This window comes from Dendrobates tinctorius, unplaced genomic scaffold (assembly GCF_039654945.1).
Source record: "Dendrobates tinctorius isolate UK_male_01 unplaced genomic scaffold, ASM3965494v1 ptg000028l, whole genome shotgun sequence".
NCBI classification, from domain to species: domain Eukaryota; kingdom Metazoa; phylum Chordata; class Amphibia; order Anura; family Dendrobatidae; genus Dendrobates; species Dendrobates tinctorius.
The window spans coordinates 57,406,392-57,694,749 of record NW_027361696.1 but is presented as its reverse complement, the minus strand read 5'-3'; the positions used below and the strand labels follow the sequence as shown (position 1 = coordinate 57,694,749).

Here is a 288,358-nt window from a genome sequence, read left to right as displayed (position 1 = left end):
CTAACGGTGGTGGTGCACACCCGCCGTCAGACACACCGCTGTACTATGAGGGGCCCAGTGCCAGTACCGACGCCCACGAGTGGGCCCCCCTTGCTTGGGCAGGGCCCCAGCATTTGCAATCTTTACCTCTCCCTGCTCCTCCGCTGTGTAATCTGGGCCGTCAAATCCATACTGTGCCTGACACCGTCTGAGCCTGCCTCCTGAGACATATATTTTGAATGTATAAAAAACAATAAAAAAAAAAAATAAAAAACAAATCTGAACTGAGACAAGTAAGTTAATGTGTATGCACAATGTAAGTGCATTTTAACACATGACCATTAACCAGAGAAAACAGAAAGCAAAAAACACAAATATCCTGAACTAAAAGTAAAAAATATACTGCAAATAATGCATAAAGGTAATAATAATAATAAGGGTATTTAGTAAACATAATTTTGATCAAAATAATGTACAAGCCATCCCGCCACGTCACGGCAACCCTTGTGGGACAGTCCCTACTCTAGTATTTAAAACCTTATCACTTGCCAAGTGGCGTGAATGTGAATAAGGGTCGAGCGGCTGAACCACTTGTAACAGCTTAGGCCAGACTGGATGGCTTTCCCAGCTCAGAAAAAGGGGCGGTCACACCCCTATATGCACTGAATGCACAATGAAATGAATAAAAAACAAATCTGAACTGAGACAAGTAAGTTAATGTGTATGCACAATGTAAGTGCATTTTAACACATGACCATTAACCAGAGAAAACAGAAAGCAAAAAACACAAATATCCTGAACTAAAAGTAAAAAATATACTGCAAATAATGCATAAAGGTAATAATAATAATAAGGGTATTTAGTAAACATAATTTTGATCAAAATAATGTACAAGCCATCCCGCCACGTCACGGCAACCCTTGTGGGACAGTCCCTACTCTAGTATTTAAAACCTTATCACTTGCCAAGTGGCGTGAATGTGAATAAGGGTCGAGCGGCTGAACCACTTGTAACAGCTTAGGCCAGACTGGATGGCTTTCCCAGCTCAGAAAAAGGGGCGGTCACACCCCTATATGCACTGAATGCACAATGAAATGAATAAAAAACAAATCTGAACTGAGACAAGTAAGTTAATGTGTATGCACAATGTAAGTGCATTTTAACACATGACCATTAACCAGAGAAAACAGAAAGCAAAAAACACAAATATCCTGAACTAAAAGTAAAAAATATACTGCAAATAATGCATAAAGGTAATAATAATAATAAGGGTATTTAGTAAACATAATTTTGATCAAAATAATGTACAAGCCATCCCGCCACGTCACGGCAACCCTTGTGGGACAGTCCCTACTCTAGTATTTAAAACCTTATCACTTGCCAAGTGGCGTGAATGTGAATAAGGGTCGAGCGGCTGAACCACTTGTAACAGCTTAGGCCAGACTGGATGGCTTTCCCAGCTCAGAAAAAGGGGCGGTCACACCCCTATATGCACTGAATGCACAATGAAATGAATAAAAAACAAATCTGAACTGAGACAAGTAAGTTAATGTGTATGCACAATGTAAGTGCATTTTAACACATGACCATTGACCAGAGAAAACAGAAAGCAAAAAACACATTATTTGCAGTATATTTTTTACTTTTAGTTCAGGATATTTGTGTTTTTTGCTTTCTGTTTTCTCTTATATATTTTGAATGTGTACGCTATCCATACATGTTATCCAGGGATACGGTACCCTTTCTAACCTTTGTGCAATCACGTGCAATCCATACTGGGCCTAACACCGTCTGAGCCTGCCTCCTGAGACATATATTTTGAATGTGTACGCTATCCATACATGTTATCCGGGGACACGGTACCCTTTCTAACCTTTGTGCAATCACGTGCAATCCATACTGGGCCTAACACCGTCTGAGCCTGCCTCCTGAGACATATATTTTGAATGTGTACGCTATCCATACATGTTATCCAGGGATACGGTACCCTTTCTAACCTTTGTGCAATCACGTGCAATCCATACTGGGCCTAACACCGTCTGAGCCTGCCTCATGCTGTATAGACATATATTTTGAATGTGTACGCTATCCATACATGTTATCCGGGGATACGGTACCCTTTCTAACCTTTGTGCAATCACGTGCAATCCATACTGGGCCTAACACCGTCTGAGCCTGCCTCATGCTGTATAGACATATATTTTGAATGTGTACACTATCCATACATGTTATCCGGGGATACGGTACCCTTTCTAACCTTTGTGCAATCACGTGCAATCCATACTGGGCCTAACACCGTCTGAGCCTGCCTCCTGAGACATATATTTTGAATGTGTACGCTATCCATACATGTTATCCAGGGATACGGTACCCTTTCTAACCTTTGTGCAATCACGTGCAATCCATACTGGGCCTAACACCGTCTGAGCCTGCCTCATGCTGTATAGACATATATTTTGAATGTGTACGCTATCCATACATGTTATCCGGGGATACGGTACCCTTTCTAACCTTTGTGCAATCACGTGCAATCCATACTGGGCCTAACACCGTCTGAGCCTGCCTCCTGAGACATATATTTTGAATGTGTACGCTATCCATACATGTTATCCAGGGATACGGTACCCTTTCTAACCTTTGTGCAATCACGTGCAATCCATACTGGGCCTAACACCGTCTGAGCCTGCCTCATGCTGTATAGACATATATTTTGAATGTGTACGCTATCCATACATGTTATCCAGGGATACGGTACCCTTTCTAACCTTTGTGCAATCACGTGCAATCCATACTGGGCCTAACACCGTCTGAGCCTGCCTCATGCTGTATAGACATATATTTTGAATGTGTACGCTATCCATACATGTTATCCGGGGATACGGTACCCTTTCTAACCTTTGTGCAATCACGTGCAATCCATACTGGGCCTAACACCGTCTGAGCCTGCCTCCTGAGACATATATTTTGAATGTGTATGCTCTCCATACATGTTATCCAGGGATACGGTACCCTTTCTAACCTTTGTGCAATCACGTGCAATCCATACTGGGCCTAACACCGTCTGAGCCTGCCTCATGCTGTATAGACATATATTTTGAATGTGTACGCTATCCATACATGTTATCCAGGGATACGGTACCCTTTCTAACCTTTGTGCAATCACGTGCAATCCATACTGGGCCTAACACCGTCTGAGCCTGCCTCCTGAGACATATATTTTGAATGTGTACGCTATCCATACATGTTATCCAGGGATACGGTACCCTTTCTAACCTTTGTGCAATCACGTGCAATCCATACTGGGCCTAACACCGTCTGAGCCTGCCTCATGCTGTATAGACATATATTTTGAATGTGTATGCTATCCATACATGTTATCCGGGGATACGGTACCCTTTCTAACCTTTGTGCAATCACGTGCAATCCATACTGGGCCTAACACCGTCTGAGCCTGCCTCCTGAGACATATATTTTGAATGTGTACGCTATCCATACATGTTATCTGGGGATACGGTACCCTTTCTCACCTTTGTGCAATCACGTGTAATCCATACTGGGCGTGAGAACGGCTGGCGAGCTGTTAAGCAAGCTACAGCACCTGTCCAGACAAGTACAGGGATTCCCTAGCGAGGAGACTTATTTGATTGTTTTCAATGTTGGGACAGCAATATTTGGGGAGCACTATACTCTGGAGAATGATAGATGGGGCCCACCATACACTGGAACATTCCAAAGGTGGACATCAGACACTGGAGCAGCATTTACAGGGCCCATTATACACTAGAGCATTAGAAATGGGGCCCATTATGTTTGGAGCATTATTTGGGCCCATAAGACAGTGGAGCTTCATCCATGGGGACCAACATATACTGTAGCATTATGTGGAGCTCATCATATACTGTTTCAAACATTATATGGGACCAATGATTCTGTATGGAGAAATAGATGGGCCTCGTCATGAGATGTAAAAAGTGAGGTATTTTTCATTGTACTATACCGCTATTTCTCTGCCGTATCGGAGCATGATGAGTTGTGGTATGTGTTAAAGGGGTGCTCTTTCGCCCAGGGCACATGAAAACCTGGAGCCAGCCCTCCCCCCCCCCACAGTTTGTAGCCAAATAACCCCCATTTTTCAGTGCGTAACTTGTATTATGAAGTTAATTAAGGTTGACAAGCTTAAGAAAGAAGAATTGATGCTTTTGGCATTCAAATGGGCACTGTAGGTGTGTTTCCTGTCCTCCTCTCACTGCCGACTTTTATTCCCCATTGACTTACATTGGGTTTCGTGTTTCGGGACGACCCCGACTTTTCCCTATAATCGGACGATCTTGCTCGACCCGACTTTTGGAAAAGTCGGGTTTCACGAAACGAAACGCGACCCTAAAAAACCAAAAGTCGCTCAACTCTAGTGGGGAGAACCACTGTTTCGGCACATGGCAGAGCTCAGAAGGGAAGGAGCGCCGTTTGACTTTTTCAATGCAAAATTGGCTGGAATTCATATCGGACGCTGTTGTGAGTTCATTTTCCCCTTCATCACTGAGGCCCGAGGAACTCCCTCTTCTGGTAAGGAGAGGTAGTGAGTCTGATTATCAGACACCTGAGATTAATGATGATGAATGGCTGAGTGGAGTCACAGACTGGATATAAGGCGGCCTACGCCCATTCTCCCTGTGGGTGATTTCTCTGTGGTATCCTTGGAGTCCAGTCTGAATTCCTGCTCTGCTAAAGCTAAGTTTTCTTCCTTGCTTTTTGCATTTGTGCCTTGCTTTGTTTTTTCTGGATTTCAGCCATTCCCTGCTGGGGTGAGCTGAACTCCTTAGCTCTGTCTCCTGAAAATACCAGAGTGCTGATTTAGTTTTGAAGCTTAGTTGCTTCAGGGTCTTTTTCCATTTCAGCTTGCTGGCCTATGTTTTTGAAAGGGTTTTTGCCGATTGCAGACAGCAGCTTTCCTTTCCTGTCCTGTTTAGATTAGCTTTGGCCCCAACGTTTGCTCAGCCTATCTTTCTATCTGTGTTGGTGTTTTTTCATCTTGCTTCACCGTCATTATATGTTGGGGGCTGCCTTTTACTTTTGGGTCTGCTCTGGGGCAGTTTAGATTTCCCTTTCTATCTTTAGGCTATATAGTCCTCTGGCTGTGATCGAGGGGTCTAGGGCACTGTAGGAACCCCCCACGGCTACTGCTAGTTGTGTTGATAGGTTCAGGGGTCTGCAATCGGATAGTTGCCAACTCCTCTGGTTTTCTGGACGTAGCTTCTATTTTTGTGTCTGCCTCCTACGGTCACTTTATCATAACAGAATCACCCGCCTGACCGCAGATCTTAGGGTACTCAATAGCAGGAAAGAATTGCAAAAAAAAAGTGTGTTTTTTCCTCTATATCTCTGAGGCCGTAGGGGGAATTTTTTTTTTTTTTTCTCTCAATGGAGATAAAGCAATTGTCTGATCGTGTGGAGCAGCTCGCTGCGGAAGTGCGGGGAATTTCCGCCTACCTTGCTCATTCACATGCTGCTGAACCTAAGATTCCTACACCTGATGTATTTTGTGGTGATCGGTCTAAATTTTTGAATTTCAAAAATAATTGTAAACTATTTTTTGCCTTGAAGCCTAACTCGTCAGGGAGCTCCGCGCAGCAGGTTAAAATTGTCATCTCTTTGCTGCGTGGCGATCCCCAGGATTGGGCGTTTTCTTTGAAGCCAGATGATCCTATTCTGACTAATGTGAACGCATTTTTTCAAGCCTTGGGCTTGTTGTATGACGAACCTAATGCCATTGATCAGGCTGAAAAGACCCTGCTGGCATTGAATCAGGGTCGAGATTCTGCAGAAGTGTACTGTCAAAAATTCCGAAAGTGGGCGGTACTTACTACTTGGAATGATAATGCCTTGGCTGCTCTCTTTCGGAAGGGTTTGTCAGAAGCCGTAAAAGATACTATGGTGGGATTTCCTGTTCCCTCTGGTCTTGACGATTCTGTCATTAGCCATTCAGGTTGATCGGTGTTTGCGCGAACGCAAAACTGCACGAGAGGTGTTGCCACCTGTTGAACAAATGACTGAACCTATGTAATGTGATAGAGTTTTCTCCAGAGAGCAGCGTCAGGAGTTCAGAAGGCGTAATAAGTTGTGTTTTTTCTGTGGAGATGCCTCACATATTATTTCTGTCTGTCCTAAACGAGAGAAACGCTTTGCACACACGTTTTCTGTTGGTGGTGTTCAACCTAAGTTTCTTCTGGCTATTACTCTGATCTGCTCCCTGTCCACATTTTCCGCCAAGGCTTTTGTGGATTCGGGAGCAGCCCTAAACCTAATGGACTTGGATTTTGCTAAACGTTGTGGATTTCCTATGACACCTCTGCGGACGCCTATCCCTTTGAGGGGGATTGATGCTACTCCTTTGGCTAAAGATAAACCTCAGTTTTGGACCCAGGTAGTAATGCGGGTCGCCCCAGACCAACAGGAAAATTGCAGATTTTTGGTGTTGCATAATGTGCATGATACCATTGTTCTGGGGTTTCCCTGGTTACAAATTCATAATCCAGTTTTGGATTGGAAATCTGTGTCTGTGGTGAGTTGGGGTTGTCGGTGTGCCTTTAGTGAGGCTCCGGTGTTTTCCACCTCTCCTCAGTCACATGATGTTCCTGATTATTTGGCGGACTTTTATGATGTATTTAGTGAGAATGAGTCTGCGTCTCTGCCTCCTCATAGGAGTTATGACTGTGCAATTGAACTGATCCCGGGGTGTAAATTCCCCAAGGGTCGGCTCTTCAATTTATCTATACCCTAGCACGAGGCTATGCGATCCTATATTAAGGAGGCGTTGGAGAAGGGTCATATTAGACCATCCTCGTCACCCTTAGGTGCCGTTTTTTTTTTTGTAGCCAAAAAGGATGGATCATTAAGACCTTGTATTGATTATCGTGCCCTCAGCAAGATTACTGTTAAATATCATTATCCGTTACCCCTGATTTCGGATCTATTCTCTAGAGTTAAAGGTGCTTGCTGGTTTACCAAGCTTGACCTCAGGGGGGCGTATAATCTTATTCGCATTAAGCATGGGGATGAATGGAAGACGGCGTTTAATACTCCGGAGGGACATTTTGAGTACCTGGTGATGCCTTTTGGGCTCACTAATGCCCCTTCTGTCTTCCAGTGCTTCATGAACGATATTTTCTGAGATTTTGTGGATACATTTTTGATTATCTATCTGGATGATATTTTGATCTTCTCCAAGGATTGGGATTCTCATGTGGAACATGTTCGGACTGTGTTCCGGGTCTTGAGGGAGAATTCCCTGTATGTCAAGGGATCTAAATGCCTTTTTGGGGTACAGAGGATTTCATTTTTGGGATTTATTTTGTCTCCGTCAACTATTGAAATGGATCCAGCCAAGGTACAGGCCATTTATGATTGGGTTCAGCCCACTTCTTTGAAGGCCCTCCAGAAGTTTTTGGGTTTTGCTAATTTTTATCGGAAATTTATAGCAAAATTTTCTAGTATTGCCAAGCCATTGACTGATTTGACTAAGAAGGATGCTGATGTGTTAAATTGGTCTCCGGAGGCTGTTTCTTCCTTTCAGGAGTTGAAGCGAAGATTCACCTCCGCCCCGGTTTTGCGGCAACCTGATGTCTCACTTCCGTTCCAGGTAGAGGTTGATGCTTCTGAGATTGGTGCAGGAGCTGTTTTGTCCCAAAAGGATCCTGTAACATCTAAAATGAATCCCTGCGCTTTCTTTTCCCGAAAGTTCTCTTCATCTGAACGTAACTATGATGTGGGGAATCGGGAACTGTTGGCCATGAAATGGGCATTTGAGGAGTGGAGACATTGGTTGGAGGGAGCTAAGCATCAACTCATGGTCCTCACCAACCACAAGAATTTGATTTATCTAGAGTCGGCTAAGCGCTTGAACCCTAGACAGGCTAGGTGGGCCTTGTTTTTTACACGTTTTGATTTTGTGGTTTCTTTTCTTCCTGGAACTAAGAATGTCAAGGCAGACGCACTCTCTAGGAGTTTCTTTGCTGATTCTCCTGTGGTGACCAAACCTGCTACCATCTTAGGCGAAGGGGTAGTTCTTTCTGCCATCTCGCCCGATTTGAGACGTGCTCTGGAAGAGTTCCAGAGAGACAAGCCTGAGCGTTGTCCCAGTGGAAAGTTGTATGTTCCTGACCAGTGGAAGAAGAGAGTGATGTCTGAAGTTCATTGTTCTGCGTTGGCTGGTCATCCAGGTATTTTTGGTACTAGAGATCTTGTGAGTCGGTCTTTTTGGTGGCCCTCCTTGTCTCGTGATGTCAGGAATTTTGTGCAGTCCTGTGGGACGTGCTCCCGGTCTAAATCATGCTCCCGCTCTAGTGGGTTGTTGATGCCTTTGCCTGACCCCAAGAGGCCATGGACCCATATTTCAATGGATTTCATCTCTGATATGCCTGTCTCTCAAAGGATGACTGTTATTTGGGTGATTTGTGATAGGTTCTCTAAGATGGTTCATCTTGTACCACTCCCTAAGTTGCCGTCTTCCTCTGAGTTGGTGCCCCTGTTTTTGCAACAGGTGGTTCGCTTGCACGGGATTCCTGAGAACATTGTGTCTGACAGAGGAGTTCAGTTTGTGTCTAGATTTTGGAGAACTTTCTGTTCCAAGCTGGGAATTCAGTTGTCCTTCTCCTCTGCCTTTCACCCTCAGACCAATGGGCAGACAGAGAGAACAAACCAGACCTTGGAGTCATATTTGAGATGTTTTATTTCCGCTGATCAGGATGATTGGGTTTCATTTTTACCCTTGGCCAAATTTGCTTTAAATAATAGAGCTAGTTCTGCCACTTTGATGTCACCTTTTTTTTGTAACTTTGGGTTTCACCCTCGATTTTCTTCAGGGCAGGTGGAGCCATCTGCCTGCCCAGGTGTTGACACTGTGGAGGAGAGAATGCACCAGATCTGGGACCAAGTGGTGGATGAGTTATCTCTCTCCCAGGAAAAGGCCCAGCGGTTTTCCAACCGACATAGGACCATTGGTCCCCAGTTTAAGGTTGGTGATATGGTGTGGTTATCATCAAAAAATATTGCTATGAAGGTGGCTTCTCCTAAGTTTAAGCCTAGATTTATTGGACCTTACAAGATTTTGGAGATTATTAATCTGGTCTCTTTTCGTTTGGCTCTTCCTGTCACACTTAAAATCCATAATGTGTTTCATAAGTCTTTGTTGAAGAGGTTTGTTGAACCCATTGTTCCGGGAGTGGCACCTCCAGACCCTGTATTGGTTGAAGGTAACATTGAATATGAGGTAGAGAAAGTACTGGATTCTCGTCTGGCTAGACGGAGACTCCAGTATTTGGTTAAGTGGAAGGGTTATGGTCAGGAGGATAATTCTTGGGTCTCTGCCTCTGATGTTCATGCCAAAAGATTGGTGCGTGCCTTTCATCAGGCACACCCTGATCGCCCTGGTGGCGTGGTTGAGGGTTCGGTGACCCCTCCTCAAGGGGGAGGTACTGTTGTGAGTTCATTTTCCCCTTCATCACTGAGGCCCGAGGAACTCCCTCTTCTGGTAAGGAGAGGTAGTGAGTCTGATTATCAGACACCTGAGATTAATGATGATGACTGGCTGAGTGGAGTCACAGACTGGATATAAGGCGGCCTACGCCCATTCTCCCTGCGGGTGATTTCTCTGTGGTATCCTTGGAGTCCAGTCTGAATTCCTGCTCTGCTAAAGCTAAGTTTTCTTCCTTGCTTTTTGCATTTGTGCCTTGCTTTGTTTTTTCTGGATTTCAGCCATTCCCTGCTGGGGTGAGCTGAACTCCTTAGCTCTGTCTCCTGAAAATACCAGAGTGCTGATTTAGTTTTGAAGCTTAGTTGCTTCAGGGTCTTTTTCCATTTCAGCTTGCTGGCCTATGTTTTTGAAAGGGCTTTTGCCGATTGCAGACAGCAGCTTTCCTTTCCTGTCCTGTTTAGATTAGCTTTGGCCCCAACATTTGCTCAGCCTATCTTTCTATCTGTGTTGGTGTTTTTTCATCTTGCTTCACCGTCATTATATGTTGGGGGCTGCCTTTTACTTTGGGGTCTGCTCTGGGGCAGTTTAGATTTCCCTTTCTATCTTTAGGCTATATAGTCCTCCGGCTGTGATCGAGGGGTCTAGGGCACCGTAGGAACCCCCACGGCTACTGCTAGTTGTGTTGATAGGTTCAGGGGTCTGCAATCGGATAGTTGCCAACTCCTCTGGTTTTCTGGACGTAGCTTCTATTTTTGTGTCTGCCTCCTACTGTCACTTTATCATAACAGACCAATATTTAGGAAAAAGATTAATTCATTTATTTCCCAACGCGTTTCGAAATGTATACCATTTCTTCATCAGGGGATGATGAAGAAATGGTATACATTTCGAAACGCGTTGGGAAATAAATGAATTAATCTTTTTCCTAAATATTGGATTGGTGAATTTATCTGGCAGCGCACAAAAGTCCGAGAATTTATTCCAAAAACTGATGTTTAAGCGGTCACAGAGCTGACCTTTGGACGTGCAGCAAGCAGATTACTGATCCTACAGGCTTGAACCTCTCTTAAAAAGGGTGAGTACAATCTAAATTACTTTTCCAGCATTTAACCCGGATAAGACCCTATTGCGCTTTTTGTGTTCCTTTAGTTTTGACACTTTATCATAACAGAATCACCCGCCTGACCACAGATCCTAGGGTACTCAATAGCAGGAAAGAATTGCAAAAAAAAAAAAAAAAAAGTGTGTTTTTTCCTCTATATCTCTGAGGCCGTAGGGGGAATTTTTTTTTTTTTTCTCTCAATGGAGATAAAGCAATTGTCTGATCGTGTGGAGCAGCTCGCTGCAGAAGTGCGGGGAATTTCCGCCTACCTTGCTCATTCACATGCTGCTGAACCAAAGATTCCTACACCTGATGTATTTTGAGGTGATCGGTCTAAATTTTTGAATTTCAAAAATAATTGTAAATTATTTTTTGCCTTGAAGCCTAACTCGTCAGGGAGCTCCGCGCAGCAGGTTAAAATTGTCATCTCTTTGCTGCGTGGCGATCCCCATAACAGGACGCCATGTCACGTTTGGAGAGCCCCTGATGTACCTAAACAGTGGAAACCCCCCACAAGTGACCCCATTTTGGAAACTAGACCCCCCAAGGAACCACTATTTGGGCGCATGGCAGAGCTCAGAAGGGAAGCAGCGCCATTTGACGTTTTTGGCTGGAATTGAGATCGAACACCATGTCGCGATTGGAAAACCCCTGATGTACCTAAACAGTGGAAACCCCCCACAAATGACACCATTTTGGAAACTAGACCCCCCAAGGAACTTATCTAGATGTGTGGTGAGCACTTTGACCCCCTACAGTGCTTCACAGAAGTTTATAACGCCCGGGCGTGAAAATAAAAAATTTGGATGTTTTCCACAAGCATGATCTTTTAGTCACCAATTTTTTTTATTTTCTCCAGGGTACCAAGAGAAATTGGACCCCAAAAGTTGTTGTCCAATTTGTCCTGAGTACGCTGACACCCCATATGTGGGAGAAAACTACTGCATGGGCACACGTCAGGGCTCGGAAGGGAAGTAGTGACGTTTTGGAATGCAGACTTTGATGGAATGGTTTGCGGGTGTCATGTTGCTTTTGGAGAGCCCCTGATGTACCTAAACAGTGGAAATCCCCCACAAATGACCCCATTTTGGAAACTAGACCCCCTAAGGAACTTATCTAGATGTGTGGTGAGCACTTTGAACCCCCAAGGGCTTCACAGAAGTTTATAATGCCCAGGCATGAAAATAAAAAAATTATATTTTTTCCACAAACATGATCAATTAGTCCCCAATTTTTTTATTTTCCCAAGGGTAACAGGAGAAATTGGACCCCAAAAGTTGTTGTCCAATTTGTCCTGAGTACACTGATACCCCATATGTGGGATAAAACTATTGTTTGGGCACACGTCGGGGCTCGGAAGGGAAGTAGTGACGTTTTGGAATGCAGACTTTGATGGAATGGTCTGCCAGTGTCATGTGCGTTTGGAGAGCCCCTGATGTACCTAAACTATTGAAACTCCCCACAAGTGAACCCATTTTGGAAACTAGACCCCCCATGGAACTTATCTAGATGTGTGGTGAGCACTTTGAACCCTCAAGTGCTTCACAGAAGTTTATAACGCCTGGGCGTGAAAATAAAAAAATCATTTTTTCTTACACAAAAATGATATTTTTGCCCCCAATTTTTTTATTTTCCTAAGGGTAACAGGAGAAATTGGACCCCAAAAGTTGTTTTGCAATTTGTCCTGAGTATGCTGATACCCTATATGTGGGGGTAAAACACTGTTTGGGAGCATGGCAGAGCTTGGAAGGGAAGGAGCACCATTTGACTTTTTCAACGCAGAATTGGCTGGAATTGAGATCAGACGCCATGTTGCATTTGGAGATCCCCTGATGTGCCCAAACAGTGGAAACCCCCAATTCTAACTCCAACCCTAACCCCAACACAGCCCTAACTCTAATCTCAGCCCTAACCCTAGTCCTAGCCCTAACCCTAGCCCTAACCCTCACCCTAATGGGAAAATGGAAATAAACACTTTTTTTATTTTATTATTTTTCCTAACTAAGGGGGTGATAATGGGGGGTTTGATTTACTATTTATTGAGGGTTTTTATGTTTGGCAGCTGTCATACGCTAAAAGACGCTTTTCATTGTAAAAATAGTTTTTGCATCACCACATATTGAGAGCTATAATTTTTCCGTATTTTGACCCACCGAGTCATGTGAGGTCTTATTTTTTGTGGGATGAGTTGACGTTTTTATTGGTACCATTTTAGGCATGTGACATTTTTTGATCGCTTTTTATTCCGATTTTTGGGACACAGAATGAACAAAAACCAGCGTTTCATGAATTTCTTTTGGGGGGATGCGTTTACACCGTTCCGCGTGCGGTAAAATTGATAAAACGGTTTTATTCTTTGGGTCAGTACGGTTACAGCGATACCTTATTTATGTCTTTTTTTATGTTTTGTCGGTTTTATGCAATGAAAACTATTTTATATAAAAAATAATTATTTTTGCATTGCTTTATTCTGTGAGCTATAACTTTTTTATTTTTTCGCTTATGATGCTGTATGGTGGCTCGGTTTTTGCGGGACAAGATGATATTTTCAGCGAAGCCATGAATATTTATATGCGTCTTTTTGATCGCGCGTTATTGCACTTTTTGTTTGGCGGTATGATAATAAATCATTATTTTTTGCTTCGTTTTTTATTTTTATTTTTTAAGGGGTTCGCTAAAGGGGTTAACTAATGGGACAGTTTTATAAGGCAGGTCGTTATGGACGCGGCGATACCAAATATGTGTACTTTTATTGTTTTTTTATGATTTCCAAAAAATGGATTTAATGGGGGAATATTTTTTTTTTTTTCAAATTTATTTGGCGATTTTTTAAAAAATTATTTTAACACTTTTTTTTTAACTTTATTACATAGTCCCAGGTGGGACATCACTGTCCTGTGACTGATCGCTGATCTGTCACATCACAGATCACTGTGACAGATCAGCGATCTGTCACAGGCACTGCTGCAGACTTCCTCATGCCTGCGCTTTGCAGGCACTGAGGAAGCCATCTCCCTGCAGGCCCCGAAGGCCCCTGTCGCCATATTGGATTCGGGGGCCTGCAGGGAAGGAGCCCCCCCACAGCAGCGCTGCACATTGCGCTGCCGTGGGGGGCTCAGGGAAGCACGGAGGGAGCCCCCTCCCTGCCGATGCTTCCCTTTAACCCCCGGTACACCGCGATCATGTTTGATCACAGTGTGCAAGGGGTTAACGTGTCGGGGGTGGTCCGTGACCACCCCTGACACATTGTGCCGGGTGTCAGCTGTGATAATTAGCTGACACCCGGCCGTGATCAGCGGCGCTCACCACGTGGGCGCCGCTGATCGCACTAGACGTACTATCCCGTCCATGGGCATAGGGGCCCGGGTCCCATGGACGGGATAGTACGTCTGAAGTCAGAAAGGGGTTAACACATGACACAATTCATGATCCTTTCATACGGCAGAGAAATAGCAATACAATACAATGAAAAATACTTTAATTCTTACATCACATGACTGATATCCATTTTAAATTCTCCAATAGCTCCAAAAACAGACAGTATATTCCTCCATACAGTATTATGGCCACCGCATACTGCACCATGCAAAGTAATGAGGCCCATATATTTCTCCATACAGAATCATTGGTCCCATATAATGTTCCATACAGTATATGATGAGCTCCACATAGTGCTACAGTATATGTTGTTCACCATGGATGAAGCTCCAGTGTCTTATGGGCCCAAATAATGCTCCATATATAATGGGCCCCATTTCTAATGCTCCAGTGTATAATGGGCCCTGTAAATGCTGCTCCGGTGACTGATGTCCACCTTTGGAATGCTCCAGTGTCTGGTGGGCCCCAGATACCATTCTCCAGAGTATCTTGCTCCCCAAAAATTGCTCCCAACCTTTAAAACAATTAAATAAGTCTCCTCGCTAGGGAATCCCTGTACTCTGGATTCCTCGTCATCCTGATCTTCCTTCTCTCTGCACTTGGACTGATTAGGCAGAGGGCGTACAGACGTGATGTCATCGCGCTCTTTGACCAGAATGTCACTGTCAGGAAAAGTGTTTGGTTTCCGGGGGCAGTATGGCTGCAAAGCTGAACCTTAAAGGAATGTCCAGAAGGGCACCACCAGGAGTGGAGCCTGCGGCTTAATTGGACTCAACACGGGCAACCTCAAACATGCCATCCACAAAAAAGCTGCACAGATTGCAAGCTTAATTCCATTAACGAACGAGACTCAGGCCTGCCCCCGCGGTCCTTGTCCAGCTTACTAGAGGGACACACGAGGCTCTGGCACGTGAGATCGGCCAATAACAGGTCTGTCATGCCCTTACATGTCCAGGGCTGCATGCGTGCTACAATGAAAGGACTAGCGTGTATCGCTTACAGGTGCGGATAACACGCTGAACCCCGTTAGTGATGTGGATCTGGGATTACAACTCTACCCGTGAACAAGCATTTCCCAGTAACTGCAGGTCAACTGTCATTCCGGAATTAGGCCTAAACGGCATTTCAGAAAGAATGTGAAAAAATTAAGTGTCCAAACTACAGGTGCTGTAGCTTGCTTAACAGCTGGGCTCCTCTGCTGAGTAGCACACAGTTCTTACATAAACAGGCGGCATAGCTTGGTTCACGGGTGGCCAACTCTGCTGAGTAGCATACACAGTTACTAGGCCCAAAGTATTAAGTGGTGTAAATGCAGTCAAAAACTGGTTCTTTCATAAACAGGCGGCATATCTCGGTTCACGGGTGGGCTCCTCTTCTGAGTAGCAGACACAGTTACTAGACCCAAAAGGATTTTCAGGACAATATGCGGTAAAACATTATTAGAAACACACACGGTGTAGCTCCTTCACAGGTGTACCACACCGCTGGCTACCAGACACCGCTGCTATGCCCTAAAACTGTCTATTATCATTGAAAACCATTATAAATGTGAAAAAAAAATACGCATTTGTTTAACGAAACGTTCTCGAACGGAAACTCGAACAGCCGAATTTTAATCAAAGTGTTGTAGTTCGACGAACGGATCTAACACCGCCCAAATCAGCTAGAATTTGAACTTGGCCAACAGTTCCACTCATCTGTAATCAGGAGGCAGACTCAGATGGTCTCAGGCACAGTATGAATTCGACAAGATTGCAGAAAGTTGAGAAAGGGTACAGTATCACCGGATAGCAGGTATATATAGTATAGTTTAAACATTTAAAATCTCCGTGTTTATTTCCGGAGTCCGACAAAGACACTCACAGCCTCAGTATGGATTAGACAACAATCTAAAAAGTAGAAAAAAGGAAATGTTTTTGAAGCGTACCCCAGTATACACTGTTGGGGTATTTTTAAATCTTCATATATATTTCTGTCTTAGTTAGACAGTCCAGACTCTCCGCAAGAGGAAACGAGATGGATAAAAGTACAGACTTAAAGTCGAGTGATTGCAGAAATTTAGGAATTACTAATCACGGGAAAAACTCCCGGGAGAATTCTTAGAGGCGTTGCTGACCCTCAATTACTTTGTGTGTGGAGACAGTGAAAACAGTTCTTTGTGAAGAAAGGGTTGCTGTATAGCAGTACCTTTGATCCCATAACCGTTACTCATCTCTATCAAATTTTGATCACAGGGAGAGATGTAGACATGGTCCTCACTGCCTATCATGATCTGTCAGGTAACTTTGGAGTGCAAAAGACAAAAGCCACAGGCTGTAGGCGATTCTATTGGATTGGCATTAGAGGGCACATTTAAAAATCTGGGCAGGAATGTCACACGTCTGTGAGTAGGAAAACTGTGAAAGCTGATGATAAACCACCACTGCATCTCATTGTCAGTCGACGTCAATAAGAAATGGAAGCCATTGATCATCTGAAGCTAGAGCCCGGCCAGCAGGACAGGGCATAGCTACGTCTTAACCATCATCTATCAGTTCACCAAATTTGTATTGGCAGTCCCAGGGAAGGATTTAACAGCCCAGACTACACAGCGATTGAGCAGGGAGAGGTAAATATTGCAAACGCTGGGGCCCTGCCCAAGCAAGGGGGGCCCACTCATGGGCGTTGGTACTGGCACTGGGCCCCTCATAGTACGCCGGTGTGTCTGACGGTGGGTGTGCACCCCCACCGTCTGAGACACTTGATTGCACTATGAGGGACTCTGTGCCAGTGCCGGTGCCCAAGAGTCGGCCCACCCACCTGTCCAGTGCAATGGCACTCGCAGGTGGTGACCCCGGCCATGGGGGGGAGGCAGCCCAGTTAGGGAGGTTTAAAAATGGCATATGTTGATGTTGGACATTCAGCAGCTGCAAATGGAGAAATTGGAGAAGTCCGAGGAAGAGGAGGACAAATGCGAGCCATTTTTCTGGCAACCTATGTGTCATCAGGGGAAGGTGGGACAAATTCCTTTGAAACCATGCATGGTTCAATTTAATGAAGGTTAGATCATCAACATTTTGGTTCGACAGATGGGTCCTTTTTTCTGACAGGATTGAGCCAGCAGCACTGAAGACTCTTTCCGATAGCACACTAGCAGCAGGGCAAGCAAGCTCCTGTAAGGCATATTGTATCAATTCAGGCCAGGCATCCAGTTTAGAGGCCCAATAGTCAAAGGGGAATGACCTGTGAGGGAGAACATGGATATGGGATGAGAAGTAGTTTGTAACCATAGTTGTACGGGCGACCGGCGGATGTGCGAGCACAGTCTTCGGACCTTCTGGAGCAGGCCTGTTAACTCTGGATAATTATTGAGGAAGCACTGCACCACCAGGTTCAAGGTGTGAGCCAGGCAAGGTATGTGTCGGAGTTTTCAATAGGGCTATGGCTGCCACAATATTTCGGCCGTTATCACTAACTACCTTGCCTGCCTCAAGATGTAGACTGCCCAGCCATGACTCAGTTTGTCGCTGCAAGTAGTCGGCCAGTACCTCCGCGGTGTGTCTGTCGCCCAAACACATCATCTTCAACACAGCCTGCTGACGTTTACCACTAGCTGTTCGATAGTGGAACACCGAGTGTGCAACACTGGCAGCTGCAGATGGAGTGCTCGTGCGACTGCGCTCTGTGGACGAGCTTTTGCTTCTGGAGGAGGAGGAGGTTCAAACGCCTACAGCCAACTGTTTCCTATACCGTGGGCTAGGCAGCACTGTCCCACCGCCGCTGTCCCCTGTGGACCCTGCATCCACCACATTAACCTAGTGCGCAGTGATGGACACGTAACGGCCCTGGCCATGCCTACTGGACCATGCATCAGTTGTGAGGTGCACCTTTCCACTCACTGATTGCTTGAGTGCATGGACAATGCAGTCTTTCACATGAAGGTGGAGGGCTGGGATGGCTTTGCGAGAAAAGAAGTGCCGACTGGGTAGGTCATAGCGTGGTACTGCGTAGGCCATGAGTTTGTGAAAAGCTTTGCTTTCAACCAACCGGTAGGGCATCATCTCTAACGAGATTAGTTTGGCAATGTGGGCGTTCAAACCCAGTGTACGCGGATGAGAGGATGAGTACTTTCTTGTCCTACTCATAATCTCTGGTAGGGTGAGCTGGACTTAAGAGCTACATATGGTGGAACTAGCGGTGGACATAGCGGACTGAGAGAGGGTTGATGATGGTGATGGAGTTGGTGTTCTTTCTGATCGCCTAGATTCAGTCTTTCGTAGCAATAACATTGTGATTCCCTGACTGCTTTGGCCTTGCGATGACACCTCAACATTTGCTGCTGGTGGTGTACTAACCAGTGGGCTTACAGTGGGGGAAACAATGTAGCGTTGCTGACTACCTTTATTGGGAGCAGTTGCACATGTGGTACGTGAGGTTTGGTAGTCCGTCCACGCTTGCAAGTGCATGGTGGTTAAATGTCTAAGCATGCAACTGGTATTCAAATTTCTCAGATTTTTTTCCTCGACTAAAGGTCTTTGCGCACTTCTTACAGATAACCATTGCCTGATCATTAGGATTTTGTTCAAAAAAGTGCCACACTGCACTCTTCCTACTATGGAAGACATTTTGAGGCCTTGCACGCTGTGCTAATTTGACCGTCTAGCCTAGCTGTCCTGCAACTTTTTTGGTTTTTGTAACCCGTTTTTGGACTGCTCCGGGCCTGCCAGACAACAGCTGTTGCGATGTCGATGCCTGCTGCGGATGCTCCTCCTCCTCTTTTGAGCTATTGGCAGCGGCACCCTCTTCCCCCAATGGATGCCAATCTGGGTCAACAACTGGGTCATCCATCACCTCCTCTTCAATGTCATGTGAACCTTCCTCTGTGTCACCATGTAAGGTGGTATAGTATGCGGGAAGGGGCACCTGAGTTTCATCAGAGTCAGATTCTGGCTCAATAATCTGCAAGGACAATGTAGTGCTCTGAGTGAATGTACCAGCAGATAAATCTAGCAGTGGCTGTGCATCAGTGCACTCCATGTCAAATTCTTCTTGGACTGGGTAATTCACGATTTGACTTGATAACCAAGGCATGGTATGTGAAAAGAGCTCCATGGAGTAATCTGTTGTGTGGCCTGCCGCATCCTTTACTTTTGGTAGGGGTGAAGGACACAAGGAAAGGTGTGACTCCTGACCATGAGCCTCCAATGACGACTCAGTGCTTTTATTTTTTGAATGTTCAGAAGAGGAGGCGATAGAGCTGGAGGCTGTGTCAGCAATGTAAGTCAAAACTTGTTCCTGAAGCTCCGGCTTTAAAAGCGGTTCACCTACTCCCTGAAAAGGGAGCCTTCGAGGCCTTGAGGAGCCAGACGATGACACAGGCTCAACACCTCCTGCATTAGGTGCTATTGTGCTTTTGCCACTACCAGCAGATCCACCACCACCACCAACACCATCATTACCAGCTGACAACCCACGCCCACTTCCACGGCATCTTCCAACACACTTCCACATTTTTGGGAAAATGTACCCAAAATTCCACCAGCAATATGGTACTGTAAAGCAAGGTACAAGGTGTATATAGTATTGGGGAGAATTTGAATTTCCCTACAGACTTGAGGACACTGAACTATTATCTCAGGCCCAGTGTAGATTACGCGTCAATATAACAGGCTGAAATTGGATGGTGTATATAATGTCTATATAGGACTGGGGAGAATTTGAATCTCCCTACAGACTTGAGGACATCGAACTATTATCTCAGGCCCAGGGTAGATTACACCTCAATATAACAGGCTGAAATTGGATGGTGTATAAAAAGTCTATATAGGACTGGGGAGAATTTGAATCTCCCTAGAGATTTTAGCAAGCTGACAATGATGCTCTCAGTCCCAAGTATGGCAGCAGGCAGCCTAGTAAGCAGGACTGCTGCACACAAAAGTGTTGAAAAATGAACGCTTGGTAACTGGGCAAAAAAGAGGATGAAAAGTATTTTTGCTTTTAAAAAAGCAGTTTGCACAGCAGTGTGGAAACAGCAATGCAGCTATCAGGGAGCCTTATAAGGCAGCCTAATAACCAACACAGCTGATGCACCAAAATATAGCCTCCCCTTGCACTGCTAACTGGTGTGTTGTACAGGCAAAATCCCTAGCAGCAGAAACAGTTTTTTATATCTTCTTCCCTGCCTAACGCTCTCCCTACAGAATCAGCAGCAGCAGCTCTCCCTATTCTGAGATCAGCAGAAGTAAGATGGCGGTCGGCGTGCACGCCCTTTTATAGCCCCTGTGACACCACACAAAGCAAGCCAATCACTTGCATGCCCTTCTCAAAGATGGTGGTGACTGCTGCCTATGTTATCGCGTTGCCCACAGTGTGCGTCCTCCATCATTGGCTGAAAAAGGGCGCTGAAGCATCATTTGAAACGCGACTTTGGCGCCATGGTCGCCGACCTCATGGCCGACCTCACGCTATGGTCAGGTTTCGTTTCATGAAACCCGACTTTTGTGAAAGTCGGCGACTTTTGAAATTGACCTACCCTTTTCGCTCAACTCTAGCCAGGATGTGGCAGAGCAAAGTATTTGGTGAAGAGGTGGTCTATGAAAGTTACGGCACATGTAAGTGTGGTACTCGCAGGTACGCAGGACGCAGTGACGAGGCGCCTGACGGTTTAGTGCTTTTAGTATTAACGTTTATAGGCCTAGAGGTAACTGTCCTCAGTTGTAGCCTAACCAACCAAAGGGGTAACAAGAATTGCCCTCGCAGGGGCTCTATACAAGCAAGCACAAACGGGGTAGAACACGACTATGTCCGGCAAGAGCCGGTCACTATAGGGCCGCGGCATGGCCGACTATGGGTCCTTAATTATATAGTCAACTTAGCAGTCCAGATATTCCTCGCCATTCGGGATGGTGGTCTTTCGGCGTAGCAGTCGGCTGGGCCCAGTTGCTGAAGCGTTGCCGAAGACACTGGAGCACCACAGGCCCCGGAGGAGTCCTTGGACGGATGGGCCGCAGCCCCCGGACTGGGGCAAGCGGCAGCGATGTGGGGTGGCGAAGGGCAGGCCACCTGCGCAGCTACCAGCTGCGACAGTGAATCTGCGGTGAGCAACAGCCCCGCCCTTGCCACAGGACGGAGGGGGGACAGTGGTGGCCGCCGGTGGCACTGGGCTTGCCACGGCCACGGGTAGGAGCAGGGCAGCCGCGGTTGGTGGGGGACAAGCTGCAGCCGCGGGCCGGAGCGAGGTGGCAACGGCCGCGAGCAACCGCAGGCAGGCCGAAGCAGCGGGCAGGGGCGAGGCGGCAGCTGCCGCGAGCTGAGGTGAGGTGGCAGCGGCCGTGGACAGAAGCGGGGCAGCGGCCCTCGGACGGTCGTCTCAGCGCCGTCCCTCTGATGTCCCCGAGGAACCTCTCTCCTGGCTATGATAAGTCGCTCTGGTTCTCAGTCGCTCCTACGGTCTCCTGCCGCTTCTGTCCCAGTCTGCTGACTCACGGTGTCTAGCGTTCCCTGCCCCTTTTATACTGGCTCCTCCCCCAACCCATCTGTCCATCTCAATGATCCATCCCTGAACTCTGTCCCCCGGGAACAGTTTCCCCCGGAACCTAGGTGACGGTCCCCTTGGTTCCGGCCCGGACACGCGACGGGGGCCCTTCTTCCCACACAAGGGACATGGAAAGTAGTGGACAACCCCTTTTATTCCTCCTACACACCTGTTTCTGTTCCATTTAATGACTGGGTTTCAACCCACATGTGAAAATAATAATCATTATCGCCTCTTAGCTACAATTGGTTGCTCATACACCTGACTATAATCCTAGAAAGTCCCTGACTTTGTACAAGGGGTCCTAGAAAAAAAAAGTCTACTGTTTTGAAGGCCAAGGTCGGTCACACACCCAAAATTAATCTGATGTAGATTTCTCTTTTCTTTATTCACTTTGCATTTTGTTAATTAATAAATATAAACTAACACTTCTGTATGTGAAAGCTTCCTTACTGTGCACATATTTTCCACACCTAAACATTTTGCGCAGCACTGTATGTATACTATAGGGGTCCTACTGTATGTGTGGCCGTCCACATCTGGGCGATCAAGGATCAGTGCTAGCGGCCACGTGACAAGATATTCTGTTATATTAAAGCAGTGTGACCAAAGGGATCCACTCAGCGACAAGCACGGAATTTCATCTAGGAGAACGATGATGCACCGTAGGTAAATGATCAGTCCAACAATCAGACCGGTTACAGCATGTGGTTCTTGGGTTGGGAAGAGAGACTGTTCCTGTCAGCAGGACTACCTGGGTGCAACCAGTTAATTTTCATAGCCAGCAACAAAGCTTTAAAGGTCTTTTTCTACAATCTGTTGGGGCATTTAGGATTCTAGTAACAGGTTGGTGATGCCTATCTCATGACTTATAACCTACCGGGGGCAGTTCAGGAGGCATACACCATATGACATGTTCCCTTTAAATATCATTGCTCTTCTACTGTTCCTTAGTCAGACTACATCACTGCTGACATCATCACAGTTGGCAGTTCTGAAGCTTTGTGACATCACTGTGACATCACAATGCTGCTGACATCATCACAGCTGGCAGTTCTCATTCTCTGTAACATCACAGTGACATCACAATGCTGCTAACATCACCACAGCTGGCAGTTCTGAAGCTCTGTGACATCACAATGCTGCGTTCAGTGTTCTATGTGCTGGAGGGCACTGGAGTCTTTTGAGGGTTTGATGTTGGAGAGGATGGATGTGCAAAGAGTTGTTGTAGTGCTGTTCACTATTTTTTCCTATTGTATAGAAGGGAGACCTACTGAACCACCAGACGGTAAGAGACTGATAAATTAAGATTAAATATTGTATTTTTCTTTATATGTTAAAGGGAATCTGTCACCTATTTTTTGGTATATAAGCTGCCGGCACCGCCATCAGGGGCTTATCTACAGTGTTCTGAAAATTGCAAAATTTTACAAATTTTCAAATAAACTCAAGTCATATCGCAGATATTTTACCGCTCTCATGAAGTTCAATATGTCATATCAGAATTAGCAGGATCCGTTGAAGCGTTTCAGAGTTATAACCACATAAAATGACAGTGGTCAGATTTCAAAATTAAGACCTTGTCCTTAACCTACAAAATGGTTAAGGGCAAAATGGCTTGGTCCTTAAGGGGTTAATGGGTTTTGGTTATAGAGCAGTTGTTAATGATATTGCATTTTATCACAATTCAGTTGAAAGTCATTGAAGTGAAATACCAGACACGGCCCATGGGCAGAAGTGGTGCTGTGCTGCAAAGAAATTAGCCATTATTCTATAATCTGATCATTCCCTTTATAGAAAAAAATGTGTATGTCTGAAGCCACCACTAGGGGGAGCTCACTGAATACTGATTACTATTGAGATGAGTGCATCCATGTTTGTAGTAGTTCCCATATTCTCTAGTGGTGGCAGACAGAATTGTGTCATTTACCTCTATGGCTATGCAGGAGATTGTTAGCTCCGTATCAGAAAACTCAGCTCTGGCCGCTATAAAGGAATATGAGGATATTAATCAGTGAGGCCCCTTGAACATATTTAGCTCCTGAATGTTATCTATGGGTGAACATTTACTCTCAGCTGATGATATAATGTATTTAATATCTATAAATCCAACAAAACAGAAGGAAGCCTATGCCAAATAGAATTAAAATGAATCAACTTTATTTACCACAGTTAATAATACACTCATAAAATCATTTTTCAGTGGAGGTATACGTCATATCATTTTGAAATCAGCTTTTTTTCACCGTCCATGTTTTGCGGGCATATTATATTGGACACCTCAGTAAATACTATTGAGTCATCAGTCACCTAGCCATTATGTTAAGCTAGTGCACATTGCAATTTCTATATTATGTATGACCTTTGCTGGCGTACTATAGCGGGCATTTTAGCAAGTACTATTAGTTCATTGGCTATTTAGCCCTCCTTTTTCAGCGATTGCACTTTGCAATGTATATATTTCTGCACTAGTAAATAATACCTCTGAGTTTAGCTGTGAGGTTGTCCGTTTTGCATTACATTCCTGCTGGCAAATTTTTTGGCACTTTAGTAAACATTATCAGCTTGTTGGCCACCTAGCCATTATTCTCAGCCAAAATGCACTTTGTAATTTATATTCTGCACTAGTAAAAAGCACCTTTAGAATTATAATGGGAGGCAGTCCGTTTATTTATCTATGTATGAGCCTTCACTTTGTATGGCAGTTCATTTATTTAACCCTATGTAGGCTTGGCCACGTGGATACTTTTCTTGACTAATTGAAAAGATGTCTGTCAGGTATTTAATTAATGTGCATGACCCATTTGGGTACTAGTTGATGAGTGCATAAATGTAGCTTTTTTTGTATAAATACTCTAATTGTGATTTATGCAGATTAACATCATCTTTTGGATTGGTTGCTTATAAAACTATTTATTACTATGGCATTTCAAAACATGTTTTTCTTTGTTAACCAGTTCATTTTTGTGACGTATACCTCCACTGAAAAATGATTTCACACCACCATCTGTCAGGTCATCTCTGATGACATCAGCAGCCCCCAGACTACAGAATTCTGATGCTGTGTGACATCACAACCCTGGGACCAGTGTTCTATGTGTTATGGCGCCGAATCTTTTGAGGGGTAATTTTGGACCATATAGAAATGCAGAGAATTGTTCTCTATTTTTTGGCGATTTGCTCATGTTCAGGTGAGAACGTTCCAATGATATGAGCAGGTAATGGACGTTATCACCGGGGACTGTGTAAGGTTCTAGGGTTCAGTTATAAGGCTGTGTGCACACGCTGCGGAAAAGGTGCGGATTCATCCGCGCGGATTTTGTACAATCCGCAGGTGAAACCGCAGGTCAAAAGACCTGCGGTTTTACCTGCGGATTGCTCTGCAGTTTTGCCCTGCGGTTTTTCATCTCCTCAATGGAGGAGATGGCAAACCGCAGGAGAATCCGCAGAAAGAATTGACATGTCAATTCTTTCTGCGGATTGAAAACCGCAGATAATCCGCACGGAAAATTCCGCACCGTCTGCACTGCGGTTTTTGATTCCCATAGGGAATCATGGTACTGTACACCGCAGCAAAAACTGCTGCGGGTCCGCAGCGGCCAAAACCGCTGCAGAACCGCAGCAAAATCCGCAGCGTGTGCACACAGCCTAAGGAGTCTTCTATCCCCCTCATGATACAGTATTGGGGTCACTTGCTGCTATCATGGGCTTCATGTCTTCATTTTCCTTCTTTCTCTTCTGCACAGTGGTTTCCCAGAGATCATGGACTGGGACGATTCCCAGATTGAAATTGGAAATCAGCGACGATAATAACAGTGAGTAGTCATTTCCTTCATCTCCTATCTCAACTCCCATCATCTTATATCAAGTCCTGCCTGCAGTTATATACAGTGGGGAAAAAAAGTATTTAGTCAGTCAGCAATAGTGCAAGTTCCACCACTTAAAAAGATGAGAGGCGTCTGTAATTTACATCATAGGTAGACCTCAACTATGGGAGACAAACTGAGAAAAAAAAATCCAGAAAATCACATTGTCTGTTTTTTTTTCATTTTATTTGCATATTATGGTGGAAAATAAGTATTTGGTCAGAAACAAGCAATCAAGATTTCTGGCTCTCACAGACCTGTAACTTCTTCTTTAAGAGTCTCGTCTTTCCTCCACTCATTACCTGTAGTAATGGCACCTGTTTAAACTTGTTATCAGTATAAAAAGACACCTGTGCACACCCTCAAACAGTCTGACTCCAAACTCCACTATGGTGAAGACCAAAGAGCTGTCAAAGGACACCAGAAACAAAATTGTAGCCCTGCACCAGGCTGGGAAGACTGAATCTGCAATAGCCAACCAGCTTGGAGTGAAGAAATCAACTGTGGGAGCAATAATTAGAAAATGGAAGACATACAAGACCACTGATAATCTCCCTCGATCTGGTGCTCCACGCAAAATCCCACCCCATGGGGTCAGAATGATCACAAGAACGGTGAGCAAAAATCCCAGAACCACGCGGGGGGACCTAGTGAATGAACTGCAGAGAGCTGGGACCAATGTAACAAGGCCTACCATAAGTAACACACTACGCCACCATGGACTCAGATCCTGCAGTGCCAGACGTGTCCCACTGCTTAAGCCTGTACATGTCCGGGCCCGTCTGAAGTTTGCTAGAGAGCATTTGGATGATCCAGAGGAGTTTTGGGAGAATGTCCTATGGTCTGATGAAACCAAACTGGAACTGTTTGGTAGAAACACAACTTGTCGTGTTTGGAGGAAAAAGAATACTGAGTTGCATCCATCAAACACCATACCTACTGTAAAGCATGGTGGTGGAAACATCATGCTTTGGGGCTGTTTCTCTGCAAAGGGGCCAGGACGACTGATCCAGGTACATGAAAGAATGAATGGGGCCATGTATCGTGAGAGTTTGAGTGCAAACTTCCTTCCATCAGCAAGGGCATTGAAGATGAAACGTGGCTGGGTCTTTCAACATGACAATGATCCAAAGCACACTGCCAGGGCAACGAAGGAGTGGCTTCGTAAGAAGTATTTCAAGGTCCTGGAGTGGCCTAGCCAGTCTCCAGATCTCAACCCTATAGAAAACCTTTGGAGGGAGTTGAACGTCCGTGTTGCCAAGCGAAAAGCCAAAAACATCACTGCTTTAGAGGAGATCTGCATGGAGGAATGGGCCAACATACCAACAACAGTGTGTGGCAACCTTGTGAAGACTTACAGAAAACGTTTGACCTCTGTCATTGCCAACAAAGGATATATCACAAAGTATTGAGATGAAATTTTGTTTCTGACCAAATACTTATTTTCCACCATAATATGCAAATAAAATGAAAAAAAAACAGACAATGTGATTTTCTGGATTTTTTTTTTCTCAGTTTGTCTCCCATAGTTGAGGGAGGTCTACCTATGATGTAAATTACAGACGCCTCTCATCTTTTTAAGTGGTGGAACTTGCACTATTGCTGACTGACTAAATACTTTTTTTCCCCACTGTATAATGTGTCGCCCCTTATCCTGACAATGTCTTCTAGAATATTCTGTCTCTGATAGGAATTAATAACCGCCATCTTGTTTCTTTATCTCTAGTCATGCGTCGCTATGTCCTGCCCATAGGGCTGATGATAACGGTTGGCATCTTTGTTGGAACGTTGATCTTCTGGTGAGTTTCCATCTCTTCTGCACATCACATATCACATTATTCTCTTTTCATATAAACGGGCAGCACGGTGGCTCAGTGGTTAGCATTGTGTCCCTGCAGCATTGGGGTCCTGGGTTCAAATCCCAGAAAGGACAACAAAGAGTTTGTATGTTTTCCCTGTGGGATTTCAAGGGGATATCCAAGTTGTTTTTTTTTTTAATGTTCCTAAGAGCTAACCCATTGCTGCCTACCTGCCTGCTGTGCCCAGCACCATTCTCCACCGGAACATAGCGGTCACAGGCCTCTGCTGATGTCACGTGATGCCTAGTTGACAGGGCGAGACTACTGGTTATCAACTTCTTGCCTCTTTTTATTAAGTCCCAGATATCCACTTTCATATAATGGGACATGGCTTCATCACACACCAGCTGATGATTAAATAGGATGATGGAGCTCTGCAGTCTCCATTAACAGTTCAGGTCATATATTAATAATAGTAATCTTTATTTTTATATAGCGCTAACATATTCCGCAGCACTTTACAATTTGCACACATTATCATCGCTGTCCCCAATGGGGCTCACAATCTAAATTCCCTATCAGTATGTCTCTGGAAGTATGTCATAAAAGTCACAATGGCAGCACGGTGCCACCTCTCAGGGTAAAGACAATACAATGAAGTCTGCCAACATTTGTGGACGTCGGCTCAGACGTTTTAAGCTATTAATGACTATTACAAGTAGACACAATTGTATCTGACACAGGCATGAAAGTATGCTGATGGTAATAGATCATCACCTATTGGATTAAAATATTATTTTAATTACATTTTAAATTAAGTATTCAAAATGCACGATAGCAATATATACGGTATATTACTATTCTGTACATCAGCACGGTGGCTCAGTGGTTAGCACTGCAGCCTTGTACCACTGGGGTTCCGGGTTTGAATCCTGCTAAGGACAACATCTGCAGGAGTTTGCATGAGTTTCCTCCTGGTAAGCCACTTTCTTCCCACACTCCCAATACATAACGATAGGGCATTTAGATTATGAGCTTCAGTGGGGTCAGCAATGATGATGTCTATAAAGTCATGTGAAATTACTGGTGCTATATAAGTGAGTGTTTGACCTACAGGGGGCACAGTAACTACAGCAGATGGGCAATACTACAGGGCTGTGATATAATCTGTAGATCCCTGTCCTGGTGCTATATTATGGTGTAATATATTGGGACTGGTACCCTCTGTGGTGGGGCATATTCTGGTGGGTATCTGAATTTTATCTTCTGTACCAGTTTACATAAAAACATTTCTCTGTGTCACAGTTTCTTGCATGGGGTCCGAAGATGTCGAGACAAGCAGAAGGAGGCAGATCTGACTGACGTTGTGGTCATGAAGCCAGGTAACTACTAATATAAAATACAACAAGGCATGGTCTATGTCATCCATCATTACTGGTGGTGTCACACATGGGTGGTCTTACTCTAGAAACCAGCTTATGTCTGCTATGGGCTGCAGTGCTATATTGGGGCCACATTGCATTACTCAGTATTTTATCGGAAAAGGTTTTGTGGAATCTGCTGTCTACTGGTTTGTAGAGATGACTGAATCACTTGAAATTAGAATTCTCCTGCTTTGCCGAATTAATCCCTAAAATTGTATTCACTGCAATTAAATTAGCTGATTTCCTGGGCAAATTACTCTGATTGCCTGGGCAGCATGGTGGCTCTGGGCAGGTCCTGGGTTCAAATCCCACCAAGGACAACATCTGCAAGGAGTTTGTATGTTCTCGCCGTGTTTGCGTGGGTTTCCTCCGGGCACTCCCGTTTCCTCCCGTATTCCAAAGACATACTGATAGGGAATTTAGATTGTGAGCCCCATTTGGGACAGCAATGCTAATGTGTGCAAAACTGTAAAGTGCTGCGGAATATGTTAGCGCTATATAAAGATGATTATTATTATTATAGCTGTGATTCGCAATTCTACAAAGCCTCTTATTGCATAGAAAATACAGCCTAGCGATTTCAATGATATCACAACCTTATTAATGTCCAAGTAACCTCAATCTATCTGGCTATGAAAAAATGGGTGGCGACCATCTTAAAATTCAAAATTCAACACTGTGTGACACGAGTTTAAGGATTTTTGTTTAGTAGGAAAATTAGAACAGAGGGGTATTCAACTGCCCTCCTTGTTTCAGTGTGTGACAAACAAAAATAATTGCTGCTATGATGCTGCTGTTACCATAGTACATCACAGATAAATCAATTCACATTCACACTGACTGTCACATGACTGTAGTTTGATATCCCGGGGCTCGGGTCTCCTTCTCTGTCTCTAAAGCTAGGGGCTACCTAGCTATCGCTGCTCCCCGGATTACTTCTATTGGAGAAGATCCTGGGGCCATGTACCTTGCTGAGCTCTTGAATAAGCCCTTATCTGTCCACTCACCCACCCAAGGAGGTGGGGAGTAGTTGCATATAAGAATACACAAACCAGACTAACAAGGGAAGACATAAAGGTATAAATGAAAGTACCAATCTTACAAATATGCACTCACAAACAACAGAGTGGAACACCATGAAGTAAAAGGAAGGAACAACAAAATAAGGAGAGGATCAGGATATGCATACAGACAAATCACCAATCTACAGTTTTTAGAAAAAACCTCCAAACACCGCATCACACAGCAAACACCTCTAACTTCAGAACCCGGCAGCATGAAATTAACACTGGCAATCCCTGATTGCCTGAAGAGAGTATATATAGCAAAGGCGAGTGGCCAACACTGACCAGCTGTGGTCATCAAAGCAGGAAAGCCCTGCATTGCTAGCAGAAACCTGCACTGTTTAATATGATGTGAAGTGCTTCTAATCAGTGTTGGAGTGTGTGGAATCAGACGCTGCAGTCTTTTGGCCTCTCTCTGTTGTGATAAACCCATGACACTGACTCTACAGGTCTAGCACCTCCCCAGCACTTGAATCATTGGATTATTATTCATAGACTGAGAATTGCACTCCCGTTTTCAATGTAGTAGTATACCTCAATTAGTTTAGGTGTTTTTCTAGCAACAGTGACTGCAGCCTCTGCCCACTGATCATGCTTCATTTCAGTATCCCAGCATGTACTGGTGATAGTCAAACGAACTGTCACAAGACTGGAAACAGGAAAAAAAATACACTAGTTGTTAGATAGAAAATAGCTTAGATTATGGGAATAAATTGATAGTAGCAAAATGTATTTGCCTGCAGACCACCCCTTTAAGAACAATGAAATGGTGGATAAAAAAAGCAGTTTAATATTGAATATGATACTCCTGATGCCTCCTGTGGACCATGAATGTGAGTAGGGCTTTTAGTGCCCACTCTTGCATAGATATCAACTAGAATAAATGGGTTTTATAATCAATTAATAAAAAAAAGTAGACAAACATGGGGAGAGTTACAGATTTTACTAGAAAAAGATAGTTGAAAATGTAGGGATAATGATCATAATGGGGATACTAGTATGGTATCACTTAACACTATATGGTTAATTAGGAATGTACAAAAAAAATTAGAGTGGTTTAAGCTGCTGCCATTTTTTCCACCGATACCGATATTTCTGGCAGCCAAATTACTTGTGATACAAAATGTGAAGAATTTTTATTTGGAAAGATTTTTCCTCAATAAGGATAATTATTATAAGGCATAATGATCCATTTATGAATTATTGGAATCAGAAGTGTTGTTTCATGTGGGTATAGTAGATAGATAATATTCTTGGAAATGTACTTTAAGATTTTAAATGTTAACACAGGAATTGAATGCACCCCTTTATGGGATAATATAAATTTACATATTTATATACCGGTAACCATAGCTTACATGGGTAATTTCACTTTTAAGAGTAAGTTTAGTTGAGAAAACTTTACAGTAAATATTACAACTGCACCATTGCACAATAAACATAAATACATAAGTGAGATCCCTAATTAAAATCATAAATTGATCCAATTGATCCATTGGGCCCCTATCCTGTAATAATGTCCCCCGTTCTGCAATAATGTACCCAATCATGTAATGATGGTCCCATTCCTGAACCCTTTTTTGTAATATTGTCCTCTTCATTAGCACTCATCTTGTCATAATTTCCCCTGACTTGGTTCCTTGGCTACCCTTTTTCAATAATGTCCTCTGTCCTGCCCCCTTTCTGTAATATTGTCCTATGTGCTGGCACCCATTCTGTAATTAAACCCCCCATCCTGTAATAATATTCTCTGCCCGGGCCCCAAATACTGTACTAATGTCCCTAATCCTGGCCCTTTCTAGTAATAATGTCCCCTATTTTGGTGGTATTCTCCAACACCGTTAAAAAATAAACAAACAAATAATTATTCCTACCTCATCTCTCTCCCTCAGCCAGCATTGTCTCTTTCTGCTCTATAGCTAGCACTTGCTCATGACATATGATCTCATGTGTCATACGCAATGGGAATGCCTCTGATTTGCCTGCAGCCTGTACCAGAGTGGGGAACCCTTTATTTTTGATAACCAGCCAATACAAAGCTGACAGCTGAGGGCTGAAGCCAGCAGCTGTAAACTTTACGTTCACTGGTTACCAAAAAGACAGGGGAAGCCAAGACATTTAAAAAAAAATTACTTATTTACTGCACAGGCACCGGATGGTGAATACTTTCATTAACCTTGCAGTACAATAAATTTGTTTGAGTTTTGCTGTAAATCCCATAGACACCAATAGAGACTTGTACAAGTGCTCCATTAAAAACTATGGAAGCTACTATGACACAGCAAATAAGGTAATGAGATGTGTCTTTCCATGTTCGATGGAGAAACCACTGGACAGAGCTTTCCTTTTGATCGGCCATAAATAATTAATATGACAGTAGTATGTGTGCAGAACATATTAAGTGACTTAACTTTTCGCATCTAGTAGGAAATCCTATGTCAGCTTCCATTTATTTTCTGACAACCATTTCTTTCCTGAAAATCATTTTTAGAATGGTTGAGATTGTTGAGGGTCCACACTCCGGCCACGTAGGACATGTTCACTTCTAATGCACTGAACACATGCATCATATCATTAATAAGGACAGTGTTACTGAGCAGCAGATGGGGTAGACGTCTGCTAAAACCCCTGGGTCCTGTTGTGTTTGGGCCTCATTATAATGTCAGATTCCAATGTAGGATCCTGTGGATCTCTGGTAGTCTGGTCAGTGATGTAGTCTTCTCTAGTTTGAACCTATATTTGCAGTTTTATTGGCTCTCCAGACTCCATGTTTCTAGACCTCTTTCTAGTGTGGACCTGCATAATGACATGCATTATCAGCAAAATCATGAGTATTGAGCCTCAAAAATAAAATCTTTTCATTTTTCCATATTTCTGTGCAGATAATGAACCATCTAATATTGAGGAGAGCCCAGACGAACAGGAGAGGTGAGTTGTGTTGTACATAAATATCTCTATATAAAACCATGAACTAGGTAAGAAATGTTTCTGGTGAATTTATAGATGATTCCTATTTTTCCCAGATTGCCAATCTGCAAAATCCCTGGTTGTTTCCTGGAAGACATTATATCACCCAGGTCCATCTACGTGACAAACTTCCAGGAGAATAAAGAGGAGCTGGTGAAACGTCTGTATCAGCTGTATAATAAAACCATCTTCAAGAATCAGGTATCCTATCATCATTATCTGGGTTATACATCACAAATCCATCCTCTCCCTCCTCCCTCAATTATTTTGAAGAAAAGCAGCTTTAGCTTTCTGGAGAGCACCCGAACACATTTGTCACTGTTGGTAATTTGGTTATTGAAAATCCCAGGAAAGTCGTCATCTTATCTATTGAAAGAGTGGAAACCTTATCCGAGCGCCATAGACACAGAGATTCTCAAACTTTTGCTTGACATTCAAAGGATTTTTACATTTGTTAATGAAACCATCTAGTTGACATTTGGACATTTTATAATCAGTTTATTTCTGTTGTTGCTCTCACAACTTGGATTTCTCAAAATACCCCATGGCCCATAGAAGGAGACCAGTAATGTACATTACAGATCAGCGTTGGGTACTTTGTTAGATTGGGTTCTAAGAGTTTACAGATTAATGGAATTTGTTTCCTCTTTTTAGCTTCCTGATAAAATGGAAATCGTGTGGGAAAAGACGGAGCCCCCATTAGCCGCTGCAACCTTTATGCCAAAGGAAAAAAAATGCATGATAATACTTTCAGAAAATGTCGTAACTTCTGTCGGTAGGTTTCACATCACTTCCAGCAGCTTTATACGATAACGTGTATTCATGGGAACAAGCTGCTACCTTGGTTGTAATACATCTTATATACTCGTACATTCAATCATGAGAAGAAGTACACCCTCTTTGAATTCTATGGTTTTACATATCAGGACAAAATAAAAAAAAGCATTCGACAGTGCACAGTTCAGTGGGGCTCTCAGTCAGTTTCGGGGCATTTTTACAGCCAATGCTTTCAGTGTGCTAAATGGTGACTTTAATTGCTCCCATCACGCCTGTATTTCCCTTACTTGAACACCTTCTAATGACCACATAATTTTTTATTATGTCCTGATATGTAAAGCAAAAATATTCAGATTATACCTAGGTCATCTCATGCCTGTATAAATTATTTTATTTTCAGAGCTATTACGAATCGCAGTTGCACATGAGATGTGCCATGCTGCCTGCTGGATAATCAATGCAAGGAAAGACGACCACGGTCCGTTATGGCAGCTTTATGCAGAAAGCGTCACTTCTATCCATACTGAGCTGCCAGAGATTAAGATACGTCACGGTTATAGGCCATGATATAACTTCTTCTATCGATGTACTTCATGTGATAACAAGTAAGTAAATCTCATGAGTCAATGCATCATGAAACGCAATCAGTGTGGAATGACACCAGTGGGGTTCTGTTGGTATCATGCTTTTATATTTTAGTACTATCAGAGTAGACCGACATCTGGAAGCTGTAGGGTTAAGGATGCTACATATTATATTTTGTCCTCTACAGACAGTGCTTCATATATTGGTTACAATTTGTTCTTTTTCATACCATGCATGGTACTAACCAACATTCATGCCAGTCTGTTAACCAATATTCCTTATATCTTTATAGATTGGGGCATTTTAGAAAAGTAGCCAAGAACAAATGGTATTGCCGCTGGTGTGGAGGCCGATTACATCAACTGGCACCACGAAAGGATGTTACACCAACAAGAGCAACTCAGGGTGAAGAGACAAGGCGGACAGCTCTCCACGCTACACAGTAGAAGGCTGAAGAAGCGATGGATGAATCTGTTGTAATAGAAACAACTTGTCAGATTTTAGTTAGGGGCAGCACGGCGGCTCAGTGGTTAGCACTGCAGCCTTGCAGCACTGGGGTCCTGGGATCCAATCCCAAGGACAACATTTGCAAGGAGTTTGTATGTCCTCCCCGTGTTTGCGTGGGTTTCCTCCGGGTTCTCCGGTTTCCTCCCACACTATAAAAACATATGGATATTGAGTTTAGATTTTGAGCCACAACAATATCAATAATTAGATTGTGAGCCATAACAATGACTCAAAAATATAATAAAATTTAACTTCTGAGCTGAATAAAGTTTTAAATTATCTGATTTATTGCGTTCCCACTAGAGATGAGCGACTTTGCCCTTTTTCTGGTCGAGTCGGGTTTCACGAAACTCGACTTTCGCAAAAGTCGGGTCGAACGAAATTGGACGATTATTGTGAAAAGTCGAAGTGTGACTGAAACACAAAACCTAATGTAAGTCAATGGGGAAGAAAAGTCGACAGTTTGTGGAGGACAGGAAACACACCTACAGTGCCCATTTTAATGCCAAAAACATCAATTCTTATTCCTTAAGCTTGTCAACCTTAATTTACTTTATAATAATAGTTAGGCATTGAAAACTGGGGGCTATTTGGCTAAAGTTGTGTGGGGGGGTAGGGCTCGCGCCAGATTTTCGTGGGCCCATTGCAAAAGTGTGTCACTGGACTCCTTTAACACATGACACAATTCATGATCCTCTGATACGGCAGAGAAATAGCGGTACAGTACAATGAAAAATACTTCAATTCTTGCATCACATGACTGATATCCATTTTAAATTCTCCAATAGCTCCAAAAACAGACAGTATATTCCTCCATACAGTATTATGGCCACCGCATAGAGCGCCATACAGAGTAATGAGGCCCATATATTTTTCCATACAGAATCATTGGCCCCATATAATGTTCGATACAGTATATGATGAGCTCCACATAATGCTACAGTATATGATGGTCCCCATGGATGAACCTCCAGTGTCTTATGGGCCCAAATAATGCTCCATATATAATGGGCCCCATTTCTAATGCTCCAGTGTATAATGGGCCCTGTAAATGCTGCTCCAGTGACTGATGTCCACCTTTGGAATGCTCCAGTGTATGGTGGGCCCCAGATATCATTCTCCAGAGTATCGTGCTCCCCAAAAATTGCTCCCAACCTTTAAAACAATTAAATAAGTGTCCTCGCTAAGGAATCCCTGTACTCTGGACTCCTCGTCATCCCCATCTTCCATCTCTCTGCACTTGGACTGTTTAGGCAGGGGGCGTACAGACGTGATGTAATCGCGCTCTTTGACCAGAATGTCACTGTCATTAAAAGTGTTTGGTTTCCGGGGGCAGTATGGTTGCAAAGCTTAACCTTAAAGGAATGTCCAGAAGGGCACGACCAGGAGTGGAGCCTGCGGCTTAATTGGACTCAACACGGGCAACCTCAACCATGCCATCCACAAAAAAGCTGCACAGATTGCAAGCTTAATTCCGTTAACGAACGAGACTCACGCATGCCCCCGCGGTCCGCGTCCAGCTTACTAGAGGGACATGCGAGGCTCTGGCACGCGAGATCGGCCAATAACAGGTCTGTCATGCCCTTACATGTTCGGGGCTGCATGCATGCTACAATGAAAAGACTAGCGTGTATCGCTTACAGGTGCTGATAACACGATGAACCCCGTTAGTGATGGGGATCTGGGATTACAATTCTTCCCCGCGAACAAGCATTTCCCAGTAAGTGCAGATCAACCGTAATTCCGGAATTAGGCCAAAATGGCATTCCAGAAAGAATGTGAAAAAACTAAGTGTCCAAACCACAGTTGCTGTAGCTTGCTTAACATCTGGGCTCCTCTGCTGAGTAGCACACAGTTCTTACATAAACAGGCGGCATAGCTTGGTTCACGGGTGGCCAACTCTGCTGAGTAGCATACACAGTTACTAGGCCCAAAGTATTAATTGGTGTAAATGCAGTCAAAAACTGGTTCTTTCATAAACAGGCGGCATAGCTTGGTTCACGGGTGGGCTCCTCTTCTGAGTAGCAGACACAGTTACTAGGCCCAAAAGGATTTTCAGGACAATATGCGGTAAAAAAAATTTTGAAACACACATGGTGTAGCTCCTTCACAGGTGTACTACACCGCTGGCTATCAGACAACACTACTATGCCCTAAAACTGTCTATTATCATTGAAAACCATTATTAATGTGAAAAAAGATACGCTTTTGTTTAATGAAACGCTCTCGAACGGAAACTCAAACAGCCGAATTTTAATCAAAGTGTTGTAGTTCGACGAATGCATCTAACACCACCTAAAACAGCTAGAATTTGAACTTGGCCAACAGTTCCACTCAAACACCACTCATCTGTAATCAGGAGGCAGACTCAGATGGTCTCAGGCACAGTATGGATTCGACAAGATTGCAGAAAGTTGAGAAAGGGTACAGTATCACCGGATAACAGGTATATATAGCATAGTTTAAACATTTAAAATCTCCGTGCTTATTTACGGAGTCTGACAAAGACACTCAATCAAAAAGTAGAAAAAAGGAAATGTTTTTGAAGCGTACACCAGTATACACTGTTGGGGTATTTTTAAATCTTCATATATATTTCTGTCTCAGTAAGACAGTCCAGACTCTCCACAAGAGGAAATGAGATGGATAAAAGTACAGACATAAAGTCGAGTGCTTGCAGAAATTTAGGAATAATAATAATAATCTTTATATAGCGCTAACATCTTCCGCAGCGCTTTACAGTACATTTTCATCACTGTCCCTGATGGGGCTCACAATCTAAATTCCCTATCAGTATGTCTTTGGAGTGTGGGAGGAAACCGGAGTGCCCGAAGGAAACCCACGCAAACACGGGGAGAACATACAAACTCCTTGCAGATGTTGTCCTTGGTGGGAATCAAACTGGTGGCTAACCACTGAGCCACCGTGCTGCCCAGGATTACTAATCACGGGAAAAACTCTGGGGAGAATTCTCAGAGGCGATGCTGACCCTCAATTACTTTGTGTGTGGAGACAGCGAAAAGAGTTCTTTGTGAAGAAAGGGTTGCTGTATCGCAGTACCGTTGATCCCATCACCGTTACTCATCTCCATCAAATTTTGATCACAGGGAGAGATGTAGACATGGTCCTCACTGCCTATCATGATCTGTCAGGTAACTTTGGAGTGCAAAAGACAGAAGCAACAGGCTGTAGGCGATTCTATTGGATTGGCATGAGAGGGCACATTTAAAAATGTGGGCAGGAATGTCACTCGTCTGTGAGCAGGAAAACTGTGAAAGCTGATGATTAACCACCACTGCACCTCATTGTGAGTCTACGTCCATAAGAAATGGAAACCATTGATCATCTGAAGCTAGAGCCCGGCCAGCAGGACAGGGCATAGCTATGTCTTAACCATCATCTATCAGTTCACCAAATTTGTAGTGGCAGTCCCAGGGAAGGATTTGACAGCCCAGACTACACAGCGGAGGAGCAGGGAGAGGTAAATATTGCAAATGCTGGGGCCCTGCACAAGCCAGGGGGACCACTCGTGGGCATCGGTATTGGCACTGGGCCCCTCATAGTACGCCGGTGTGTCTGACAGCGGGTGTGCACCCCCACCATCAGAGACACTTGATTGCACTATGAGGGACCCTGTGCCAGTGCCGGCGCCCAAAAGCCGGCCCACCCACCTGTCCAGGGCAATTGCACTCGCACGGTTGTGTGCGCTAGGTGGTGACCCCAGCCTTGGAGGGGAGGCAGCCCAGTTAGGGAGGTTTAAAAAATGGCATATGTTGATGTTGGACATTCAGCAGCTGCAAATGGAGGAATTGGAAAAGTCCGAGGAAGAGGAGGACAAAAGCGAGCCATTTTTCTGGCAACCTATGTGTCATCAGGGGAAGGTGGGACAAAATCCTTTGAAACCCATGCATGGTTCATTTTAATGAAGGTTAGATCATCAACATTTTGGGTCGACAGACGGGTCCTTTTTTCTTTCAGGATTGAGCCAGCAGCAGTGAGGACTCTTTCCGATAGCACACTTTCAGCAGGGCAAGCGAGCTCCTGTAAGGCATATTGTGTCAATTCAGGCCAGGCGTCCAGTTTAGAGGCCCAATAGGGCTGCCACATTGTAGAAGGATCAACTTTATTCTCATTTGCACAAGGAAAGACTAGAAGCAATGGGATGAAACTGAATGGGAGGAGACACAGATTAGATATTAGAAAAAACTTTTTGACAGTCAGAGTGATCAATGAGTGGAACAAGCTGCCACGAAAAGTGGTGAGTTCTCCTTCAATGGAGGTCTTCAAACGGAGGCTGGACAGACATCTGGCTGGGATGGTTTAGCGAATCCTGCTTTGAGCAGGGGGTTGGACCAGATGGCCCAGGAGGTCACTTGCAACTCTACGATTCTATGATTCTATGATTGTAAGGTTCTCCTGTGGCATGATGTTTTGGAATTTGCCTTTATAGCGTGGATCCAGGATGCTGGCCAACCAGTAGTCGTCATCGTTCATCATTTTGGCATTGCGGGGGTCCCTTTTTAGGATCTGCAAGGCATAATCTGATATGTGGGCCAATGTTCTAGGTGTCAACGATGCATTGCGAGTGCTGGGTGGAGGAGCACTTTCTGGCAAATCCACATCCCTCCAGTCACGCACAAACCCTGTACCTGACCTTGCCATGCCAACATTTTCTCTTGCCCCACGAGAAGCATCCTCCTCCCCTAAATAATCATCCCCATCATCATCCTCCTCCTCCTCTTCCACTTCTTCCTCCACCTCGTCCAGGAGAGGTCCCGGAGCAGACAATGGCTGACTGTCATCAAGGCTTCCCTCCTCCTCTTCCTCATCCTCCTTGGCTGCAGACGCCTGCTCCTTAATGTGCATTAAAGTTTGCATGAGCAGACGCATAAGTGGGATTCTCATGCTTATGATGGCGTCATCTGCACTTACCAGTTGTGTGCATTCCTCGAAACACAGAAGGACTTTACAGAGGTCTTTCAGCTTCGACCACTGCGCACCCGACTACTCCATGTCTGCCCTCAAAGTGCCTGGCCGTGTATCCTCCCACAAATGCATTACAGCCTGCCTCTGTTCGCACAGCCTCTCAACCATGTGTAGGGTGGAGTTCCACCTTGTTGCAATGTCGATAATTAGGCGGTGCTTGGGAAGTTGGAGCAATCGCTACAGCTTCTGCATATGACTGGAGTGTACGGGCGACCGGCGGATGTGCGAGCACAGTCTTCGGACCTTCTGGAGCAGGCCTGTTAACTCCGGATAATTATTGAGGAAGCACTGCACCACCAGGTTCAAGGTTTGAGCCAGGCAAGGTATGTGTCGGAGTTTTGAAAGGGCTATGGCTGCCACAAAATTCCGGCCGTTATCACTAACTACCTTGCCTGCCTCAAGATGTAGACTGCCCAGCCATGACTCAGTTTGTCGCTGCAAGTAGTCGGCCAGTACCTCCGCGGTGTGACTGTTGTCGCCCAAACACATCATCTTCAACACAGCCTGCTCACGCTTACCACTAGCTGTTCGATAGTGGGACACCTAGTGTGCAACACTGGCAGCTGCGGATAGAGTGCTCGTGCAACTGCGCTCTGTGGATGAGCTTTCGCTTCTGGAGGAGGAGGAGTGTCGAACGCCTACAGCCAACTGTTTCCTATACCGTGGGCTAGGCAGCACTGTCCCACCGCCGCTGTCCCCTGAGGACCCTGCATCTACCACATTAACCCAGTGCGCAGTGATGGACACGTAAAGGCCCTTGCCATGCCAACTGGACCATGCATCTGTTGTGAGGTGCACCTTTCCACTTACTGATTGCTTGAGTGCATGGACAATGCGGTCTTTCACATGAAGGTGGAGGGCTGGGATGGCTTTGCGAGAAAAGAAGTGCCGACTGGGTAGGTCATAGTGTGGTACTGCGTAGGCCATAAGTTCGCGGAAAGCTGCGCTTTCAATTAACCAGTAGGGCATCATCTCTAACGTGATTAGTTTGGCAATGTGGGCATTCAAACCCAGTGTACGCGGATGAGAGACTGAGTACTTTCTTGACCTACTCCTAGTCTCTGGTAGGGTGAGCTGGACTTGAGAGCTGCATATGGTGGAAGTAGCGGTGGACAGGGTGGACTGAGAGAGGGTTGATGATGGTGATGGAGTTGCTGTTCTTTCTGATGGCCTAGAATCAGTCTTTCGTTGATATAACAGTGGGATTCCCTGACTGCTGTGGCATTGCAACGACACCTCAACATTTGCTGCTGTGCTAACCGGTGGGCTTACAGTGGGGGAAACAATGTAGCGTTGCTGACTACCTTCGTTGTGATCAGTTGCACATGTGGCACTTGAGGTTTGGTGTTGTGTCCACGCTTGCAAGTGCATGCTGGTTAAATGTCTAAGGCCGGTTTCACATTAGCGCATTTTCAGCGCGCGCACGGCCGGGGGTAGCTCCGCCCCCGATCCGGCTCTCTGCCCGGCGTGCCCGCCCCTTGCTTGTAGCGCCGCCTACTAGCGGACAGCGGCGCCTGCGATCGGCGCACCCTATCTTTAGCATAGGGTGCGCAGATCGTGCACAGGCCGTGCGCTAGTTGCGCTTTGACCTGCGCTGCGCACTTTTGACGGTGCGCCGTGCGCGCCAAAATCCGAAAAGTTTGATTTTGGCGCGCACGGCGCACAGTCAAAAGTGCGCAGCACAGGTCAAAGCGCAACTAGCGCACGGCCTTCGCACGATCTGCGCACCCTATGCTAAAGATAGGGTGCGCCGATCGCAGGCGCCGCTGTCCGCTAGTAGGCGGCGCTGCAAGCAAGGGGCGGGCACGCCGGGCAGAGAGCCGGATCGGGGCGGAGCTACCCCCGGCCGTGCGCGCGCTGAAAATGCGCTAATGTGAAACCGGCCTCAGCATGCAACTGGTAGTCAATTTTTCAGATTTTTCCCTCGGCTAAAGGTCTTTGCGCACTTCTTACAGATAACCTTGGCCTGATCATGAGGATTTTGTTCAAAAAAGTGCCACACTGCACTCTTCCTACTTTGGCAGACATTTTGCGGCCTAGCATGCTGTGATCTTTTGACCCTCTGGACAAGCTGTCCTGTAACTCTTTTGATGTTTGGAACCTGTCTTTGGAGTGCTCCGGGCCTGCCAGATAACAGCTGTTGCGATGTCGATGTCTGCTGTGGATGCTCCTCATCTGAGCTATTGGAAGCAGCACCCTCTTCCCCCAATGGATGCCAATCTGGGTCAACAACTGGGTCATCCATCACCTCCTCTTCTATGTCATGTGCACCTGCCTCTGTGTCACCGTGTATGGTGGTATAGTGTGCGGGAAGGGGCACCTGAGTCTCATCAGTGTCAGAATCTGGCTCTGTACACTGCGAGGACAATGTAGTGCTCTGAGTGAATGTACCAGCAGAATCATCCATCAGCGGCTGTGCATCAGTGCACTCCATGTCAGATTCATCTTGGCCTGGGTAATTCACCATTTCACTTGATAATCCAGGCATGGTATGTGAAAACAGCTCCATGGAGTAATCAGTAGTATGGCCTGCGTCATCCTTCAATCTTGGTTGGGGTGAAGGACACAAGGAAAGGTGTGGTTCATGAACATGAGCCTCCAATGACGACTCAGTGCTTTTACTTTTTACAACTGAAGAAGAGGAGGCGATAGAGCTGGAGGCTGAGTCAGCAATGTAAGACAAAACTTTTTCCTGATGCTCTGGCTTTAAAAGCGGTTTGCCAACTCCTAGAAAACTAAGCGTTCGAGGCCTTATGTAGCCAGACGATGACGCAGGCTCAACACCTCCTGCATTCGGTCCTATTTTGCTCTTGCCACTACCATCAGATCCACCACCAACACCATCATTACCAGCTGCCAACCCCCGCCCAATTCCACGGCCTCTTCCACCAGCTTTCCTCATTTTTGGTAGAAATGTAGACAAAATCCAACAAACTATATAGTAATGTAAAACAAGGTACAAGGTGTCTATAAGACAGGGGACATTTTGAATTTCTGCAGACACTTGTGGACACTGGACACTTTTGGATTGTGTGAGGCCCACTGAGTATCTGAGCGCTCTGTCACAGGCTCGATGGCAGAGCTGTGACCAAAGTGACTAGAGGATAAGGGAGATTTTGAATTTCTGCAGACACTTGTGGACACTGGACACTTATGGATTGTGTGAGGCCCACTGAGTATCTGAGCGCTCTGTCACAGGCTCGATGGCAGAGCTGTGACCAAAGTGACTAGAGGATAAGGGAGATTTTGAATTTCTGCACACACTTGTGGACACTGGACACTTATGGATTGTGTGAGGCCCACTGAGTATCTGAGCGCTCTGTCACAGGCTCGATGGCAGAGCTGTGACCAAAGTGACTAGAGGATAAGGGAGATTTTGAATTTCTGCAGACACTTGTGGACACTGGACACTTATGGATTGTGTGAGGCCCACTGAGTATCTGAGCGCTCTGTCACAGGCTCGATGGCAGAGCTGTGACCAAAGTGACTAGAGGATAAGGGAGATTTTGAATTTCTGCAGACACTTGTGGACACTGGACACTTATGGATTGTGTGAGGCCCACTGAGTATCTGAGCGCTCTGTCACAGGCTCGATGGCAGAGCTGTGACCAAAGTGACTAGAGGATAAGGGAGATTTTGAATTTCTGCAGACACTTGTGGACACTGGACACTTATGGATTGTGTGAGGCCCACTGAGTATCTGAGCGCTCTGTCACAGGCTCGATGGCAGAGCTGTGACCAAAGTGACTAGAGGATAAGGGAGATTTTGAATTTCTGCAGACACTTGTGGACACTGGACACTTATGGATTGTGTGAGGCCCACTGAGTATCTGAGCGCTCTGTCACAGGCTCGATGGCAGAGCTGTGACCAAAGTGACTAGAGGATAAGGGAGATTTTGAATTTCTGCAGACACTTGTGGACACTGGACACTTATGGATTGTGTGAGGCCCACTGAGTATCTGAGCGCTCTGTCACAGGCTCGATGGCAGAGCTGTGACCAAAGTGACTAGAGGATAAGGGAGATTTTGAATTTCTGCAGACACTTGTGGACACTGGACACTTATGGATTGTGTGAGGCCCACTGAGTATCTGAGCGCTCTGTCACAGACTCGATGGCAGAGCTGTGACCAAAGTGACTAGAGGATAAGGGAGATTTTGAATTTCTGCACACACTTGGGGACACTGGACACTTATGGATTGTGTGAGGCCCACTGAGTATCTGAGGGCTCTGTCACAGGCTCGATGGCAGAGCTGTGACCAAAGTGACTAGAGGATAAGGGAGATTTTGAATTTCTGCACACACTTGTGGACACTGGACACTTATGGATTGTGTGAGGCACACTGAGTATCTGAGCGCTCTGTCACAGGCTCGATGGCAGAGCTGTGACCAAAGTGACTAGAGGATAAGGGAGATTTTTAATTTCTGCACACACTTGTGGACACTGGATACTTATGGATTGTGTGAGGCCCACTGAGTATCTGAGCGCTATGTCACAGGCAGAAATTGGCTAGTGTATCACAAACTACAAGGTGTATGTAGAATTGGGCAGAATTGGAATCTCCCTAGAGTGCAGGTCTGTAAGAACGGAACATGTCCTCGACTTATTCTCACAGAGTGACTCACTGATAGCTTCACTGTGGCTGTGATAACAGCCGTTACACGGTACTGTGTGAGGAGCGTACACCGCTGTATGGTGTGAAAAAATGCACGCTCAGTACCTCAGCAGGACAAAAAAAAAAAATTGTGATTGCTTTTAAAAAAGCAGTTTGCGGAGCAGTGGGTAAACAGCAATGCAGGAATGTCAGGAAGCCTTAGAAGGCAGCCCAACAACCAACACCACTGATACACCACTATATAGCCTCCCCTTGCACTACACAGTGACTGGTGTGTTGTACAGGCAAAATCGCTAGCAGCAGAAGCAGTTTTTGGTGTCTTCTTCCCTGCCTAACGCTCTCCCTACAAAATCAGCAGCAGCAGCAGCTCTCCCTATTCTGAGATCAGCATGAGTAACATGGCGGTCGGCGTGCACGCCCTTTTATACCCCCTGTGACGCCCCCCAAAGCAAGCCAATCACTTGCATGCCCTTCTGAAAGATGGTGGTGACCCGTGCCTATGTCATCACGTTGCCCACAGTGTCCGTGGATCCTGATTGGCTGAAAAAGAACGCAAAACAAACTTTTGAAACCTCGACTTTGGCGCGTAAGTCGCCGACCTCGTGGCCGACCTCATCCTAGGGTCGGGTTTCGTTTCATGAAACCCGACTTTGCCAAAAGTCGGTGACTTTTGAATTTTTTCGACCCGTTTCGCTCAACTCTAGTTCAAATTTCTCAGATTTTTCCCTCTGCTCAAGGTCTTTGTGCCCTTCTTACAGATAACCTTTGCCTGATCATTAGGATTTTGTTCAAAAAAGTGCCACACTGCACTCTTCCTACTATGGAAGACATTTTGAGGCCTTGCATGCTGTGCTAATTTGACCATCTGGCCTAGAGGTCCTGCAACTCTTTTGGTTTTTGTAACCCATTTTTGGACTGCTCCGGGCCTGCCAGATAACAGCTGTTGCGATGTCGATGCCTGCTGCGGATGCTCCTCCTCCTCTTCTGAGCTATTGGCAGCGGCATCCTCTTCCCCCAATGGATGCCAATCTGGGTCAACAACTGGGTCATCCATCACCTCCTCTTCAATGTCATGTGCACCTTCCTCTGTGTCACCATGTAAGGTGGTATAATATGCGGGAAGGGGCACCTGAGTTTCATCAGGGTCAGATTCTGGCTCAGTACACTGCGAGGACAATGTAGTGCTCTGAGTGAATGTACCAGCAGATAAATCTAGCAGTGGCTGTGCATCAGTGCACTCCATGTCAGATTCTTCTTGGACTGGGGAATTCATGATTTCACTTGATAACCCAGGCATGGTATGTGAAAAGAGCTCCATGGAGTAATCTGTAGTGTGGCCTGCCGCATCCTTTACTTTTGGTTGGGCTGAAGGACACAAGGAAAGGTGTGGTTCCTGACCATGAACCTCCAATGACGACTCAGTGCTTTGATTTTTTTGAAAGTTCAGAAGAGGAGGCGATAGAGCTGGAGGCTGTGTCTGCAATGTAAGCCAAAACTTGTTCCTGAAGCTCCGGCTTTAAAAGCGGTTTACTACTCCCAGAAAAAGGAGCCTTCGAGGCCTTGTGGAGCCAGACGATGACGCAGGCTCAACACCTCCTGCATTAGGTGCTATTGTGCTTTTGCCACTACCAGCAGATCCACCACCAACACCATCATTACCAGCTGTCAACCCCCGCCCACTTCCACGGCCTCTTCCAACACACTTCCTCAATTTTGGGAAAATGTACCCAAAATACCACCAGCAATATGGTACTGTAAAACAAGGTACAAGGTGTATATAGTATTTGGGAGAATTTGAATCTCAATACAGATTTGAGGACACTGAACTATTATCTCAGGCCCAGTGTAGATTACACCTCAATATAACAGGCTGAAATTGGATGGTGTATAAAATGTCTATATAGGACTGGGGAGAATTTGAATCTCCCTACAGACTTGAGGACACTGAACTATTATCTCAGGCCCAGTGTAGATTACACCTCAATATAACAGGCTGAAATTAGATGGTGTATAAAATGTCTGTATAGGACTGGGGAGAATTTGAATCTTCCTACAGACTTGAGGACACTGAACTATTATCTCAGGCCCAGTGTAGATTACACCTCAATATAACAGGCTGAAATTGGATGGTGTATAAAATGTCTATATAGGACAGGGGAGAATTTGAATCTCCCTACAGATTTGAGGACTCTGAACTATTATTTCAGGCCCAGTGTAGATTACACCTCAATATAACAGGCTGAAATTGAATGGTGTATAAAATGTCTATATAGGACTCGGGAGAATTTGAATCTCCCTAGAGATTTTAGCAAGCTGACAATGATGCTGTCAGTACCAAGTATGGCAGCAAGCAAACTAATAAGCAGGACTGCTGCACACAAAAGTGTGGAAAAATGAACGCTTGGTAACTGGGCAAAAAAGAGGATGAAAAGTATTTTTGCTTTTAAAAAAGCAGTTTGCACAACAGTGTGAAAACAGCAATGCAGCTATCAGGGAGCCTTATAAGGCAGCCTAATAACCAACAGAGCTGATGCACCAAAATATAGCCTCCCCTTGCACTGCACACTAACTGGTGTGTTGTACAGGCAAAATCGCTAGCAGCAGAAGCAGTTTTTTGTATCTTCTTCCCTGCCTAACGCTCTTCCTACAGAATCAGCAGCAGCTCTCCCTATTCTGAGATCATCAGAAGTAAGATGGAGGTCGGCATGCACGCCCTTTCATAGCCCCTGTGACGCCACACAAAGCAAGCCAATCACTTGCATGTCCTTCTCAAAGATGGTGGTGACCGCTGCCTATGTCATCGCGTTGCCCACAGTGTGCGTCCTCCATCATTGGCTGAAAAAGGGCGCTGGAAGCATCTTTTGAAACGCGACTTTGGCGCCATGGTCTCTGACCTCGTGGCCGACCTCACGCTATGGTCGGGTTTTGTTTCATGAAACCCGACTTTTGCGAAAGTCGGCGACTTTTGAAATTGACCGACCCGTTTCACTCAACTCTAGTTCCCACCCATCTCATGATGATTAGAGCTCACCAGCTCCAGATAATAGGTGACAAACAACAAAACTTATCATTTACAAGAGTAATTTCTTATTTGAACTCCTCAGTTTCAGAACCTTGTGCTCTACACATTACCAGTCATCAGAGGTCTTACCCTAAGCATTTCAGGACCAATACTTCTGTCTGCTTCAGCCTCGTTTATAACTCCATTAGGAGCACAGCTCCAATATATTAGGATGTCTACTAGACAAGATGTGACCTTTACTGATAAATGTCCAGTTGTCTTATCACTACTGCTTGGAGTGCAGCTGTGGTGGACAATGGTCAAAGAGCACTCAGTTGTTTCCCAACCCTAAAGGGGCTTTACACATAGCGATATTGTTAGCAATATCACTAAAGCGTCACCGATTTTGTGACACAGCAGCGATATTGCTAGCGATATCGCTACATGTGATACTTACCTCCGACCGGCTCCCCCGCTGGCTATCGCTGATCGCACGAGATTGTCCATGTCCATTTCTCGTCGGCGCCAGTAGGAAGCCCAGCAGGAAGCCGCCGACGAGAAATGGACATGGACAATCTCGTGCGATCAGCGATACGTGGATGCAAGCGGAGGACGTCATCATCGCCGCATCTGACAGGTAAATATCGACCGCTGCTGCATCACTGCTGAGATCTGCCTGTTTGGCAGCTCACTAGCGACCATTTAGCGATGCACTAGCGATCCTGACAGGGTCGTATCATGGTCGGGATTGTTGGTGCATCGCTAAGTGTAACGGCTGCTTAAGAATAGCCAAGACTGAGACTCTCCCAACCCTCATTACAATTCAACCTCCATCTATTGGCAATTTGATAACACAACCATTATATACAAGACAGCAAGCAACAAAGCTTTTATTATAACCCAAGATATATAATATAGTAGCATTCTCTCCCCAACTGCAGAAGATATTTGCATAGCTGGACAACCATATCAGGGAGGCACAGGTCAGAGAATAATATCACCTCCTAAAGAACAGCACAAATAATTGGTAATATGTAGGTTAATAGAGTTATGAAGGTGCCAAGCCATAGTACTGAAAGTGCAGCAACCAGGACAAAGTGAACTTTACTCGTCACCACCCGGCGCATCCAGGCAAGTGCCGGGGCCCTGAGCAAGCAGGGGGGCCCACTCACCGTCGGGACACCGGCACGCTATGGGTCCTGTGAGTCGGGGGGGCAGAGCATTATATGGGGCAAATTCTGCTTGTAGCATTATATGAGGCCCATTATTCTGTAGCAATATACACTCACTGGCCACTTTATTAGGTACACCTGTCCAACTGTGTGTTAAGACTTAATTTCTAATCAGCCAATCACATGGCGGCAACTCAGTGCATTTAGGCATGTAGACATGGTCAAGACAATCTCCTGCAGTTCAAACCGAGCATCAGTATGGGGAAGAAAGGTGATTTGAGTGCCTTTGAACGTGGCATGATTGTTGGTGCCAGAAGGGCTGGTCTGAGTATTTCAGAAACTGCTGATCTACTGGGATTTTCACGCACAACCATCTCTATGGTTTACAGAGAATGGTCCGAAAAAGAAAAAAAATCCAGTGAGCGGCAGTTCTGTGGCCGGAAATGCCTTGTTGATGCCAGAGGTCAGAGGAGAATGGGCATACTGGTTCGAGCTGATAGAAAGGCAACAGTGACTCAAATTGCCACCCGTTACAACCAAGGTAGGCAGAAGAGCATCTCTGAACGCACAGTGCGTCGAACTTTGAGGCAGATGGGCTACAGCAGCAGAAGACCACACTGGGTACCACTCCTCTCAGCTAAGAACAGGCATCTGATGGCTACTTTCAGCAGGATAATGCGCCATGTCATAAAGCTCGAATCATCTCAGATTGGTTTCTTGAACATGACAATGAGTTCACTGTACTCAAATGGCCTCCTCAGTCACCAGATCTCAATCCAATAGAGCATCTTTGGGATGTGGTGGAACGGGAGATTCGCATCAGGGATGTGCAGCCGACAAATCTGCGCCAACTGTGTGATGCCATCATGTCAATATGGTCCAAAATCTCTGAGGAATGCTTCCAGCACCTTGTTGAATCTCTGCCACGAAGAATTGAGGCAGTTCTGAAGGCAAAAGGGGGTCCAACCCGTTACTAGCATGGTGTACCTAATAAAGTGGCCAGTGAGTGTATAGGGTCCAATGTTCTGTATAGAGCATTATAAGGTGTTCAGAATTCTGCATGAAGTGTTATATGGTGCCCATTATTCCATATGGAGCACTATATGGGGCCCATTATACTGAATGGAGCAATATATGGGGCCCATTATATTGAATGGAGCATTATATGGGTTCCAATATACTGTATGCAGGACTGTATATGCAGAGCTCCCAAGCTTCCCGAATATGGCGGGCCAGTCCCGTTTTTGACTGTCTGTCCTGCTGTCCCAAGCGGGTCTCTTTTTTTCCCACACTGCAGTGAGCCGCCACGCTCCCCATGCATCGACCCCATTCTCACCCTCCCAGAGACCCCCCACAGCATCCCCCACAGCCTGTGATGACTTGCTAGGCTGTTGATTCTGTCTGCACAGGACCTGTGATGAGGTCACAGGAGGGGAGGAGTCAGGAGTCACATGATCAGGGGCTCAGTGTTGTGAATTCTCTCTCTGGCTTCCCTCTGGTGATTACTGAGGGTAGTGGAGCTGGTCAGATTGACAGAGGGGTTGCGAGGTCTTTTCCTGGGCTCCCTCTGGAGGTTACTGGAGGTAGTGGAGCTGATCTGATTGACAGAAGCTTGCCTCCTGACAATGAGGAAGACGATTGGAGATCTGGGATTTCTGATAGGGATTTAAGACAGCTGACTCCCTCTATCCCTGCTGGTGATTTTCTTTCTGTGCCTTCAGAGGTCTGATGTCTCCTGCTCTTTCCCTGCATGGTTCAGCTAAGTAATTCTTTTGCTATTCTGTTTGCATTTAATCTGTTTTTGTCTATCTCTGCTTTGTGCGGGTCAGCCAGCTCCGGCTGGGGCTGTGCTGAATCACTGCCCATATGTTTACTGCTTGTTCCAGTCTGTTTTGTCCCCTGGTATATTGGTCTCTTTTTGCTTTCAGAATATATAAGAGTGCTGATATAGTGGGGGCGAAGTCGTGCGACTTCAGTGTTTTTGTGCATCAGACGTGTTGGACTTTTTGCAGGGTTTTTTGCGTGATTGCAGACAGTGTCTTTCCTTTCCTGTTCTGTCTAGGCAGTGTGGGCCCCATCGTTTGCTCAGTCTATTTTTCTGCCTGCGTTTGTGTTTTCATCTTGTCTCACCGACAATATATGTTTGGGGGCTATCTATTCCTTTGGGGTCTGCTCCGGGGCAGTTTAGTTTTCCCCTTTCTTGCTTTAGGCTTAGTTAGTTCTCCGGCTGTGCCGAGGCATCTAGGATCATCGTAGGTACGCTCCACGGCTACTGCTAGTTGTGTGGACAGGATCAGGGGTCTGCATCCGCTTAGTTACCAACTCTCTGGTTTTCTGTGGCTTAGCCTGGGCCTGCAATTCTCCTCGGTGGCCCATTCATAACAGCTCGGTGTGTGCAGGACTCTGCTGTGCTGGTTGTCGTGATGCTGGTGAGGGGAAGTTTATGTGTGGGGTCCGGAGGGGTTTACAGGGTGGATGTAGCAGATCCATGTGTGTATGGGGTATGCAGAGTGGAGCCATGTGTGTACGAGGTGCACGGAGCAGAGCCACGTGTGTATAAAGCGCAGCCATGTGTGTGTACGAGGTATACGGAGCTGAGCCGTGCGTGTATGAGATGTATGGAGCTGAGCTGTGCATGTACAAGGTGTTTGGAGCTGAGCCGTGCGTGTACGAGGTGTATGGAGCTGAGACATGCGTGTACGAGGTGTATGGAGCTGAGCCGTGCGTGTACGAGGTGTACGAAGCTGAGCTGTGCGTGTACAAGGTGTAAGGAGCAGAGCCTTGCATGTACGAGGTGCACGGAGCTGAGCCGTGCGTGTACGAGGTGCTTGGAGCTGAGCCGTGTGTGTACGAGGTGTACGTAGCTGAGCCGTGTGTGTACGAGGTGTACAGAGCTGAGCCGTGCGTGTACGGAGCGGAGCTGCAGGTGTACGAGGTGTACGAAGCAGAGCCACGTGTGTACGAGGTCTACGGAGCGGAGCCATGTGTGTACAAGGTTTGCGGAGTGGAGCCACATTTGTATGAGGTGTATGGAGCGGAGCCGCGTGTACGAGGTGTACGGAGTAGAGCCACATGTGCATGAGGTGCATGAAGTGGAGCCGTGTGTGTGTATGCGGTGTATGGAGTGGAGCCGCGTGTGTCAAAGAGGTGTATGGAGCGGAGCCGCGTGTGTATGAGGTGTATAGAGCAGAGAAGTGTGTGCACAAGGTGTACAGAGTGGAGATATGTGTACGAGGTGTATGGAGTGGAGCCACGTGTGTACGAGGTGTATGGCACTGAGCCACGTGTGTATGAGGTGTATAGAGCTGAGCCGTGCATGTACGAGGTGTATAGGGCTGAGCTGTGCATGTACGAGGGGTATGGAGCTGAGCCGTGCATATACGAGGTGTATGGAGCTGAGCCGTGCGTGTACGAGGTGTATGGAGCTGAGACATGCGTGTACGAGGTGTATGGAGCTGAGACATGCGTGTACGAGGTGTACGAAGCTGAGCTGTGCGTGTACAAGGTGTAAGGAGCAGAGCCTTGCATGTACGAGGTGTATGGAGCTGAGCTGTGCGTGTACGAGGTGCACGGAGCTGAGCCGTGTGTGTACGAGGTGTACGGAGCTGAGCCGTGCGTGTACGGAGCGGAGCTGCATGTGTACGAGGTGTACGAAGCAGAGCCACGTGTGTACGATGTGTACGGAACACAGCCATGTGTGTACGAGGTTTACGGAGTGGAACCACGTGTGTATGAGGTGTATGTAGCGGAGCCGTGTGTGTACAAGGGGTATGGAGCGGAGCCACGTGTGTATGAGGTGTATGGAGTGGAGCCGTGTGTGTCTATGAGGTGTATGGAGTGGAGCCGTGTGTGTGTATGAGGTGTATGGAGAGGAGCCACGTGTGTATGAGGTGTATGGAGCATAGCCGCGTATGTACGAGGTATATAGAGCGGAGCCGTGTGTGTACAAGGTGTACGGCGTGGAGATGTGTGTGTACGAGGTGTACGGAGCGGAGCCACGTGTGTATGAGGTGTACAGAGCATAGGTGTGTAAAGCGCGGAGCCGTGTGTGTGAGGTGTGCGGAGTGGAGCCGTTTGTGTAAAGGTGTATGGAATGGAGCCCTGTGTGTTCAAAGTGTATGGAGCTGAGCCGTGTGTTCACAGAGCGGAGCAGAGCTGTCAGGATCTGAATTTGATCTGACAGTTTTAAATTGCACAGGGTGAACTTTTTTTTACTTTGGCAAGTGCCAAGTGACTTGACTGTCCCCGGTGGTGGTTAGTGGTATTGCACTTTAGGTTTAATGTGCACATAATCATGAATCAGGTGTGGGGCTCTATAAATGAGTCTCAGGGTGTGTAATCACTGCTGGTGATATTCTTTCATTCATTGATCCTGAGTTGGTGAGAGCCTGGTGGAAGGATGGAGCTGAGGAGGAGTCCTGCGCAGCTTAGCCAGGGGGGACGTGTGTCAGCTATGGTGTCTGGACGAAGGGCTGGCATGGCGTGGTGGGGTCGCAGTGATGGTGTCGGCAGGAAGTGTCTGCATGGACTGGTGGAGTGGCGACTATGGAGAGTGGCACTCACCATGTGGGACTTGGCTGCTGAGCTGGACTCAAGCATGCTTGCCTTCGTGGCAGAAGCTGAACTCATCTCTGGGACTCTGTTACTAAGCAGCAGCAACTGGTGGTGGACTCTGCTCCAAGGCTGCACTATGGTGAAGGATCCTGTTATGGTGATGGATCCGGGTGGAGGAGAAGACGCATGCAGGTGGAGGGCTCTGTTGCAGGAGCATAAGCACAGAGCATAAAGCTAAGTGGTGTCCCCCTGTATTGTCTCTTTCCCTCATGTGTGTTATTAGTGCAGTGGTGGGATTAGCCTCCGCACCGACCAATTCCCTAGTGAGGGTTTAGGGTCAGGGCGAGCAAGAGTTTAAGGTTCGCATGCGGCGACAGGTGCGGAGCCTGTATAGGGAACGTAAGGAGTGCAGGGACGCTGGCTCAGGGGAGCTTAGGAGGTCTCCTCGTCCTCATTCCCTATCGCAGGTCCCACCATTGTTAATGTTACCCAGGTCCCCCTTATTATTTAATTTGCCTTACTGGAGGTGAGGTTTCCAGAATGTATGTATAACGTGTAATTCCTAAATTCGCCAGGTGGAGGCGGTGTATCCATCTGCACGTTTTATTATTTAAATTCGCCCCACTGGAGGCGCTGTATCCTGGGTCACGTGTGTTATGGGTTCGCTTTGCGGTAACATCTGCATCCAGACACACGTTGACCATGACAAGAGCCATGTTTGTATGGGTTGTACGGAGTGGAGCCATGTGTGTACAAGGTGTATGGAGCAAAGCCGCATGTGTATGAGGTTTACGAAGTGGAGCCATGTGTCTACTGAGTGGAGCCATGTGTGTGCGAGGTGTACGGAGCAGAGCCATGTGTGTACGAGGCATACAATGCAGAACCCTGTGTGTATGAGGTGTGTGAAGCCTTGCGTGTACATGGTGTATGGTGGGGAGCATTCATAACTCCCAACCGTCCGGATCCAGCAGGACAGTCCCGATTTTGTGAGAGAGTCTGTCCCGGCCGGGAGCTTACTTTTCCTGCGGACACAGGAGTACATGGCGGAGCCCCGAGGAGCACTTTAAAATTTGCACATGACGTTCCACCGGAAGTGACGTGCTAGAAGCTGACCGGAAATGAGGTAATTTCGGGAGGAGATTGTGATGGAACCATTGAGGCACTTCAGGGAATGCTTCAGATCCATCACCGTGTCCTCCTCCAACAGCGTGGACAGCGGAATCGCCTTGGAATTGAGGATGCCGGCCATGTGAGCGGATCATGATATGTCTTGCACTGGGAGGCTCAGGTGGGCATTACAATGGGAGCCAGGCTGCTATAGTATCTTTCTAAAATCTTTCTTTCTCTCTTTACTTCTATGTCTCTGTTCTTTCTTTCTCTCGCTCTCTAATCTTTCTTTTTTTCTCTCTCTCTGTTCTTTCTTTCCTCTCTTTCTTTCTCTCTCTTCTTTCTTTCTTTCCACTCTTCCTTTCTCTCTGTTCTTTCTTTTGCTCTGTTCTTTCTTTCTTTCCCCTCTATCTTTCTCTCTCTAATCTTTTTTTTCTCTCTGTTCTTTCTTTCTCTGTTCTTTCTTACTCTTTCTTTCTCTCTCTCTCTTCTTGCTTTTCCATATTTCTTTCTCTCTCTGTTCTTTCTTTCCCCTCTTTCTTTCACTCTGTTCTTTCTTCCCCTCTTTCTTTCTTTCTGTTCTTTATTTCTATCCCCTCTTTCTTTCTCTCTCCCTCTCTGTTCTTTCTTCCCCCTCTTTGTTTTTTTTCTCTCTCTCTGTTCTTATTTTCTGTCCACTCTTTCTTCCTCTCTCTGTTCTTTCTTTCCCCTCTTTCTTTCTTTCTTTCTTTCTTCTTTCTCTCTGTTCTATCTTTCTCTTTCTCTCTCTGTTCTTTCTTTCTTTCTCTCTCTCTGTTCTTTCTTTCTTTCTTTCTCTTTCTTTCTCTCTCTAATATTTCTTTCTTTCTCTCTCTCTGTTCTTTCTTTCCCCTATTTCTTTCTTTCTTTCTCTCTGTTCTCTTTCTTTCCCCTTTTTCTTTGTCTCTCTCTGTTCATTCTCTCTCTGTTTTCTTTCCCATCTTTCTTTCTATCTCTGTTCTTTTTCTTTCTTTCCCCTCTTTCTTTCTTTCTGTTCTTTTTCTTTCCCCTCTTTCTTTCTCTCTGTTTGTTATTTATTTCCCTTCTTTCTTTCTTTCTCTCTGCTCTTTATTTATTTCCCCTCTTTCTTTCTCTTTCTCTCTGTTCTTTCTTTCTCTCTATCTCTCTGTTCTTTCTTTATTTCTCTCTATCTCTCTGTTCTTTCTTTTTCTTTCTTTCTTTCTTTCTGTTTTTTCTTTCCCCTCTTCCTTTCTATTTCTTTCTCTCTTTTCTTTCTTTCCACTCTTTCTTTCTCTCTCCCTCTCTGTTATTTCTTTCTTTCTTTCTTTCCCCTCTTTCGTCTTTCTCTCTCTGTTCTTTCTTTATTTCTCTCTGTTCTCTCTTTCTTTCCCTGCTTTCTTTCTCTCTCTCTGTTCTTTCTTTCTTTCTTTCTTTCTCTCTCTCTGCTTTCTTTCTCTCTTTCTCTCTGTTCTTTCTTTCTTTCCCCTCTTTCTTTCTCTGGGTGTGGTTGGGGCATGGACATGGGTGTGACTTGTTGTGAAATGGGTGTGGTCGGGGCGTGGCCTAAAATGTGCCACTGTGTGATGAGCTCAGAGATTTAGATGGAAATCCCAAAGTATGTGGTCAGCGTAGAGTTGCGGATAACTTTGATCCCAAACATCATGTAACATGTTCCCAATAAAAGCTTCCACTCAATTCACAAGAAAAGCAAGTCCCCACTCATATCTCATCTGTTAACAGAAGTATAGGGGGCTTCCACGTTACTGGTAGCACAAAGGCTCTGGAATAGCAAAATGGCTCCACACCCTTCAAAAGAAATTCAGCAAATTATCTGCTCCCAAATCCAAATGCCTTTCTCCCTTCTGAGCCCCACAGCGGTGTTAGGAAACACAAATAAAGTTGATGACCGCTTGGAAAGCTACTGCGCAAGCACCACTTCACTCACACACAGCAAGGAGAGCATAATGTTGCTCCTGTGGTGTTAGCTGTCATAGTAACCGGTAAACATTGTTACAACGCATGCTCCAGTTGCACCTGCATGCAAACTAGGAAGAGCGTAATGCTGCACATGTGACTTGGTTACAATGGTGACCAGTAAATATTGTTACAGCGCTTGCTCCCACTAGAATATTAAATTATTAAAGGAGTAGCAGCAATACCGCTTGCTGAAAATTTTGGAACAACTGTACCCTTAAGATGCAATGTAAAAAAACATAAATGATAGTGATGACATCTTGAAGGGCTACTGCGCAGGTGCCACTGCACACTCACACAACAGGGAGAGCATTGTATTGTTCATGTGAATTTAGCTGTCATAGCAACCGGTAAACATTATTACAACGCATGCTCCTGCTTGAATATCAAAGGTACAGTAGATGAATCGCTCACCAAAAAAAACATATGAGATACCAACACATCTGATATGTGGTAACAGAGACTCAGAGACCCAGAAGGTAATAAAGATGACTTGAGGGATAATCGTGCAGGCGCCAGGGTAGATTCGTAACTATGGTATTATAGCAACATGAATGGGACTATTATGTTTTGTCTTTTAACTGCATTAATATCTAATATATAAAGCTCAAAGTGTGTATGTGTGTGTGTGTGTGCGTGTGTGCGTGTGTGTGTGTGTGTGTGTGTGTGTCCGGGATAGGCATCTGCACCGTCGCAGCTACAGCCACAAAATTTGGCACAGTCACACGTCTGGACCCCGATAGCGTCCTAAGCTATGTTGTGAGGCGAAATTTTAGCCCCGCGCGGTCCAATTCACCAAACAATTTTGCCCCTGTCTACATACACGGAAAAAGTGTGTGCGCGTCAAGCCCCGCCCCTCATTATGATGTCATAATCCCCCTATCTACATACTGGGGAAACAGTGTGTGCGTATCAAGCCCGCCCCTCATTATGATGTCACAATGGTTGCCATGGCGACGCTGATGTCATCATAGGTTGCAAGACCCGCCGCTCATTATGATGTCATAATGGTTGACTAGGGGATGGAAGATGTGTGATGGGTATATGGGCACTGGACTATGGGATGGAGGATATGTATGATGGGTATATGGGCACGGGACTATGGGATGGAGGATGTGTGATGGGTATATGGGCACTCAACTATGGGATGGCAAATATGTATGATGGGTATATGGGCATGGGACAATGGGAAGGAGGATGTGTGATGGGTATATGGGCATGGGACTATGGGTTGGAGGATGTGTGATGGGTATATGGGCACTCGACTATGGGATGGAAGATATGTATGATGGGTATATGGGCACGGGCCTATGGGATGCAGGATGTGTGATGGGTATATGGGCGCTGGACTATGGGATGGAGGATATGTATGATGGGTATATGGGCACGGGCATATGGGATGGTGGATATGTATGATGGGTATATGGGCACGGCACTATGGGATGGAGGATGTGTGATGGGTATATGGGCATGGGACTATGAGATGAAGGATGTGTGATGGGTATATGGGCACTCGACTATGGGATGGAGGATGTGTGATGGGTATATGGGCACGGGCCTATGGGATGGAGGATATGTATGATGGATATATGGGCACAGGCCTATGGGATGGAGGATATGTATGATGGGTATATGGGCATGGGACTATGGGATGGAGGATGTGTGATGGGTCTATGGGCACTCAACTATGGGATGGCAAATATGTATGATGGGTATATGGGCATGGGACTATGGGAAGGAGGATGTGTGATGGGTATATGGACATGGGACTATGGGTTGGAGGATGTGTGATGGGTATATGGGCACTCGACTATGGGATGGAGGATATGTATGATGGGTATATGGGCACGGGCCTATGGGATGCAGGATGCGTGATGGGTATATGGGCACTGGACTATGGGATGGAGGATATGTATGATGGGTATATGGGCACGGGCCTATGGGATGGTGGATATGTATGATGGGTATATGGGCACGGCACTATGGGATGGAGGATGTGTGATGGGAATATGGGCATGGGACTATGAGATGAAGGATGTGTGATGGGTATATGGGCACTCGACTATGGGATGGAGGATGTGTGATGGGTATATGGGCACGGGCCTATGGGATGGAGGATATGTATGATGGATATACGGGCACAGGCCTATGGGATGGAGGATATGTATGATGGGTATATGGGCACGGGACTATGGGATGGAGGATAATTATAATTTGTGATAACTAACCACTGTTAGTTACTATGCCCGGGCAGCGCCAGGCTCTTCAGCTAGTATGAGTATATACCTCTATTACCATCTCTTTTGCTTTTGTAATGACAATTGCCATCTATACATTGTGATACAGGAAAGATATATATCTTTAAATAGATTATAGATTCAGTAAATCAAGACATTTACCTGTGCATGTCTGATGTGGCACACTTATCTAAATTGTCAACTTTACATTTTACTTTTCCACTTATTCACATTGAAAATCACTTCTTAATTTAGCAAAGAAAAAAACTATTGATATTCTTCAAACATGGATATTTTGGGTATCTTCCATGTGAAAACTTGATATTGTCTTTCATCTTATTTCATTGGCACTGATTGCAGGCATCTGTCCCCCAAAAAGGGATAATTTTAGGACCATTTTTACCATTTAAGTAGCCTAAGAGGTCCGATAATATCTTTTCTCCGTAATCTGCAAATGAGATGAATGTGAGATAAAGTGCAGTGTTGAGGAGTAGTACATTGTTCCTGTTCCATACATTTTTTACACTGAGATGCCAGAGAAGATAACTGCTGATTCAATGGGCTATTAGAATCAAATTCCAGACAACCCTTTTAAATGAGTAAAATAAATTCGAGACTACGCTGTATACATTGAACTAAAATTAAGCTCACAAAGTCAACTAATAAGCATACATCTTGACTTCCTAATTCCCTGGCTCATAAGTGTAACTTGGGAAACAGGACGGAGATTCAGGTAAACTCCAGTCAGTGTTCAGTTTTGGTTGAGGGCATCATTGACGTCGAATGAAGCTCTGTGTAAATGTTCTCAGTACTGCACTGCAAACCCTGCAAGATAAAAAACATTTACATAGCCTCATTAAAAAAGTAATCTGATACACAATGTGAAATATATGACTAGTCAAACGTTACATTAAATTTAGGACTTTGGCATACTGACCACCAACTGGGACCCAACCAAATTAGAATATCATCAAAAAGTGAATTTATTTCAGTTCTTCAATACAAAGTGTGAAACTCATATGTTATATAGAGTCATTACAAACAGAGTGATCTATTTCAAGTGTTTATTTCTGTTAATGTTGATGATTATGGCTTACAGTCAATGAAAACCCAAAAGTCATTATCTCAGTAAATTAGAATACTTTATAACACCAGCTTGAAAATATGATTTAAAAATCCAAAATGTTGGCCTACTGAAATGTATATTCAGTAAATGCACTCAATACTTGGTCGGGGCTCCTTTGGCATCAATTACTGCATCAATGCGGCGTGGCATGGAGGCGATCAGCCTGTGGCATTGCTGAGGTGTTATGGAAGCCCAGGATGCTTTGATAGCAGCCTTCAGCTCATCTGCATTGTTGGGTCTGGTGTCTCTCATCTTCCTCTTGACAATACCCCATAGATTCTCTGTGGGATTATGGTCAGGAAGGTTTGCTCGCCAATCAAGCACAGTGATAGTGTTGTTTTTAAACCAGGTATTGGTAATTTTGGCAGTGTCGACAGGTGCCAAGTAGTGATGAGCGAGTATACTCGTTGCTCGGGTTTTCCCGAGCATGCTCGGGTGTCCTCCAAGTATTTTGGCGTGCTCAGAGATTTAGTTTTCATCGTCTCATCTGCATGATTTGCAACTTGTAGATACGCTGAATACATGTGGGAATACCCTAACAAACAGGCATTCCACACATGTATTCAAGCTGTCTAGCAGTCGCAAATCATGCAGCTGAGATGGCGAAATCTAAATCTCCAAGCACGCCAAAATACTCAGAGAACACCCGAGCATGCTCTGGAAAACCCGAGCAACGAGTATACTCACTCATCACTAGTGCCAAGTCCTGCTGTATAATGAAATTTCCATCTCCACTAAGCTTGTCAGCAGGGGGAAGCATGAAGTGCTCTAAAATTTCCTGGTAGATGGCTGTGCTGACTTTGGTCTTGATAAAACACAGTGGAAATACACCAGCAGATGACATGGCTCCCAAACCATCACTGATTGTGGAAACTTAACACTAGACTTCAAGCAGCTTGGATTCTGTGCCTCTCCACTCTTCCTCAGACTGCAAAATTAACTTTCATCTGGAAACAACACCTTGGGCCACTGAGCAACAGTCCAGTTCTTTTTCTCTTTTGCCCAGGTAAAACATTTCTGGCGTCTATTGGTCAGGAGTGGCGTGACACAAGGAATGCGACACTTGTAGCCCATGACAAGGATACATCTGTGTGTGGTGGCTTTTGAAGCAATGACTCCAGCAGCAGTCCACACCTTGTGAATTTCCACCAAATTTTTGAATGATCTTTTCGTAACAATCCTTTCAATGCTGCAGTTATCACGGGTTGCTTGTGGGACTTTTTCTACTACACTCTTTCCTTCCAATCCACTTTCCATTGATATGCTTGGATACAGCACTCTGTGAACAGCCAGCTTCTTTAGCAATGACCTTTTGTAGCTTACCCTCCTTGCGAAGTGAGTCAATGATTGCCTTCTGTCAAGTCAGCAGTCTTCCCCATGATTGTGGAACCTACTGAAACAGACTAAGGGATCTTTCTAAATGCTTAGGAAGCCTTTGCAGGTGTTTTTCGTAAATTATTCTAGTTTACTGAGATAATGACTTTTCATTAGCTGTAAGCCATAATCATCAACATTAACAGAAATAAACACTTGATATAGATCACTCTGGTTGCAATGACTCTATATAATATATGAGTTTCACTTTTTGTATTGAAGAACTGAAATAATTTAACTTTTTGATGATATTTTATGAGATGCACCTGTGTGTATGTATGTATGTGTATATATATATATATATATACATATATATATACAGTATATATATATATAATATGTATGTATATATTCACAACTTATCTAGACAAACCAAAACTGGAGAAAAAAGTTTTTCTGCTCACCATGTATAAGGATTCTGAGGCTAGTCGTGTTTCCTGAAAAAGTAGAAATTACATAAAGGTATAAGATTATTTTGATGAGATTCTGTGGAACACATCAAAAGTCCATAACTAGATCCGTTAAGTTACATGGTCTCTACTTTGTTTTTTTGTGGTGCCAAGGAAAATAAATGTGGTGCCAAAGAAAACAACCATAAAAATACCCCAACAATATTGGACATTAATTTAGCTTTATTAGCTAAAATATTCTAAATTGATAAGGTACTGATAAAATGTTTAAATGTAGGGATGAGCAAGTATACTCGTTAGGATTCGGTACTCGGCGAGTAATGCGGTACTCGAATCCTGGCGAGTAAATTTCACTACTCGCCTCGCAATATTCGGCACAGCCCGCACAGTCCCCGCACAGCCCAGCACAGTCTCGCACAGTCTCCGCACAGTCCCCGTACAGCCCAGCCAGGGGCGCACCTATAATGAGGCCATTTGAGCCTGTCGCCCCAGGCGGCAAACAGCTGCTGTACACAAGGGGCGGCATTATGCGCTTTGCTACCCGCAGCACCTACAATTTAGCCTCTGCACGCTGATGCTGCTGGTAGCGTGCAAAGGCTTGTAATTGATGAGGTCACAGGAGGGAAGGAGTCAGGGTCCCCTGATCATGTGACCACTGACTCCTCCCCTCCTGTGACCTCATCACAGGTCCTGTGCGCATCAGCCCTCGGACTATCAATCATATCCGTCCCTGCTCTGCCGCTATGTTCTATTCTCTGGCACAGGACCTGTGATGAGGTCACAGGAGGGGAGGAGTTGAGGTCACATGATCAGGGGTCTCAATGTATGCAAGACTCTGCTGCGCTGGTTGTCATCGTGCTGAATGAGGGAAGTTTATGTGTGGGGTCAGGAGGGGTTTACAGGGTGGATGTAGCAGAGCTGCACGTGTGCGAGGTGTACGGAGCAGAGCCATGTGTGTGCAAGGTGTACGGAGCGGAGCCGTGTGTGTGCGAGGTGTACGGAGCAGAGCCATGTGTGTGCGAGGTGTACGGAGAGGAGCCGTGTGTACGCGAGGTATACGGAGCAGAGCCATGTGTATGTCAGGTGTACGGAGCAGAGCCATGTGTGTGCGAGGTGTACGGAGGGGAGCCATGTGTATGCAAGGTGTATGGAGCAGAGACATAAGTGTGCAAGGTGTATGGAGTGGAGCCATGTGTGTGCGAGGTGTACGGAGCCGAGCCTTGGGTGTGTGAGGTGTACGGAGCAGAGCCGCACATGTCCAAGGTGTACGGAGCCGAGCAAGGTGTGTGCGAGGTGTACAGAGTGGAGCCGTGTGTGTGCGAGGTGTGCAGAGCAGAGACTTGTATGTGCGAGGTGTATGGAGCGGAGCCGTGTGTGTGTGCGAGGTGTACGGAGCAGAGCCATGTGTGTGAAGTGTACGGAGCGGAGCCGTGTGTGTGTGCGAGGTGTACGGAGCAGAGCCATGTGTGTGTGAGGTGTACGGAGCGTAGCCGCACGTGTGGGAGGTGTACTGAGCAGAGCCATGTGTGTGAAAGGTGCACGGAGCGGAGCCATGTGTGTGCAAGGTGTACGGAGCGGAGCCATGTGTGTGCGAGGTGTACAGTGCGGAGCTGCACCTGTGCGAGGTGTACGGAGCGGAGCCGCACGTGTATGGGTTGTATGGAGTTGAGATGTGTGTGTATGAGGCATACAAAATGGAGCCCTGTGTGTACGAAGTGTACGGAGCTGAGCCGTGTGTGTATGGAGCGGAGCAGAGCCATGTGTGTGCAGAGTGGAGTCGCGTGTGTATGGAACAGAGCCGCATGTGTGCGAGGTGTACAGAGCAAAGCCGCATGTGTACAAGGTTTAATGGCACTATAAACGGCACTGGCATATGGAAACATATTGTTACATATTGTTATATAGATCGTTTCTTCTTCCCCAATTTTAATGGGGATTCCCCTGATAAACCTGACTGCAGATTTTTTTGTTCACTGGATGGAGATGCACTGTTGGTTACCAGTATCAGCGGTCAGGAATACTAGGGGCGGTTTCTCTATTTAGAGCCCTCAATTACCCAGTTACTTAATTAATAAATAATTGCACACGATGTGTTTTATTTGTACATTATGTGCCTAATTTATACCTGATATGTCCCCCATGAATTTTCTCTACCTCAGGAGTACACTCATTCTGATTGATTGTTGTATTATGTTTTGTGTAATTTTTCAATAAAATAATTGTTTTTAGAAAAAAAGTGAGCTCTCTCTAGAATTGTCTCGGGGCATTTTTTGACTCTGGTGTTCTCTGTAGGTTATCATTATTATGAGGAGTTGCCCATTATTTTTGATTATGTACTGATCAGTAACTATTGACAGGTATGATATCCCTTATGTGTACAAGGTTTACTGAGTGGAGCCATGTGTGTACAAGGTGTACAGAGCGTGGCCACGTGTGTAAAAGGTGTAGAGCCGCATGTGTACAAGGTTTACGGAGTACAGCCATGTGTGTACTGAGTGGAGCCGTGTGTGTGCCAGGTGTACAGAGCAGAACCGCATGTGTACGGAGCAGAGCAGCGTGTGTATGGGGTGTACAGAGCCGTGTGTGTACGGAGTGGAGTCGTGTGTGTACGGAGTGGAGCCGCACGTGTGCGAGGTGTATGGAAAGGAGCCGCATGTGTGCAAGGTGTACGGAGCAGAGCCATGTGTGTGCGAGGTGTACGGAGTGGAGCCGTGTGTGTGCGAGCTGTACGGAGCAGACCCATGTGTACAAGTTGTTCGGAAAGGAGCCGCACGTGTACGAGTTGTACGGAGTGGAGCTGTGTGTGTATGGGGCATACAAAACGGAGCCCTGTGTGTACTAAGTGTACGAAGCTGAGCCATGTGTGTATGGAGCAGAGCCGTGTGTGTACGGAGTGGAGTCGCGTGTGTATGGAGCGGAGCTGCGTGTGTGCGAGGTGTACGGAGCAAAGCCACATGTGTACAAGGTTTACTGAGTGAAGCCATGTGTGTACAAGGTGTACAGAGCATGGCCACATGTGTTAATGGTGTATGGAGCAGAGCCGCATGTGTACAAGGTTTACGGAGTGGAGCCATGTGGGTACTGAGTGGAGCTGTGTGTGTGCGAGGTGTACAGAGTGGAGCTGCAAGTGTACGGAGGGTAGCCATGTGTGTACGGAGTGGAGCCGCGTGTGTATGGAGCGGAGCCACGTGTGTGCAAGATGTACAGAGCGTGGCCACGTGTGTACAAGGTGTACAGAACAGACCTGCATGTGTGTGAAGTTTTCGGAGTGAAGCCATGTGTATGGAGCAAAGCCGCATGTTCATAAGGTTTAAGGATCGGAGCCGTGTGTGTACAAGGAGTACAGAGCGTGGCCACGTATGCACAAGGTGTACAGAACAGACCCGCATGTGTATGAGGTTTTCGGAGTGGAGCCATGTGTGTACTGAGTGGAGCCGTGTGTGTTTGAGGTGTACAGAGTGGAGCCGTGTGTGGGTGTGAGGTGTACAGAGTGGAGCCGCATGTGTATGAGGTGTACGGAGTGGAGCAGCGTGTGTACAGGGTGTACGGAGCGGATCCGCGTGTGTACGGGGTGTACGGAGCGGAGCGGCGTGTGTACGGGGTGTACGGAGCGGAGCCGCGTGTGTACAGGGTGTACGGAGCGGAGCCGCGTGTGTAGGGCATGTATGGAGTGGAGCCGCGTGTGTATGGAGTGGAGCCGCATGTGTATGGAGTGGAGCCGTGTGTGCAACAAGGAGTACAGAGCGTGGCCACATGTGTACAAGGTGTACAGAACAGACCCGCATGTGTGTACTGAGTGGAGCCGTGTGTGTTTGAGGTGTACAGAGTGGAGCCATGTGTGTGTGTGAGGTGTACAGAGTGGAGCCGCATGTGTACGAGGTGTACGGAGCGGAGCAGCATGTGTACAGGGTGTACGGAGCGGAGCCGCGTGTGTACGGGGTGAACGGAGCGGAGCCGCATGTGTACGGGGTGTACGGAGCGGAGCCGCGTGTGTACGGGGTGTACGGATCGGAGCCGCATGTGTAAGAGTTGTACGGAGTGGAGCTGTGTGTGTATGGGCCGTAGAAAACGGAGCCCTGTGTGTATGAAGTATACGGAGCTGAGCCGTGTGCGGAGCAGAGTCGTGTGTGTATGGAGCGGAGCCACGTGTGTATGGAATGGAACCGCATATGTACGATGTGTATGGAGCAAAGCCGCATGTGTACAAGGTTTATGGAGTGGAGCCATGTGTGTACAAGGTGTACAGAGCGTGGCCACGTGTGTAAAAGGTGTACGGAGCGGCTTGCATGAGTATGAGGTTTACAGAATGGAGCCATGTGTGTACTGAGTGGAGCCGTGTGTGTGCGAGGTGTACAGAGCGGAGCAGTGTGTGTACGAGGCATAAAAAGCGGAACCATGTGTGTATGAGGTGTGCGGAGCCATACGTGCACAAGGTGTATGGTGGGGAGCATCCATACCTCCCAGTGGGACAGTCCCGATTTTGAGATAGAGTCTGCCCCTCTGCCCCGGCCGGGAGCTTACTTTTCCCATGGACACAGCAGTACACGGTGGAGCCCCGAGGAGCACTTTAAAATTCGCACATGACGTGCCACCGGAAGTGAGGTGCTAGAAGCTGACCGGAAATGAGGTAATTTCTAGAGGAGATTGTGACGGAACCATGGAGGCACTTCAGGGAATGCTTCATATCCATCACTATGTCCTCCAACAGCGCCGACAGCGGGATCACCTTCGACTCGGGGATGGCGACCATGTGAGCGGATCATGATATGTCCTGCATCGGGAGGCTCAGGTGGGCACTACAATGGGAGCCGGGCTGCTATAGTATCTTTATAGAATCTTTCTTTGTTTTTCTCTCTGTTCTTTCTTTCTCTCTCTAATCTTTCTTTTTTTCTTTCTCTCTCTCTGTTCTTTCTTTCCTCTCTTTCTCTCTTCTTTCTTTCTCTCTTCTTTCTTTCTCTCTGTTCTTTCTTTCTTTCTCCTATTTCTTTCTCTCTCTAATCTTTCATTTTCTCTCTGCTTTTTCTCTCTCTCTCTGTTCTTTCTTTCTCTCTCTCTGTTCTTCCTTTCTCTCTCTCTGTTCTTCCTTTCTCTCTCTCTGTTCTTCCTTTCTCTCTCTGTTCTCTTTCTTTCCCCTCATTCTTTCTTTCTCTCTCTGTTCTTTCTTTCCTCTTTTTCTCTCTGTTCTTTCTCTCTCTCTCTGTTCTTTCTTTCCCATCTTTCTTTCTCTTTCTCTGTTCTTTGTTTCCCCTATTTCTTTCTCTCTCTGTTCTTTCTTTCCCCTCTTTCTTTTTTCCTCTCTCTGTTTTTTATTTATTTTCCCTCTCTTTCTCTCTCCTTTTCTGTTCTTTCTTTCTCCTTTCTTTTCTCTCTCTCTGCCCTTTTTTTCTGTCCACTCTCTTTCTCTCTATGTTCTTTTTCTTTCTTTTTTTCTTTCTCTCTGTTATTTCTTTCTTTCCCCTCTTTCTTTCTCTCTCTGTTCTTTCTTTCCCCTCTTTCTCTGTTCTTTCTTTCGCTCTGTTTTCTTTCTTTCTCTTTCTTTCCCCTCTTTCTCTCTGTAATCTTTCTTTCTTTCTCTCTCCAATTTTTCTTTCTCTCTATGTTCTTTCTCCCTCTCTGTTCTTCCTTTCTTTCCCCTCTTTATTTTTTTCTCTCTCTCTGTTCTTTTATTCTTTCACCTATTTCTTTATCTCTCTATTCTTTCTTTCTCTCTGTTTCTTTCTTTCTTCTTTCTTTAATTCACTCTCTGTTCTTTCTTTCTTTCTTTCCCCTCTTTCTTTCTCTCTTTCTCTCCGTTTTCTTTTTTCTCTCTCTCTGTTCTTTCTTTCTTTTCCTCAGTACCAGTCAGTGTGCCCACAGTACCAGTAGAATAAGAGGGGTAGGAAACTAGGTGGCACTGGTCACATTGAGCCTTTCATACTTTTTACTGGTGTATAATCATATGACCTGAGCACGCCCATAAAGAGGGCCAGCCCCAGACAACAGGGTACAAACAAATCACTATTACTATCAGTCCAAGTGGACAATTATAAACGTAAAGTTAATGGTGTCCGTGTCCAAGCAGTGCGGAGGATCAGAATACACTGAGACCAGAGCAGCGGGGTATGGTGAGAATTATATGGGGCCCATTATACTGTATGAAGTAATATATGGGGCCCATTATACTGCATGAAGTAATATATGTGGCCCATTATGCTATATGAAGTAATATGTGGGGCCCAATATACTGTATGGAGCATTATATGGGGCCCATAATACTGTATGCAGTAATATATGGGGCCCATAATACTGTCTGGAGCATTATGTGGGGATACGGGATGACTTTCTGTTTGTTGTGGATCTGACCGCTGGGACCACCATGATCCTGGGAAACGTAGCTTTGAAGAGCACCATGTAAATGGAGCTGTGGTCAGTCATACGCACTGTGGTGCCATTCACATGTGGCTCTTCAAATAACTCCTTTAACCGCTTACTGCCATGTGACGTACTATCCCATCCATGTGCCCTGGGACTTAATTCCCAGGGATGGGATAGTACGTCACAGCGATCAGCGGCGCCAACGTGGTGAGCGCTGCTGCTCGCACCCACATGGTGAGCGCCGCTGCTCGCGCCCGGGTGTCAGCTGATTATCACAGCTGACACCCGGCACAATGTCTCAGGGGTGGTCACGAACCACCCCCGACACGTTAACCCCTTGCACACCGCGATCAAACACGATCGCGGTGTACCGGGGTTAAAGGGAAGCATCGGCAGGGAGGGGGCTCCCTCCGTGCTTCCCTGAGCCCCCCACAGCAGGGCAATGTGCAGCGCTGCTGCGGGGGTCTCCTTCCCTGCAGGACCCCGAATCCAAGAAGGTGACGGGGACCTTTGGGGGCCTGCAGGGAGCTGGCTTCCTCAGTGCCTGCCAGGCGCAAGCAAGAGGAAGTCTTCCTCAATGCCTGTGACAGATCGCTGATCTGTCACAGTGATCTGTGATGTCCCCCCTGGGACAACCTAATAAAGTTAAAAATAAAAAAAAGTGTAAAAATAATTTTTTAAAAATCGCTAAATAAATTAATAAAAAAAAATTCCCTAATAAATTCATTTTTTGGAAAAAAAACAAAAACAATAAAACACATATTTGGTATCGCCGCATCCGTAACTACCTGCCCTATAAAACTTTTCCATTAGTTAACTCCTTTAGCGAACAACTTAAAAAATAAAAATAAAAAAATAAGCAAAAATATTGTTTTATTGTCATACCGCCGAACAAAAAGTGCAATAATGCGCGATAAAAAATACTCATATAAATTTCCATGGTACCGCTGAAAACATCATCTTGTCCTGCAAAAAACGAGCCACCACGCAGCATCATCAGAGAAAAAATAAAAAAGTTATAGCTCGCAGAATAAAGCGATGCAAAAATAAATATTTTTTTATATAAAATTGTTTTTATTGCATAAAAGTGCCAAAACATAAAAAAACATAAACGAGGTATTGCTGTTACCGTACTGACCCGAAGAATAAAACTGCTTTATCAATTTTACAGCACGCGGAACGGTGTAAACGCACCCCCCAAAAGAAATTCATGAAACGCTGGTTTTTGTTCATTCTGCGTCCCAAAAATCGGAATAAAAAGCGATCAAAATATGTTACGTGCCCGAACATGATACCAATAAAAGCGTCAACTCGTCCCGCAAAAAATAAGATCTCACATGACTCAGTGGGTCAAAATATGGAAAAATTACAGCTTTCAATATGTGGTGATGCAAAAACTATTTTTACAATAAAAAGCGTCTTTTAGTGTGTGACAGCTGCCATAAATAGTAAATCAAACCCCCCATTATCACCCCCTTAGTCAGCGAAAAATAATAAAATTAAAAAAAGTATTTATTTCCATTTTCCCATTAGGGCTACGGTTAGGGCTAGGGCTAGTGGGTCGCCCTCCCAGGGCGAGCGGGGTACTCGGTACCGGGCCCGTATCAGGGGACTTGCTGCGGTGGCGGTGACTCGGTCCATGGCCCTGGGTGCCCAATAAAATGGTGGTTTATGTTATAGTTTTTATGGGTATAGTTCGTGACGCCACCCGTGGTGTTTGGCAAGTAAGTTGTTAAGCCAACGCTGCATGCAGATGCCGCTGGGACTGATGGTGTGTGCAGCATAGATGGTGATGCTCCCCACAGGTGGAGCTGTAGTCCCGGGGCAGTGTAGGCGCTGGTGCCCAGATGTAGCAGGGCTGAGTGTGTCGGCGCTGAATGAATGGAGGACACCAGAGGTTGTAGTTCCAAGGCTTTACTCTCAGTCTGTAGTGCACCCCTGTGCCTTCCTCCGCACTGTGTCCTCCGGGTGAGAGACTCGGTCAACCTCCAGGCAAGATGGAACTCTCCTTTCCCACACTCCGCCAACATGTACCTTTCCTGAACATCTCCTCTATAGCGCCTTTAAGTGCGAAGCACTCCAGTACTTAGTTACCCTGGAATGCCTCTCTTCAGATGTTCCTAGAACTCTACTTGTATGACAGACAGCTGTAGCTGTAGCCTGCTCGGGGACCTCCTGGATCCCGGCTCTCTATTCAGTTGCTGTCCCAAGTCTTTGATGGGAGTAGTGCATCTACAGCCAACTACTCCACCGGTGTCTGCTGCAGAACCATAAGCGTTCGTACAACCTCGGAGACAGGGGCCCGGCCTTGCGCTGAGAACCTATAGGCAGGGTTCCTCTCTCAACCCATGACTCCTCTCCGTTCTCTCTCCTTCGTTCTGTGCTTATCCTTCTCTCTTATGGAAGCTGCAGTTTCAGGTCTACGTCTCTTCTCCTTCCTTTCCTTTCCGTGCCAGCTGGCTCAGGTCACTGAGGCAGCTGCAGCACTCCTTCCTCCTTCCCTTCTCCCAGGGATCCTCACTCTTCACTGAGTGACTGTCCTCTCCTACTCCGCCTGCCCTCTTCTGCAGACTGACCTCAAATCCTACACTTTCCCCTTCTTTTATATCTAACTCCACACACCTCCCAGCACATCTCGTGTTACGAAGCAGGGTTCCACGAAGGGTGCTCTGCTACCCTGAGCCTGAAGATGCAATGTGGCCCTGCTGAACTATCCTGTGTGTGGGATGCGGGTGTTGGAGTGTAGTCAGGAGTTCCCACCTTGCCTGGATGGTGGGGCACCACACCTTAGGAGAAGGTGCAGTACCTCTGTGGCTACCGAGCCTGAGGGGCGCCACACTAAGGCTAGGATTAGGGCTAGGGTTAGGGCTAGGGTTAAGGCTAGGGCTAGGGATAGGGGTGTCTTGGGGTTAGGGTTGGAGTTAGAATTGGGGGGTTTCCACTGTTTGGGCACATCAGGTGTTCTCCAAACGCAACATGGCGTCTGATCTCAATTCCAGCCAATTCTGCGTTGAATAAGTCAAATGGTGCTCCTTCCCTTCCAAGCTCTGTCATGCGCCCAAACAGTGTTTTACCCCCACATATGGGGTATCAGCCTACTCAGGACAAATTGCAAAACAACTTTTGGGGTCCTATTTCTCCTGTTGCCCTTAGGAAAATAAAAAATTGGGGACAAAAATATCATTTTTGTGGAAAAAAAATATGATTTTTATTTTCACGCCTGGGCGTTATAAACTTCTGTGAAGCACTTGGGGGTTCAAAGTGCTCACCACACATCTAGATAAGTTCCATGGGGGGTCTAGTTTCCAAAATGGGGTCACTTGTGGGGAGTTTCAATAGTTTAGGCACATCAGAGGCTCTCCAAACGCACATGACACCCGCAGACCATTCCATCAAAGTCTGCATTCCAAAACATCACTACTTCCCTTCCGAGCCCCGACGTGTGCCTATACAGTAGTTTTCTCCCACATATGGGGTATCAGTGTACTCAGGACAAATTGGTCAACAACTTTTGGGGTCCATTTTCTCCTAGTCCCCTAGGGAAAATAAAAAAATTGGGGATTAAATGATCATGTTTGTGGAAAACTATGATTTTTTTATTTTCACGCCCGGGCATTATAAACTTGTGTGAAGCCCTTGGGGGTTTAAAGTACTCACCACACATCTAGATAAGTTCCTTAGGGGGTCTAGTTTCCAAAATGGTGTCATTAATGGGGGTTTTCCACTGTTTAAGTACATCAGAGGCTCTCCAAAGGCAACATGACACCCGCAGACAATTCCATCAAAGTCTGCATTCCAAAACGTCACTACTTCCCTTCCGAGCCCCGACGTGTGCCCATACAGTAGTTTTCTCCCACATATGGGGTATCGTTGTACTCAGGACAAATTGGACAACAACTTTGGTGGTCTATTTTCTCCTGCTACCCTTGGTAAAATAAAAAAATTGGGGACTAAATGATCATGTTTGTGGAAACAATACGATTTTTTTATTTTCACGCCTGGGTTTTATAAACGTCTGTGAAGCACTGGGGGGTTCAAAGTGCTCACCACACATCTAGATAAGTTCCTTAGGGGGTCTAGTTTCCAAAATGGGGTCACTTGTGGGGGGATTCCACTGTTTAGGTACATCAGGGGCTTTCCAAACGCGACATGGTGTCCGATCTCAATTCCAGCCAAAAAAGTCAAATGCGCTGCTTCCCTTCCGAGCTCTGCCATGCGCCCAAATAATCATTTACACCCACATATGGGGTATCAGCATACTCAAGACAAATTGCACAATAACTTTTAGGGTCCTGTTACCCTTGGGAAAATAAAAATTGGGGGTGAAAAGATCATTTTTGTGGAAAAAATATGATTTTTTAATTGTACCGCTGTACGTTATAAACTTCTGTGAAGCCCTTGTGGGTTCAAAGTTCTCACCACATATCTAGATAAGTTCCGTGGGGGGTCTAGTTTCCAAAATGGGGTCACTTGTGGGGGGTTTCCACTGATTAGGTACATCAGGGGCTCTCCAAACGTGACATGGCATCCAATCTGAATTCCAGCCAATTTTGCATTGAAAAAGTCAAACGGCGCTCCTTCCCTTCTGAGCTCTGTCATGAGCTGAAACAGTGGTTCCCCCCCACATATCAGGTATCAGTGTACTCAAGACAAATTGCACAATAATTTTTCCAGTCCAATTTCTCATTATATACTTGGTACAATAAAAAAATTGAACCTGAAGTATTTTTTTTGTTAAAAAAAGTTAAATGTTCATTTTTTTTAAATATTCAAAAAATTCCTGTGAAGCACCTGAAGAGTTAATAAACTTCTTGAATGTGGTTTTGAGCACCTTAAGGGGTGCAGTTTTTAGAATGGTGTCACTTTTGGGTATTTTCTATCATATAGACCCCTCAAAGTGGCTTCAAATGTGATGTGGTCCGTAAAAATAAAATGGTGTTGCAAAAATGAGAAATCACTGGTCAACTTTTAACCCTTATAACTTCCAAAAAAAAAATTTTGGTTCCAAAATTGTACTGATGTAAAGTAAACATGTGGGAAATGTTACTTATTAAGTTTTTTTGTGTGCCGTATCTCTGTGATTTAAGGGCATAAAAATTCAAAGTTGGAAAATTGCGAAATTTTCAAAATTTTCGCCAAATTTCCATTTTTTTCCCAAATAAACGCAAGTTATATGAATGAAATTTTACCACTATCATGAAGTACAATATGTCACGAGAAAACATTGTCAGAATCACCGGGATCCATGGAAGCGTTTCAGAGTTATTACCTCATAAAGGGACAGTGGTCAGAATTGTAAAAATTGGCCCGGTCATGAACGTGCAAACCACCCTTGGGGGTTAAGGGGTTAAGAGAGTGATGAGGGGATGACATAGTATAGCAAAAATTCACTGATTGGGCTGATGAGTGTTATAGTTTGTGGGCTGGTGGGATTTGTGGGCAGGGCTGGCATTTTTGTCCCAGTCCGACCCTGTGCCAGGCCTATTATTGCCATTAATGATCCTTTTTCTGGATACTTCTGTGTTGTTCTTATATGTGCGTGTGATGGCGCTGACATCCTTGTGTTTGGACACCTTTTTTTTCTATTTACCTAAATCAAAATGTCCACTATTGTACTGTTTTACAATATAGATATAAAAATTTACTTTATGTGTGGGGAGGCGTCATTTTGCTGTTCTCCTCAGGCAGCAGAGAGGCTAGGTTCACCCCTGAGCCCAGCACAGTCCCGAACAGCCCGGCACAGTCCCCGCACAGCCCAGCACAGTCCCGCACAGCCCAGCACAGTCCTGCACAGCCCTGCACAGTCCCGCACAGCCCAGCACAGTCCCGCACAGTCCCGCACAGCCCGGAAAATATGTTAACCAAGTACCCTATATTATTTCCTTGCACTGTTGCTACTTATTTATTGCAGGTTCAACAAAGTCACTAGTAAAGTGCTGGAGGGGAGATATGTTTCACTGCGCTTAATGGCATCAGTGATATAACACCCAGAGATTTTCCTCCAGCACACTAACTGCAGTGATCGGTTAACAGCTAATTGGTATAATGGGCTGAGTTTTATGTTGACATCCATAGAGTGGGTGGGAGGATGTCCACCTTTTCTCCAGCCCAGGGTTTGGTCTTAGGCTTAAGTACCTGCCCTCCAGAGGCAGCCAGTGTTCAATGTCTGGGAAGGAACACTCCAAAGTTGTGCTGGAACCAACCTGGACCATGTGTGTTCTGCTAGCCGTGAGTTGGAGGAACCCTGCTTTCAGAAGGACTGTGCTTTGTGCTACAGTTTTGTTTCATTCTCCTGTTTTGCCCAGGGGGCTGCATTTATTTTACTTCTCCTTGGTTTGCTGCCTATAATAAACCAAGGAAGTTCTTAAAGAGACAGTGTTCTCGTGTCTAGCTCTCTACCGCTGAGTGAGCCAATCTAACACATAGGGTATTTGCACATTTTGTTTTTCTCTTGGGTTTTTTTATGTTAATCCATTACAGTTGGAACATACAGATATATTTCAGCTCACTATTGCTATGCACAACAATATATCCTAATTTGGGATGTTGAAATACAGGAGGAATGTGAGTTTGCAATAAATATTTGAATGCAATCTGCTTATATGAAAACATGATTACAACAATTTGTCTTAGGCCATGTGCACACGCTGCGGTTTTGCTGCGGTTTTGGCCCTGCAGAACTGCAGCATTTCCGCAGACATGGTACTTTACCATGTTAGCCTATGGGTTTTAAAAACCGCAGTGCTCACGCTGCAGTTTTTTACCTGCGGAAAAGCTGCGTTTTTTTTCCCGCAGCATGTCAATTGTTTCTGCGGATTCTGCTGCGGTTTGCCACCTATTCCATTGTCCAGGAGTCAAACCGCAGGGCAAAACCGCAGGCCAAACCGCAGGTCACTTTACCTGCGGTTTTACCTGCGGTTCCGCAGGACAAACCCGCAGTTGAATCTGCAGTGTGTGCACATACCCTTATTCATCCACTTATTATGCTTTGCTTATATAGCACTCTCTTATCCCACAGCACTTTACAGACATGATCATCACTGTCCACAAATTCCCTATCAGTATGGCTTTGGAGTGTGGGAGGAAACCAAAAGAACCAACAGGAAACCTGTGAAAACACAGGGAGAACATATATGCAGATGTTGTCATAGGTGGGATTTGAACCCAGGACCCCAGTGCTGCAAGGCAACAGGATTAACCACTGAACCAATATGCTGCCCCATCAATGAAGGTAACATAGAAAATCATCACGTACCTCCACATCATAGCTATCAATTATGTTCTGTCTGTTCTCCAGTAACTCTGTGGATGGATTATGAGAGATATTAAAAAAACAGTTTTAAGCATCGATTTAATTTAATTTATAAATGATAAAAGTTGAATGAATCAATTCAAGGCAAATCAAATTTGTGCTGATGTTTTAGGGATTTCCAAACACTGACTTGCAACTATCACATAATTTGGTATAGCAAAGCCAATTAGGAGATACTGTTATAGCCTGTATAAAAGTAGAGGCAGGGAATGCAGCAGCAATTTTGTGGCTAACAACTTAGTCAAAGAGAACTCTAAAAATCCCTATGACTCTGAAAAAACTGTACCTATGAGGTTGTGTGAGTATGATAGCACAGCAGTGACGAATAGTTAATATCTAATTATCCACAGCCACAATATACACTATTCAACTTTTGAAATTGTAACAACAAGGAAAAGTCATGGAATTACACAAATCACAGGAAGAATCCATCTTGTGATTTACATAATTCCATGACTTTTCATGTTGCTGATTTTCAAACAATGAAATAATGGTACAAAATTTTCAAAACCTATTTATTTAGTTTGAAGTATTAGCACCTTGTTTTCCAAATGTTTTATTTGAGTTTCAGTAAATGGGGAGGATGGGGGAGGAAAGATGGGGAAAAAAAAGGGGGAGGGAAAAATGTAAAGGGAAAGAAGGAAAAAGGAAGGACAATAAAGTCCAAGTATAAAAAAGACATAAAATGAAACAAGTTAATGCAGAAGCATATTATGCGGTGAATTATTACAAAAGTAGGTATTTAAGCATATAATATATTAATATATATGTTCCAAAGATCCAAACACAAGGGGCCTTAGGCAGGTGCACTCTGAGTGAAGACTTAAGAGAACAACTCCAGCCATCTAGACCATTTCCTAGAATATTTAACAAATTGATCATGCACATTCGCAAATTTTATTTCATTGTCTATAATTTCATTAATTTGTGGGGGTTTTGAGTTTTTCCAAAGGAAGGCAATACTATGTTTGGAGACTAGTAAAATGTGCATAATCAATAGCCTGTTAGAAGTATCAACTTTGTCTGCGTCCAGAGAAAGAAGGGCCAGACGAGGAGACAAAATAAGTCATGTTCCTAGGATTAAATCGATAAGGTTAGAAACCTTTCTCCAAAAGGGAACAATTTTGGGACATTGCCAAAATATATGCAAGATATTTCCTGGCCTTCCACAACCCCTCCAACAGAGCGGAGAATTGTCAGGGTTGATTATATGAAGTCTAACGGGGGTATAATACCATCTCGTTAAAAGCTTGAAGTGGGTCTCTTGTAGTGATAAGGAAATGGAAGAGGCATACGAGAGGGTACATGCCTGTTCAAGGTCAGAAGGGTCAATTGTCGTGTGCAATTCGGTTTCCCATTTGACAATATTTTGAGTCTTTACCGCTTCAAAGCTATTGTTACACCATTTGTACGTGTATTCAAAACTCCAAAAAATGTTATGATCTATATTACAAATAAGGTTAGCTGCTGGTTCAGAGATTCTCGGGTAGATAGTAAGGAACTCATGGATTATGTCTTTGAGGATAACATATTGTAAGAAAGCAGGGGTAGTAGATTGAAATCTTTCCTTGAGTTTATTGTAAGGTGTACAAGTAATGACATCGTATAAATCTTTAATTTTTTTAAGTCCAAGTCCAGACCAAATGGGGTCAATGGTCTGATTAGATGCTTGAAAGATAACTGATAGAGCCAGATTTTTTATTCTATTAGAACAAAACCGTTGGCACAACCCTGGTAAACGGAGGTGGTGCACAAATAGGATCCCAATCCGTGAACTTCAATTTAAATAGACTTGGCACACACCAAAAAGATTCTGATGCAGAAAGGTGGTTTTAATGAATTGCAGTACATACATACAGACGTTTCGGTCTAGGACCTTCATCAATGTACTGTGAAATATAAATAAAGATAACAAAAATAAAAATTGACAAAGAAAGTATATACAACAAATTACATGGGTTTTCAAAATGAAAAATGGATAACATGCTAAGACACCGTTCACATTATAGCACAGAATAAATGATGGCACAGGGAATAACAAGCAATCGTGAAGAACAAGATCAAGAGAAGGAGGCACATACCAATAAGTTGTACTGTGAGCTCTTAGTGACAGGGCTTTAAGGGAGACACCTATGGGAAAATGAAGCTGCTATAATGGCTGCTATGGTGGCCAGAAGTAAAGAGTAAAGGGATACACAAGCTGCACCACATCCATTACATACCAACACTGCAAGGAGGCACCTGCGGCCGTCCCACTGTGGGAGGAGAGGAAATGCTAAATAACTTCATGACAAGAGGCATAAAGACTGTCAGGTTGTGCATAGAGAGATCATGGGATCTTACCGTGGTTCTATATAACAAATGGACGCAGTATCCACCGCGAATCCAAGGGTGCTGTGATATGGGAGAGTGACAGGATTTTATAGTCATGGGAGAAATGCGTAGTGAATTTCTTGAGAGGGGATATCCAACCCATGTAATTTGTTGTATATGCTTTCTTTGTCAATTTTTATTTTTGTTATCTTTATTTATATTTCACAGTACATTGATGAAGGTCCTAGACCGAAACGTCTGTATGTATGTACTGCAATTCATTAAAACCACCTTTCTGCATCAGAATCTTTTTGGTGTGTGCCAAGTCTATTTAAATTGAGATTTTTTATTGTGACTTCTTTGTTAGAGCCTCTTTTTGGAGTAGAAAAATTTTTCCAAGCTTCAGAAATAGCTTGAAAAATCGGATGAGAATTTGTAATTAATTTTTTATGAAGGAGGTGGTTCAGAATTAGTAGGTGAAGAGGTTTATAATTATTAAATAACATTTCTAGTTCATGCCAAGCTGGTGTCGTATCATGAGGCCACCAGTATGAGCTTTGTTTGACTAAATTTGCAATGTAATAGGCCGTAATATTTGGGGAACCAGCTCCACCATAAGATTTATGGTTGTATAGAATATTTTTTTGCTATTCTGGGTCTTTTGTTATTCCATATAAAGGAGTTTAATGAGGCTTGAAGGTTTGTGAGAGAGGAAGTGGGTATTTTTAAAGACAGTGAGCAAAGTAGGTATAGGATTTTTGGGAAAATATATGACTTGACGATCATGATTCTTCCCCACCAAGAAAGCCCATCATCTCTAGATGTACGGAATTCATTAAAAAGCTTTTTAGTAAGCAGCTCTAAGTTTATTTTTATTATAGAGTTTACGATGAATTTTAGGCCTAGATATGTCAGCCCATCAATGGCCCACCCCCAAGGTGAGAGGCCCTCAATTTCCTCTTGGTCTGATCCTAGGTTAAAGCCAAGTATTTTAGGTTTTGAGTCGTTTATTTTAAAATAAGAGATTTTAGCAAAAGTCTGGATTAAGGTTTGTAAGGCAGAGATAGAGTTGCTTGAATCTGTGAGGGTAAGAATAATATCGTCTGCATACAACGCTATTTTAAAATCTCTGTGCAAAGTTTTGATTCCCGAGATCTTTGTGCTGTTCCTGATTAGTTGGGCTAGAGGTTCAATAGCTAATGCAAAAAGCAATGGTGACAATGGGCAACCATGTCTGGTCCCATTAGCTATATTAAACGTAGAGGAAAGATGATTGTTGGAATAAACCATCGCACCAGGGCCGGAGTACAAAGCCATAATACCTCTCGTGATCTGAGAAGCCATTCCAAATTTTTTGAGAGTTGCTTCGAGATATGACTAGTTAAGGCGTTCGAACGCTTTCTCAGCATCAAGAGAGATAACAATGGCCCTGAGTTTGTTCAACGAAATAAGCTTAATTATGTTAATGAGTCTTCTCTTACCATCTATGGATTGTCTTCCTTTGATGAATCCTATTTGATCATTGGAAATTAAACTCGGGAGGAATTGATTTAGTCTATTGGCCAGGATCTTTGCATAAATTTTTACATCCGTATTGATGAGGGATATAGGTCTATAATTAAAAATTTGGCTAGTGTCAAAATTGGTTTTGGGATTACGATAATTTTCGCTTCCAGCATCTCTTTAGGAAATTGACCTGTTTGGAAAGCTGAGTTAAATACTTTGACAAGGTGGGGGGTTAATATATTACTAAAAGACTTGAAATAATCATTACTAAACCCGTCTGGGCCGGGTGATTTGAATGTTTTAAGTTTGTTTATGGTATCTAAGACTTCTTGTACATTGAAGGGAGAAGACAAAAATGATAAGTCTTCGGGGTTAAGCTTTGGAAGGTTCATGCTGGAAAGAAATGATCCAATCTCTGAGGTAGATGGCTGCATATTGTGATTGTCTTGGTTGATATTGTACAGATTTTTGTAATAATCGGCAAAAGCTCCTACAATATCATTAGGGTGTACCAGGGATGTACCATTAGAGGAAGTTATACTGTCAATTCTATTCCGTTTCCGTATATTCTTAATTCTGTTTGACATGTATTTTGAAGGGCGATTTATAGATAAGTAATGTTTGCATTTTGCTGATCTAATAGCTGAGTCGTAAAAATTGAATATGATTTTCCTTAACTGCAACCTGAGATCAGTAAGTTCTGATAATACAGCTTGCTTGTTACAGGAAACAGAGGATCGACATAGTTCCTCTTCTTTAGATTTAATAGACTGTTGTAGGGTAAGGATTTTATCCCTATTAATTTTTTTTTGTCTGTAGGAAATTTGAATCAAGACTCCCCTCAACACCGCCTTGTGAGCATTCCAATAGGTAAATGGATTGAAGAGGTTTGATTCGTTTTCACTAAAATAATTTTGTAAGGCTGAGCTGATTTCAGATTTGATGGTGGGGTTATAAAGCAGAGAGGAGTTGAATTTCCACATGAATTGGGGATGAATTGGGGACCCTATTATCAGTTCTGCAGTTACCGGGGAATGACCTGAAATAGATTTATTAAGTATGGAGCTGGAGGAGAACCTTGGCAAGGAGAAGACATCTGTGAGTATCAGATCTATTCTAGATGCCAACTGATGGCCATCAGAAAAATGAGTAAATTCTCTAGATGTGGGGTTGAAACAGTGGAATAAGTCGAATAGCTCGTGATTATAAATCCAGCTGTTCAAGGATTGCGTTTTTTGTCTGCTGGGAGAGATGGAGTCTAGTACACCATCTGGCACCATATTAAAGTCCCCTAACAAAAGTAGGGTTCCTGATCGTAAGGTGTCTAATTTTTTCTTTAGCTTATTCAGGAAGCTAATTTGTCTGATGGTGGGAACATAAGTATTAACTATTGTGAAGGTTTGGCTGTTCAATTTGCACAGGAGAATATGATAATGTCCTTTTTCGTCTTTAACTTCAGAAAGCAATTCAAAGAAAATTGAGTTACTAATAAGGGTTAAAACCCCAGCTTTCTTTCGTGGGCTGCAAGATTCAAATACAAATGGGAGATTTTTGAGATTTATAGAAGGGTGGTTGTCTTTTTTGAACTTGGTTTCTTGAAGGCATACAACCTCAGGATGCATCCCGTTAATCTCCCTACCAATGGAAAATCTCTTCCAAGGGCTATTTAGCCCCTTGACATTGCATGATACAAATTTTATTTTCATGTTACAAGAATGGCTGGGTTCGTATGAAGTGGGGTAGAGGAAATGCAGAAACCAGAGTGCGCCTACCTTTGTAGAATTTAGTTGTCCAAAATCCTCAAACTAAATACCTATTTGAAACCAAAAACAAAAGAGACACAAAAACAAGAACAAAATTGTCCTTCAGGAAGGCTCTAATTCCTTAGTGGGGAAAGTTTGTGTATGGATCCCATTGGAGGCATCCCTTGGCATAACAACACTATTCCCAGAAGGAAAATAATCTCATGTGATATATGAGTCCATAAAGTAGTATGATATATGAGTCCATAAAGTAGTAGAATAGTGAGAAAACCTGTGGAAAGAAGAATAATAAGCAGTACAGTACAATACATTGACCAAATAATCAAGAAGTGTAGAGAGGCCTTATAACAAGGTGAGTAAATATATTGGCCAGGTCTCTCCATTGGATCATCCCTTCTCTGACGAGTGCTCAGGGTCTTGAGAGTTGGAAATTCTATGGCGATCAGGTATCCTATAGTAGGACAGGAAATCTCTTCCTTCTTTAGGTGAGAATAGGACGTCGTCTTTCCTTTGTAGATTATCAAAAGTTTAAGTGGGAAGCCCCATTTATAGGGGATATTATTTTCCCTCAAGGTGGAAGTGACTGGCTTAAAAGACTTTCTTCCTTCAATCGTTTCCTTTGAAAGATCCGTAAATAGCTGAAGGTGAGCATAGGGTTCTGGTAAACCTCCTAGATCTTTAACCGATTGTTGAATTTTTTCCTTAATCTTGAAGAAGTGTACCCTTAAGATGGTATCTCTAGGTAGATCTTTATCGATATTCCGTGGTTTGGGAAGTCTGTGGATCCTATCTATGATGAGATCTTGGTCTGTAAGTGTCGGTAGTAATTTTTTGAAAATTGTCTTGACGAAGTCTTCTAGTTTATCCGGTGAGATAGATTCTTGTATTCCTCTTATTTTCAAGTTGTCTCGTCTGTTCCTGTCTTCTATATACGCAACTTTAATTTTAAGTCTGTGAAATTCAGATTTGAGGTCATGGGTGTCTTTTGATAAATCATCAGTGTGTTCTTCCACTACAGTTAGCCGTTTTTCTTGGTGTCTAACCTGCTACTAAATTTATCCAAGGTGGACTGTAACATTTTATTTTGGTTTTCAAATGATTGAGACATACTGGACGTGATTTTCTGGGCGAGAGTATCCATGTAAGAGTGTATGGATATAACATCCAGATTTTGGGAAGGAGAAGGATTGGTGTTATCCATCTTAAATTTTGACCTTTCCAGCAAAAAGTTTGGTGAATTATCTCCTGACTCAGGACTTGAAGTGTCGGCTGGCGATGTGAATTTTTCAGCAGTTTTACCAGGATTTTTTCTTTTTGATGAGAGAGATGTATCCATGACCTCTTTATGAGGAGATCTGGCCTTAAATGGGTTAACGATATCCACTTGATCTTTAAAGTGACGATTGTAAGAATCCTGAAATTTTTGTGCTTTTTGAGGAGTCGTATTAGACACTTTCGTTGATTTGGACACTGGAGTAGCCTTGTGACTCATCTTGTGCCCTTTTTTTGAATCCGGCCTTGCAGTGATTATATTAGAGAGAATTGATATTATTGGTGATGTTTATACTGAATAAACATTAAAAATATAGAAAATTCTGGTGTCTTCCTATGTCTTTTTATAAAAGGGACCGTGAGGAATGAGATACACCACAGAATCAGATGGCACTTTTAATATTGTATGATGCATACAGTAAAATCCTTTATTAACTGCGCGCCGATATAGACGCGCAACCTGTGACTTTAAATGCAGCCGTGACAGGCGGCTAGTCTTCACACAGGGCTCAGTGACATCAGTCCCCGCTCATAAAATATGCAACAGGAGAGCCGGCAGCTGATACACGGCACCGCTGAAGAAAGGCAGATCACCCCAGTGAAGCCGCACAGGAGTGGTGGGGAGCAGAGGTAACATAGAAATCGGCACAAATCACGGACTATTTTGTGTCCTTCCACCTCACAGATCTGTTATGACAGGAATATGGCATACTTGAGATAGGGCGTTGAGATGAAAGAGATCCCTCCGCAGCCGTTATAGCTCCCGCAGCCTCGCACAAAGCAGGGGAATATAGCTAAATTAGGACACCCAGGGACTTCCAAAGGGTCTAAAACAGACAAGAGGAGATTAAAAAAAAAAAGTAAATGTCTTTCAATTATGCAACGAGAGAAATCCTGTGAGATTAGGCACAGGGTGGGGACTATTTTGTATGATTCCGCCAATCAGCTGGTATATGACAGGATTTTTGTAAAAAAATATCTCCAAAAGACAATAAAAATCTTTAAAATGTGGTAGACAAGCGTGGAGATACTTTTTCTGAGGACAAGGACAGCCGGTGGGTAATGGGGGGAGCAGGGAAAGGATTTTTTCACTCACGGTTCAAAATGGTGTCACCTTGCAGTAAAATGGCGGGAAAAGGCCTCAGATTTCAAAAATGTCTTTTTTAACATCAAAAGCTCAGACAAGGGGTATCAGAATGTACCTCTGTGTAACGAGAAAACAATCCTTCCGTGGGTTATCGAAGAGAGCGATTTTCTTTTGCTTTATTTGTCGCTTTAGGAGATGTCTCCTCAGAGATCCTGAGCCGTGCGTGTTACACCATCGCCAGCTCAGGCCACGCCCCAAGTATTAGCACCTTGTGAAGAAATCCGCACCCTTACAGCCTTGGTTGCTATCAATGAGGTTATTAATGGCTATTTGAAGAAAGTTCTGCCACACTGAATGCACTTGGGCAAATAATCAAGATCCTTTGTTGGCAGCTGCTGTATAATCACTGACCAATGGGAGAAAAGTCTGGAGATGCTGCAGCCATTGGAGCACATTTAGGTCATGCAGCCTGTTCACAATAGCACATGAAACATGCGGCCTAGCATTCTTCTGTTGAAAAATGCTGCATGGTTCCATAGATGTGGACTATGCTAATTTTAGGGTCTTTATTAAAGGGGTTTTGCATTTCATTTTTTTGATCATTCCTTTATTTAATATGTCATAATTTGTTTTCTTACCATTTCTCCTCTTTCTTACAATTTTCCAGTATAAGTAGACAATCCCGAAAATAATTACTAGACCTCCCAAGATTATTCCAAAGGCATGTCCAACTGTAAATCTATAGTTTATGAATTCTAGAAATAAAAACAAACAAAACAAATAACAATTCTACTGCTATTACTAACAGTAATATTCAGAATAATTACAGAGGAGAGAATTTGTTTAATGCAAACAAATTTTTGACCAATTTTCCAACATTTCACCTTGCAAATTTGAATATCTTACAATTTAACTCACGTAATTTATCTAAAATGGCAGCCGACATTTTACACAAAGCAAAAGACTGCATGAGAGACAACTTATATAACTTCAGGCACAGCTAAACAGATTTCCCCCATAATGTCTTGCAGCTATCGCATGACATGGTATAGTAAAGCTAATCCTGAAGCACTATCACAGTCTGTATAAAAGCAAAGGCAGGAATTGCAGAAGCAGTTTTGTGCTGAATTTGCATAATGAAAAGAAGTCACATCTCACAGCTTAGTATTTGAAATAGCGAGATAAAGCCAATAAACACATGAATTATTTAATCTCTGCGCAGCCTCCCTGAGATGAACTAATAAGCGTGGGAAAGTTTCTGCATTTTTTCCCACGCTCATCAGTTCACCTCAGGTCAGCCAGTTACGTCAGTGAGGCTGTGCGGAGTCCCCTGGCTGGCCAGAGGTGAACTAATGAGCATGGGAAAAAATGCAGACTTTCCTACGCTCACTAGTTCATCTTAGGGCAGCCAGGGAGGCTGCACAAAGATGAAATAATTATTTCTGGCAGTGGTTTACATGCTGCTGGACGCATTAGCATCGGTCCCTGTGTAAACCACTTAACCCTTTCTGTTGGATTGCAGCCGGGGACGTGACTGAGCAGCAGAGAGGTAAGGATATGGTTGCTTTTTTGTTTTAGTTTTGTTACAGGTCCATGGTTTATTTTTGGATTACCAGAGCAATAAATCTTGTCAAAAACTAGGTGTTTTTATTTCATTAAAATAATTTTTAATTAATGTCTGTGTGTGTTTTTTAACCGTTTAATAGTCTAGGGTTAACAATGGATATGTGTCTAATTGACACCTCTCCATTATTAATCGGCTTAATGTCACCATCTAATTGTAAGGTGACATTAATCCATTAATATTAACCCATTATCCACCACTACAGGGCAATGGGAATAGAGAAGTTAAGTGCCAGAAAAGGCACATCTTATAGATGCACCTTTTCTGGGGTGTCTGGGGGCAGATTTCTGTAGCCGGGAGGGGGAGTTAAAACAATGGTCCCTCTCAGGGCTATTAAAATCTGCCATCACTCATCTGCTTTACCTCTCTGGTTGCGATTTTGCCGCGGGAGCCCACGCATTTTTTTTCAACAAATTAACCCCTTAATTGAACACCTAGAGGTCCCAAATTTGACACAAAAAACCTAATCTAATTATTAGTCAAGGATAAAAAAAACATTAAATTAAATGGTTTACTGTATGTAATCCATGCGTCATTTCATGTCCGGTTTTGGAATAATTTTTACAGAAGCTGGCAATTGAATTAGCGGCTATTCGGCTATGAAGAACTGTATGAAATATAAATATATATATCTCAATTACATGTGTGTATATATATATATATATATATATATATATATATATATTCTATGTGTATATATCTATTCTTTCGTTTCTTTAGTAAACCTGTCAGTGTGATTTTACTGTATCGCGCACTGAATTGCCGGCTTGCAAGTCACACATCTGGTCCATGTGTAATCCATATTTTTTGTGCACCCATAGACTTGCTTTGGCGTATTATGGGCGTAATGCGCTGACAATCGCAGCATGCTGTGATTGGCACGGACCGTAAAATACGCACACGAAATATACGGCTGATGGGAGCTGCCCCATAGGAATCATTGATCCGTGTGCAATGCGTGGTTTTTACGCCTCTCACTCATCTGTATTTCTCTCTAGTGTGACCCCGGCCTAATAGTGCAACCAGGATCCAAGTCCATTGACCATAGGATACATTTAGAAAAAAGGAGAGAAAAAAATGAGGGGCCGTTCTAATCTTGATGTGCCAGGACTAGTGTTGAGCATTCCGATACTGCAAATATCGGGTATTGGCCGATATTCGCTGCATCGGAATTCTGATACCGAGTACCGATATTTTTTCAATATCGGATACCGGAATCGGAAGTCCCCATAATGCAATGAGCCACTGTTGTGGCTGTGATTGGCTGCTGAAATGATGTCATCATGATGTGCAGTCTGTGCGCATCATGATGCGTGGTCTGTGCCGACTGCGGGGGGTCTGTGCCGACTGTCGGGGGTCTGTGCCGGCTGCTGGTGGTCTGTACGGGCCTCTCGGGGGTCTGTACAGGCCTGTCAGGGGCCAGTGCCGGCTGCCGGTGGTCTGTACGGGCCTCTCGGGGGCCTGTGCCGGCTGTCGGTGGTCTGTACGGGCCTCTCGGGGGTCTGTACAGGCCTGTTGGGGGCCTGTGCTGGCTGCCGGTGGTCTGTACGGGCCTCTCGGGGGCCTGTGCCTGCTGCTGGTGGTCTGTACGGGCCTCTCGGGGGTCTGTACAGGCCTGTTGGGGGCCTGTGCCGGCTGCTGGTGGTCGGTACGGGCCTCTAGGGGGCCTGTGCCGGCTGTCGGTGGTCTGTGCCGGCTGCCGGGGGCCTGTGCCGGCTGCCGGTGGTCTGTACGGGCCTCTCGGGGGCCTGTGCCAGCTGTCGGTGGTCTGTGCGGGCCTGCCGGGGGTCTTGTGTGTGTGCAGGCATTGTCCGATGGGACTATAAGTCCCATTGGGCGATGCCTGCTACAATGACATTGATTGACACAGTAGCCAATGATGGGACAGTAGTAGTCCCATCATCCGGCTAATGTGTTGAATGTAAAAAAAAAAAAAAACATGCTACATATATACTACATATATACTACATTCATAAAACATACATACATACTACATGCATAATTCATATATACTACATTCATACAACATACATACATACTACATACATGTTACATACAGTTGTGGCCAAAAGTATTGACACCCTTGCAATTTTGTCAGATAATACTCAGTTTCTTCCTGAAAATGATTGCAAACACAAATTCTTTGGTATTATTATCTTCATTTAATTTGTCTTAAATTAAAAAACACAAAAAGAATTGTCCTAAATCCAAATTGGATATAATTCCACACCAAACATAAAAAAGAGGGTGGACAAAAGTATTGGCACTGTCCGAAAAATCATGTGATGCTTCTCTAATTTGTGTAATTAACAGCACCTGTAACTTACCTGTGGCACCTAACAGGTGTTGGCAATAACTAAATCACACTTGCAGCCAGTTGACATGGATTAAAGTTGACTCAACCTCTGTCCTGTGTCCTTGTGTGTACCACATTGAGCATGGAGAAAAGAAAGAAGACCAAAGAACTGTCTGAGGACTTGAGAAACCAAATTGTGAGGAAGCATGAGCAATCTCAAGGCTACAAGTCCATCTCCAAAGACCTGAATGTTCTTGTGTCTACCGTGCGCAGTGTCATCAAGAAGTTTAAAGCCCATGGCACTGTGGCTAACCTCCCTAGATGTGGACGGAAAAGAAAAATTGACAAGAGATTTCAACGCAAGATTGTGCGGATGTTGGATAAAAAACCTCGACTAACATCCAAACAAGTTCAAGCTGCCCTGCAGTCCGAGGGTACAACAGTGTCAACCCGTACTATCCGTCGGCATCTGAATGAAAAGGGACTGTATGATAGGAGACCCAGGAAGATCCCACTTCTTACCCCGAGACATAAAAAAAAGCCAGGCTGGAGTTTGCCTAAACTTACCTGAAAAAGCCTAAAACGTTTTGGAAGAATGTTCTCTGGTCAGATGAGACAAAAGTAGAGCTTTTTGGGCAAAGGCATCAACATAGAGTTTACAGGAGAAAAAAAGAGGCATTCAAAGAAAAGAACATGGTCCCTACAGTCACACATGGCGGAGGTTCCCTGATGTTTTGGGGTTGCTTTGCTGCCTCTGGCACTGGACTGCTTGACCGTGTGCATGGCATTATGAAGTCAGAAGACTACCAACAAATTTTGCAGCATAATGTAGGGCCCAGTGTGAGAAAGCTGGGTCTCCCTCAGAGGTCATGGGTATTCCAGCAGGACAATGACCCAAAACACTTCAAAAAGCACTAGAAAATGGTTTGAGAGAAAGCACTGGAGACTTCTAAGGTGGCCAGCAATGAGTCCAGACCTGAATCCCATAGAATACCTGTGGAGAGATCTAAAAATGGCAGTTTGGAGAAGGCACCCTTCAAATATCAGGGACCTGGAGTAGTTTGCCAAAGAAGAATGGTCTAAAATTCCAGCAGAGCATTGTAAGAAACTCATTGATGGTTACCGGAAGCGGTTGGTCGCAGTTATTTTGGCTAAAGGTTGTGCAACCAAGTATTAGGCTGAGGGTGCCAATACTTTTGTCTGGCCCATTTTTTTGAATTTCGTGTGAAATGATCAATGTTTTACTTTTTGCTTCATTCTCTTTTGTGTTTTTTCATTTAAGACAAATTAAATGAAGATAATAATACCAAAGAATTTGTGTTTGCAATCATTTTCAGGAAGAAACTGTGTATTATCTGACAGAATTGCAGGGGTGTCAATACTTTTGGCCACAACTGTATATACTACATTCATACAACATACATACATACTACATACATACTTCATATATACTACATTCATACAACATACATATATACTACATGCTACATATATACTACATTCATACAACATACATACATACTACATACATGCTACATATATACTACCTTCATACAACATACATATATACTACATGCTACATACATGCTACATATATACTACATTCATATAACATACATACATACTACATACTACATACATACTACATTCATACAACATACATACTACATACTACATGTATACTACATTCATACAACATATATACATGCTACATATATACTACATTCATACAACATACATACATACTACATACTACATACATACTACATTCATACAACATACATACTACATACTACATGTATACTACATTCATACAACATATATACATACTACATACATGCTACATATATACTACATTCATACAACATACATACTACATACTACATACATGCTACATATATACTACATTCATACAACATACATACATACTACATACTTGCTACATATATACTACATTCATACAACATACATACATACTACATACATACTACATATATACTACATTCATACAACATACATACTACATACATACTTCATATATACTACATTCATACAACATACATATATACTACATGCTACATATATACATACTACATACATGCTACATATATACTACATTCATACAACATACATATATACTACATACTACATACAGTCATGGCCAAAAGTATTGACACCCCTGCAATTCTGTCAGATAATATTCAGTTTCTTCCTGAAAATGATTGCAAACACAAATTCTTTGGTATTATTATCTTCATTTAATTTGTCTTAAATGAAAAAACACAAAAGAGAATGAAGCAAAAAGCAAAACATTGATCATTTCACACAAAACTCCAAAAATGGGCCGGACAAACGTATTGGCACCCTCAGCCTAATACTTGGTTGCACAACCTTTAGCCAAAATAACTGCGACCAACCGCTTCCGGTAACCATCAATGAGTTTCTTACAATGCTCTGCTGGAATTTTAGACCATTCTTCTTTGGCAAACTACTCCAGGTCCCTGATATTTGAAGGGTGCCTTCTCCAAACTGCCATTTTTAGATCTCTCCACAGGTGTTCTATGGGATTCAGGTCTGGACTCATTGCTGGCCACCTTAGAATTCTCCAGTGCTTTCTCTCAAACCATTTTCTAGTGCTTTTTGAAGTGTGTTTTGGGTTATTGTCCTGCTGGAAGACCCATGACCTCTGAGGTAGACCCAGCTTTCTCACACTGGGCCCTAAATTATGCTGCGAAATTTGTTGGTAGTCTTCTGACTTCATAATGCCATGCACACGGTCAAGCAGTCCAGTGCCAGAGGCAGCAAAGCAACCCCAAAACATCAGTGAACCTCCGCCATGTTTGACTGTAGGGACCGTGTACTTTTCTTTGAATGCCTCTTTTTCTCCTGTAAACTCTATGTTGATGCTTTTGCCCTAAAAGCTCTACTTTTGTCCCATCTGACCAGAGAACATTCTTCCAAAATGTTTTAGGCTTTTTCAGGTAAGTTTTGGCAAACTCCAGCCTGGCTTTTTTATGCCTCGGGGTAAGAAGTGGAGTCTTCCTGGGTCTCCTACCATACAGTCCCTTTTCATTCAGATGCCGACGGATAGTACGGATTGACACCGTTGTACCCTCGGACTGCAGGGCAGCTTGAACTTGTTTGGATGTTAGTCGAGGTTCTTTATCCAACATCCGCACAATCTTGCGTTGAAATCTCTTGTCAATTTTTCTTTTCCGGCCACATCTAGGGAGGTTAGCCACAGTGCCATGGGCTTTAAACTTCTTGATGACACTGCGCACGGTAGACACAGGAACATTCAGATCTTTGGAGATGGACTTGTAGCCTTGAGATTGCTCATGCTTCCTCACAATTTGGTTTCTCAAGTCCTCAGACAACTCTTTGGTCTTCTTTCTTTTCTCCGTGCTCAATGTGGTACACACAAGGACACTGGACAGAGGTTGAGTCAACTTTAATCCATGTCAACTGGCTGCAAGTGTGATTTAGTTATTGCCAACACCTGTTAGGTGCCACAGGTAAGTTACAGGAGCTGTTAATTACACAAATTAGAGAAGCATCACATGATTTTTCGAACAGTGCCAATACTTTTGTCCACCCTCTTTGTTATGTTTGGTGTGGAATTATATCCAATTTGGCTTTAGGACAATTCTTTTTGTGTTTTTTCATTTAAGACAAATTAAATGAAGATAATAATACCAAAGAATTTGTGTTTGCAATCATTTTCAGGAAGAAACAGAGTATTATCTGACAGAATTGCAGGGGTGTCAATACTTTTGGCCATGACTGTACATGCTACATATATACTACATTCATATAACATACATACATACTACATACATGCTACATTCATACAACATACATACATACTACATACTACATACATACTACATTCATACAACATACATACATACTACATACTACATGTATACTACATTCATACAACATATATACATACTACATACTACATACATGCTACATATATACTACATTCATACAACATACATACTACATACTACATACTTGCTACATATATACTACATTCATACAACATACATGCATACTACATACATACTGCATATATGCTACATTCATACAACATACATACATACTACATATATACTACATTCATACAACATACATACATACTACATACATGCTACATACTGTATATACTACATTCATACAACATACATACATACTACATACATACTATATGTATACTACATTCATACAACATACATACTACATACTACATACATGATACATATAACATAGATCACTGGCTTAGTGATCGGACCCAAAGAGTGGTCGTAAATGGCTGCACATCGGACCCAAAGAGTGGTCGTAAATGGCTGCACATCCAGTTGGAAGAATGTCTCAAGTGGGGTACCACAGGGCTCTGTCCTGGGCCCTGTATTGTTCAACATCTTTATCAACGATTTAGATGAAGGAATTGAGGGTAAACTTATTAAATTTGCTGATGACACAAAGCTAGGAGGGATAGCTAATACTAGAGAAGAGAGAGAGAGGATTCAAAAAGATTTAAATAAACTGGAGAAGTGGGTAGCAACTAACACAATGGTTTTTAACAGGGAGAAATGCAAAGTACTACATCTGGGCAATAAAAATGAAAAAAGCATATATAGAATGGGAGGAATAGGGCTAAGTGACAGCACATGTGAAAAAGACTTGGGTATACTAATAGATCACAGACTGAATATGAGTCAACAGTGTGATGCAGCAGCAAAAAAGGCAAATGCAATTCTAGGATGTATTAACAAAAGCATACAGTCTAGATCACGTGAAGTCATTATTTCCCTCTACTCCTCTTTGGTCAGACCTCACCTGGAATATTGTGTCCAGTTTTGGGCACCACATTTTAAAAAAGACATCAACAAACTGGAGCAAGTTCAGAAAAGAGCGACCAGAATGGTGACCGGTCTGCAAACCCTGTCTTATGAGGAAAGGTTGCAGGATTTGGGAATGTTTAGTTTGCAAAAGAGAAGACTGAGAGGAGACTTAATAGCTGTCTACAAATATCTAAAGGGCTGTCACATTGTAGAAGGATCAACTTTATTCTCATTTGCACAAGGAAAGACTAGAAGCAATGGGATGAAACTGAATGGGAGGAGACACAGATTAGATATTAGAAAAAACTTTTTGACAGTTAGAGTGATCAATGAGTGGAACAGGCTGCCACAAGAAGTGGTGAGTTCTCCTTGAATGAAAGTCTTCAAACAGAGGCTGGACAGACATCTGACTGGGATGATTTAGCGAATCCTGCTTTGAGCAGGGGGTTGGACCAGATGGCCCAGGAGGTCCCTTCCAACTCTACGATTCTATGATTCTATGATTCTATATACTACATTCATACATCATACATACATACTACATACATACTACATGTATGCTACATTCATACAACATACATACATACTACATACTACATACATGCTACATATATACTACATTCATACAACATACATACATACTACATAATACATACATGCTTCATATATACTATATTCATACAACATACATCCATAGTACATACTATATACATACTACATACATACAACATGCTACAGACATACAACATACATACATACTACATACTGCATACGTACTACATACATACTGCATACAATACATTCATACAATACATACACTGACATACAGTACATATAACATAGAGAACATACTCACCATCCTTGTCACTTTGATCCCCGAAGCCAGTGTCATCTATGAAAAAATCTGAAAATAACAAACAAGCCATATACTCCCTGATCCACAGAAATCCACGAGGGTCCCACGCCGATCTCCTGTGGAGAACAGCAGCATCAGCTGATGCAACCGCTCTCTAGGGGCTTCAATAATCCAATGATAGGAGGTAGGTATCCTTCCGCACTGTATTCCTCCGCCACTGTAAAAAAAAATAGTCCCTAGTCTCACTTTTGGCATTGCTGTGAGAGAAAGTTCCCATGCAGCTTTTGCCATAAAGTGAGACCAGGTACTATTTTTTTAAAGGGGCGGAGGAATACAGTGCGGAAGGATACCTACCTCCCGTCACTGGATTCCTGGAGCCCCGTAGAGAGTGGTCGCATCAGCTGATGCTGCCGATCTCCCCAGGCGTGGGACACGCGTTGATTTCTGCGGATCAGGGAGTATATGGCTTGTTTGTTATTTTCATATTTTTCCACAGATGACACTGGCTTTGGGGATCAAAGTGACAAGTGATGGTGAGCATGTACTCTATGTTATATGTACTGTATGTCTATATGTATGTATTGTATGAATGTATTGTATGCAGTATGTATGTAGTATGTATGCAGTACGTAGTATGTATGTATGTTGTATGTCTGTAGCATGTTGTATGTATGTATGGAGTATGTATGTATGTTGTATGAATGCAGTATATATGAAGCATGTATGTAGTATGTAGTATGTATGTTGTATGAATGTAGTACATATGTAGCATGTAAGTAGTATGTAGTATGTATGTATGTTGTATGAATGTAGTATATATGTAGCATGCATGTAGCATGTATGTATGTTGTATGAATGTAGTATACATGTAGCATGTATGTAGTATGTATGTATGTTGTATGAATATAGTATATATGTAGCATGTATGTAGTATGTATGTTGTATGAATGTAGTATGTGTGTAGTGTGTATGTATGTTGTATGAATGTAGTATATATGTAGCATGTATGTAGTATGTAGTATGAATGTATGTTGTATGAATGTAGTATATATGTAGTATGTATGTAGCATGTTTTTTTTTTTTACATTCATCACATTAGCCGGATGATGGGACTACTACTGTCCCATCATTGGCTAATGTGTCAATCACTGTCATTGTAGAAGGCATCGCCCGATGGGACTTGTAGTCCCATCGGACGATGCCTGCACACACACACATAAGACCCCCGGCAGGCCCGCACAGACCACCGGTAGCCGGCACAGGCCCCCGGCAGCCAGCACAGACCACCAACAGCCGGCACAGGCCCCCGAGAGGCCCGTACAGACCACCGGCAGCCGGCACAGGCCCCTGACAGGCCTGTACAGACCCCCGAGAGGCCCATACAGACCACCGGCAGCCGGCACAGGCCCCTGACAGTCGGCACAGACCCCCAAGAGGCCCGTACAGACCACCGGCAGCCGGCACAGGCCCCCGACAGTCGGCACAGACCCCAAAGAGGCCCGTACAGACCACCGGCAGCCGGCACAGGCCCCCGACAGTCGACACAGACCCCCGAGAGGCCCGCACAGACCCCGCCCGCACACACAGACACGCACATTGTCCACCCACGCACCGCCCACACTCTTCCCCCCTCCCAAACAGGATCTACAAGGCAAGAAAGGGTTTTTTTTAATTCCGATATTTCTGTCCCATTGACTTGAATGGGACTTCCGGTATCGGAATCAGCGATACCCGATACTTTTTGTGTATCGGGCCGATCCAATCTGATCCGATATTTCTGAATATTGGATGGTATCGCTCAACACTAGCCAGGACAATTCATCTTAATGCCAGTGTTTCCCTGCAGTGAAGTTTTTTCTAACTGCATTAATTAGATGCCACAAACTTTTTTTGCATTGCTTTTTTCCATTATATGTCTATTATGGCCTAACGTTTTTATATTAGCTTTTGGATTAAATTTTATATCTATTTAGAAAGTCTATATACTACTGTCATACTGTTTCAATGATATGTGCTTTGTATTCTTTGTTTTTTCTAAAAAGCTTTATAAAATGTTATTTATACTGTGATGTCAGAAGACGTTAAAACTCCTATATAGTACTTCCGTTGTTACAACACTGCCCTATTCTACGACTAAGGGCTACGGTCAAAAACGGGTTTGAATGTTGGATTTTATTTATAACTAGCTGAAGAGCCAGGCGCTGCCCGGCATAGTAACTTACTGTGGTTAGTTACAGCAAATTATAATTATCCTCCATCCCATAGTCCCATGCCCATATACCCATCATACATATCCACGATCCCATAGGCCCGTGCCCATATACCCATCATACATATCCACCATCCCATAGGCCTGTGCCCATATACCCATCATACATATCCTCCATCCCATAGTTGAGTGCCCATATACCCATCACACATCCTCCATCCCATAGTCCCATGCCCATATACCCATCACACATGCTCCATCCCATAGTCCCATGCCCATATAACCATCATACATATTCGCCATCCCATAGTCGAGTGCCCATATACCCATCACACATCCTTCATTTCATAGTCCCATGCCCATATACCCATCATACATATCCGCCATCCCATAGTCCAGTGCTCATATATCCATCACACATCCTCCATCCCATAGTCCCGTGCCCATATACCCGTCATACATATCCTCCATCTCATAGTCCAGTGCCCATATACCCATCACACATCCTCCATCCCATAGTCCAGTGCCCATATACCCATCACACATCCTCCATCCCCTAGTCAACCATTATGACATCATAATGAGCGGCGGGGCTTTCAACCTATGATGACATCAGCGTCGCCATGGCAACCATTATGACATCATAATGAGGGGTGGGGCTTGATACACACACTTTTTCCCCATTATGTAGATAGGGGCAAAATTGTTTGGTGAATTGGAACGCGCAGGGTTAAAATTTTGCCTCACAACATAGCCTATGACGCTCTCGGGGTCCAGACGTGTGACTGTGCCAAATGTTATGGCTGTAGCTGTGACAGTGCGGATGCCAATCCTGGACGTACACACATATATACATACACACACTTGAGCTTTATATATTAGATATGTCTGGACAACACTTTTTTCCTTTTTATTGGAATAAAATAAAAAGCAAATTTTTTTATATCCAGCTTATGGATCCTTTTTTTCTTTCCTTTTCTCAACAGTTACCTTCATCTACCCATAGTGGCAGGGGCGGGACTACCGCGGTCGCAGCAGTCACAGCTGCGACGGGGCCCCGGAGTCCTCAGGGGCCCGATCGCTGAGCTGTAGCTGCTCATTGGCTGTGCAGCTCCGTTCTTTGATTGGCTGCAACTGGCTGCTCTGTGCGCTCTGTCTGAGGCCCCTGATCATGTGACCACCTGACTCCTCCCCTCCTGTGACCTCATCACAGGTCCAGTGCGCACAGCCCTCAGTGTATGCAGGACTCTGCTATGCTGGTTGTCATGGTGCACTGCTGGATGAGGGTATGTTTATGTGTGGGGTGAGGAGTTAACAGGGTGGATGTAGCAGAGCCAAGTGTGTATGAGGTGTGGGGAGCCATATGTGTATGAAGTGTACGGAGAGGAGCCGTGTGTATGAAGTGTATGGAGCACAGCATGTGTATAAGGTGTACGGAGCAGAGCCATGTGTGTATGAGCTGTACGGAGCGGAGCCGTGTGGTGTGTGTATGAGGTGTACAGAGCAGAGCCGTGTGTATACGGAGCACAGCCATGTGTTTACAAGGTGTACAAAGCAGAGCCGTGTGTGTATGAGGTGAGTGGAGCCGTGTGTGTACAGAGCGCAGCCGTTTGTGTACGAGGTGTAGGTAGTGGAGCCGTGTGTGTACGAGGTGAGCGCAGCCGTGTGTGTACGAGGTGTACGGAACGGAGCCATGTGTGCGAAGTGTATGGAGCGCAGCCGTGTGTGAACGAGGTGTACGGAGTGGAGCCGTGTGTGTATGGAGTGCAGCCGTGTGTAGGAGGTGTACGGAGCTGAGCCGTGTGTGTGAAGTGTATGGATCGCAGCCATGTGTGTATGAGGTGTAGGGAGTGGAGCAGTGTGTGTACAAGGTGAGCGGAGCAGTGTGTGTACGAGGTGTATGGAGCAGTTTGTGCACGAGGTGTACAGAGCAGAGCCGTGTGTGTACGGAGCACAGCCGTGTGTGTACGAAGTGTACGGAGAGCAGCCGTGTGTGTGTACGAGGTGTACGGAGTGCAGCCCTGTGTGTACGAGGTGTACGGAGCGCAGCCATGTGTGTACGAGGTGTACGGAGCGGAGCCGTGTGTGTACGAGGTGAGCGGAGCGTGTACGAGGTGTATGGAGCGGAGCCGCACGTGTACGAGGTGTACGGAGCGGAGATGTGCGTGTATTTTGGCATTGGGGGGGCCCATTTGAAAGTTCGCACCGGGGCCTATAACTTTGTAGTTACGCCACTGCCTAGTGGTATATGATTAGATCACTTTGACATTGCTAAGTGTGGTGCAGCAAAGAGTGTAGTGCTGGATGGAAGATATATTTCTTCCAGCAGGATAACATTTGGCCGGGATATTCCCTATATTCCCGGGATATTACAACACTGCCATACTCTACGACTAAGGGCTATGGTCAAAAAAGGGTTAGAATGTTTGATTATATTTATAATACTAGCTGTTTCCAGCCAGCTAGCGCTCGGCACGCTCATTGCTATCTAATTAACGCTGCTGGTGATTAAACTAAAGTAAATAATGACAACATTCAATAGCGCTTACGCAGGTTGTAAATTAAAATGAAGTTAATAATAATAATCATGAATAATCTGAATAATACTAACCCCTTAAGCCCCAAGGGTGGTTTGCACGTTCATGACCGGGCCAATTTTTACAATTCTGACCACTGTCCATTTATGAGGTAATAACTATGAAATTCTTCAATAGATCCCGGTGATTCTGACATTGTTTTCTCGTGACATATTGTACTTCATGATAGTGGTAAAACTTAATTCAAATAACTTGCGTTTATTTGAAAAAAACGGAAATTTGGCAAAAATTTTAAAAATTTCGCAATTTTCCAACTTTGAATTTTTATGCCCTTAAATCACAGAGATACGGCACACAAAAAACTTAATAAGTAACATTTCCCACATGTTTACTTTACATCAGCACAATTTTGAAACCAAAATTTTTTTTGTTAGGAAGTTATAAGGGTTAAAAGTTGACTAATGATTTCTCATTTTTGCAACACCATTTTATTTTTACGGACCACATCACATTTGAAGCCACTTTGAGGGGTCTATATGATAGAAAATACCCAAAAGTGACACCATTCTAAAAACTGCAACCCTCAAGGTGCTCAAAACCACATTCAAGAAGTTTATTAACCCTTCAGGTGCGTCACAGGAATTTTTTGAATATTTAAAAAAAAAGAACATTTAACTTTTCACAAAAAAAAATTCTTCAGGTCCACTATTTTTTCATTTTACCAAGGTTAACACTAGAAAATGGACCCCAAAAGTTGTTGTCCAATTTGTCCTGAGTACACCGATACCCCATATGTGGGAGAAAACTACTGTATGGGCACACGTCAGGTCTTGGAAGGGAAGAAGTGACGTTTTGGAATGCAGACTTTGATGGAATGCTCTGCGGGTGTCATGTTGCCTTTGGAGACCCCCTGATGTACCTAAACAGTGGAAACTCCACACAATTGACACCATTTTGGAAACTACACCCTTTAAGGAACTTATCTATATGTGTGGTGAGCACTTTGAACCGCCAAGGGCTTCACAGAAGTTTATAATGCCCGGCCATGAAAATAAAAAAAATCTTATTTTTTCAACAAGCATGATCATTTAGTCCCCAATTTTTTTATTTTCCCAAGGGTACCAGGAGAAAATGGACCCCAAAAGTTGTTTTCCAATTTGTCCTGAGTATGCCGATACCCCATATGTGGGAGAAAACTACTGTATGGGCACACGTCGGGGTTTGGAATTGAAGTAGTGATGTTTTGGAATGCAGACTTTGATGGAATGGTCTGCGGGTGTCATTTTGCCTTTGGAGAGCCGCTGAAGTACCTAAACAGTGGAAACCTCCCACAAATGACACTATTTTGGAAACTACATCCCCCAAGGAACTTATCTAGATGTGTGGTGAGCACTTTGAGCGCCCAAGGGCTTCACAGAAGTTTTTAATGCCCGGGCATGAAAATAAAAAAATCGTATTTTTTCCACAAACATGATCATTTAGTCCCCAATTTTTTTATTTTCCCAAGGGTAACAGGAGAAATTGGACCCCAAAAGTTGTTGTCCAATTTGTCCTGAGTACACGGATACCCTATAAGTGGGAGAAAACTACTGTATGGGCACACGTCGGGGCTCGGAAGGGAAGTAGTGACGTTTTGGAATGCAGACATTGATGGAATGGTCTGCGGGTATCCGGGTATCATGTGCATTTGGAGAGCCCCTGATGTACCTAAACTTTTGAAACTCCCCAAAAGTGAATCCATTTTGGAAACTAGACCCCCCATGGAACTTATCTAGATGTGTGGTGAGCACTTTGAACCCCCAAGTGCTTCACAGAAGTTTATAACGCCCGGGCGTGAAAATAAAAAAATCATTTTTTTCCACAAAAATGATATTTTTGCCCCCAATTTTTTATTTTACTAAGGGCAACAAGAGAAATTGGACCCCAAAAATTGTTTTGCAATTTGTCCTGAGTAGGCTGATACCCTATATGTGGGGGTAAAACACTGGGTGCATGACAGAGCTTGGAAGGGAAGGAGCACCATTTGACTTTTGCAACGCAGAATTAGCTGGAATTGAGATCAGACGCCATGTTGAATTTGGAGACCCCCTGATGTGCCCAAACAGTGGAAACCCCCCAATTATAACTCCAACCCTAACCCCAACACACCCCTAACCCTAATCTCAGCCCTAGCCCTAACCTTAGCCCTAACCCTAGCCCTAACCATAGCCCTAATGGGAAAATGGAAATAAATACATTTTCTTTTAATTTTATTATTTTTCCCTAACTAAGGGGGTGATAATGGGGGGGTTTAATTAACTATTTATGGCGGTTTTTAGTTTTGGCAGCTGTCATACGCAAAAAGACGCTTTTTATTGTAAAAATAGTATTTGCATCACCACATATTGAGAGCTGTAATTTTTCCATATTTTGACCCACCGAGTCATGTGAGGTCTTATTTTTTGCGGGACGAGCTGACGTTTTTATTGGTATCATTTTCGGGCATGTGACATTTTTTGATCGCTTTTTATTCCGATTTTTGGGACGCAGAATGAGCAAAAACCAACGTTTCATGAATTTCTTTTGGGGGGTGCGTTTACACCGTTCCGCCTGCGGTAAAATTGATAAAGCAATTTTATTCTTTTGGTCAGTATGGTTACAGAGATACCTCATTTAGGTCTTTTTTTATGTTTTGGTGGTTTTATGCAATGAAAACAATTTTATATAAAAAATTATTTTTGCATCGATTTATTCTGCAAGCTATAAGTTTTTTATTTGTTTGCTGATGATGCTGTGTGGCAGCTTGTTTTTTGCGGGACAAGATGACATTTTCAGTGGTACCATGGATATTTATATTTATATGCGTCATTTTGATCACGTGTTACTGCACTTTTTGTTTGGCGGTATGATAATAAATCATTATTTTTTGCTTCGTTTTTTATTTTTATTTTTTAAGGGGTTCACTAAAGGGGTTAACTAATGGGACAGTTTTATAGGGCGGGTCGTTACAGACGTGGCGATACCAAATATATGTACTTTTATTGTTTTGTTTTTTTATTTCCAAAAAATTAATTTATTAGGGAATATTTTTTATTTATTTATTTAGCGATTTTTTTTAACATTATTTTTACACTTTTTTTATTTTTTTAACTTTTTTACATTGTCCCAGGTGGGACATCACTGTCCTGTGACAGATCGCTGATCTGTCACATCACAGATTGCTGTGACAGTTCAGCAATCTGTCACATGCACTACACAGGCTTCCTCCTTGCCTGCACTTTGCAGGCATGAGGAAGCCAGCTCCCTGCAGGCCCCCGAAGGTCCCCGTCGCCATCTTGGATTCGGGGACCTGCAGGGATGGAGCCCCCTGCAGCAGCGCTGCACATTGCGCTGCTGTGGGGGGCTCAGGGAAGCATGGAGGGAGCCCCCTCCCTGCTGATGCTTCCCTTTAACCCCCGGTACACTGCAATCGTGTTTGATCATGGTGTGCAAGGGGTCAACGTGTCGGGGGCGGTCCGTGACCGCCCCTGACACAATGTGCCGTGTGTCAGCTGTGATTATCAGGGGCGCCGTGGGCGCCGTTGATCGCTGTGACGTACTATCCCGTCCCTGGGAATTAAGTCCCAGGGCACATGGACGGGATAGTACGTCACTTGGCAGTAAGGGATTAATGATACATTTTATTCACAGTGTAAAATCAAAAACCAACTGGATTAGTGCATTTTTTATTCATTCAAGCATCTAAACAAATTTCATAACGAAACATAAATTAAGTTAAAATTTCTCTGTAAACACAATTAAATGTATAGTCATTTTCAGCATTTTCAAAGATCTTTCCTTGACTTCTACCAGGTACAATTTGAACTGAAAAACCTTTATAACTTGTTACTCTAGAGAATGCAGTGTATAATTAACCATGTGTGAATACAGGATCAGGTAGGAGAACACCAATCTTATCGAATGTTTGTCCTTGCGATTTTGTAATTGTCATGGAATAAGCCAGACGAAGTGGGAATTGTTTTCTTGTTAACTTAAATGGGATATCGCAATTTTCGCTAGTGTCCAATGGTATTCTTGGAATGAGAACCTTTTGACCACGACACTCCCCAGAAAAAATACTGCAGTCGATGAGATTTGTGCCAAGAGTTTCTACAATTAATCGGGTACCATTGCACAGTCCTTTCTTTGGATTTAGATTGCGGAGTAGCATGACACAGCAGCCTTTCTTAAGGTTCAGCATATGAGGAGGGAGGCCCATAGGAGTTAGGGAATGTACAAATTCGATGGGGTACTGAGCTCTTTCTTCTGTCTCACAGGATGAAATATTGTTGACACTGAAGAATGATTTAGTTTAACCTCTAAGCATGTTCAACACTTGTTTATTGACTGTCAGCGTGTCACAGTTTTTAGGGCATAGTATTGCTCTGGAAGCCAGATCAGCAGGAGTGAGAGAGTTCAGGTCATTCCCAAATATGCTCGTCACGACGTCATGAGTCAGAATGTCTTTGCTCAGCTTCACAAAATCCACCAGATTTCCATCTTCAACACCAGATCCAACAGTTAGCAGCCACTCACAAAATTCAACCTCATCAGGATTGACTCGCATGTTCCTGATTAATTTCAGTTCCTTGAAGGATTTCCAGACTGGACTGCTCTTGACACACGCCTCTACAATACTAACGCGAATTCCATGAAGTACAACTAAAGCTTGCTGACAAAAATCTCCTCCAACAACAATCGGAATCCCACCAAAAGGTTCTTCATTGTGAAGGAGAATACGTAAGCTTCTATCAACGGCATTGAAAAGATGAACGTGAGACATTGAAATTTCATCCCATATAATAAGTTTAGTATCCCGAAGCTCTCGGCAGACTGAGGTTCCTTCTTTAATACTTGATACAGTTCTCTCATTCAAATGAATTGAAATTCCAAATCCGGAGTGGACTGTTTTACCGCCTGTGTAAAACAAAGAAAAAATCTTCAATACAGACATCTTAACTTTACGTTTTTCAGTATTCTGTAATCGTAATTAAAATTACCTTTTAGTAATGTAGCTGCCAAACCGGTAGGAGCAACTGTTTTAACAATGCCACCATTCCCAAGTATAGTAGATGTCAAAGCCTTGTACACGAAAGTCTTTCCACAACCTCCTGCACCAGATAAAAAAAGGCATTTTTGTGATGTGGTTGGATTATTAACTGCATTCATGATTGTTTCAAAGGCGCCTCGTTGTTCTAGGTTCATCAGAAACTGCAGTCGTTCAGATTCTTGTTTCTCCCTTTCCACATCAACAATGTCGCACATTTTATACGCATCTGATGGGGAAGGTAGTCCACAACTTTTGCAATCTTTAGCAAACTGTCGTAAGTGGTCTTGGATATCGGCAAGTGTTTGCTGCTCGGCCATGTATTCGTTATGAGTCAGGAGGAAGTCTTCCATCATGTTATTTTTATATTTGTTGTATAAATCAAGTCCACTTGTGATGTTGGCGTGGTTCAGGATTGCAGCAAATAGCTGTCGAAGCTCACCGGGGATTCTAAATAAAGATGCTTCTTCCATTGTTTTGTCCCACTCTGAATCGTCATGCAATAATCCCATGGCTTTTGCTGCCAGAATATAAGTTTCATATATGTGTCCTTCCACTGTTCTCAGATCTTCGAATGATGTAGCACCTGTAAACAACATAAAGAAAATAATTAAAAATTATAAAAAAGTCAGGATGATCTAATAACGTACAATTAGATGAATATGACTTACCCTTGATATGCATCAGGAGTAGGCGCAGGGAAAATCTTTCCATATCTTGTGGAGAGACAGAGTACATTCTTAGAAGGATCTTGTCAACACCTCTTTTTCTTGTCTTCCAAAACTTATTTGTCCAGACATAATGGTAGGGTATTTCACAATATAAATACTGACGTGCTGATGGATCAGTTTGGCTTAGAACAAACCATTTCGTAAGTTTTGTGCCATCACGCTGAGCTTTTTCCACAGAAAGCTGCTCCACTCCATCCTCAAAGTACACTGATTGTTGGAAAGGTAGGTGTACCGGAAGTCTTTCTACAGCATGGGAACGTGCAGACATCTCAAATTTTCGCAGCTGCCACATTGCTTCAGGCGATGCCAAATATCGTGTGTCGATGTAAGTCTTACTCTCGTCCCAGTGGTAGGTGCCGGTGTTGCTGACTTCGTTCACTTGAACAATGGCTGCATCATGTCCTTTGTACATGTACTTGAAAATATATTTGACGGTCTGGATGGAAGAGCAGATTTCCACATTTATGTGTGCGTTGTATTTCTGAGAGAGGTAGGGGTTGTATGGTACAACCCAGTGGCTGACAACTTCCACATCCCTAATCTTGAGCTTAATGCCATCTTTTCGTCTGCGGTATACTGGATAACCATCCACATTAATATTTGCTTCTTCGCTGAAGTCTTTGGGAAACATTTTGGATCATGTTCGGATTCCTTTTACATCTTTCATACACAGTGAATTTCTATTGTGTTCTCCACAGGGCCCATGAATCATGCAGCTGGTGACAACATCGTAAAGCTCCTTGTTAATATCCGGGTTAGGAATTTCTGCACAAACAGCATTGTCACAATCGATAGCTTCTTGAAACTTGTCTTCGTCGTCCAGAATTAAGAGCATATGGCAACAAGGAAGACCTGAAACAATAAAAGGATGCATTAAATGTGCATTATTAATCATTCCATTCTTAACATTACTGTTACGAACATTCAGATGAATGTACGTTAAACCTCTTTTTTGAAATTCAATGACGTAGGTATATGCCTTTACTTGTCCCATTACTCCACCTTTTTTTGCAGTCAAGTCGTTTAGTAACTCTTGTAGCTTTAAGTGGAATATGGTAGATACCAAATCTGGGCGGTCTATTGCTGTTTCATGTTGTAAAAGGCCGGACTGAATTTCTTCCCACTTTGGGTTGCAAGTGAACGTAATAAATAAATCCGGCTTTCCAAATTTTGCTACCAAAGTCATCCCATCTTGGTAATTCTGTGTCATGGCACGTTTTCCACCAGTAAAAGAAGAGGGAAGTATGACAATGCGACCCGGTCTTAGATCTTGTTGTTCAGCCCTACTGTTGATATAATCCATAAGCCCGACATATAATTCTACTCTGAGTTTCTTTTGTTTTTTTTCTGTTCCAGTCCAGTCGCTGCGCTTCAACCTTTAGGTAGGCATCAATTATGTAATGTGTCAGCTTGCCAGAATGTAACAGCGGGTTGAAGGATTGTCGATCCTGAAGGCGGTAGGCATAGAATTCCCTCATCGACACATTTCTTTTTTTTTTTTTTCTTGTTCCCCTGCATCATGACTGATATCTTCCTGTTCTTCATCGTCACCTTCCTCCATTTCATGACTTTTCCTTTTTGCAGTTCTCCCTTGCTTCCGTATTCCAGGTTGCCATCCGTGTTCACCATGCGGAAAGAGGAGTGGATACACCATTGGATCACAGTTTGGGCTATGGTACACAATATTCTGTAGTCCTCGCTGCCCAATGGGATGAACGGCAATGTCTCTTTTGATCGGCGGCTCTCCATCATTGGAGACAAACACAGCTGCAACTTCATTGGCTGTTGGCAAGTTGTATCGGCGAGGGTCGTGTTGTCTATTCTTGGTTATCCACATTTCGATTTTATGCTGGTCGTAGCCACGCTGATCAATCAAATCCTTCATCATCTTGAAAGCCTGAGCAAATGGGTTGATATCTCTGAGTAAACAGTCAATAGTATTCATTATGTCCCTCTTGCATCTTTCATTTTGTGGTGATGTGGTGGGGGGCGGGATTATGTGTGGTAATGTGGTGGGGGTGGAATTATGTGTGGTGATGTGGGGGGGCGTGATTATGTGTGGTGATGTGGTGGGGGGCAGGATTATGTGTGGTGACGTGGTGGGGGGGTGGGATTATGTGTGGTGATGTGGTGGGGGGGTAGGATTGTGTGTGGTGATGTGGTGTGGGGGCCAGATTGTGTGTGGTAATGTGTGGGGGGGCGGGATTGTGTGTGGTAATGGGGTGGGAGGTGGGATTATGTGTGGTGATGTGGTGGGGGCGGAACTACTGTGCAGGGGGCGGGATTAGTGAGTAATCACGATGCCTCTTATATATATAGATGTCTGGACAACACTTTTTTCCTTTTTATTGGAATAAAATAAAAAACAATTTTGTATCCAGCCTATGGATCCTTTTTTCTCTCCTTTTCTCAGCAGTTACCTTCATCTACCCATAGTGGCAGGGGCGGCTCTACCACGGTCGCAGGGCCCAGAGTCCTCAGGGGCCCGATCGCGGAGCAGCAGCTGCTCATTGGCTGTGCAGCTCCATTCTTTGATTGGCTGCATCTAGCTGCTCTGTGCGCACAGCACCTGTGATGACGTCACAGGAGGGGAGGAGTCAGGGGTCACATGATAAGGGGCCTCTGTCTGAGGCCCCTGATCATGTGACCATCTGACTCCTCCCATCCTGTGACCTCATCACTGGTTCTGTGCGCACAGCCCTCAGTGTATGCAGGACTCTGCTATGCTGGTTGTCATGGTGCTGGATGAGGGTATGTTTATGTGTGGGGTGAGGGGTTTACAGGGTGGATGTAGCAGAGCCATGTGTGTGAGGTGTGGGGAGCCGTATGTGTATGAAGTGTATGGAGCGCAGCCATGTGTGTACAAGGTGTACGGAGCAGAGCCATGTGTGTGCAAGGTGTATGGAGCAGTGCCATGTGTGTACGAGGTGTATGGAGCAGAGCCGTGTGTGTACGTGGTGTACGGAGCAGAGCCATGTGTGTACGGAGCACAGCCGTGTGTGTACGAGGTGCACAAAGCGGAGTCGTGTGTGTACGAGGTGAGTGGAGCCATGTGTGTACAGAGCGCAGCCGTATGTGTATGAGGTGTACGTAGTGGAGCTGTGTGTGTGTACGAGGTGAGCGCAGCCATGTGTGTACGAGTTGTATGGAGCAGAGCCGTGTGTATGAAGTGTATGGAGCGCAGCCATGTGTGTACAAGGTGTATGGAGTGGAGCCGTGTGTGTGTGAAGTGTATGGAGCGCTGCCGTGTATGTACAAGGTGTATGGAGTGGAGCCGTGTGTGTGAAGTGTATGGAGCGCAGTCGTGTGTGTACGAGGTGTACTGAGTGGAGCCGTGTGTGTACAGAGTGCAGCCGTGTGTGTAAGAGGTGTATGGATCAGAGCTGTGTGTTTTATGAGGTGTACAGAGCAGAGTTGTGTGTACGAGGTGTACGGAGCGGAGCCTTGTGTGTATGAGGTGAGCGGAGCAGTGTGTGTACAAGGTGTACGGAGCGGAGCCGTGTGTGCACGGAGCGCAGCCGTTTGTGTACGAAGTGTACAGAGTGGAGCCGCATGTGTACGGAGCGCAGCCATGTGTGTACGAGGTGAGCAGAACCGTGTGTGTACAAGGTGTACGGAGTAGAGCCGTGTGTGTACGGAGTGCAGCCATGTGCGTACAAGGTGTATGGACCGCAGCTGTGTGTGTACGAGGTGTACGGAGCGCAGCCGTGTGTGTACGAGGTGTACGGAGCGCAGCCGTGTGTATACGAGGTGTACGGAGCAGAGCCGTGTGTGTACGAGGTGAGCGGAGCGTGTACGAGGTGTACGGAGCGGAGACGTGCGCGTACAAGGTGTATGGAGCCGCGCGTGTGCGAGGTACGGAGCGGAGATGTGCATGTATTTTGGCATTGGGGGGGCCATTTGAAAGTTCGCACCGGGGCCTATAACTTTGTAGATACGCCACTTCATAGTCATATATGATTAGATCACTTTGACATTGCTAAGTGTAGTGCAGCAAAGAGTGTAGTGCTGGATGGAAGATGTATTTCTTCCAGCAGGATAAAATTTGGCCGGGATATTCCCTAAGGTTGAGGACCTGCAGCGATGTCACGATCCCGTGATCAGCCCATGTGATGTGTACTTCACCCGTGGGTAAGGTTATGGGCTATGTAAAGGAGATTGTTTTTGGCACATGGTCTGTGTGCAAGGTGTGAGGAGCTAGGCTGGAGTTAGCCTGAACCTGTTGTGTTGGACTACACATGCTTCAAAGGTTTTGCGACAAGACTCATAGCAATCCTGGGAATGGCACCTGGTGGACGCCGCTGACCAGGCAGCCGCTTAGTTAAACCCGTTCCATGCAAGCGTGAGTCTGTGACCAGTGGTTCTCCAAGTTGGAGTACATTTGTGTTTTTTTCCCTTACTTTCTGCTACCTACTGTTTAAAGTGTCATTAAACCACTGAAGTTTGGACTCTAAGCCAGTGTGTTGTCTCATTACTGTGGCCCTGCCACTGCCTAACAGAGCAAATACCTACATTTTGGTGGAGAATGCAGGGCTGTTTTTTGCTTATTTTTGCGCTGGACTTATGCCCTGGGTGAAAGGAGTGGCGAAGACCCAGTCGGGGAACTCTGCAGAAATGGAGGCCACGATAAAAGTGCTTATGGAGGCCATGCGACAGCAGCAGCAGGCTATGCAGCAGCAGCGGATATTTAATCAGCAGAAGCAGTAAACCAACCAGCTGTTGATACACCACATCACGGCGTCGGAGACAACAGAAACTTCACTGGGAATCCATGAGGTCCGGAAAGTGGTTCGAGCAGCGATCCCCAAAATGGAGAAATCTGATGACGTCGAGACATACCTGGAGATGTTCGAGAAAGTGGCTGAGAGGAAGAGACTACCCCGGGACCACTTGGCAGAAGTAATCTCTCCGTTTCTGGCCCCAGGACCTATGAAAGCCTATCAAGACCTACCCTCTGAGCAGAGGGAGGACTACATGATCGTCAAGGGTGAGACATTGGCACGTCTTGGGGTAAATGAGTTAGTCTTAGTCCGGGCCCAGCGGATACACTAGTGGGAGTTTAACCCCTACAAGCTGGCTCGGTCCCAGTATTATGACCTGTTGCACTTATTAGTGGTTGCAGCCTGAGTTACAGTCTCCCACAGCCATAGTGACTGATAAATTTTGGAGGGCTTTGCCCCACTTCCTCCAATCATGGGTTGGGCAGGCATCCCCTACTAATGCACTCCAGATGATGGACCTGATAGAATGATATGGGGCTACCAAAGAGCTTCAGGGAGGGACTTCCCAGAAGGTGACAGGAAGGTCCTCTAAGTCTCCACCCCTGGCTCGGCGAGCAGAGCCCAGGAAGGTCACTCAAGACTTGTCTGGGGAAGAAAGGGGCCCCACAGTCTGCTGGCGGTGCCAGAAGCCAGGCCATATGAGAGCTGATTGCCCCCACCTGGCTGAGCCCATGGACACAAACTTTGGATACCGCCAATCCCATTATGCCGAACTGATTTGTGCAATGGGCACCCTGGAGGGTTCCAATATGGGACATTTGTGTAAGGTTGATGTGGAGGGCACCCCGGCTGTGGCCCTACTGGACTCAGGGAGTCTCGTGACCCTTGTACGAGCCAGCCTGGTACAAACCAGCAAATACACTGGTCGGAAATTTGGGATGTTGTGTATACATGGGGACTTAAAAGACTATCCTACCGCACTAGTAGTGATAAAAATGTCAGCGGGGAGGCGGTGCCACGAGGTAGGGGTTGTGATTAATTTACATTATGTATTGATTCTTGGAAGAGACTTTCCTTTATTTTCTGTACTTTGGCCAACAGTTGTCCCACCCAGTGAACAACTGCCAGCACCAATGGCAACCAGGTTACAGTCCCCAGAAGTGGGGCATGAACCTGGTGAACAAGAGGAAGAAGTGCTGGGGGTACGGGTAACCTTCCCTTTTATGGAGGAGAGGGAAAATTCTCCCAAATAAATATTGGCCCGAGATGTGAAAGACTTGCCACCGGAACCTGAATTGTCAGACTTAAATGTATCGTGCAACAATTTTGGTACAGCGCAACTCCAAGACAATACTTTGGCTTGAGCCAGGGGAAATGTACTGTTTATAAATGGGGAACCCCAACTACCTGGGGCAGCTACAGAGTTGCCATGCTTTGAGCTGAACCAAGACCTGTTGTATCGAGTCGAGAAAATACATGGGGAAATGGTAGAACAATACTGGTACCTCAGGCATATCATAGGCTGGTAATCAACCTAGCGCATGCGCATGTACTCGGTGGGCATTTGGGCCAAAAGAAAACCCTAGACCAAATTTTGCAGTGGTTTTACTGGTTAAGTATCCATGAAGAATTTATACGGTATTGTCATTCCTGTCCAGTTTGCCAGGTAGCCATTCCCCAGCCATACTTTCTGAGTCCGTTGGTACCTTTACCAATTATAGAAGCACCTTTCGAAAGAGTGGCAATGGATCTGATCGGTCTTTTCAATAAGTCAGCAGGGGACACCAAAACATCCTGGTAGTTCTAGATTATGCCACCAGGTATCCTGAGGCCATTTCACTGCAACACACGTCAGCTAAGCTCATTGCAAAAGAATTCATGGGTATGTTTTCTTGGGTGGGGATTCCTCAAGGGATTTTAACAGACCAAAGAACCCCCTTTATGTAAAAAATTATGAAAGAACTCTGCCGCTTGTTAAATGTTAAACAATTGCACACCTCACTGTATCATCCCCAAACAGATGGTCTGGTAGAAAGATTCAATAAGATGCTAAAAAGCATGTTAAAAACAGGCTCCAAAGATGGGAAGGATTGGGATCTCTTACTACCATATTTATTGTTTGCAGTGCAGGAGGTGCCCCAGGCATCTACGGGGTTCTCGCCCTTTGGACTATCCTATGGCAGACATCCCCGGGGCTTACTCGATGTAGCCAAAAAGGCTTGGGAGAACCAACCAACCCCCCCACAAGAGTGTGATAGAACATGTTGCAAAAATGCAGGAAAGAATAGAGACAGTCCTACCATTAGTACGGGAACATATGGAGGCAGGCCAACGGTCTGAGAGTTGGGTCTATAACCGTGAGGTTAAGGTAAGAATCTTTAGTCCTGGGGATCGCGTGTTGGTACTTGTGCCTACGGTAGATAGCAAATTTCTTGCAAGGTGGCAGGGGCCCTATGAGATTATTGAGAAGGTGGGGCTGGTAGACTACAAGGTACACCAACCAGGACGGACGAAGCCAGAGCAGGTTTACCATATTGATTTGCTTAAACCATGGAAAGATAGAGACCACCTTGGTGGGGATAGTCCGCTGCCAGTTTTCCCTGTGCAGAAGGCTTCATTACCTCTAGGGGTATCAGAAGAAACCTTCTCCGTAGTTAAAATAGCAGATTCTTTGTCTCCTAAACAGGTTCAGGAGGTTCGGGAGTTTGTTAGCCAAAATACAGATGTTTTCTCTGAGCTCCCTGGACGTACCTCCCTAATCCAACATGACATCGTCACGGAGCCACAGGCCAAAGTCCAACTAAAGCCGTATCGGGTTCCTGAGGTCCAGCGGCAAGCCAACTCGGAGGAGGTGAAAACTATGCTGCAGTTAGGGGTCATTGAAGAGTCCCAAAATGAGTGGGCTAGCCCCATAGTCATAATACCTAAGCCTGATGGGATGCTAATGTTCTGTAATGATTTCAGAAAACTTAATGAAGTTTCAAAATTTGACACATACCCCATTCCCCGGGTCGATGAATTGATAGAGCGGTTTGGGCAGGCACGATATTTTTCAACTTTTGACCTTACAAAAGGATACTGGCAGGTGCCCCTAATAGAGGCGGCTAAGGACAAAACTGCCTTTGTAACGTCCGAATGGTTGTTCCAGTATAAAGTGTCACCCTTTGGTTTGCATGGTGCGCCAGCGACATTCCAGTGGTTAATGGATATTGTTCTCGGGCTGGAGGAAGCTCAGTACTTGGGTTATGTCATTGGGAGAGGAATCCTAAAACCCCAAGTAAACAAAGTGGAGGCAATTCAGAAACCGTCCCCTCACAGCAAAGCAGGTAAAAACCTTTTTAGGTTTAGTGGGATATTACAGGCGATTTATTCCCAAGTTTGCATCCCTGTCCGCACCTTTAACAGACTGCTTGAAAGGGAGGAAGTCTTTGATGGTCCACTGGAATGATCAGATAGAGGAGGCCTTTGTAAAGTTAAAATCGGTACTGTGTGGTACACCAGTTCTGATTACACCCGATTTCAAAAGAGACTTCATCGTGCAGACCTATGCCTCTGAGATACAGTTGTGGCCAAAAGTATTGACACCCCTGCAATTCTGTCAGATAATACTCAGTTTCTTCCTGAAAATGATTGCAAACACAAATTCTTTGGTATTATTATCTTCATTTAATTTGTCTTAAATGAAAAAACACAAAAGAGAATGATTCAAAATGCAAAACATTGATCATTTCACACAAAACTCCAAAAATGGGCCAGACAAAAGTATTGGCACCCACAGCCTAATACTTGGTTGCACAACCTTTAGCCAAAATAACTGCGACCAACTGCTTCTGGTAACCATCAATGAGTTTCTTACAATGCTCTGCTGGAATTTTAGACCATTCTTCTTTGGCAAACTGCTCCAGGTCCCTGATATTTGAAGGGTGCCTTCTCCAAACTGCCATTTTTAGATCTCTCCACAGGTGTTCTATGGGATTCAGGTCCAGCTGGACTCATTGCTGGCCACCTTAGAAGTCTCCAGTGCTTTCTCTCAAACCATTTTCTAGTGCTTTTTGAAGTGTGTTTTGGGTCATTGTCCTGCTGGAAGACCCATGACCTCTGAGGGAGACCCAGCTTTCTCACACTGGGCCCTACATTATGCTGCAAAATTTGTTGGTAGTCTTCAGACTTCATAATGCCATGCACACGGTCAAGCAGTCCAGTGCCAGAGGCAGCAAAGCAACCCCAAAACAACAGGGAACCTCCGCCATGTTTGACTGTAGGGACCGTGTTCTTTTCTTTGAATGCCTCTTTTTTCTCCTGTAAACTCTATGTTGATGCCTTTGCCCAAAAAGCTCTACTTTTGTCTCATCTGACCAGAGAACATTCTTCCAAAACGTTTTAGGCTTTTTCAGGTAAGCTTTGGCAAACTCCAGCCTGGTTTTTTATGTCTCGGGGTAAGAAGTGGGGTCTTCCTGGGTCTCCTACCATACAGTCCCTTTTCATTCAGACGCCGACGGATAGTACGGGTTGACACTGTTATACCCTCGGACTGCAGGGCAGCTTGAACTTGTATGGATGTTAGTCGAGGTTCTTTATCCAACATCCACGCAATCTTGCGTTGAAATCTCTTGTCAATTTTTCTTTTCCATCCACATCTAGGGAGGTTAGCCACAGTGCCATGAGCTTTAAACTTCTTGATGACACTGCACACGGTAGACACAGGAACATTCTGGTCTTTGGAGATGGACTTGTAGCCTTGAGATTGCTCATGCTTCCTCACAATTTGGTTTCTCAAGTCCTCAGACAGTTCTTTGGTCTTCTTTCTTTTCTCCATGCTCAATGTGGTACACACAAGGACACAGGACAGAGGTTGAGTCAACTTTAATCCATGTCAACTGGCTGCAAGTGTGATTTAATTATTGCCAACACCTGTTAGGTGCCACAGGTAAGTTACAGGTGATGTTAATTACACAAATTAGAGAAGCATCACATGATTTTTCGAACAGTGCCAATACTTTTGTCCACCCTCTTTTTTATGTTTGGTGTGGAATTATATCCAAGTTGGCTTTAGGACAATTCTTTTTGTGTATTTTCATTTAAGACAGAGTAAATGAAGATAATAATACCAAAGAATTTGTGTTTGCAATCATTTTCAGAAAGAAACTGAGTAGTATCTGACAGAATTGCAGGGGTGTCAATACTTTTGACCACAACTGTAGGTCTTGGTGCTGTGCTGTCTCAAGAGGTTAACGGGAAAGAGCATCCCATTAGTTTCCCAAGCCGGAAGCTTACCTTAGCCAAAACCAGGTACAGTAGTGTGGAGAGAGAGTGCCTGGCCTTTAATTGGGCACTTGACTCTCTGTGCTATTATTTGCTTTGGAGAACATTTTGTTTGGTGACAGATCATTCCAATCTTACGTGAATGAGTCAAGCTAAGGAGAGGAATGACGAGTCACCAGGTGGTTTCGGGGGGGGGGCAATATCCATGGTCCCTTACCAGCCTAAGAATACCAGCCCCCAGCTGTCTGCTTTAGCAAGGATGGTTATCAAAAGTGGGGGGGGACCCCATGCAGTTATGAAGAGTAGAGTGGTCCCCATGCTGTTTTTTTTAATTATTTAAATAAATAATTTTAAAAAACTGCATGGGGTCCCCCCCATTTTTGATAATCAACCTTGCTAAAGCAGACAGCTGGGGGCTGGTATTCTCAGGCTGGTAAGGGGCCATGGATATTGCCCCCCCAGCCTAAAAATAGCAGCCCAAAGCTGCCCAGAAAAGGCACATCTATTAGATTTGCTAATTCTGGCGTTTTGCTCAGCTCTTCCCACTTGCCCTGTAGTGGTGGCAAGTGGGGTTATTATTTGTGGAGTTGATGTCACCTTTGTATTATCAGGTAACATCAAACCCATGGATTATTAATGGAGAGGTATCTATAAGACACCTCTCCATAACTAATCCTATAGTTATATGGTAAATTAAGACACAGCCAGGATAAAGTCCATTATTAGAAATAAGACAAAACAGTTTTCATTTTTATTTAAAAAAAACAAACACAGTAATACTCACCTAATGCCTATTCCACCAAAGCAACAAGGTCCCTCACTTATCTGCCGTTCTGTCCCACTCTGTATTCTATGTCTGAGGGATTAATAGTTTTCAACCTGGATGGTGACTTAACTGCTGCAAGTGCAGCATCAGTGACCGGCGGTGATGTGATCGAGATTACCTCTGGTCACTGAGGCCGCGTTCCCTGTCAGGTTGAACTGCCGTGACCTCGGTGAGATCTCCGCTAGCACCGTGAGAGTTTTTCTCACCCGAATGGGGTCCGGGTCCAGGTACCATTCTGGTACTTGAACCAGAAATATTTGTAACTGTTCGTCCGAACCTGCTGGATCAGATCATCCAGGTGTCGGCCCATTATTACTCACCACAAATCAAATTTTTGAAACAAATTTGGTGCAGATGGCAAACTCGAAATTCACAGTCACAGTTCCTAACAGTGTGGTGGTGTCCATAGAAGCCAATCAGAGCACAGCTTTAATTTTGCTGCGGAATATGTCGGCGCTATAGAAATAAAATTTATTATCATTATTATTATTATTAATTTTACCTCAGCAGCATAAGAACTGAAAACTGCACTGTGATTGGTTGCTATGATGACAAATGCAGATTTTCTTTCAGATGGAGTCCATAAGAGCGTGGTGGTGCGTTTATATCGATTCTTTTCAGTATTTAGTAGTTGTGGTGGATTAAGCTTCTGTTTCTAGCAACGTGATTGAAATAGCTACAAGGGGATGTTGTAATCAACCTGAAACCTTTTGCTACATTTGTGGTTGTTTTGTAGTGACAAAACAACAATCAGGAAAAGTAGTGTTCTCCACATGTAGTGTGTTTTGTTTGTGTAGAAGAACTATGACTGGCCTAAAGGGAAGAAAGAGAGCTTTCGTTTTGGCATGCCTATGATCTGGAGGGAACCTTCATAGAGATGACTGCTACTTTTGTACGTGCAATGTGGAGGGATTCAACCTTAACCCCTTTCTGACATCGGACGTAATAGTACGCCAATGTTGTACTCCCTCCCTTTGATGTGGGCTCCAGCGGTGAGCTCACATCTTTTCCGGCTGACAGCGGCATTTAACATGCGCTTCCTGCAATCGTGCCGGAAATCTGCCCACCGGTGACCCCTGTCATGTGATTGTGGGTCACCAGTGAGTTGGCATGACAAACGGAAGTTTCATGGAGACCTCTATGGTTGTCACTGCCGGCTTGCTGTTAGCGCTGCCCAATAGTCGGCGCTCATGGCAAGTGAGTAATTCAGCTACTTATAAGCGATCTGATCATCATCTGCATGTAGCAGAGCCGATTGGGTTATAATGGCTTCTAGTCTCCCATGCAGACTATTGAAGCATGCCAAAAGGAAAAAAAAAAAAAAGTTGGTGAAAATATATAAAACAATATAAACGTTTAAATCATCCCCCTTTCACCCCATTCAAAATAAAACAATAAAAGAAGAAATCACGAAAAATGGAGATGCTACGAGTATCGAAAATGTCGCAATTTTTTTTTTTAACAAACTTTGGAACTTTTTTTCACCACTTAAATAAAAAAAAAACCTAGACATATTTGGTGTCTATGAACTTGTAATGACCTGGAGAATCATAATGGCAGGTCAGCTTTAGCATTTAATAAACCTAGTAAAAAAATCCAAAGAAAAAACAACTGTGGGATTGCACTTTTTCTGCAATTTCACCGCACTTGGAATTTTTTTCCTGTTTCCTAGTACACGGCATGGTAAAACCAATGGGGTCGTTCAAAAGTACAACTCGTCCGGCAAAAAAATAAGCCCTCACATAGTCATATTGGTAGAAAAATAGAAAAGTTATGGCTCTGGGAAGAAAGGGATTGAAAAACTAAAAAGCAAAAGCGAAAATACCTTCGGGGTTTAAGGAGTTAAAAATAAGAAGGAAATTATATACTCGCACCTCCCACCAGGAATTCACACTGTGTCTCATTGTCCAGGAATACCTATCCCTTCACCTATGGAGAAACTTGAAGATACACCTTATTCAGAAGATTCAGAACATGAAGAACAAAATTCTGACAAAGACTTTTACACTACAGTAGACCCAATGAGCCACAACTTTTTTCACAGCTCCAATTAAATGATTTAGTCAGGGACTTGGACCTTCCTAAACATTCTACAGAATTTTTAAGCTCTACACTAAAAGAAAAGAATCTGCTAGCTCGTGCTAGCCATTTTTCATGGTACAGAAGCAGAAAAAAGGTATTCCTTCCGTAATTTTCTCATGATAGTGCTCCAGTGTACAATATTGTAGTGATGTTCCTGGGCTGAAAGAAAACTTTAACATTCAGTACAATGTGAGCGAATGGAGACTTTTTATTGATTCATCCATAAAAGTCTGAAAGCTGTGCTGCTGGACAATGGCAGCAAGTATGATTCAGTGCCTCTAGGGCATTCTGTGCTCTTGAAAGAAACCTATAAGAATTTAGACTTTATTCTCAAGAAACTCAACTGCTAGGATTAAGGATGGTCAATATGTGGTGATCTGAAAGTTCTCTCTTTGCTCTTTGGGTAGAAAAGAGGATACACAAAGTACCCATGCTTTTTGTGGGAATGGGACAGCCAGCATAGACTCATGAGTGGAGCTGAAAAAGTTAGCCAATGAGAATATCTTTGCAACCTAGACTTCAGAACATAGTTGCGTAAAATTTAGTTGATCCCACCAAAGTTCTCCTGCCGCCCCTTGACATTAAGCTTGGACTGATGAAGCAGTTTGTGAAAGCTTTACTGAAAGAAGGGACTTGAACCTGTATACCAAGTTTCAGGGACTGTCTGAACCAAAACTGAAGGAAGGAATTTTTGTGGGTCCTGATATTTGGAAACTCATGAAGGATAGCGTGTTTGAAGCAAAATTAAATCTGTTGAGAAAACATCTTGGGATTTTTTTAAAGACGTCATGAAGAAACTTCTAAGTAAGGCTGGTTTCACATTAGCGCTTTTGTGCGCAGCGCATCGGGCGCACCAGTGCGCATGCGCACTGCGCACCTATATTTTACATGATGTGCGCATGGTTTTGCGCATATTTGCGCTTTCGTGCGCATGCGTTTTTTTGTCTTTCGCGCCAGGCGCGTCAGACGCAACATGTTGCATTTTTGGTTCCGCCCTGTCTCGTTAAAACAACGCATGCGCACGGAATGCGCACGGAATGCGCAAAAACACCACATTGGAGCCTATGGGAGCGCAATACTTGCGCATGGTCTTGCGCACGCTTGCGTTTTTATGCGCATGCGTTTTTTAAATAAACATGACTGAAATTTGGTCTAGACAGTAAAAAAAAAAAAAAAAACCAAGGTGATAAAATGGTGTGGGCACTGGGATTCCACAATACTTTAAGGATTGCTCACTAGTGGACACACAGCACAAGCTGCACCAATGTAAGTATGAAAAACCTAATGTCTGGCTGAAATTTCAATACATTTCTATGTACTTATGTCTCTTTTTTTTTTTTTATTGCAGCATGTCTTCATCTGGTGAAGAATATGTCCCCGGGACAGGGCAAGAGGCAGAAGAAGTGAGTACTATGCTTCCGTATGGATTTGAAAAAATAAACACATGTGATTAATTTTTTCTGTTTAATTTTCAGACCTCATCCTCCATCACGCCACCACCACCGGAGGAACGGCAGGAGCAGCAAGGCCAAGTGCGGGCGGGTAGACGTGATGTAAGTACAGACGGACTGTTTTTTTTTTTTTTTTTACTTATTTTCTAGTCTGGTTTATTTATTTATTTTTTTTTTTGGTATTTTTTTTTTTTTTTTTTTTAAATTTTCATGGTTGTTTTTTTCGATGTTTGTTGCTTTTTTTGCATTTATTTTCATGTTTGTTTGTTTGGGTATATGGGCACGGGACTATGGGATGGAGGATATATATGATGGGTATATGGGCATGGGATAGAGGATATGTATGATGGTATATGGGCACGGGACTATGGGATGGCGAATATGTATGATGGGTATATGGGAAAAGGCATATGAGATGGCGAATATGTATGATGGGTATATGGGCACAGGACTATGGGATGGAGGATATGTATGATGGAATATGGGCACGGGACTATGGGATGGAGGATAATTTTAAATTTCTATAACTAACCACAGTAGTTACTATGCCCGGGCAGCGCCGGGCTCTTCAGCTAGTTTTAGATATTTTTTATTTTAAAATCTTTCAAAGATTAATGTTTGTCTTTCTTTTCTAGGCTCCACAGCGGGAGGAGGACCTCGCCCTGGACAACGACGAGCTCATCCGTCTAGTCCAGGAGCGAGTCCCGTTGTGGGACACCCGTCACCAACTGCACTCGGACAACGTGGTGATCCGGCGGCTCTGGAACGAGGTGGCCGCATCGCTGATGGATGGCTGGGACAACGCCTCTCCCCGGGTCCGCAAGGATTTTCGTAAGTATTTAAATGCAGTGTGATGCAGCAGTGATCTTGGCCGGGATCACCCAACTGTGTGTGATGCTATTAACTCCATGGAGTTTCTATCATCACACACAGTTGGATGATCACAGCCTCCAGTGCATAGTCTTACTTTTTTTTTTTTTTTTTTTTTCCATCACAGTGAACAAAGTCAGAACCCGTTGGCGCTCGATGAAGAACCGCTTCAACAGGGATATCCGTCAGGAGAATAAGGTTCGCAGTGGTGCTGCGGCAAGGACCGGCACGAAGTACCGATACCATCGTGCCTTGGCATTTTTAAGACCGGTCCTTGCCTCCCGAACGTAAGTATTTTCTAGTTGTATTGTGTTTTATTCTGTGCTTTTCTATTCCACAGGAGTTAGCGATTGTTAATTTATGGTAGTAATTTCTTTCTTTTCTTTTCACAGCACCTGGAGCAGCACCCTGCAACCTGGTCCCGAAGCGGTCCTTCATCAAGCTGCCCCGGACCCCTCCCAGCCATCCATCAGCGAGGAAGCACCTTGCAGGTCTGCACCACAGTCATCTGGAGACCAGGAAGCTGGTCGCTCAGGTGTTCCCCTGTCCCAGGTCTCTGCCACTGGTTTTGCGGGCACTTCCCGCCAGCAGCGGCAGAGGACCTTGGACAGGCCTCTCATGCCCGAGTTCGTTGAATTGAGCTCGGTCTTTCAGAGTAGCCTCAAGGCACTCTCCGATAGACTTGAGAGTGGTTTCCTCCTTTTGGACCAACGCTACAAGTCTATCGAGGGTCGCCTTGAGCGCCTGGAAGTCGACCTCGCCAGACCAGCGCATCATTTTTACACCCAAATAGCTCGGGACACGGCGGAACACCTTACCCCTGACCTCCAGTTGACTGTCATGCAGGCCTGCAACAATGCTTTTATGCAGGCTATGCAGCAGAGTAGGATTATGCAGCAGTCAGTGGTGGCATTTCCACCGGTGCCACCACTGACTCGTTTTACAGCATTACCTACTTCTGCTGCATATCACTGCACAGCCACCACACTTCCAAGCCTCGCCGGACACCAATATACCGCCACAAGTCCGAGTGCAGCTGGACACTTACCCGCCAACACCATGCCAAGCGCTGCTCCTGCCTGGCCCACCACTGCTGCCGCCACCACCACTGGATGGCCCGTCGTCACCACCCCTGCCTGTAGCGCCGCCACCACCACCACCAGCGGGAGGACCACCCCGGTATGGACCGCCACAGCCACCACGCCTGCATGGCCCGCCACCACCACCACCACCACCACCACCTCGGAGCAGCATCAGCTGGGGGACCAGCATTCAATATTTACGGCCCCTGCCAGGACATCCACCACCACCAGCATGCCACAGCTGGAACAAGATCCTGGCAGGCGGTCCACAAGCGCCAGGCGGTCCCCCAGCTCCAGCCAGTCCACAGCCTCCAGGCGTTCCAGAGGCTCAAGGCGGTCCAGAGGCTCAAGGCGGTCCAGAGGCTCAAGGCGGTCCCCGGGGTCTAGCCAGTCCTCAGGCTCAAGCGAGGACAGCAGGAAGACGACGGGCCACCGTCCTAAAAAAACTAAGAGGAGGACTCTTACCCTCCCTCCTCCATCACCTCCCACTTCACAACTTTCCTTGCCTCGGCTCCCTTCCCCCACTTCTTTGGTTCCTCCTTCCCCTAGAACCCCTTACTCCACCCAAAGCCGTTCCTCATCCCTCCACACCCCCCAGTTTCCAGCAACTAAAAAATAAGTTAAATAAATGTTAAATTTTTTTTTCAAAATAATGTTTTCTTATTGTGTCTTTCGCCGCCTGCACACACTGCGCCCTACACTATGGTTTGTTTTTCTTTACTTTATACCGGATGGTCAGCCATCCAACTCTGAAAGGGATACTATATTTCATTTTTTTTTATATATATATATATATATATATATATATATATATAAATAAAAAAAAAATGAAATATAGTATCCCTTTCAGAGTTGGATGGCTGACCATCCGGTATAAAGTAAAGAAAAACAAACCATAGTGTAGGGCGCAGTGTGTGCAGGCGGCGAAAGACATATATATATATGTATATATATATATAAATAAATATATATATATATATATATATATATTTATATATATATTCTTCAATTTAACCTGGGCAGATGAGTAGTGGAGTTTATTAAGACACAGTACACTGGGTACAGGTAGAAAAAACCATGTATTTTATTTTTAACAAACAACAAAACTATTAAACCATTTGATCCTGCCATGCTACACGACCAACATCGGATAAAAAGTAGTCCGCAAATTGGTCCCTCATTTGGGCAACTTCGACTGAGGACCGAAGAGGGTGCTGAGTAAAATCTGGCAAAGGGTTGGCAGCAGGCTCATCCATGTCAAAGTTCGGCCGCTCCTTTGCCATAACAAAATTGTGGAGAACCACGCATGCCTTCACCACCTCATCTACTGTTTCCATTTTGAGATTGATGGCGGTGCTGAGAATTCGCCATCTGGACACTAGAATGCCAAAGGCGCACTCTACAGTCCTGCGAGCCCTCGTAAGCCTGTAGTTGAAAATTTTCTTGCGGTGGTCCAAGTCACGGCTGGAGTACGGCTTCAGCAGGTTTGGTCACATCTGAAATGCCTCATCCCCAACCACTACAAATGGCAGTGGTGGAGTTTGGGTTTGGGGAAGAGGCCGTGCCAGTGGAAAATTGAAATGGTTGCCGTACAACCTCCAGCCCATATCAGAGTTCTTAAAAGTCTGGGAATCGTTGCCCCGTCCGAATGCCCCTATGTCCACCGCCACAAACCGGCAGTCTGCATCCGCAATGGCCATTAGGACTGTGGAAAAGTACTTCTTGTAGTTGTAGTACTCGGAGCCACTTCTTGCGGGTTTTGTGATGCGGATGTGCTTCCCGTCCACCGCTCCTAGGCAGTTCGGGAAATTGCAGACTGCCCAGAATTTCTCCGATATTTGAAGCCACTTTTCGGCAGTGGGCAATGGCAGAAACTCCGGACACAGAACATCCCACAGAGCCCTGCAGGTGTCGGCAACAATCCCGGATAAAGTAGAGATTCCCAGCCGGTACTGGAAATGCAGGGATGAAAGACTCTCTCCAGTTGCCAGGAACCTGCCAAACATAAAAAGAAAAAATAATTGTATTTCTGTCTTGGGTATTACTAAAAACACTGAAAATAAAAAAGTACATGGCCTAACTATTTTGCATGTTTTTTTAATACAACATAGCAAAAAAACATTTTATAAAGGCTTGGGATTAGTACATGACAGAAGAAAAACCATTATGCAAAAAAGCAATTTCCCAAAAATAATGTTCAAATTCAATAGCCAAAAAAAACAAATTTTTTGGACCAAAAAAAAAAAAAAAAACAAAAAGCCAAAAAAATTATGCAAACATAACAACATACATACCGTAAGGTGACAAGGAGCCTTTCTTCGGGAGGAATGGCACGCCGGAGCTGAGTGTCCCTTCTCCGGATGTTTCCTTCAACCATACCCAGCAAGTCAAGGAAGCTTTCCTGGGACATCCGTGTATAGTCAGCAAATTTCTCCGGGTTTTCCTGTAGCTCGCTGTACAGCGTGTGATATGCTCCACGGCTTGGCCGGAGTTCGATGATTGGATGCCTCCAAAACCGACGCCGCTGCCGTCTCTGCTGTTTCTCCCTCTCCCTTTCTTGCTGGCAACAAAAGACATACGCCTGAGACAGCGCAATGTCAAGATCCAGCTTGAAGCGGAAATTATCCAGACGCAGGTCCATCTTGACACCGGAAACAGCAGCAAAATCTGATGAATTCAGCAGTACAGGGTCTATAAAACATTCCAATGACACACGCCCACTGGTGACCCATTGGTGGTCAAGGATTTTTCTATTGTGAAATGTCACACCTAAAAACGCATGCGCATAAAAAACGCAACCGCATGCAAAAACGCATGTAAAACGCAAGTAACACTGCGTTATTTTGACGCATCAGCGTGCGCATGATGAAAAAAAAACGCACATTTGTTTTGCGTTTTTCTTTGCGTTTTTTATGCGCACGATGCGCTGCGCAAAAAAACGCTAATGTGAAACTAGCCTAACAAAAAATATCCAAAATTTAAGTCCATTGCGGAGAACATGCTGAAAGTTTTCAAAGCTTTGGGTTGTCTGATGAATTTGAAATTACATTTTTTTACATTCCCATTTGGACTACTTTTCTGAAAACTTCAGTGCTTTTAGCAAAGAGCCAAGAGAAAGATTTCATCAGGATATCAAGGGGGAATGGAACAACAATACCAAAGTGGATGGAAAATGAACATGATGGAGAACTACTGCTGGATGCTTCACAGAGAAGATCTGCAGGCCTTCTATAAGAGAAAAGGTATCAAGAGAAGCTTTGAAGAGAAAAAGAAAAATCACAAGAACCAGTTTCATTTATATAATATCTTGTACATTTTTGGCTATGATAAAGAATTTTCTTGTTCATCTCGTTTGCACGTAATTTCACGCTCGTTTTCAGCAAAATCCATAAGTGATGGTTAAAAATAAAAGTTAAGAATAAGTCGTTGAATTTAAAAACATTTTCATAAACCCAAATTTTGCATACTTGTGTTATTATCCAATTACTTTATACACCCTTACCTGCCGTAACATTCACATACACATAGGCAGCAGCAGTGCGGAGAGTCACCAGGTTCCTCAAAACACAGGTGTACTGTCCTTCATCATTTGGTGCTGCATTACTAATATCATATTTGTTTGACGTTTCTGCTAATACTGAGCCATTGAGTTTCCACTGGTATTCAGGAGATGGGGAAGAATCAGCAGAACAAGTCAATGTGATGGGAGAACCAGGACTCACATTTAATGTACCCTCTATGTGTGCCTTATCTGGTCCATCTGCAAAACAAAAAGTAGCTGTAATAAGTGAAACTACCCATAGACATGAAACAATTTTTTACCGAAATAATGATTCCAGCACCATTTTCCTCCATTGACATCTCAGACATGAGCGGACATACCGCCAGTTCAACCGATGCGGCTGCACAGGGCCCAGAGGCTCCAGGGGGCCCCTGCAGGGGGGCTAATGCATACCTCAAAACTGTCGCGGGTGGGAGCTTATTTTCCCCACATTGCACTGAGCCACCACGCTCCCCCATGCTCCGACCCCATCCTCGCCCTCCCAGAGAGATCAACTGGCCACCGCAGCCACTCACAGATAAATTCCAGCAATGACGGCACTGGCTTCTCTGTGCACACAGGACCTGTGATGAGGTCACAGGAGGGGAGGAGTGAGGGGTCGCATGATCAGGGGCCTCTATCCGAGGCCCCTGATCATGTGACCCCCCTGACTCCTCCCTCCTGTGACCTCATCACAGATCCTGTGCGCACAGCCCTCCGTGTTATGATTGGGTCACCGAGGAGGAAAACAAGACCAAGCTAAGTCATAGAAAACCAGAGAGGTTGGTAAATACGCAGATTGCAGACCCATGATCCTAACCACACAACTAACAGCAGCCGTGGAGCGTACCTACGATGATTCTAGATGCCTCGTCACAGCCGGAGGACTAAATATGCCTAAAGCAAGAAAAGGGGAAATCTAAACTGCCCCAGAGCAGACCCCAAAGGAATAGACAGCCCCCACACATGTATTGACAGTGAGACAAGATGAAAGCACAAACACAGGTAGGAAAATATGCTGAGCAAACGATGGGGCCCACACTAACTAGAAAGGACAGGAAAAGAAAGATACTGTCTGCAATCATGCCAAAAAACCCTGCAAAAATGTCCAACACTTCTGATAGCAAAAAAACCCTGAAGTTACTAGACTTCTCCCACTATATCAGCACTCTGGCATATTCTGAGAACAGAGCAAAAAGAGGCCAATCTAATAAGGGACAAAAAGCAAACCGGCACATACAGTGACATAAGAATGGAATTTCAGCACAGCCCCAGACGGGGCTGGCTGACCACACAAAAAACTGAATAGACCAAACCAAAACAAATGTGAACATTAGCAGAGAACACTTAGCTTGAGAAGGCAGGAACTGAGCTGGAAACTAAGACCACAGGAGGCAGGAAAAAATCACCAGCATGGGAATAGGGAGTTGGCTGTCTTAAACCCAGTCTGAGCTCCAGATGTCCAATCCTCATCCTCATTATCAGGTGGCAGGTCTCTGTTAGTTAGATCAGCTTCATTCCCTCTTGCCATCACCAGAGGGAACCCAGAAAGAGAACTCACAACTCCTCTGTCAGCACAACCAGCTCCCTCACCAGAAACCAGAGGCAGACCAGAAAATGAGTTCACAACAGTACCCCCCGCCTTGAGGAGGGGTCACCAAGCTCTCATCCACGCCACCAGGTCGATCAGGATGGGCTCGGTGTAAAGCACGAACCAATCTATTGGCATGAATGTCAGAGGCAGAGACCCAAGAATTATCCTCCTGGCCATAACCCTTCCATTTGACCAAATACTGGAGTCTCTGTCTAGCCAAACGAGAATCCAATATTTTCTCTACCTCATATTCCACATTGCCTTTAACCAATACAGGGTCAAGAAGTGCCGCCATAGGAACTACTGGCTCAGCAAACGTCTTCAAAAGAGAATGATGAAACACGTTATGGATTTTAAACGTAACTGGAAGAGCCAATCGAAAAGAAACAGGATTAAGAATCTCCAAGATCGTATAAGGTCCAATAAATCTTGGCTTGAACTTTGGAGACGCAACCTTCATAGAGATATTCTTTTATGACAACCAAACCATATCACCCACTTTAAGCCGGGGACCAATGGTCCTATGCCGATTGGAAAACCGCTGGGCCTTTTCCTGAGAGAGTGACAACTTATCCACCACTTGGTCCCAAATCTGCTGCATTCTCTCTACCACAGTGCCCACACCTGGGCAGGCTGAAGATTCCACTTGCCGTGAAGAAAATCGAGCATGAAACCCAAAGTTACAGAAAAAGGGCGACATCAAAGTGGCAGAACTAGCTCTATTGTTTAGCGCGAATTCGGCCAAGGGCAAAAATGAGACCCAGTCATCCTGATCAGCAGATATAAAACATCTCAAATAGGACTCCAAAATCTGGTTTGTTCTCTCAGTCTGCCCATTGGTCTGAGGATGAAACGCAGAGGAGAAAGATAACTGAATTCCCAGATTGGAACAAAAGGCTTTCCAGAATCTGGAAACAAACTGGACTCCTCTGTCCGACACAATGTTCTCAGGAATCCCATGCAACCGAACCACCTGTTGAAAAACAAGGGCACAAACTCTGAGGAAGATGGCAACTTTGGGAGGGGTACAAGATGGACCATCTTAGAAAATTTATCACAAATCACCTAGATAACAATCATTCTCTAAGAGACAGGAAGATCAGAAATAAAATCCATTGAGATATGGGTCCATGGCCTCTTGGGCACCGGCAGGGGCATCAACAACCCACTAGAACAAGAACAGGGTTTAGACCGAGAACAAATCCCACAGGACTGCACAAAATTCCTGACATCACGAGATGAGGCAGGCCACCAAAAAGACCAACTCACCAAATCTCTGGTACCAAAAATACCTGGATGACCAGCCAATGCGGAGCAATGAACTTCAGACATCACTCTCTTCCTCCACTGGTCAGGAACATGCAATTTTCCCATAGGACAACGCTCAGGTTTATCCTCCTGAATTCCTCCAGGGCGCGTCTCAAATAGGGCGAAATGGCAGAAAGAACTCCCCCCTCACCTAGGATGGTAGTAGGCTCGGCCACAATAAGAGAATCAGCAAAGAAACTCCTAGAAAGGGCATCTGCCTTAACATTCTTAGTGCCCGGAAGAAAAGAGACCACAAAATTAAAACGCGTGAAAAACAAGGCCCACCTAGCCTGTCTAGGATTCAAGCATTTGGCCGACTCCAGATAAATCAAATTCCTGTGGTCGGTGAGGACCACAACTTGATGTCTAGCTCCTTCCAACCAATGTCTCCACTCTTCAAATGCTCATTTCATGGCCAACAATTCCCGATTCCCCACGTCATAGTTACGTTCAGATGGGGAGAACTTTCGAGAAAAGAAGGTACAGGGATTCATTTTAGAAGTCACAGGATCTTTTTGGGACAAAACATCTCCTGCACCAATCTTAGAAGCATCTACCGCCACCTGAAATGGAAGTGAGACATCAGGTTGCCGTAAAACTGGAGCAGAAGTGAATCTCCGCTTAAGCTCCTGAAATGCCGAGACAGCCTCTGGAGACCAATTCAGCACATCAGCGCCTTTCTTGGTCAGATCAGTCAGTGGTTTGACAATACCAGAAAAATTACCTATAAATTTACAATAGAAATTAGCAAAACCCAAAAACTTCTGGAGAGCCTTCAAAGAAGTGGGCTGAACCCAATCATAAATGTCTTGTACCTTGGCCAGGTCCATTTCAATAGTCGACGGAGACAAAATAAATCCCCAAAATGAAATCCACTGTACACCAAAGAGGCATTTTGATCCCTTAACAAACAGGGAATTTCACTCAAAATCCGGAACACAGTCCGGACATGTTCCACATGAGAATCCCAATCACTGGAAAAGATCAAAATATCATCCCGATAGATGATCAAAAACTTATCCACAAAGTCCCGGAAAATATCATTCATAAAGAATTGGAAGACATAAGGGGCATTAGTGAGCCCAAAAGGCATCACCAGGTACTCAAAATGTCCCTCCGGAGTATTAAACGCCGTCTTCCATTCATCCCCATGCTTGATGCGAATAAGATTATACGCCCCCCTGAGGTCAAGCTTAGTAAACCAGCAGGCACTTTTAGCTCTGGAGAATAGATCAGAAATGAGGGGTAACGGGTAGAGTTGAGCGATACCGTCCGATACTTCAAAGTATCGTATCGGATGGTATCGGCCGATCTTTAAAAAAAGTATCGGTATCGCCGATTCCGATACCGGAAGTCCCATTCAAGTCTATGGGACTTCCGGTATCGGAATAAGAAAAACCCTTTCCTGCCCTTGTACAGCCTCTCTGGGGTCTGTACGGGCCTTTCGGGGGGCTGTGCCGGCCTGCCAGGGGGTCTGTGCAGGCTCCGGTGGTCTGTGCCGGCCTGCCGGTGGTCTGTGCAGGCTCCGGGGGGCTGTGCCGGCCTGCCGGGGGGCTGTGCCGGCCTGCCGGGGGGCTGTGCAGGCTCCGGGGGGCTGTGCCGGCCTGCCGGGGGGCTGTGCCGGCCTGCCGGGGGGCTGTGCCGGCCTGCCGGTGGTCTGTGCAGGCTCCGGGGGTCTGTGCAGGCATCGTCCGATGGGACTACAAGTCCCATCGGGCGATGCCTGCTACCATGACAGTGATTGACACATTAGCCAATGATGGGACAGTAGTAGTCCCATCATCCGGCTAATGTGTTAAATGTAAAAAAAAAAAAAAAAAAAAAAAAAAATTACATGCTACATACATACAACATGCATACTACATACATGCTACATTCATACTACATACTACATACATGCTACATTCATACTACATAAATACTACATGCAACATACATACTACATATATACTACATGCATGCTACATACATACTGCATGCTACATACATACCACATATATACTACATACATACTACATGCATGCTACATGCATGCTACATGCTACATACATAACACATATATACTACATGCATGCTACATACATACTACATACTACATATATACTACATGCATGCTACATACTGCATGCTACATGCATGCTACATACATACTACATACATACTACATGCTACATACATACTACATATATACTACATGCATGCTACATACATACTACATGCTACATACATACTACATATATACTACATGCATGCTACATACATACTACATGCTACATACATACCACATATATACTACATACATACAATACATTCATACAATACATACATAGACATACAGTACATATAACATAGAGTAACATACTTACCAATACTTGTCACATTGTTCCCCGAAGCCATTGTCTTTTCCGGGATAAATATTAACATAACAAACCACAAAAATACTCACCCACGATCCGAAGCAGTCCACGAGTGTGTCCCACGACGATCTTGGGTAGAGAACTGCAGCATCAGATGATGCTGCCGTTCTCTACGGGCTGCAGGAATCCAATGACGGAAGGTAGGTATCCTTCCGCACTGTATTCCTCCGCCACTTAAAAAAAAAAAGTCCCTAGTCTCACTTTATGCCATTGCTGTGTGGGAAATTCCCACACAGCAATGGCATAAAGTGAGACTAGGGACTTTTTTTTTTTAAGTGGCGGAGGAATACAGTGCGGAAGGATACCTACCTTCCGTCATTGGATTCCTGCAGCCCGTAGAGAACGGCAGCATCATCTGATGCTGCAGTTCTCTACCCAAGATCGTCGTGGGACACACTCGTGGACTGCTTCGGATCGTGGGTGAGTATTTTTGTGGTTTGTTATGTTAATATTTATCCCGGAAAAGACTATGGCTTCGGGGAACAATGTGACAAGTATTGGTAAGTATGTTACTCTATGTTATATGTACTGTATGTCTATGTATGTATTGTATGAATGTATTGTATGTATGTAGTATATATGTGGTATGTATGTAGCATGCATGTAGTATGTATGTAGCATGCATGTAGCATGTATGTAGTATGTATGTAGCATGTATGTAGTATGTATGTAGTATATATGTAGTATGTATGTAGCATGTAGTATGTATGTAGCATGCATGTAGTATATATGTAGTATGTATGTAGCATGCATGTAGTATGTATGTAGTATGTATGTAGCATGCAGTATGTATGTAGCATGTATGTAGTATGTATGTAGTATATATGTAGTATGTATGTAGCATGCATGTAGTATGTATGTAGTATGTATGTAGCATGCAGTATGTATGTAGCATGTATGTAGTATGTATGTAGTATATATGTAGTATGTATGTAGTATGTATGTAGTATGTATGTAGCATGTAGTATGTATGTAGTATATATGTAGTATGTATGTAGCATGCATGTAGTATGTATGTAGCATGCATGTAGTATATATGTAGTATGTATGTAGCATGCATGTAGTATGTATGTAGTATGTATGTAGCATGCAGTATGTATGTAGCATGTATGTAGTATGTATGTAGTATATATGTAGTATGTATGTAGCATGCATGTAGTATGTATGTAGCATGTATGTAGTATGTATGTAGTATATATGTAGTATGTATGTAGCATGCATGTAGTATGTATGTAGTATGTATGTAGCATGTAGTATGTATGTAGTATGTATGTAGTATATATGTAGTATGTATGTAGCATGCATGTAGTATGTATGTAGCATGCATGTAGTATGTATGTAGCATGCATGTAGTATGTATGTAGTTTTTTTTTTTTTTTTTTTTTTTTTTTTTTTTACATTTAACACATTAGCCGGATGATGGGACTACTACTGTCCCATCATTGGCTAATGTGTCAATCACTGTCATGGTAGCAGGCATCGCCCGATGGGACTTGTAGTCCCATCGGACGATGCTTGCACAGACCCCCGGACATCAGCACAGCCCCCCGGCAGGCCGGCACAGCCCCCCGGCAGGCCGGTACAGACCCCCACAGGGTGCACAGCCCCCCGGCAGGCCGGTACAGACCCCGGGCAGTCCACACAGCCCCCCGGCAGGCCGGCACAGCCCCCCGGCAGGCCGGCAGAGACCCCCGGAAGGCCCGAAATGACGGCGCATCATGATGCGCACACACCGCGCATCATGATGACGTCAGGCCGTCAATCAACTGAACTTCCGATTCCGATGCCGAATTCCGATATTGAAAAAATATCGGAAGTCGGTATCGGAATTCCGATACAGCAAGTATCGGCCGATACCCGATACTTGCGGTATCGGAATGCTCAACACTAGTAACGGGTACTGATATTTAACCGTCATCTTGTTAAGGGAACGATAGTCAATACAAGGTCTTAAAGAACCATCTTTCTTGGCCACAAAAAAAAACTCAGCACCTAAGTGTGAAGAGGATGGTCTAATATGACCCTTCTCCAACGACTCCTTAATATAGGATCGCATAGCATCATGTTCGGGTACTGATAAGTTGAAAAGCCGACCCTTGGGAAATTTACACCCAGGCATCAACTCAATTGCACAGTCATAACTCCTATGAGGAGGCAAAGACGCAGACTTACTCTCACTAAATACATCAGAAAAATCAGCCAGATAATCAGGAATATCATGAGACTGAGGAGAGGTGGAGAAAACAGGAGCGTCCCTAAGAACACACTGACAACCCCAACTCACCACAGACACAGATTTCCAATCCAAAACTGGATTATGAGTTTGCAACCAGGGAAAACCCAGAACAATAGTATCATGCAAATTGTGCAACACCAAAAATTTACAATTTTCTTGGTGGTCTGGGGCAACTCACATTATCACCTGGGTCCAAAATTGAGGTTTATTATCCGCCAAAGGAGTAGCATCAATACCCCTCAAAGGAATAGGCATCCACAGAGCTATCATGGGGAAGCCACGTTTAGCAAAGTCCAAATCCATCAGATTCAAAGCTGCTCCTGAATCTACAAAAGCTTTAGCGGAAAATGTGGATAAGGAGCAGATCAGAGTAATTGCCAAAAGAAACTTAGGTTGTACACCGCCCACAGCAAATGTGTGTGCAAAACGTTTCTCTCTTTTATGGCAGACAGAAATAGTATGAGAGGCATCTCCACAGAAAAAACACAGCTTATTATGCCTTCTAAACTCCTGTTGTTGCACCCTAGACAAAACCCTATCACATTGCATAGGTTCAGACGTTTGTTCAAAAGGCGGCAACGCCTCCCGTGTAGTCTTACGTTCACGTAAACACCGATCAACTTGAATGGCTAATGACATAGAATCATCCAGACCAGAGGGAACAGGAAATCCCACCATAACATCTTTTACAGTCCCTGATAAACCCTTCCAAAAGAGAGCTGCCAATGCACCATCATTCCATGTAGTAAGGACAGCCCACTTTCGGAATTTTTCACAGTATAACTGCAGAATCCTGACCCTGGTTCAATACCAACAGGGTTTTCTCAGCTTGATCAACAGCATTAGGTTCATCATACAACAACTCCAAGGCTTGAAAATATGCGTCCACATTAGTCAGAATAGGATTTTCAGGTGTCAGAGAAAAAGCCCGATCCTGGGGATCGCCGCGCAGCAAGGAGATGACAATTTTAACCTGCTGCACAGAGCTCCCCGATGAGTTAGACTTCAAGGCAAGAAATAATTTACAACTGTTCTTAAAATTCTGCGCTATGGCTGGTGATTCTGTTATGATTGGGTCATCGAGGAGGAAAACAAGACCAAGCTAAGTCACAGAAAACCAGAGAGGTTGGTAACTACGTGGATTGCAGACCCCTGATCCTAACCACACAACTAACAACAGCCGTGGAGCATACCTACGATGATTCTAGACACTTCGTCACAGCCGGAGGACTAAATATGCCTAAAGCAAGAAAAGGGGAAATCTAAACTGCCCCAGAGCAGACCCCAAAGGAATAGACAGCCATGTATTGACGGTGAGACAAGATGAAATCACAAACACAGGTAGAAAATAGACTGAGCAAACAATGGGGCCTACACTAACTAGAAAGGACAGGAAAGGAAAGATACTGTCTGCAATCACGCCAAAAAACCCTGCAAAAATGTCCAACACTTCTGATAGCAAAAAACCCTGAAGTCACTAGACTTCTCCCAATATATCAGCACTCTGGCATATTCTGAGAATGAGCAAAAAGAGGCCACTCTAATAAGGGACAAAAAGCAAACCGGCACATATAGTGACATAAGAATGGAAATTCAGCACAGCCCCAGACGGGGCTGCCTGACCACACAAAAAACTGAATAGACCAAACCAAAACAAATGTGAACATTAGCAGAGAACACTAAGCTTGAGAAGGCAGGAACTGAGCTGGAAACTAAGACCTCAGGAGGCAGGAAAAAATCACCAGCATGGGAATAGGGAGTCGGCTGTCTTAAATCCAGTCTGAGACTCCAGATGTCCAATCCTCATGCTCATTATCAGGTGGCAGGTCTCTGTTAAATAGATCAGCTTCATTACCTCCTGCCACCACCAGAGGGAGCCCGGAAAGAGAACTCACAACTACTCTGTCAGCACAACCAGCTCCCTCACCAGAAACCAGAGGCAGACCAGAAAATGAGTTCACAACACCTCAGTGCATGCAGGACTCTGCTGTGCTGGTTGTCATGGTGCTGGATGAGGGCCAGTTTATGTGTGGGGTCAGGAGGGGTTTACAGGGTGGATGTAGCAGAGCTGTGTATGTACAAGGTGGACAGAGCAGAGCCGTGTGTGTACAAGGTGGATGGAGCAGAGCTGAGCGTGTACATGTACAGAGCGAGTCGCGCATGTATGAGGTGTATGGAGCGGAGCCGCGCGTGTACATGTACAGAGCAAGCCGCGCATGTACGAGGTGTATGGAGCGGAGCCACGCATGTGCGAGGTGTACGGAGCGGAGCCGTGCGTGTATGAGGGGTACGGAGTGGAGCCGCGCGTGTACGAGGTGTACATAGCGGAGCCACGCGTGTACGAGGTGTGCGGAGCGGAGCCGTGCGTGTACGAGGTGTACGGAGCAGAGCCGCTTGAGTATGGGGTGCGCGGAGCCATGTGTGTATGAGGTGTCCGGAGCCGCATGTGTATGAGGTGTACGGAGTGGAGCCATGTGTGTATGGAGCAGAGAGGTATATTGAACGGAACCGCATGTGTACGAGGTGTACAGAGTGGAGCCGTGTGTGATCATGGCATACAAAGCTGAACCGTGTGTGTATTAGGTTGCGGAGCCATGCGTGTCCAAGGTGTATGGTGGGGAGCATTCATACCTCTCAACAGTCCCAGATCCAGCATGACAGTCCCGAATTTGAGAGAGAGTCTGCCCCACTATCCCAGCCGGGAGCTTACTTTTCCCACAGACACAGAAGTACACGGCGGAGCCCCGAGGAGTACTTTAAAATTTGCCCGTGACATTCCACCAGAAGTGACGTGCTAGGAGGTGACCAGAAATGAGGTAATTTCAGAAGGAGATTGTGACGGAACCATGGAGGCACTTCACGGAATGCTTCAGATCTATCACAGTGTCCTCCTCCAACAGTACGGACAGCAGGATCACCTTGGACTGTCCCCCCTTTCTTTCTCTCTCTGTTCTTTCTTTCTCTGTTTCTTTCTTTCTCTTTCTTTCTTCTTTCTTTCTTTCTCTCTGTTCTTTCTTTCCCCTGTTTCTTTCTCTCTCTCTTTCTCTCGCTGCTCTTTATTTCTCTCAGTTTTCTTTTTTCTCTCTCTCTGTTCTTTCTTTTCCTCAGTACCAGTCAGTGTGCCCACAGTACCAGCCACTGTGCCCTCAGTACCAGTCAGTGTGATCAGCAGTGCTAAATGGGTGTGGTTGGAGCATGGACATGGGTGTGACTAGTTGCAAAATGGGTGGGGTTGGGGTGTGTGGCCTCAGTGCTTCCTGCCTCTGACACAGAGAGCAGTGCCGCTGGATGACATCATCATTCAGTGGCCAGCTAGCTGCTGTGCCAGAGCGAGAAAGCGTGGGCGCCGGTGATGCTGTGGACAGGTGAGAGGTGCTGTGTGTGTGTATATGTGTATATGAGTGTGTGTGTGTGTATGTATGTATGTGTGTGTGTAGGTGGAGAAGAAGGCAATGATGGGGTGATGGGGAGAAGGCCATGATGGAGTGATGGGGAGAAGGCCATGATGGGGAGAAGGCCATGATGGGGGTGATGGGGAGAAAGCCATGATGGGGTGTTAGAGAAGAAGGCAATGATGGAGATGGTGGAAAGGACAATGATGGGGTGGTGGGGGAAAAAGAAATGATGATATGGGGGAGAATGCAATGGTGGTGGTGGAAAGGGCAATAATGGGGGTGGTGGAGGAGGAGGAAATGAGATGGAGGTGGTGAAGAGGGCAATGATGTGCTAGGGGAGATGACAATAATGGGATGTGGGGGAGGAGGACAATGAGGGGTGTGGGGGATTGGGATGGGAGGAAGGGGGACTTATAATGGCCTTAGGAACAGGGGGAGGTGGAGGAAGACATTATCGCTTATTATGTCTAACACAGTCCCTTAGTATATAGTGTACTCATTTATTATGTCTAACACAGTCCCTTAGTATATAGTGTACTGACTTACTATGTCTACCACAGTCCCTTAGTATATAGTGTACGTACTTATTATGTATAACACAGTCCCTTAGCATATAGTATTCGTACTTATTATGTATAACACAGTCCCTTATCATATAGTGTACTCACTAATTCTGTATAACACCATCCTTAGTTACATAGTTTCCTCTTTTATTATGTATAACACCGTCTCTTATTACGTACCATCCTCTCTAGTTATATATGGTGCCGTCCCTTATTATACTGTATAGCTTCCTCTGCTGTTATGTGTAGTGCTGTCTCTTACATAGTGTATACTTGTTAATTTTGTTATTCATAGTGCCCTCTTTTATTACATAGTCCCCTCTCTTTTTAGATATAAAATGACTGCTGATCGAGGAGCCGGTGATCAGACTACCAGTCCATCAGCTCCTCCATTAGAAAGGATGCTTTCCCATGCTCCATCAGCAATCATTGCATTATACAGCTAACAAGACAGGACAGTATGTAATAAAAAACACGGGTCTATATAATCCAATATGTAAGGGACGGTACTGTACATGACAAGAGAGGGCACTGTAAAAGGGACAACTATTTACATAATAAAGGAGACTATGAAATATACTGTATATACATGCATGTGTGTGGCTATATATATATATATATATACAGTATGTAGCTTTGTCGCCATAAAAGGAAGGGGGCTCAGACACATTTCTTGCACAGGAGCCCCAAGTTGTCAGTGTCCGCCCCTGATCTCAGATGCTGAACAATCATTTTTTTTTAACATTGTATCTGTTTCTTTTACTCATTTCCTACCTCTAGTGATTGTAATATTTTATTTTTTAAAGTTTTTAAGAAACTTTCTACTAATAAAGTTTGTAAAGTCATTAGACCATCATATATGCAATAGCAAGATCAATCAGAGTATCACAAAAGGCACAAAATGGAAATGATGATCACACCAGTGCGACCTTATTACTCACAGGCCACAGTCACTTTATAGACGTCACTGGTACTGCTACTGATAACGTTCCCAGCTTCACACCGGTATTCTCCTGCATCTCTTCGTTTAATGACGGAGATGGTGAGAGTCTTGTTATCATCAGATAATTTGGCTCCAGAAGAGATACCGGCACCATTCCTGGTCCATTTTATCTTTGCAGCAGCTGGGGTGTCACAATTTAGTTTGAGTTGGTCAGTTTCTTTGGGTTGGGTGATGGATGCTGTAATTTTGGGTTTAGTGATTGGCTCTGTAAATGGAAAAAACATAGGGAGTATATATCATATATCAAACTTCTTAGGCCTCTTTCACACATCAGGTTTTCGCCGTCAGGCGCGATCTGGCGCTTTTGACAGAAACCGGATCCGGCGAAATGCAATGCCGGATCCGGTTTCCCCCCCATTGACTTGCATTTGCGCCGGATCGCGCCGGATGGCCATGCGTTTCATCCGGTTTTTGCCGGATCCAGCAATGTGTCGCGATCCGGCGTCTGGAAAAAACGGAGACTGTAACGTTTTTTTGTCTCCGGCGAAAAAGCCGGACACGCCGGATCCGGCGCGTCCGGCTTTTTCACACAATGAAAGCCTATGAGCGCCGCAATGCGCCGGATCCGGCGAAAGCCGGATCCGGTGGCCAGATCCGGTTTTTTGGGTCTGAGCATGCTCAGTAGCTCTGCCCACAAGACATATATAAAAGCAAGACAGTGGGACCCACAGCCACACCCAACATGCCACCCAAGAAAGCAACCAAGCGCAGCAGGAGAAGGCAGGAGACCACTGCAGCACCATCAGCACCACCACCACCCCAAATGGAGCAGCAAATGGAACATGCTGAGGAGGGGAGGCCAGCAGCAGATGAGAGACGGTAATTATCAAATCCCCCATTCCTCCAAACTAGGGCTATTGAATATCAAGATATTCATTGGCCCTTTGTTTCTCTTTATTCAACAGCCGCCCAATAGATGCAGCAGCAGCAGCAGCAATGGCAGCAGCTGGAACACCACCCACAGGCATGGAGTGTGGCCACCAGGAAGACAGCACATCATCTTCTGGGAGCCCTCCCTCGCATCGTCAGCGTTTGACGGTAAGTTTTTATTTCCAAAATCCATCATCTCTGTAATATATGTCTATTCATTGCCTTTTATTTCAAAACAGGATTCACAAGATGAAGAGGAGCTCCCAGAAGAAGAAGGAAGGGGTGGACAGACACTTGGAGTGGGCTCACAATTGGTAAGTTTTTTGCATCAAACGCAGAAACACAACAACACACTACACACAACACATAGAAAACAATGTTCTGCAGACCACACACAGCAAACAAATGCCTACATCCAAAGACATAACATTTTTTGTTTTCTTCTCTAGTCTTCCCAATCTAGTGCTCGGCCAAGAGGTCCTCGCAGTGCCTCCCAGGGTCGTCGGCGACAGCAACGCGGCGGTCACCAGCGTGTAAGTATAAATATTTTTGCTTTGTTTTTTTGCACTTTTTATTTCATTTCTTTTGTGGAGGCTAATTATGTTATTTTTGTCTTTTTCTTTAACAGCCTTCACAGCGTGCTCCCGACTCTGACGGTGAGGATGGAGGACTCGATGTGGACCACCTCATTGATCTCGTCAGAGAAAGGGAGCCGCTCTGGAATATGGCTGACCGCCGCCACGCTGACCTTATCGTTACCCGACGACTCTGGGAGGAAATCTGTTCGCTCCTTGTGGGCCGCTGGGAGGACCTCGATGTTCGGGCCCAGATTAAAGAGCGTAAGTATATACAGTACCGGTTGCTTGATGTAAACCAGTGTTTCCCGAACTCCAGTCCTCGTGGTCCCCACGGATCATGTGTTCAGGATTTCTATTTACTATGGAAATCCTGAAAACATGACCCCTGGGGACCATGAGGACTGGAGTTTGGGAAACACTGATGTTTTATACTAACCACTTTGTCCTTTCTCGTTTCAGGGAACAAAATTGTGAATCGGTGGCGGTCTGTGAGGGATCGTTTCAAGAAGGAGTTCAATAAAGAGATGCGGGCCCAGAGTGGATCTGGAGGACGCAGGAGCAAGTACAAGTACGCAGAAGCCCTGTCGTTCCTCCGGGAAACAATGGTCACTAGAAGGTAAATATTACACACCACATGTGAAAAAAAATGTTAGATGTAACTTTTTTTTTTCAGCCAGGGCCATACCATGTCAGTATTTTAATTGTTTTTTTTTCTCTTTATTCCACAGCACGGTGAGCAGCACTCGGGAGCCTGCACGATTGGACCCTTCTGAGGCGATCCCTGAGGAGACCGGCACCGAGGGACACTTCGACCGCCCCGGTACATCTGCACCTTCCCAGCCTTCCCACACATTCGACCCATCTGTCCCATCCACCAGCACAGGAGCATCGTGGCTGCCTACATTACATGAAGCTGCTGGTGAGGAGATCGCTTTCCCTTTACCCCACCCTTCTGCCCCTGCCACCTCTAGTACACCTGCGGGTACTGGGCGGCAGCGGCAGAGGGGTCAGGAAAAGAGTTATGCGCCACAGTTCTTGCATCTGAATGCATCTTTCCAGAACTGTCTAAAAGTCTTGTCAGAGCAAATCTCCGCAGGCTTTCAGCAGATCAACTCCAGCATTCTGGAGGTGAAGACACTTCTGCAAACCATGCATTCAGAAGCAAGATCTTCGCCAAACCACACCTTTTTCAGGTCTGTTGTGGAGCGCATGGCAACACTATCTCCTACCCAGCAGATGCATGTAATGCATTCGTGCCACGGTGCTCTACAGCAGGTTACCTCCCAACCTCCACCTCCCACCACTGTAGTTCCTCCACCTGCACCCCCTCCAGCCACTTTCCATCCTCCCCCTCCTATTACATCTGCACCCCCTCCAGCCACTTTCCATCCTCCCCCTCCTATTACATACCAGCAACCTCACCAGTACCAGCAACCTTCCCAGTACCAGCAACCTCCCCAGTACCAGACATCTCCCCACTTCCAGCAACCTGCCCCGTACCAAACTCCTTCCCCATACAACTTTCCATCAACATCATCTGCTCCTACAGTCCCTGCCCAACCCTCCACTCCACCGCCCACCACCTCTTCTGCCTCCCACATGTCCACCCATTCTGTAGCTTTTTCCACACCATCACCTCTAACTGTTCCTTCCCCACCACGATCCCAGTCCTCTCTCCACACTCCCATTGTTGAAGTGTCCCGCAGCCCCTCCAGCAGTACTTCCACCCCACACTACACCGAGTTATAATGTTTTTTTTGTAATAAAAATGCCCATTTGGTTGGTTTCAAACCTTTATTAAAAAAGTTTTTTTAACTTTAAAAACAGTTTACACAAAAAAAAATATTTTAAATAAAAGTTAAATTATTGTTTACACTGGTTGTCTGTCATTTCTTTCTGCGGCGAAATATGTTTAAAAAAAAGGTTAAATACAGGGTATTTAAAAGGTAAAAAGGTATTCAAAACCAGGTATATAACTGTGGGTAAATTTTAGCTTTTTGCCACAGTTGTGTTCCTGGTTGTGTTTGAAGCAAAGTATTTCACCTGAAAAGTTGTGTTTATTGTTGGTGATTTCCTAACAATGTACACAACTTTTGTTAAAAGGTGAAATACTTTGCATAAAACACAACCAGGTACACACCTGTGGCCTAAAGCTAAAAATAGTAAGACCATGACAAGATAGCCAACTTTGGTTGGCAAAGGTATATACTGTTGGTCCAGAAGGTACACAAGTTTGGTTAGGGCACAAATCTTTCACACTCTGTCATCCTGCCAGTGTACTCTGCCTTGAGGTGACATAAAGTATAGTGCAAAATTGTCCCTCATTACTGAAACCGTCACAGAACTTCTAGTGGTAATATTTCCAATGACAACATCCATCTTCGCCAGTAACTTGCTCTTCTCTCCAACCTGCACTTTCTCCTCTACAACCTGTCAAAGAAGGGCTGTAGGAACATGCTATATATAGTTTTCCAGTAGCCAATCCCGTTCGGAAAGCCACAAGGGTCAATTTTAAAAACCGGATCCGGCGTAATCCGTCGAAAAACGGATAGAAAAACGAATGAACCGGATGAGACGGATCCGGTTTTGTCTGTCAAGAACAAGACGGATCCGGCAGAAAACCGGATCCGTCACATCCGGTTTTACGAAACATTTGCCGGATCCGGCGTTCCGGCACGACGCCGGATCGCGCCTGACGCCGAAAACCTGATGTGTGAAAGTAGCCTTATTTAGATAAAAAATAAAGTTTAACTAATAAAATTTGTAAAAGCTAAGTTTAAAGAGGGCCTTTCACCAACATTTTTCATGTCGAACTAGACAAATGATGAACGAGTGGCACAAGAGCAGAATAAATCGTGTTAGCTTTTTTTTTAGTTCACCTTTCAATTGCAGAGAAATTGGCAAAGTATTTGGCACTGAATGAGTTAACATTTGTTAAGTTCAAGTTGTTATAAGATATAAATTTTCACTGGGGCATATACTTCTTGCTGTATGAGTTGCCAATGATAAGTAGGTAGCAACTTGGCAAAAAAAACACAGGTTTCTTAGTGTTAGAGATATAATCATACAGCTCTAATCTCCTGGTCTAACCTCCTGAATGCACTGGGAGATTAGCGTACAGATGAATCACACCTTTCAGTTAAAGTCACTCTAGGGGAAGGATAGCACAGCTAAGTTTAGTTCTGTCACATTACAAACCCTTCTATCAGCTCTCCTCCTTTCCTAACATTTCAGCTTTGCTGTATTGCCCATTCCCTTACACTAACTGTCCAGAGCTGTATCAGTAATAACACTTATGTCTCTTATGCTCAAAAGTTGCTTGAACACAACAGACATTAGTGTGACTCATCTCTGGACAGGCAGGGCAGGTAGAGGGGATGTACAGCAACCTGTTTGTGTTGAGATGAGGAAAGCTGATAATAGGTTTTGTAATGTGGCATAGCTAAACTCAGCTGTACTTCCTAATCATGCAGAAGGTTAGACCAGAAAATCAGAGCTGTATTATTATATCTCTTGCTGTGAAACCTAAGCTATGGTGGTGGCATGTTATTTTTCTGCTATGTTGCTACCTGCTTATGATTAAGCAATGTTCATACAGGTGGAAAAAGTACACGCCCCAGTCTAAACTTTGATAACATCCACTTAGACTTAAAAAAGTTAACTTATTAGATGCCAAATCCTTTTATTGCTAACAACTCTTCTATGGGGAGGAGAAAATAAAAAAATAAATATTTTATTCTGCTATGCAGCCATTTTTACATTGTGTCTAGGTCAACATGCAAAATTTGATAAAGTAACATTTTTGAGAATTCTATAAAAATTCAGTCTTTAAATTTTGGTCTCTGTTCGGACAGCTCACTGTCACTACTGCTCACATTTAAATGTTGAAAGGTTACATTGATGATATGTATGGGCAAATAGACCAATTATCCAAAAAAATATGGAAATAAATTAAGAAGACACCTCGATAACTTTAAAACTTTGAGGGATATTATCTGTGAGTACACTGAACGTCCATGGAGCTTCTATATAGGTTTTTACCTTTTTAGGTCTTAAAGGAGATCTAAAAGTTCCAACATTCCAATGTTGCAAATAATACTAGTAGACATTAATAGTGGTTAGTACACTGACTATGGCACACACACGTGCAAGAGCCAGCTGTTATGATGGTCTACTACAGTGTCCGAGAATTAGAAAATAAACTCACCATAGACAGTCAGGATCATCTGTAGGTTCACTGATAAATTCACTCCCCGTAATCTCAATATATAATTTCCAACATCTGTGATTTGAAGATTATTGATTTGTAATGATCCGTTAACGAAAGCTATGACCCTGTCATTGTACAATGGTCCAAAGCTTAATGGCCTTTTGGCACTGTTAACATATTTCAAGATTTCATACTCATCATTTTTATTTGGTCCTTTATACCAGTTGTACCTATAAAGTTTCTCAGTAATCCCAGTAACGTTCAGGGTGACAGATCCATTAAAAACCGGATACTGAGGGATTGGCTGGATACTGATCTGTCCAATGGTCGCATCCATCGTGAAGACGAGAACTAAAAAAGAAAAGTTCACCAGTCTCTTTATAGTTTTAGATCAACTCAAAATCACTGACTTACCTTACATCAGTGGTAGGAATATTAATCTTTTATCAGCTGCTTCTGCCAGATTTTTGTGACATTCTCTGTATTTTGTGCTTTTATTCTTACAATATTACAGATTTTACTAAATTGATAAATTAATGAGCAGTAGCTTGCAAAGTTGCTTGTTTTGCAATATTTTTGAGTTCTGTGTTTTTTTCAACCTAAGTTGTATTTTTAATTGACATATTTGAGTATAGATTTTTTTTTTTGGGGGGGGGGTGGAGAAACGGGGAACAACACTACCGTTGTTAATTTTTTTTTACCCCATTCATTGCTTGGTATAAATAACATTTTCATATCAGATACTAGCAATGTATTTTTTTATTTTGCTCCAAGATAAATTATATTGTAAGAAAAAAAGTATTTTTTTCTTTGGGATTTTTTTCATTGACTTTTATATAGTTTTTGTATCTTATTTTTACATAATCAAAAAAAATCCTAGGAAGGAACATGGCGATCTGGGAGGAGAAATGAATGAATAATAATGCAAAAAAATGTTTAAACTCATAGGACAGACTCTTTACGAATATTAGGGCCCATTTACACATCAGTTTTACATGTATAGGTTCTATACTTTTTTTGCGGATAGCTGTCGTATCTATGATAGCTTACGGGATAGTTCACGTCTAAATTTTTTTTTTCCTTGGGCGGAGTGGTCTGCGCAAAAGAATGGAGACTTATTTGATATTTATCCGAGTGTCAGATCAAACTCACCAATGACTTTTATAAATTAAAATTTATCATAGACATTATTTACACATGAAGGTCAATTCCATGAAAGCTCTAATTTCATATAGCTGCTAGGCATCATCATAATTGCTTTCATGCATTGGAACATTTATTGAAAAAGACTATTGCTTGGAATGACAACTTATACCTGGTTGTCATCTAGCCAACAACTTTTTTTTTTTTTTAAAAAAAAGCACATACTAGAATTGTTCCCACCTCTACCAAGTTTAATCACTTTAGCAGCTTCACCAGTGGTTGGAATATCATTGTGACAGCGTCACACTACAATTTTCCTCTCAAAGACACCTTAGAATTGTCTACCCAAAATGTTTCGCCACCTCAGCAACTTCATCAGGGGAAGTGACATCAGTATAAGGCCGGGATCACACACAGCGAGATACGGCCGAGTCTGGCAGGTTAAAACCAAGCTCTGGCGCCGGCACTCCGGAGCGGAGCATGCAGCCGCACAGCAATACATGGAGCTGCACGCTCCACTCCGAAGTGCCGGTGCCAGAGCTTGGTTTTAACCTGCGAGACTCGGCCGTATCTCGCTGTAGTGTGCCTCTGGCCTAAAGGTCAGTCACACTAATGTTCCAACCCCTGATGAAGTAGGGAAACATGTTTGAGTAGAAATTCTAGCGTGTTTCTTTTGTTTTAAAATCCTTTTGGTTAGCTGATGACCAAAAATAAGACTTGCCATCTTTTCATAAAAAAAGCTAATTAAATAATTCAATTAATTAAGGCAACAAAAGTGCTATGCATAACAATCATTATGATCAAACCTAGCAGCTGTTTGAGATTTTAGCTGTCACACGATATTCATACAGCATGTAGATAATTTCTGCCATTTCAGTTTTAAGGTATAAATAGTAGACGTTTTTTAGAAATCTGCTAGAGAGAGGTTATCTTACGAGGCTTTATGCTGTAAGTCACTTGTTTTAATTTCATTTTTACTTCCACTTTAACATTTGTATTGCAATTTATTGTACGCATCCCGTGGTAATGTTGTAAGGTCTCTAATTGACTTACACTGGGAGCCTTCTACCTTAAAGTAGAACTCCCATCAATGTTTTTACTATATTGCAGTCATCATATTATATAGCAGTGTGTACTTACAATTGCTCATTTTTGCCTTTCTACCTAGCTAATTCTTCTCTTTTTTCTGCTTTATATAGAAACAGGAATACTCTTTTTCCCTGCATGTGTCATTCCCATCTTCAACTGTCCTGAACCAGTTGCTCCCTTCTTCCCCATGTCCGGGACTTTAGCAGTGACTCATGAGTCATACAGATAAAATTGACCTCCTGTTACTACGTAGAGCTTAGAAGGATTCAGCAAGTCAGTTTTTAATCATGTGATGTCATTATCCTAATGGGAAAGGGAAGAATTAGCTGGATAGAAAGGTAAAATGAGGAATTGCAAGTACACAGTGTTATATAATATGATTACAATATATTCAAAGTATAAAAATTTTGATGGGAGTGCTACTTTAACCCCTTAACCCCCGGGGCCATTTTCTGTTTTTGCGTTTTCGTTTTTTACTCCCCTTCTTCCCAGAGCCATAGCATTTTTATTTTTCCGTCAATATGCCCATGTGAAGGATTGTTTTTTTGCAGAACAAGTTGCAGTTTTGAACAACCACAATAGTTTTAACATATCATGTAGTGGGAAAAAAGGAAACAAATTCCAATTGCAGTGAAATTGCAAAAAAAAGTACAATTCCACAGTTGTTGTTTTTTTTTTTTTTTTACTATGTTCACTAAATGCTAAAACTGAGCTGCCATTATGATTCTCCAGGTCATTACAAGTTCATAGACACCAAACATGTCTAGGTTCTTTTTTAGTTAAGTGATGAAACAAAAATCCCGTTTATTTTAAAAAATTGCGCCATTTTCCGAGACCTGTAGCGTCTCCATTTTTCATGATCTGGGGCTGGGTGAGGGCTTATTTTTTGAACACCGAGCTGACGTTTTTATTTATGCAATTCTGGTGTAGATACAATGTTTTGCTCTCCCATTATTGCATTTTATTGCAATGTATTGGCAACCAAAAAAAGTAATTCTGGGGTTTTGAATTTTGTCCTTATTATGCCGTTTAGCAATCGGGTTAATTTTTTTTATATTGATAGATCGGGCAATTCTGAACACGGCAATACCAAATATGTGTGTATTTGATTTTCTTTTAATTGCTTTATTTTAAATGGGGGTGATTTGAGCTTTTATATTTTTTAAACTTTTTAAATATTTTTAGAAACTTTTTTTTACTTTTTGCATGCTTCAGTAGTCTCCATGGGAGTCTAGAAGCTGCAGTACTTTGCTTCTGCTACACACAGGTAATGATCAGGGCGGCGCTCATAGCAGACTGGCAATGACAACCACAGAGGTCTGCTGCAGACCTGTGGTTGTAATGCCAACCGATCGATGACCCGCGATCATGTGATGTGGTCACCGATGGGCGGGATTTCCGGCAAGCTACTAGTAAGCGCAAATTAAATGCGGCTGTCAGCGATTCCACCCATGGCTTTTGCGGGCACATATCAGCTGTATAGTTCATTGCCGGAGCCCGCATCAAACAGGGGGAGTCCGACATGTGCGTACTGTTACGGCACATGTCTGAAAGGGGTTTAAAGCATATTTCCAACTCATACATTTAAGGCATATCTACACGATTTGCCACAATGTGTAGTAGTTGCAGGACGCACCAAATTGATAATGATATGACCCTACTATCATGAGAAGCAACTGCCATATGCTTGAAAAAAAATGTCTGCAAATCTTTATTTTAACAAAATGTCACATACACATTAAAAATTTTATGGGAACACACATACAAAAAGGATCTGCCAATCCAGGAGTGAGTAAACCCTATTATTCAATATCATCTTAAGCGATAAATTTTAGCGAAACTAATGCCCTGTAAAACAGGTAGTATATATGAGCAAAGGAGTTCTTACCTCATATAGATTTAACCCATGTATATAAACCAAAATTGAGAATTAAATTGTTATAGAGCTTATTAGAATGCAATTAGTGCTTATGAAATTCGATGCCCATAGCAATTTTTTTATCAAATGCACATTCAAATGCAAATAGACATGTTTAAGTATTTACGCAGAGAGTAAAATATCTCCAACCAGATAGTAACCACAAAAAATTTAATAAAATTAAAAAAGTGTTATATATAAAACATTGTATATGAGTCCAAATGGACAAAGCTAGCGCACATTAGATCTAGCAAAGATTAATAGCCAAATTCTGAAAAAAGATGTATATAATGGGTGTGTCAGTCAAAATTGCTTAGCATCAGAGTTGGTGGCGTTCAATGTAAATAATGATCTGCTCTCCCCAAAAATACATCGCAAGGACATAAAAATATCTAGAAATCTTTTAAACTACTGCAGAGCTGATGCAGAACTGGATATAGGTAAAACTAACTAGTTAAGTATAAAAAAAAAAAAAAAAAAAATTTTACAGACTAATGCCATCACAAAGGTCCAAAATAAGAAAATAACAATGACTACAAAAATTATCATAAATGAGACAATCCAAAGATGCTACAGTTAGTGCTCATAAAGTTCAATACATGGAGTGATCCACTCTTCACTAAGGCATGAGGGCTGGACACATCTAGGAATTTTAGGTAAAGCTCTCTAATACATTTACAATACTTAAAAGATTCCCAAGTAGTAGGGATAATAATAGGCAATATTTAGAGTACATCTCATAGTAATAGGAGCATATGTAATAATGCTAAAGTGAATAGTGCCCAAAATAGTGTCAACAGTAGTGTTGAGCATTCCGATACCGCAATTAACGGGTATCGGCCGATATTCGCTCTATCGGAACTCAGATACCGAGTACCGATATTTTTTCAATATCGGATACCGGAATCGGAAGTCCCCATAATGCAATGAGCCACTGTTGTGGCTGTGATTGGCTGCTGAAATGATGTCCTCATGATGCGCGGTCTGTGCCGACTGCGGGGGGTCTGTGCCGACTGTCGGGGGTCTGTCCGGGCCTCTCGTGGGTCTGTACAGGCCTGTCGGGGGCCTGTGCTGGCTGCCGGTGGTCTGTACGGGCCTCTCGGGGGCCTGTGCCGGCTGTCGGGGGCCTGTGCTGGCTGCCAGTGGTCTGTACGGGCCTCTCGGGGGCCTGTGCCGGCTGTCGGTGGTCTGTGCCGGCTGCTGGGGGCCTGTGCCGGCTGCCGGTGGTCTGTGCGGGCCTGCCGAGGGTCTTGTGTGTGTGCAGGCATCGTCCGATGGGACTACAAGTCCCATCGGGCGATGCCTGCTACAATGACAGTGATTGACACATTAGCCAATGATGGGACAGTAGTAGTCCCATCATCCGGCTATGTGTTGAATGTAAAAAAAAAAAACATACTACATACATACTACATATATACTACATTCATACAACATGCATACATACTACATACATGCTACATATATACTACATTCATACAACATACATACATACTACATACAGTACATACTACATACATACTACATATATACTACACTCATACAACATACATACATACTACATACATACTTCATATATACTACATTCATACAACATACATATATACTACATACTACATACATGCTACATATATACTACATTCATACAACATACATACATACTACATTCATACAACATACATATATACTGCATACTACATACATGCTACATATATACTACATTCATACAACATACATACATACTACATACATGCTACATATATACTACATTCATACAATATACATACATACTGCATATATACTACATTCATACAACATACATACATACTACATACATACTACATTCATACAACATACATACATACTACATATATACTACATTCATACAACATACATACATACTACATACATACTACATGTATACTACATTCATACAACATTCATACATACTGCATACTACATACATGCTACATATATACTACATTCATACAACATACATACATACTACATACATGCTACATATATACTACATTCATACAACATACATACATACTACATACATGCTACATATATACTACATTCATGGAACATACATACATACTACATACATACTACATATATACTACATTCATACAGCATACATACATACTACATTCACACAACATACATACATACTACATACCACATACATACTACATGTATACTACATTCATACAACATACATACATACTGCATACTACATACATGCTACATATATACTGCATTCATACAACATGCATACATACTAAATATATACTACATTCATACAACATACATACATACTACATACATGCTACATATATACTACATTCATACAACATACATACATACTACATACATGCTACATGTATACTACATTCATACAATATACATACATACTACATACATGCTACATATATACTACATTCATGCAACATACATACATACTACATACATACTACATATATACTACATTCATACAGCATACATACATACTACATTCACACAACATACATACATACTACATACCACATACATGCTACATATATACTACATTCATACAACATACATACATACTACATACCTGCTACATATATACTACATTCATACAATATACATACATACTACATACATGCTACATATATACTACATTCATACAACATACATACATACTACATACATACTACATATATACTACATTCATACAACATACATACATACTACATATATACTACATTCATACAACATACATACATACTACATGTATACTACATTCATACAACATACATATATACTACATACTACATACATGCTACATATATACTACATTCATACAACATACATACATACTACATATATACTACATTCATATAACATACATACATACTACATACATGCTACATATATACTACATTCTTACAACATACATACATACTACATACATGCTACATATATACTACATTCATACAATATACATACATACTACATACATGCTACATATATACTACATTCATACAACATACATACATACTACATACATACTACATATATACTACATTCCTACAACATACATGCATACTACATTCATACAACATACATACATACTACATACATGCTACATATATACTACATTCATACAACATACATACATACTACATGTAACGGGGTCTACCCAAGCTGGGGTACCTCTTTCAGTACCACCCCGTGTTTTCGGAGGTCCGCTCTGTGTTGGCTGGAGTCTGAATGAATGACGCTGGCTGGAATTCCTATGAGTGCATGGGTGCATATAAAAGATCACTGCTTCTCCATATATTTCCAGTCTGACAATACTTTACTCATAGGACACAGAATATATCACACAGATACAGAGGGTAGGCCAAAAAACAAGCGTCAGGCCAGACATGCATTACAAAAGCCGCAGGTGGCTGGAGCCTGCCGATGTTTACTGTGGAAATTACAAAGGTGGGGGGAGGGCGGACAAAAGGGGAATGCTGATGCAATAGGGACATGCATCTCACATAGAACCTATTATCCATACATATAACTGCACAACATATTCTGGGTGCTGAGTGGTTCTGTAACACGGCTCCCCTTTTCAGCGACACGATCGGCATACACAGTCTGATCGTCAACGGATCGGTTTGGGGATGACCGAAGTTTATGGGGTTGGTACAAGTTCCGTTTGTCGACTTAGTCCATCGGCGTTACCATTTTGTTTGCCGGGTCTGTAGTGGATGGTGAAGTCCAGAAGTTGTAGGGCTAAACTCCACCGCAGCAATCTGGCGTTGTCTCCAGAGACCCGATTAAGCCAGACTAGGGGATTATGGTCCGTTAGGAGGGAAAACTGTCGTCCATACAAATATGGTTGCAACTAGAGTTGAGCGAAACGGGTCGAAAAATTTCAAAAGTCACCGACTTTTGGCAAAGTCGGGTTTCATGAAACGAAACCCGACCCTAGGATGAGGTCGGCCACGAGGTCGGCGACTTACGCGCCAATGTCGCGTTTCAAAACTTTGTTTTGCGCTCTTTTTCAGCCAATCAGGATCCATGGACACTGTGGGCAACGTGATGACATAGGCAGGGGTCACCACCATCTTTCAGAAGGGCATGCAAGTGATTGGCTTGCTTTGGTGGGCGTAACAGGGGTTATAAAAGGGCGTGCACGGCGACCGCCATCTTACTTCTGCCGATCTTAGCATAGGGAGAGGTTGCTGATTCTGTAGGGAGAGCGTTAGGCAGGGAAGAAGAAAAAAAAACTGCTTCTGCTGCTAGCGATTTTGCCTGTACAACACACCAGCCACTGAGTGTGCAGTGCAAGGGGAGGCTATATTGTGGTGGATCAGCGGTGTTGGTTGTTAGGCTGCCTTCTAAGGCTTCCTGACAGCTGCATTGCTGTTTCCCCACTGCTCTGCAAACTGCTTTTTTAAAAGCAATCCCAATTTTTTTTTTTGTCCTGCTGAGGTACTGAGCATGCATTTTTTCACACCATACAGCGGTGTACGCTCCTCACACAGTACCGTGTAACGACTGTTATCACAGCCACAGTGAAGCTATCTGTGTGTCACTGTGGAAGGATAAGTGGAGGACTTGTTCCGTTCTTACAGACCTACACTCTAGGGAGATTCCTATTCTGCCCAATTCTACATACATCTTGTAGTTTGTGATACACTCGCCAATTTCTGCCTGTGACATAGCGCTCTGATATTCAGTGGGCCTCACACAATCCAAAAGTGTCCAGTGTCCACAAGTGTCTGCAGAAATTCAAAATCTCCCTTATCCTGTAGTCACTTTTTTCACACCTGTGCCATCGAGCCTGTGACATAGCGCTCTGATATTCAGTGGGCCTCACAAAATCCAAAAGTGTCCAGTGTCCACAAGTGTCTGCAGAAATTCAAAATCTCCCTTATCCTGTAGTCACTTTTTTCACACCTGTGCCATCGAGCCTGTGACATAGCGCTCTGATATTCAGTGGGCCTCACACAATCCAAAAGTGTCCAGTGTCCACAAGTGTCTGCAGAAATTCAAAATCTCCCTAATCCTGTAGTCACTTTTTTCACACCTGTGCCATCGAGCCTGTGACATAGCGCTCTGATATTCAGTGGGCCTCACACAATCCAAAAGTGTCCAGTGTCCACAAGTGTCTGCAGAAATTCAAAATCTCCCTTATCCTGTAGTCACTTTTTTCACACCTGTGCCATCGAGCCTGTGACATAGCGCTCTGATATTCAGTGGGCCTCACACAATCCAAGTGTCCAGTGTCCACAAGTGTCTGCAGAAATTCAAAATCTCCCTTATCCTGTAGTCACTTTTTTCACACCTGCTGCATCGAGCCTGTGACATAGCGCTCTGATATTCAGTGGGCCTCACACAATCCAAGTGTCCAGTGTCCACAAGTGTCTGCAGAAATTCAAAATCTCCCTTATCCTGTAGTCACTTTTTTCACACCTGCTGCATCGAGCCTGTGACATAGTGCTCTGATATTCAGTGGGCCTCACACAATCCAAGTGTCCAGTGTCCACAAGTGTCTGCAGAAATTCAAAATCTCCCTTATCCTGTAGTCACTTTTTTCACACCTGTGCCATCGAGCCTGTGACATAGCGCTCTGATATTCAGTGGGCCTCACACAATCCAAGTGTCCAGTGTCCACAAGTGTCTGCAGAAATTCAAAATCTCCCTTATCCTGTAGTCACTTTTTTCACACCTGCTGCATCGAGCCTGTGACATAGCGCTCTGATATTCAGTGGGCCTCACACAATCCAAGTGTCCAGTGTCCACAAGTGTCTGCAGAAATTCAAAATCTCCCTTATCCTGTAGTCACTTTTTTCACACCTGTTGCATTGAGCCTGTGACATAGCGCTCTGATATTCAGTGGGCCTCACACAATCCAAATGTCCAGTGTCCACAAGTGTCTGCAGAAACTCAAAATCTCCCTTATCCTGTAGTCACTTTTTTCACACCTGCTGCATCGAGCCTGTGACATAGCGCTCTGATATTCAGTGGGCCTCACACAATCCAAGTGTCCAGTGTCCACAAGTGTCTGCAGAAATTCAAAATCTCCCTTATCCTGTAGTCACTTTTTTCACACCTGTGCCATCGAGCCTGTGACATAGCGCTCTGATATTCAGTGGGCCTCACACAATCCAAGTGTCCAGTGTCCACAAGTGTCTGCAGAAATTCAAAATCTCCCTTATCCTGTAGTCACTTTTTTCACACCTGTGCCATCGAGCCTGTGACATAGCGCTCTGATATTCAGTGGGCCTCACACAATCCAAGTGTCCAGTGTCCACAAGTGTCTGCAGAAATTCAAAATCTCCCTTATCCTGTAGACACTTTTTTCACACCTGCTGCATCGAGCCTGTGACATAGCGCTCTGATATTCAGTGGGCCTCACACAATCCAAGTGTCCAGTGTCCACAAGTGTCTGCAGAAATTCAAAATCTCCCTTATCCTGTAGACACTTTTTTCACACCTGCTGCATCGAGCCTGTGACATAGCGCTCTGATATTCAGTGGGCCTCACACAATCCAAGTGTCCAGTGTCCACAAGTGTCTGCAGAAATTCAAAATCTCCCTTATCCTGTAGTCACTTTTTTCACACCTGTTGCATCGAGCCTGTGACATAGCGCTCTGATATTCAGTGGGCCTCACACAATCCAAGTGTCCAGTGTCCACTAGTGTGTGCAGAAAATCTAAATCTCCCCTGTCCTATAGACACCTTGTACCTTGTTTTACATTACTATATAGTTTGTTGGATTTTGTCTACATTTCTACCAAAAATGAGGAAGGCTGGTGGAAGAGGCCGTGGAATTGGGCGGGGATTGGCAGCTGGTAATGATGGTGTTGGTGGTGGATCTGATGGTAGTGGCAAAAGCTAAATAGGACCGAATGCAGGAGGTGTTGAGCCTGCGTCATCGTCTGGCTCCATAAGGCTTCGAAGGCTTAGTTTTCTAGGAGTTGGCAAACTGCTTTTAAAGCCAGAGCATCAGGAAAAAGTTTTGTCTTACATTGCTGACTCAGCCTCCAGCTCTATCGCCTCCTCTTCTTCAGTTGTAAAAAGTAAAAGCACTGAGTCGTCATTGGAGGCTCATGTTCATGAACCACACCTTTCCTTGTGTCCTTCACCCCAACCAAGATTGAAGGATGACGCAGGCCATACTACTGATTACTCCATGGAGCTGTTTTCACATACCATGCCTGGATTATCAAGTGAAATGGTGAATTACCCAGGCCAAAATGAATCTGACATGGAGTGCACTGATGCACAGCCGCTGATAGATGATTCTGCTGGTACATTCACTCAGAGCACTACATTGTCCTCGCAGTGTACAGAGCCAGATTCTGACCCTGATGAGACTCAGGTGCCCCTTCCCGCACACTATACCACCATACACGGTGATACGGAGGAAGGTGCACATGACATTGAAGAGGAGGTGATGGATGACCCAGTTGTTGACCCAGATTGGCATCCATTGGGGGAAGATGGTGCTGCTTCCAATAGCTCAGATGAGGAGCATCCACAGCAGACATCGACATCGCAACAGCTGTTATCTGGCAGGCCCGGAGCACTCCAAAGACAGGTTCCAAAAATCAAAAGAGTTGCTGGACAGCTTGTCCAGAGGGTCAAAAGATCACAGCGTGCTAGGCCGCAAAATGTCTGCCAAAGTAGGAAGAGTGCAGTGTGGCACTTTTTTGAACCAAATCCTCATGATCAGGCCAAGGTTATCTGTAAGAAGTGCGCAAAGACCTTTAGCCGAGGGAAAAATCTGAAAAATTTGAATACCAGTTGCATGCTTAGACATTTAACCAGCATGCACTTGCAAGCGTGGACACAACACCAAACCTCAAGTGCCACATGTGCAACTGATCACAAAGAAGGTAGTCAGCAACGCTACATTGTTTCCCCAACTGTAAGCCCACCGGTTAGCACAGCAGCAAATGTTGAGGTGTCGTTGCAAGGCCACAGCAGTCAGGGAATCCCACTGTTATATCAACGAAATACTGAATCTAGGCCATCAGAAAGAACACCAACTCCATCACCATCATCAACCCTCTCTCAGTCCGCCCTGTCCACCGCTACTTCCACCATATGCAGCTCTCAAGTCCAGCTCACCCTCCCAGACACTATGAGTAGGTCAAGAAAGTACTCAGTCTCTCATCCGCGTACACTGGGTTTGAACGCCCACATTGCCAAACTAATCTCGTTTGAGATGATGCCCTATCGGTTGGTGGAAAGCAGTACCACGCTATGACCTACTCAGTCGCCACTTCTTCTCTCGCAAAGCCATCCCAGCCCTCCACCATCATGTAAAAGACCGCATTGTCCATGCACTCAAGCAGTCAGTGAGTGGAAAGGTGCACCTCACAACTGATGCATGGTCCAGTCGGCATGGCCAGGGCCGTTACGTGTCCATCACTGCGCACTGGGTTAATGTGGTGGAAGCAGGGTCCACAGGGGACAGCGGTGGTGGGACAGTGCTGCCTAGCCCACGGTATAGGAAACAGTTGGCTGTAGGCGTTCGACCCTCCTCCTCCAGAAGCGAAAGCTCGTCCACAGAGCGCAGTCGTACGAGCACTCCATCTGCAGCTGCCACTGTTGCACACGAGGTGTCCCCCTATGGAGCAGCTAGTGGAAAGCGTCAGCAGGCTGTGTTGCAGATGATGTGTTTGGACGACAGACACACCGCCGAGGTGCTGGCCGAGTACTTGAAGCGACAAACTGAGTCATGGCTGGGCAGTGTACATCTTGAGGCAGGCAAGGTAGTTAGTGATAACGGCCGTAATTTTGTGGCAGCCATAGCCCTTTCAAAACTCAGCCACATACCTTGCTTGGCTCATACCTTGAACCTGGTGGTGCAGTGCTTCCTCAAAAATTATCCGGAGTTAACAGCCCTGCTCCATAAGGTGCGAAGACTGTGCGCGCACATCCGCCGGTCGCCTGTACACTCCGTTCGTATGCAGAAGCTGCAGCGATTGCTCCACCTTCACAACCACCGCCTCATTATCGACATTGCAACAAGGTGGAACTCCGCCCTGCACATGGTGGAGCGGCTGTGCGAGCAGAGGCAGGCCATAATGCATTTGTGGGAGGATACACGGCCAGGCACTTTGAGAGCAGACATGGAGTTGACAGGTGTGCAGTGGTCGAAGCTGAAAGACCTCTGTAAAGTCCTTCAGTGTTTTGAGGAATGCACACGGCTGGTAAGCGCAGACGACGCCATCCTAAGCATGAGCATCCCACTTATGCGTCTGCTCATGCAAACTTTGACGCACCTTAAGGAGCAGGCGTCTGCAGCCAATGTTGATGAGGAGGAAGAGGTGGAGGGAATCCTTGATGACATTCAGCCATTGTCTGCTCAGGGACCTCTCCTGGGCGAGTTGGAGGAAGAAGAGGAGGAGGAGGACGATGATGGAGATGATTACTTAGGGGAGGAGGATGCATCTCGTGGGGCAAGTGAAAATGTTGGCGTGGTAAGGTCTGGTACAGGGTTTGTGCGTGACTGGAGGGATGTGGATTTGCCAGAAAGTGCTCCTCCAACCAGCACTCGCAGTGCATCATTGACACCGGGAACATTGGCCCACATGTCAGATTATGCCTTGCGGATCCTAAAAAGGGACCCCCGCATTGCCAAAATGATGAACGATGACGACTACTGGTTGGCCAGCATCCTGGATCCACGCTATAAAGGCAAATTACAAAACATCATGCCACAGGAGAACCTTGACCTAATATTGGCTAATAAACAAGCAACTCTGGTAAATCGGTTGCTTGAGGCATTCCCAGCACACAGCAGTGGTGATGGTTCTCACACGAGCCGTACGGGCTGGGGGCAGCTTGGCAGAGGTGTTCATGGTGCCCACAGCAGAAGTGGCGTTGGAGACAGGGGTTTCATGACAATGTTGTGGACTGATTTTTCAAGTACCGCTCACACAACTGGTAATACAGCATCGATGGAAAGTGACATGAGACAGCAGTTGTCAACTATGGTTACAAACTACTTTTCCTCCCATATCGATGTTCTCCCACACAGGTCATTCCCCTTTGACTATTGGGCCACTAAACTGGACACCTGGCCTGAATTGGCACAATATGCCATACAGGAGCTCGCTTGCCCAGCTGCAAGTGTGCTATCGGAAAGAGTCTTCAGTGCAGCTGGATCAATCCTGACAGAAAAAAGGACCCGTCTGTCAACCCAAAATGTGGATGATCTAACCTTCATTAAAATGAACCATGCATGGGTTTCCAAGGATTTTGTCCCACCTTCCCCTGATGACACATAGGGTGACAGAAAAATAGCTTGCTTTGGTCCACCTCTTCCTGGGACTTGACCTATTTCGCCTTTTGCATCAGCTGAATGTCCAACATCAACATATGCCACTTTCTAAAACTCCCTAACTGTGCTGCCTCCCCCCCCGTGGCCGGGGTCACCACCTAGCGCACGCATCCGTGCGAGTGCCGTTGCCCTGGACAGGTGGGTAAGCCGACTCTTGGACGTGGGCACTGGCACAGGGTCCCTCATTGTGCAATCAAGTGTCTCTGACGGTGGTGGTGCACACCCGCCGTCAGACACACCGCCGTACTATGAGGGGCCCAGTGCCAGTACCGACGCCCACGAGTGGGCCCCCCTTGCTTGGGCAGGGCCCCAGCATTTGCAATCTTTACCTCTCCCTGCTCCTCCGCTGTGTAGTCTGTGCCGTCAAATCCATACTGTGCCTGACACCGTCTGAGCCTGGCTCCTGATGTATAGACATATATTTTGAATGTGTACGCTATCCATACATGTTATCCGGGGATACGGTACCCTTTCTCACCTTTGTGCAATCACATGCAATCCATACTGGGCCTGACACCGTCTGAGCCTGCCTCCTGATGTATAGACATATCTTTTGAATGTGTACGCTATCCATACATGTTATCCGGAGATACGGTACCATTTCTCACCTTTGTGCAATCACGTGCAAGCCATACTGGGCCTAACACCGTCTGAGCCTGCCTCCTGATGTATAGACATATCTTTTGAATGTGTACGCTATCCATACATGTTATCCGGGGATACGGTACCCTTTCTCACCTTTGTGCAATCACGTGCAATCCATACTGGGCCTAACACCGTCTGAGCCTGCCTCCTGATGTATAGACATATCTTTTGAATGTGTACGCTATCCATACATGTTATCCGGGGATACGGTACCCTTTCTCACCTTTGTGCAATCACGTGTAATCCATACTGGGCGTGAGAACGGCTGGAGAGCTGTTAAGCAAGCTACAGCACCTGTGGTTTGCACACGTAAGTTTTTCATTTTTTCAGGAATGACGGTTAGGCCTAATTCCGGAACTGCGGTTGACCTGCACTTACTGGGAAATCATCGTTCGCGGGTAATAATTGTAATCAGTGATCCCCATCACTAACGTTGTTCAGCGGGTTATCTGCACCTGTAAGCGACAAACCCTGGCGTTTTCAGTGTAGCGCACATGCAGCCACGGACATGTAAGGGCATGACACACCAGTTATTGGCCAATCTCATGTGCCAGAGCCTCACGTGTCCCTCTAGTAAGCCGGACTCGGACCGCGGGGCATGACGGAGTCTCGTTCGTTAACGGAATTAAGCTTGCAATGTGTGCATCTGTTCTGTAGCTGGCATGGTTGAGGTTTCCCAGGTGGAGTCAAATTTAACCGTAGGCTCCACTCCTGGTGGTGCCCTTCTGGACATTCCTTTAAGGTTCAGCTTTGCAACCATACTGCCCACGTAAAACAAACACTTTGCCTTCATGTACGCTGTTTGGAGGGTCATGACTCGTGGGAATAACACCGCCCAATCAGTTAACCTGCTAGAGAGATCCTTCGTTGCTCCCAAGCATGACATCACACTCCCTAGGAGGAAGGTAATGCCACTGTGGCGACCGTACTCCTGGGGGCGACACAAGTGCACTGATGCCCAGCCACTGCTCGATGAATCTGCTGGTAAATTGACCCAGACCACTACATTCCCCTCGCACGCTACATGGCCTGAATCTGACCCTGATGAAACTCAGGTTACCCTTCCCATATACAGTTCCATCTTACACGGTGACAAAGAGGAAGCTGCAGATGAAAGTGCAGGTTCGGCCCACCCGCCATCAGACACACCACCGTACTATCAGGGGCCCTGTGCCAGTGCCGTCGCCAACGAGTGGGCCCCCCCTGCTTGCTCAGGATCACAGCACTTGCAAGGTTGAAATACTGTGCAGTGAGATGGAAGATGGGGACGACGAGGAGTCCAGACTAGTACAGGGATTCCCTAGCGAGGAGACTTATTTGATTGTTTTCAATGTTGGGACAGCAATTTTTGGGGAGCACTATACTCTGGAGAATGATAGATGGGGCCCACCATGCACTGGAACATTCCAAAGGTGGACATCAGACACTGGAGCAGCATTTACAGGGCCCATTATACACTAGAGCATTAGAAATGGGGCCCATTATGTTTGGAGCATTATTTGGGCCCATAAGACAGTGGAGCTTCATCCATGGGGACCAACATATACTGTAGCATTATGTGGAGCTCATCATATACTGTTTCAAACATTATATGGGACCAATGATTCTGTATGGAGAAATAGATGAGCCTCGTCATGAGATGTAAAAAGTGAAGTATTTTTCATTGTACTATACCGCTATTTCTCTGCCGTATCGGAGCATGATGAGTTGTGGTATGTGTTAAAGGGGCGTTCTTTCGCCCAGGGCACATGAAAACCTGGAGCCAGCCCTACCCCCCCCCACAACTTTAGCCAAATAACCCCCATTTTTCAGTGCGTAACTTGTATTATGAAGTTAATTAAGGTTGACAAGCTTAAGTAAGAAGAATTGATGCTTTTGGCATTCAAATGAGCACTGTAGGTGTGTTTCCTGTCCTCCTCTCATTGCCGACTTTTATTCCCCATTGACTTACATTGGGTTTCGTGTTTCGGGACGACCCCGACTTTTCCCTATAATCGGCCGATCTTGCTCGACCCGACTTTTGGAAAAGTCGGGTTTCACGAAACAAAACTCAACCCTAAAAAACCAAAAGTCACTCAACTCTATTCATTGGTTCTCTAAAGAGCACCAAACATGAATGGCGGGGAGCAACCCCGGAAATGCTTGGCGAGCTCCGAGCATCTCGAGCAGTGAGATACTCGGGTGAGTACGGAGTAGTGGCGAGCATGCTTGCTCATCACTAGTTGGCATGACAACCAGAGGTCTCCTGTAGACCTCTATGGTTGTCACTGCTGGCTTGCTTATGAGCGCTGCCTGGTCGGCGCTCATAGCAAGTGAGTAATTCTGCTACATACAGGCGATCTGATGATCGCCTATATGTGGCAGGGTCGATCGGATTATGGCAGCTTATAGTCTCCCATGGAGGCTATTGAAGCATGCCAAAGTAAAAAAATTATGTTTTAAAAAAATATTTAAAAAATATAAAAAGTTCAAATCATCCCCCTTTCACCCCATTCAAAATAAAACAATAAAAATAATCAAACATACACATATTTGGTATCGCCACGTTGAGAATCACCCGATCTATCAATAAAAAAAACATCAACCCGATCACTAAGGCTACTTTCACACATCAGGTTTTCGGCGTCAGGCGCGATCCGGCGTCGTGCCGGAATGCCGGATCCGGCAAATGTTTTGTAAAACCTGATGTGCCGGATCCGGTTTTCTGCCGGATCCGTCTTGTTCTTGACAGACAAAACCGGATCCGTCTCATCCGGTTCATCCGTTTTTCTATCCGTTTTTCGACGGATTACGCCGGATCTGGTTTTTAAAATTGACCCTTGTGGCCTTCCGAACGGGATTGGCTACTGGAAAACTATATATAGCATGTTCCTACAGCCCTTCTTTGACAGGTTGTAGAGGAGAAAGTGCAGGTTGGAGAGAAGAGCAAGTTACTGGCGAAGATGGATGTTGTCATTGGAAATATTACCACTAGAAGTTCTGTGACGGTTTCAGTAATGAGGGACAATTTTGCACTATACTTTATGTCACCTCAAGGCAGAGTACACTGGCAGGATGACAGAGTGTGAAAGATTTGTGCCCTAACCAAACTTGTGTACCTTCTGGACCAACAGTATATACCTTTGCCAACCAAAGTTGGCTATCTTGTCATGGTCTTACTATTTTTAGCTTTAGGCCACAGGTGTGTACCTGGTTGTGTTTTATGCAAAGTATTTCACCTTTTAACAAAAGTTGTGTACATTGTTAGGAAATCACCAACAATAAACACAACTTTTCAGGTGAAATACTTTGCTTCAAACACAACCAGGAACACAACTGTGGCAAAAAGCTAAAATTTACCCACAGTTATATACCTGGTTTTGAATACCTTTTTACCTTTTAAATACCCTGTATTTAACCTTTTTTTTAAACATATTTCGCCGCAGAAAGAAATGACAGACAACCAATGTAAACAATAATTTAACTTTTATTTAAAATTTTTTTTTGTGTAAACTGTTTTTAAAGTTAAAAAAACTTTTTTAATAAAGGTTTGAAACCAACCAAATGGGCATTTTTATTACAAAAAAAACATTATAACTCGGTGTAGTGTGGGGTGGAAATACTGCTGGAGGGGCTGCGGGACACTTCGACAATGGGAGTGTGGAGAGAGGACTGGGATCGTGGTGGGGAAGGAACAGTTAGAGGTGATGGTGTGGAAAAAGCTACAGAATGGGTGGACATGTGGGAGGCAGAGGAGGTGGTGGGCGGTGGAGTGGAGGGTTGGGCAGGGACTGTAGGAGCAGATGATGTTGATGGAAAGTTGTATGGGGAAGGAGTTTGGTATGGGGAAGGAGTTTGGTACGGGGAAGGAGTTTGGTACGGGGCAGGTTGCTGGAAGTGGGGAGATGTCTGGTACTGGGGAGGTTGCTGGTACTGGGAAGGTTGCTGGTACTGGTGAGGTTGCTGGTATGTAATAGGAGGGGGAGGATGGAAAGTGGCTGGAGGGGGTGCAGATGTAATAGGAGGGGGAGGATGGAAAGTGGCTGGAGGGGGTGCAGATGTAATAGGAGGGGGAGGATGGAAAGTGGCTGGAGGGGGTGCAGGTGGAGGAACTACAGTGGTGGGAGGTGGAGGTTGGGAGGTAACCTGCTGTAGAGCACCGTGGCACGAATGCATTACATGCATCTGCTGGGTAGGAGATAGTGTTGCCATGCGCTCCACAACAGACCTGAAAAAGGTGTGGTTTGGTGAAGATCTTGCTTCTGAATGCATGGTTTGCAGAAGTGTCTTCACCTCCAGAATGCTGGAGTTGATCTGCTGAAAGCCTGCGGAGATTTGCTCTGACAAGACTTTTAGACAGTTCTGGAAAGATGCATTCAGATGCAAGAACTGTGGCGCATAACTCTTTTCCTGACCCCTCTGCCGCTGCCGCCCAGTACCCACAGGTGTACTAGAGGTGGCAGGGGCAGAAGGGTGGGGTAAAGGGAAAGCGATCTCCTCACCAGCAGCTTCATGTAATGTAGGCGGCCACGATGCTCCTGTGCTGGTGGATGGGACAGATGGGTCGAATGTGTGGGAAGGCTGGGAAGGTGCAGATGTACCGGGGCGGTCGAAGTGTCCCTCGGTGCCGGTCTCCTCAGGGATCGCCTCAGAAGGGTCCAATCGTGCAGGCTCCCGAGTGCTGCTCACCGTGCTGTGGAATAAAGAGAAAAAAAAACAATTAAAATACTGACATGGTATGGCCCTGGCTGAAAAAAAAAAGTTACATCTAACATTTTTTTTCACATGTGGTGTGTAATATTTACCTTCTAGTGACCATTGTTTCCCGGAGGAACGACAGGGCTTGTGCGTACTTGTACTTGCTCCTGCGTCCTCCAGATCCACTCGGGGCCCGCATCTCTTTATTGAACTCCTTGAAACGATCACTCACAGACCGCCACCGATTCACAATTCTGTTCCCTGAAACGAGAATGGAGTGGTTAGTTTACAACATCAGTGTTTCACAAACTCCAGTCCTCATGGTCCCCAGGGGTCACGTTTTCAGGATTTCCATAGTAAATAGAAATCCTGAACACATGATCCGTGGGGACCACGAGGACTGGAGTTCGGGAAACACTGGTTTACATCAAGCAACCGGTACTGTATATACTTACGCTCTTTAATCTGGGCCCGAACATCGAGGTCCTCCCAGCGGCCCACAAGGAGCGAACAGATTTCCTCCCAGAGTCGTCGGGTAACGATAAGGTCAGCGTGGCGGCGGTCAGCCATATTCCAGAGCGGCTCCCTTTCTCTGACGAGATCAATGAGGTGGTCCACATCGAGTCCTCCATCCTCACCGTCAGAGTCGGGAGCACGCTGTGAAGGCTGTTAAAGAAAAAGACAAAAATAACATAATTAGCCTCCACAAAAGAAATGAAATAAAAAGTGCAAAAAAACAAAGCAAAAATATTTATACTTACACGCTGGTGACCGCCGCGTTGCTGTCGCCGACGACCCTGGGAGGCACTGCGAGGACCTCTTGGCCGAGCACCAGATTGGGAAGACTAGAGAAGAAAACAAAAAATGTTATGTCTTTGGATGTAGGCATTTGTTTGCTGTGTGTGGTCTGCAGAACATTGTTTTCTATGTGTTGTGTGTAGTGTGATGTTGTGTTTCTGCGTTTGATGCAAAAAACTTACCAATTGTGAGCCCACTCCAGGTGTCTGTCCACCCCTTCCTTCTTCTTCTGGGAGCTCCTCTTCATCTTGTGAATCCTGTTTTGAAATAAAAGGCAATGAATAGACATATATTACAGAGATGATGGATTTTGGAAATAAAAACTTACCGTCAAACGCTGACGATGCGAGGGAGGGCTCCCAGAAGATGATGTGCTGTCTTCCTGGTGGCCACACTCCATGCCTGTGGGTGGTGTTCCAGCTGCTGCCATTGCTGCTGCTGCTGCTGCTGCTGCATCTATTGGGCGGCTGTTGAATAAAGAGAAACAAAGGGCCAATGAATATCTTGATATTCAATAGCCCTAGTTTGGAGGAATGGGGGATTTGATAATTACCGTCTCTCATCTGCTGCTGGCCTCCCCTCCTCAGCATGTTCCATTTGCTGCTCCATTTGGGGTGTTGGTGGTGCTGATGGTGCTGCAGTGGTCTCCTGCCTTCTCCTGCTGCGCTTGGTTGCTTTTTTGGGTGGCATGTTGGGTGTGGCTGTGGGTCCCACTGTCTTGCTTTTATATATGTCTTGTGGGCAGAGCTACTGAGCATGCTCAGACCAAAAAAACCGGATCCGGCCACCGGATCCGGCTTTCGCCGGATCAGGCGCATTGCGGCGCTCATAGGCTTTCATTGTGTGAAAAAGACGGACGCGCCAGATCCGGCGTGTCCGGCTTTGTCGCCGGAGACAAAAAACGTTACAGTGGCCGTTTTTTCCAGACGCCGGATCGCGACACATTGCCGGATCCGGCGAAAACCGGATGAAACGCATGGCCATCCGGCGCGATCCGGCGCAAATGCAAGTCAATGGGGGGGAAACCGGATCCGGCATTGCATTTCGCCGGATCCGGTTTCTGTCAAAAGCGCCGGATCGCGCCTGACGGCGAAAACCTGATGTGTGAAAGAGGCCTAAATGGCGTAGCGAGAAAAAGGTAAAAAAGCCAGAACTACGGTTTTTTTTTTCTGTCACCGCAACATTGCATTAAAATGCAATAACAGGTGATCAAAAGATTGCATCTGCACCAAATTGTTATAATTAGAAATGTCAGCTCGGAGCGCAAAAATAAGCCCTCACCCAACCCGAGATCACGAAAAATGGAAATGCACGGGTATTGGAATACAGCGCAATTTTTTTTTAACAAAGTTTGGAATTTTTTTTTCAGTACTTAGATAAAAAAAGAGCCTATACATGTTTGATGTCTATGAACTCATAATAACCTGGAGGATCATAATTGCAGGTCTGTTTTAGCAGTTGGTGAACATAGTGAAAAAGCAAAACAAAAAACAACTGTGGGATTGCACTTTTTTTACAATTTCACCGCATTTGGAATTTTTTTCCTGCTTTCCAGTTCCAGTACAAGATACAGTATGTTAAAACTATCATATTGGTCAAAACTACAACTCATCCCGCAAAAAACAAAACCTCATATGGCCATTTTGACCGAAAAATAAAAAAGCTCTGGGAAGAAGGGGAGCAAAAAACTAAAATGCCAAAAAATACATCTGGTCATGAAGGGCTTAAAATTACGGTAATATGTTCATGAGAAAAATAACAATGGAAGTCTATAGAAGAAAAACAAACTCAATCTGCCTCAAAATTCATGCCTGGGGGGTGCAGCAATCAAGAAAAAAATAAATTTGACAAAAATTAGGCAAAAGCTGTGTGTGTGTGTGTGTGTGTGTGTGTGTGTGTGTGTGTGTGTGTGTGTGTGTGTGTGTGTATTTTAACCCCATCTAAAACTATGTGTTCATGTAGCTTTGGCCAAGAGAAATCCAACCATATCTTTAGCTATACAATCCGTTCCTACATTACTGGGAAATCTGCTTTTGAATAGATATACTAATGAGGCTGAGCTGTTGAAGAGCTTTGGATAACTGTAAGCTGTTCCCAAGCCTATTATTTTTCTGCACTCCTGTCCTGCCGGAGCCCATCGTTTGGTCCTCTACTCCATCGAACCTCTTCGTTCCTCTCGACTCTGGCAAATGATGTCCTCTTCAGGCATCTTAACTCTATGCCTTGGCTTCCAGTCCCAAGTAGGTCTCAAACGTAACATCCAATCAAGGGATTGTTTAGACCTTGGGCAATGTATGCTGTAATGTAACGACTTGTGCCGTGATCTTGTAACAAGGTGGCCTGGGGTGGTAGTCCCAGCCGAGTCAACTAACCCCGGGACCTTGTACAGGAATAGACAGTAAAGATATGATCCCAAGTGATTTATCTTCTAACCTCAGACGCTGCTGCGCCGGTAAACAGGGTCCAGGGACGCAGTTAAGATTACAAGAGGGAAAAAATGGTTTATTGAAGAACATAGAGTCCTTAAGTCCTTTAGTCCTGACGTCCGAGAGCAACAGATCCTCTCTCCTTATGGGGTCTGGCAATGTCCGCGTTAGTGTCCTTCAGCCGGGGCAACAGATTCTCTACCCTCCTGGGGGTCTGGCAATGCCCTGGCTGCTGCTACACACCTGCTCAGGACAGACATACCCCAACTACTGACTCAGAAGCAGGAACTTCCTGCTCCTCCATGGGGCTGTTAACCCCACTCACCAAGTTAACTCCTGCTTTCCCTGACTTTAACATATCAGCATACAGAGAACATAACACATATAGGAAACATAGCAAGCACATTATCAGACATTACAAACACTGCACATACATTACAGTACAGGATATGTAAGAGGATGAGCCAGTACAGAGTCAGCGGTTCCCTGTACATTTTTAGGCCGGAACTATTTGGACAGTCACCACTGCCGGGGGACGATTCTTCTGAGTGGGGAGGACCCTTGCACTTGACAACAGAGGGCATGGGGGAATTAAAAGGGGCTGAGCATGGGAACGAGGGAGATTTGTCGAGAAAGCGACAGGAGAACAAGGAGAAGGTTGACTCCCTTCTCACTGCTCCGGCTGCGAACACCTCATCCTCTAGCCCCTTGCAGGTTGACTTACCTACTGTACTGACTGTGACCTTACTGAGCTGTTCCTGGATGGTCCCACACCGGTCAGGTCTTCCACTGTCCCAGAGAAACATAACTTTACTCGCTCTGTTCATAGCGAGTACTTCAGAGGTTCGCACGCTGACGCGGCCTGTGAGTGTGCACATGGTTTGTGTCCTGCGCCATTCCAGAAGAATCAGCAAAAGAGACTATTTGTACATTCCAACGCACTCAAGCCAAGTGAGCCCGGATACATCGGCATGGTCAGGAGACAGTGCATCTCGCTCCTCCATAACAGAGCCAGAGACATTGTCCACGATCTACGACACCGGTGGGAGATATTCAGCCTCTCCCCAACAAGAACTGCAAACAATAAGGTACGTCTTTTGTACACCTTTTTCCCAAATATTGTGTTTTTGTTCAAATTCTCTTGTTGCGCTCAGTGTTCCTGTGTTATTTCGCTGGTTATCTCATCTCCCTGTGCTCAGTAGTCCTTGTATGTCAATAATCTATTTTAATAAATCCTGTTAACCCCTTATTTGCCTCTAGCTCTTCACTGAATCCAACGAACTTTACTCCGGTATCTTTACATTTTGGCGTAGTCAGCAGGATGAGACACAGAAAAAACACACAGTATGACAAACGTGCATGAATACTCTGTTGTAAAATATATGTAACAATAAGCAGCAAGTGAAATCTCCAAAGCTTGCATGAGCAAGAAATTAATGAATTAAAAACACATGGGACTTGCACAAGAATGAACAGGTCAATAAGAAAATGTTCACACCACCCAAAGACTGAGACGCAGAAAAAACACACAGTATGACAAACGTGCATGAATACTCTGTTGTAAAATATATGTAACAATAAACAGCAAGTGCTGGTAAAAGATGATAACAAAAACAGGGTATTTAGTTGATACATTTTTTGCAAAAAATGTATATGAAGCCACTGCACCACGTCACGGTATACCCTTCTCGGAGCAGTCCTATCTATTGTATTTAAACCTGACCATGTGAACAATACCTACATGAGCAGAATTCAGAAAGGCGCTGCCCGGTATGGGCATGCTGGGCAAAATGGCTCTTCATGTGCAAGTCCCACAAGAGAGAGGCAGGGAAATCTCCAAAGCTTGCATGAGCAAGAAATTAATGAATTAAAAACACATGGGACATGCACAAGAATGAACAGATCAATAAGACAATGTTCACACCACCCAAAGACTGAGACACAGAAAAAACACACAGTATGACAAACGTGCATGAATACTCTGTTGTAAAATATATGTAACAATAAACAGCAAGTGCTGGTAAAAGATGATAACAAAAACAGGGTATTTAGTTGATACGTTTTTTGCAAAAAATGTATACGAAGCCACTCCACCACGTCACGGTATACCCTTCTCAGAGCAGTCCTATCTATTGTATTCAAACCTGACCATGTGAACAGTACCTACATGAGCAGGATTCAGAAAGGTGCTGCCCGGTATGGGCACGCTGGGCAAAGTGGCTCTTCATGTGCAAGTCTCACAAGAGAGAGGCAGGGATCTCTACAAAGCTTACATGAGCAAGAAATTACATGGGACATGCACAAGAATGAACAGGTCAATAAGACAATGTTCACACCACCCAAAGCCTGAGACACAGAAAAAACACACAGTATGACAAACGTGCATGAAAACTCTGTTGTAAAATATATGTAACAATAAGCAGCAAGTGCTGGTAAAAGAAGATTACAAAAACAGGGTATTTAGTTGATATGTTTTTTGCAAAAAATGTATACGAAGCCACTCCACCATGTCACGGTATACCCTTCTCGGAGCAGTCCTATCTAATGTATTTAAACCTACTGTAACAACCCTGCTGGCATCACTGCATGGCCTCCCATCCCCCGCACACCAACTTACTTTCTGCTTCAAGCCATGCTGTGAATTCTGTCTGTTGCCAGCTCTGTGCCTCTGCTCTCCATGTTTCCAGACTGAGTGTATAGGGGGGCGGCGCCTGAACTCTCTGGTTCTTATGCAGTCAGGGTGCACCTGTGTAATATGTCCCTTACAATCACCTAGAGCCCTTGACTATTTAGTTTCGCCACTCCCACTGAAACATGGCCTGTGCAATGTCTAAACTCAGTTAGCTCCTTGCTGCTGAGCTAGCCAGGCCCTGTCCTATGTCTTGCCTTATCTGAAGGCTCTTACTGCATATTCCTGTGTCTTGGTACCTTGCCTAGTACTTCTCTGTCCGCCTGCCAGGAGGCAGAATATCCTGGCCCTTGAGTCTTGTTCCCAGTGCCTTGTCTGTTCTCTGTCTGCCTGCCAGGAGGCAGAATATCCTGGTCCTTGTGTCTTTGTCCCTGTGTCTCTGTCTGAACTCAGTCTTACCTCTGTCTGTCAGTCTCCTTGTCCGTGGCTTCCTTCCCTGCTGTGTCTTTCTTTGTGTCCTCTCTGTCTGTGCATCTGCACCCTTGCAGCTCTGCCTGTTCGGCTCCTTAGCCGCTCTGCCTGTTCGGCTCCCTAGCCGCTCTGCCTGTTCGGCTCCCTAGCTGCTCTGCCTGTTCGGCTCCCTAGCTGCTCTGCCTGTTCGGCTCCCTAGCCGCTCTGCCTGCTCGGCTCCCTAGCCGCTCTGCCTGCTCGGCTCCCTAGCCACTCTGCCTGCACGGCTCCCTAGCCGCTCTGCCTGCACGGCCCCCTTGCAGCCCAGCCTGCTCTGCGGCTCTGCCTACTCCACACTCCAGCCTATATCCGTACCTGCACCTCCTGTGTGAACAGGTCCAAATACTGTTCCAACATACACCACTCCTTCCTGCCTACACCTGCTGTGTGAGAAGGTCCTTACCTGTCCCTTCTCATACCACGCCCGCCTGTCCTGTGTCTCCAAGCCGTGCCCGCTTGCCCAGTGTCTCCAAGCCGTGCCCGCTTGCCCAGTGTCTCCAAGCCGTGTCCGCTTGCCCAGTGTCGCCAAGCCGTGCCCGCTTGCCCAGTGTCTCCAAGCCGTGTCTCCAAGCCGTGCCTGCCTGCCAGTGTACCAAGCCATGCCTGCTTGCCCAGTGTCTCAGCCTGCCTGCTAGTCACACCTGTCCAAGTGACTTGTCCCCGAGTGGGATCAGCAGCCACAGCCAGACACCACCCTGGAGTGGCACCCGACAGCTACCTGCCGCACAAGCCTGACCTCACCATCAGAGGCTCCAGTGAAAACCGAGGTAGCTGTCGTAGTCACGCCCCTTCCAGGGTAGTCTGGTTTGTGGCACAGTGGGGCCACAACCCCCCGGTTCGCGCCATTCAGCCAAGGCGCGAGCGTGACAGTTTGCACAGGACATGGTCCCCGCTGAGTCCCATGTCCTTCCGCTCGCAGAGCATGATGAACTCTCTTCCTGCCAGTATGAGCCACCGGAAGAATTTGTTCCGTCTTGCATGGTTCCAATTGTTGAGACGTCTGAACCACTCATTGTCTCCAGGGCTATGTATGAGCAACTTCTGGCCTATGAGGAGCACAAACCAGATGACCCGCCTAGGTTCTATGGGGACCCTAAAGAGTGCCAAGGGTTCCTGAAAAAGTGCCTGCACTTCATCCTGCAGAATGCAGCTTGTTTTCCCTCTGACCGGGTCAAGGTGGGATACATCATGTCCTACCTAGCTGGTGATGCCTTGATATGGATCTGTCCCCTTTGGGAAGCAGGGGACCCTGTCGTCTTGAGCCTGGGGGCCTTCCTGGTGGCCTTTCGTAAAGTGTTCGACATGCTTCGTCCAGCTGCTCCTGAAAAGTCTTCCTCTCCAAGCTTCCAGAGACAAACCAGACAAGAGGAACCTGTGGGTGAAACGTCTCTACCACCTATGACTGTCCAGCCATCACCTGTTCCACAGTCTGCCGATGCGGTCTCCCGTGCAAGATCCAAGAGGTCTAGAAAGAAGAAGCGGGCCAAGTTGCAGCCGGAATCTGGCCTCTGCCCTGTGAAGCCTGTACTCCAAAACCCTGGGCCAGTAGGAGAGACTGTCCCTGGCGAGAGTACTCCCTCTCCATTAAACTCTTTGACTGTTTCTCTGCTTTCAGGGAGCTTTGGTGTATTTAAGTCGCCAGTCTTACAGAGTCAGTGTGTGGTCTCTGTCATACAGCTCCCGAAGCCGGCGTGGGCGTTGTCTCGAGGTGGCCAAGCCCTATTGGAGAACAGTCTAGTCCTGCAAGGACAACTGCAGCTCCAGGTCGGAGCTTTATACATGAAGAAGTTCATCTTCCACTTGCTGACTGGTATGCCCATGGGTCACTCTGATCCAGAGATTCTAGCACCCATTTATGTCTGGAAACCTAGCAGGGCACCGCGCTTGAAACAATCAAGTGACAAGAGGTGTCTGGTTCCCTTGTGTCAGAGTCGGTCAGCAAGATCACCTTCTTCATCTGGTCTGCTAGTCGTCGAATCAAGGAGTGATGATGTCTCCGAAGAAGGGGAAGCGGTGTCAGTCTCCTCACACGTCTCCAGCGACTATACCAGTGATCTGCTCCCAGGAGCATCCCTGTCTCTTGATTGTCCTCCCCTGGATTACGGGCTGAAGATGGGTCCTAAGTATTTGCCTTCAACCCCCATGTGGCCAGTGAGTGAAGATACTGAGACAGATTTTCAGGGTAACAGGCTGAAGTGGCTCCCTGTATGTATGCCTCCAGCTTCCATTTGGCTAGTTGGTGAAGATTCCTTGGTCAGAGATGCTTCCTCCTGATCCTAAGGAGGAGGTCCAATTTTCTTGGGATATCGGGCTGAAGTTGGACTCGGTGAAGGTCTCTTCTGTTTCCAGCTGGCCGGCTGATGTAGGGGTCAAGTCTGAGGCTTCCAGGTCCCTGCTTTCTGCCACCCAGGAGAAAGAAATCCAAGTCCTTATACCCTCTGTGTTGGAAGCTGACTCCATCAGGCACCAAGAAGCTTGGCACTCCGGGATTCCTGATGGCACACATATTCCACCCTACCTGAAGGATGTCATGTCAACCTGGACTGTGTGTGGTCCCATTCTCCTTCTTCAGGTCATTCTGGCAGGCTTGAGGAAGAGGGGCCGTAAAGGGGGGGTACTGTAACAACCCTGCTGACATCACTGCATGGCCTCCCATCCCCCGCACACCAACTTACTTTCTGCTTCAAGCCATGCTGTGAATTCTGTCTGTTGCCAGCTCTGTGCCTCTGCTCTCCATGTTTCCAGACTGTGTGTATAGGGGGGCGGCAACTGAACTCTCTGGTTCTTATGCAGTCAGGGTGCACCTGTGTAATATGTCCCTTACCAATCACCAAGAGCCCTTGACTATTTAGTTTCGCCACTCCCACTGAAACATGGCCTGTGCAATGTCTAAACTCAGTTAGCTCCTTGCTGCTAAGCTAGCCAGGCCCTGTCCTATGTCTTGCCTTATCTGAAGGCTCTTACTGCGTATTCCTGTGTCTTGGTACCTTGCCTAGTACTTCTATGTCCGCCTGCAAGGAGGCAGAATATCCTGGCCCTTGAGTCTTGTTCCCAGTGCCTTGTCTGTTCTCTGTCCGCCTGCCAGGAGGCAGAATTTCCTGGTCCTTGTGTCTTTGTCCCTGTGTCTCTGTCTGAACTCAGTCTTACCTCTGTCTGTCAGTCTCCTTGTCCGTGGCTTCCTTCCCTGCTGTGTCTTTCCTTGTGTCCTCTCTGTCTGTGCATCTGCACCCTTGCAGCTCTGCCTGTTTGGCTCCTTAGCCGCTCTGCCTGTTCGGCTCCCTAGCCGCTCTGCCTGCTCGGCTCCCTAGCCGCTCTGCCTGCTCGGCTCCCTAGCCGCTCTGCCTGCACTGCTCCCTAGCCGCTCTGCCTGCACGGCTCCCTAGCCGCTCTGCCTGCATGGCTCCCTAGCCGCTCTGCCTGCACGGCTCCCTAGCCGCTCTGCCTGCACGGCCCCTTTGCAGCCCTGCCTGCTCTGCGGCTCTGCCTACTCCACACTCCAGCCTATATCCGTACCTGCACCTCCTGTGTGAACAGGTCCAAATACTGTTCCAACATACACCACTCCTTCCTGCCTACACCTGCTGTGTCAGCAGGTCCTTACCTGTCCCTTCTCATGCCATGCCCGCCTGTCCTGTGTCTCCAAGCCGTGCCCTGTTGTGAGTTCATTTTCCCCTTCACTACTGAGGCCCGAGGAATTCCCTCTTCTGGTGAAGAAAGGTAGTGAGCCTGATTGTCAAACACCTGGGGCTGATGATGATGACTGGCTGAGTGGAGTTAATGACTGGATATAAGGCTGCCGACGCCTTTCTGGCCTGCGGGTGATTTCTCTGTGGACTTCTAGGAAACCAGTCTGATTCCTGCTCATCTAAAGCTAAGATTTCTGCTTTGCCTTTTTGCATTAGTGTTTTGTTTTCCTTGCTTTTCTGGATTCTGCCATTCCCTGCTGGGGTGAGCTGAATCTCCTTTTGCCTGTTGCTCTGTCTTCAGGATATTCCTGAGTACTGACATAGCCTTTTTTGAAGCCTAGCATCTTCAGGGCCTTTTTACTGTCAGTTTGTTGGCTCTTATTTTCATAGGGTTTTTCACGGATTGCAGACAGCAGCCTTCCTGTCCTTTCCTACCTAAGCTAGCTTGGGCCCCGTCTTTGCTCAGTCTATCTTTCTGTCTGTGTTTTGTTCTTTCTTCTTGCTTCACCGTCATTATATGTGGGGGGCTGCCTTTTGCTTTGGGGTCTGCTCTGGGGCAGTTTAGTTTTCCCCTTTCTTTCTTTAGGCCTAGTTATTTCTCCGGCTGTGATCGAGGGGCCTAGGGCATCGTAGGAGCCCCCCACGGCTACTACTAGTTGTGTTGATAGGTTCAGGGATCTGCAATCCGATAGCTGCCAACTTCTCTGGTTTTCTGGACTTAGCTTCTATTTTTGTGTCTGCCCCCTACGGTGACTCAATCATAACAGTGCCCGCTTGCCCAGTGTCTCCAAGCCGTGCCCGCTTGCCCAGTGTCTCCAAGCCATGTCCGCTTGCCCAGTGTCGCCAAGCCGTGCCCGCTTGCCCAGTGTCTCCAAGCCATGTCTCCAAGCCGTGCCTGCCTGCCAGTGTACCAAGCCGTGCCTGCTTGCCCAGTGTCCCAGCCTGCCTGTTAGTCACACCTGTCCAAGTGACTTGTCCCCTAGTGGGATCAGCAGCCACAGCCAGACGCCACCCTGGAGTGGCACCCGACAGCTACCTGCCGCACAAGCCTGACCTCACCATCAGAGGCTCCAGTGAAGACCGAGGTAGCTGTCGTAGACACGCCCCTTCCAGGGTAGTTTGGTTTGTGGCACAGTGGGGCCACAACCCCCCGGTTTGCGCCATTCAGCCAAGGCACGAGCGTGACACCTGACTATGTGAACAATACCTACATGAGCAGGATACAGAAAGGCACTGCCTGGTATGGGCACGCTGGGCAAAATGGCTCTCCATGTGCAAGTCCCACAAGAGAGAGGCGGGGATCTCTCCAAAGCAGGATGCAGTCTAATAGCATGGAAGCGGCAGAACAGGCAGCTGGGCCGAGAACCAGTATCTCCCTGGGGGCCATGTTAAGTTACTTGCCTAAATTTACGGGGTCCCATACTATGTTGTGTGTCATGATCCATGCTGGATGATGACAGAAAAAAGTACATGTAACCTTTTTTCTTTTCCTTAAGCTGTGGTGCTTAAGTTTGGTTTTGCCCCCCGGTGGCCATTAGGATTATTACACAGTGGTGTCTTTTGTTCTAGTTTTCCCCCGGTGGTGGTGAGCGTTATTGCACAAGATAAAAGCAGGTGTGATTGCTCTGGCTCTGCTATAAAAGAGTGTCAGGTGTTGCAATCACTATTGGTGATAGTGTTCATTTAAACCATCCTTGATGGAGGAAGGATCTAGAGAGAGGTCCTGGCAGCTCAGTCAGAGCCCTGTTGTGGAAGGAGTGAGAGGGGATTTCCTTGCAGCTTTGACAGAGCTTGGTGGCAGCTATTAAGGAGGAAAGCTGCATTCTGGTGGTTGACTCTGTTGCTGGTAGCAAGAGCAACAGAGCAAAGCTAAGTGGTGTTTCCCTGCTTGTATTTTTCCCTGGTGTGTATTAGTACAGTGGTGGGGCCAGTGCCTGCATCACCCAGCTCCCTAGCAAGGAATAGGTGTAGGAACCGGCCTAGGGAACGTTAGGAGTGTGAGGGACACTGACTCAGGGGAGTGCAGGAGGTCTCCACGTCCCCGTTCCCTATCGCAGGGCCCACCGTTGTAACTGTTTCCCCTTCCCCCTTGTCTTGTTGTTTTAGTTACCGGCCTACAGGCCGTGTCACATAGGACAGTTTCACGTGCCGTGTCTTGTTGTTTCAGTTACCGGCCTGCTGGTCGCGTCACACAGGACGGGTCCACATGACATTGTGGAGTAGGACAGAGCGCATGAGGGGCATGATGAGAATGCACCATATGACCTCGAGGCCAAGGTGGCCATTATGTCTTTGGATGGAGAGGCTAGAGACTCAGTGATGTTGCGTACCCCCCGAGACCATGATACGTTTACCAAAGTACTCCAAATCTTAGAGGGACCCCACTGACATAGGAGAAGGACATAGGAGAAGTTAGGAATCACCTGTTTAGCCGCATGCAAAGAAAGGGGGAGACAGTTATGCAGTATATGAATGCGCTACAAGAGTTGCACACTGCCATTGCTAGAAAGGACAGTGGGGATAGGGCCGGCAGATGTCATGGCATATGGGATACAGACAATATGAAACGGGTACACCATCCGGGTACCACAGTAAAGGCACTGGCCCAGAACAGGGGAGAGAGACAACATCTTAAGTGTTGATCCCTGATCACTGCCCGATTTCTCTCCATCCTCATCCTCTTCTTCTTCTTAATCTTCCTTCTCGGGTCCTGCGGAATCGCCATGCAGATGCCCCAGGACAGAAGATGAGGCAGCGCCCACCATTCCCGCAGCTGAACCAGCGCACCCCATTGCAGACCTCGTATGGACCTCACCCCCTGAAAATTATGAGCCACTGATTTCTGATTTTGTGGCAGAATCAGGAATCAAATTTGACACCACTGGCCTCACAGAAATAGACTTTTTCAAAGTCTTTTTCTCTGAGGATTTTGTTAACCTCATGGTGGAGCAAAATAATTTGTATGCTCGTCAATTTTTGGAACAAAACCCGCCTTCATCATTTTCTAACTGGTCTCCTGTAGTTTCAGTTGTAATGATGCAGTATGGGGATCCTGAGGAAACCAGAACTTCGGCAATATTGGAGTGTTGATATTGGAGTGTTCCGAATGGTCATGGCCCAGATGCGCAATAATAATAGTAATGCACAATGTCCCACACGAGATGACCCCAACTATGACCGTCTGTTCAAAATTCGGCCGGTCATCGAAGTGTACGTGCCCCAAAGGAACATCTGCGTGGATGAGTCTTAGTTCATTTTAAGGGAAAGGCTCAGATTCTGTCAGTACCTGCCCAGCAAGAGGGCCAGGTACGGAATCAAACTCTACAAACTGTTAGAGTACCTCAGGGTACACCCACAGGTTTAGATTTTCGAAGGGAAGGACACCACGATTGAACCCCCTGAGTGTCCCCCTGTCCTGGGAGTGAATGGGAAAATTGTGTGGGATTTGGTGCACCCACTGCTAGATAAAGGTTATCGCCTTGACACCGATAACTTTTATACCAGCATCACACTCTACAAATCGCTCTCTGTATGAGGTACCGCAGCCTGCAAAAATCAGAGAGGCCTCCCAAAAGCGCTACTTGGGCAGATGCTCAGAAGGGTTGACAGCAGAGCCCAATGTAGCGACCACCTGCTGGTGGTCAATTACAAGGACAAGAGGGATGTCCTTCTCTTGACCACCATACACGGTGATGGCAGTGCCCTCAGCACTGTACGGGGTACCTCAACACAGGTCTGCAAACCGGACTGTGTACTGGGGTACAACAAAAACATGGGGGGGGCGTTGATCTCTCTGATCAACTCCTCCAACCATACAATGCTTTGAGAAAGGCTAAGGTGTGGTACAAAAAGCTGGCGGTGCAAATAGTATAAATGGCATTGCTCATTGCTTTCCTGCTGTCACGATGTGCACACCACACTGATACGTTGTACTTACAGTTCCAGATGGTAATGGTTAAGGCCCTGATATCTGGCACTCCGGAAGGAGCGGGCCCCAGTACTTCCGGAACTGAAGGTGCTCGTATCGTACCAGGTCAGCATTTTACGGGGGTGGTCCCGCCAACTGGAAGAAAAGGTAAGCCACAAAAAAGTTGCAGAGTGTGTTACAAAAGGGGAATACGCAAGGACACCATTTATCAATACAACACCTGCCCCGAAAAACAAGGACTGTGTATGAAGGATTGCTTCAAATTGTACCGCAAATGGAACATGATGCCCGCAAACCATTCCACCAAAGTCTGCATTCCAAAATGCCACTACTTCACTTTCGAGCCCTGACGTGTGCCTAAACAGTTTTTTCCCACATACGGGGTGCTGGCGTACTCAGGACAAATTGAACAACTACTTTTGGGGTCCAATTTCTCCTGTTACCCTTGGGAAAATTAAAAAATTGGGGACTAAAAGATCATTTTTGTGGGAAGAAAATAGGATTTTATATTTTCACGCCTGGGCATTATAATCTTTAGCAGGGATGGGGGCTGCCTTATACTACAGTCTGCCTATAGGGTGGGGGTGCTGCCTTATACTACAGTCTACCTATAGGGGATGGGGAGGATGCCTTATACTACAGTATGCATATAGGGGATGGGGGGTGCTGCTTATACTACAGTATGCTTATGGGGGGCTGCAATATACTATTCAGTCTGCCTATGGGGAGCTGCATTATACCATATTGAGGACTATATAGTGTATTATACTATATGAAGGCTATCTAGGGGGGCATCATACAGTGTGGAGATTACAGTAAAGGGGCCATCATACAATGTGGAGATTACAGTGAGGGGGCCATCATACAGTGTTGGAGCCATCATTGGGGGATACTAAGAGGTCAGTATGTGTACAGTGAGGGGGCATTATACTGTGTATAGGGGAGCTGTACAGGGGGAGACTTAAGACATTATTAAATGTAAAGTGGGCACTTATTGTTATAGGAGAACTCATTTTACTGTGACTATCAAACGGGGCACACAGAGGGCATTATTACATTCTAGGGGACAAAATGTGGGCACTGTTTTCTAGGGCACTTGCACCCAGAATTACTATATTATAGAGGGATGCTTTAGAATTTAGAGGGCACACAGAACCACACAATAGGTGAAGAAATAGGGACACATACAGCAGCAGTGGCTCAGCATTGGGGTATCAGGTGTAGTAATAGGGACACATATGGCAGCAGCGGCTCAGCACTGGGGTATCAGGTGTAGTAATAGGGACACATACGGCAGCAGCGGCTCAGCATTGGGGTATCATTGTCGGTCTGGTCCAGATGGAAAAGATGAGAAAAGTGAACGATTCCATCAAAAAGAACATCAGCGGTAAGTCATCAACTATAACCGTGCAGCAATCACTTATACAGTATGTTTAGTAGGACTGGTATTTACAACTGACCATATGGCGGTAATGTCCATATTGGTCTTTATATAGGAATTATTTTCAGTAACAGCGCAGTCATCTCCTACATCCACTATTAGGGTGCATCACCGAGCTGTAACTAAAGTTACCTGTTAGGGGCCCTCTCAGAAGTTTCGCCCCCCCTGAACCAAAACCCTAGCTATGCCTCTTAGTGAAATCCTTGGGGGTTCAAAGTTCTCACCACACACCTAGTTAAGTTCCTTAGGGGGTCTAGTTTCCAAAATGGGGTCATTTGTGGGGGGGATCCACTGTTTAGGCACATCAGGGACTCTCCAAACGCGACATGGCGTCCGATCTCAATTCCAGCCAATTTTAGTTTGAAAAAAGTCAAACGCCGCTCCTTCCCTTCTGAGCCCTGCTGTGTTCCCAAACAGTTGTCCCCCTACATATCAGGTATCAACGTACTCAGAACAAATTGCACAAATACCTTTAAGGTCAATTTTCTCCTTTTACCCTTAGAAAAATAAAAAAATTGTTGCTAAAAAATCATTTTTGTGACTAAACAGTTAAATGTTGATTTTTTCCTTCCACGTTGCTTCTCCTGTGAAACACCTGAAGGGTTAATAATCTTCTTGAATGTGGCTTTGATCAGCTTGATGGGTGCAGATTTTAGAATGGTGTCACTTTTGGGTATTTTCTGCCATATAGACCCCTCAAAGTGACTTCAAGTGTGAGGTGGTCCCTAAAAAAAAGGTTTTGTAAATTTTGTTGTAAAAGTGAGAAGTCGCTGGTCAACTTTTAACCTTTATAACTTCCTAACAAAAAAAAATTGTTTCCAAAATGGTGCTGATGTAATGTAGACATTTGAAAAATGTTATTTATTAACAATTTTGTGTGACACATTTCTCTGTTTTAATTGCATAAAAATTCAAAGTTTGAAAATTGCAAAATTTTTCAAATTTTCCCCAAATTTCCATTTTTTACACAAATAAACACAAGTTATATCAAAGAAATTTTACCGCTAACGTGAAGTACAATATGTCACGGAAAAACATTCTCAGAATCGACAAGATCCGTTGAAGCGTTCCAGAGTTATAACCTCATAAAGGGACAGTGGTCAGAATTGTAAAAATTGGCCCGGTCAGTAATGTGCAAACCACCCTTGGGGGTAAAGGGGTTAATCAGCACTCTATCTTAATTTTAACGGATTTTGAATGCTGGATAAGGCTATATTCACAAAGGTCACAGAGTTGAGGTTCCTCATGGGTACCCTTTCTATAAGCTAATGCAAATATTTGTTGCAAATAGTGGAAGTGACCAGATGCAGTGATTCCCATGGTTAGTTTGATAGAAAATAACAAGAAAAGAAAAGCCTAATCCTGTACCATTTTTACGATGCAACCAATAAGTGAACAAATAATAACGATACAATAAAAGTCAATAGCCTTACTCAATATTGAAAGAAGCCTAGCGTCTATATTTCTCAAAAATCATCACTGAATAATACTGTCATATAAGATCTACATATAGTGAATTGGACAATGTTAAAGTTCTCGTTGTTCTAAGCATTTAAGATACTTATGATTCATTTCCTATTGGTCTTGACTCATGTGCAATGGAAAGGGTACATGTCCCTCGCCTCTCCAGAATCCAGCAATGTCTCCTGCGCTCACCATACAGATCTTACAGGTAATTGCAGAGGAGAAGACACAGTGGTCTGTGCAGCTGTAATTTAACGCAATTTTCTCTGTTGTTGGTGAGTGTGATCAATGTACAGTAATTAATGGTGGAAGTAGATGTCTCCGTGCTCGCATATGCACCAGTTCATCTTGAATATTTGATAATTAATGAGATGTAAAAAATTACAAATTCATGCTCTTAAACAAAATTTTGCCCCCACTTGACACAAAACACTCACATAACATATTGAGCATGGTTAGCATCTCTTAGCTGGCACACATAATTATTTATAATACAGATATGTAGCCAGCGGCAGAAGAGTCACTTACTAATTATCATTGATTTTAGAAATGCAGCATTTTATATAGCTTACCTGTCATTATAAGCCCCCTCATAGCTGACGTTGGCTTGTTCTGCTACTCTCCTGCAGATATATGCTGAACTAAGGAAGTTGTGGTAACAGACAAATCTTGGCTCTTTTATTGAGTAAGTGTGATTAGGCAAATAACAAACATCTTGTTTATTTTACGTCCTGTATAGGCTGCCTAACAAATAAGTGTAGTGGCGAAAGTTTGAATTTCTCAGACTTGGGTTATGTGCATATGGCACCTTTAAGATGGCGGTGCAGCCACAGAACTTTCTCAGGTGAAGCCGATTCATGAAAACTCCACCGGCTTTGCATTTGTTCTTGTAGCAGCTCCACCACCAGCATTTTACTCTATACTGTCAAGTATAGATAGTAGGAGGCTTCCTAGTAGAATCCAACTCAAGAATAAGCATATCACTTTTTTTTTAACCTCTTCAAGATTTCCGAACCCTGAAGCCATTAAGAGAAGGGACATAAGATGTAACATGTGCACGGCAATGTCATTTTGACATTGCTATGCATTCTGTTTGGTTTTTTTGGGTGCTTTCGTGGTACCTGGCAGAATCCTCCTAAAAAATATGCTGTTTGCATATAGCCTTAACGTGAAAGTCGAGCTATCATCAGAAAATTACATATTGCATAAATGAGGCTTCTGTGTGACATGTATTTTTTTTTTTTAAATGTTGGCAATGTTTATTTTTTCATATCACAATTGTTATTAAAAAGAAAATTTAGTAATCTTGTAATTTTCACAGTGGCCACTGGGGCTTTTTAGACTCGTACTCCCTGTCGTTTCAGGAAGAGTTTTCAGCAGGTTCCTTATTAGTAGAGGCAGGATTACATTAACAGTTAACATCTCTATACACAGCTAAAAACACAGGATCCACCAATCAAAATAGATGATAACACAGCTGGCCCTGTTCCCTTCACAGTGATTGTTACACTTCTGTCTCCTCATTGGGGCCAATCTCCACTCCCTTCCTCTATGGCTGTCAAGTTTTGCTGTGATTCACATCAGGTCTTACAAGTGCCCCAGTGTTCAATTGCTGATTGACACCATCCAGTGTCTTCTGTTACCATCATCTTCTCTGATTCCTGTGACTCCTGCAATCTTCAGTTAATAATCCTCTAAGTTCTGGATAAACCATCATTTGTTGTAAGCTTCTTAGAGACTGTTTAAATTACACTGCATTCATCTTTGCAAACTACTTTGATTTCTGCAAACCCTCAGACCTGCTGGTTAACCCATCATTTGTTGTAAGCTTTACAAACTGTTATTAGATGCTGTTCACTTTAAGCTGTAATCTGCTGTTGATCCTGTTACCTTCATCCGTGTGCTGCTTCAAACCTGACATTTTTTTTAAATCTGCCCCCCCCCCCCCCGTTTCTATGGCTTCCAGTGTGCCCTGCCTCTCATTTATCTTCCATCGAACATACCTTATTGTCCAAGTACTTGCAGTTTCGTGTGCTTTCCAGTCTGTTGTGCCAATGCTCTGGATCCATATGTCTACTCTTAACCTGTGCCTTTGTGATTCCACCTCCACAAAAGTTTGGTCAAATTCTGTTCATTGAGGCTCATGTGCATCATGTGGATTTTTTGAAATTGGAAGTTAGAGTCTAAAAAAGACCCCCAGAATTTATTGGATCAGATCTTCACTCAGCCCACCTTGTCAGTATGTCATCATTATAGGACCACCAAGGGGCAATGGATTGAACAAGTTATAGTTACTTCTTTATTTTATATTCTTCTTCTTGGCTAAATTAGTGAAAAGCCTGTTATTTGCTGTATTCTTAAAAGAAGACGGGGTATTGTCAAAGCAAGGAGGCTTTGTTTTTGTGAAGATAATTTGTACACTTGCCGACCACACCCATCTATGCTTCTTTTTTTTTAGTAAATTCTTTAGTAACCTCACTGTTTTCTTCACATCTAGAATTGCGCCATATATCAAAAATATGTGTCAGGATGTGGTATATGCCCTGTAGGATTCTTCCTCTATATCGGAGTCTTAATATGTGTGTGCCCTTATTAACTAAAGTTAAAAAGAAGTAAATCGGAATAAAAGGTTAATGTTGTCTCTTGTGTAAGTAGGAGTTGTGTGAAAGGCAGTTTATCAGTAAAATATGTGCTACTAGCTGCTGGCCCGATTCTAAAGCATCGGGTACTCTAGAATATGGCCAGCGGGAGATTAAAATAAAAAAAGTGATATACTCACCATCCGACGGCCCCCGGACTGTGTCCCTCCTCTCAACGCGACGTCATCAGCAGTCTTTGACGCAAAGCCTTACTGGGAACAGAAGATGCTGGGAGCGTGGAGAGGAGAGAAAAAGTCAGGAGGCCGTCGAAAGGTGAGTATATCACTCTTTTTTATTCTAATTCTATTTTTTACATGTTTATGGTACCCAGGGTCCGGAAGAGTCTCCTCTCCTCTGGACCCTGAGTACCACTAGCCGGTCATCTCCTGGCTGCGTCGCAGCTGACACCTGTGCACCCTAATCTCCGGATGGTAGCGGTGGCGTGCGTACTTCTAATTGAGGACTGCGCCTGCGCACTGCGCCTGTCGCTGATTGCTCGAGGCCTGGGGCCTCGACCAGTCAGCAATGCAGGATTTCAGTTACAGGCAGACAGACACCATAAGACGATTATATTTATAGATAAGGGTGGTGGAGAAAGAGACCTGAATCAGTTACAATCAAAATTATTCAAACACCACTGCAAATTCGTTTTTTTGGCAAATGTACAAACTATCTGCTGTTTGCAATAAACCAATTAAGCAAGAGCAATCTACACAACTCATAATTGATATAATAAGTGGTTTCTTCACATTCAGAACAAAATGTCTATTTAACTGACCAATGCAGTCCCAGAATTATACTATCCTTTCATGACAAACATTTTGGTACTTTGTAGAGAATCTCTGACTGTTATGATCTGCTGCAAATGTAATGTATAGCCACTCACCAGCTTCCGGCAGCGTTCCTGAGCCCATATATTCAAATCAGGTGCGAACTCTTGCACACTTGATGCAACTTATAAAAGGGTAATTGTGTCAGGCATTGAATTAAAACACATCAAATACCTCTACTGGCTAGGAGGGTTTATTGACTGTTACATTTGATTGCATGCCAAGGTCACCCGACCATTTTCTTTCCATCGAAGAAAATTGGTCTGATTATGCTAATCAGACTGATCAGAGTTTGACCAGAATAGGATCTGATTGTCTCTGAGGTGGGAGAGGAAAAAAATTTTTTCCACCTTCTCCAAACAGTTAGTCCTTAAAAATCGGACCGCACTCGGATGTCATAAAAGAACAATGGCTTCACTTGGCACTAAGCTGCTACCAGATTCCTGAGGAGGCACATGGTCAAAAATCTTTGCGTGACTGCAAAAGATGTGGTGCACGCAGGCACTGAGGCTTAATTTTGCACATTAAAGCACATACTAAACAATGAAAGTCTCCATGCCTACACTCCTTTGCTAATCCATATAAAAATGAAAAATTTGCTCGAGTGTGCTCAAAGCCATATAAATAAACCACATAAGTTTTAGGATTCTGCTTCATTGGATAATGAGACAAAATTGGAACTTTTCAGGTCTGCAGTTTACTATAGTAAAGCATGGCAATGGCTCTGAAATGTCTCCAGTGAAGCATGGTGGATGCCTACAGCTAAGCATCTTTAGGGGCTCATTAAAGTCTATAGTGAAGCATTCCGGAGGCTCAGTGATGTCTACAGTGAAGCATGGAGAGGCTCGGTAATATCTTTAATGAAGCATGGTGGAGGCTCAGTAATGACTACAGTAAAACATGGTGGAGGTTCAGTGATGTCTACAGTGAAGCATGGCAGGAGCTGTTGATATCTACAGGGAACCATTGTGGGGGGTCTGTGATGCATAGATTGAAGCACGGCAATGGCTCTGTAATGCCTACAGTGAAGCATGGCAGGGACTTGGTGATGCCTACAGTGAAGTATGGCAGAGGATCAGTTCAGTAATGTCTATAGTGAAGCATGATGGGAGGCCCAGTGATGTCTAGATAGAAGTATGGTGATGTCTCTGTGATGCCTACAGTGTAGCATGGTGGGGACTTGGTGATGCCTACAGTGAAGCATGACGAAAACTCGGTAATGTTTATAGTGAAGCATGGTGGAGGCACAGTGATGTCTACAGTGAAGCATGGCAGGAGCTGGGTGATGTCTACAGTGAAGCATGGTGGTGGCTCATTAATGCCTAGATTGAAGCATAGTGATGGTGCTTTGATGCTTACAGTGAAGCATGGCAGAGAGCATGGTGATTCATACAGTAAAGAATGGCGGGGGGCTCAGTAATGTCTACAATGAAGCATGGCAGGGGTTCGGTGATGTCATAGGTGCTGTTTTGCTTCAGCTAACAATGAAAATTTGCAAAGTGTAGTGTCTGATGGATTCAATCAGGTATCAGCAAAACTTAGGAAAAATAATAATTCCTTCTGCAGGGAAATAGTTCACACACTTTACTCCAGCACAAAACTTTAATGCTAGAATTTTACAAGCGATTTTACAATTTTTCTATATGTAACAGAATGATTAATACTAAACTGATTATAAATAACAAGCAAAAATCTTACAAAAGCAGTAATAAGACAAAGAAGAGAAAACTCAAAGTTCTACACTGTTGTACTACATAAATTGAAGCTCCACAGATCAGATACTGATGGCCTAATAATAGCTATCGTTTCAGATGACTTTTAAAAAAATGCTGTCCTGTGTGCGTACACAAGGAGTTATACCATATTTTGCCATTATATGACTTTTATTCTGCATTTTCACCAAAGTTCCCCTTTTCAGGGTCTATCTATACTTTTAGTTGTCTCTGAGACAGTGGGTGGAGACTTATTGCTATGTTGTCTCCCATGTACAGCACACACAGACATGAGTGATTCCAGTTCTCCTGTCTCTATGTAAAGCATGTTCAGAAGCAGTAATAGCATGGGAGACATCAGCAGTACTGAGCAGTGTAGCTGTGAATCCAGATCTGGGTTGATATAAGACATTTACTGTTAGTTAACAGCTGTGCCCCTTTATATCTCTCTACTTTTCACCCTGCTTCTCAAATCTCTTCCATTCACCATAGTGGATAATAGCTGTTTTTGGGGAAAGCTGAGTTTAAGAGACGGAGGGCAGAAAAGGTGTCTTTGCTTGTACTATTGATTTGTACAAAGTTTGTTGAAACAACAGTAAACATTTAACATGATATTTGCATAGTAGTTCTGTAGGATAAAGAAATAACAAAACTGATCAGTGCAAAATTTTGGAACAGCTCACAAAGGAAGAAAATGTAAAAAATATTTGGTTTTCAAAGAAAATTTTTTTGTTATAAATAGAAGCTCAGAGAAAAAGGTTAGGAATCTTTTATGCTTTCATCTCTGCATATGTATCATCAGACTTGAAGTGCAAACCCTGCAAGATAAAAGAGATGTTTTCTAGTTCAAAAATATTTGTAAAAAATTAAAAAAATATTAATTTGACACCGTGTGGTAGGTATGGTGCTGGCGAATATCAAATTACTTAATTTTCTAACTTTTTGTAGATATAAACATAATAAAATAATATTTTTTAGACCTAGCTATAATCCACATTCAACATTCTTAATATATTATATTATATGATACTATATTATATTATTTAGTAAGTATTGTATATTCATATTCTTACAATTGCTCATTTTGCCTTTCTACCCAGTTAGTTTTTCTTTTTTCCATTAGGTCTATGACATCATGTTCATGTGATGTAAAAAAGACTAGCTGAATTCTTCTAAGCTCTATGTAGAAATTGGAAGTCTCTTTTCCCTGCATGAGTCATCATTAGAACTACATTTCTAAATCACTACATTTAGACAGTAGAGAATTTTCTGTTATATTGTTGGCCTCTTTAGCATATACTATACTGGACTCACCATATATGATGATTCTTCTTTTGGTTGCTTGACCTGCACAGTCAATAGAAAAAGAAATAGAAATAAATATATCATATTTAGTAAATCATTTCTAGTTAGTTTTTGCTATATCTACCAGTTACTAAGTTGGCTATCAGGGGTTGAATCAGAAGATAGACAGCAGTTTTAATTGACATTTTTATGTACCGCAATTCCTTTTTTTGTGCTAAGTCATATATCTCCACAAACCGTCACCTTGCCGAGCACATTTTCATAGACAGGGTTTTCTTCTTGTGTCTTTTCTGCTGAGTCTGGAGAAGGATTATAAGGACATTGTAAAAAAAAAAGTACGGGATCCTTTATTTAAATACTTCCTTTTTCTATTGACCCCCAAAATTTTGTCTCTCGACCTCCATCAGTGTCACATTTGACAACTGTAATGACTTTTGCACCGAAAAATTTGATTTCAAATTGACATGACGGCAAAAAAAAAAACCACGGGAAAGCTTTGACTTGCATGAGGTTGGTGCAGCACTCAGGAGACTTGTCAAATTTACTTGGAAGTCTCCTCCCTTTCTAATAGCCTCCTCAATGATCTATGATAAATGGCATAAGATAAATATTGATCTATGCTAGATAAACACTAACGGTCTATGTGTGCTCCTGATTGATGTAGAATTCTCGCGTGAGAACATATGATTGGGCATGTTGAAATCCAGCATGTCCAATCTTTTTTTTTTTGCAAAACCTATGAAAAAATGTAAGGTTGTCAAAAAATTACACTGTAATTTGTATTTATTTATTTTACTAGCAGCACTTTACAGACATTATCGGCACTGTCCCCATTGGGGCTCACAATCTAGGTTCCCTATCAGTATGTTTTTGGAGTGTGGGAGGAAACCCATGCAATCACAGGGAGAACATACAAACTCCTTGCAGATGTTGTTCTTGGTGGGATTTGAACCCAGGGCTCCAGAGTTGCACAGCTGCAGTGCTAACCACTGAGCCACCGTGTTGCTCCATTTGCCTATGCACCTTTAGTCTTTTTTATCACAATGCTTTGTTTGAAAGCTAAATTCCCACCCTAGTTTACAGCAGAAGGAGGCAGTAGTGAGTCCAACTACTACTCCACTCAATATTTTTTATTTAAAGGAAACTTGACATTTGATTCATGTTGCGTGATTCAAGGGCAGTATGAATCAGTGTCCGGCTCAGTCATTTCAGCCAGATATGTTTCACGTTGGAAGACTGTGGCATTTCAGAGAAAACATACATTTAAAAGCCGGCTTGAGTGAATATACCATGAGTCTGGTCTCTGGAGGCTTCTCTCCGCCCTCCTCTGTGTGATTGACAGGTCTCTCCTTGTACACACAGTAAGAGGCTGTCACTTATCGGAAACAGAAGGTGAAAACTCTCCTAGGACTTGTGAAAACCACCAAACCGGACGCTGACATGCTGCCCATGATTTGGGTAAGATAAGTACGATATCAGGTTCTCCGTAAAGCGAACCTGTCGTCAGTTTTGGCCGATATGAGATACGGCCACCACCTTTCGGGGCTGATATACAGCCTTTTATAATCCTGTATATCTGCCCCAAACCTGACCGGAAAGAGAAGAAAAAGAGCTTGTATTATACTCCCCTTCGGGGCTGTCCGGTCTGAAAGGAAGTCGATGTTCTTGGTCCGGGGCCTCCCATCTTCTTACAATCGCTGCCATCCTTCTTGCTGCACAGGTGTACTTCAAGTATCTCAAGTATTGCAGTGTGCATGCGCCGCGACTCTTTGACCTTTACCGGCGCATGCACACTGCAGTACTTTTCTCTGACCTCAACAAGGCAGAGACGTATGCCTGGGCTGAAGTGCGATGCCAGGATGACTGTGTGGATTATGTAGGGACGGGTCAGCCACATGAAGCAAGATGGAGTGCGGCGATTGTAAAAAGATAGGAGGTGCCAGACTAGGATTAACGACACCCTTGGACTGGACCGCCTCAAAGGTGAGTATAATAAAAGCTCTTTTTCTTCTCTTAACCCCTTCGCACCCAAGCCTGTTTTTGGCTTCGTGACTGGGCCAATTTTTTCAATTCTGACCAGTGTCACTTTATGAGGTCATAACTCTAGAACGCTTCAACCGATCCTACTGATTCTGACATTGTTTTCTCATGACATATTGTACTTCATGATGGTGGTAAAAAATTTTTGATATGATCTGCACTTATTTTTAAAAAAATCAAAATTTGGCGAAAATGTAGAAAATTTTGCAATTTTCAAACTTTTAATTTTTATGCCCTTAAATCAGAGAGTGATATCGCACAAAATAGTTAATAAATAACATTTCCCACATGTCTACTTTACATCTGCACAATTTTGGAAAGATAATTTTTTTTTTTTTAGGAAGTTATAAGGGTTAAAATTTGACCAGCGATTTCTCATTTTTACAACAAAATTTGCAACACCATTTTTTTTATGGACTACCTCACATTTGAAGTGAGTTTGGGGGGTCAATATGACAGAAAATACCCAAAAGTGACACCATTCTAAAAACTGCACCTCTCAATGTACTCAAAACCACATTCAAAAAGTTTATTAACCCTTCAGGTGCTTCACATGAATGAATGGAATATGGAAGGAAAAAATAAACATTTAACTTTTTTTCACAAACATTTTACTTCAAAACCATTTTTTTTTATTTTCACAAGTGTAAAAAGAGAAAATGAACCACAAAATTTTTTGTGCAATCTCTCCCGAATGCGCCAATACCCAGAATGTGGGGCTAAACCACTGTTTGCGCACACGGCAGAGATCAGAACGGAAGGAGTGCCGTTTGACTTTTTCAATGCAGAATTGGCTGGAATTGAGATTGGATGCCATGTCGCATTTGGAGAGCCCCTGATGTACCTAAACAGTTGAAACCCCCCACAAGTGACCCCATTTTGGAAATTAGACCCCCCCATGGGACTTATCTAGATGTGTGGTGAGCACTTTGAACCCCCAAGTGTTTCACTAAAGTTTATAATGTAGAGCCGTGAAAATAAAAAAAATCATTTTTTTTCCACAAAAATGATCTTTTAGCCTCCAATTTTTATTTTCCTAAGGGTAACAGGAGAAATTGGACCCCAAAAGTTGTTGTCCAATTTGTCCTGAGTATGTTGGTACCCTATATGTGGGAGAAAACTACTGTTTGGGCACACGGTGGGGCTCGGAAGGGAAGTAGTGACGTTCTGAAATGCAGACTTTGATGGAATGGTCTGCGGGTGTCATGTCGCGTTTGCAGAGCCCCTGATGTACCTAAACAGTGGAAATCCCCCACAAGTGACCCCATTTTGGAAACTAGACCCCCCAAGGAACTTATCTAGATGTGTGGTGAGCACTTTGAACCCCCAAGTGTTTCAGTAAAGTTTATAATGTAGAGGCGTGAAAATAAAAAAATCATTTTTTTTCCACAAAAATGATCTTTTAGCCCCCAATTTTTATTTTCACAAGGGTAACAGGAGAAATTGGACCCGAAGAGTTGTTGTCCAATTTGTCCTGAGTGCGCTGGTACCCAATATGTGGGAGAAAACTACTGTTTGGGCACATGGTGGGGCTCGGAAGGGAAGTAGTGACGTTCTGAAATGCAGACTTTGATGGAATGGTCTGCGGGCGTCATATTGCATTTACAGAGCCCCTGATGTACCTAAACAGTGGAAACCCCCAATTCTAATTCCAACCCTAACCCCAACACACCCCTAACCCTAATCTCAGCCCTAACCATAACCCTAACCACAAACCTAACACCAACACACCCATAACCTTAATCCCAGCCCTAGCCCTTACCCTAGCCCTAACCCTAACCCTAACCCTAGCCCTAACCCTAACCCTAGCCCTAACCTGTGTACCTGCTTTTTTTTTCTTTACTTTTTTTTATTTTTGTGACAAGATCGCTGCTCTGCGATCTGACTCATAGTAACGTCACTTCTCCTCTGATCTCACACTGACAGATGATCAGAGGTGAAGCAGCGTTACTATGTGACAAGATCGCTGCCTGGCACATAATTTCGCGACTTCTCCTCTGATCTCACAATGACAGATGATCAGAGGTGAAGCAGCGTTACTGTGTGACAAGATCGCTGCCTGGCACATAATTTCACGACTTCTCCTCTGATCTCACAATGACAGATGATCAGAGGTGAAGCAGCGTTACTGTGTGACAAGATCGCTGCCTGGCACAGCTGTGCCAGGCAGCGATCTAGTCACACAGTAACGCTGCTTCACCTCTGATCATCTGTCAGTGTTAGATCAGAGGAGAAGCCGCGTTACAATGAGTGAGATCGCCGGGAAACAAGCAGCTTTCCAGGCGATCGCTCCCATTGGCTGCTGTGACGTCGACGTCATCAGGACCTGAACCAATCAGGTCTCGATGGCGTCGGGGGTCCCAGCATGCATTGTGCACTGGGATCCCCGCGTTGTAAGGTATGTGGGGGTCCCGGGGGGCACAAAACCGCCGACAGTAGATAAACGTCGGCGCTGCACAAAGCCCAGCAAGCGCCAACGCTTATCTACTGTGGGCGTTCGGGAAGAGGTTAAAGGTCGGGTTGGGGGCATGTATACAACATTATAGAATGCTGTAGATAAGCCCTGAAAGGTGGTGGTCGTTCCTCATAGCGGCCATACCTGGTGACAGGTTCCCTTTAAATTCTACACACTGAATAATGTAAACCTTAATAATGACTGATACATTTTTGAAGCTGAATGCAATGCTATAACTATTAGTACGCCCTTACCTTTCTCACGCCTTCGGCAAAATTTTCTGTAGAAAAATATACTTCCAAAACTACTTGACCCAGCAACCAAGACAATAGCAAGGGTTGGTCCAATTATAATTTCTCTTAGAGTCCAAGTCTTGCTAGTTAGGATCTCTGCACAATAAAGGAATGTAATTATTTTAATTAGAAAAAGTATAAATATAATGTGCATAGTGTAAATTAATTAACATATTTGTTTCTCTTTAAGGAAAGTGGCCTCCATTTCCTTTTTCCTGTAACGTGAAAGTAAAATCAGTCGATTCTCACCCTTCCCGGGTCCACCACCAGCTCTAAGCCAGTGCTTTGATTGCAGTGTTTTGGCTGCAACCAGTCAACAGCTGACAACACCTCTGCAGCCAATCGCTGAGCTTACATCGGCAAAACAACTGAACTTATCCGCTGCAGCCAATCACTATGTGAGTTTTTGACATGACTTCACCGCTAATCAAAACACCGAGATCCTATGCTTGACCCAGGGAGGGTGAGTACTATATGATTCTGTTACAATACAATGCAGGAGAAATTATTTGGGGTCTACTTTTCTAAAAAGTGGAATATCCTTTTAAAATGCTAAATAATAAAGAAATTATTTAAATATGATTAGAAAAGGATGATTGATTTTCTAATCTCTTTTATCCACTGGTAGCTTGAATTAAATGAGGCTTTGCTACAATACAACAATCGAGCTGAACTGTAATACCAGACACAACCTGTGCACAGATGTGGTGCTGTTTTAGAAAGTGAGCAGCCATACTTTTCAAACCTTACACAAGCTCAATACCCAACTACACTTACCTAATACTCATAAAAAAAATGATAGAGTAAAAACAATCTATAAATCTACCTGCAGTCACATTCACATATACAGAGTCAGTAGCCGTGCGGAGAGTCACCAGGTTCCTCACCACACACGTGTACAGTCCTTGGTTTTCAATCATAGTATTATTAATATTAAGTTTATTGTTCTTTTCCTTTAACACTGTTCCATTGTGCTTCCATTGGTAATCAGGAAATGGGAAAGAATCAGCCGAACAAGTCAACGTGACGGGAGAACCAGGGCTCACAAATACTGGTCCTTCTATGCGTACCGTATCCGGACCATCTGCAAAATAAAGGACTCGCCACAATCAGTACTGTGCTGTCAAGGACAGCCATGTTGTCAGTAAGGACAAACACTGAAAATATAGTCTAAATACATTCACAACGGTTACTTACAGACCACAGTGATTGTGTAGGGATCACTGTAATCCCTACTGACTAGGTTCTGAGCGTCACACCGGTATTCTCCCAAGTCTTCTCGTATAATACTGAAGAAGGTGAGAGTCGTGTTATCTCCAGATAATTTGGTTTCAGAGGTGATGTTGACACCATTCTTGGTCCACCTTATTAACATCGCATGTGAGGTGTGACAAGTTATGTAGAATGTCTCATTTTCCATGAATTGGGAACTAGAGGATATGAATTTGGGTCGAGTGACTGGTTCTGTGAAAAAAAAGAACAGTGGGGATATAACTAATATGGAGAAACTAGTTTCAGGTTATTGTTTATGCAAATTGCCTCTGAGAGTAAGAGGACTTGAACTTTAGCACCTCTTATTGAAAGTAGCAATCCTAAAAGTCCATATTAACCATTTAATGAGACTTGCCACATGACATAAGCTAAAAGCCAAACCTGGAAATCTGTTTGAAGACACGTGTTTTGGGGTTTTTGCTCCTTTTCAGTGCAAAAAGGAGGCCTCTCATACAGCCAAATAAGATCTCTTGCTTTACATTGTGGTGGGGAAAATTTAAATATGCAAAACACCTCTTCACAGAGGAAGAGGACTTTAAACTCTGATGGAACCTACCGGAAGTAGCAATCCTAAATGTCAATATTGACATTTAAATGAGCTTTGTCATAGAACTTAAGATACAGTAAAAGCCAAACGAGCAACTCTATTTGCAGACTCGTGTTTTGGGATATTTTCTCCTCATCAGTGCAGAGCAAGAGGTCTGATTTTGGTGGATGAGAGACCTCTGAGAGAGATCTAAGTGGTAACATCTCTCCTTATGTGAGGAGACTTATAGGCAATGCAATTCTCGTCTAAGAAATTAAATATGCAAATTGTCACTTCGAGGAGGATGACTTAAACTCTAGTGCCTTATATTGGAAGTAGCAAACATAAAAGTCAATATCGACCCTTAAACTACCCTTTTCACATGACTTTATATAAAAGCCAAACAAGACACTCGAGTTGTAAATATGTGTTTAGGGATGTTTGCCCCTCATAAGTGCAAAGCAAGAAGTCTAATTTAGATGGAAATACTAAGGGGTAATGTCTTTCCTTGTGGAGAGTGTCATGCTGGTCTAAGGAGGCCACTTCCTATAGGTGGCACTTGAGTTCAAGTATTGTTACTCTCTGAAGAGGAAATTTGCTGAACCAAGTTCCAGGTGCATCTTCTACATGTTCCTTTCTTGAGCCTTGCTGAGCCACACAAGGTCTGAGCTGCAATACTTTTGAAATTTTGCAAAGTCCACATTTCATTTCTCCAGTGCCATATGCATGAGGTGCAATGTGAGCGTGTAACATGAGGAAAGATGTGGATGGTAAGTGATACCCACCATAAACTGTCAGAGCCACAACTACTATTTCTGATGAGTTGTCTGTCTGTATCTTCACTGTATAATTCCCCTCATCTGTAACACGAAGATCTTTGATGAGTAATGATCTGTTTTTAAAGGCTGAGAACCGATCGTTGTACAGCGGTCCGGGAACTAATGCAGAACGACCACCAGGAAAATATGCCAGGATATGATACTGTTGATCAGGTATTGATCCTTTATACCAGATGAAACCCACAACTGTCTCACTAATGCCGGTAATACTCAGGGTGACAGAACCATTAATAACTGGATACAGAGGGATCGACTGGATTATAGTCACGCACCTGGTCAGATCATTTTGGTCAACAGCTAAAAGACAAAAGGTTTTTTATAGAGAATGGGTCATAAAGTCATCGATAGAACTATACAGAAAGTTATTGATACTTTTTTGTTCATTTCAGGCAAAATTGATTTTTACTATTTTTTCTGGGTTGTATACTTTTATATGTATATGTGGCGCCCCCAGGAATATGGCTGCCACAGTGGCATTGCCTTCCTCCAGGGAGGGTGATGTCATGCTTGGAATCAAGGAAGGGTCTCTCTAGCAGTTATTCATTTACATGCAACACGTTCCCACTTCAGGCCAGCAGAGGGAGCTCTGAACCAGAATTGGGGGAGGAGCACGCTCTGAGGGCCAGGAGGGAAAATAGTCAGTTAGTGTGAGGAGGGCAACGTGTGTACATGCGTGGAGAGAAGCTGGAGGTTGAGCTGAGGATAGAGAGCTCCCTCCCAGTGAGAGCGCATGATATGGAGCCTGGTCTCCACGGTTGTATGGATACTGAAGGTCCTGCAACAGAAACCAGAGGAATAGGAAGCTGTAAATGCTCTATTCCCACCTAAGACTCGGAGGCACAACAGCGACCGGTGAGCCAAGAGAGACAAAGGGCTACAGCTGTCTGCCATACGAGGTAGTTCTAAGAGAAGATAAGAAGGAGGAACTTCAGTGTAACATAGTACTGGATGTACCTCAAGCCAGCGCTAGGAAGGAGACTACACAACCCATCTGATAGAGAGATCTCTGAGTTGCTTCCAGGCTAGCCTGCTCCTTTGCCATCTGTAATCAGGACCCTGGACTGCGTTTGCCAAGTAAAGGTAAAGAAACTGCACCCTGTTGTGTCCTTGCCTCCTTCTTGCAACATCCTCAGCACTGCTACACCTCTGTGACAAACACTGCACCTTCTTCCTAACCCTTTATCTTCACTGCCCTGGGACTACAGCCCTGTCTGTGGAGGGCTACAACATCATAGCTGCACTACACCATCAGTCCCAGAGGATCTGCATGCAGCGTCGGCTTAACATCTTCATTGCCGAACACCACAGGTGGCGTCACGAATCATTCATTCATAAACTTTATACCCAACTGAATCCCTTTTACATGGGTGCCCAGGGCCACGGACCGGGTCACCGCTGCTGTGACATTCCCATCTGAGAGACCGGCCCGGTACCGAGTACCCCACAGCCCTGGCTAGGGCGACCCATATACTCTTTAGGCAACTGTAGCTTTATATTAGCTGTAATTCATCAAGAAATGTTGTGTTTAACCTGCATATTTGTTTTTCCTCTTCCATCTGTTGGTTTATATAAAGTTGCATTTTTTAACTCGATACTTACTGGGTATTTGCCCCCCTTTCCTGTTGCGCACCCACAAGATATTTTCTTTAATCACTGCACTAAGAGAACACAAGTGGATCCCAGTCTTCCCTTTTCACCCAGGCAGGCAAAATAGAGGTATAAGTTGCACCTCCCCTAATAATTATATTAAAAAGCTGCATATATTTTAATTAATGGAAACAACTTGTTAGAAATAAGTGTTGCTTCTACTCTTTAGGCATTTGCCCATCTTTGCTGACTCTAAGAAATCTGAATTTTTAGGATTTGATTCCCCCAACCTTTCGCCATTTTGCTGTGGCGGGAAAGAGCTAAAAACAATAAAATATCATATTCTCGCTGCCAGCTACTGGTCTTCCAATCCTTTCCTAAAGTACCAGCTCTACCTCTGGTATTCTCTTCACTCTTCCCCGTTATGACATGATAACGTACGTCGAGGTCCAGTTGGTGCCGTAAGAGCCGGCAAAAAATTTAGAGAGGGCTGAAGCTAGAGTTGGCTCCTTCAGTAGCGAGCGGTGGACCAACAGGGAGCCTTGGGTAGGTTGCAGGAACAGGTGAAGGGCTAGGTTGCTATGATTTTTTTTAACTGCTTGCAGAGCATCAGTTTATTATACTGCTGGAGTTTGAAAACCTCAGAGTTTGAAAAATTGGTGTTTTTTATTGGCAATTTAGGCCTATTTGATTTGTGGAAAATTTGATATGACTCTGCCAATTTCAAATTTTGGTAAATTTGCTCATCCAAATATCTTGTTGGAAAAAAATGATTCTTTCTCCATCACCAATCATTTCATTTTCCACCACCACTTTCTCCCTACCTCCCATCTCTTGAATTGGTCATTCACTCTCAAAAAGTACTTACCTTTACTGATAGATCAAATTACATCAATGGTCTATCAAATTAATGAAAAAACTGAAGGAGATAGAAGCAGAGAGACACAAAGCAAAACATCTGGGTCTTCTAGTGGCTAAAGCTGAGAGGGCTTCTATGGACACTAGTCTTGACACTAGCCATTCCATTTAGCAGTTCTATGGGAACACTTCTGTTTTCCTTTTTACCCTACAGGATATAGCCTGTAGGCATCTTGATTGCATCCACAGAATAGCTCATGGCCGGTGAAGCGAGTAGGCAACAAAGAAAGTAACAAGTTGGGAAAGAACCAAAGACAGAACCAACAAATGGGGTGATAAACAGATCAAACCAGAAGATCTAAATCAGAGATAAAACCAGAAGGCACAAAAAGGATTAATCAGTCCAAGGTCCATTCCAAATAGTAGTCTAATGGGTCACTCAACTATGAGGAGTCTTTAATAATATTTGCCTATTTACACTTTCCCCATCAACAGCAACCCTTGCATTCACTATGGACTCACTATGCACCTACTATAGACAAAGTGTCGGGGGACTATTAATAAATATACTGCTCAAAAAAATAAAGGGAACACTAAAATACCACATCCTATGTGATAGGCATCAAGTTCATGCCTCTGCACAGGAGGGAATTCAAGCCTTGCCTTCTGCGGTCTCCCATTCCCCTCCGGCCGGAGAGGAAGCTGCTCAGCAGAGACATCGGTCCCAGCACATTGCCCAGGCTAATGCTAGGTGTCTGGTTGCTCCTTCTGGCTCTACTATTGTATCATGTGTGAGTCAGCATCAAGCAGACGCTCCTGGGACTAAGTCCTGCTTTTCCCCTGTTGAGCATGCCCGTGGGACGACCTCTCATTGGTGGTCGGAGGTCACGTGCTCAGTTCCTGTTGCTGCTCCGATTGGACCACCAGGAAGGTCCCGGAAGGCTGCAGCTATAAAAGGTTTGCATGGCCATCGGGCCATGCGCTAGTATAGAGACTTGTTGCTAAGTGGTGTGTTTGATGATGGATGTCTGAGACTGGTGAATGACTTATTATATTTCCCCTCCCTTTGATACGCTTGTTTGTAGGGTTTAGGGTTCTGAGTCAGCACTGAGTACTGGCACTGCCTAGCGCCGCAGTGCTCTCAGCTCCATTGACATATTAGCGCCTGAGGGCGCCATTCAGCACACGGCACCACGTTTCCGCAGCGTCTGTCAGAGTGCGCCATACGCAGATAGTGCGCTTTCCAGCTCGAAGCTGAGGCTGGTTAGTGGCGTCCGCCAGTGCGGCGCTGTACACATTCTGTGCGGTAAGCAACTGTCTGCTGCACCCTGTGACAGTTAACGGGGCACAGCGTACCTTAAGGGTATACCCCTGGCATAGCAGTAGCGGTTCTGTGCGCGAGTGGGTCTAGAGGGGTGCTGACCCTGTGTCTTGGAGCAGTGTTCTGTGATGTCACACTAGCGCTCTCCTCTCCGTAGCCTGTGAGGTATAACAGGTTACGGCCTCTATGTCTGCAAGGGTGGACTCTGTGCAGTAACAGAGTTCGTTCCAGTTCACACTGGGTCAGTGGTTACCCACCGGTGTTCGGCTATCCTCAATCATATCCCATCCGTTATTGTCCAGCAGCAGCTAACATCTCTGCACGGTGGACCCCGGACTACAAACGCACCTAGCCGCTACGTATATTTAATTAGGTGCGTTCCACCAGACTGTAACACTATGTTTAAGTATTCCCTTTATTTTTTTGAGCAGTATAGGTCCTTGTGTAGAAAGTATGGTCGAATGAATGACCCTGCCACTAGTCAGAGAACAAGACCTAATATACAGAATGTATACCTAATTTAACTAAAATATAGAATTTAATAACAAAATTGTTACTGTGATTGGCACTTACAGGCCACTGTAAGTGTGTAGGTTTCATTGATATGATTCTGGGCTTCACATTGATAATCTCCTGAATCTTTTTTCTTAATACTGAGAAAGATGAGAGTGGAGTTATCTCCAGATAATATGGTTTCGGGAGAGATGCCGGTACCACGCCTGGTCCACGTTATGGTCTTAGCATGTGAGGTGTCACAAGTTAGGATGACCATATCATTTTCCTTGGGTTGGATGGTTGAGACTGTGATTTGAGGTTTAGTGACAGGCTCTGTGAATGAAGGAACAAGAACGTAGGAGATGATGGTCATATATAGAACTAGATCTAAAGTAGAATTTACTGTAACTGTTAATTGTCCACGACCAGCTAATGTTCGGAAATAAATAAAAGTGGCCAAGCACATCAGAACTGGGTCAGCTTAGGCCCCTCTCCTAATTTAGAAAACATGCACACTATGATGAACCAAGTATGGTGGGTTATTTGGAAGAGCTTTTGGCTGAATGCTGGTTGACAGCTATTCGAAGGATATGGTCAATTTTACCGACTGCATTTAGGATCCATCTAAAAATTGTTACATAAAAATTTGAGGAATGCTGTAAAATAAGAAAAGTAATAGTTCTCCAATCCTCCAGCTGATCCTCCATCACACAATTCTAATGCTTACTAGCTCTCCTATAAGGGTATGTGCATACGTATTATTTGGTGCTGCGGATTTGTCCCCGTGGATTTTGTAAAAATCCGCAGGTAAATTTCAGGTCAAAAGACCTGCGGTTTACCTGCGGTTTATCTGCGGATTAGCCTGCGGTTTATCACCTCTACAATGGAGTAGATGGTAAACCGCAGCGGAATCCGCAGAAAAGAAGTGACATGTCATTTCTTTCTGCGGATTTGAAACCGCATTAAAACCGCGCGGAAAATTCAGCAGCATGTGCACAGCGGTTTCTATTTTACATAGAGTAAAATGGTACTGTACAACACAGCGGATTCTGCTGCGGACCCGCAGGGCCAGAAACGCTGTGCATCCGCATCAAAATCCACAACGTGTGCACATAGCCAAAGTCTTTCATGGTTGATCAGGGCAGGAAGCACTGCAGCCAATCACTAACTGAACTATTGATGTTGACCAGTGCAAAATGATTGGCTGAAGATATCACATGTTCCCATTTGGGTGGAACAGAAAGTACAGAGACCAATAGGGAACCTATCTCAGTGACCCAGGAAAGAATAGAATATGCATTACTTTTTTGCTACTTATTTGTTTTTATTCTCAGTAGTTGGATAAACCTTTTCAAAACAGTAATAACGAGGCATGAAAAGGCCTTAAATGGAATTTGTCACCACGTTATTGTCTACTCCTTATGAAAACAGTATGAAGCAGGGGCAGAGACCCTGATCCCAGTGATATATCACTTACTAGGCTGCATTTTTTATTGTTTATACAAACCATTTTCTCTGCTGCAGATCTACCAGTTCTGTGAATGCTGAGCTCTGTATAATTCCCACCCACACCACTTTAAGGTAGAAAAAAAGTCCCCCCCCCCAAAATAAATCTATAAAAAATTAAAGTTTCCATCTACTTTAGAATAGAAATGGTTGAATCAAATTAATGCAGAAAGGACCACTTGTAGTCTGTACCGCGTGGTCTCCAAAACCTTCATAAGTAGATACTTGAAGCTTGTGCTCTATCTCCTCTGGTCTCCTTTTAGGAGGATTGGAGGACCTCAGGAGGTCAGAGATGTAATACCTCTGAATACCGTATTCCACATTTCATTTTTCCAGTGCAATTGACAATGTGAGTTTGGAAGGGTAAGTGATACTCACCATAGACGGTCAGAGACACTGTGACTGTATTTACAGAGTTACGACTCTGTATCTTCACTGTATAATTCCCTTTGTGGGTGATATTCAAATCTGTTTATCTGTAATGATCCATTACTGAATGCCCTAAAGCCAGCATCATTCAGATGTTCAGGAGTTGTCATGGGACTATCGCCAGGTGGATATGCCAGGATCTGATACTGAGGATCTGGTTTTGGTCCTTTATACCAGGTGAAACTTAAAACTGGCTGAGTAATTCCAGTAACACTTAAGATAACAGATCCATTAATAACTGGATACTGGGGGATCGTCTGGATACCAATCAGTCCACTGGTCACATCCATCGTGAGGATGAGAGCTAAAAGAAAACAAATTCTGACTTCAAGCATTGATCATAAAACAAACATCACCATTTAGAGGTATTCCATAAATGTTCATTTAGGGTTCAGAGGATTTGTACGGTCGGGTGCCTATGTGTGTATTTATGTGGATATTGAATGCACCATTTGGGATCAAGCAGGTTGATATACAGTGTATTACATAAGCAGAAAAGTAGACAAAAACACCGTGTCTGCAAATTCTGGTTTGGCTTTTATCTTAAGTCATATTGCAAGGCTTGTTAAATTTCCTCACTCTGGCATGCCAGGCTTGGCTTGTCACTCTACACATGGAGAAATGTTACCTCTTAGACCTCAATCCAGAGCCCCTCCCCTAGCCAAATCAGATCTCATACTTTGCACTGATGAGGGGCAACACGCCGAAACACTGTGTCTGCAAATTGAGATTCTGGTTTGGCTTTTATCCTAAGTCATATTGCAAGTCTTGATACAGATTTGATTGTGACTTCCAGGATTGCTACTACTTCCAATATGTGGCACTAGAATTCTAGTTCTCTTGCTCTCTGAAGAGACAATTTGCATAATTAATTTACCAGAGGAGCATGCATAGTCTATAAGTCTCCTCACTCTGACATGCCAGGCTTGGCTTCTCACTCCCACAAGAAGAAGAAACGTTACAACTTAGACCCAAGTCCAGAGAATCTCACCTAGCCAAATCAGATCTCATACTTTGCACTGATGAGAGGCAACACCGCGTCTGCAAATTGAGATTCTGGTTTGGCTTTTATCCTACGTCATATTGCAAGGATCATTTAAGAGTCAATATAAACTTTTAGGATTGCTAGGTGGCGCTAGAGTTCTAGTCCTCTTCCTCTCTGAAAAGACAATTTGCATATGCAATGCACAGGGAAAAATACATGATGATTGCGTATGTAACTCATGCGTCAGAAGCCCAAGATGAAAATCTCACAGATTTGCAATTTAAAATGTCACCGGGCAGCATGCCCGAATGGGACTAATGCTAGTCTGGCTACCCACAGTGGTTTCTGCACAGAAACAATCCAATAAGTGAGGTGGAGTCACCTGGACGATTATCAAGAAGTTGACGCTATGCATCCATAGATCTGACCGACGCAGTTACGATCTCGATGCTACATTACACGATTAATTAAGAATAATGATTAATGTGTTACACTGTGAATCTTTGACACATGGGCTAAGTAGATATTGTGCTCTTGATCATGTCTTCCATTACCCATTGATTAGATTGATGTCACTTAAATGGCCAGATGAACAGTACCTCCCCTGAGGATGATAATAGCCATGAAGGGAGTTTATATTATAATGTGTTTTTTCATCCTTCTTATTACTGGGAGAATTTTAGGGTCTTTAAGAAATAAACCAATACAAAAAGTAAATTAAAAAGTTGCATTTATGTAAAAGCAGACATCACTCTCTATCAAGTTAGCAAGTTATCACTTACTCTTAGGATAGGTGATAACTTGCTAGTCGCTCACGGTTCCATCCCAGGAAGGAGTCATTACAGTGCCTCATCAGAATGGAACACTGTTCAAGGATGCTCGCCACTGCTCCCTCATTGTCAATGGGGGTGCAGGACATAGCTGAGTACTGCAACATCTAAGTTCTGCATATTACCTTCTCCGACAAAATATGCTATTATGTTTGATGTATTATTCCTTAAGTCCATATAGCATCTCCTATAGATACAGTATGTTGAGTAGATGTGATCTACAAGAAGGACACATTGTGTACAATAAAGGGTATAATTGTGTAGAGTCCTCTACTCAAGACACCCCTCTATGAGCCGGATTCTAAAACCTCTAGCAAAGGGCAGATCATGCTTTGGCAGACCCAGCCATTTTTGGAAAGGCACATTTACATGACAATTATGTAATACATTCAATGTAATTGCACTTCGTATACTGAGAAAATGCACTAATCAGATGTGATTAAATAAATGGCACTGATAGATCTACTGCTCAAAGGGTCACCTCTTCAGGTCGTGTTCGGTAAGTATGGCCGAGAGAACACATAGACATCACACTTAAGTGTCAGGTTGATATGGCATTGTTTCACAGATGGTGAAAAAGTCACGGTCTCTAGGAGTACGGTCAAATCATCCATCCGCACGTCTGAACTTCTGTATTGTCAATTTACGCAAGACAAATTTTATAAAGCATTTCAGATTAGCAGATTATTATAACTCTAACAACATTTCAAGGGTTTTTGCCAAGATATGAAGTTATCCCCTAAACATGTTGCAATGTTTTCCCCAGACAGACTCTGTCTGAGAAAAAAAATTGGACATGTGAATGACCCCAAAGAATAACATTGGTCCAAGTGCGATCCAATATTTTGTTGCACTGAAAATACGATTGTCTGCATGAGCTCTTTCTGTGAGTATGACTGCTGGGTAGCCATGAGCGAACCCAAACTTAAAAGTTCGGGGTTCGTACTGGACAGTTAGTGTCTGGTGCTAATGGCCGAACATGGACTTCTCCATGAAGTCAGTTGAAATGTTTGGAGTTCCAAGGGGAAGTACGGAAGAAGAGAGAGAAAGAATTTTCCAGATCAAAAGTTTGGGTCCCCATTGTTTTAAATGGGGTTCTGGTTCGAGTTTGGGTGCAGTTGAAATTTTGGAATAAAGTTTAGGTTGGGTATCAAAACCCGAACTTCAACTGGTCTTCTCATACCTACTGCAGGGATAGAGTGTATCCTCATATCTTAGTACAAACCTTTTAAGATGTTCTGCACATCTGGAGTAACGTTATACAAGATAGTTGGTCACAATGTCAACCAGATATTGCGTTGGCTGGCCATTGATGCAGTAGTGCACATTGTGTCAACCAGATATTGCGTTGGCTGGCCATTGACGCAGTAGTGCACATTGTTCCATTAGTAATATTGGTAGAAGGCAGGTCGAATTAATACTTATAGCTAAGTCACATAGCCAATGGCAGACCATAAATCCAGCATTGTACGTATCTTACCTGTTAGTACAAATCCTCTCATTGTCGATGACGGATTGTTTGGGACGGTCTTTGTAGATCTTTCTTGGAATCGGGAAGTTGCATCTGATGGACGAGCAGCGGCACTGTCTTTTATAAGTTCAGTTAAGCTGTGAACACGTCATAATGTTTTTCCCTATCATAACACAACATTGACAGAAAGGGGGATGTTATAATAAGAGAGTATTTTAAAGTCATTATTTTCAGCAGATTTTTAAGTTTCATATTATTTTGAAACTTTGATGCATTATCAGATATATATCATTTCTGTCTACACTAGATAATCTACTGTTTACTGCATCCCCCTACTGCAATTTATAACAAAAGCCGCATTTATAAATCTGGTATCAGCCTTATTTGCCGAAACAGCCATAATTAGATCACATGTACTTTTTAAAAGTGGCAAGAACGGCACAGAAAGGCAAAAAAGTAACGCAAAGATTACATGCAGCAAAATTTGAAACGTTGAAAAAATACCACAAAAACTTGACATGTACACCAAATATATTAGTGATATACTGTTAGTATTTGTCAATTTTCCACTGGTCAGATCCCCACCGGTCTGTAGAAGTCGATGACTGCAGAGTCAGGTCATTATTCAGACATTCACGCACAAATTCTATCCATGTTTTTGCAAAGATAGAACATGGGCCCATAATAATCTGTAAAAATAACAGCGCTTCAATAAATCCATTTTACTGCTTAATGGACAGGAGATTTTCTTTTTTTTCTGAATATGAGAAAAATGAAAAAAAGACTAATGGCAAAAAGGGACAACACAGACCAAAAATGGATGAAAATTTGACTCCACACAAAGATGAAAATTAGTTCTCATGAATGTTATTGGATATTAACAATATTGGACAAATCGTTGAAAGCCTGCAATATAGTCAATGATTATTCACGATTATTCATGTTTTTCCCATTGACCAGCCACTAGGTGGCTATCTTTTTGCCACTAGGTGACTTTCTTTTTGCCATTAGGTGGCTATGTTGTTGCCCACTGCCTGTTGACGAGTCTAATCTGTCCCAGGCAGCAGATCAGTTGAGCCAAATTATAGGAAGTGGAGTTTTGTCTCTTTTTTCTATGTTTATCAAGTTGTATACAGACATGAAAGAGAGAAGGGCTTTCAGTTGACACCAGAAATGTCATTGGACGATAACGGGAGCAATGAATGATGGCGAATATAAGAAACTAATTTCCAGCACCTAAAGTGCTGGCAAAATATTAACGATGCCGAACAGGCCACTCAAAAAGATTTAGAGTATGAGAATCGGTAAAGTTCTTGGCTGATATCTTGTGCAGACAGACCAATTTTAACTTGTTGAGCAGGATGAAGGGAGCAAGGTCGTACTTTTCGGCAGACTGTGTCGTTATCCTGTTATTCAGGCGCTTCAGAAATTCTGATCATAATTCACCACTGACTGGATGGATTCCAAACCCGATCATCCCCTCTAAACAATTATGTCTTTTAAAGACCTAACAACATTTGAGTATTCCCTCCTCAAAGGCCACAGAAACAGGAACCTAGGAAAGAAAGCATTGTCATCGGTGACAGGATTTGAATAGCTTGTTTGGAACATTAATCTACTTTATCCTCTTATTTATCCAATAACCCATAATGCATATCAGCTGAAGCTGAGAAGAACAACAAGGATACGAGCTACATATACACGGCATCTCAGGTTTTTGCTGTGCACCCCGACAACACTCCTACAAGAACTTCTCTGACCTTCTATTCTGCATCCATAGACAATAGTATGGAGTCAGCGCCTCTGCAGATATAACAGCTCTCACTCTTCTGAGAAGACTTTCTACAAGATGTTGGAGGCATCTATGAGAATTCATATTGAATAGCATTTGTGAGGTCAGACCCTGATGTTGGTGAGTTGATTGGTTCACAATCTCCATTCTAGGTGTTGGATGGGGTTGAGGTCCAGGTCATGTTCTTCCACCATGTCATTATGTACCTTGTACACTGGCACAGTCATGGGAAACAGAAAAGGGTCTTCCACAAAGTTGTTATTAAAGTTGGCCAAGATGGCTGTGTGTTATGGGGTCTCCTCTTTGTGGCTGAGTTGCTGCAGTTCCTTCCACTTCTCAATAATATCACTCAAAGGTGATGGGAGAAGATTTAGGAGGGATGAAGTGTCGTGCATCGACTTGTTACCCCGATGCCTCCTATTACATGACCGCTCTGCACCATCAGTCATGTTGTTCTGTCAGTAAAGACAGATGGCATGATGATGGAGGTCATAATTAGACCATGATGATAGAGGTCAGAGGTTATACACAAGGGTTAGGGGGCAGAAGTTGTACAGGGGGGGGCGAATGGGCCTGATATTATACACCAGCCAATCACCGGGGCAGTGATTGGCTGGATGTCACACACAAGGGGTGAGGAGCAAGATATTATACATCGAGGGTGAAGGGCCAGGTGTTACACATCAGGGATGAGGAGGCAGATGTTATATACAAGGAGGGGTGAAGGGATAATAATAATATTTATATAGCGCTAACATATTCCGCAGCGCTTTACAGTTTGCACACATTATCATCACTGTCTCCGATGGGGCTCACAATCTAAATTCCCTATGTCTTTGGAGTGTGGGAGGAAACCGGAGCACCCGGAGGAAACCCACACAAACACGGGGAGAGCATACAAACTCCTTGCAGATGTTGTCCTTGGTGGGATTCGAACCCAGGACTCCAGCGTTGCAAGGCTGAAGCGCTAACCACTGAGCCACCGTGCTGCCCTGGGATGATGTTATACACTGGGGCAATGGAACTCGATGCTACTCACAGAGGGCAGGCAGGCCAGATGTCATACACGGGTGGGGGTGAAGGGCTGGATGTTATACACCAGAGGGGCAATGGGGCTGGAGGTTATATACCAGGGGGCAGTTGAGCCAGAAGTTATACACAGGGAGCAATGGAACCACATTAACAAATGGGCCCCACAGGTTATACACAGAGGGACAAAAGGACAGATGTTATACACGAGGGGGAAATTGCTGGATGTTATACACCAGGGGAGAGAATCTGGATATTATATACCGGGACGAGGGGCGGGTCTTATACACGAGGGGGCGAGAGGCTTAATGTTATACCGTGTGACAATGGGACTGAATGCGGAACCTGAATTCAATGTTTAAGACAGATGTCCCAATACTTTTCTCCTTACATAGTCTCTGATTTGCTGTAGAGTTATGTTAGGTAATTTTTACACCAGGAGCCTTTTTTCTTGTTCTCTGTGGCTTTTATTTTGGTGCCCAATGCTCATGCTGCCTCCTTATTAAAATTGAAACCTCCAATAGAGAGCGCTCCTGTGGTCGCAGCCTCGCTTTACAGTGTGACTTTGGCTTTTGGTGACTCTCCGCTCCATTCCCCATTTTTTCTCTGCTTGCGCGTTACTTTCCGTGCTTATCTGCTGTACTTTGCCGACTCCTCTGCTTTGTGTAAGTTGTAATATATTTCTGTCCTACAAACGCAGCAATGTGGTTCTGTTGCTTTTCAAATAATTTATTCCAATAATATCAGACTTTTGGGGGATAAACATGTTCTTGTTACTTAGTTTGATATTTATTTATTTGCTTGTAATCATCTTCAGAAAATGCAATTGTGAAATCACCGTTACTACATTGTCCACTAAGTGTCAGCACCATCTGCATACACCCTTCATGAACTACTGGTGAGTGGTGATGTGTTCTCCATGTATTGGTGTCATGTTTTATTGTAATACCCCATGTAGTAATATGAGATATCTGCCGACAAATGATCTATACAGAAGAGAAAGCATTTGTCTATGTTCACACCTGCAATCAGCAGTTCCGTTGGCAGTAACGGTTTTAGGAACTAACAAAGGGAAAAATTTCCAAAATGTATCGGTTGTAAAACTGTTTATTACTGGCATAAAGCTACTTTATAATATTGATCTGCTCCTCCAGTTTCCCACCATGTTATACCGCATTATCAGGGGTATCGGACGCTGAGAGTAGCAGTAAACACCAAGGGGTTAATTCTATGTAAAGCATCTGCCACTGTCATCGAGAACCTCCCGGGTGCTCATTCACCAGGCCATTACTAAGAAAGCATTGTGATATATGCTCTCCTTGAACCAATGAGGCTGGTGTACTTAAATTCTAGCTCAATCTTCTGCCTATGTAAACTGACAGCTCCTCAGTGTCCCTCCTCCCTGCTGAGATCTCACACTGCTCAGTATATGCTGCAGCTGTCAGTCAGTCAGGTAGGCCGAGACTGAATATACTTGGACTCATGATCTCTCTCCCTCTTAGACCTCCTTCACACATCTATGTATCCAGTACGTGTGGCATCTGTTTTTTGTTTTTTTTTCATGGATATCACACATACCTATGAAAACCTATGCTGCGATGTAATGTCCGTGCAAAATACTCAGAGACATGTCTGTGTTTCTCTGGCAGCACGGATGACATGGGCCAATACAAGTCTATGGGTCCATGAAAAACAGCACATGGATGACACAATGATAGTAAAAACGGACACACTGATGGTAAAAACGGACACACGGATGACACACTGATGGTAAAAACGGACACACTGAAGACACACTGATGGTAAAAACGGACACACGGATGACACACTGATGGTAAAAACGGACTCATGGATGACACACTGATGGTAAAAACGGACACACGGATGACACACTGATGGTAAAACCGGACACACGGATGACACACTGATGGTAAAAACTGACACCCGGATGACACATTGATGGTAAATCGGACACACGGATGACACACTGATGGTAAAAACAGACACACGGATGACACAATGATGGTAAAAACAGAAACACGGATGACACACTGATGGTAAACGGACATAGGGATGACACACTGATGGTAAAAATGGACACACAGATGGCACACTGATGGTAAAAGCAGACACACGAATGACACACTGATGGTAAAAACAGAAACACGGATAACACACTGATGGTAAACGGACACAGGGATGACACACTGATGGTAAAAATGGACACACGGATGGCACACGGATGGTAAAAGCAGACACAAGAATGACACACTGATGGTAAAAACAGAAACACGGATAACACACTGATGGTAAAATTGGACACATGGATGACAAACTGATGGTAAAAATGGACACATGGATGACACACTGATGGTAAACGGACACATGGATGACACACTAATGGTAATAGCGGACACATGGATGACACACTGATGATAAAAACGGACACACAGATGACACACTGATGGTAAAAATGGCCACACAGATGACACACTGATGGTAAACGGACACACGGATGACACACTGATGGTAAAAACAGAAACACGGATGACACACTGATGGTAAAAACGGACACACAGATAACACACTGATGGTAAAAATGGACACTGATGACACACTGATGGTAAAAACAGAAACACGGATAACACACTGATGGTAAAAATGGCCACACAGATGACACACTGATGGTAAAAACGGACACACTGATGGTAAAAACGGACACATGGATGACACACTGATTGTAAAATCGGACACACTGAAGACACACTGATGGTAAAAACAGAAACACGGATAACACACTGATGGTTAAAATGGACACACGGATGGTAAAAGCGGACACACGGATGACACACTGCTGGTAAACGGACACACGGATGACACACTGATGGTAAAAACAGAAACACGAATAACAAACTGGTGGTAAAATTGGACACATGGATGACACACTGATGATAAAATCGGACACATGGATGACACACTGATGGTAAAAACGGACACACAGATAACACACTGATGGTAAAAACAGAAACACGGATGACACACTGATGGTAAAAAGAGAAACACGGATGACACACTCATGGAAAAAATGGACACTGATGACACACTGATGGTAAAAACGGACACACGGATGACACACTCATGGTAAAAACTGACACACGAATGACACACTGATGGTAAAAACGGACACACGGAAGACACACTGATGGTAAAATCAGACACACTGATGACACACTGATGGTAAAAATGGACACACGGATGATACACTGATGGTAAAAACGGACACACTGATGACACACTGATGGTAAAAACGGACACACGGATGACACACTGATGGTAAACGGACACACGGATGACACACTGATGGTAAAAACAGAAACACGAATAACAAACTGGTGGTAAAATTGGACACATGGATGACACACTGATGATAAAATCGGACACATGGATGACACACTGATGGTAAAAACGGACACACAGATAACACACTGATGGTAAAAACAGAAACACGGATGACACACTGATGGTAAAAAGAGAAACACGGATGACACACTCATGGAAAAAATGGACACAGATGACACACTGATGGTAAAAACGGACACACGGATGATACACTGATGGTAAAAACAGAAACACGGATAACACACTGATGGTAAAAACGGACACACTGATGACACACTGATGGTAAAAACGGACACACGGATGACACACTGATGGTAAAAACAGAAACACGGATAACACACTGATGGTAAAAACAGAAACACGGATGACACACTCATGGTAAAAACAGAAACACGGATAGCACACTGATGGTAAAAACGGACACAAGGATGACACACTGATGGTAAATTGGAAACACTGATGACACACTGATGGTAAAAACGGACACACGGATGACACACTGATGGTAAAAACAGAAACAAGGATAACACACTGATGGTAAAAACGGAAACACGGATGAAACATTCATGGTAAAAACAGAAACACGGATAACACACTGATGGTAAATTGGACACACGGATGACACACTGATGGTAAAAACAGAAACACGGATGACACACTCATGGTAAAAACAGAAACACGGATGACACACTGATGGTAAAAACGGACACACGGATGACACACTGATGGTAAAAACGGACACACAGATGACACACTGATGGTAAAAACAGAAACACGGATAACACACTAATGGTAAAAACAGACACACAGATGAAACACTGATGGCAAAAATCGGACACACGGATGACACACTGATGGTAAAAATGGACATACGGATGGCACACTGATGGTAAAAACAGAAACACGGATAACACACTGATGGTAAAAACGGACACACGGATGACACACTGATGGTAAAAAGAGAAACACGGATGACACACTCATGGAAAAAATGGACACTGATGACACACTGATGGTAAAAACGGACACACGGATGACACACTCATGGTAAAAACTGACACACGAATGACACACTGATGGTAAAAACGGACACACGGAAGACACACTGATGGTAAAATCAGACACACTGATGACACACTGATGGTAAAAATGGACACACGGATGATACACTGATGGTAAAAACGGACACACTGATGACACACTGATGGTAAAAACGGACACACGGATGACACACTGATGGTAAACGGACACACGGATGACACACTGATGGTAAAAACAGAAACACGAATAACAAACTGGTGGTAAAATTGGACACATGGATGACACACTGATGGTAAAAACGGACACACAGATAACACACTGATGGTAAAAACAGAAACACGGATGACACACTGATGGTAAAAAGAGAAACACGGATGACACACTCATGGAAAAAATGGACACAGATGACACACTGATGGTAAAAACGGACACACGGATGATACACTGATGGTAAAAACAGAAACACGGATAACACACTGATGGTAAAAACGGACACACTGATGACACACTGATGGTAAAAACGGACACACGGATGACACACTGATGGTAAAAACAGAAACACGGATAACACACTGATGGTAAAAACAGAAACACGGATGACACACTCATGGTAAAAACAGAAACACGGATAGCACACTGATGGTAAAAACGGACACAAGGATGACACACTGATGGTAAATTGGAAACACTGATGACACACTGATGGTAAAAACGGACACACGGATGACACACTGATGGTAAAAACAGAAACAAGGATAACACACTGATGGTAAAAACGGAAACACGGATGAAACATTCATGGTAAAAACAGAAACACGGATAACACACTGATGGTAAATTGGACACACGGATGACACACTGATGGTAAAAACAGAAACACGGATGACACACTCATGGTAAAAACAGAAACACGGATGACACACTGATGGTAAAAACGGACACACGGATGACACACTGATGGTAAAAACGGACACACAGATGACACACTGATGGTAAAAACAGAAACACGGATAACACACTAATGGTAAAAACAGACACACAGATGAAACACTGATGGCAAAAATCGGACACACGGATGACACACTGATGGTAAAAATGGACATACGGATGGCACACTGATGGTAAAAACAGAAACACGGATAACACACTGATGGTAAAAACGGACACACGGATGACACACTGATGGTAAAAACAGAAACACGGATAACACACTGATGGTAAAAACGGACACACGGATAACACACTGATGGTAAAAACGGACACACGGATGACACACTGATGGTAAAAACGGACACACGGATGACACACTGATGGTAAAAACAGAAACACGGATAACACACTGATGGTAAAAACGGACACACGGATAACACACTCATGGTAAAATCGGACACACTGATGACACAGTGATGGTAAAAACAGAAACACGGATAACACACTGATGGTAAAAACAGAAACACGGATAGCACACTGATGGTAAAAACGGACACACGGATGACACACTGATGGTAAATTGGAAACACTGATGACACACTGATGGTAAAAACAGAAACACGGATAACACACTGATGGTAAAAACAGACACACGGATGGCACACTGATGGTAAAAGCGGACACACGAATGACACACTGATGGTAAAAACGGACACACGGATGACACACTGATGGTAAAAACGGAAACACGGATAACACACTGATGGTAAAAACGGACACACGGATGGCACACTGATGGTAAAAGCGGACACACGAATGACACACTGATGGTAAAAACGGACACACGGATGACATACTCATTGTAAAAACGGACACACGAATGACACACTGATGGTAAAAACAGACACACGGATCACACACTGATGGTAAAAACGGACACACGAATGACACACTGATGGTAAAAACGGACACACGGATGACATACTCATGGTAAAAACGGACACACGAATGACACACTGATGGTAAAAGCGGACACACGAATGACACACTGATGGTAAAATCGGACACACGGATGACACACTGATTGTAAAATCGGACACACTGATGACACACTGATGGTAAAAACGGACACACGGATGACACACTGATGGTAAAAACAGAAACACGGATAACACACTGATGGTAAAAACGGACACACGGATGGCACACTGATGGTAAAAGCGGACACACGAATGACACACTGATGGTAAAAACGGACACACGGATGACACACTGATGGTAAAAACGGACACACGGATCACACACTGATGGTAAAATCGGACACACGGATGAAACACTGATGGTAAAAACGGACACATGGATGACACACTGATTGTAAAATCAGACACACGGATGACACACTGATGGTAAAAACAGAAACACGGATAACACACTGATGGTAAAAACGGACACACGGATGGCACACTGATGGTAAAAGCGGACACACGAATGACACACTGATGGTAAAAACGGACACACGGATGACACATTGATGGTAAAATCGGACACACGGATGACACACTGATGGTAAAATCGGACACACGGATGAAACACTGATGGTAAAAACGGACACATGGATGACACACTGATTGTAATATCAGACACACTGATGGTAAAAACGAACACACGGATGACACACTGATGGTAAAAACAGAAACACGGATAACACACTGATGGTAAAAACGGATACACGGATGGCACACTGATGGTAAAAGCGGACACACGAATGACACACTGATGGTAAAAACGGACACACGGATGACACACTGATGGTAAAACCGGACACACGGATGACACACTGATGGTAAAATCGGACACATGGATGACACACTGATGGTAAAAATGGACACACAGATGACACACTGGTTGTAAAATCAGACACACTGATGACACACTGATGGTAAAATCGGACACACAGATGACACACTGATGGTAAAAACGGACACATGGATGACACACTGGTTGTAAAATCAGACACACTGATGACACACTGATGGTAAAAACGGATACACGAATGACACACTGATGGTAAAAACGAACACACGGATGACACACTGATGGTAAAATTGGACACTTGGATGACACACTGATGGTAAAAACAGAAACACGGATGACACACTCATGGTAAAAACAGAAACACGGATGACACACTGATGGTAAAACTGGACACACGGATGACACAATCATAGTAAAAACGGACACACTGATGGTAAAAACGGACACATGGATGACACACTGATTGTAAAATCGGACACACGGATGACACACTGATGGTAAAAACGGACACACGGATGGCACACTGATGGAAAAAGCGGACACACGAATGACACACTGATGGTAAAAACGGACACACTGATGACACACTGATGGTAAAAGCGGACACACGAATGACACACTGATGGTAAAAACGGACACACTGATGGCACACTGATGGTAAAAGCGGACACACGAATGACACACTGATGGTAAAAGCGGACACACGAATGACACACTGATGGTAAAAACGGACACACTGATGGCACACTGATGGTAAAAACGGACACACGGATGGCACACTGATGGAAAAAGCGGACACACGAATGACACACTGATGGTAAAAACGGACACACTGATGGCACACTGATGGTAAAAGCGGACACACGAATGACACACTGATGGTAAAAACGGACACACGAATGAAACACTGATGGTAAAAACGGACACACGGATGACACACTGATGATAAAATCGGACACACGGATGACACACTGATGGTAAAATCGGACACACGGATGGCAGACTGATGGTAAAAGCGGACACACGAATGACACACTGATGGTAAAAACGGACACACGGATGACACACTCATAGTAAAAACTGACACACGAATGACACACTGATGGTAAAAACGGACACACGGATGACACACTGATGGTAAAAACGGACACACAGATGACACACTGATGGTAAAATCGGACACATGGATGACACACTGATGGTAAAAACGGACACACAGATGACACACTGATGGTAAAATCAGACACACTGATGACACACTGATGGTAAAATCGGACACACAGATGACACACTGATGGTAAAAACGGACACATGGATGACACACTGGTTGTAAAATCAGACACACTGATGACACACTGATGGTAAAAACGGATACACGAATGACACACTGATGGTAAAAACGAACACACGGATGACACACTGATGGTAAAATTGGACACTTGGATGACACACTGATGGTAAAAACAGAAACACGGATGACACACTCATGGTAAAAACAGAAACACGGATGACACACTGAAGGTAAAAACGGACACACGGATGACACACTGATGGTAAAACTGGACACACGGATGACACACTCATGGTAAAATTGGACACATGGATGACACAATCATAGTAAAAACGGACACACTGATGGTAAAAACAGACACATGGATGACACACTGATTGTAAAATCGGACACACTGATGACACACTGATGGTAAAAACGGACACACGGATGACACACTGATGGTAAAAACGGACACACGGATGGCACACTGATGGAAAAAGCGGACACACGAATGACACACTGATGGTAAAAACGGACACACTGATGACACACTGATGGTAAAAGCGGACACACGAATGACACACTGATGGTAAAAACGGACACACTGATGGCACACTGATGGTAAAAGCGGACACACGAATGACACACTGATGGTAAAAGCGGACACACGAATGACACACTGATGGTAAAAACGGACACACTGATGGCACACTGATGGTAAAAACGGACACACGGATGGCACACTGATGGAAAAAGCGGACACACGAATGACACACTGATGGTAAAAACGGACACACTGATGGCACACTGATGGTAAAAGCGGACACACGAATGACACACTGATGGTAAAAACGGACACACGAATGACACACTGATGATAAAAACGGACACACGGATGACACACTGATGATAAAATCGGACACACGGATGACACACTGATGGTAAAATCGGACACACGGATGACACACTGATGGTAAAAACGGACACACGGATGACACACTCATGGTAAAAACTGACACACGAATGACACACTGATGGTAAAAACGGACACACGGATGACACACTGATGGTAAAATCGGACACACGGATGACACACTGATGGTAAAATCGGACACACGGATGAAACACTGATGGTAAAAACGGACACACAGATAACACACTGATGGTAAAAACAGAAACACGGATGACACACTGATGGTAAAACCGGACCCACGTATGACACACTCATGGTAAAAATGGAAACACGGATGACACACTGATGGTAAAATGGGACACATGGATGACACACTGATGGTAAAAATGGACACACAGATGATACACTGATGGTAAAAACGGACACACGGATGACACACTGATGGTGAAAACAGAAACACGGATAACACTCTGATGGTAAAAACGGATACACGAATGACACACTCATGGTAAAAACGGACACACGGATAACACACTGATGGTAAAAACAGAAACACGGATAACACACTGATGGTAAAAACAGAAACACGGATAACACTCTGATGGTAAAAACGGATACACGAATAACACACTCATGGTAAAAACGGACACACGGATAACACACTGATGGTAAAAACGGATACACGAATGACACACTGATGGTAAAAACAGAAACACGGATGACACACTCATGGTAAAACCGGACACACGGATGACACACTCATGGTAAAAACGGACACACGGATGACACACTCATGGTAAAAACGGACACACGGATGACACACTGATGGTAAAACCGGACACACGGATGACACACTCATGGTAAAACCGGACACACAGATGACACACTGATGGTAAAATTGGACACATGGATGACACACTGATTGTAAAATCGGACACACTGATGACACACTGATGGTAAAAACGGACACACGGATGACACACTGATGGTAAAAACGGACACACGGATGGCACACTGATGGTAAAAGCGGACACACGAATGACACACTGATGGTAAAAACGGACACACTGATGACACACTGATGGTAAAATTGGACACATGGATGACACAATCATAGTAAAAACGGACACACTGATGGTAAAAACGGACACATGGATGACACACTGATTGTAAAATCGGACACACTGATGACACACTGATGGTAAAAACGGACACACGGATGACACACTGATGGTAAAAACGGACACACGGATGGCACACTGATGGTAAAAGCGGACACACGAATGACACACTGATGGTAAAAACGGACACACTGATGACACACTGATGGTAAAAACGGACACACTGATGGCACACTGATGGTAAAAGCGGACACACGAATGACACACTGATGGTAAAAACGGACACACGAATGACACACTGATGGTAAAAACGGACACACGGATAACACACTGATGATAAAATCGGACACACGGATGACACACTGATGGTAAAATCGGACACACGGATGGCAGACTGATGGTAAAAGCGGACACACGAATGACACACTGATGGTAAAAACGGACACACGGATGACACACTCATGGTAAAAACTGACACACGAATGACACACTGATGGTAAAAACTGACACACGAATGACACACTGATGGTAAAATCGGACACACGGATGACACACTGATGGTAAAATCGGACACACGGATGAAACACTGATGGTAAAAACGGACACACGGATGACACACTCATGGTAAAAACGGACACACGGATGACACACTGATGGTAAAAATGGACACACAGATGACACACTGATGGTAAAAACAGAAACACGGATGACACACTGATGGTAAAAACGGACACAAGGATGACACACTGATGGTAAAAATGGCCACACAGATGACACACTGATGGTAAAAACAGAAACACGGATAACACACTGATGGTAAAAACGGACACAAGGATGACACACTGATGGTAAAAATGGCCACACAGATGACACACTGATGGTAAAAACGGACACACTGATGGTAAAAACGGACACATGGATGACACACTGATTGTAAAATCGGACACACTGAAGACACACTGATGGTAAAAACAGAAACACGGATAACACACTGATGGTTAAAATGGACACACAGATGGTAAAAGCGGACACACGGATGACACACTGATGGTAAAAACAGAAACACGAATAACAAACTGGTGGTAAAATTGGACACATGGATGACACACGGATGATAAAATCGGACACATGGATGACACACTGATGGTAAAAACAGAAACACGGATGACACACTGATGGTAAAAAGAGAAACACGGATGACACACTCATGGAAAAAATGGACACATGGATGACACACTGATGGTAAAAACGGACACACGGATGACACACTCATGGTAAAAACTGACACACGAATGACACACTGATGGTAAAAACGGACACACGGAAGACACACTGATGGTAAAATCAGACACACTGATGACACACTGATGGTAAAAATGGACACACGGATGATACACTGATGGTAAAAACAGAAACACGGATAACACACTGATGGTAAAAACGGACACACTGATGACACACTGATGGTAAAAACGGACACACGGATGACACACTGATGGTAAACGGACACACGGATGACACACTGATGGTAAAAACAGAAACACGAATAACAAACTGGTGGTAAAATTGGACACATGGATGACACACTGATGATAAAATCGGACACATGGATGACACACTGATGGTAAAAACGGACACACAGATAACACACTGATGGTAAAAACAGAAACACGGATGACACACTGATGGTAAAAAGAGAAACACGGATGACACACTCATGGAAAAAATGGACACAGATGACACACTGATGGTAAAAACGGACACACGGATGATACACTGATGGTAAAAACAGAAACACGGATAACACACTGATGGTAAAAACGGACACACTGATGACACACTGATGGTAAAAAGAGAAACACGGATGACACACTCATGGAAAAAATGGACACAGATGACACACTGATGGTAAAAACGGACACACGGATAACACACTGATGGTAAAAACAGAAACACGGATAACACACTGATGGTAAAAACGGACACACTGATGACACACTGATGGTAAAAACGGACACACGGATGACACACTGATGGTAAAAACAGAAACACGGATAACACACTGATGGTAAAAACAGAAACACGGATAACACACTGATGGTAAAAACAGAAACACGGATGACACACTCATGGTAAAAACAGAAACACGGATAGCACACTGATGGTAAAAACGGACACAAGGATGACACACTGATGGTAAATTGGAAACACTGATAACACACTGATGGTAAAAACGGACACACGGATGACACACTGATGGTAAAAACAGAAACAAGGATAACACACTGATGGTAAAAACGGAAACACGGATGAAACATTCATGGTAAAAACAGAAACACGGATCACACACTGATGGTAAAAACGGACAAACGGATGACACACTGATGGTAAAAACAGAAACACGGATAACACACTGATGGTAAAAACAGACACACAGATGAAACACTGATGGCAAAAATCGGACACACGGATGACACACTGATGGTAAAAATGGACATACGGATGGCACACTGATGGTAAAAACAGAAACACGGATAACACACTGATAGTAAAAACGGACACACGGATGACACACTGATGGTAAAAACAGAAACACGGATAACACACTGATGGTAAAAACGGACACACGGATAACACACTGATGGTAAAAACGGACACACGGATGACACACTGATGGTAAAAACGGACACACGGATGACACACTGATGGTAAAAACAGAAACACGGATAACACACTGATGGTAAAAACGGACACACGGATAACACACTCATGGTAAAATCGGACACACTGATGACACAGTGATGGTAAAAACAGAAACACGGATAACACACTGATGGTAAAAACAGAAACACGGATAGCACACTGATGGTAAAAACGGACACACGGATGACACACTGATGGTAAATTGGAAACACTGATGACACACTGATGGAAAAAACAGAAACACGGATAACACACTGATGGTAAAAACAGACACACGGATGGCACACTGATGGTAAAAGCGGACACACGAATGACACACTGATGGTAAAAACGGACACACGGATGACACACTGATGGTAAAAACGGAAACACGGATAACACACTGATGGTAAAAACGGACACACGGATGGCACACTGATGGTAAAAGCGGACACACGAATGACACACTGATGGTAAAAACGGACACACGGATGACATACTCATTGTAAAAACGGACACACGAATGACACACTGATAGTAGAAACGGACACACGGATCACACACTGATGGTAAAAACGGACACACGGATGACACACTGATGGTAAAAGCGGACACACGAATGACACACTGATGGTAAAAACGGACACACGGATGACATACTCATGGTAAAAACGGACACACGAATGACACACTGATGGTAAAATCGGACACACGGATGACACACTGATGGTAAAAACGGACACACGGATGGCACACTGATGGTAAAAGCGGACACACGAATGACACACTGATGGTAAAAACGGACACACGGATGACATACTCATTGTAAAAACGGACACACGAATGACACACTGATGGTAAAAACGGACACACGGATCACACACTGATGGTAAAAACGGACACACGAATGACACACTGATGGTAAAAACGGACACACGGATGACACACTGATGGTAAAAACGGACACACGAATGACACATTGATGGTAAAATCGGACACATGGATGACACACTGATGGTAAAAACGAACACACGGATGACACACTGATGGTAAAAACAGAAACACGGATAACACACTGATGGTAAAAACGGACACATGGATGACACACTGATTGTAATATCAGACACACTGATGGTAAAAACGAACACACGGATGACACACTGATGGTAAAAACAGAAACACGGATAACACACTGATGGTAAAAACGGACACACGGATGACACATTCATGGTAAAAACGGACACACTGATGACACACTGATGGTAAAAACAGAAACACGGATAACACACTGATGGTAAAAACGGATACACGGATGGCACACTGATGGTAAAAGCGGACACACGAATGACACACTGATGGTAAAAACGGACACACGGATGACACACTGATTGTAATATCAGACACACTGATGGTAAAAACGAACACACGGATGACACACTGATGGTAAAAACAGAAACACGGATAACACACTGATGGTAAAAACGGACACATGGATGACACACTGATTGTAATATCAGACACACTGATGGTAAAAACGAACACACGGATGACACACTGATGGTAAAAACAGAAACACGGATAACACACTGATGGTAAAAACGGACACACGGATGACACACTCATGGTAAAAACGGACACACTGATGACACACTGATGGTAAAAACAGAAACACGGATAACACACTGATGGTAAAAACGGATACACGGATGGCACACTGATGGTAAAAGCGGACACACGAATGACACACTGATGGTAAAAACGGACACACGGATGACACACTGATTGTAATATCAGACACACTGATGGTAAAAACGAACACACGGATGACACACTGATGGTAAAAACAGAAACACGGATAACACACTGATGGTAAAAACGGACACACGGATGACACACTCATGGTAAAAACGGACACACTGATGACACACTGATGGTAAAAACAGAAACACGGATAACACACTGATGGTAAAAACGGATACACGGATGGCACACTGATGGTAAAAGCGGACACACGAATGACACACTGATGGTAAAAACGGACACACGGATGACACACTGATGGTAAAACCGGACACACGGATGACACACTGATGGTAAAAACAGACACATGGATGACACACTGATGGTAAAATCGGACACATGGATGAAACACTGATGGTAAAATCGGACACACAGATGACACACTGATGGTAAAAACGGACACATGGATGACACACTGGTTGTAAAATCAGACACACTGATGACACACTGATGGTAAAAACGGATACACGAATGACACACTGATGGTAAAAACGAACACACGGATGACACACTGATGGTAAAATTGGACACTTGGATGACACACTGATGGTAAAAACAGAAACACGGATGACACACTCATGGTAAAAACAGAAACACGGATGACACACTGAAGGTAAAAACGGACACACGGATGACACACTCATGGTAAAATTGGACACATGGATGACACAATCATAGTAAAAACGGACACACTGATGGTAAAAACGGACACATGGATGACACACTGATTGTAAAATCGGACACACGGATGACACACTGATGGTAAAAACGGACACACGGATGGCACACTGATGGAAAAAGCGGACACACGAATGACACACTGATGGTAAAAACGGACACACTGATGACACACTGATGGTAAAAGCGGACACACGAATGACACACTGATGGTAAAAACGGACACACGGATGACACACTGATGGTAAAAGCGGACACACGAATGACACACTGATGGTAAAAACGGACACACGAATGACACACTGATGGTAAAAGCGGACACACGAATGACACACTGATGGTAAAAACGGACACACTGATGGCACACTGATGGTAAAAACGGACACACGGATGGCACACTGATGGAAAAAGCGGACACACGAATGACACACTGATGGTAAAAACGGACACACTGATGGCACACTGATGGTAAAAGCGGACACACGAATGACACACTGATGGTAAAAACGGACACACGAATGACACACTGATGGTAAAAACGGACACACGGATGACACACTGATGGTAAAATCGGACACACGGATGGCAGACTGATGGTAAAAGCGGACACACGAATGACACACTGATGGTAAAAACGGACACACGGATGACACACTCATGGTAAAAACTGACACACGAATGACACACTGATGGTAAAAACGGACACACGGATGACACACTGATGGTAAAAACGGACACACAGATGACACACTGATGGTAAAATCGGACACATGGATGACACACTGATGGTAAAAATGGACACACAGATGACACACTGGTTGTAAAATCAGACACACTGATGACACACTGATGGTAAAATCGGACACACAGATGACACACTGATGGTAAAAACGGACACATGGATGACACACTGGTTGTAAAATCAGACACACTGATGACACACTGATGGTAAAAACGGATACACGAATGACACACTGATGGTAAAAACGAACACACGGATGACACACTGATGGTAAAATTGGACACTTGGATGACACACTGATGGTAAAAACAGAAACACGGATGACACACTCATGGTAAAAACAGAAACACGGATGGCACACTGAAGGTAAAAACGGACACACGGATGACACACTGATGGTAAAACTGGACACACGGATGACACACTCATGGTAAAATTGGACACATGGATGACACAATCATAGTAAAAACGGATACACTGATGGTAAAAACGGACACATGGATGACACACTGATTGTAAAATCGGACACACTGATGACACACTGATGGTAAAAACGGACACACGGATGACACACTGATGGTAAAATCGGACACACGGATGGCACACTGATGGTAAAAACGGACACACTGATGGTAAAAGCGGACACACGAATGACACACTGATGGTAAAAACGGACACACTGATGGCACACTGATGGTAAAAGCGGACACACGAATGACACACTGATGGTAAAAACGGACACACTGATGGCACACTGATGGTAAAAACGGACACACGGATGGCACACTGATGGAAAAAGCGGACACACGAATGACACACTGATGGTAAAAGCGGACACACGGATGACACACTGATGGTAAAAACGGACACACTGATGGCACACTGATGGTAAAAGCGGACACACGAATGACACACTGATGGTAAAAGCGGACACACGAATGACACACTGATGGTAAAAACGGACACACTGATGGCACACTGATGGTAAAAACGGACACACGGATGGCACACTGATGGAAAAAACGGACACACTGATGGCACACTGATGGTAAAAGCGGACACACGAATGACACACTGATGGTAAAAGCGGACACACGAATGACACACTGATGGTAAAAACGGACACACGGATGACACACTGATGATAAAATCGGACACACTGATGGCACACTGATGGTAAAAGCGGACACACAGATGACACACTGATGGTAAAAACGGACACACGGATGACACACTGATGATAAAATCGGACAAACGGATGACACACTGATGGTAAAAGCGGACACACGAATGACACACTGATGGTAAAAGCGGACACACGAATGACACACTGATGGTAAAAACGGACACACGAATGACACACTGATGGTAAAAACGGACACACTGATGGTAAAAGCGGACACACGAATGACACACTGATGGTAAAAACGGACACACTGATGGCACACTGATGGTAAAAATGGACACACGAATGACACACTGATGGTAAAAACGGACACACTGATGGCACACTGATGGTAAAAACGGACACACGGATGGCACACTGATGGAAAAAGCGGACACACGAATGACACACTGATGGTAAAAACGGACACACTGATGGCACACTGATGGTAAAAGCGGACACACGAATGACACACTGATGGGAAAAGCGGACACACGAATGACACACTGATGGTAAAAACGGACACACTGATGGCACACTGATGGTAAAAACGGACACACGGATGGCACACTGATGGAAAAAACGGACACACTGATGGCACACTGATGGTAAAAGCGGACACACGAATGACACACTGATGGTAAAAGCGGACACACGAATGACACACTGATGGTAAAAACGGACACACGGATGACACACTGATGATAAAATCGGACACACGGATGACACACTGATGGTAAAATCGGACACACGGATGACACACTGATGGTAAAAACGGACACACGGATGACACACTCATGGTAAAAACTGACACACGAATGACACACTGATGGTAAAAACGGACACACGGATGACACACTGATGGTAAAATCGGACACACGGATGACACACTGATGGTAAAATCGGACACACGGATGAAACACTGATGGTAAAAACGGACACACAGATAACACACTGATGGTAAAAACAGAAACACGGATGACACACTGATGGTAAAACCGGACCCACGTATGACACAATCATGGTAAAAATGGAAACACGGATGACACACTGATGGTAAAATGGGACACATGGATGACACACTGATGGTAAAAATGGACACACAGATGATACACTGATGGTAAAAACGGACACACGGATGACACACTGATGGTAAAAACAGAAACACGGATAACACACTGATGGTAAAAACGGATACACGAATGACACACTCATGGTAAAAACAGAAACACGGATAACACACTGATGGTAAAAACAGAAACACGGATGACACACTCATGGTAAAAACAGAAACACGGATAACACACTGATGGTAAAAACGGACACACGGATGACACACTCATGGTAAAACCGGACACACGGATGACACACTCATGGTAAAAACGGACACACGGATGACACACTGATGGTAAAACCGGACACACGGATGACACACTCATGGTAAAACCGGACACACGAATGACACACTGATGGTAAAAACGGACACACTGATGACACACTGATGGTAAAAACGGACACACTGATGACACACTGATGGTAAAAGCGGACACACGAATGACACACTGATTGTAAAAACGGACACACGGGTGACACACTGATGGTAAAATCGGACACACGGGTGACACACTGATGGTAAAATCGGACACATGGATGACACAGTGATGGTAAAAACGGACACGCGGATGACACACTGATGGTAAAATCGGACACATGGATGACATAGTGATGGTAAAAACGGACACGCGGATGACACACTGATGGTAAAATCGGACACATGGATGACACACTGATGGTAAAACTGAACACACGGATGACACTCTGATGGTAATATCGGACACATGGATGACACACTGATGGCAAAAACGGACACACGGATGACACACTGATTGTAAAATCGGACACACGGATGACACACTGATGGTAAAATCGGACACACGGGTGACACAGTGATGGCAAAAACGGACACACGGATGACACACTGATGGTAAAACCGGACACACGGATGACACACTGATGGTAAAATCGGACACATGGATGACACAGTGATGGCAAAAACGGACACACGGATGACACACTGATGGTAAAACCGGACACACAAATGACACACTGATGGTAAAACTGAACACACGGATGACACTCTGATGGTAATAACGGACACACGGATGATACACTGATGGTAAAACCGGACACACGGATGACACACTGATGGTAAAACCGGACACACTGATGACACACTGATGGTAAAAACGGACACGCGGATGACACACTGATGGTAAAATCGGACACATGGATGACACAGTGATGGCAAAAACGGACACACGGATGACACACTGATGGTAAAACCGGACACACGGATGACACACTGATGGTAAAACTGAACACACGGATGACACTCTGATGGTAATAACGGACACACGGATGATACACTGATGGTAAAACCGGACACACGGATGACACACTGATGGTAAAACCGGACACACTGATGACACACTGATGGTAAAAACGGACACACGGATGACACACTGATGGTAAAACCGGACACATGGATGACACACTGATGGTAAAAACAGACACACGGATAACACACTGATGGTAAAAACGGACACACGGATGACACACTGATGGTAAAAATGGACACAGATGACACACTGATGGTAAAATCGGACACACGGATGACACACTGATGGTAAAATCGGACACATTGATGACACACTGATGGTAAAACCGGACACACGGATGACACACTGATGGCAAAAACGGACACATTGATGACACACTGATGGTAAAAACGGACACACGGATGACACACTGATGGTAAAAATTGACACAGATGACACACTGATGGTAAAATCGGACACACGGATGACACACTGATGGTAAAATCGGACACATTGATGACACACTGATGGTAAAAACGGACACACGGATGACACACTGATGGTAAAAATTGACACAGATGACACACTGATGGTAAAATCGGACACACGGATGACACACTGATGGTAAAATCGGACACATTGATGACACACTGATGGTAAAACCGGACACACGGATGACACACTGATGGCAAAAACGGACACACGGATGACACACTGATGGTAAAAACAGAAACACAGATGACACACTGATGGTAAAAACGGACACACGGATGACACATTGATGGTAAAATCGGACACACGGGTGACACACTGATGGTAAAATCGGACACATTGATGACACATTGATGGTAAAACCGGACACACGGATGACACACTGATGGCAAAAACGGACACACGGATGACACACTCATGGTAAAAACAGACACACAGATGACACACTGATGGTAAAAACAGACACACGGATGACACATTGATGGTAAAATCGGACACACGGGTGACACACTGATGGTAATATCGGACACACAGATGACACACTGATGGCAAAAACGGACACACGGATGACACACTGATGGTAAAATCAGACACATGGATGACACACTGATGGTAAAAACGGACACACGGATGACACACTGATGGTAAAAACAGAAACACGGATGACACACTCATGGTAAAAGCAGACACACGAATGACACACTGATGGTAAAAACGGACACACGGATGACACACTGATGGTAAAACCGGACACACTGATCACACACTGATGGTAAAAACGGACACACGGATGACACACTGATGGTAAAAAAAGAAACACGGATGACACACTGATGGTAAAAACAGGCACACGGATAACACACTGATGGTAAAAACGGACACATGGATGACACATTGATGGTAAAATCAGACACACGGATGACACACTGATGTCAAAAACGGAAACAAGGATGACACACTGATGGTAAAATCGGACACACGGATGACACACTGATGGTAAAATCGGACACATGGATGACACACTGATGGTAAAATCGGACACATGGATGACTCACTGATGGTAAAACCGGACACACTGATCACACACTGATGGTAAAAACGGACACACGGATGACACACTGATGGTAAAAACAGAAACAAGGATGACACACTCATGGTAAAAACAGACACACGGATAACACACTGATGGTAAAAACGGACACACGGATGACACATTGATGGTAAAATCGGACACACGGATGACACACTGATGGTAATATCGGACACAAGGATGACACACTGATGGCAAAAACGGACACACGGATGACACACTGATGGTAAAAACAGAAACACGGATGACACACTCATGGTAAAAACAGACACACGGATAACACACTGATGGTAAAAACGGACACACGGATGACACATTGATGGTAATATCGGACACACAGATGACACACTGATGACAAAAACGGACACACGGATGACACACTGATGGCAAAAACGGACACACGGATCACACACTGATGGTAAAATCGGACACACGGATGACACACTGATGGTAATATCGGACACATGGATGACACACTGATGGTAAAATCGGACACATGGATGACACAGTGATTGCAAAAACGGACACACGGATGACACACTGATGGTAAAATCGGACACACGGATGACACACTGATGGTAAAATCGGACACACGGGTGACACACTGATGGTAAAATCGGACACATTGATGACACACTGATGGTAAAACCGGACACACGGATGACACACTGATGGCAAAAACGGACACACGGATGACACACTGATGGTAAAAACAGAAACACAGATGACACTGATGGTAAAAACAGACACACGGATGACACATTGATGGTAAAATCGGACACACGGGTGACACACTGATGGTAAAATCGGACACATTGATGACACACTGATGGTAAAACCGGACACACGGATGACACACTGATGGCAAAAACGGACACACGGATGACACACTCATGGTAAAAACAGACACACAGATGACACACTGATGGTAAAAACAGACACACGGATGACACATTGATGGTAAAATCGGACACACGGGTGACACACTGATGGTAATATCGGACACACAGATGACACACTGATGGCAAAAACGGACACACGGATGGCACACTGATGGTAAAATCAGACACATGGATGACACACTGATGGTAAAAACGGACACACGGATGACACACTGATGGTAAAAACAGAAACACGGATGACACACTCATGGTAAAAGCAGACACACGAATGACACACTGATGGTAAAAACGGACACACGGATGACACACTGATGGTAAAACCGGACACACTGATCACACACTGATGGTAAAAACGGACACACGGATGACACACTGATGGTAAAAAAAGAAACACGGATGACACACTGATGGTAAAAACAGGCACACGGATAACACACTGATGGTAAAAACGGACACATGGATGACACATTGATGGTAAAATCAGACACACGGATGACACACTGATGTCAAAAACGGAAACACGGATGACACACTGATGGTAAAATCGGACACACGGATGACACACTGATGGTAAAATCGGACACATGGATGACACACTGATGGTAAAACCGGACACACGGATGACACACTGATGGTAAAACCGGACACACGGATGACACACTGATGGTAAAATCGGACACATGGATGACTCACTGATGGTAAAACCGGACACACTGATCACACACTGATGGTAAAAACGGACACACGGATGACACACTGATGGTAAAAACAGAAACAAGGATGACACACTCATGGTAAAAACAGACACACGGATAACACACTGATGGTAAAAACGGACACACGGATGACACACTGATGGTAATATCGGACACACGGATGACACACTGATGGTAATATCGGACACAAGGATGACACACTGATGGCAAAAACGGACACACGGATGACACACTGATGGTAAAAACAGAAACACGGATGACACACTCATGGTAAAAACAGACACACGGATAACACACTGATGGTAAAAACGGACACACGGATGACACATTGATGGTAATATCGGACACACAGATGACACACTGATGACAAAAACGGACACACGGATGACACACTGATGGTAAAATCAGACACATGGATGACACACTGATGGTAAAACCGGACACACAGATGACACACTGATGGTAAAAACGGACACACGGATGACACACTGATGGTAAAAACAGAAACACGGATGACACACTCATGGTAAAAGCAGACACACGAATGACACACTGATGGTAAAAACGGACACACGGATGACACACTGATGGTAAAAATGGACACAGATGACACACTGATGGTAAAAACGGACACATGGATGACACACTGATGGTAAAATCGGACACACGGATGACACACTGATGGTAATATCGGACACACGGATGACACACTGATGGCAAACACGGACACACGGATGACACACTGATGGTAAAATCGGACACACGGATGACACACTGATGGCAAACACGGACACACGGATGACACACTGATGGTAAAATCGGACACATGGATGACACACTGATGGTAAAACCGGACACACGGATGACACACTGATGGTAAAATCGGACACATGGATGACACACTGATGGTAAAACCGGACACACTGATCACACACTGATGGTAAAAACGGACACACGGATGACACACTGATGGTAAAAACAGAAACACGGATGACACACTCATGGTAAAAACAGACACACGGATAACACACTGATGGTAAAAACGGACACACGGATGACACACTGATGGTAAAAACGGACACACGGATGACACACTGATGGTAAAACCGGACACACGGATGACACACTGATGGTAAAATCGGACACACTGATCACACACTGATGGTAAAACCGGACACACGGATGACACACTGATGGTAAAAACGGACACACGGATGACACACTGATGGTAACACCGGACACACGGATGACACACTGATGGTAAAATCGGACACACTGATCACACACTGATGGTAAAATCGGACACACGGATGACACATTGATGGTAAAATTGGACACACGGATGACACACTGATGGTAATATCGGACACACGGATGACACACTGATGGCAAAAACGGACACACGGATGACACACTGATGGTAAAACCGAACACACGGATGACACACTGATGGTAAAACTGAACACACGGATGACACTCTGATGGCAAAAACGGACACACGGATGACACACTGATGTTAAAAACGGACACACGGATGACACATTGATGGTAAAATCGGACACACGGATGACACACTGATGGTAAAAACGGACACACGGATGACACACTGATGGTAAAATCGGACACACGGATGACACAGTGATGGTAAAAACGGACACACGGATGACACACTGATGGTAAAATCGGACACATGGATGACACAGTGATTGCAAAAACGGACACACGGATGACACACTGATGGTAAAATCGGACACACGGATGACACACTGATGGTAATATCGGACACACGGATGACACACTGATGGCAAAAACGGACACACGGATGACACACTGATGGTAAAAACGGACACACGGATGACACACTGATTGTAAAATCGGACACACGGATGACACACTGATGGTAAAATCGGACACACGGGTGACACACTGATGGTATAATTGGACACATGGATGACACAGTGATGGTAAAAACGGACACGCGGATGACACACTGATGGTTAAATCGGACACATGGATGACACAGTGATGGCAAAAACGGACACACGGATGACACACTGATGGCAAAAACGGACACACGAATGACACACTGATGGTAAAATCGGACACACGGATGACACACTGATGGTAATATCTTACACATGGATGATACACTGATGGTAAAATCGGACACATGGATGACACAGTGACGGTAAAAACGGACACACGGATGACACACTGATGGTAAAATCGGACACATGGATGACACAGTGATTGCAAAAACGGACACACGGATGACACACTGATGGTAAAACCGGACACACGAATGACACACTGATGGTAAAACTGAACACACGGATGACACTCTGATGGTAATAACGGACACACGGATGACACACTGATGGCAAAAACGGACACACGGATGACACACTGATTGTAAAATCGGACACACGAATGACACACTGATGGTAAAATCGGACACACGGGTGACACACTGATGGTAAAATCGGACACATGGATGAAACAGTGATGGTAAAAACGGACACGCGGATGACACACTGATGGTAAAATCGGACACATGGATGACACAGTGATGGCAAAAACGGACACACGGATGACACACTGATGGTAAAATCGGACACACGGATGACACACTGATGGTAATATCGGACACACGGATGACACACTGATGGCAAAAACGGACACACGGATGACACACTGATGGTAAAAACGGACACACGGATGACACACTGATTGTAAAATCGGACACACGGATGACACACTGATGGTAAAATCGGACACACGGGTGACACACTGATGGTATAATCGGACACATGGATGACACAGTGATGGTAAAAACGGACACGCGGATGACACACTGATGGTTAAATCGGACACATGGATGACACAGTGATGGCAAAAACGGACACACGGATGACACACTGATGGCAAAAACGGACACACGGATGACACACTGATGGTAAAATCGGACACACGGATGACACACTGATGGTAATATCGGACACATGGATGACACACTGATGGTAAAATCGGACACATGGATGACACAGTGATGGTAAAAACGGACACACGGATGACACAGTGATTGCAAAAACGGACACACGGATGACACACTGATGGTAAAATCGGACACATGGATGACACAGTGATTGCAAAAACGGACACACGGATGACACACTGATGGTAAAATCGGACACACGGGTGACACACTGATGGTAAAACCGGACACATTGATGACACACTGATGGTAAAAACGGACACGCGGATGACACACTGATGGTAAAATCGGACACATGGATGACACAGTGATGGCAAAAACGGACACACGGATGACACACTGATGGTAAAACCGGACACACGGATGACACACTGATGGTAAAACTGAACACACGGATGACACTCTGATGGTAATATCGGACACACGGATGACACACTGATGGCAAAAACGGACACACGGATGACACACTGATTGTAAAATCGGACACACGGATGACACACTGATGGTAAAATCGGACACACGGGTGACACACTGATGGTAAAATCGGACACATGGATGACAGAGTGATGGTAAAAACGGACACGCGGATGACACACTGATGGTAAAATCGGACACATGGATGACACACTGATGGTAAAACCGGACACACGGATGACACTCTGATGGTAAAACTGAACACACGGATGACACTCTGATGGTAATAACGGACACACGGATGACACACTGATGGTAAAACCGGACACACGGATGACACACTGATGGTAAAACCGGACACATTGATGACACACTGATGGTAAAAACGGACACACGGATGACACACTGATGGTAAAACCGGACACATTGATGACACACTGATGGTAAAAACAGACACACGGATAACACACTGATGGTAAAAACGGACACACGGATGACACACTGATGGTAAAAATGGACACATTGATGACACACTGATGGTAAAAATGGACACAGATGACACACTGATGGTAAAATCGGACACACGGATGACACACTGATGGTAAAATCGGACACATTGATGACACACTGATGGTAAAAACGGACACACGGATGACACACTGATGGTAAAAATTGACACAGATGACACACTGATGGTAAAATCGGACACACGGATGACACACTGATGGTAAAATCGGACACATTGATGACACACTGATGGTAAAACCGGACACACGGATGACACACTGATGGCAAAAACGGACACACGGATGACACACTGATGGTAAAAACAGACACACGGATGACACATTGATGGTAAAATCGGACACACGGGTGACACACTGATGGTAAAATCGGACACATTGATGACACACTGATGGTAAAACCGGACACACGGATGACACACTGATGGCAAAAACGGACACACGGATGACACACTCATGGTAAAAACAGACACACAGATGACACACTGATGGTAAAAACAGACACACGGATGACACATTGATGGTAAAATCGGACACACGGGTGACACACTGATGGTAATATCGGACACACAGATGACACACTGATGGCAAAAACGGACACACGGATGACACACTGATGGTAAAATCAGACACATGGATGACACACTGATGGTAAAAATGGACACAGATGACACACTGATGGTAAAATCGGACACACGGATGACACACTGATGGTAAAATCGGACACATTGATGACACACTGATGGTAAAAACGGACACACGGATGACACACTGATGGTAAAAATTGACACAGATGACACACTGATGGTAAAATCGGACACACGGATGACACACTGATGGTAAAATCGGACACATTGATGACACACTGATGGTAAAACCGGACACACGGATGACACACTGATGGCAAAAACGGACACACGGATGACACACTGATGGTAAAAACAGACACATTGATGACACACTGATGGTAAAAATGGACACAGATGACACACTGATGGTAAAATCGGACACACGGATGACACACTGATGGTAAAATCGGACACATTGATGACACACTGATGGTAAAAACGGACACACGGATGACACACTGATGGTAAAAATTGACACAGATGACACACTGATGGTAAAATCGGACACACGGATGACACACTGATGGTAAAATCGGACACATTGATGACACACTGATGGTAAAACCGGACACACGGATGACACACTGATGGCAAAAACGGACACACGGATGACACACTGATGGTAAAAACAGACACACGGATGACACATTGATGGTAAAATCGGACACACGGGTGACACACTGATGGTAAAATCGGACACATTGATGACACACTGATGGTAAAACCGGACACACGGATGACACACTGATGGCAAAAACGGACACACGGATGACACACTCATGGTAAAAACAGACACACAGATGACACACTGATGGTAAAAACAGACACACGGATGACACATTGATGGTAAAATCGGACACACGGGTGACACACTGATGGTAATATCGGACACACAGATGACACACTGATGGCAAAAACGGACACACGGATGGCACACTGATGGTAAAATCAGACACATGGATGACACACTGATGGTAAAACCGGACACACGGATGACACACTGATGGTAAAAACGGACACACGGATGACACACTGATGGTAAAAACAGAAACACGGATGACACACTCATGGTAAAAGCAGACACACGAATGACACACTGATGGTAAAAACGGACACACGGATGACACACTGATGGTAAAACCGGACACACTGATCACACACTGATGGTAAAAACGGACACATGGATGACACACTGATGGTAAAAAAAGAAACACGGATGACACACTGATGGTAAAAACAGGCACACGGATAACACACTGATGGTAAAAACGGACACATGGATGACACATTGATGGTAAAATCAGACACACGGATGACACACTGATGTCAAAAACGGAAACACGGATGACACACTGATGGTAAAATCGGACACACGGATGACACACTGATGGTAAAATCGGAAACATGAATGACACACTGATGGCAAAAACGGACACACGGATGACACACTGATGGTAAAATCGGACACACGGATGACACACTGATGGTAAAATCGGACACATGAATGACACACTGATGGCAAAAACGGACACACGGATGACACACTGATGGTAAAATCGGACACATGGATGACACAGTGATGGTAAAAACGGACACACGGATGACACACTGATGGTAAAACCGGACACACTGATGACACACTGATGGTAAAAACGGACACACGGATGACACACTGATGGTAAAACCGGAGACACGGATGACACACTGATGGTAAAACTGAACACACGGATGACACTCTGATGGCAAAAACGGACACACGGGTGACACACTGATGGTAAAATCGGACACATGGATGACACACTGATGGTAAAAATGGACACACTGATGGCAAAAACGGACACACGGATGACACACTGATGGTAAAATCGGACACACGGATGACACACTGATGGTAAAATCAGACACATGGATGACACAGTGATGGTAAAAACGGACACACGGATGACACACTGATGGTAAAACCGGACACACTGATGACACACTGATGGTAAAAACGGACACACGGATGACACACTGATGGTAAAACCGGAGACACGGATGACACACTGATGGTAAAACTGAACACACGGATGACACTCTGATGGCAAAAACGGACACACGGATGACACACTGATGGTAAAAATGGACACACTGATGGTAATAATGGACACACGGATGACACACTGATGGTTAAACCGGACACACGGATGACACACTGATGGTAAAAATGGACACAAGCATGACACACTGATGGTAAAAATGGACCCACTGATGGTAATAACGGACACACGAATGACACACTGATGGTAAAATCGAACACACGGATGACACACTGATGGTAAAATCGAACACACGAATGACACACTGATGGTAAAAACGGACACACGAATGACACACTGATGGTAAAAACGGACACATATAACACACTGATGGTAAAAACAGACACACGGATGACACACTGATGGTAAAAACGGACACACGGATGACACTCTGATGGCCAAAACGGACACACGGATGACACACTGATGTTAAAATCGGACACATGGATGACACACTGATGTTAAAAACAGACACACGGATGACACACTGATGGTAAAACTGGACACACGGATGACACTCTGATGGCAAAAACGGACACATGGATTACACACTGATTGTAAAAATGGACACAAGCATGACACACTGATGGTAAAACCGGACACACGAATGACACACTGATGGTAAAAATGGACACACTGATGGTAATAACGGACACACGAATGACACACTGATGGTAAAATTGAACACATGGATGACACACTGATGGTAATATCGGACACACGGATGACACACTGATGGCATAAACGGACACATGGATGACACACTGATGGTAAAACCGGACACACTGATCACACACTGATGGTAAAAACAGAAACACGGATGACACACTCATGGTAAAAACAGACATATGGATAACACACTGATGGTAAAAACGGACACACGGATGACAACACTGATGGTAAAATCGGACACACGGATGACACAGTGATGGTAAAAACGGACACACGGATGACACACTGATGGTAAAAACAGAAACACGGAACACACACTCATGGTAAAAACAGACACACAGATGACACACTGATGGTAAAAAGGGACACACGGATGACACATTGATGGTAAAATCGGACACACGGATGACACACTGATGGTAATATCGGACACACGGATGACACACTGATGGCAAAAACGGACACACGGATGACACACTGATGGTAAAACCGAACACACGGATGACACACTGATGGTAAAACTGAACACACGGATGACACACTGATGGTAAAACTGAACACACGGATGACACTCTGATGGCAAAAACGGACACACGGATGACACACTGATGTTAAAAACGGAAACACGGATGACACATTGATGGTAAAATCGGACACACGGATGACACACTGATGGTAAAATCGGACACATGGATGACACAGTGATGGTAAAAACGGACACACGGATTACACACTGATGGTAAAATCGGACACACGGATGACACACTGATGGTAATATCGGACACATGGATGACACACTGATGGTAAAACTGAACACACGGATGACACACTGATGGTAAAACTGAACACACGGATGACACTCTGATGGCAAAAACGGACACACGGATGACACACTGATGTTAAAAACGGAAACACGGATGACACACTGATGGTAATATCGGACACACGGATGACACACTGATGGTAAAATCGGACACATGGATGACACAGTGATGGTAAAAACGGACACACGGATTACACACTGATGGTAAAATCGGACACACGGATGACACACTGATGGTAATATCGGACACATGGATGACACACTGATGGTAAAATCGGACACATGGATGACACAGTGATGGTAAAAACGGACACACGGATGACACACTGATGGTAAAATCGGACACATGGATGACACAGTGATTGCAAAAACGGACACACGGATGACACACTGATGGTAAAATCGGACACACGGATGACACACTGATGGTAATATCGGACACACGGATGACACACTGATGGTAAACTCGGACACATGGATGACACAGTGATGGTAAAAACGGACACGCGGATGACACACTGATGGTAAAATCGGACACATGGATGACACAGTGATTGCAAAAACGGACACACGGATGACACACTGATGGTAAAATCGGACACACGGATGACACACTGATGGTAATATCGGACACATGGATGACACACTGATGGTAAACTCGGACACATGGATGACACAGTGATGGTAAAAACGGACACGCGGATGACACACTGATGGTAAAATCGGACACATGGATGACACAGTGATGGCAAAAACGGACACACGGATGACACACTGATGGCAAAAACGGACACACGGATGACACACTGATGGTAAAATCGGACACACGGATGACACACTGATGGTAATATCGGACACATGGATGACACACTGATGGTAAAATCGGACACATGGATGACACAGTGATGGTAAAAACGGACACACGGATGACACACTGATGGTAAAATCGGACACACGGATGACACACTGATGGTAATATCGGACACATGGATGACACACTGATGGTAAAATCGGACACATGGATGACACAGTGATGGTAAAAACGGACACACGGATGACACACTGATGGTAAAATCGGACACATGGATGACACAGTGATTGCAAAAACGGACACACGGATGACACACTGATGGTAAAATCAGACACACGGATGACACACTGATGGTAATATCGGACACACGGATGACACACTGATGGCAAAAACGGACACACGGATGACACACTGATTGTAAAATCGGACACACGGATGACACACTGATGGTAAAATCGGACACACGGGTGACACACTGATGGTAAAATCGGACACATGGATGACACAGTGATGGTAAAAACGGACACGCGGATGACACACTGATGGTAAAATCGGACACATGGATGACACAGTGATGGCAAAAACGGACACACGGATGACACACTGATGGCAAAAACGGACACACGGATGACACACTGATGGTAAAATCGGACACACGGATGACACACTGATGGTAATATCGGACACATGGATGACACAGTGATGGTAAAAACGGACACACGGATGACACACTGATGGTAAAATCGGACACACGGATGACACACTGATGGCAAAAACGGACACACGGATGACACACTGATTGTAAAATCGGACACACGGATGACACACTGATGGTAAAATCGGACACACGGGTGACACACTGATGGTAAAATCGGACACATGGATGACACAGTGATGGTAAAAACGGACACACGGATGACACACTGATGGTAAAATCGGACACATGGATGACACAGTGATTGCAAAAACGGACACACGGATGACACACTGATGGTAAAATCGGACACACGGATGACACACTGATGGCAAAAACGGACACACGGATGACACACTGATTGTAAAATCGGACACACGGATGACACACTGATGGTAAAATCGGACACACGGGTGACACACTGATGGTAAAATCGGACACATGGATGACACAGTGATGGTAAAAACGGACACGCGGATGACACACTGATGGTAAAATCGGACACATGGATGACACAGTGATGGCAAAAACGGACACACGGATGACACACTGATGGTAAAACCGGACACACGGATGACACACTGATGGTAAAACTGAACACACGGATGACACTCTGATGGTAATAACGGACACACGGATGACACACTGATGGTAAAACCGGACACACGGATGACACACTGATGGTAAAACCGGACACACTGATGACACACTGATGGTAAAAATGGACACACGGATGACACACTGATGGTAAAAACGGACACACGGATGACACACTGATGGTAAAAACAGACACATGGATAACACACTGATGGTAAAATCGGACACACGGATGACACACTGATGGTAAAAATGGACACAGATGACACACTGATGGTAAAATCGGACACACGGATGACACACTGATGGTAAAATCGGACACATTGATGACACACTGATGGTAAAACCGGACACACGGATGACACACTGATGGTAAAAACAGAAACACGGATGACACACTCATGGTAAAAACAGACACACAGATGACACACTGATGGTAAAAACAGACACACGGATGACACATTGATGGTAAAATCGGACACACGGGTGACACACTGATGGTAATATCGGACACACAGATGACACACTGATGGCAAAAACGGACACACGGATGGCACACTGATGGTAAAATCAGACACATGGATGACACACGGATGGTAAAACCGGACACACGGATGACACACTGATGGTAAAAGCGGACACACGGATGACACACTGATGGTATAAACAGAAACACGGATGACACACTCATGGTAAAAGCAGACACACGAATGACACACTGATGGTAAAAACGGACACACGGATGACACACTGATGGTAAAACCGGACACACTGATCACACACTGATGGTAAAAACGGACACACGGATGACACACTGATGGTAAAAACAGAAACACGGATGACACACTGATGGTAAAAACAGGCACACGGATAACACACTGATGGTAAAAACGGACACACGGATGACACATTGATGGTAAAATCGGACACACGGATGAGACACTGATGGTAAAAACGGACACACAGATGACACACTGATGGTAAAATCGGACACACGGATGACACACTGATGTCAAAAACGGAAACACGGATGACACACTGATGGTAAAATCGGACACACGGGTGACACACTGATGGTAAAACCGGACACACTGATCACACACTGATGGTAAAAACGGACACACGGATGACACACTGATGGTAAAAAAAGAAACACGGATGACACACTGATGGTAAAAACAGGCACACGGATAACACACTGATGGTAAAAACGGACACATGGATGACACACTGATGGTAAAACCGGACACACTGATCACACACTGATGGTAAAAACGGACACACGGATGACACACTGATGGTAAAACCGGACACACTGATCACACACTGATGGTAAAAACGGACACACGGATGACACACTGATGGTAAAAAAAGAAACACGGATGACACACTGATGGTAAAAACAGGCACACGGATAACACACTGATGGTAAAAACGGACACATGGATGACACATTGATGGTAAAATCAGACACACGGATGACACACTGATGTCAAAAACGGAAACACGGATGACACACTGATGGTAAAATCGGACACACGGATGACACACTGATGGTAAAATCGGACACATGAATGACACACTGATGGCAAAAACGGACACACGGATGACATACTGATGGTAAAATCGGACACACGGATGACACACTGATGGTAAAATCGGACACATGAATGACACACTGATGGCAAAAACGGACACACGGATGACACACTGATGGTAAAATCGGACACATGGATGACACAGTGATGGTAAAAACGGACACACGGATGACACACTGATGGTAAAACCGGACACACTGATGACACACTGATGGTAAAAACGGACACACGGATGACACACTGATGGTAAAACCGGAGACACGGATGACACACTGATGGTAAAACTGAACACACGGATGACACTCTGATGGCAAAAACGGACACACGGGTGACACACTGATGGTAAAATCGGACACATGGATGACACACTGATGGTAAAAATGGACACACTGATGGCAAAAACGGACACACGGATGACACACTGATGGTAAAATCGGACACACGGATGACACACTGATGGTAAAATCAGACACATGGATGACACAGTGATGGTAAAAACGGACACACGGATGACACACTGATGGTAAAACCGGACACACTGATGACACACTGATGGTAAAACCGGAGACACGGATGACACACTGATGGTAAAACTGAACACACGGATGACACTCTGATGGCAAAAACGGACACACGGATGACACACTGATGGTAAAAATGGACACACTGATGGTAATAATGGACACACGGATGACACACTGATGGTTAAACCGGACACACGGATGACACACTGATGGTAAAAATGGACACAAGCATGACACACTGATGGTAAAAATGGACCCACTGATGGTAATAACGGACACACGAATGACACACTGATGGTAAAATCGAACACACGGATGACACACTGATGGTAAAATCGAACACACGAATGACACACTGATGGTAAAAACGGACACACGAATGACACACTGATGGTAAAAACGGACACATATAACACACTGATGGTAAAAACAGACACACGGATGACACACTGATGGTAAAAACGGACACACGGATGACACTCTGATGGCAAAAACGGACACACGGATGACACACTGATGTTAAAATCGGACACATGGATGACACACTGATGTTAAAAACAGACACACGGATGACACACTGATGGTAAAACTGGACACACGGATGACACTCTGATGGCAAAAACGGACACATGGATTACACACTGATTGTAAAAATGGACACAAGCATGACACACTGATGGTAAAACCGGACACACGAATGACACACTGATGGTAAAAATGGACACACTGATGGTAATAACGGACACACGAATGACACACTGATGGTAAAATTGAACACATGGATGACACACTGATGGTAATATCGGACACACGGATGACACACTGATGGCATAAACGGACACATGGATGACACACTGATGGTAAAATTGAACACATGGATGACACACTGATGGTAATATCGGACACACGGATGACACACTGATGGCATAAACGGACACATGGATGACACACTGATGGTAAAACCGGACACACTGATCACACACTGATGGTAAAAACAGAAACACGGATGACACACTCATGGTAAAAACAGACATATGGATAACACACTGATGGTAAAAACTGACACACGGATGACAACACTGATGGTAAAATCGGACACACGGATGACACAGTGATGGTAAAAACGGACACACGGATGACACACTGATGGTAAAAACAGAAACACGGAACACACACTCATGGTAAAAACAGACACACAGATGACACACTGATGGTAAAAAGGGACACACGGATGACACATTGATGGTAAAATCGGACACACGGATGACACACTGATGGTAATATCGGACACACGGATGACACACTGATGGCAAAAACGGACACACGGATGACACACTGATGGTAAAACCGAACACACGGATGACACACTGATGGTAAAACTGAACACACGGATGACACACTGATGGTAAAACTGAACACACGGATGACACTCTGATGGCAAAAACGGACACACGGATGACACACTGATGTTAAAAACGGAAACACGGATGACACACTGATGGTAAAATCGGACACATGGATGACACAGTGATGGTAAAAACGGACACACGGATTACACACTGATGGTAAAATCGGACACACGGATGACACACTGATGGTAAAATCGGACACATGGATGACACACTGATGGTAAAACTGAACACACGGATGACACACTGATGGTAAAACTGAACACACGGATGACACTCTGATGGCAAAAACGGACACACGGATGACACACTGATGTTAAAAACGGAAACACGGATGACACACTGATGGTAATATCGGACACACGGATGACACACTGATGGTAAAATCGGACACATGGATGACACAGTGATGGTAAAAACGGACACACGGATTACACACTGATGGTAAAATCGGACACACGGATGACACACTGATGGTAATATCGGACACATGGATGACACACTGATGGTAAAATCGGACACATGGATGACACAGTGATGGTAAAAACGGACACACGGATGACACACTGATGGTAAAATCGGACACATGGATGACACAGTGATTGCAAAAACGGACACACGGATGACACACTGATGGTAAAATCGGACACACGGATGACACACTGATGGTAATATCGGACACACGGATGACACACTGATGGTAAACTCGGACACATGGATGACACAGTGATGGTAAAAACGGACACGCGGATGACACACTGATGGTAAAATCGGACACATGGATGACACAGTGATGGCAAAAACGGACACACGGATGACACACTGATGGCAAAAACGGACACACGGATGACACACTGATGGTAAAATCGGACACACGGATGACACACTGATGGTAATATCGGACACATGGATGACACACTGATGGTAAAATCGGACACATGGATGACACAGTGATGGTAAAAACGGACACACGGATGACACACTGATGGTAAAATCGGACACACGGATGACACACTGATGGTAATATCGGACACATGGATGACACACTGATGGTAAAATCGGACACATGGATGACACAGTGATGGTAAAAACGGACACACGGATGACACACTGATGGTAAAATCGGACACATGGATGACACAGTGATTGCAAAAACGGACACACGGATGACACACTGATGGTAAAATCAGACACACGGATGACACACTGATGGTAATATCGGACACACGGATGACACACTGATGGCAAAAACGGACACACGGATGACACACTGATTGTAAAATCGGACACACGGATGACACACTGATGGTAAAATCGGACACACGGGTGACACACTGATGGTAAAATCGGACACATGGATGACACAGTGATGGTAAAAACGGACACGCGGATGACACACTGATGGTAAAATCGGACACATGGATGACACAGTGATGGCAAAAACGGACACACGGATGACACACTGATGGCAAAAACGGACACACGGATGACACACTGATGGTAAAATCGGACACACGGATGACACACTGATGGTAATATCGGACACATGGATGACACAGTGATGGTAAAAACGGACACACGGATGACACACTGATGGTAAAATCGGACACACGGATGACACACTGATGGCAAAAACGGACACACGGATGACACACTGATTGTAAAATCGGACACACGGATGACACAATGATGGTAAAATCGGACACACGGGTGACACACTGATGGTAAAATCGGACACATGGATGACACAGTGATGGTAAAAACGGACACACGGATGACACACTGATGGTAAAATCGGACACATGGATGACACAGTGATTGCAAAAACGGACACACGGATGACACACTGATGGTAAAATCGGACACACGGATGACACACTGATGGCAAAAACGGACACACGGATGACACACTGATTGTAAAATCGGACACACGGATGACACACTGATGGTAAAATCGGACACACGGGTGACACACTGATGGTAAAATCGGACACATGGATGACACAGTGATGGTAAAAACGGACACGCGGATGACACACTGATGGTAAAATCGGACACATGGATGACACAGTGATGGCAAAAACGGACACACGGATGACACACTGATGGTAAAACCGGACACACGGATGACACACTGATGGTAAAACTGAACACACGGATGACACTCTGATGGTAATAACGGACACACGGATGACACACTGATGGTAAAACCGGACACACGGATGACACACTGATGGTAAAACCGGACACACTGATGACACACTGATGGTAAAAACGGACACACGGATGACACACTGATGGTAAAAACGGACACACGGATGACACACTGATGGTAAAAACAGACACATGGATAACACACTGATGGTAAAAACGGACACACGGATGACACACTGATGGTAAAAATGGACACAGATGACACACTGATGGTAAAATCGGACACACGGATGACACACTGATGGTAAAATCGGACACATTGATGACACACTGATGGTAAAACCGGACACACGGATGACACACTGATGGTAAAAACAGAAACACGGATGACACACTCATGGTAAAAACAGACACACAGATGACACACTGATGGTAAAAACAGACACACGGATGACACATTGATGGTAAAATCGGACACACGGGTGACACACTGATGGTAATATCGGACACACAGATGACACACTGATGGCAAAAACGGACACACGGATGGCACACTGATGGTAAAATCAGACACATGGATGACACACGGATGGTAAAACCGGACACACGGATGACACACTGATGGTAAAAGCGGACACACGGATGACACACTGATGGTAAAAACAGAAACACGGATGACACACTCATGGTAAAAGCAGACACACGAATGACACACTGATGGTAAAAACGGACACACGGATGACACACTGATGGTAAAACCGGACACACTGATCACACACTGATGGTAAAAACGGACACACGGATGACACACTGATGGTAAAAACAGAAACACGGATGACACACTGATGGTAAAAACAGGCACACGGATAACACACTGATGGTAAAAACGGACACACGGATGACACATTGATGGTAAAATCGGACACACGGATGAGACACTGATGGTAAAAACGGACACACAGATGACACACTGATGGTAAAATCGGACACACGGATGACACACTGATGTCAAAAACGGAAACACGGATGACACACTGATGGTAAAATCGGACACACGGATGACACACTGATGGCAAAAACGGACACACGGATGACACACTGATGGTAAAATCGGACACACGGATGACACACTGATGGTAAAATCGGACACACGGATGACACACTGATGGTAAAACCGTACACACTGATGACACACTGATGGTAAAAACGGACACACGGATGACCCACTGATGGTAAAACCGGACACACGGATGACACACTGATGGTAAAACTGAACACACGGATGACACTCTGATGGCAAAAACGGACACACGGGTGACACACTGATGGTAAAATCGGACACATGGATGACACACTGATGGTAAAAATGGACACACTGATGGTAATAACGGACACACGGATGACACACTGATGGTTAAACCGGACACACGGATGACACACTGATGGTAAAAATGGACACAAGCATGACACACTGATGGTAAAAATGGACCCACTGATGGTAATAACGGACACACGAATGACACACTGATGGTAAAATCGAACATACGGATGACACACTGATGGTAAAAACGGACACACGAATGACACACTGATGGTAAAAACGGACACAGATAACACACTGATGGTAAAAACAGACACACGGATGACACTCTGATGGCAAAAACGGACACACGGATGACACACTGATGGTAAAATCGGACACATGGATGACACACTGATGTTAAAAACAGACACACGGATGACACACTGATGGTAAAACTGGACACACGAATGACACACTGATGGTAAAATTGAACACATGGATGACACACTGATGGTAATAACGGACACACGAATGACACACTGATGGTAAAATTGAACACATGGATGACACACTGATGGTAAAAACGGACACACGAATGACACACTGATGGTAAAATTGAACACATGGATGACACACTGATGGTAAAAACGGACACACGAATGACACACTGATGGTAAAATTGAACACATGGATGACACACTGATGGTAATAACGGACACACGAATGACACACTGATGGTAAAATTGAACACATGGATGACACACTGATGGTAAAAACGGACACACGGATGACACACTGATGGTAAAAACGGACACACGGATAACACACTGATGGTAAAAATGAACACATGGATGACACACTGATGGTAATAACGGACACACGAATGACACACTGATGGTAAAATTGAACACATGGATGACACACTGATGGTAAAAACGGACACACGGATAACACACTGATGGTAAAAATGAACACATGGATGACACACTGATGGTAAAAACGGACACACGAATGACACACTGATGGTAAAAATAGACACACGGATAACACACTGATGGTAAAAACGGACACACGAATGACACACTGATGGTAAAATTGAACACATGGATGACACACTGATGGTAAAAACGGACACACGAATGACACACTGATGGTAAAAATAGACACACGGATAACACACTGATGGTAAAAACGGACACACGGATGACACACTGATGGCAAAAACGGACACACGAATGACACACTGATGGTAAAATTGAACACATGGATGACACACTGATGGTAAAAACGGACACACGAATGACACACTGATGGTAAAATTGAACACATGGATTACACACTGATGGTAAAAACGGACACACGGATGACACACTGATGGTAAAAACGGACACACGGATAACACACTGATGGTAAAAATGAACACATGGATGACACACTGATGGTAATAACGGACACACGAATGACACACTGATGGTAAAATTGAACACATGGATGACACACTGATGGTAATAACGGACACACGAATGACACACTGATGGTAAAATTGAACACATGGATGACACACTGATGGTAAAAACGGACACACGAATGACACACTGATGGTAAAATTGAACACATGGATGACACACTGATGGTAAAAACGGACACACGAATGACACACTGATGGTAAAATTGAACACATGGATGACACACTGATGGTAATAACGGACACACGAATGACACACTGATGGTAAAATTGAACACATGGATGACACACTGATGGTAAAAACGGACACACTGATGGCACACTGATGGTAAAAACGGACACACGGATAACACACTGATGGTAAAAATGAACACATGGATGACACACTGATGGTAAAAACGGACACACGAATGACACACTGATGGTAAAAATAGACACACGGATAACACACTGATGGTAAAAACGGACACACGAATGACACACTGATGGTAAAATTGAACACATGGATGACACACTGATGGTAAAAACGGACACACGGATGACACACTGATGGTAAATTGGAAACACTGATGACACACTGATGTTAAAAACGGAAACACGGATGACACATTGATGGTAAAATCGGACACACGGATGACACACTGATGGTAATATCGGACACACGGATGACACACTGATGGTAATATCGGACACATGGATGACACACTGATGGTAAAATCGGACACATGGATGACACAGTGATGGTAAAAACGGACACACGGATTACACACTGATGGTAAAATCGGACACACGGATGACACACTGATGGTAATATCGGACACATGGATGACACACTGATGGTAAAATCGGACACATGGATGACACAGTGATGGTAAAAACGGACACACGGATTACACACTGATGGTAAAATCGGACACACGGATGACACACTGATGGTAATATCGGACACATGGATGACACAGTGATGGTAAAAACGGACACACGGATGACACACTGATGGTAAAATCGGACACATGGATGACACAGTGATTGCAAAAACGGACACACGGATGACACACTGATGGTAAAATCGGACACACGGATGACACACTGATGGTAATATCGGACACACGGATGACACAGTGATGGTAAAAACGGACACGCGGATGACACACTGATGGTAAAATCGGACACATGGATGACACAGTGATGGTAAAAACGGACACGCGGATGACACACTGATGGTAAAATCGGACACATGGATGACACAGTGATGGCAAAAACGGACACACGGATGACACACTGATGGCAAAAACAGACACACGGATGACACACTGATGGTAAAATCGGACACACGGATGACACACTGATGGTAATATCGGACACATGGATGACACACTGATGGTAAAATCGGACACATGGATGACACAGTGATGGTAAAAACGGACACACGGATGACACACTGATGGTAAAATCGGACACACGGATGACACACTGATGGTAAAATCGGACACATGGATGACACAGTGATGGTAAAAACGGACACACGGATGACACACTGATGGTAAAATCGGACACATGGATGACACACTGATGGTAAAATCAGACACACGGATGACACACTGATGGTAATATCGGACACACGGATGACACACTGATGGCAAAAACGGACACACGGATGACACACTGATTGTAAAATCGGACACACGGATGACACACTGATGGTAAAATCGGACACACGGGTGACACACTGATGGTAAAATCGGACACATGGATGACACAGTGATGGTAAAAACGGACACACGGATGACACACTGATGGTAAAATCGGACACATGGATGACACACTGATGGTAAAATCGGACACATGGATGACACAGTGATGGTAAAAACGGACACACGGATGACACACTGATGGTAAAATCGGACACATGGATGACACACTGATGGTAAAATCAGACACACGGATGACACACTGATGGTAATATCGGACACACGGATGACACACTGATGGCAAAAACGGACACACGGATGACACACTGATTGTAAAATCGGACACACGGATGACACACTGATGGTAAAATCGGACACACGGGTGACACACTGATGGTAAAATCGGACACATGGATGACACAGTGATGGTAAAAACGGACACACGGATGACACACTGATGGTAAAATCGGACACATGGATGACACACTGATGGTAAAATCGGACACATGGATGACACAGTGATGGTAAAAACGGACACACGGATGACACACTGATGGTAAAATCGGACACATGGATGACACACTGATGGTAAAATCGGACACATGGATGACACAGTGATGGTAAAAACGGACACACGGATGACACACTGATGGTAAAATCGGACACATGGATGACACACTGATGGTAAAATCGGACACATGGATGACACAGTGATGGCAAAAACGGACACACGGATGACACACTGATGGCAAAAACGGACACACGGATGACACACTGATGGTAAAATCGGACACACGGATGACACACTGATGGTAATATCGGACACATGGATGACACACTGATGGTAAAATCGGACACATGGATGACACAGTGATGGTAAAAACGGACACACGGATGACACACTGATGGTAAAATCGGACACATGGATGACACAGTGATTGCAAAAACGGACACACGGATGACACACTGATGGTAAAATCGGACACACGGATGACACACTGATGGCAAAAACGGACACACGGATGACACACTGATTGTAAAATCGGACACACGGATGACACACTGATGGTAAAATCGGACACACGGGTGACACACTGATGGTAAAATCGGACACATGGATGACACAGTGATGGTAAAAACGGACACGCGGATGACACACTGATGGCAAAAACGGACACACGGATGACACACTGATGGTAAAACCGGACACACGGATGACACACTGATGGTAAAACTGAACACACGGATGACACTCTGATGGTAATAACGGACACACGGATGACACACTGATGGTAAAACCGGACACACGGATGACACACTGATGGTAAAACCGGACACACTGATGACACACTGATGGTAAAAACGGACACACGGATGACACACTGATGGTAAAAACGGACACACGGATGACACACTGATGGTAAAAACGGACACACGGATGACACACTGATTGTAAAATCGGACACACGGATGACACACTGATGGTAAAATCGGACACACGGGTGACACACTGATGGTAAAATCGGACACATGGATGACACAGTGATGGTAAAAACGGACACACGGATGACACACTGATGGCAAAAACGGACACACGGATGACACACTGATGGTAAAACCGGACACACGGATGACACACTGATGGTAAAACTGAACACACGGATGACACTCTGATGGTAATAACGGACACACGGATGACACACTGATGGTAAAACCGGACACACGGATGACACACTGATGGTAAAACCGGACACACTGATGACACACTGATGGTAAAAACGGACACACGGATGACACACTGATGGTAAAAACGGACACACGGATGACACACTGATGGTAAAAACAGACACATGGATAACACACTGATGGTAAAAACGGACACACGGATGACACACTGATGGTAAAAATGGACACAGATGACACACTGATGGTAAAATCGGACACACGGATGACACACTGATGGTAAAATCGGACACATTGATGACACACTGATGGTAAAACCGGACACACGGATGACACACTGATGGCAAAAACGTACACACGGATGACACACTGATGGTAAAAACAGAAACACGGATGACACACTGATGGTAAAAACAGACACACGGATGACACATTGATGGTAAAATCGGACACACGGGTGACACACTGATGGTAATATCGGACACACAGATGACACACTGATGGCAAAAACGGACACACGGATGGCACACTGATGGTAATATCAGACACATGGATGACACACTGATGGTAAAACCGGACCAACGGATGACACACTGATGGTAAAAGCGGACACACGGATGACACACTGATGGTAAAAACAGAAACACGGATGACACACTCATGGTAAAAGCAGACACACGAATGACACACTGATGGTAAAAACGGACACACGGATGACACACTGATGGTAAAACCGGACACACTGATCACACACTGATGGTAAAAACGGACACACGGATGACACACTGATGGTAAAAACAGAAACACGGATGACACACTGATGGTAAAAACAGGCACACGGATAACACACTGATGGTAAAAACGGACACACGGATGACACATTGATGGTAAAATCGGACACACGGATGAGACACTGATGGTAAAAACGGACACACAGATGACACACTGATGGTAAAATCGGACACACGGATGACACACTGATGTCAAAAACGGAAACACGGATGACACACTGATGGTAAAATCGGACACACGGATGACACACTGATGGTAAAATCGGACACACGGATGACACACTGATGGTAAAATCGGACACACGGATGACACACTGATGGTAAAATCGGACACATGGATGACACAGTGATGGTAAAAACGGACACACGGATGACACACTGATGGTAAAACCGTACACACTGATGACACACTGATGGTAAAAACGGACACATGGATGACACACTGATGGTAAAACCGGACACACGGATGACACACTGATGGTAAAACTGAACACACGGATGACACTCTGATGGCAAAAACGGACACACGGGTGACACACTGATGGTAAAATCGGACACATGGATGACACACTGATGGTAAAAATGGACACACTGATGGTAATAACGGACACACGGATGACACACTGATGGTTAAACCGGACACACGGATGACACACTGATGGTAAAAATGGACACAAGCATGACACACTGATGGTAAAAATGGACCCACTGATGGTAATAACGGACACACGAATGACACACTGATGGTAAAATCGAACATACGGATGACACACTGATGGTAAAAACGGACACACGAATGACACACTGATGGTAAAAACGGACACAGATAACACACTGATGGTAAAAACAGACACACGGATGACACACTGATGGTAAAAACGGACACACGGATGACACTCTGATGGCAAAAACGGACACACGGATGACACACTGATGGTAAAATCGGACACATGGATGACACACTGATGTTAAAAACAGACACACGGATGACACACTGATGGTAAAACTGGACACACGGATGACACTCTGATGGCAAAAACGGACACATGGATTACACACTGATTGTAAAAATGGACACAAGCATGACACACTGATGGTAAAACCGGACACACGAATGACACACTGATGGTAAAAATGGACACCAGCATGACACACTGATGCTAAAAGTGGACACACTGATGGTAATAACGGACACACGAATGACACACTGATGGTAAAATTGAACACATGGATGACACACTGATGGTAAAAACGGACACACGAATGACACACTGATGGTAAAAACGGACACACGGATAACACACTGATGGTAAAAACGGACACACGGATAACACACTGATGGTAAAATTGAACACATGGATGACACACTGATGGTAAAAACGGACACACGAATGGCACACTGATGGTAAAAACAGACACACGGATAACACACTGATGGTAAAAACGGACACACGGATGACACACTGATGGTAAAAACGGACACGAGGATGACAGAAGTGATACAAATATATCAATAATATTCAAACTAATATCTTAAAATAAACATATTTATAATATACAGTACATGCAACAGCCCTGGTATGGGGCCATTCTGTTCACTGTTATCCACCCCCACGCAGTGTCCACAGCCGATAGAATAACCACAGACAACTGGTCTCGGGGATAACTGCTGCTTTACTTCAGCAGAACGGGAAATATAACATGAAGTAATGGTTTACAGTTCACCTGGGGAGTCCACGGCCAATACAGTTCCGGATTGGATTCTGACACAGAATTGAGGTTCTGGAGCTGTAAGAACCTGTATTAGTTAGGAGCAGCACTTGCAGCTAATTATAAGAAGTTCAAATTCTCTTGGTGGCATAAAGGCAGAAGAGGGAATATATGGCAATATGTACAGACCTGAAATCCCGTATTCATTTCCTCAGCTGGTCACGGTACATGCAGAAAAATACTTGAAGTAAATAACGGATAATTTGCGGTGAGGCGGGGGACCCTCAATTTCCTCAACACGCAGAGCAATAGGTTCTTCTGGACACATTTAGTGTGACCTAACGCTGTAGAAACACGCCTTAAGGCTGGAGTCACACTAACCTGCGCAAAATACGCTCCGTAGATTACAGGCGTAATATGGATGAATGACCACTAAATAGTGCTCCATAGGTCATCCGTAAGCAAGGTGGGGTCGCGTATTTTGTGCATGTGTGCATCCGTATGTAATCCGTGTGGCATCCGTATGCAATCCGTATGGCGAGATTTTCTCGCGGCCTTGCAAAATGGACATTTAACGGTTTTCAGGCCTGCAAACAATTTAAATCATTAGCCTGCAACCTATTTAGACACTCAGAAACAGGTGGCTGCCTACATTCTGTACATTTGGCACCTTGCTTTCACGAGGTGTGTTGGTGTTCTTTGTGCAGCATGGCAGAGGGTCTGAGATTCAATACAACTGAGCAGGTTCTCTTTAACTGGCTTTTGTCACGGCGCTTTGGCCAACCATATCCTGTGAAAGTGGATCCGCGGAGGAGGAGACGCATGTGGGTCCATCCACTTTTGAGGCAACGACTCACAAGAGGTCATTTTCACCGCCTCTATTCGTCTCTGCGGGAGCATCCGGAGAAATTTTACCAGTACTGTCGAATGAGCATTGCCACATTTGATCGCCTCTTGGAGACAGTGCGCCCTGGGATAACCTTTCAGGACACAAGGATGCGCAAAGCGATATCTGCAGAGGAGCGCTTCTACTCACAATACGGTATGTACTACACAACCACATTCTCTATGTTCATAATGTGTGTGTTAATTTATGTTTTTTGGCCTTCTTGGACAAAGTTTAATACCCTCAACTTACTCAAAATATGTTTCACCTGACACAGCAGAATGTTACATATAATATGTCCTGCATATCACTTAGTCATTGTGCCACCAAATATGTGTGTGTTGTTCTCTCTCATTTCCTAACAACTTTGGTCGGCATGTAACTGATTTTTTTTTACTTTAGCCATTCTAAAATGTACTATTTCTGTTGTTCTACAGCTTCCTGTCCACTGGCCTGTCTTATGCCGCCCTCCACCATGAGTTTCTCATTGGAAAGTCCACCATTTCAGGCATAGTGAGGTCTACATGTGCACAAATCTGGACAAGACTCCATCAGGTTGTCCTACCCGAGCCCAGGATGGAAGACTGGTTAAGGATTTCAAGGGACTTTGAGGAGGACTGCCAGTTTCTAAATTGTATTGGGGCCCTGGATGGCAAACATATCAGGGTGCGTAAGCCGCCGAACTCAGGCTCCCAATTCTTCAATTATAAACAATACTTTTCTATTGTATTGTTGGCTCTGGTAGACCCTCAATACAAGTTTATAATTGTTGACATTGGGGCCTATGGAAGGACGGGAGACTCTAGAGTCTTCAATACTTCCATAATGGGTCGGCGGCTACGCACCAACCAGTTGGATCTACCACCACCATGCCAGCTACCAGGCTCCCCCGAACAATCAGTCCCTTATGTCCTTGTGGCAGATGAGGCCTTTCAGTTATCACGCAATGTCATGAGGCCATATCCCCGGCGCAACCTTGACCACAGGCGCAGAATTTTTAACTTGCGCCTATCACGTGCTAGGCGACTGGTGGAGTGTACCTTTGGGATTCTTTGTGCCAAATGGCGGGTACTCCAGTCTGCCATTCAGTTGAGTGAGCAAAATGTGAATGAAGTTGTCAAAGCCTGTGTTGTTCTGCATAACTTCACCAGGATACATGATTGTTCCTCCTCTGATGGTGTTCTGCGTAGGCCGGACCACCTATCATCCCTCAACGTAGACCTCTCTCTGGCCCCAAAGTGCGTGATATATTCACGAATTACTTTATCTCACCTAAGGGGGCAACTTCTTGGCAAGAGAATGCTGTGTCTATGTTATAATTTGTTTCTTTAAGTTTGTAAAAATATATATAACTCAAGCCTTTATGATTCTATGACTGTTTCATTGCATTGGTTGGTGTCTGTTATTATGTTGTGAGGGATTGTGAAAAATCACACAGAGACATTAACTAGAGTAGACAAATTTTTAGTTTTGCCTTTTTTTTGTTTTGCTTAAAGGCAAACATAATTTTGCCATAAACACAAATTTGGCAATGGCCAAAATGACCCTTTGGGCCTTCTTTAACTTGGTTTAACATTACAGAAAAAAACTGCAACAAACATTATGCAATAACAACATTGCTGCATGCCTACATTAACCTTGATTAGGCAACAAAGGGTGAGCTCCTTCACCAAAATAAAGGCAACGAGATAACACTCACATTTCATCATAATGTTATCCAATCATAGAAAGATTCCACCATGACAGGCAAGGCTACCTCACATCTTTCACACAGATATTACCTGTCTGTAGAACAGACAATATTTAAGCATGCTATACTGGAAAAAATGAAAATACAAAAATCACTTGTTAAGACATAGAGAGAGCGTGATATTCTGAATGCTGGTCGCCTCAAATTGTTTTACTAGAGATTGTTAACAACAAAGTTGACTACTTAACTAAAGGCAAGCACGCCTTTCCTAGGCGTTAGCAAGTGACTAGTGTATTTTCATCCTTTCATGTAACAGTATAGCGCATTTAAATATTCTCTTTTATACACACATGTAATATCTGTGTGAAAGGCGGGAGGTAGCGTTGCCTGTCATGATGGATTGTTTTATATGTTTGGAAAACATTGTTTAAAAATGTGAGTGTTAAATTATGTTCTAAATGTTGGTGATGGAGAACACCTGTTTTTTGGTCTAGATTAGAAGCACCAGTTACATGTCACTGGACATCTCCAAACTTTTGATTCATAAATCCTCATATGTAGGGGAAGGGGAACGTGGTGGACCAGCCTGTGGGTGCTGCTGGACATTGTGGGCAACATCGCCCTGTGTGGGGCCATACTGTTGCCCATGATGCTGTAGTTGTCCAGCCTCCTGGGCCTGTTGGGGATACTGGCCAGAGTAATGATGATGGTGAGGGACTTCTTGTTGGCTCTGGTAGGCCCGTGGCTCATACCCACCAAGATAGCCAGATCGTCCCCAACCAGGTTGGGACCAGCCTCCAACACTGGGTGGGTACAAGTGGCCATATTGGTGGGGTTGGCTTGAGGAAGACATTTGGGGCTGCGGAATAGAAGGATGGGTAGGGGGAGGAAGGGGTTGAGGTGTTGGCCCACGTATTAGGGGCTGTTCAGACCCTGCTTGACCAAGCATCTGTGTGGATGGTCTCATGCGCATTAAATTTCTTGGTGAGAGCTGCCACCTCTCCAGAAATTCAAACACCTCATATGGGGTATTGGGGGGGGTGCTTGCATCAAGCAGGATGTGAATACGGAGCCTGACCTCACGGGTAAGGGCACGGAGATAAAGGGTGAGGCTACGTGCATAGGCCTCCTCACCATCATCTGTAGTGACTCTGGACAAGTAATTCAGCACCCCTGTGTCCACATTGGTCCTGCTCTCTTGAATGGTGACCTGGTGCCTTCTTCTTATTCGCCGTGATGCTAGAGCAGCCTGTGGGGAGGGCCTGATCTGGGCAGTTGGGCTGCTGCTCAAGTTACCCGGCTCTTCCAGGATGGGTGAGTTTGCAGCAGCAAACCGTCCTGGTGGTGTGTTGTGTAGGGCAGCCATTGTGTGTTCTGGTGATGCCTCCTCTTCAGCCATCCTTCTTGTAGGGGGAGAAGATGGGCCAGCCACCTCATCCCCTACAGGATCTATAATGGGTTCTGCCTCTGAGGCCGTTCCTCGATCCGTAAGGTTGGATTGAGTTCTGTTATGAAATAGAACAGAGGCAAAAATACATCAATATTTTTGTCCCTGTAAAGTATTTGTGTAATGTTTTTGTGTCATGTGGTGTGAGGTATGTACTTACGGTCTCAGAGCCAGAATTGGGGCGAGGAAGTTCAGCCGGTCATAGTAGATATATTTGCGCTTTACATGGCCAGCATCACCACTCCTGGACCGCTGCTGGCGTTCCCGGCGGTATTGGTCCCGGATGCTCCTCCACCGTTTCATCACATCTTCCACTGCAATGTGACAGGAAAGAATGTCAAAATCACATATTTGAGAGGTCACATTTTCTACCAGTAGTCTAGGCATGGGGCCTTCTGGGGTGTGCGTTCTAACCATGGTGGCATATGTAATTGGGCCGATACCCAGGGTCTCATTAGCTACACTGAAACTAATTTTATTGGCTAGGAGGATGAGGAGCTTGTGGCCTAACCCCTAATTATGGCTGTGTGAAGCCACGTGTCACATACTAATGTAACGGCCTCATGAGGCTAATAAAAGTACATGCACAGGAAGGGGGGGTGCTGAATCTAGATTCCTTTTATAGCGTGCGCTAAGGTTTAATGATATTTTTATGGTTGCACTTACGAATTTTCTGCTGCTCATCACGTGGTCGGTCACCAAAGTCATTGTACATCTGGCGACAGATGCGCCTCCATGACGCCTCCTTTCTTGTGTGGTTCGCATAGTTTGCGTCGCGTGGGTCCCATATTTCTGGACGCTCCTGCACCAGCACAATGAGCATCTCCACATTTATGTACGTGGACGCCATGCTGCTGCTGTACTCCGTGGAGGCGTACTTCCTGGATGTCTGGAGCGGTTTTTTAGCTCATTTGCATGTCTATGCTTCCTGATGATGGATTGGCCCATTTCCTGTTCACCAGCCAAAAGACCTGCGTATTGCTCGCAGGTCACACGTGTGTTCCGTGTGTAATGCGTATCTTTTGCGCACCCATAGACTTGCATTGGCGTACTACGGGCGTAGTACGCTGACAATCGCAGCATGCTGCGAGTGGCACGGAGCGTAGGATACTGAGGAGAAATATACGCCTGGTGCGAGTGACCCCATAGAGAATCATTGGTCCGTGTCTAATGCGTGCTTTTTGCGCCTCTCACTCTCCCGTATTCCTCACCAGTGTGACTCCGGCCTTAACCGGAGAGCAGGGATCCAGGGTTAAAAAAAGGTTGAAAGTCTTCAGCCATCTTGGCTGTAGAAGTCAGGGGAAGATCCAAGGCATTAGGCCTGGCTGTAAGTCTTGAGATGAACAGAAGGGTGAACCTCCAGGCTTGGAGCCTGGAGGGGGTCAGGAGACCCCTCACATGAGGTCTGCTCTAGGTCACATCTTGAACCAGACTCCTCAGGGAACCTTCCAGAACCCTGTCTTGTCTCCACTGATACTGGAGGTAGCTTCTCCCTTTGAACCTTGGTGACAGGGTCACCGACCAATAGGATAACTCTCAATTCTTGTGTCAGACTTCACATTGTGAGATTAATATATAAATCATGAATATATGAGATTAGTGAGTAATGGATTCATTTAAACCATATAACAGTAAAAGGATAACTTAGGGGTGAGTTGAGGTGTACAAAAGCTACTCACGGTCCAGGGTTACTGGGTTACTTAAAGGGACATACCCAGTCTGGACCGGGTCACTACATACATATGTTAAAATATCAAATATTGAGAAATAATAGCAAAAAAGCACATACATTATTTCAAAAATAGCACACAAATGCAACCATAAAATGTATAAAGCTTTGTCATTACTTATTTGTTTATTTTTTAATTTATTACATTTTTTTCTCTAATGTTTCCATTTTTTTGCCTTTTATAACAAAAGTATACAAAAACAGCGCATTCCAGCTACACAAGCTTAAGACGTTGCGATCCGTTGGATGGCCCAAGGCAGAAATTTCCAACAAAATTCTTGCCCTGAAGAGAATGACTGCAGCCATTAGTGCTATGGGGGATCCTTGACAAGAAATGTTGATGGATGAAGCTTCGGTTGGGTCAACTCTGTAGATCGCTGTACATATCTTGAGATGGAAACTGCAAATCCTACAACAAAAATGTTCAAAGTAGAATACAGGAAAGATGTATATCTTTGTACCGTGTTAGCCAGTAGATAGAAAAATATTCAGAATTGAGAGTCCTCAGTGGTTGATACCTTTTAATGGCTAACTGAAAAGATGGTAACACATTGCAAGCTTTCGAGACTACTCAGGTCTCTTCATCAGGCATAGACTAATACAAAATCTGAAGAGTCACATATTTATGCACAACACAGCACAGAAAAAATGCAATAGATGAGCCTTATCTATATAAGTATATCAATATACTTAATTTCCCACTATATATTCCCAGTATTTTAATGTTAAAGATAGTTATATGCAGAAGGACACTTACCATATAAGTAGGCTCCTGGTTGTCAAGATTAGGCTGCAAGACAGTGCGTAAAGAAATTGCATAAGTTTTTCCAAACTTTCTGTCTCTTAGGCACATTGCATCAAGAAAGAATTACTTTTTCCACTGCCAAAAGCTGGACCATAACCAAGTTGTAAACACAATCTGTTTAATCATAAATTGACTCCCAGCCATTACTGAATTTTCTCCACTTTGAGTCACCCTTGGTGGCACGCGTAATAAAATAAATTTTTTATCTAAAATTTAATTTTAAGATATCCGCAAATTAGCTCTAATCCAGAAAATATAAAACTGACCTTGTAGTGCCTGACAACATTTGTTATCCTGTAGCTCAATGTTTGACTTATAAAGGGACTTGAAAAATTATGGATATTAACAAAACAAGACACTTATTTGTAGACACCCATTTTTGTGTTCTTGCCCCTCACCATTACAGAACAGATTACCAGTCAGCTGGATCAGATGTTTGATGCATCTCTGGGGTCCTGATTTGCATTGAGGACATACATTCGTTATATAACTTTCCAGCCTGAGAGCACTCTCACTTTGGGACTCCATAACAAGCTGAATGTCCACAATGAGAACCATAGTTCTATCCCCAGAGTTGCATAAATGTCAAAAATCTCCTGTGTAGATCAGCATTCAGTGACAGCGCTAGTCAAACCCAGTGAAAAAGTTAAAGGCTTATTCCATCAATAGCAATTTTTTTTTGCAAAGCATGAACATTGTTAATATACAGTAAAAGCCAAATATAAAGTTTCCTTCTTGTGCCTGTGTATCTTTTTTCTTATTTTGCCCCCTGTGCATCCAGCTTCCCATAGCTAGATGGGCAGTTCTATCCTTATCTGCTAAAGCTACATTTCTTTGCAGCACCCTGCTTCTCCTCAGAGCTGCAGGCCCCTTCATCTACCTATCTATGTGCTTCCTGATAGGGATAAATTGATCTCAACATATAGAGAAGGAGATGAAAGACAGAAAAATTAGAGAATGAGTAAAAGGATTAATGAGAGACAGAGAAAGAATACAAAGAATAAGAGAACAGCGAACGAACAAAAAATTACGCAGGTGGAGATTTTGAAAGAGAACAGATGGGCTAGGAGAAGAAATAGAGTGTTATGATAGTGTAGCAACTCACTCGGAAACATAGATAACACTAAAACCTGCAACTGACTCTACCAGTTCCTGTGCAGACTAGAATTCTGACCCTGCAGTCCCTAGTGTCACGATCCATTTCTTGGATCTGTGTCAGCTCTGGAATTCCTCACATTTAAACCTCTTTCTCTTTTCGCCCATCGGGTGTTAAATATGAGTTTTTTGCCCCTAGTGGCCGCTGGGGTTTACTACAACTGTAGTTGGTCTGCTGATGTATATTCCCCCCGGTGGCTGCCGGGGTTACTGCAGGGAAACTGCATGTGATTAATTATTTTGTGCAGGTGGTAACTTCTCCCCCTCCTTCCTATAAAATGAGTTCAGGTGCTGGAAATCACTGTTGGTTATACACTTGCTCTTGGGAGACCAACCAAGCAGGAGTTCAGGAGCTGAGTTCTATGGTGCTTCAGTTGTTTGCTGTTGTCATGTGGCTATCTCTGCTGTCTAGGAGCATTGCAGCAGAGCAAGCTAAGTTTTATTTTATTTTACTCTGTCTGTTGTATCTTTCCTTTGGGTTTTTTGTGTAGTACACTTTTCCCTGTCTCACTTCCTGGGGAGGGGGTTGGGGTTTTAGCTCAGGGCTAAACAGGAGACAGGGACAGGTCGGGGACTTGGGCCTCACTATCTTTAAGTGTACCCCCAAGTTAAGGAAAGACAGGGCAACCCCTTAGCCTGAGGGGAAGTTCAGGAGCCCCGGTTCCACATCGTCTGTTTTCCCCTTATTGCCCCGTGACATTATAACCAACCCTCACATTCTGCCTGCTGAGCCATGGCCCAAATGCATGCCTTCGCCCAAATGCTACAGACTCACCGATGAGTTTAAGCTGTTGCAAGGTGAGATGGTGAAACAACTGCAGCAGTTGGTGGGGACCTGGGCCTCAGCTCAGGTACAGGACCAAACAGAACGTAAGATCTCTCTCCCGGACAAGTTTTCTGGTGGGAGAGACAAGTTTATTGTGTTTCAGGAGGCCTGTAAATTATATTTTAGGCTTCGCCCCCGCTCTTCAGGGAGTGAAGAACAGCGCGTGGGAATTATTGTCTCCCTGCTTAGGGGTGATCCCCAGGCCTGGGCTTTCTCCCTGCCGACCGGTTCGCCATCTTTACGGATAGTAGACGGGTTTTTTACTGCTCTGGCGCTGGTGTATGGCGATCCAGATGGCGTCTCTCTGGTGAATTCCCGACTCCGTGAGATCAAGCAGGGAGGCCGGCTTGTTGAGGAGTACTGCTCAGAGTTCCGGAGGTGGGCCACTGACACGCAGTGGAATGACCCTGCACTTAGAAGTCATTTTGTGCAGGGTCTGTCTCCGAAGTTGCAGGATAATCTGGTGCAGTACGCCACCCCCAGGTCTCTGGAGGCCGCCATGTCCCTTGCCATCCGGATAGATAGACGCCTCAGGGAGAGACATGCACCATATGTGCCCCCTATAGTCCTTGCTAGGGAGGAGGACACACCTGAACAATCGGAGGAATCCATGCAGCTTGGAGTAGTTGTTTCCAAAAAGGGGTTGCCTGCGGTTTGCCCAGATGTGGGGGCATGTTTTTACTGTGGGCAGACTGGCCATTTTATAGGAGTCTGCCCAGTGCGCGCCAAATCTTCCGTACCACCGAAGAAGCGGCCCCTCCTTGGTTGTGTGGAGGGAGACAACCAGGGAGTGTATATTTCCTCCATTTCTTCCCCTCAGTGTACCCTATCGGCAGAGGTTACAGTGAGTGGGGAAACTGAGGGCCTTCCGGTACTTGTGGACAGAGGAGCTGGAGTCAACCTGGTGGATGCCCACTTTGTTGAGACCCATGGCCTCAGGTGTAGGACGCTAGCCAAACCCTTAAGCGTCCAGGCCATTGACTCTGTCCCACTAAGCCAGGGGAGCCTTACCCAAGTCGTGGACAATATACATCTTCGTATAGAGAATCATTATGAGGAGTCCCTGTCATGCTACGTCTTGGGAGGAATACCATCACCCATCATTCTAGGCCTCCCTTGGTTAAAGAAACACAACCCGGTGATAGATTGGTGGTCTGGGGAAGTTGTCAGCTGGGGGCAGTCGTGTGAGGGCTGCTGCCCGGGGGCAACTGTCTCCACCGTCTTGCTACAACCATTCCCTTCTTCCTCAGTAGGGGCAGCAGAGGTGCTGCCCGGGAGTAGGGACCAGTCTCAACCCTCACCAGTAGCTAACCCTTGTAGTCAGAGTCCTCGTAGGAGGAGGGTTCAGCGGAAGGTGGTGGTTTCCGCTGAAAATCGTGGGTGTGTGAGTGTGGTGACACAGGAGGATGCCTCTGCTGTCAGTCCTTCAAAGAGTTCACCATTTTGTGGCAGATGCATGAGTGGTATTAAACGTTCAGGTCCGGACCTGTGTGTGAATGAGTTTGTATGGGTGTCCACCGATCACATCCGGTGGAAGTGTGCTGCTGGTTTTTTGAACTCTCGAGTTATCGGTCCTTATCGGGTGTCTGTCATTCTCGGCCCAGCGACCTACCAGCTGGATTTGCCCTCTGTCATGCCCATACACAATTCGTTCCCCAGGTCGGCGCTCTGGAGATGTGTGCCACCTCCGGAACATGTATACAGTTGTGGCCAAAAGTATTGACACCCCTGCAATTCTGTCAGATAATACTCAGTTTCTTCCTGAAAATTATTGCAAGCACAAATTCTTTGGTATTATTATCTTCATTTAATTTGTCTTAAATGAAAAAAACACAAAAAGAATTGTCCTAAAGCCAAATTGGATATAATTCCACACAAAACATAAAAAAGAGGGTGGAAAAAAGTATTGGCACTGTTCGAAAAATCATGTGATGCTTCTCTAATTTGTGTAATTAACAGCACCTGTAACTTACCTGTGGCACCTAACAGGTGTTGGCAATAACTAAATCACACTTGTAGCCAGTTGACATGGATTACAGTTGACTCAACCTCTGTCCTGTGTCCTTGTGTGTACCACATTGAACATGGAGAAAAGAAAGAAGACCAAAGAACTGTCTGAGGACTTGAGAAACCAAATTGTGAGGAAACATGAGCAATCTCAAGGCTACAAGTCCATTTCCAAAGACCTGAATGTTCCTGTGTCTACCGTGCGCAGTGTCATCAAGAAGTTTAAAGCCCATGGCACTGTGGCTAACCTCCCTAGATGTGGATGGAAAAGAAAAATTGACAAGAGATTTCAATGCAAGATTGTGCGGATGTTGGATAAAGAACCTCGACTAACATCTAAACAAGTTCAAGCTGCCCTGCAGTCCGAGGGTACAACAGTGTCAACCTGTACTATCCGTCGGCGTCTGAATGAAAAGTGACTGTATGGTAGGAGACCCAGGAAGACCCCACTTCTTACCCCGAGACGTAAAAAAGCCAGGCTGGAGTTTGCCAAAACTTACCTGAAAAAGCCTAAAACGTTTTGGAAGAATGTTCTCTGGTCATATGAGACAAAATTAGAGCTTTTTGGGCAAAGGCATCAATATAGAGTTTACAGGAGAAAAAAAGAGGCATTCAAAGAAAAGAACACGGTTCCTACAGTCAAACATGGCGGAGGCTCCCTGATGTTTTGGGGTTGCTTTGATGCCTCTGGCACTGGACTGCTTGACCGTGTGCATAGCATTATGAAGTCAGAAGACTACCAACAAATTTTGCAGCATAATGTAGGGCCCAGTGTGAGAAAGCTGGGTCTCCCTCAGAGGTCATGGGTCTTCCAGCAGGACAATGACCCAAAACACACTTGAAAAAGCACTAGAAAATGGTTTGAGAGAAAGCACTGAAGACTTCTAAGGTGGCCAGCAATGAGTCCAGACCGGAATCCCATAGAACACCCGTGGAGAGATCTAAAAATGGCAGTTTGGAGATGGCACCCTTCAAATATCAGGGACCTGGAGCAGTTTGCCAAAGAAGAATGGTCTAAAATTCCAGCAGAGCATTGTAAGAAACTCATTGATGGTTACCGGAAGCGGTTGGTCGCAGTTATTTTGGCTAAAGGTTGTGCAACCAAGTATTAGGCTGAGGGTGCCAATACTTTTGTCTGGCCCATTTTTGGAGTTTTGTGTGAAATGATCAATGTTTTGCTTTTTGCTTCATTCTCTTTTGTGTTTTTTCTTTTAAGACAAATTAAATGAAGATAATAATATCAAAGAATTTGTGTTTGTAATCATTTTCAGGAAGAAACTGAGTATTATCTGACAGAATTGCAGGGGTGTCAATACTTTTGGCCACAACTGTATAACTACATTTGCCATAAACCTGAGAGTCAGGTGTTTATCTAGGTAAACTTTACTGTGTCCAGGCATCCTCATCATAAGGTTTTTTTTGGGTGAGGCACTTGGTTGAGGGTCCAGAGGCCCCTCCTTGTGGGAGGGGTACTGTCACGATCCATTTCTTGGATCTGTGTCAGCTCTGGATTTCCTCACATTTAAACCTCTTTCTCTTTTCGCCCATCGGGTGTTAAATATGAGTTTTTTGCCCCTAGTGGCCGCTGGGGTTTACTACAACTGTAGTTGGTCTGCTGATGTATATTCCCCCCGGTGGCTGCCGGGGTTACTGCAGGGAAACTGCATGTGATTAATTATTTTGTGCAGGTGGTAACTTCTCCCCCTCCTTCCTATAAAAGGAGTTCAGGTGCTGGAAATCACTGTTGGTTATACACTTGCTCTTGGGAGACCAACCAAGCTGGAGTTCAGGATCTGAGTTCTATGGTGCTTCAGTTGTTTGCTGTTGTCAAGTGGCTATCTCTGCTGTCCAGGAGCATTGCAGCAGAGCAAGCTAAGTTTTATTTTATTTTACTCTGTCTGTTGCATCTTTCCTTTGGGTTTTTTGTGTAGTACACTTTTCCCTGTCTCACCTCCTGGGGAGGGGGTTGGGGTTTAGCTCAGGGCTAAACAGGAGACAGGGACAGGTCAGGGACTTGGGCCTCACTACCTTTAAGTGTACCCCCAAGTTAAGGAAAGACAGGGCAACCCCTTAGCCTGAGGGGCAGTTCAGGGGCCCCGGTTCCACATCTTCTGTTTTCGCCTTATTGCCCCGTGACACCTAGTGGTTCCTGCATGAGCTGAAATAGCCCTAACCACAGACTAGATGATGGCAACTGGGACCTGTGCTACCTGAAAGGCCATTGAGTATACGTTCCTCCTAAAGAATCAGAGGGCAAAGCAGAGTGTAAATTACATACAGAAGGGAAACAGGAAAGATGTATATATTTCTACCGTGTTAGCCAGTAGATAGAAAAATATTCAGAATTGAGAGTCCTCAGTGGTTGATACCTTTTAATGGCTAACTGAAAAGATGGTAACACATTGCAAGCTTTCGAAACTACTCTGGTCTCTTCATCAGGCATAGACTAATACAAAATCTGAAGAGTCACATATTTATGCACAATACAGCACAGAAAAAATGCAATAGATGAGAGAAGTGACGTGAAGCAGAATTATGATTATGGGAGAGGGAGAAACATTTTTCTGTGCTGTATTGTGACTCTTGAGATTTTTATTAGTCTATGCCTGATGAAGAGACCTGAGTAGTCTCGAAAGCTTGCAATGTGTTACCATCTTTTCAGTTAGCCATTAAAAGGTATCAACCACTGAGGACTCTCAATTCTGAATATTTTTCTATACAGAAGGGAAAGTGTGCCGAAATAGAAAGAGATCCGAGAGTGAGTAAAACAATCGAAATATGAAGCGAAAGATAAAATATGTACTGTTGAGAATGTGCTGCCTACTTTCTAAAATGAAACAGAAGATTGGTGTAAGGTAAAGAACATAAACAACAAATAAATAAAACCTAACTGATCTCAACATACAGAGTAAGTGATGAAAGACAGAAAAATGAGAGAATGAGTTAAAGGAATAATGAGTGAGAGAAGAAGACAAACAATAGGAGTGTAATGATAGTGTAGCAACTCATTTGGAAATATAGGCAACACTAAAAACCAGCAACTGATTCTACATGTTCCTGTACAGACTAAAGATCCTGACCCCGCAGTCGCTAGAGGAACCTGCGTGAGCTGAAATAGCTATAACCACAGACTAGATGATGGCAACTTGGACTTATACTGCCTGAAAGGTCATTGTTCACTTCACGTTTCTCCTAAAGAGCCAGGGGACAAAGCAGAGTGTAATTTACCTACAGAAGGGAAAGTGTGCTGAAATAGAAAGAGATCCCTCAGTGAGTAAGACAAACCGCTAAATATAAAATAAAGGATTAAATATGTACTGTTAGAAAATATGTCTCCTACTTCCTAAAAAGAAAGTAGATTGGGGTAAGGTAAAGAACATGAACAGCAGAGAGATAAACCCATAGCTGGTCTTTCACTGACTAACTTAAACTACAGCAGTATGGCTAGACATCCAAATGAAACTGTCACAAGCAGGAAATATCATCAGAGGGAAAGTACATCAATCCGCACCTGAAAGGTGATAGGGAAGACAATTGTGTTAATGAAAACATCTGTTACTTTGAAAACATTGATAGCAAGTATTAACAGAAACTAAACCCCAGGAGAAAAGGTGTATGTGCTGTGGCTCAGAGGATAGAGAAGCTAATTACAAAGCACAGGCTCAAGGGTTCAAACCGAAAAGCATGACACAGAGGCATAGAGGGGAAGGAAGAAAGGAAACAGAAGTAGTGTAGTTAACTGTTGTACTTAGTTATTGCTAATAGTACAAACACGATTTTTTTATTTCATAAGGTTACTTTTGTTAAAGAAAAAACTTTAAACAGTCATATGTTAAAGTTTGGGCACCCCTATTAATGTTAACCTTTTTTCTTTATAACAATTTTGGTTTTTGCAACAGCTATTTCAGTTTCATATATCTAATAACTGATGGACTCAGTTATATTTCTGGATTCTAATGAGGTTTATTGTGCTAACAGAAAATGTGCAATCTGCATTTAAACAAAATTTGACCGGTGCAAAAGTATGGGCACCCTTATTTTCTTTATTGGAACACTCCTAACTACTTTTTACTGACTTCCTGAAGCACTAAATTGGTTTTGTAACCTCATTGAGCTTTGAACTTCATAGCCAGGTGTATCAAATCATGAGAAAAGGTATTTAAGGTGGCCACTTGCAAGTAGTTCTCCTATTTGATTCTCCTTTGAAGAATTGCATCATGGGCTCCTCAAAACAACTCTCAAATGATCTGAAAACAAAGATTATTCAACATAGCTTTTCAGGGGAAGGATACAAAAAGTTGTCTCAGAGATGTAACCTGTCAGTTTCCACTGTGAGGAACATAGTAAGGAAATGGAAGAACACAGGTACAGTTCTTGTTAAGCCCAGAAGTGGCAGGCCAAGAAAAATATCAGAAAGGCAGAGAAGAAGAATGGTGAGAACAGTCAAGGACAATCCACAGGCCACCTCCAAAGACCTGCAGCATCATCTTGCTGCAGATGGTGTCACTGTGCTTCGGTCAACAATACAGCGCACTTTGCACAAGGAGAAGCTGTATGGGAGAGTGATGCGAAAGAAGCCGTTTCTGCAAGCACACCACAAACAGAGTCGCCTGAGGTATGCAAAAGCACATTTGGACAAGCCAGTTACATTTTGGAAGAAGGTCCTGTGGACTGATGAAACAAAGATTGAGTTGTTTGGTCATACAAAAAGGCGTTAAGCATGGAGGCTAAAAAACACAGCATTCCAAGAAAAACACTTGCTACCCACAGTAAAATTTGGTGGAGGTTCCATCATGCTTTGGGGCTGTGTGGCCAATGCCGGCACCGGGAATCTTGTTAAAGTTGAGGGTCGAATGGATTCAACTCAGTATCAGCAGATTCTTGACAATAATGTGCAAGAATCAGTGACGAAGTTGAAGTTACGCAGGGGATGGATATTTCAGCAAGACAATGATCCAAAACACCGCTCCAAATCTACTCAGGCATTCATGCAGAGGAACAATTACAATGTTCTGGAATGGCCATCCCAGTCCCCAAACCTGAATATCATTGAACATCTGAGGGATGATTTGAAGCGGGCTGTCCATGCTCGGTGACCATCAAACTTAACTGAACTGGAATTGTTTTGTAAACAGGAATGGTCACAAATACCTTCATCCAGGATCCAGGAACTCATTAATAGCTACAGGAAGTGACTAGAGGCTGTTATTTTTGCAAAAGGAGGATCTACGAAATATTAATGTCACTTTTATGTTGAGGTGCCCATACTTTTGCACCGGTCAAATTTTGTTTAAATGCAGATTGCACATTTTCTGTTAGTACAATAAACCTCATTTGAATCCAGAAATATAACTGAGTCCATCAGTTATTAGATATATGAAACTGAAATAGCTGTTACAAAAACCAAAATTGTTATAAAGAAAAAAGGTTAACATTAATAGGGGTGCCCAAACTTTAACATATGACTGTATCTATATCTATTAATCAATATTATGGAACATCAGAGTGTTGAGTTGCTGTACAAGTATTGTATAAATATTTTATGTACCTGCAATTTGCGCTTGAATGTTCTAGTCTCCTTTAGTAAATATGGTCATGCTCACCCATGCATGTGTAAGGAGATGGCCAGTTCCCTCAGCTGCACCCCCTCCTTCTGCCGTGTGATCACCTGTGCACTACTTATGTACATAAGTTATGTACCTCTACTGTCTTATGCATGTCCTGTGCCCTGCGATGTATCTGTATTCCAATGTAATGTATTGTGCTGTTTCCCCTTTAAATGCATTAGAGTTAGGGCAAGAAATGGTCAATGTGAGGGGTTGGGTCAGCAGCAGCAGAGAAAGGAAGCTGCTGTTTCCTTCCAGTTCTGCCTGGATCCTTGACAGGTGCAGACATGTCAGACAGATGGGGCACTGCCAGACCCCCATATAGGAGAGGTCTATTGCCCCAGACTAAAAAAGGTCACGGACTAAAGAGGACTTCCATACAGTCTCTATGGACTATAGAAGGGCCTCCTCTGAAAGGGTCTCAGGGGCCCAGATACCAGCCAATTGGACGACAGGGATTCTCAGCTGCTGCAGCCGTAGTGGGTGCGACTGCAGCTCATGTCAAGGAAAGTACAGGAAATCCAGTGTTTGAGATTGCTGTTGATGTCCATTCTTCACTACCTGTTTTTCAATAAAAGTTATGTTTTCCCTGTCGGAACACAGCTACATCTCCGGCTTTTTAATCACCTGGACTGCTATGACAAAAGGAGAGAAGGTAACTTTGTTTGGCTGAAAAGCTTAATCCATCTCATATCACATGTACAAGGGGCCGGGGTGTATACCGACTGTATTTCGTTGGTGAGCTCGGTTGGGACTACCACCCCCGTGCCCCTTGTATTACACATGCATAGCGGAGCTGAGCTACAGCCTGACTGTCAGAGCAATAAGAATGCAAAAAGGGTCTTTTATTAGACAGGTGCATCTACTTTTCATTAATCAGATAAGATCATTAATAGCATCTGCAGCTGGTATAAGTGGGATCTTCAGAGCTGAGCATAACATAGCTGAATTCTACTACAATCTGGCTGTTAGATCAACGAAGATGCCTTGAAAGTGTTTTATAACACAGGGAGCGTCATTAGATGCATCTGCTCATGCTTGACCAACAGGCTAAGGACTACTTAAGGATGGATCCAGCAGAAAGAGGTGGGTGAAGTCAGCCCTGGGGGGCATCATTAGGGTGAGATAGCTGTGAGTCATTGCCGATTTAAGAAATATGTTTTATTGGCACACTTGATTAATTTTGTATGTACAGAAAACTGAAGTTTGTGGAGGAAAACCAATTTCAAGTTCTTAATCCCAATTTATGTAAACCAAAAACTATTGATAAGATCAGATAAGTAATGGATGTAACCAAGTCCATTTCAGCACTCCCTGCTGACACCGCTGAGACTGTTTGGACAAACAAATGTTGAAAGATAAAGGAAATTAAAATTGACAAGAATAGGAACTCTTAGTAATGATGACGGTTACCACATTCAAGGAAGATGCTATTAGATAGAGGTTAGTGAAGTTTTGGTTTCTCACCACTGTCGTAGCTTGCACATTGTAATACTCAACGGGATGATCCTGTTTAATTTCTTCTTCTGTAAGTTATAAAAAAAAAACTTTAGATGCCATAATCTACGGAATCATCTTGCCAAATTGGGAGAATGAATCTGTTGACATAGTATTGGGTTAAATCCATGAACGATACAAATCATTATCGCATACACAAGACATGTTGTATTGTGCAAACCATTATCAGCTGATTTAATGTACACTTTTAAGGATATAACTAGAGATGAGTGAATTTCTAAATATTTTTTCTGATCAGATTCACTTTAATTGCCCAACAGATTCAATTTGATCCGAATCGAAAATGCCTCGCTGAGAAGTTTATTGTGCTCTGAGGACTCTCCACAATGAAAAGCCGAAAAAAGGAAAAATGTTATGAGAGGGGACAGGGAGCCACCTGGGAAAGATATTTCATTGGCTGGAACACACAGCAAAGCTCTTACAACAGCTCTAGGGAAAACCCACCTTATAAAATAAAACCCTACAATTTTCTAGAGATATCTACTGGTAAGAAAAGCTTGGCTCGCAGATCTTTGGTCTGTACGTGATTGAGGATCTATTCTAGAAATCGCAAGATGGTCTGCAAGTCACACACATGGACAAATAATGTAAAATCTTATTTTAAGTATTCATCTTTATATTTTTTGCCTTTATCCATTACCTCCTGTCTCTTCCTTTGCAGGATGCTTGTGTCTTTGAAAGAAAGTGACAAGTAGGAATCCACCAGCCAACAGGGCTAGTCCAAGTATGGTCCCAATGATGATTCCTGATATCTCTCCGGCACTAAGGTCTGAAGTGGATCCACAGATGCCTTTAATACCAATGTACGGATACAAGAAAAATGAGATAAGTATAATATAAAGTCAGTAAAGGTGAGCTAATACACTTGTAGCATCCACAGCTTCTCTTTTGAGTAGCTGGCTTGGGACAATGTCATCATTACGGCATGTAACATCATGTCAAACCGGTTAACTAAGAAAAAAGTTGCAGATGCCATCAAGTAGCACATGGTTCACAGCACCATTGTCTAGATAACACAGGTTACTGGCCTGTTCAAAAGTACCAAGATGGCCAACATTCCAGTCCTCCAAGACCTTGACCACAGCCTGATCAGGAGTCCTCCAAAACGCCTCCTATCTGCCATCAGCCACAGCCACTCTTTTGCTTAGCAGACCTGGGCCAACATCTTTGTTGCATCGTGACACACACACAACATTGCACCAGGCCAGCTAAAACCAAATGAAGAGATGCAGATGTTGGAAGATTGGAAGCGGTTCACAGGGCTTCCATCATGGAATTCCTACCTAGACACTACAAATTTATTCACTCATTTCTAATAGGCAACCATGTGAATAATTTTGAATCCAAAGTCTGCCTACTCTTACTGCATGATAATGTCTGGTCCCTAATCTACCAGCAGGTACCAATAGATGGAGATGATTCCTCTATACAATATAGTGTTCCTATTAACTACCGTACTTGGCTTTGTGAACATCAAGGTCACTAAGTGTGTCTACATACAGTACAGACCAAAAGTTTGGACACACCTTCTCATTCAAAGAGTTTTCTTTATTTTCATGACTATGAAAATTGTAGATTCACTCTGAAAACATCAAAACTATGAATTAACACATGTGGAATTATATAATTAACAAAAAAGTGTGAAACAACTGAAAATATGTCTTATATTCTAGGTTCTTCAAAGTAGCCACCTTTTGCTTTAATTACTGCTTTGCACACTCTTGGCATTCTCTTGATGAGCTTCAAGAGGTAGTCACCGGAAATGGTCTTCCAACAGTCTTGAAGGAGTTCCCAGAGATGCTTAGCACTTGTTGGCCCTTTTGTCTTCACTCTGCGGTCCAGCTCACCCCAAATCATCTTGATTGGGTTCAGGTCTGGTGACTGTGGAGGCCAGGTCATCTGGCGTAGCACCCATCACTCTCCTTATTGTTCAAATAGCCCTTACACAGCCTGGAGGTGTGTTTGGAGTCATTGTCCTGTTGAAAAATAAATGATGGTCCAACTAAATACAAACCGGATTGAATAGCATGCCGCTGCAAGATGCTGTGGTAGCCATGCTGGTTCAGTAAGCCTTCAATTTTGAATAAATCCCCAACAGTGTCACCAGCAAAGCACCCCCACACCATCACACCTCCTCCTCCATGCCTCACGGTGGGAACCAGGCATGTAGAGTCCATCCGTTCACCTTTTCTGCGTCGCACAAAGACACGGTGGCTAGAACCAAAGATCTCAAATTTGGACTCATCAGACCAAAGAACAGATTTCCACTGGTCTAATGTCCATTCCTTGTGTTCTTTAGCCCAAACAAGTCTCTTCTGCTTGTTGCCTGTCCTTAGCAGTGGTTTCCTAGCAGCTATTTTACCATGAAGGCCTGCTGCACAAAGTCTCCTCTTTAACAGTTGTTGTAGAGATATGTCTGCTGCTAGAACTCTGTGTGGCATTGACCTGGTCTCTAATCTGAGCTGCTGTTAACCTGCGATTTCTGAGGCTGGTGACTCGGATGAACTTATCATCCGCAGCAGAGGTGACTCTTGGTCTTCCTTTCCTGGGGCGGTCCTCATGTGAGCCAGTTTCTTTGTAGTGCTTGATGGTTTTTGCCACTGCACTTGGGGACACTTTCAAAGTTTTCCCAATTTTTCTGTCTGACTGACCTTCATTTATTAAAGTAATGATGGCCACTCGTTTTTCTTTACTTATCTGCTTTTTTCTTACCATAATACAAATTCTAACAGTCTATTCAATAGAACTATCAGCTGTGTATCCACCAGACTTCTGCACAACACAACTGATGGTCCCAACCCCATTTATAGGCAAGACATCCCACTTATTAAACCTGACAGGGCACACCTGTGAAGTGAAAACCATTTCCGGTGACTACCTCTTGAAACTCATCAAGAGAATGCCAAGAGTGTGCAAAGCAGTAATCAAAGCAAAAGGTGGCCACATTGAAGAACCTAGAATATAAGACATACAGTATTTTCAGTTGTTTCACACTTTTTTGTTATTATATAATTCCACATGTGTTAATTCATAGTTTCGATGCCTTCAGAGTGAATCTACAATTTTCATAGTCATGAAAATAAAGAAAACTCTTTGAATGAGAAGGTGTGTCCAAACTTTTGGTCTGTACTGTATATTGCATAGACATACAGTACATATGAAAACCACTTAGACAAAATCATACATTGATGATGATATTACAACCACCACTGTCAAATTACTCCTGCTACTCACAATAAACACTTAAAGTGTAGATCTCACTGGTCATCTTGTTTAAAGGACTCTGAGCCTCACACCAATAGTTTCCTGCATCTGAAGGCCTGAGATTTGGAAAAGTGATGGTCCTGTTATCAGGAGATTGAATGACCCCAGGAGGAAACTGTTTTCCAGTTCTTCCCCATTGGATCTTCACCGAATGGATTGTGCCACATTCCAGTCTAAACGTCTCATCTCTAATTGCATACGTAGCAGATGCTTTGATAAAGGGTTTAATAACTAGTTCTGAAGGAAAAAGGAGAAAATGAGGTTATAAAAAAACAAAGGAAACAGATAATTCAATATTATGTGAGAGAAAGAAAAAAATTACGGAATAGATGACCAAACAATATTATATCCTTGTAGAAGCCAAGATTAGAGATGAACGAATGTATTTGCACAATCCTGGTCCAGCGACTGAGATCAGCTCCTCTTTTGATTTGCTGGCCTGAAGTGACATCATTGTTGTGGGGTGACGCACACATGACATCACAACAGGCTGGCTAGTAAAGAGAGTAGACACGGATTCTGGCAAATAGGAGGTGGTTCTCAAGGCTCCTGTCCAGAGGCCAATGACTAATGACCTTCCTTATGGACCAACATTGTATTTGTTCTTCTCTATCCAATATGCTTGCATGGAGTGTTCCTCAATTATAAAGACGGTTCAGGGATACTCAAGGTTGACTAGGTGATCAAGGAGACATCTGTTAAAATAGATTTTCTGATGAACAATTTTATTTTTTTAGATTTCCTAGCTTTGGATGGACAGACTCTCCTTTAAAAAAGCTGCAGAGTATGTATCTTATTAGCACAGATAAAGTGTTTATTTATTTTACTCACTTATATAGCATCATTAATTCCACAGCGCTCACAATCTAGTTTGCATATCTGTATTTATTTGAAAGGAAAGCGGAGAACCAGGAGGAAACCCACACAAACACAAGGAGAACATACAAACTTCTTGCAGATGTTGTCCTTGGAGGGATTTGAAGCCAGGACCCCAGCATTACAAGGCTGCAGTACTAATCATTGAGCCACCATGCTGCCCTGAAGGGGAAATGAGAATGAATTGGGCCCACCTACTCAAATTGGGAAGTTTTGTCGGCATGAAAGTCATTTTGAAGTTTGTTCCGAGGTTTCCCTTTTAGAATATAGTTGTAATTAGGAATTTAACACTCACCAATCTTACTCACCATACACGTGAAGTTGGACTGTACTGCGATCTTGCCCATCATTCATGGAGACTTGCACAGTGTAATTATCTTGGTCTCCAGTGTGAAGATCTGAAATTTTCAAGGATGCATTTGGAAAACTACTGACTCGAGGAAAATACAGAGGCCCTGGACTCTCAGGTGGGTTATCTCTTTTATTATACGAGAGGATCTGATACTGTGACCTGGCGAGTTCTCCTCTAAACCAAGAAAAAGTCCGAATTGTACCATCGATATGTGTAACGTGTAGAAGAACTGATTGATTGAGAAGGGGATGAGGAGGGATCAACTCAATTTTAATTCCAGTAGTAAAAATCATCCAAAGACAGAAGACACCTAAAGAAAGCAATATGAGAAATATAATCATCTGGAAAGTCATGAAACCAAAATCCAAAATATCTATTAAACCGAACCCAGCAGGTCTCCTAAATTAGTCCAAGTTGTAGAAACTATAGGGCACAGGGAGACACCTTCATTACCTGCTAAAGTGAAGCCCCTCATGTCAGTGGTGCAGGCTGGTGTCTGTCTCCTGCAGGTAAAACTGCAGGGGTCAGTATGTTATGTATATAAGATCATGTTGTAATGTTTAACCAGCTCTGACACATACAGTCTCACTCTCAACAGCAGTTGTGGGAGAGACAGATTTAGAACTTTTGCAAAGAGAAGATTTCGGCCTGGATTATTTAGCAAGACCTTTTATTACATGGCTGCCAATTCATTTGGTAGGCTTACCAAACAACTGTTAACTTACCTGTCATGGCCTTGCCAAGACTGTCCTGATTTCTCAGAAGGAGTCCAGGCAAACTTGTGAGTGTCCACCACTGTTTACAAGCTGCACCTTCAATTTGCAGTTTTTGGGCTGGATTGGACAGTCACAGTTGGGACGGAGAAACAAATAAATAAATCCTAAAATGCCCAAATCAATGTTTGTAACTAGGTCCCATGTAGTAAATGTCACGACAAGGGCCGGCGTTAGGGGCAGCTATTTGCCGCTATGGGGCCCCTGAGTAAGAGGCACCGCCAACTATCCACCCATCGCATATTCAAATTATCTGCATCATAGACGGCGATACAGTTGAGAGTAGTGATGGAGGAGAGAATATCACATAATGCTACCTCTCCCATCACTCCCCCTCTGCCTGTGACTCAGCAGTTTGCGCCGCCAGTGGAGCTGATGAGACGCTGAGACGCTTTGCAGAAGCCAGAACAGCGGGGGAACGAGGAGGAGACGTAAGTATTTTGTGTGTGGTCTGCACTATACTGTGTGTGTGTGGTCTGCACTATACTGTGTGAGGGGGCTGCATTATACTGTGTGGGACTGCACTATACTGTGTGTGGGGGGTCTGAATTATACTGTGAGTGAGGAGGATGCACTATACTGTGTGTAGGGGCTGCATTATACTATGTGTGGGGGCTGCATTATACTATGTGTGGGGGCTGCATTATACTATGTGTGGGGGCTGCACTTTACTGCGTGGGGGGACTGCACTAAACTGTGTGTATGTCTGCTGCACTATACTGTGGGTGGGGGGACTGCACTATACTGTGTTGTGTGTGTGTGTGAACTGCACTATAGTGTGCGTAGGGGGCTGCACTATACTGTGTATGTGTGGGGGACCTGCATTGTACTGTGTGTTGTGGTATAGCGACTGGTTATGTGGTTAATGGGCGGTATGTATCACAGAGGAGGGTGGCCCTGTGATGGAAGCCTGAGCTTGTTTGCTCAGCAGATCTGCTGAGGGTGTGTATTACACATTGGGAAGGCTTCCGGGTGACTAGGAGAGATTAACCTAAGATGGAGCCTGTGTGTTTGTGCATGGGCGGCAGTGCTGGTGTCATGGAGTGACTGACCTAGTGTGACACGACCCAATGATTGGTCAGTCAGCAAACAGCACAGCACACAAGGGAACACCAGGGAAACTATAACAATGGTGGGCCCTGTTGATAGGGAAGGGGGGAATGGACACCTCCTGCACTCATCTGAGGATGTGCCCTGATCTCACTATCGTCCCTATACGGATACTTTCACCTCGTCGCCAAGCAGAATACCTAATCCCTCACTTGCCCTGCTCTTATGCCTAAGTAGGGAACTGGCAGGTGAGAGCACTGGTCTCACTGCTGCACTAATACAACAAAAGGAATGGAAAGACAGACACCAAAAGGGACAATGTAACAAAAAATGCAACACTTAGCTTTCTCTGCTGCAAAGCACTGCACAGCAGGATAAAGACACCAGATTTCCCAACTGCGTGGGTTGATCCGCCTGCTCAAATGTGTCCTCCTCCCTAGCAAGGACTACAGGGGGCACATTTGGTGTATGCCTCTCCCTCAAGCATCTATCCTCCTGAATGGCAAGGGACATGGCGGCCTCCAATGACCTAGGGGCAGCATACTGCACCAGAGTATACTGCAACTTAGGAGACAGCCCCTGACAAAAATGGCTCCTAAGGGCAGGGTCATTCCACCATGTGTCAATGGCCCACCTCCTGGCCTCTGAGCAGTACTCCTCAGCCGGCCGGCCGGCCCCCTTGTTTCATAGAATCATAGAATCGCAGAGTTGGAAGGGACCTGGGCCATCTGGTCCAACCCCCTGCTCAAAGCAGGATTCGCTAAATCATCCCAGTCAGATGTCTGTCCAGCCTCTGTTTGAAGACTTCCATTGAAGGAGAACTCACCACTTCTCATGGCAGCTTGTTCCACTCATTGATCACTCTAACTGTCAAAAAGTTTTTTCTAATATCTAATTTGTGTCTCCTCCCATTCAGTTTCATCCCATTGCTTCTAGTCTTTCCTTGTGCAAATGAGAATAAAGTTGATCCTTCTACAATGTGACAGCCCTTTAGATATTTGTAGACAGCTATTAAGTCTCCTCTCAGTCTTCTCTTTTGCAAACTAAACATTCCCAAATCCTGCAACCTTTCCTCATAAGACAGGGTTTGCAGACCAGTCACCATTCTGGTCGCTCTTTTCTGAACTTGATACAGTTTGTTGATGTCTTTTTTAAAATGTGGTGCCCAAAACTGGACACAATATTCCAGATGAGGTCTGACCAAAGAGGAGTAGAGGGAAACAATGACTTCACGTGATCTAGACTGTATGCTTCTGTTAATACATCCTAGAATTGCATTTGCCTCTTTTGCTGCTGCATCACACTGTTGACTCATATTCAGTCTGTGATCTATTAGTATACCCAAGTCTTTTTCACATGTGCTGTTGCTTAGCCCTATTCCTCCCATTCTGCATATGCTTTTTTCATTTTTATTGCCCAGATGTAGTACTTTGCATTTTTCCCTGTTAAAAACCATTCTGTTAGTTGCTGCATACTTCTCCAGTTTATTTATATCTTTTTGAATCCTCTCTCTCTCTTCTCTAGTATTAGCTATCCCTCCTAGCTTTGTGTCATCAGCAAATTTAATCAGTTTACCCTCAACGCCTTCATCTAAATTGTTGATAAAGATGTTGAACAATACAGGGCCCAGGACAGAGCCCTGTGGTACCCCACTTGAGACTTTCTTCCAACTGGATGTGCAGCCATTTACGACCACTCTTTGGGTCTGATCACTAAGCCAGTTATGAATCCACCTAACAGTTGCCTTGTCCATTCCATACTTAGTCATTTTTTCAATAAGTATTGTATGAGATACTTTGTCAAATGCTTTGCTGAAGTCAAGATATACAATATCTACAGCATTTCCTTGATCTATCCAATCATTGATTCCGTCATAGAAGGAAATTAAGTTAGTCTGACATGACTTATTAGTTACAAACCCATGCTGACTCTGTTTAATCACTTCATTCTTATCCAGGTACTGACATACATGTTGTTTAATAATTTGTTCAAAAATCTTTCCTGGTACAAAAGTCAGACTCACCGGCCTATAGTTGCCTGGGTCCACCTTCTTCCCCTTTTTGAAGATAGGAACAACATTTGCTCTTCTCCAGTCTTCTGGGACTTCTCCTGTTCTCCAAGAATTTTCAAAGATTATGGAGAGGGGTTCAAAAATTTCTTCTGCTATCTCCTTCAGTACTCTTGGGTGTAATTCATCTGGACCTGGAGACTTGAATTCATTTAGGTTAGCTAAGTGTTTCCTCACTATCTTTCTGTTTATAGATATCCTGGATTCTTCTATTCCCTTAATAGGACAGTGAAGAACAGTTGATGTTACATTTCCTTTCTGAGAGAAAACAGATGCAAAATAGGAATTTAAAAGTTTGGCCTTCTCAGCATCCTGTCTTACCATTTCATCATTTTCATCCTGTAAAAATCCTATAGCATCTTTGACTTTTCTTTTACTTTTGACATATCCCCAAAATCCTTTATTATTGCTTTTGACATCTCTTGCAAGCCTCAATTCATTGTCAGCTTTAGATAATCTGATTTGTGCCCTGCAGGTTCTGCAGACAGCATTATATTCTTCTTTAGATATGCCTCCCTCTTTCCATTTTATAAACATTTTTTTCTTCCTTTTTAGCATGTGCTTAAGTTCTGTGTTCATCCATCCTGGCTTCCTTAAATGCTTCCTATTCTTCCCTCTTTTCGGAATTGTTAACAATTGTGCTTTGAGAATTTCATTTTTCAAGATTTCCCATCCTTCCTGGACATTTTTGTCTTTAAGGATATCCAGCCATTGGATCCCTCCAATTCTCTTTCTGAATCCCTTAAAATCTGCCTTTCTGAAATCTAACCTTGACGTCTGAGTCTTCACAGGTCTTCCTCCTCTAGTTATCCAAAATTCTAAAATAGCATGTTTGATCTTATGGAGGCGAGATTCAGCCAGGGAGACGCCATCAGGATACCCATACACCAGCGCCAATTCTGCAAAAAACATCCACTGACCGCAAAGATGGTAAATCGGTCGGCAGGGAGAAGGCCCAGGATTGGGGATCACCCTTAGGATGGTTTTACACTTACCGTATTTTTGCGGGCCGATTTTGCGGCCCCAATGCATTCCTATGGGGCCGCAAAATCGTCCCGCAAAAAATCAATGGTGCGCCGAGTGCCATACAGCCATGAGGGCCATATATACGGCCTTAAAAATATATGGAGCTTGCTCGATATTTTTCACGGCTTACAGACACGGCGCCTATTTAAATCAATGGGGCCGCAAAAACAAACTGGAAGTCTGTTTTCGCGGAGCGCCGTCCGTTCCGGTTTTGCAGAATGACTTTTTTTTCTCCAATACTATTTCCATATAAAGGAGAAAGGGGGGGGGCGGGACTGGCCACGCGCGCTACTCACAGGTCCAATGTACATCCGGCTGCTGGATGTAAAATTCACCCGCAGGTCCTATACACAATTCCGGTCACATGACCGTACTTACGAACCCACGGTAACTACAAATACACCTGTGAACACCACTACCTGCCAAACGCCCCTGGAAGAAGCAATTATGGCGAAACGGCGCTGTCGAGCAGCGGGAAAAGCCTACCAGCATCCAGCCTCATCACATTTCTCCTGTGTTTTAGTGGTCAGCAACAGGTAAAATCCTGAACCTGACTTTTTACATTCAATGCTATATAGAATATTTTCCTGCTGTGCCCCGAATTCTCCTTACTTTTTTGAGAATCATAAAATAAGTATTTACACACAGGACAGATGATTTGGTTCATTGATTTATATTAATCTCCTTGGTGTTGTTTTTTTCTATAGCCCTCCCTTCCCCCACCTCAAAAACAGGCCATATCTCTATGGTGCTGTTGCACTTTGTTTGGCAAATTTTAGCAATATTTATTGCAATTGCTGTTGGAGTATAGGCCATAGAATATATTTTATTGGTAGGGGTTTATAGGCATGATGAACTCTAGATGTATAATAATACTATTAAGCTTTGTCTTTTGCTAATATATGCACTTTGCACCCTATGGAGAATTATAAAATTCCTCTTCCTTCTTTTTGCTGGTTATCCTTATCTCCTTTATGTTGGAGACCCATTTATCCTATCTTTTTAACATAATTCCACCATTGTTTTAAAATTGACTATCACTAAAATTTGTATTTTTTAACAAAAAAAATTTTCACTGTTTTCACTTCCTCAATCTTCATGACATTTTCCATGATGATTTTTATTTAGAGGTAATCCTAGTGGTCTGGGCCAGATAGAGAAGAAAAGAATAAAGTAATAACTACAATCAGAGGTGGCAGCCAGAAAAAGTAATCCTGGTGGTCTGGGCTAGATAGAGAAGAAAATAACAAAGGGAGAACTATAAGAGAAAATGTAACACGTGAGCCTCTGGATGTAACTATACTGCATTCACTTATGTGAGGTCTATAGCATGAGTGCCAGTGTATTGCTAACGTATAATGACTATATTGGCACTATACAATGATATTATTGAATATTCTGGTCATTGTGTGGACTTATTATTTAGCTCTTGTACAGATGATTTATTTAATAAGTACATGCCAGTATTATTCAAAGATAAGCTGATTAAACCTAAAATGTATTTCTCTCAGTCTAAAATTGCAAAATCAGGAAACCGAAAACTAGATTGACACATTTTCCATCTGTACTGAAACCAAAGCACGCTCAAAGTTCCCAACTTCCAGTGCAATGAACTCAGACAAGGTCAGCGACACAGTGTGACGTAACACAGCTTTATTGACTTACAGTAGCTGTCAGCCTTCTGTATATTATGCTGGATCAAAGAAAATTGCCATTGAAAGAAAACTATCAGGTATTTTAAAGAGGACCATGAACCAAGAAAAAGCACCGGATGGGATTTACCCTCTCCACCACGACTCTATTGTGAAGAAGAGAAAGTTGTGTGGATGCTCCTGCTAGCACTTGGATAAGCCAAAGTCCTATCACTTAGTTTACCACTTTTCTGTACCTTCCTCCTCCTGGTCCTTTGGTGACGTTTACTGTCAACAGAAAAGAGGACACCCCATTGTGGTAGGGTTTCCTCTAGTGTTGGGGTGTCCCTAGAAAAGAAGGAAACCTCACTATTCCTGAACATAATAGTAGTGATTTGGAGGTCATAGTAAAAAAAACCTAGGCCACTATATAATCAACGGAGCTGTGCTGTTCAGGTCCGTAACAGAGTTATTCCATCCACCACTGACACCAGAAACTGCGGATCGACTGTAATAATGTGTGTTGCACCCTGACCGATTAGATATTGATGAATCATCCTAAAGATAGGCCATGGATGTTAAAGTCGTGACCAACCCCTTTTACGTCTAAAAATTATCCATTGAAAATGGAACAAAAAAGTTGACTGATGTGTTTAAGTATGTTTTTATAAAAATGCTAGATCAATTACAAAACAAGTGAAAACTGTAAAATGTGAACAGCGCCTTGTCTGTCTGTGATCGTGCACTGAAGGGAGAGATTGTAGTTCTTTAATCTGCTTTTTTCAGAGCTCCTTTGAGCTAATGTAGGACCACAAAGTTCAGCTCAATTTGGATGTGGTCGGTGGTTATCAATCAGCACCAGGGAATTCAGGAAAAGACAGAAAAAAGAGATACGCTACACAGCTGTCAAGTGTCGGAGTGCGTGTACGGTTGGGCACTGTGATTGACAGCCGGCTTTGATTGACTGCTCCTATTTTCTCCGAATATCCGCACTTTCAGTAAAGTGTCCGTAACTCTATTTACCTACAGATTAACCTTACTGTATATCTGCAGGTAAATAATGTTTTCGGAGGTGACAGGTTCCTTTTGTGTGAGACTAGTGCATTACCACGCTTTGCCAGTTGGGGGCAGATTGCATCAATAAAGTTTTAAAATTTAATTTTAGGTACAAAGGACAGAAATTATCCCCAGATGTAGATGTTATGGTGTACTAACTGCAGGAAGCGCAGTGCACAAACTTGGAGAATAGCCTTTTCACCTGATGATGTGTTCTTTCCAAGGGTAAGGTTTGTAAAGACGAGCATCCACATGCATGCACGTGGGTGGTTGTCAAAGAGTCATTTACAGCTTAACCCCTTCATGACCCTGCAATGTTTTTGTTTTTGCACTATAGTTTAGTTTCTTCCCACCCTTGTCCCTAGAGCTATCACTTTTTTTTTATTATGTCGACATGGCAGTATGACATCTTTTTTATTGCAGGGCGAATTGTAGTTTTGAGCAACTCCAATCACGCTTCGTAACCGAAAAAAATTCTAAGCGCAGTGAAATGATAAAAAAAGCACAATTCCTCCGTTGTTTCTTTTGGGTTTCGTTTTGTACTGTATGAGGGTTTTTGCTGTTTTTATTATATCATTTTAGGGAACAAATTACATTTTGATATCTTTTGATTGTATTTTTGTAGAAGGTGCAAATGGAAATTCTGTTTTTTTGTTTGTTTTTTTTACTCTTTATTATGTTAAAGAGTAACAAATTTGTTAATTTTGTATTTTCATAGTCTAGACTTATTTTGGATGCAGCAATAGCAAATGTTTAAGTTTTATCTTTCATTTCTTTATTTTTAAACTGGAAAAATAGGGTGATTAAAACGTTTTCATATTTTTTGAAAACCCTTTTTACACATAGAAAAACATTACGTTAGCCAGAGAAGGCTTATATGACCTCAAGCAAGGGCTTCCCCATAATGTCTTGCATCTATCACAACACAAGGTATAGCACAGCCAATCACGTGGACATGATAGCCTGTATAAAAGCCAACATAGGGAATGCAGCAGCCATTGTTTGGTGAATTTGGTGAGAAGACATCGCACAGTTCACAAGTTACCCATCAAAATAAGGAAAGCTCGAAAATACTGAATAAACTGTACAGATAGTTTTTGACAGACGAACAGTTTCATAGATTTACCCATAGCCAGATATGTCAAGATCACGATGACAATATTAAAGGGAATCTGTCACCCCTTTTTTCGACTATGAGCTGCTGGCATCGATATCAGGGGCTTATCTACAGCATTCTGTAATGCTGTAGATAAGCCCCCGATGTAACCTGAAAGAAAAGAAAAAAGAGTTAGCTTATACTCACCCGGGCGTCCGGTCCAGTGGGTGGCGCGGTCCGGTCTGGCGCCTCCCATCTTCATACGATGCCATCCTCTTCTTTGCTGCCTGTCGTGGCTCTGGTGCAGGCGCACTGCTCTGCCCTGTTGAGGGCAGAGCAGAGTCCTGCAGTGTGCAGGCGCCGGGAGAGGTCCAGCGTCTGCGCACAGCAGTATTCTGCTCTGCCCTCAACAGGGCAGAGCAGTGCACCTGCGCGAGAGCCATCACAGGCAGCAAAGAAGAGGACGTCACCATTAGAAGATGGGAGGCGCCGGACCGCAACACCCATTGGACCAAGACCGGACCGCCACCCGGTGAGTATAATATAACTAATTTTTCTTATCTTTCAGGTTACATCAGGGGCTTATCTACAGCATTACACAATGCTGTAGATAAGCCTCTGATGTCGGTGCTGGCAGCTCAAAGTTGAAAAAAGGGTTGACAGATTCCCTTTAATGCTGTATGATCAAATATTTTTTTTATGCAATATTGCAAAGTGTACTAATCATGAAGATGACAACATATGACTCCGGGTAAATTTCCTTCTTCCTCCTCTTCAAAAGAAGAATCCAAAAAAGTCAATGATTTCTTACTTGCTCTCAAAGTTTACCGGTGACTTGCACTTCCTCCAGGAAATTCAATGCAATAATTAAGGACATGTTTACACCAAGGTGTCATCATACTTCTAAAGAATCTATATAGTATATATTTCCGAGGCATTGCTCTCCAAATTTTACAGAATTATGTTTACTTATCAAGACAAAAATATACTTAATTCTACACACACTGCAATGCAAAAAAAATTATCCTAATAAGGCATCTTAATATAAATTTTAAGATTATACATTTTGCTCTTCATGCCCAAGCACATTTGTACATTTTAGGTCTTTAGGTTTAGATATTCATGGGATAGGATCCTATTCGGGCACCATCCACGGGTGTCGAAATTGCCAGCTCAGGCACATTTTAGATTGCAATTTTTATGTTTCTTGTTTTTTGTGTTTTTTTGTGGTTGTTTTGTGTTTTTTTTTGTTTTTGTTTGTTTTTGTTTGCTTTTTTTACACATATAGTTCTAAAGGTTTGTATCATTTAATTACTCAGAATCTTGGCTTCATTTTTTTTCTTGATACTCGATGTGCAATTTTTATCTCATTTTTATATACTTTTTTTGCTGCTATTTTGAGAAATAAAAGGATAAAAATAGAAAATGCAGTTTTTTTACCACATTTTATTTTTTTTCTTAGATGGCAGTGCTAATAAATACATTTTTATATGGTTTCCCTATCCACTGTAACTATTTTTATTTATTGGATTATTTATGTTTTTGCTTTTTTTGCCTTCAAGACTGGAGGTAGTTTTATTATTTTTAATTTTGTTTATTTTTGCATTAGTTTTTCTCATCTTACATATTTATTATCACTTGTTTCAAACATTCTGTAAGATTTTTATAAAAGACCTCTGAGAGCATGGCAGGGCATTTCAACATTTTTCCATTATAAATGAGTCTGACATCCAACGCCTCCAACCTAAAATCCGAGAATATTATTTTTGATACCAAAAAAGACAAAATGAATCAATCTGCTGTGTTTAGTGATGATAGGATGGGACACAGTCACATTCCGACTTTTTTCTTAACAGAGCATTGAAAACTGCTGAAAGACGTGTGTGTAGGGGATATATCTTTAAAGAATTTTTCCCTCTTTTTATAAAAATTCCTTCCTTCTGACCATTTTTCAATGGGCAGGCAAGGAACCCAGATTAACTGGTTGGGAAACCGGACCAACCGGTGAGGAGGACCAAAAGAGAGGCAAGTACGAGTTGTACAAAGCACTGAGTAATGAATTATTCAGGATCCCAACTTTCAGCCAACAGATACTATGAGAACTATGACATTGATTTGCATACAAATAAAATAAATAATCCACCCAATATATTTATAACCTTTAACAATGAATACATTGTCTTTCAATTACATTATTATTAAAGTATTGAGGACGGCACACCCTGCAATGGGGCGCGCTCCACTCAGGAATCTTCTCGTCAACCAGTTTGAAAGTTATCAGACCAATGTGAGGAAATTGTAAACTCTAAATAAAAGGCGAATTCGAGACAAACCAATAAACATAAGGCTGTGTGTGTTCTTGCACCTAGAGAAGGAAGAAAAACAGAAGTGAAAACAAAGGAAAGAGTAGACACTAGAAGTGCACCAGACATTCATAGGTAAGCCCTTCTTGACTAAAAAAGTCCAAAAAGTATCAAAATTTTATGGAACCAAAAAGTCATGAGGCCCAGTTCATTGGTCCATTATTTGTGATTTATTGAAGTCATTTTTCTTTTTTTTTTTGTTTTGTAGTGCTCGCTGTTGTTTTTCACTCCAAATACTTCAAAAATCAAAACACTCTTTCATTTTGTCTAAAATTAGTTTTTGTAACGTTTTAGGGCCAAAAGTCACAAATCTTTTAAAAAGTCTCAAAACTGTGCGAAATTGAAAACTCCTCCAGAATTCTCACTCTGAGGGGAGACTGGAAAAAATGCGCCAAAGAAATGTGATACTGGGTACGAGTCACATTTCATGAATCTGTCTAAAATTGAGCTAAATGGATTATTATATAAATATTTTAAAAACATGATGGCTTTACTCCAAAAACAGTGCCCAAACCTGTCCATCGGTTGTAGCATTGTAGCTCAGCACATTGTCCTTCTGTCGAACTGACCTGAAATACCAGACACAACCAGTGGACTAGTGGGGCACTGTTTATGAAAGAAAACTGACTGTTTTGAAAGATGTAAATTGTCATGCATCTGGGTTCCAACCCCTGAACCTGTGCTTTATGGTCGACTTCTCTGTCCACCAAGCAACAGCAGATACACCTTTTCTCCAGGTGTTTAGTTTCTGTTATTCTTTCTTCAGTCTCTTCAGGGAAACAGGTGTTTCATTTACTCATTTGTGTGTTCTATCACATTTCAGGTGCGGCTTGATATATTTTATCCCTGCTGGTATTTTCCGCTGGTGATAATCTCATTAAGATGTCCAACAATAATGCTGTAGTTCATGCCAGTCAGTGCAAGACCAGTTGGGTTTTTCTCTTTGCTGTTATGTTCTTTACCCTGCACACTGTCTTTATTCTGTGGATCAGTATCAACACTATATTTTTGCAGCATCACAAAAAGAATAAGTTTTAAAATGCAAAAAAAATCGTTTGTTAGTAAGTTAGCTAGATATGCACCAAAATTATGCCACTGGCAAATTTAGCTCATCCCAAAAAACAACTACGGTATGTTGTTATGAAATCAAAAAAACTATGACTCCTGGAACATGACGATAAAAAAGTCAATTTTTTGTCGTAAAGGCAAAAACTGTCTTCGTTGGCAATAAATTAAATTTTCTTGCTAAGTAATGTGTTGTCACAACTGACATTAAGTACTTTTATGTTATAAAGGACTGTGATCCAGCTCTTAATAAATATTTAAAGAGGTTGTCCACTACTTTTTCATTGATGACCTTTCCTCAGGAAAGGTCATCATTATCCGATCGGTTAGTGTCCGACAACGGGCACCCCCGTCAATCAGCTGTTCTTGGTGTGGGCAGTGGCCGCCGGCTAGAACTGCTCGATTGTGGAGCTGCCCCATCTTCTGATAGTGGTGGCGGCAGGGTACTACACATCTGCCATCTGCCTCCTATTTAATAGAGTTACTATGTAGCATAGTATAGACAATGAGAGAATTAATGGGGGATGGGAGACATTTCTCCTTTTAGTCATGGCATGGTACTAATGCAAACAAATTGCTACCGTCAGTTGATGCATACTCAATGCAGTGCTAAAGGGTTTGCACACCAAGTGACAACCACAAACTTTTCAGAGCATAAAGGGCAGAAGGCGCCTTTTATTGTTTTCAACCCCTATCAGTGATCTTTATTGACATGTCTATGTGATGCATCAGGAACTACAAGATTTGAAACCTTTTAATTATAGGGTTGGTGACAAAAAATATATGGCAATGCCCTACATGCATTTCTTGGCACTGTCAGCCTCTGATACTTGGGTGATGGATCTGACTCTTCCGTGAGTTTTTTATGGCTGTTACAGATTCCTGAATATTCTGAAAATATACAGTGAGGTCACTTGGCTTTCGAAGACATTTGATGTGTTTTTTTGTTTTAATTTTAAGCGCAAGAATTTTATAGCCTGTAAGCACCAAAAGAAAAAGGTTGGACGTGAAAGTGTACAGACAGAGCTGAACTTAATTTATCAATGTATTAGAGAAAAATGTACCATTAGGTTTTAACTTGCCAGTACATAACATGTGCTATCAGTTTTTCATAGATTTTCAAGTAAACCTGATGTATTGTCAAGGGGTGTAACTAGATTTAGGGAGGTCAGGCACTGATGTTGGGGAGATGGTGAGGCTCACAAGCTTGGTTCTAGTTAATCCCAAACGTGTTGCATAGGGTTGTAGTCTCGACATCATGCAATCATCCAAAGTCCTTCCCATCAAACCAAGTCTTTCAGGTTCCCACTTTGGAACAGGAACTAGGCTTCCCTATTTCAACAAATTTGGATGTGTCTTTCTATGGTGCAGGACTTACATGGCTCCCATCATGATGTGTTGGGTCAATCCATCAAAACAATCTCATACTATTACCCTCTGCTTCATTACTTTCCAGTAGGGTAGCATTCTATGGTCAACAGTCAAATTCAGATTCTTCAACCAGATATTGAAAAGTGATTTATCACTCCAAATAATTATTTTCTACTGCCCCAAAGCCCATTAGTACCGTGGAGTAAAAAGTGATGAAAAAGTCATGTATACCCTGATTTACAGAGTGTTCTTCAAAAAATAAACCCTCAAAAACTCAACCAATGGAGAAAAGGAATGATGGTTCTCAGAATAATGTGACACAAAAACAATTTTTTTAAAAGTGATTATATTGGGAAAAAAATGATACATTTTGCATTGTACTTGTAAATTTTATTTTGTGAGAAATGCCCAAAACTTGAAAAGTAATCAATATTTCTTCTAAGCCAAAAGAAACAGCAAAATCAATGCTTCTTCCCACCAGAAGAGAAACCAGGAGAACAGCCATTGGCAAACACAATGGAGTGGAGCCAATTTTGCTGGATGAGTAAGTGCTAGTTCTTAAGTTGCCAGCCTCATTAGTGCATCAATAAATTGTACCTTTTACTTGTAAAGATCTCACCTTTCCAAACTCCAGTGATTCATCTTTTATATCCTTACAACTTATTTACAAGATCCTTAAGTTGGATTGGAAGGCAGGCGGAGAATGGCTGAGGAATTTCCTTGCAGTCAAAATTTACTTCCGCATTTCCAGTTAATTAAGGCCGGTTTCACATTAGCGCATTTTCAGCGCGCGCACGGCCGGGGGTAGCTCCGCCCCGATCCGGCTCTCTGCCCGGCGTGCCCGCCCCTTGCTTGTAGCACCGCCTACTAGCGGACAGCGGCGCCTGCGATCGGCGCACCCTATCTTTAGCATAGGGTGCGCAGATCGTGCGCAGGCCGTGCGCTAGTTGCGCTTTGACCTGTGCTGCGCACTTTTGACGGTGCGCCGTGCGCGCCAAAATCAAACTTTTCGGATTTTGGCGCGCACGGCGCACCGTCAAATGTGCGCAGCACAGGTCAAAGCGCAACTAGCGCACGGCCTGCGCACGATCTGCGCACCCTATGCTAAAGATAGGGTGCGCCGATCGCAGGCGCCGCTGTCCGCTAGTAGGCGGCGCTACAAGCAAGGGGCGGGCACGCCGGGCAGAGAGCCGGCTCGGGGGCGGAGCTACCCCCGGCCGTGCGCGCGCTGAAAATGCGCTAATGTGAAACCGGCCTAATACTGACATCCGTTGTACCATCTGCCTCTAACATTCACGAGTGGCACAAAGTGACCCCCGTGATCAATAACC

At 44.1% G+C, this 288,358-nt stretch overlaps 2 protein-coding genes across 2 annotated transcripts; both read right to left on the bottom strand.

Annotated features, from left to right (window-relative positions):
* Positions 1–56,754: 56,754 nt before the first annotated feature.
* On the bottom strand, positions 56,755–195,996 carry LOC141085010 (cell adhesion molecule CEACAM5-like). The gene is made up of 13 exons (XM_073569935.1): positions 195,702–195,996; positions 191,309–191,659; positions 189,923–190,189; positions 189,552–189,809; positions 188,687–188,821; positions 140,747–141,100; positions 135,030–135,296; positions 122,537–122,794; positions 118,872–118,904; positions 83,211–83,327; positions 74,575–74,621; positions 60,960–60,992; positions 56,755–58,880 (listed from the first exon to the last, which is right to left on the bottom strand). Exons 1-13 carry the CDS (start codon positions 195,994–195,996, stop codon positions 58,800–58,802), a joined length of 2,496 nt encoding a protein of 831 aa, XP_073426036.1. The 3' UTR covers positions 56,755–58,799.
* Positions 195,997–196,162: 166 nt separating this feature from the next.
* Positions 196,163–274,003, bottom strand: LOC141085009 (uncharacterized). Its single transcript, XM_073569934.1, has 9 exons — positions 273,982–274,003; positions 273,485–273,838; positions 272,271–272,537; positions 269,677–269,826; positions 268,986–269,044; positions 204,615–204,727; positions 200,854–200,981; positions 197,550–197,862; positions 196,163–196,247 (listed from the first exon to the last, which is right to left on the bottom strand). The coding sequence occupies exons 1-9, from the start codon at positions 274,001–274,003 to the stop codon at positions 196,163–196,165; spliced, it is 1,491 nt and encodes a 496-aa protein (XP_073426035.1).
* Between the last annotated feature and the right edge of the window lie 14,355 nt (positions 274,004–288,358).

What these genes read in the sequence shown, in the direction of transcription:
- LOC141085010 (XM_073569935.1), bottom strand. Translation starts at nt 195,996, where the DNA reads ATGACCATCATCTCCTACGTTCTTGTTCCTTCATTCACAGAGCCTGTC. An exon ending in CTACACACTTACAGTGGCCT is followed by an intron (nt 191,660 to 195,701) that starts GTAAGTGCCAAT and finishes TTTGTCTTTTAG; the next exon opens with CTGTTGACCAAAATGATCTG. An exon ending in ACGAGTCAGTGGTGGCACCG is followed by an intron (nt 83,328 to 118,871) that starts GTGGAAATGCCA and finishes TTTTATTTCTAG; the next exon opens with AATTCATAAACTATAGATTT.
- LOC141085009 (XM_073569934.1), bottom strand. Translation starts at nt 274,003, where the DNA reads ATGAGGGGCTTCACTTTAGCAG. An exon ending in AGTCCAACTTCACGTGTATG is followed by an intron (nt 272,538 to 273,484) that starts GTGAGTAAGATT and finishes TTTTTCCTTCAG; the next exon opens with AACTAGTTATTAAACCCTTT. An exon ending in ATCTCATATTACTACATGGG is followed by an intron (nt 200,982 to 204,614) that starts GTATTACAATAA and finishes ACGTGTTCACAG; the next exon opens with CTTAACTGAACTTATAAAAG.